This window comes from Lepeophtheirus salmonis, chromosome 13, assembly GCF_016086655.4.
Source record: "Lepeophtheirus salmonis chromosome 13, UVic_Lsal_1.4, whole genome shotgun sequence".
NCBI classification, from domain to species: domain Eukaryota; kingdom Metazoa; phylum Arthropoda; class Copepoda; order Siphonostomatoida; family Caligidae; genus Lepeophtheirus; species Lepeophtheirus salmonis.
Window position 1 is genome coordinate 29,120,926 of NC_052143.2, and position 288,358 is coordinate 29,409,283.

Sequence of the window (288,358 nt, forward strand, 5' to 3'; positions counted from 1 at the left end):
AATGAGTGATTTTCTCTAAATAACAACTCTTAAATTAGATTTGTCTTTTATCAAAAAACACGGGACATTTTGTTTGACATCGTTATGTTTTAGTAATTTTTTCCATGCTTTTGTGTGTCAAGAGTATAAATATTAATATTTTTATTGGATTAATATTTGTTGGAAAATGAGCCTCTTGCCCCTTAAGGGGTTAAAAAATGCATTATTTGATGTTATTTCATAGTTTTGAATACTTTGTTATGTTTGAAAATAGTGGACTATTTCCTTCTTTCAGTTAGTCAATGGCTTATTTTCAAAGATATTTATATATAATTCGAATTCAAGAGCAAACAGAAATCCGTTCAATATTAAGATTTGTATGTGATGAGGATAATTCTTTTGTAAAATTATTTTGACATATCAAATAAAATTCAATGTTGTCAGTGTATATATTTATGCAATATTCCCAAACAGAGCTGTCCACAAGTAATTTTTACAACCACATGTAGAGTTTCAATTATTGAGATATAAGCTCGAGTGAAATCTCAAAAGTAACATCCAATATCTCAAAATACAAATCCTAGCCAAGTTTCCAGTTTTTGAGCAAGTGAGTTAGTGAATTTTAAGCATTGAGTCGCTTGTGATCCTAGGCAATTTGAAGACGAATTCGACTGTAGTTACGATTCTTTCACTTTGAGTCCAATTCAAATATAAAATTACTTTTTTTTAGTTCAAATTGAGTCGTTGTAGTATTTCAAGTCCCATTTTAATAAGAGCTAAGTACAACTCGTGTTCAAGTCTCTAATTCTTGTTTGTGAGTAATATTTATAATTAATTGATGACCTAATAAATTCAATAATATTTTTTTTCATTTCCCTTCTATGATTTGAAAGTAACTAAAGAAAAAAGCACGCACTTTCAAGAGTTTGCGTGAGTAATTCAAGTCCTGGAGTTAAAAATGTCTTTGGGTCAATCCTAGAGAAGGAAAAATGCATAAGGACAATTCATAGGTCAGATGGAGTCATTATAAATTGTAATCTTTTCTTTACTTGATCAGTGCAACTCATTCTGACTATTTAAAAGAACGTAATGATAAGAAAAAACAGCCTTTCCTGCTTTCTAGGGTATATTTTATACACCTCTGTATATCGTAAATGAGCAATGTATGTATTCGTTGTATGTACATTTATTTGTTTACATTAATTCTTCATTAATTAAGTTGGCATTAATAATACGAGAACACAATATTTTCTTTGATCATTAAAAAATATAATCAATCTACTGCCAAGAATATAAAGTTTGCTCAAAAATTATTTTGAAATATTAAATGTTTGTTAAAAATTAAATCATTTATATCTGTGTGCTTACGTATGAAAATATATTGTACATACATATGCATTAACATAAAAATAATCTTGGGCAATAATCAAGAAAAGGAAAAATCCAAATAGATTCTTGTAATTTACTGATATATTCCGGGTGGAAACTTGAAAATTACACACTAGGAAAGAAAAAAGAAAACAGCCTTCAAATATCCATATAACAAAAATCTTTATTAATCTTTATCTAATACATAGCCAACGTCGAATTGATTTATTCTATTTGACCTCCATTGGACACACAGAAGGCGACAAGCTTCTCGCGAAAAAAAGTTGCAAGTGACGCGAATGAAGTTCAGGTCCATGGAGTCCCACTTTTCGTCGACGGAGGCCTTTTATGGCTCCAACGTTCGGGTGACGGATACCACAGGTCCTGACATCCGGACTATAAAGTGGCCACATTCTCTTGTCCCAATATACAATTTTATTACCCTAAGAAAAGAGAGGTGGATGGTGACCCATCTGGGCAATGCTGCCGTCTGGGAAATTTTCTTGGAACCAATGGAGCTGGTTGGCCTTGAAAAAGTCGATGTATATGGTTTCCTTAAACCTGTAACCCTCCAGAAATTCAAAGACAAGCAGGTGCTTGAGATACATGGCTACTTAAACAATTACAGACAGTTTTATTTTCCTCACTTAGAACCTTTCAAATCAATATACATTCTGTCAAAAATGTACCGGGAATTGTTAAATAACATAAAAATTTCACATTGTATCATTAAAATTTATTTTGTCGCCTTCAAGACTATCCTCATTGTATATAATACATATATCCCAACGTTTTTTTCAGTCTTCTTAACATTTTTATTCATTGTAAGGTATTATCCTTTCTTCAAGAATTATGAAATAATATGTTTCTTCTTTTATCCGTGATAAATTTTGTAATAATATCAAAATTTCCATAAAATTTGTTGCTATTACTATTCATTTTACATAAACTATAACATAAAATGTGTACATTTAAAAAAAGTTTTCTTGTATATGTATGCATATCAATTCTCCATCTGTAAAATATAAATTTATTCGTCAAAAAAAAAAAAAAAAAAACATTTTTGAGATGGCCTTAAGGTCCTTCTACAAATTTTGTTTTTTGGATTCAGTAGACTCAAAACGGAATGCAAGAGTGGCAATTTCAATTTGGGGAACAAAAAAAGTCACACGGAGCCAAATCAGGTGAATATGGTGGTTGATCGGTGTTATTTATTGCATGTTTGGTTTTGTGTGATTGTGCGTTATCGCCGTGTAAAAACCACTAGTTCTTCCATAATTCTGCCAAAATAGATCTTGGAACAAATTCATGATGAAAACTACGAGCATCACCTTGACTTTTGAGCGACTTTGGCCTGATTTTTTCGGTTATGGCTAGATTTTCTCCCTCCATTCTGATTATTGTTGGCTTGCTTGAATATCATACTCGTAGAACCACGTCTCATCACCAGCTATGATGCGTTCCATGAACGTTGAGTCTGAATTCGTACGAACAAGCATCACAATAATGTTTTTGCTGAAAATTCATCTCTTTTGCAACAAGCCGTGCAGCAATTTTCAGTAAAAATGCTACGAACTGACTCGTGAAGGATATTAAGGCAATGTGATAATTCCCTTAGGCTGGTATGACGATTTTTGAACACAATTTCCTTCACTGTGTCGATGTTTAAATTAAAATTAATCATTCCTGGTACTTTTTGACAGAATGTAATATAAGTGTGTAAGTTTTTCCACCCGGTACATAAATCCAATATTTGATAGACATATTTAGTAACTTATATACATTTTGTTGCAATTTGGGAAAGGATTTAGGATACTTAAGAATTATAGCCATTTTTGTAATTTTTCAAATTGCTTTTAGGATACTTATATTTCTCTGAATAAAAATACACTCTATCAATTTATCAGCACGTCATAGGTTTTTTTTTTTTGTAATGGGAAAATTGAAATTTCACCTTTTAATAAAAAGGAAATAACTTCCTTAAATAAAACGAATAATATAAATTATTTGAGTAGAAGGGTAAGGATCTCAAAATTTTCCAGATATTTAGACAATTAGCACTTTAGAAGATAATTAAAATTGATAGAAAGCCCCATTATATTGATGAAGATGTGAGCTTGTTTCATATAAAGTATTAGGGGAGGTAGGGATTTGGAGTTTATTCGCGGGCTGAGGTATAAGGTTGTATGAGATCACATCCCATTATATAAGACACTACAACCCTTTCTTGTATCTTCCTTGAATTAAAAAAAAAATCAATCTACCCCTTGGAGCAGTGGTCGGGGAATAGGTGTAACTTAAACCAAATTGGAGGCTAACGGGAGTGTATTTTATAAGTAAGGGAAAAGAATATGAAAGTTGAAGAAAAAAATTGCATCGTGGAGTCCAGGGTCTTTAAAACTTCGAAAATGTAGAAATTTTTGCTAGGGATTTTACTTCTGTGTTATTTCTATGCCATCAAGAATAACTTTTATTTCCTAGTGGCATGATATAAACATCATGCCACTACAAATTTGTTCTCTGTATTTATTATCCATGAATTCTACAAGTAGGTGGGTTTGTTCTGCAGAGTACTTGAAAGTTTGGAGTAAATTAATAGTTCTACAAGTTCTTTTGAGATTACACTAAAAAAAATTATGCCAACCTTGTATTAGAGGATTCACGTGGATGAGATGTAAAAGAAAAAAATATATCTTTTGATTCTTCAACCCCAATGCGAACCGTGAACACAAGCCAATATATAAGAATCTTCCAAAGTATTTGTTTTCCGAAAATTACAAAAAGTTGAAATCGCTTTTCTTCACACCAATAACTCTGTCCAGCAAAAATGGAATAAAAACAGTATATCCTCAATTTAATTGAGTTTAACCACCTGATTCCCAATACAGTCTTTTTATATTTTTTTCTCAGAGCCTTGTTTCCTTTGGAAAAAGGCCAAATATTTTTTTATTATTTTCGGCCATTTTTAAAGTTCAAAGCTGTTGCAGATAGTGATAAATTATGCAAGTATATTTTAAAGCCGAATGTAAATAAATTTTAAAACCAGTTTTAAAATGTCTGCATCATACTTTTAACTCGAGTTATCTTTGTTTAAAGTGGAAAATAGATAATTTTTATTCAGAGACTCATAGTTTCTAAGACGAATAGATTCAAAAAGTATCTCATTAGATAGCTAAAAGTATGAATTTTAATTCAAAAAGAAGTGTCGCTCCAAAAATTCTCTATATCTAAATTTTTATTTCTGACAAATAATTTTTCTAATAAAAAATAAGCATTCAATAATTTTTGAAAGTCCCTCCAGCCCCCCTGATAATGTTGTTGCTACAATGACGAAAGCAGCTATCAGCAGGATTCCTAGAATATTTATAAGACTTTCATTTTTTATTTTAAGATTCGTCTGCAAGTCAGATACAGTCATCTAAAGAGCCACTTCTGGCTTGTGAGCCATGGGGTTACTTCCTCTTTTCTACTGTTAGTATTAACATAGTATATATATTTAAATTAAGCATTTATGATGTTTTTGTATTTGTAAGTGTGATTATAAATTTTGAACAAATCAATAATTAAATTGTCAAATTATAAATACTCGTATTAGCTCATCATTAACCCCTTGCAGCTAAATGTTTTATTGAAGATTAAATTAATAATACAATATTTTACAAATGTAATTATTACCCAAAATGGAAACACTGCCTAATATCTCTGATATCTCAAAATTGAATAGCCTCTTACTGTTAACATATGTAGAAGGTAATTCTTTGACGACTATTACTCTACGAGAGTGAAGTACTACTGACGATGATTTTCCGGGAGCCATGGGATCTGGAATTGGCCAAAAAAGTCAGAAATTCTGCTTTTTGAGGAAAATAAACAAAAAAGAAAAAAGAAAAGAAAAGGAGAAGAATTCTTGACAATCAGTGAATGCAATCACTATAGCATCTATGTAGCGTCATATTCTACTGTACATCGTGTCATCAATGAAGACTTACGGCTATGTACGTCGCAGGGGGCAGCTTCTAACTATATCAAACTGGGAGAAAAGTGTCATCCGAACCAAAGCTTTGATCAAGATTTGAAAGATATTGACTGGTTCTTCTCAGATGAGAAAAATGTATGCCAAAACCAGAAGTAAAACTCTAGTAACAGTAAATGGTTGGCAAAAAGTCCTTATAACATCTTTAAGATCATGAAAGTCAAGTACCCAAAGCAAGTTATACTTTTTGGTGATATTACCAGCGAAGGTATTGTTATACACCATTCATCTTCAAGCTGATCCTGAAGGTCAACACCAAGGTCTACATCAGTCTTTTGCACTCTAAAGTATTTCTCTATATTTGCAGCATCATGAAAAACCAACCTTATATCTGTCATGCTATAACTCCAGTGAAATAACACTCAATTTTATGATAGTGAGAATGTGATGTACTTTAAAAAGTGTTCTTGACCTCCTAACTTGATGGTTGGAATTTTTTAGACTTTTTTATCCAGGGTAATGTTGAACAGGTTTCCAATGAAGATCCATGCAGCCCCACATGTTCCATGAGATCTAGTATATGGAGGTATTTCGGACTTTATTTAGTGGGACGGTCAAGAATGCAGTGTTACGTTTCTGATGACTTTTTGAACCGGTGATCTTATTAATCAAATGCCAAATTTATGTGAAACATTTCCTTCTGGAATTTTTTTTAATAAAATCGTTTAAGAAATAAAGTCAGATCAGCGTTTTACTTTTTTTTCTCGGCTTTTGATAACCTTCCTTTATAAACAACCTTCCTACATAGTTTCTGTGAGATAGATTTTAACTTTTTCCGTTATCCTGCAGTCAAAAAAAAAAAAAAATTCTGAGTAACCTTGATCTCTTGAATAAATTCATAATCCTGCCTAAAAAGAAACTAAGTGATGCGATGAAATAACTTTGGTTGTAATGAAAAAACTCTTTTAAAAATAAAAAAAATAAAAACGGTTGTTGCATGTATTCTTTCTTCTTTTTTGTTCATTATTTAATAGGTTGTCGTAGAGGAAGGATCTCCCTCGCCTATCTTGGATGTAATCTTTTTATAAAAATGCATAAGAAAATAAATATCTATGAATTTAAATACAATTATAATATTTTTCCTCAATAATTTTTAAATTATTTTTTTCAACTACACCAGGAACAGGGGTCAATAAAAAACACTCCAGTTCACCGAAATCATCAAGGAAAATACCATTGGTGGAACTCCGCATGTAGAAGAAAGATTATCGCCAGATATAGAAAACCGATCCCCTTGGTGCCCAAAATTCTCAAATTAAACACCGTACTGTGAGTGAGGCCTTAATGCCTCCACATGTTGAACGCCACTCTAAAAAGAAAAGATGGAGACCTGCAAAACATTAATATTCAAAGCCTTCTCAAATTAAAGGCCATTTGAAACAACTCAATTTTTATTAAAAAAGCTATACAAAGACAATACTCGATAAAAAAAGAACATGACAACACTTATGACTTAAAATGTTAACTCCGTAGCCTCTCTAAGTAGAGCCTCAAAAATAATTGATACATAAAGGAGTTTTTGTTTCCTCACGTTTTACGTTTTCACTCTAATTGATACAAGGCGTGAAGACATAAATGACATTGTCCACCTTTTCCCTAAAACTCATTCTTTCTTCTTTACAAAAGTAACGGAAAAGACAAACCATCTATTGAGAGAAATAATTTTTCTTATAAAAAGGTCGCTTAGTTCTCAGTTAAGAGAGTCAGGCCCTAAAGGGAATTATTTAAAAATAGAGATGGATTTTCTATAAAGAAAAATAACACTATATGCGTTATATGGTCCCAACTTTGAATCCATGCTTTGGTTCTCAAACATAATGAAAAAATTTGACCTGAAATTGGAGAATGAGTGTCTAATAGTAAGTTACCTCAACATTACCCCCTACCCGTCATGTGACACTTCTGGCTATGGGGTTTCCTGTAAAGAAAAAAAAACAAAAAAAAAACATTGCTAAAGATATAGAAAAAAGGTTATTTCTGAAAAAAAAGTTTAGTGGACTGGTCTTGAGTTTGATGAGTTTGCACCAAAAAGGAATTTGACAATCTGTAGATCTAGTATCAAAATACGAAGTCGACGACTTGATTATTGTCTGTCTTCAAGAATTTTAGCATAGTTTATGGTGTTCCCACTGAACATTTCTGACTATTGTCCAGTTGTTGTAACATTCAATAATCCATCGAAGCCTGGAAGATCCTTCTGGAAACTGAATGTTTCTCTCCTGTAAGCAGAAGAAACTTGTAACGAGATATCTGAAATAATTAAAAGTGTCAAATTGTTGTTAGATGCTGGTAAAATATATTAATGTGATTTTTAAGAAATATCGAAAATTCAGCAAGGAAAATCTTAATTCATAAAGAAAAGAGGCTGTCTTCGAAAGAAAAAAAAGCTAAAAAGCGTGGAAGAAATGACGGATGATAATAATACCACAAATTCAAAATTGGAGGAAATTTAGAAAATGAAATACGGAAATACTGATAAGAAAAAGTAAGAAAATGGTGGAGTTGAATGTAAGAGGGAAATCTTCCGTCAAACATCTATAAAATCGCTGCCCGGAGGAAAAATGACTTACATAATACTTGCCTAGGGCTTCATATTGGAGGATCCACAGAAAATATCTACAGAAACGCGCAGATTTTATTTCAATATATAGTGGTTCCGTCTGTAAGTGGAACAGACTATGTGAATTCCGTTTCTTATGGGATTTTGAAAGATTCAACAAAATAGAGCCTTTTTTATTTCAAAATTGGGATCCTTGAAAAACTGAAAAGAATGATCAAAATTATTTAAAACGTTATATATTTTTAGATAATGACTCACCCATCACTAAAAAAGAAATTATGAAGTTCATCCAAAATTACGACACAAAATTTAAAAGCACTGGACCATCACAGTTGCCTTTTGAATTTGTCAAAAGTTTTAATAATTCACTTTCTCAAATCGTCGAAGAAGTGTTAAAGGAAGTATTCAAGAAGGGTTTTATTCATAACTGGATGAGCACTGGATCTTTAAGATTAGTCCTAAAGAAGAACACGTAAAAGTATGATTAAAAATTACCGACCCATTTCCCTCTTAAATATTGCATATAACATACTCAGCAGAATATAAAATAGAAATTTTTTCCAGATTCTCCCATACATTATATCAACAGATCAGAAAGAATTAATGGTGTAACGCCTGCTAGAAGATATACCGTCCTCTATACAAGATGGTATATACCTATGTGCATCATCCATCAATTTTTGTCGACTTCGAAAAGGCATTCGACACTGTCTCACACAAGTTCATTGCCACACTGCTATATAGCCATGGACAACCAAATGGGTTTGTTAATATGGTCTCAGCCATCCTTAGGAAATCGTCATCGAGCATTTACATTTGCAGTTCTCATTCTAAGTTTTGCATTCAGTGTGGAGCTCGGCAAGGCGATTTGCTATCGCCATCCAAAATCATTCCATCTGCTGGGATACGTGCCTTTTTCAAAGATGATATGTGAGAGCATAAATAAATTAAGGGAAGATTTAGTATGGGGTAATGCAAGAGCATACGTTTCAAGGTCGAGGATTGATGGCCCAACAACTCACTGGGGTCTTGGTTCTACGGACATAGAAGATATGTGGAATGCACTGAATCTTTCGTCGTTAAAACGACTCAGAAGCTCTGGTAATCTGGTAAGCTTGGGTAATTAAAATCAAACAAAATTCTAACAACGGATTTTTGAAGGGATAACAAAAGTATTTATGAGCCAAATTAAACAATTCGAATCATATAACTAATAATAACAATAAATTATAAATACAGAATATTGAAATAATAGATTGATCCAAATAATATTTTCTTGTTCTAACATCGGAATTCAGTTCAGTATGTTATATCTTTAAGTTGCTAAACACAAGCCAGACCTGGAGTTCAATTAAAAAGATAATCATCACCCCTTTTTCTTCATGTCGAAGTTGCTATATACAATTGTGCACACAATAGATTTTTTCCACCCATAAGATCTAAATAATTATTAGTAATAAAGTAAATGTCAAAATAATAAACTAGACAATAAATATACTATTAAAAAAAAAATGCTAGAATTAAATCCATCGTTAAGATTTGATGCAAAAGCTAATTATGTAGTAACGCCCGGCAATATTACTCCTTATTAAGAGCATCAATAAATATTCCCCCCTCGGTTATTTATGCTTGTATAACAACATACTATTATCATGAAGGATACACACAATTGCTAATTATAATGCTACACCCAATGCAACTACCCGTTGTGACCATTTAAGCAGTTGTTTTTGCCTTTTATGAGTTTTCTGAACACCATTTCTTGGAGCTTATGCACCATATCTTTTCCTTTAATATAACGAAAATTAATCTTTATTGACTATGTAATATTGGAAATCCTAATGATCATACCCAAGTCTTTAAGTGAAGAAACTAGTCTCAGACAAACTAGTTGCGAACCATCTAAACCATTGTATCTAGATTTTCTAATAGGAAATTGGTCAAATAAGATCGGAATGGCTCAAGCTTAATGTCTTTTCGTAGCAGTTCAACGATGGTAATGCTGACAAGTAAGAGAAATCGTCCTTCTAAAGCTGTGATGGCCCCAGAAATTTGATTGAGATTATTATGAATAGTGGTCAACTCTTCAAATATATATTCGTCAGTAATAATCTCCTTTGCTTTAATTATAGAAGGCATTTTTTCATGGAGGCTACTTAAATATTCCCGGATTACAATGAAGTGCTTGAAATAGTAAGCTGCTGCTTTTAACCAAGTTCCTTAACGTGTAATGACCGGAGCTGGGGGTAAGGTAATTTGGTAAGAAGCAGCGAATCCACGTTTTCTTAGTCCAGCGTTGATTTTTTTTTTTTTTTTTTGATGTTGGATATTAATTCATTTGTTCTAGGGAACTCTTTACGAGGAAGTTCAGCAACGTTATGGAACCCATGACCCACGCAGATAATATGTTTCAACTTGTCAATCTTTTTAGGTCTTCGTCAGCTTTTTTGCAATAAAAAGCTCCATCCTTAATAAACACCTTCAGGCGAGTAGCATTAAAGTCGGTTCCAAGAGTAACTTGAATACTCTCGACAACAAAATTTATTATGTTCTTGGCATTAGCACGTTTAATGTCTATCACGTTGATGAGATATGGACAACCCAAAAAATAGCTGTCCAAAGGACCAATCAATAAAGCAGTGATTGATCGCTCCTGATTATCTTTTGTCTCATTGACAGCAACAAAAATATCCTTCTCTTCGACTTTTTCTCTGATTTTGGAGATGACATCGTTACCAACATACTCCATTAATTTAATGATGGTTCCTCGGGAAGGGACGGGTTTACCCGCGTATTTCTTCATAATTTTTGAACGTTGAATGATTAGCAATGGATAAGGGTATACTACATGCAATAAACGTCTTTGTGAGATCAAAGTTAAAGTCTGACTTGATGTATTCATCATTAACATGATTTTTTTTAGATGATCATCCATGCTCTTGATATGAGATGAGGATAATGAGTGGGGTTTAATTCTAGACGGGGGATTAAAGGCACATTTATATCAATTAATCGGACAAGCAATCTTTTTCTCATCCGGTAAGTAATTTCCAAATTCCTGGGCCTCCATTTTCAGAAATCAAGACAGAAGGCGACGTTATTTTAGGCATTTCGTTCAGTTCTCTATCGACTATCAGCATCTAATATTATATTAAAATTGAATAATAAAGGTGGGAATGATAACGTTCTTGATAGAAGAAGATGTATATTATTTAATTAGTGATGCCATAAGTATTTCTTCTCTTCTCCTCGCACACTTTTGTATTCTTACCAAAATTATCAACCTTGGTAATGACGGATGGAGTTTTGAGTTTTTAGTAAGTAAAAAAAATGGTTTTAACATCTAAATATCTCTGAAGAAATAATTTCCTTTTATTCCTAGTGTACAAAAAAAAATATTTATCAATATTTTTATATATAACTTTTTTAATATTTACTTGTATTAATGCTCATTTAAATGTAGAAGTTTGTTTCTTTCATTGCAGTAATTCATTTTCCTCCCCTCCCCCCCAAATAATATAAAATACATGTTATGTTCACAAGGGTATTAATTCATTAGTACTATTAATCTCGCTCCTGCTTTTTCCTCGCACTCTTCGAAAATCCCATCCTGATTGATATTGTGTATATATTAGGATTTCTTTGTGAATCAAAAATATAAGCCCGAATAATTAATTTGTGAATTAGCGAAGGGCATTCTGAATAAAAGACGACTTGTTTTTGTATATTTTTTCGAATTGGATAAATCATTTGTAAGTACACAAAAAAAAAAAAAATGTAGAGGGACATTTTCTTGTGTAATATAATACTTTTATCATTTCTACTCACATTGGGGAAATTATAGTTTATTGTACCGTGTGAAAGATATAAAACTTTTATTTAAAAAAAATAGCACATGAAATTTTTTATATTTTTATAGTTATTTAAGATGGGTTGACGATAAAATATTTTACTAACGTCAAACTATCTATATTTGGTATATAAAAATAACGAAATGTGCTATCCCACTAACACGCTCGAATTTTTTTCTGCAAAATTGGGGGTGGATTATATTTGTATTCTCAAACAAATTATCGTTGATTTCTTTACACAAGTTATTATTATTTATGCTTTAGAGGTGCTGAAAATTGTATTTCATTAAATAAAATAAATCGTCATAATAAAATAATTGGAAATTGGCAGCTTATGTTAAAACATATCTTTAGCCAATTTAAGTATTTTTAATCAAATAAAAATTATAGGTTATAGCTTAAATTCTGGGGTACCTCAATTGATCCCACTAATTTGAATACAAAACCTATAATTTACTCTAAAATGTCTATGAAATATTGGTCTGTAAATATATGAAATAAAAAATGATATTTACAACTTTTCAATTTTTGTGTTTGATTGTTTCATAATGACGCTCGAATAATTAGTCCTTGAGCGGATCTGCATTAATGATGGGCTTTAACCAGATCCCTCCTTCCTTTCTATGGTATGGTTGTGGTCTGGCCTCTTCTTAACATTGTAGATGATGGGCTTACTAACCATTCCCGTCAGCCTGGCCATCCTATGTTAGAGGGTTACCCGGACAAAGAAGAGTTGATGCCCTATTCCTTGAATCTCGCTACGATGACATTTGTCGTGCAATAAAAAACAAAATAAAAAACAGCAGTTGATTGAGTTAGCTAGTTATACAATTATAATTCATAATTTCCTCTCACAGAACCTTTCAAATCAATATAACACAAGTTTTTTTGTTACAAGTTTTCACCGGGTAAATGCTCTGTGACATCTTTTATGGATAAACAATTACTTATTGCTTGTTACGTAAAGAGGATATAAAAAAAATATTGTTCGATATGGACCTATAATAGAGCAATTACATATATTCTATATAGGTAATATTGTTAATACCTTTAGTAAAATTACTCTTGAGCACTAATTTAGGTCTTTTTAAATATATTAATCATTATTAAAATGTAAAAAAGAAAGTTATTCATTTAAAATAATAAAGTTTATTAAAGTGCTTTGAAAAAATATCAACATATTAGCAATAAACTCGACTTTACAGACATAATTTGTAATTCAAGTTACAAATTAGCAAAAATTTCAGACCATTTAAGGTCCATTTACTAAATTACTTTTTTTTTTTCAATAATTAAGATATAGAAGGAATGTAACGTTTGTCATATTCAGTGATTCAAATAATATGAAACACCAGTTTGTAAAAAAAAAATATGGAAGAATTGCATGGTATCCCTGACAGCTTTCCTAAATAAAAAATATTTTGAGGGAGCAATTATAAAATGATTGTAATCTTCAAATTTTGTATTTCATGAAACTCTGACCATATATCATAGAATAGGTAATTTTAGCAAACACAAATTTCCCTTACGTTCTTTCATAATAAGTGTGACCTTCTGTAACAAAAATATACAATGGTTTATGGTTTGATTGGCATACTTGTTCTTTTAATTACCACGCTTTTACTTCCCTGGGGTATTTACCCACTCCAAATACTCAAGTATATTTTGAACATCTTGTGTGTATCATATTTTTAACTCTCTTTTTTAGTGTAAATTCTTAATTTATCATTTAATTCCACTATGCAATTCTTTGTGGGATGGTTTTTGATTAGTCTCGGAAATAGTAACCAATTCTGAAATTAATTATTATGGTTTAAAAGAATGTAGTTTTCTTTTCATGCCTCAAATTATTTATTTACTTGAAGAATTATAAATTAATAAAATGAGAGAATGAACATGTATTGTTGTACAATACATAAGCCATTAAGGGTGATGGCCTCATTAATTTACAACAATATGAGTGCTCATTTTTAGTCAAATTACAGCATTTATTATTTAATTGTCTCTTAATCTGTAGTTCGGAATACTTAACTTAATTTTATATACAGGGTGTTTCACATAAATCATAATTTAAAAAAAAGCTTTGTAACAAACGAAACAGATGGGGTAGAACCATAATTTAATTTTATTTGAGAGCTATATTTAATAAAATTCAATCCTTCATAAAGAGATCCGCCTCTTTTGATAATCTCATCCACACTACACAGAAAGCTTTGGCCGGTCTGGGCTACCTTGTGCAGATCCAGTTATTGTTCAGGTTCTGTTTTGCACTTTTAATTTTACATTATAGCGCGTCCCTTCTAGTGTTCAAGATTTTTACAAATTATCTGGACTTCCATGTATATAAAAGAAAAGTGTAAATTATTATCTTGGGTGCCGCATTCCTAAAGAGTTTAGTTCTAATCGAAAGTGTTGTTTAATTCGAAGTAATGCCCTTCAGAAACTTAGCGTTAAATATTGAATTGAAAATGTTTTTGTGATCCTTGATGTTGCTCAAGACTAATTTTATATCTTCACGCCTTGTATCAGTTAGATCGAATACGTAAGGAAACGAAACTCCTCTTATTTATTTAATTATTTTTGATAATCTACTTGAAGAGGCTACAGAGGTCCTTACGTATTCGATCTAATTGATACAAGGCGTGAAGATATAAATAACATGGTCAACCTTTTTCTCGAGAACTTATTTTTCCTTTTTCACAAGGCAACTAGAAAGACAAGCGACCTTTTGAGGGCGATAATTGTTCTAATAAATAGTCGCTCAGATCCCTAAAGGGATTTTTTTTAGTAATTTAGATTGACTTTCTCGGGAAAAAAACAATACTTTATGTCGTAAATGTTCAAACTCTTTCAGTATAAGCTTTGGTTTTCTACCATAATTAAACAAAACTGACCCAAAATCGGAGACTGAGAGTCAAATTGTGTGTCATCTCAACATGACCATCAAGGTTGCCTTTTAAATGTTCCAAATGGTTTTAAAAATCAATTTCTCCAATCTTCGAGGAAGGGTTTTAGGAAATATTCAAGAAAGGTTTTGTTCCTGACTTCATGAATACTGAATCACTTGCTTTAGTACTAATAAAAAAAGTCAAAGTATTACATTAGAAAGTGTATAGCCCTTTCCCTCCTGAATACATCACATAAAATACTCCCTGGAATATTATACCCAAAACATCTTGAGGTCATCTGGGTCTTAATAATTCTTAATATGTGTTTTTCATTGGAGTAAAATCCAACTTACACAAGACAAGGAGACAACTAATAATTAATTATTACTAATTATGTTTACTTTTCATACCAGCTGTTGTCCGTGCCTAAGCTTCAGGAAGAAATGAAAATTTGGATCATCAGATAATATATCAACTAAAGGCATATTCATATTTCCAGTCTACTTTCCAATGCTTAAATTCAACATTTCCCCCTTTTAAATGATTATTGTCTATCACTTGACATATCTCTTTATAAAATATTCTCATGTATTTTTGCGATACACCTTACGAAATAAAAACATTTTTTTGGTTAATCATATTTACTGCTCCTTAGTCCAAGGTATCTCAAACTGTCGGAGAACCCCTAAGAAGTGTAAATTATCCCTAGTTATTCTGAGTCCGAAATCCATCATTATTTTTCTACATTTCCAAAGAACCAATAGCTGTTGAAACTAAATTATTCCAACAAATGATATATTCACATAATTTTTTTTATAACCTTCTTTATATGTAATGAAAGCAAAAAAGTACTTTACAAAATATTATATTTAACTTTAATAATGCATAACGATGAATAAATTTTAAAGTTTATAAGTATTCCAGCCTATGTTTCAAATATTCCATCTTTTCGTCTGGATTATAATTAAGAGTTATGTTGTAGATCCTTCTATTTATAAAAGAATATTTTTTTTCGGATATTGGCATTATTCAACTCCTGTCCAAATCACTTTTTTTTCTTGCTATGTTCTCTTCCTTCTTAAGAGCGTCTATTACTTTTGTTATGTTGGATGTATACTACGAACATAGCTTTCTAAAGCTATGTGAAATCCTATTACACTATTATTCGTCCTGGCTGTAAAGTACTTGACAAAAAAAAGACAACTTGTGATGTTAGAAGTCGGGGAAACATTAACTGAATGCATTAATATTGCCTTTTCGAAATTATATATTAATGTTTGTGGACTCAACATTGGGTGTAGACTCTTTAGGATGTTTAAAAAAAAGATAAATATCCTTAGATTTCCCCAGTAATAAAACGAACTAACGTGGTATACTAGTCTCATTAATGACAATATGCAGGTTGTACAATTGATAAAATATTTATGGACTACATTTGAATGCCCCATAACATCCCAGGTTTTTACTCTTGCAAGGTATCCTATGCCACTTTGTGTTCCAAATAAAATAATTCTATAGACATAGATTTTATTGCAGTTCATACGTACTGCAATTGAACAAATCAGATAATTACAAGAAGTATCGAAAAGTTTTAAAGACGGTTCTATAGTAATAAAATATGTATATATGTACATTTAAACAATTAATTAGTTAACTGATGGAAATTCACACGCATAAAAGAAAATTATTAGAAATGAAGTTATTTATTCAAATGTCATTGTATCATACTAAAAAAAATACACACAATTTTTTTTTTGAAAGAGCCTATAACCTATAAGTCACATGTTACAGTTCTCATAACTTGGCTTGAGATCCAATGGAGGTATACATTCACAGTCTTAGATACACAATTCCTAGAATTCGAGTCCGTCTAGTAACTACGCAATACAGCCTGTTTTGTACTCTTTGTGTAAGAATGAAGGTTAACGAAGAAACAAAGAACCAACATTCTTATCTTTCTATTCAGATTCCAGATTCCTCCAACTGTACTGAGCTTTACAGTTTTCCTCACTTACGTATCTCATTTCCTTGTGGTCTCCTACGACCTGACCTTTGAGTGTTTCCCCAAATCCTCTTAGGGGTTTGCTTTTCCACAGCCAACCTCCTCTTCTTCCGAAACATTCTGGATCACAACAAAGTAAAAATCTGAATTCTCTACTCTTCCCTGATCTGATGAAAATTGTTATACTTGTTTTTCCCTCCATGAGTCTTTTCAAATACAAACAATCCATTATGTCAAATTAAAATAGATAACGGATATATTACGGTTATTAGTTCTCAGCACTTCTACAATTCGATATTATCCATAGAGATATAAAGGTCTATGAACAAGTCACTGTCGTGTTTGCCTATTATTTAATTTATTTATAATACTACAACGGTAAAAGATTCGAACTCCATGATACTGTGTTGTGTTCATATAATGATCAGTAATCAATGTTAACTTTTGAAACATACTTGTAATCAAATGAATCAATTAATGAACACTTAATTATTACAATTTCTGAGAAATAATTAAATATATTATCTTTTAATTTTGGAGTAACATGAATGGGAATCATAATTATATAGTATTAATCATTATCAAATATGTTTATTATATAATTTGGCAATGTGGTCCTTCGGCAAAGTGTCTGTTTGGCAAAGTAGTGATTCGGCAATGTGTCCGTTCGGTCAAAAATGTTCCCTGTTCTTTACTAATGGAGTAATAATCTTTGTAGTGTAATTTATTTTTTTAAAGCATTCAAATTGTTTAATAAAATTCAGGAAATGTTTATTGCTTGGTTGGTTTTCGTTTTCTTCCAGAAATCAATTTACTGCGTGGTTCAATTTGATTATTTTTTTAGTGTTCTATTCATTAAGGCTTCCGTTATTGTTTTTATTGGAATATTATTATTTAAATTTCACAGAGGATTTTCCAAGTAGCTTTCTGTAGAAGGGGGTCGTCGATAATTGGAGAGTGTCTACTTTGTTGTTCAATAAGTTGTTTACCAATTTATTAATTGAATTTGCTCTGAGTCTGTTTTAGCTGAGTTTGATTAACCTCGTTTACGTAAGGGTAGTTGGGTTGGAGGAGCCATGTAATCTCAGATGAGATGGAGTCATACTTGAGTCTGAAATGGATTTAGATTTTAATGATGTCTCAGCTTGTTACTAATATTCTCCTGTTACATTTTACATAGTGATTTTGGGACGTATTGATAACTACAAATATTCTTTAAAAGTTCTGGTGAACGTGGACGTTTCTTTGGGCTTACATGGAATTGCCTTTTTCTGCAGAGTTGATGGTTTTTAGTGGTTGATAGAATATTATAACTTTAAGTTACTTTTACAATTGAAAAACTGTTCTCACCCTCGACTTGTGGTTTAATTGAAAATAAAAGATACTCCTGATAATATTTAATTTGGACTTTTTCAGCAAAAACAACTTAAACCTATCTTCTAGCATTATCCTATTCCACTTTTATAATCTGTGCTTTGACAGGCAAGATGGTCGATATTTTTGAGAGTTCTCCAACTATGTCGTAGGTGATCGTAGAACGCAAACCTATTGTATTTTCAAATCATTTTAATGCTAGATCAAAGGTCAGACTATTTCTATTTGTTTCAAATCTCATAAGTCCCATCCTCTCAACTTTTTTAAAGAAAAAGGAAATATTATTCTAAAGATCTAATATTTATTATTTTTCGCACAGTTCAAAGTGGTCATTCAATACTTTCTTAAACAATGGAGGTCTATAAGTCTTTTTAGTCCTCCAATGGCGCATTTCAACTTTTATTTGAGTTACATTATTCATACAGTAGAGGTAAATTTAATTTTCTGAATTTTGTATAATATTAACAGCTTTTTTTAGCCTGATAAATGTGTTTCCTGATCCCATGTCCAGAAGTGGCATGAGAGAGCTCAGAGGCAGTCAGCCTATGATTGTGGATTGCAATTTCAACTACTTCATAGGCTAAAATTTCGTTTTCAAGAGGATTGGAATTGTCCACTTTCAAGATTTTTAAACTTTCAGGATTCCATTCTAACAGATTGCTGTTTATTAATATTCATTACTTCTTGAAAGAGTTATTCTTCTTCTACGGCACTCTTTGATTGCAGCTAATCCAAAAAACAAAAACGTAATGACAAGTAACCTGTGTATATACGATTGTATACTCCATATATACTAAAGCCTTTAAACAAAGTGAATTATTAGTTTGCGTAGATCCCTGGTTGTACTGATTTATTTTTCCCAACGGAATATGTCACTTTTTATGATACACCAGATGACGTCACTTCCTAATGTTCTGTCATTTCCCCTCTTGACGTATGCAATTTTTTCTTCACTTCACAGTTTTTAATTTAGCTAAAGGAATTAATACATGGAGGTTATATAATACGTTACGATGTAATATTCAACTTCACTCAACACCCCTAGCGTACAAAAAAAGTGTCAATAAAACAACACTGATACAAATATTGATCACATGGTTTCGTTTTTCAATTTTCTTTTAAAGCTATAACAAATATTGTATTGTTAAATATTCGTATTTATTTCGTTCCATTCATAGTTGCTATATATAGTAAATCCAATCAAACGTCATGCCAGCTAAACTTCTAAAACATCTTTCAAATTGTCAGGGTTACTACGTTAGTTAATTATTGAGAGGATTTGCTTTCCCAAAAAATACGAGCAGGTCATATTTTTTACAACTTTATTTATATAAAAAGCTTTTCCAAGTTTTTCAACCGATGGGGCCTGTAATAATAAATAACTGATATAGATCCTTTTTAAAAAGATTTATGTATAAATATGTTTATAGATATATATGGTATTGTATACATTGGTAAATGTTTAGATATATCATACATCTTTTCACACATGAATTCCCATAGAGTAAAATATCTAACGTAGATATTTTGTAGCTCCAAAAATATAAAATTTCAATGGCATACAATACACATCTGACAGTCCCGTTTCATCTAAATATTTTTTCTCGCTTTACGCAAATACTTTTTTCTGCTGATACAATCAATAAACTGACTTTGACAATCTTTCAGGCCTTTCAGGCTCTATTTGACATAGTACATAACTTTTTAGTTTCCAACAAATGGTAATTTTAGCCAAAAATTGTACATTTTTAAGACTCTGGTACGATAGTGAAGTTTCCGACCAAACAAAGATACAATACATTTTATGATTTTTTAAATTTTATTTTTGGACATAGTCTCTTTCTAATTCCACACACTTCTCCCAGTAATGCTCTAATCCATGTAACGCGTCCAAATATTACTCGGTGTTTTTCTCTGCGTGATAATTATTCACAAGACATTTTTGTTTTGGGATCAATTACTCCGAGTGGGATTGACTTATATGAGCCAGTTTTTAATACAGAAAGGCTTTATATATCTACTACTGTTTGAACCTATTTTAAGGATAAAACTTTCAAAAGAAAATATTTAATGACAGATTAAAACTCAATTTTGTCCATTTTTACAAAAGCACTCCCATCAACTTACTCAAACGAATGTTAAATAATAACTGCGCGTTCAAAATGGCTGACACTTTGCTGAGTAATTCTCATCATATACAAGATAAATGTGACTAGTTTTTAGTATCGAGTGCTGCCATCTATACGTTGAGGTTGGAAACTTTCCAAACCACCCTCTTAAGTCCTTTTTGGAGTCAGAGTAGAGCTAAGGATCAACGTCAGAATAACTCTTGCCTATGTCATCGTTTATTTCTTTGTCACAGCTGATTATAACAGATCTAATGAAATGCCGTGACAGCTAAGCTGCTCTTCTCCAAAACATTTGTCAAATTGTGAGAGTTACCATGTTTTTTGGCGGTTTCTTTTTTTAGCATTGAAAAATACAAAATCAAATAAAAAAATGTCTTGTATATTTGTTAGGTCGAAAACTTTACATACCACCCTCATATCATTATAACTATGCAGCTAATCCTCAGGGTTAATCTCTGTCTTATATGAGCTATATCACATATAGTCAAAATCAATAATAATGAATATAACTGTAGAAAACAAATAATGGAACTATTTGGAACGTAAATAAATTTTATTTGGCTAAAATTTCACCATGGCCCAAAATATCTACTTAAATATGATTCAATGTTTTGAATGTTCAATAACATGTTCACGACATAGACGGAATGATTCTAAAAACCGTGTTATGCGAAATCGGTGGTGTTTGTAACTGTGACATGCGGGTACCTCCTGTATTACGATTTACCTATAGGGATTCAGTTTTTCCCCTCTTTATGAATTATTAGATATATGGTAGTTTTATTTTTATGTTTCAATAAAAAGAAACCGATCATGTGGAGAGTTGGTGACGGACGGTGGAGGGGCTTCAAGTTTAATATTTTAAAGTTATTTTCTATAAGATAAATTGTTTGACACTATGAGGCCTATCAAATATCATTTTATAGTTGGTTATGTTATATACTTTGTTTTGTTATTTATGTTGATAAGTCTTTTATTTTTTATTTGTAATATATTAGAGGTATTATAGACAAAATACATTGTAAACTTTAATGTTTATTTATGGGTTATTCAAAACACAATTTTTCTTTTTATTCATTTTAATATTGCGTACAAAAAGAATAAATGTTTGTGTATGTGTGAATAAAAAAAGACCTAGGCGAAGAAAAAAATAAATTAAAATACCATTAAAATTCGTAGTCTTATTATAACCTTTGTTTCAGCAAATATATTTGCTCCATAATTTGTGCATCTTTTTGCCTTTATGTATATTTTTTACCTATGGATGTATGTCTTCAATAAATTCAGATTAACACTAGTATGGCAGGAAATTTGACAAACCATTTTTGGCCGAGGTGTTGATTTTGACACCTATAAGATTTGGATCATTATTTCTAGGACAAATATGCCTATTCATTTTTAGGAATAATAAATCTTGATTTAAGGTTATTATGACATGCTAAAAAATAATAAAATGATTAATGTAGTATAGACGTTTTATTTACATATATTTTGGGAGTACGGGGTTTTCTTATACTGTACATTAAAACAATAACATTATTATTTAAAAAATCCTTATAAATTTTTACAGGATCAGTATTTTACTTAAGTAATTCGAGTATCAACCTTTCTGCACTTTCCACAGTTTTTTTTTTGCAGACTTGACATAGTGCTTCTGCAACATTTTGACAATTTTTGGAATGACACTTTCTGCTTTTTCTACTTACTGATGGTGATGATATAGAGTTGAACCCAAAACTATTTGCACCCTCACAAAAATGCCAAGATTATATAATTAGATGTTTATGTTTTATCGAAAAACTCATTTAGAATATCCTTAGTCAATAAGAAACTACTCTAAACGAAAAAAATTATACAAATTTATTCATTTTTCGCAGTAAATAAAAAAAAATATTTTCGGCGTTTCATAAGTATTCATACCAAAAGTGCAAAACTTAATACTTTATTACATGGCCTCTGACTTTCTTCAAACATTGAATATTCTTGGTATAAGTCCTTACATAATTGAAGCAAACACTAGGATCGATTTTGTCCCACTCTTCTTGACAGAATCTCCAAAGATCATCAACATGTGTTGGATGTATTTTCCACACTGTTTTTTTTAAAAAGTAGTCCATAGATTCTCAATAGGTGTAGGGTCAGGATTTTGGGCTGGCCAATCGATGACCCTAACTCTATGCCTATTGAGACATTCTTTTAATTTTTTGGGTGTGTGTTTCGGGCCATTATCTTGCTGGAACCACAAATGTCTTCCAAGCATAAGCATCTTTACTAATTGATGCAAGTACATTTTAAGAATCTTAATGTAGTCTTCCTTTTGCAAGGTGCCATCAATTTTGTGAAGTTCTCAAGTTCTATTGGTAGCAAAACAATCCCAAATCATGATGCTTCCACCATCGTGTTTCACTGTTGTAATAGTGTTTTTGGATTTGAATGCGTGTCCCTTCTGTTGCAAAATGTGCCAATGCTGGTTGTGACCGAACAACTCCACCTTTTTCACATCTGACCACAGCACAGTGCGCCAGAAGTTTAGTTCATTATCTTTTTGATCATTGGTATACTTCAGTCTGACCTTTATGAGGAGTGGAGTCTTCTTATGCAAACCATTTGCACAGTTGATTGTCCGACCAAAGTTACTGTTGCTTTCAACCTTGCTGGATGGATTGGAGAGTTGCCGTTGGATTCATGACAACTTATCGGACAGCATATCTCACTTGTGTTGAGCTCAGCTTGGACTTCCTACCATGTCGATGAAGATTCTTGACAAGGCCAATTCTTTTGAATTAAGTGATGCTGCGTTGGACATAGGATTTCGGGTTGGAAAACTTGATGGAAATGTTTTTGTAGTTGTAACCTTGATTATGGCAATGAACTACAAGCTGAAGATGTCCTCACTGTACTCCTTAGTCATGGTCATCTTGAGTATTGAATAAGACTAAAGCAAGAAATTGGCTCATCACACTTTTATACCTGAGAAGATATTTCAATGAAATTATTCATCTCTCGTGTACTTTATAAAAGTCCCATTACCTTTCCAGACTTCACCATGAGAAAAACAAAAAAATGTGTTAGTTATTTTTATCTTTATGGAGGTGTATGAATACTTTTTTCACAAGCAAAAATTGTATTCGAGGGATAAAAAAATATTGCAAATATAAGAAGTTGATATTTTTAGTCAATAATTACAATTATTGACTAAAACATTACCAAAAAGAAAATTAAAAACATTTGATAAGGATTTCCGATATAAATGTTGCAAATATTAAAAGAGTACGAATACTTTTGGGTTCAACGATAAGTTCTTGAGATGTTTTAATTGATTGTAAATTAGCGGTTCTCTGATTTTTTCTGATAGTTTCAAAATAAAATATTTCTGGGATTTATTTTTTCCTGTTACTTGTTTGTATGTGGGTATAATTAGAATCTTGTTCCGCCCAGCAACTGGCCATCGTCTTTTTGACAAACGCGTACTGTACAATTTTGTCATTTGATCAACTACATCTACTTCAAAAGATTGTCATTCTTCGTCGCTCGTCAAATCATCTCCAGAATCCAAGTAGGAGTCAAAAGATCCAATTTTTCAGGAGTAGGGTTACTTTACACCATGTCAAGAATTGATGAAACAAATTATATAAATGATATACTTGAACGTTTTTTTATAGTTCCTAACCGGATAATACCCACAAAAAATATAAATAAAATAAGGGACTTGCCAAAATCAACATAGTTGTCGAAACCGAGACCTCGGCCAACGATGAAGCACATTTAATTTCTGTAACATTATACGATTAAACAAAAGAGGGACTTGGTAAATTTCCAATTTTCTCCAAAAAGTATAATTTTCAAGAAAAATCAGATCCAACTCTTACAAATAACAACACAGTATTTCATCAAAACGCTTTGGTATCAAAAAAGACACCTCAGCCATTCTAGTGTTAAAGCAACTCTTTGATTCCAGCAAAAATGTTGCCCTTTTTCCCAAAGAATATAGAAAATGTATTTTTCAGAAACCCACATAATGAAATAAGTAAATTTCATTTTGATTTTAAAACATAATTATCTAATATAGTTGTGACTATATAGATTGTATTAATATATTGTTTACTCAATTGCATTAACAGTGTGATTGTTGAACCTAATGCACAATTGTGTTTGTAGAATATTTTGGCATCATTACAGTTCTGTGAGATAGTATTCTCTGAAATGAATTTGATGGAAAATAACTATAGTAACAAATGCGCTCATGATATCTCAGATAAGATAATGAGGTTTCACACAACTAGTTTGGATGCTAACTTTAAAAGGACAGCTCAGAATTCACGAGCAAATTACATTCGTTATTTATGAAATATTATAATATTTAAACGCGAATGACTTATTAAGTTTACATAATTTTCTTTCTAAGTAAATTAAAGACAATTAGTATGGACCGCAAGGTGAGTTCTTAATCTCAAAGACTTTTGAGAATCCTGACATGAACCTTACTGTCTACCAAAAATCTGTCCCCTATTCCATAGATCTATTATATATTATTAAATGTATTAAACATTTTATTACATCTTTAAAAAATACATTTGTATTTCTGTGTTAAAGATAAAAATTAACTGTTATAATATATTTTTATTCTATATCATATCTCTCTAGTCCCTCTTGTTAAAAAAAGAATATTTATTATCCAAACTAAGACATTTTATTGAGATATCAGTACATATTAGTATTATTTTGATTTTATTCAAATATCAGTGTTTATTGTTGGCATCAAGTTGAATTTAATTAAAGTGTTAATTCTTTTTTTATTCATAGAGCCATTTGATGGAGCTGAATCAAGATTTATTGGAAGTTTGTCTGTATGAAGTAAAAGTATCAACTTTGAACCCTCAAAATGACGTCTCCTTCAAACATGATGCAATTTATGACGTTAGTGAAAAGGCTCTTTAGAAGTGGATCTTCCAAATTTCTAATATTTGTAAGTAAGAGCCGTTATAATTTATTTTCAATTTTAAACAAAGATGACTCGAATAATGAACCTCATACATAAACTTTAAAATTGGTTTTTTTCATTTTTTAATATTAGGTTTGGAATTATATTCACATAATTAATTTCTATCTTCTATACCAAACGCTTAAAAAAGCTAATAAAAGTTGTTGAACACTATTTTAAGATGATGTCCTCACAAAATCTTTTTTTTAAATTTTACTTTTAAAAATTGAAAGAAATAAAATGTATATCTCTTGATAATATTAATCCTGTACATATCCCTAGTTTATGCAAATACGAAGGTCGTGTGAAATTTTTCTGAAATTACAAAGATGAAAGACATTTCTCCTTACTTTGTTTTGAATTTCCAATTGCTTAGACACAGAATATGAAGTATTTATTTCCCACTGCTGATTTATTAGTGTATATTTAAGATGTAGCCATTCCATATCATAACTATTTTTGTGTATAAACAGTAAATAGGTTTCCTGATACTGTTTTTGGATCCTCGTTAAAGCCAAAGATCCCATTCTACTGCACCACCCCCTGACAATTGATACACAAACTAATAAAAATTGATATAGGATCATTATTATAAAATTATAACGAAATAATAGAAAGTTTAATACACAAACTAAAACATCTTACTGTTGAATTAATTTCTGTTGCATCCTTTAAGTTTTTGCAATCTTCTATATGTTCCTTAATGTTTTTGAGGTCATTATTCCAAGTAAAATAATAATGTAATCCGTGAGTAAATGAATGCTTTGTTATCCTTACATTTGTTCCGTCTCACTTTGAAATCGAAAATAAAAGTTTTAATGGAGCGCTTAATATACCCCAAATGATATTTTCCCACTATTTTCGATCCCTTCTCACCCTAAAATTGAAACTGCAATTTGAGGCAGGGATTATAATTCAGAAGCTCGGCTTTTCAATTTTTTAATGAAAATGAAGCTGTAAATTATGTGGATCTCTTCAAAAGTAGAGATGAGATAATAAATTTGTTTCTAGAGGTCATATAAGTTCATTCAATAAGCCCGTCTTCTTTAAATTTTGTCGCAAATTACTGGTATCGGACACAGTTAAAATGGGATACAAATTGGTCATAAGAAAAAAAGAGGATACAAGATGGTTTTGCTCTTTTTTTAGGGATCCTCCTATCTTTTTTATGCATTTGGTTGAGTAATACCTGTTACGGATAATTAAGGTTATTCTGGGAATAAAGAAAAAAAATATGATTTGATGATAGCTATTTCGCTGACAACTCAGGCTCACCTAAAAACGGACGCTATCATCACTAAAATTATATGTATATTATACCTCATAGGAATATTGGGTCAATAATAACGACGTCTGGACTTGAGGATTTTTTTGACTGACAGTTAAGGGTGTTTCTACAGGTTGCATCTATTTATTATTATGTTTATTTACAAAAGTAGGATTAAAAAACTGGATCATCTCAACTCTCTTTCTTTGTTCTCCTATCACTTGATTCACACGATCTTATATTAAAACTAAATGATTAAATTATTAATGTTTCACTTCAAAATACTATCAAATCATTCTTCATTATATTTTATCAATTTAAATTAACTACTATTATAAATGGTTCCTTTTATTTATTAAGTCTATAAATAAATTTTTGATCAAAATAATTGTTTCACTTACATCACAGTATTCATTTTCTCAGCAAATAGGTAAGAAAGTAGTCGCATTACTATTCACAGTTAATCCTATTAACTTCTGAAAATAGTTCAGTAGGACTTATATTTGTATAACTAAGTATATAATTATGATTGTAACTCAATAATCAAATTCTAAGAAAGTTCCATTTAAAAGTTAAAAACCACCTTCTTAAAGGGATTTCTACAAAATGGAATACCGTATTAAATATTTACCATTAAAAGATTTTGTATCAGGAACTAAGTACAAATTCTTAATTTGTACGTCAAGGTCAACAATAGATGGATGTGGATTGTATAATATTATTTTTGTTGTGGACATCTTCTTTATAAACGCAGCAAAGTTTGTATTTCGATGCTTTATTTCCAAAAATATAACGTATCTAATTACATGATTAATAGATAATGATAATAACGTCATAAAACTTATTTATCATTTTTTTAAATATTCTATCTATTTTGCACTCGTAAATATTAATTGAAATTCTAAGAATACTTGGTTAGGATATATTATATTGAGAAAAAATACACTCTTATTTTAAAACAATCTTAACAAAAAGAATTTCGGATATCAACAAGAGATAGTATGTTATTCCTATAGTAAAAGACATAATTATGATATAAATTTCTATGTGAATTTTGTTGTTGATGAGGTTGCATGTATTATATAAAATAATAGCTATAATATTATTTTTCTGTAACTAACCTTGTACTTTTTTGTACTGTTAAAAGGGAAAGAAAAAATTTGAAAAATACAATATTTTGTATTTTTTTTGTTACAGCTATTAATGATAATTTGGAATATTTATGAATACACTAAACATATAATTTAATAGAATTCTAAACGATGGCCCTTGAATGATATAAATTTATATAAAAAACAAAACCCTATGTAATACCTTTTTTGAGTTCATTATAAGTTGAGTCGGCTTATTTTTAAAATCATACCAGATTCCACTTATGAAAATGAATTAAAACAACTGAAGGGATTTACTTTACATCTTTGTTTTGTGATTAATTACAACCTCTGTACAGTGAAAAAAAGAAGAATAAAATATATATTAAAAGGAAATAAGAGGATCGATATTTCAGCAAATCAATAAATTAAAAAATCTGAACCTCGATTAAAAATTACTAAAAATACGAAACAAATTCTGAGCAAGGTATTATTAAGATGAACTGGAGTAGGTTTGCCTGCCATTGCCAAATACTTTAAGAAATTAAAATGAACTCTTTTACTTTATATACAAAACACAAAAAAAATCTTGTGAATTTTTGGACAGTCTTTTTAAAGGACAATATGGTTTAAAGAAGACAAGATATTCAATTTGAACGGAAGTTTGCTCTAGTTTCATGTTATTATCAAAAATCCTTTGTCATATTCTTTATTTTATTTTTATTTCTCTAAACCTAATAATAGGGGGTGGGGCCGTTAAAATTAAGTTCAATTTTAGCCCTACTTTTGGATGCCAATGAATCTTTTAAGCATTCTTGAAAAAAAAAAAATCCCACCGAAACTGCGAATTTTCTGATTATTTTAGATTTTTTATATGCTAACATCAATAATTATCTAACAAAGATTTAATGATCACGACATTCGAGAGTTTATTTACTATAAGGGCGCAATAGCCTTGAAGGATAAAATAATTGTGTCAAGAACCATTGCTTCAGCCTTAAGAATCTAAATGAAAAATTTCAGCAAATACCTAAATGGGTTAGGCCGTGTTTCCAAGATAACCAAACACCACCTTACCACAGACATTTGTATTTAATATAGAGATATAGAAATAGTATATAATTTGACTAATTTTTCAAATGCAATATGAAAAGTATTGGGTACAGAATGTAGATTCAAATAAATGAGAAGTATTTTGGTACAGATCAGGCAGTATAATATCCTGTTGTACTAATAGAGAGTTAATTTATTAGAACTACTTGACTATTTGTTTCAATCATATTAAAATATCTAAAACTCAGGAATTTTTAGTTGCCCTCTGATCTGGAATTAATTATGAAGGTTTCAAAGAATGTTTGGAATGTCGTATTATTATTTATCTACTCCAACGATGAAAATTGATAAATATGTATTGAAGGGAATGGGATATATCTATGTTATGAAGTATACAACATGTCTTATTTGATGAATGAATAAATAATATCTCTATACTCTACAATGTGTCACATTCTTAAGCCCTTTCTTTAGGTCTATATATGATAATATACCATTTTATAAAAAATACATTATAAATCATCAAAAAATTGGGAAACTACGATTTACAAAAAATATTAATAAACATTATATTTTAAAAGTATTCCTAAGATACATAGATCCCTTTAGATTACAAAAGTATTGTAAAATATAAAGAATAAATATTCTGGAAAAGTTTAACATAAGACGAAGATATAAAAGTTAATCACTCTATAAAATTAGTATACTATAAAAAGTATATTACAGGGTAAAAAATAATTCCATTTGGTAATTAATGCTTATTGTATTAAATGTAATAATTTATAAAAATATACAAAAGTTTATATTGCTAAAATATCTGTTGTAAGTTCTCACATTGGGATTTAAAGGTAAGTAAGCAGGGTTTAATCACCCTTATCATAGGAAAGTCATATATATTTTTTGAAAAATGTCTATATTAAAAAATATAAAGTATTATTATTTGAAAAGTAAGGAGGCGGTGGGAAACCAATTATAACTTTTTTTACATTTTCCTCCCCCAGATTTATATTTTATAATAGAGTATTTTAAATAAATTAACTATTACTGTAATAATAGTTTTGAAAAGTAATGTGGAACTGGAGTTATATAACTGCTACTATTTACAAATGTTCGACTCCGTATAGTTTCAGCAACATATTTTTTTACAGTTTTTCTCCGAAGAAGGCAAAAACAACACAACCCAGACGGCTGAAAATCTGTTTATGTCCCTGATACTGTAAGATCCATTCAAGTTGAATTTTGGTTTCCTCGATTCTGTTCCGGTAACTTTGTTAGACATGGCAATGGCTGAAAGTATGGATAAAATAATGGAAATCGTTGACTCCGACCGTGATCTAAACAGTATTTTTCAAATAAACTAGAGTGAGGTTGTCCGGTGTTAGCCAGACATTAAAAAACGAGAATTGACTTCTGATTTATTTTACTTCATGTAAAAGAAAAAAGTATTTTAGTTGCATGTTCTTACGAATCTTTGAATAATTTTTTTTTTTAACTAAGGAGATGATTGATTGTAAGGCTTAAAAAGGAAAAATAAAAAACTGTTGTGCACTTAACTTTAATACTATTGTCAAAAAACCTTTGTCTTATTCTATCTTTTTTTTCTCTCTAGCCCTCTCTCTTTTTAAATATACTAACATATATACAAACATGCAACAAGAATGATTCTTAAAAATTTATATTGTGTATATTTAGATTATATGAAATAGTAATTTGTTAGTCATTATTTTTTATAGAAAAAATCACTTTTAATGCCACCCTGGCCTTCAAAACAAAAAAAAAAGTCACCAGAACCATCTCTTGATCCTTAAAAACCTACATAAAAATTTTCATTCCTTGGTTTGGGCTTGATTCCCAAACAAACGTACCCACCCCCACACAAAAATAGAGTTTTGTATTTAGTTTTTTCAGGGAGATACACATTCATCAAATTTTTATTTCAAAAATCCATGCAAATAATGGATTTTTCTTACTTTTCCTTAATATGGGTCATTCTATAATAAATTTAAAGAGGAACTGGATTTCATTAAAATATGTTATTGCTGATAGTAGAACTGCTCAAAAACGATTTTTTGGATCTGTACCACAATCCGACTTTAAGTTCTTACGCTTTAAGTATGAAGAAATTATCATTGGAATGTATATTTGATTATTGATATATCATGAACAAAGGAAGTATAATACTTTTAAAAAGATACTTAGGGTACGCTTAACAAGACTTCACATTATTAATTCCTAATTCTATGAATTTTTCAACCTTCAGTAAAAAGAACTCGTAGATTTATTCTTATATGGTTAAAATTTAAAAGGAATCAAAGACCATACATATTGGTAACTTTTCAATAAAGTATATGGTTTCCTTTTATGGCTTTGTTTTACAATATACAAGGTAGTTCATTGAATTATGAACACTTAATAATTCAATTATTAATGAAGTGAGTATTCATATTGAGTGATTGTTTTTAATTCATATTTTGATATATTAAAGCATACAAAATTAGTTACAAAACAAAACAAACCTGTGCTCCCTAGTTTACTTACAAGTTGAGAAAATGACACTTGAACATAATTGACAAATTTCCATTCGATCACTCCAGAAGTTGGTAGTCTCCAGGCCGTCAGCCAGTCTAAAACGTTGGAAAGGAAGAAGGTATCTGTTAAAAAGACCAAACTGGACCTGGAGGAGTTAAAGAAAGCAGCCCAGGCCAATTCTCTCAGATCGATGAGGGTGCATACAAGAGATCTCAGGGTTTAACACCAAATTGTCCAGAGAGATATAAAAAAGTAGGTGGAAAGAGGCTTGTGAGGGTGGAAAGGCCACTTTTGAAACCAGGGATAAAGAAATCTATCACTTCCTTTGCAAGACTCTTTTGAATAAGTCTTTTGAGTTTTTTAAAACCCTTTTTCGAAATTTTAGCCCCTCTATAGCTCTGATGCCAATCCCTTCCACTACAACTTTTGGGTGTATGTCCAGGGGAAGGCCTTCAGTGTCTGTCATCCAAATACCGAAGCCCTCAAAGCCACTGTCATCCAGCACTGGGATACCTTGACAAAAGACTGCATCCTCAGTGTGTACCAGGCCTCCCCCCACCGCCTGGTAGCCATAATTACTGCTAATGGCGGCTAAATTAATGACTAAGATAGCTCAGACATTCATTGTTTACAGTATTAATTTTGTTGAAAATCTATTGTCAATAAATTAATTATATCTTGTTGAAGTTTAATTTTCAAAGTTTTCAGATTTTTATGGACACTCAGTATATGAGTACTTTGACCCTTTTGCCAAAGTTGGGGGATGCTTAAAATATGTTCTGCAGGTACGAAAATAAATAGATTAAGTAATCCCCCTGACAATTAATGAAAAGTTTATCAGAAGAATAGCTTAGTCGTAATGACAACAACCTATGATATAAAATAAATAAACAAAAACCCTTTCTTTCTCTGTATTTAATAAGGATATAAGAATGACTTGCTCTATTTTTTATCCTTAATTCTACTCCGAATTAAATAAGGACTTATGTTAACTCTAGAGTAAGCACTCATTATTACTCTCCGTCTTCCGTGAGCATTTGATATAACATATTCTATTCTCAATAATATAATAATACCAGCTTTTGAAAATGCGAAACCTTTGTTCATATTCACAGCTAAAAAAATCCGTTTCTGCTTTCTCGGACATATTTTAAACACCTCTGCCAATGTTACTCAACACCAATGAAGCTCACTCTTAAATTGAAACGGGCTAGTTTCTTTTTCTTCTTTCATACACATTTTTTTTCCTCTGTATATATCTTTGGGGTGATGCGTCGTAAGAAAATATTTTTTTTACTTGCATTGACAGGCGCTTCAGTTCATGATTCAACCTCAGTGTATGATGAACTTTTACTCTTAGAGAACGTGATATTTGCAAATAGAATATATAAATATAGCTATGTGAAAGCCTTGTTTTTTTCTTTTCTATTATCTCTAAAGGTATGACACACTTGTTATTTTACAGATATAAGTAATTTAATTATTAATATATTGAGGCCTTTGTAAATCAATTGATATATCATTAACATTGGAAATAAATATAAAAAGGCCCATGAAACGAAATATATGTGTAAATTATATTGTTAATGTCTTGAAGAAAAAACTATGATAATTATTGTTTTAATATATAGTTGTTAAAATTTCTTTGCATTTTTTTTTCCTAATGTATATATTTAAATATCATATTATGATTTTCTTGAGATCAAATTATTTTTTATGATTCCTTTGAGAATAAATCAGTATATTTATTATCACGGAATGTAATTGAGATATATATTTATGTATGCGTCTCGGTATGATCAAAATCAAGTGATCAAAGGATCTTTGGGGAAATATTAATGATATATAGATTACAGAATTTTTTTTTTTTTATCTCACTATCTGTAAAAAAATAAAATTTTATTGTAATTATAAAAAAGATTAAGAAGCATGAAGAAATAAAGATTTTTCTTCATTATCCATCCAAAATAATATCTTATTTATTTTGGAATCAATCAGTCCAGGTTTTTGTTAAATTTCGTCTTTTCATTTTAAAACCCTTATAGTAGCAAAAACTAAGAATTAAATAAATGAAAATAAATATACAAACTTAACTACATGATAATTTTTGAATTGTTTGTTATTAAAACAAAAAAATATTAGGAAGGTATAATTCAATATATTGGGTGATTTTAAAAGTAAATAGTGTATCAAGATGTTAAGTAATCTGTACTCTTATACATCAGTGAATATTATATATGTGTATATAATTCTTCATTTAATTAAATAATTGAAAAATACGGATAATCGACAAATGCCATTTGTCAGTAGTTTAGAAATATAGAGTAATAGAGGTAGTAGATTGCATTGTCCGTAGTTATTAGATAATTTTAGTTTAAATAATATAAAATATATCTTTTGAATAAATCATCGGTGCTATTGCATTGCTATTTCTTCATTCAAGTATCTATGCATTTCTAAAATATAAACAAAATCAATTGTACGGTGAAAGATTCAAATAAACTTAGAAATAAGTATATATTGATTTATTAACTAAATTTCTGCTGAACATCATATTTATTCTCATGTCTCTTGCATAAGTCGTTTTTTCATAGAATTCCAATAGACCTAATAATATATAAGTGTATATACATTCATAAACATGCAAAAAATAGAGGAGCATTTTTCAAATTGATATTGTTTATTGTATATATTCAGCAAAAAAGCTGATCATGACATATCTATAAGTTCTTAACGAAAAATTGTATTTATATCAAGCACCGGGTGGACTATTGAAGTCTAAAAACTTACTAATTCAATAATAAATAATAGTTTAGTTATTCAAATTAATTTATATTTTGATATATTAAAGTATAAGCAATTAGTTACAAAAATAAACAAATCTCTAGCTTACACAAAAGTTGAGAAAGTGACACTTGGACGTAGTTGACGAATTTTCATTGTCCAATCCCAGCAGTTGGGCGTTTCTAGTTCCACAGTATACTTTGTCAACAAGTCTAAAACGTTGGACAGGAAGAATGTCGCTGTCAAAAATACCAAGCTGGTCCCAGAGGAGTTAAGGAAAACTGCCTAGGCCAATTATCTCAAATCCATGAGAACCCATGCTAGAGATCTCGGTGTTTCACATGAGACTGTCCATAGAACTATCAAAAAATTGCGTTGAAAGAGCCTTGTGAGGGTAAAGAGGCCACTTTTGACACCAGCAGTGAAAGAAACCATCTACTCCGAGGTTACAAGACTCTTTTGAGTTATTCTTTTTTGTTCTTTTGGACTTTTTATTGACAATTTTGGATCCCTACAGCCCATATTCTAATCCCTCTCGACTAAACCTTTTTGGTGCATTTCGAGAGGAAGAATTGCCGTGTTTGTCATCCAAACACCGAGTTAATCAATTCCACTGTCAACCAGTACTGGGACGCTATGAAAGAGGACTACACCTGCAGCGGGGTCCAGTCGTTATGGCGCCACCTGGAAGCCATCAGGTCCTAAGGGTGGCTACATTAATGACTAAGAGAGCTCAAACATTCATTTATTTATAGTTTTAATTTTGTTGAAAATCTATTGATAATGAGTAAATAATATCCCGTTGAATATAAAATTCATAGTGTTCAGACTTTAATGAACCACTCCGAAATAGTTTTATTTTTAGTATTGACGTTTTGAAAATATTTAAATTCATACAAAATATTTTCTAAATTTTAATTAATACTACAATAATCTCGAAAGTGCTCCCCGTAATATATGGAGAAATATCAACAGGTTCAGCCATACTCTAGAGGTCTTAAATACATAGTTAAGTGTCTATTAGAACTCATAGACGTTTTGAGGAAAGTAGAGCAAAAATGGATTTTGCAAAAGTGGAAGGGCAGATGAAGGAAGAATAACGTTTTGGAGCATTTTTTTTTACAATAGACACAATGTCTTATTTTGAGTCTACCGGTTTCACTTTTTTCTCTCATGACTTTATTTCCCCTTATTTTTAACTAGCAATAGTAACTGTGGAGGGCAAGGATAATTAAGGATAAGGGTAACTAATAAGGCTGGAATAGTTTAAGCACATATACTTTCATATTTGATTTCTTATGCGTTCTCAAATTTTAGTGTTCTTCATTGGCTACCAAATATTTATCGACATATCTCATGTGATCAATCATCCGATCATTCCATCTTTCTTTGGTTTGGACAACATATTGATTTGAGCATTTGGTACGTAGATCACATAAACCAAATGTGTGAAATTTGATGTAACCGCATGAGACAGTTCCTGAGTAACACTTGTTGGCGATGATTTGTTAACCAAACCTGGTTGTATATATTATCAGGTTCTACATATATTTTCTAAACACTTTTTCAAACTTAATTCATCGACACTTAGTGACGACCTATTTGGAGCCTCTGGAAAAACGTTTTACGCAACAAAGTAGATCCCTGAGATTTTCTTGTTGATTGTAGGCAAACATAGCTCTGGCATTGGTGGAAATATTCTTTTCATTCTTTGATCCAGTGTCAATGCTCTCCAATGTTGGTGACGCACATATTTGATTGAGCTGCAGATAATAAGTTATGGGAAACACATGGCCATCATTATATTTGTATTTAGTTTTCTTGAGTGCTTCATTCCTTCCGATTAGCTTTGTTTGCTCGATCGAAGTAACAATAGCTCGTAGACGATAATCACATACTATAAGCATTTATTTAAGTTCTTGAAAACGATTTACTGGAACATTTTCATTCTGCAAATTCTACAATTTAAACTTTTCAAGTTGTCAGGATGGCAAGTTAAAATTTCGGTTTTTTTAACATACCACTAGATAATATTATTTCCATCTATGAATATAATTATAGAGTTTTAATGAACTCAATAAGAATTATTTCACATTACGGAGGATCTCACTACTTGTGTTTTGATTACTTTTTTATAGTGGATGGTAGGATATTCAAAAGTCCCTAAGAATTACATAATTAAGCTTACGTTTTATAAGTTGTGGCACGTAAGATGATTGCTTCATCTCATTTTGTCTAGCAAACAAAACCTGTTGGTAACCCTAATATAGAAAATAACTCGAGTAAAATGTTTAGTGTTACTTTTCATTTTTCATGAGCACACTTACACGTAGTTACTCAATATTTTGATGTTCTCTACTAAAGAATAATTCATTTTAAATTACAAATTGATATTTTATTTATATGTCATAATGAGTAAGGAAATACCTTAGTCTAGAGAGTAAAGTTCTTCCTGGCTAAGCTTGAAACATGCCTAACCTTATGTAACAATCATTATTTTTTTTTTATATATTGCATTTACCCTTTATTTTTTTTTAATATGAACTTTATTATAAAAATATGTTGTTAAAAATGAGTCCTCAACTCATATTATAGTAAAGAGTTTTTTGTGTTGATCTAAGTACTTGCTAGATTTAATTTTTGCACATTGAGTTTTTATACAACTCTTTTCATAGGTTTTTTTCTTCAAACTCGACTTGATTCAATGCTGAATAACTTTATTTGACTCAATATTCAATTGCTCGAACTCGATAACTATTACTCGAATCCAACACAATTATATAAACAATCATATTCATACTCACAAATGAGTAATGAGTTAATATATAGGGTTTATCGACAAATTATGAGCACAAAAATACATGTGGGGTGGAAAGTTAACTGATATGATGAAATCACCACTGTCAGTATTTTTTATAATAAATAATTTATTGTACGTGCATACTAAAGTAAATGAGAGGGAAATAAATCATTTAAACGTATCAATTCAATTACTAACAACATCTACCATAAAATAACTCCACCCTTATGACGTCATGCTCAAAATGACTGAGCCGTTCATCTAATCGTGTTTCCATCTCTGTGGCGGATCAACAGGAGGGACATTGGGGGCTATGGCATTCCCACTGTTTTATAATATTGCTAGAGGTGCACACTTGTTCGATTTTATTTTTAAAAAAAACCATTTTGGAATCAAAATAACTCTTTTCAATTAAATAAAAGGTCAAAACTATATTTATAATTCTTACGTGTTTTAAATCATTCCACAAATTGGAATAATAAGCGTTTAATTTACTCAAATATGAAATAAAAAGTTTTTTCATTGTTGTCATAAATAATATTACAATTGAAAGGGATACTATCTTAAAGGCTCATAGTTGAAATTTTTACCACATAAATTGTTCAAATTTCCAATAAGTTTTTATAAACACCATCAAATAGCTTTATGAATAAAAAAGACATAACTAAAACATTAAGTATAACTTACGATAAAATTAGGATGTTAATAGAAAAAATCTAATTTTTGTCATTTCTAATAGTTAATTTATTGGATACAGGGTTCTGAAGCAAAATGTGAACTGAATGACTGATTTTAGAAAAATGTCTATAATTTTATTTTTTGATTTATCATTTTGAATTTTTTTTTCAAAACTTTGAGACACGACTTTTGTGAACATGTTCACTCAATATGACCGCCCTCAGCATCAATCACAGCCCCCACACGGCGGTGGAAAGGCTTGCAGGATTTGATGATAAACTTCTCGGACAAGTTGTTCCACTCCTTCACACTGGCGGCGTTTAGGGAGTCAAGTTCGGGTGAGATGTCCGGTTAGTCTCCCTCTCCAAAGTACTCCACATAGAAAAGTCCATCGGGTTCAAATCCGGTGAAGATGATTGCCACATGTCTTTGGGTCAAAAATCAGTGATGTTGTTGGCGCAGAATTTCTGGCATTTGGCCGATTTGTGTGAGGTTGTACCATCTTGAGTCCACACATAGTTGTCCTCTTAGGTAGGTGGCCTTGAGCCATGGCAGTATGGTAAACTTCAGCTCCTTGTAATAGGGTTCCTGGCCAATTTTCTCCCCAGCCTTAAAAAAGAAGGGAGGTATCTTCTTGCCGTAGGAAGCCACGCCCCCCAGGGCCATTCCTTGGGCCGGATGTTTTGTACGAAACACCCCGTTGACCTTCTCTGGATGATCCCCCAAGCCAACGGTCTTTCTGACGGTTGTAGAGCTGGACCACAGTAAAAATCTTCTCGTCAGAGAAATTTTTTACTGTGGATACATTTGCCTTGATCCACACACAAACTTTCTTTCACCTCTACAGTTTCCTTTCCTTCAGAGTGTCTGTCAACAGGTGGCGTGGGATCCTCGTGTATGAGAACAACCCCAAGTCCTCCTTCACAGCCCTCCTGATTGTCCCCTCGTCCACGTCAAATTCGCTAGAAAGATTATTCATGGATTTTGTGTTGTCCTCGTTGATCTTCTTCTTCAGGTCCCCAGAAACTCAGAATCCCTTTTCAAGTTGTATCCCAAAGATTTTGTACTAATAATACTCCTTAGACAGTTTTATGATGGTGAAAATGGGAGACGGGCGTCTGAAATTGTGAATCAATGGACTGTATACTTTAACAGCCAATTTTGGTTTTTTCGATTCTGTTCCAGTACTTTTGATTTCAAAGATTCACAACACTCTGGAAGCCAATGGTCAAAAATGTAGACAAAATAACGAAATTTTTTGAGTCCAACCGTTATGTATACACAATTTTAATTGCCCTAAAAATTATCATTAAAAAAAAGCATTTCCTTTTAATACACCTTATATAATAAAACTAGGCAATACTTTAATGGATTTTGATAAAAAAAAGGCTTAAGTCCTTTTAGTTGTTAGTTCCATTAATTGCCTTAATATGAATGAAAAATGGAATGAAAAAAAAAAAAAAATAGCCCACATTTTATCAAAAAAAATTACTTATTAAAAAAACAACGAATTCTCTTTATTTTATACTTTTAACAATGGTTTCATTTTAATACATTAGCGTTTTAAGCTTTTAAAAAATAACGGGTATACTTGTGGGCATGCAAGCCAGAAGATTTTCAGAAAATGGCTTCAATAGTTTTTTTTAATAGTTATTATCATTTTTATTTAATTTACTTATTCTGTATCTAAAAATAGCCAATTTGCAGTGCTCGTAAGTTTTTTAAATACCACAAATTATTTTTTTAATTGAGAGGAATTAAAAACTTTGTACATTGTTTGAACATTTTTAGAGTTTTATTTGTTATCTTTAATTTTCGCAATTTAATTTTTCTTTATTATTCAAGAAATATATATATATATATTTCTTGATTAAAATATAAACAATTGAATTTTTAATTGATATATATATATATAATTAAATCGATTTAAGAAATGTTCAAAAAATAAATAATTAAAAAACTATAGATGGCATTTTCTCGGCATCCACTGTATAATGAGCCTTAAGAGTTTTAAAGAAGAGGGCTATTGAAGTCAACTACTTAACAATTAAAAATCTAATTAGTTTTTTAACTATTTAAAATAAATATATGTCACATTATTTATGTGGACTACATTAAGTAATACATTCATTAATTATTCTCATCAATATATCAGTGTTTCTCAAATTGTAAAATGCACCGTGCAATTTAGTTTTTTTGTTATTTATAACTAAGGATGGGATTTTCTGTAGAGGAAATACAGATTACGATTAAAAAAGTACAAATAGTTCATGCATGAGCATGGGAAGATGGAATTACACTAAGAAGTAAAAAGTAAACATTATAGTATTAAATAGACTTGATTTGACCTAGGAATCTTCTAGAAACAACCGGGGGGGGCGCAAACCTAAGTACATTGAGTTCAAAAAAATAATTTCTCCCAAGCATGTTGTCCATTCAGTTACTGTTTTTTTATTTTGTTCTTTCTTTAATGGATCATGATCGTTTTACAATATCTATCTGAGAAAAGAATTATCTCCTTTTTTTGGTTTTTTTAATTTGCAATATCATAAAAATATATGAATTTACAGAGTATTATATTATGTTTTCTGCAATAATGTTTTTTTTTTTTAAATGTAGAAGGTTCTCCTCTGTATAACAGTAATTCATTTTCTCCCTTCAAAGTCCTATAAATTTTGTTAACATGAGTCTTACTTCTGTTGTAGCGTAAGTTTAGCGATCTGGTGCTCTCCTAAAATACTATATAAATACAAGTAATATGAACATCACATACAATATTGAATAATTTTTACACAATATATTTTGATATATATTTTTTTCTTTTTTCCATCTCATCCTTTTCGCCTTTACTCTCTTCTTCCTCCCCTTTGAATTTTTTTTATTTATACCATTTTTAGAATTTGATTGTTAGCTTCAATATAAAACCGACTCTTCACACAGGGAAAAATATATTACATCAAAGCAAGCAATAAAAAAAAAAAAATGAAAAAACTATCCATCACTTATTCGTCGAAATGAATTGGCAGACCTGATTTAGCATCACATGCAACGATTTTGACACGATCTAGTTCTGATATTACCTTGAATTCACCCTCATTTAGTATAAAAATCCAAACGTTATCACGGAAGCGATAAGTGTTTTATTTTTCGGTCTTAAAATTGAAGTGTGTTTTAACTCGTGTGATGAGAGCATTATTGATGGATCGATGGAATTACAGAAGTAAAACTGAGGCAGGTAATAACATTTCCATGACTTTCTTGAAGTGTATACCCCAGAGTTGTATTCCAACAAAATTGGTACGACTTGATTATTTGAAACAACAAAATTGAGGAACTTCTTTGGTAATTATTTATACAAAATCAGGGGAAAATCTATGACAAAACTAGTACGCACTGTACATTTTTTTTTTTGACTTATTCGTCAAGAGAGTCGTCTGTGATGGAGTTGTTTAGATGATTTGATTTAAATTTATCGTGTGTCTGTGTTGTGAAGACTAAAGTAATGGACTATTGCCCTCCACACAGAGCAAGAGCCAGATGAAGAACAGAACCATCATGAATTTTATAATCCTCAGCGGTGTTTTCGTCATTCATCTGTTTACCAGAGAAAATGAGTCTCTATTCTTTTTCTTCAACTCTTTCCTTGATAAGTTTCACCTTATGAGTTGCCTCGATTTCAATCACTTTCCCCCTCAAAGTCTTCAATTTAAAAACAACATAAATTTAAACAAAAATTTCAACTTTTTTTAAAAATAAGGAATGAAATACAAACTTAAAAATGCTCCAAATATCGCAAATTTTTCTCAAGTTCCACACATTCAAATGAATCCCTTTTCTCTCAGTTTGCAAATATCTGTTATGTTATATATTGTATATTATTCTTTATAATTCATAATCAAAAGTAGAAATTGGTAAAAATAATTTTTAAATTTGTAGATTATAAAGAATAGACTATTATTTATAAATGAATATATTATTTAATAAAATACATTTTAAATACAAAATCAAATATTTTTTACTTTCCTTTAATTCTTTGGAAACTTGATACTTAATTTAAAGTGTATTTATTACTTGGAAACCAATGAATTTACCGCGACGAAGAAGCTTGAGGGTCAATATGCTCTGAGATACAAGTGTTTGAGAAGCACTGTTCCTAAGGCATTATTTGATTCATGTGACTTTTTTTTTCTTTTTTGGCTCTGATATAGTGGTCTTTCAATTATATTATTTTATTTTTCATTTTGAGCTTGCCATTTGTGTTTCCTCGGAAGGATTAATCATTTTAATCCAATAATTATTCTTATGATAAATAATAATTATTTTTAATAGTTTGTCGTGATAAATATCCTTACTTTATTTATTATTATTATTTATTTTCAATCAAAACAGTCGAACATAGTGATTATCAAAAATCAAGTAAATATGAATTATTAAAAACACATAAAAATAAATTATAATTAATGGGATTTTTACATATTCATTCATTTTCACGGGAAAGCTTCTAAACTTGTATAAAATTAGGACATATTTAGTTTTTAAAATGTTAATTACATTCTGACACGTCATTTTTTTATTCTCTTCTCACAACTTTGTTTCATGAATAAAGAAAAAAATTATACAATTTCTTTTCTCCTTTTAATTGTCTTTTTTACCATTCTTCAAAGAATAATTAGTTTAAGGATCATTATGGAGTTTAAGTCCTTAATTTATTCTAATATATTCAGGCAAAGTGATGAATATAAGTTTTTTTAAGTTTTCCACTTTTGACAAAATTAATGACTGTTTTTTTAAAGCTCCCTCGGGTTGGGATTTTAGAATGTTGATACTCAGGAGCAAGGACGATGTAGAGAACTTAAGACATGGGAATTTTTCCTGCAGAGTAAACTTTTCGGACGATAGGAACACAGTTTTTTCGAGATTAACTTTGAGTCCAGAGTTTTTATGAAACGTCTCCAGTGTCAGAAATACTTCTTTGATCAAGCTTGTAAAGTTTTTGCAGAGCCTTCTACGACAGTTGTGTGGTCAACTCCATACCACAGTGATTTATAAGCTTTATCAACATAATGAAATCCCATAATTTTTCTAGTTCCCAATTATTTCTTGCTGAAGACACCCCCTTCTACTAAGAAAACTGGAGATATTTATCCCTATTTGAACTATATTAGGAACAAATTTGAGAATAGTGGTTATCATTACTTGCGCAGAAAATATATTTCGAGCAATTGTCGTAGAATGAAACGGTGGGAGACTTTGTCTAAAGCTTTCTCAAAATCTATCAGGAAAACCGCAAAACTTTTGCCTTCCCTCTTCATCTAATTGATCATATCTTGAACAGAACACGGGATGTATCAAGTTAATTTATTTATTATAAATCCTTTCCGTTTGTGGTGGAATAGTTTGTGGGAATTCTCATTAGATTCTTTATGTATTGTCGAGCAATATAATTTAGACAAAATCCAAAAAAAGAGGATTGTCTCATGCTTAATACTTATTTTAAAATTTATGACGATAATGAATATAATATAAGTTATTATCAAAATTGCATTGAAGATACATTAAAGTTTAATTTTGTAATATCTATCCCATCATAACATTTCAAGTCATTTTGATTAACTGGTTCTTTTTTGACAGCATTCCATTACATATTTTAATCAAAAAGGGTTTAAGAAAGAACTGCATAATCTATTTATAATATATATATATTAATACAAAAAGATTAACTCGAACGATGTGTTGTGAGCCAACCTAAGCTACATAAGTATTTTCAAAATTGAAAAAAAAAAAATCAGCTATTGTCCCGATTTAAAGTTTTTTGCCATCTACATAATAAAACTCATGCTTTTCTTTACGAGTATAACTTGCAACACGTTCCTAGTTAACTCTTTTTTATTTCATTGAGGTGTTTATTAGCTTCTTAGACTCAAATATCCTTGTAAACTCTTATTTTTTCTACCATCTTGTATGTAAATTCTAAATTTATCATATACTTTCACTAGTACCTGGCATTTCTGGAAGTAACTGAAGGTCTACGCAAAGACAATTTTGCTTTAATATGATTGAAGATAACTCCCAAAGAAATCTTCAGTGTTACTTTACGTTATTCAAGAGCATAATCAGACTCAATTAATCAATATGTATGACAATTCATTTGTATTCTGTCTTCAAGAGTGAAAGAATAATTAATAAATTTTTTTCCCGATGAGTACATTAGTATCTATAGCGCTCACTAACATTGAAACTATTCTATTTGCAAAAAACTGCAAGGGTTAATTTATTTTTACATACCAGCGTTTATATTTTATTTCAATCTTAACATATACTGTCAATGCAAATAAATTATAAATGATATACATAAGATAACAATAAAAAATAAAAAAACAGAAAAATTGATCTTTATATGCACGTAACTGGGATATTTCATTAATACGACTACATTTTTATTTCTGAGGTCAAAATATGTTTATGATATACAGCAGGGAACACTATATACATTGCATCCTCTGACTGTTTTTTATACATACATACCCATTCTGCTTTATTTATAAAACTTCATGATTCCAATTTTGTTTAGGGATGAGACTTAATTTATTTCTGAATTATTATAAAAGTTTTGAATGAATTATCGAACTTTTAATCTACCCACCACTAAATATAACACAAATGATATAAATAGGGTATAAAATATATTTTTCTTTACATAAATTTTCTAGTTTGATAAATTTATAAATAATATGTCATGATTTGACAACAAAATTTAATATTCTCTTTCCTACGACTATTATAGAATTTTATGAATTCACAAAAATTAAAATACATAAAATTAATAAATTGGGGCATGGATCGTTATATGATCATATGTAACGACTAAAAATGTTTAATAAAGTTTTATATTACTAAAATATCCATTTTAACCTTGGGATTTACTTGTGTTAAGATACCGGGGAAGTAATGAAGGGATAATAATACTTACTACTTATTTCAGATTTGTATTGAACAAAAATCAAGGGAAATGGAAAGTTTAAATCTATTTCTTTACTTCATATACATAGGTACCCCAATATTTCATCAACATAAGGTAAACTCTATCCCTGGTCACGTCAATAGAAGTGGTTTTCCTCTTTTTAATTATTCTGTCATATGATAAAATAAATTATATCACTAAGTAACAATATTTGATGTTGTTATTATACTGTATTATGAATAAAATATAATATTTTTTGCAAGATATGTGCAATAATCTTAATCCATATTTCATATATCTTATTTACCTTAAAAAACTATCCATATTTTTATGAAAAATTCCAAAGACAGACAGTTAAGGACCATTCCCAAGGACTAACGGTTCTAAGGATCGATAGGACCGGTACTAAGACTCGAATGGACCAAATCAAATTAATAAGGACCGTCACAACACTACTTATAATACTCCAATATGACCTTTCAAATAAAATTTTGTTAAAGTATTGTCACTGTTGCTTAATATTGAAATTAAAAAAAAACAAAAAAAAACTATTAAAACGGCGAATGAAAAAATTTATAAAAAATTTATTAATTTAATCCCTTTCACATAGTTTAATATGAAAGAGAGAATTAGTTATAGCCAATAATATAAATCCTTTTTTTTAGCTGGCCTGTTAATTTTTAATTGGTAGTATAAATAAGGAATTTTCTCTTCCTTACCAGTTGACATTATTATTTCGTTCCTGAGTACTGAACATCCTTTTCATCATGGTAACCCTGATGATTTGTTGCAGATTGATAAATAAGTCCTTTTTGGGCTCAGAGTAGAATTGAAGATCGACATCGGAGTAATTCTATCAAATACCTTTTTTTATATTATTTTCTATTTTGTCTCTGGTCACAGCTGATTGTTGCTGATATAATGAAACATCATGAGCAATATTCTTTCGCTCCTCCAAAACATTCTTCAAATTGTCAGAGTTACCATATGGATTTGGGGTTCTTTTTTTTAACACCCCTATTCTACACTGGATGTTCATCATTGATTATAGCATTTAGTCTGTTAATAAACATATTAAATTGAATATTTAATCCAACATACGAAATAGTTATATTTAATGGGCATCAGCGTTCTTCCTTTATTGGTTTATAAAATGATTGGTACCGTCTTGCCGTAAAATAAAAGAAAAACTCCCTAAATCATATAATTATCAAAATGCTAAATTATTATTTGTAAGTGTAAATTAAAATTGGTATTTGGAGGGCTAGCAAAATAAATAAACTCTCTGTTAGTGAACATATGTTTTTACGTAATTATTGTGCTAAAAAGTTATCCTAAAAATATTTTATTTCAAAATAACGCTTTATATATTAATAATTTTTCCATAAAAATTCTAAAAAATACTTGCTTGTCTTCAATAATAAGAGTATTAAGTAGATTTAAAAGAGGCGTTTCTGTAAGAGTCACCCGAGATATTGAATAATAAAATAAAACCTAAATCAGTTCAGTATTACCCTGGACCACCCTATTCTAAATAATTCCGAATGTATTCCGCAAAATCCCTTCACAAACTCGAAACAACAGCTATTTTGCTAAAAATTAGCTTACAACTTCTGATTTATAACTAATACGTCCTTGAACCCACTGGAGAAATATTGTTCTTTTTGTAAAATCCAAGTTGAGCCCTCTCCCCATCTATTCTATAGTTGCCCTCTGTAAGACAGTAGAAGTTATAGTGTTCAGCGCTTTTGGAGTGATGATCTCAGAAAGTGACTCTCCCATAATTATAGACTCTCATGTAGATGAAAATAATATTAATTCATAATAACAGATTTCCTAACATCAATTTATCAACAGAAACAGAGCAATAGCTGTATCAATCCTCCCTTAGTAAAAACACTGAAAAAGTACATTAACATGACGATCCTTCTTTGATACACTCTGCTTGTCTTCCTTAATTGTCTGATTAATTTTATATTATTAATTTTTTATTCTTAAATAATTGTTATACATTTTGTTTTTCTTATTTATTTTTTACTATTTTACATTGGAATCTTTGAAGCATAGAATTGATGATGTATTAGAGAATTATACCTCGGTTGAACTTCAATTAAAACATTTAATAAGCTGAAAAAACAAAAAGAATACAAATAAAAATACGTTATATTTTAAAATCAACCTTAACAACACTATTTTGGCTATAAACTAGGCATTTTTGTGATTATTATAGTTAGACCATTATAATTTCATTTTGAATAAAAAAATATATCAAATATAAATTAATTTTAACTAATTGTATTTATCAAAAGTGTATTAATTAATTTAGTGTGATGCAAAGAATAATTGCTGATATTAAATCAATAGTAACGTGCATACTTAATTCCTATATGAATCAGTTTATTTTTAGAAGTACGCCAACAAAATCGTTCAAATACGTCATATTTATAGTCTAATTTTTATTTATCTTTGCAAAGTTCTTCAAAAAGATACTATATTACAATTAAAAATATAACTTGGCATAATAGTATAGCTTGAAGTACAACTTAGAAAAAAACTCAATAGACTATTCACATTTCTAAATTCAACTCCAGTGAAAGGTAAATATGGAAAGTAAAAGAACGTCTTTAAGGAATAAATTAATCAAATTCAACGACCCTTTGTCAATTTTTTTAAACTTAACGAATAAATCCTAAAAATACATTTTAGTTGCACATATTCTTAAAAAGGTTTGAGAAGCATATTACAAAGTTCTAGCGATAAAATATATATTATAACCAGATTTGGACAATTTTATAAGATTTTGAGTTAAGAAAATCCCACTTTTTATGTTTCGCCCCAAGTAACATACTGTCACACCACCTGGGGATGATTTACTTTTTTTATGGGATTTGTTCATGTCCCATTGCAATAGAGTCACACATCTTTTAAATAAATATAAATTCATTTTCTTTCAACCCTTCTATTAGCTTTATTGACTTTCCGAGGAAGTTAAATGCTTTTTAGTGGATCCTTCATTCTCTAAAATGCTATATATATATTTTATCTTTATTTTTGCAAACACAAAGCTTTAAACTTCTCATTTATCTTCATCCTATAATACCTTTATAGAAAAAATATTCTTATAATATTATTATATTCTTTAATATGCATTCTACTTTTCATGCAACTTTTGTATTGATATTGTACCCAGCATTTTCTTGACATTTCAGGCTTCAATGAACTGACACACTTTACAATAATAATTTATGTAGCTGCTTATAATTCTTTTTTTTATTTTTTTATCACATTTATTTATTTCAACACTTTTAATATGATAAATTTTTGAACATACAGAAAAAATAGTTTAAAAACACACGTCTCAACATCGTTTCTTTAAAAAAAAAAATACTATATATTGATAACTTGATTATTTGTAGATCAAAAGTGTATAAAAACAAGCGAAAATCATCTATCCTATGCAGCAGGTTAATCATTGAGACAATCCGTAGACAAAAAAAGAGTTCCATTTTCAAACAAGCTTCTCCAAAAGATGAAGTTATTTTCTGACCAAATAATAGAGGTCTGTAGAATAAATATGACTTTTGAAATGATTAGTTCAATTTTGTTTAAGTTTTTATAGGAAGGGGATGGCATCACCACCAATGTGTCTTAGAAATCCATGCTTGAAACGAAGCCTTCAAAGACCCATAGTCATGCATGTCAAGTGGCTTACGTTCGGACGGTTCCAAAGAAGTGAGTGCCTTATTTCTTTTCTTTGGAACTCTTTCATACTCTTTTTGAATTCTTTATGGGATTGATATAAAAACGTGTTTTCGAAGGAAGATCCAATCTATTCTGAATACCGTCTTACCATCTTCCGTTATGGGCCGTCTTTCGGCACTAGAATTAATGTCAATGATTACCCCTGATTATTATTTTCTACATAATGTTGGCGTATTCTCAGTTTCTTTCATTTTCTGACATTGATCTTTCTTACTAAGCTTAATTGCAGATTTAGCAGCTTTTACATATTCGACAACTGTTGCTTCTTCTTTGGTAGAACCTTCATCAAGATGATGACTATTGGTTCTTATGGTTCATTCTTTTTCATCTTCATTTTGGTAATCGACCAACCGGAATAACATTTACTATAAATTAAAGTTTGTAAAATATTGAATTCCAATCAAATTCCTAAGTTTGCATAGTTTTTCTTTAGTGGTTTTAAGGATGAAGAAAATTCAATAGTTTTGAATAATTCAATTAGTTAAATGTTCTTTCTTTAAATGAACTATTAATTTACAGACTGTGCATCCAAAACTTGCAGTAGCATGACTAAATGACAAAAACTGTAGTTTTTATTGAATTTAGAACCCGGATTTGTGAATTTGTGATATTCTTAAATACTTCATTTACCTACATTTTTTATTTATTTACTTCTTCAGAAGCATTAACTGTATGGATACAACGGCAAAGAGATTGGAATATTTATATTATGAAGGCTGTGCCCCTGGCGTACCAGGCTGTAATGTTGGGAGCTTGTAGCAAATTGAAATTTTGATCAGTGCTGGGGCTGACCTTTTTCTCCAAGACATCCTAACCTGCAAAATACTGGAGGTTGAGGTGAGATCTAGAGGAGGACCCCACGAAGACACCCCAGAAATCAGACATATTGTTGCTACATTAGCTTGGGCTCTTCTGAGATGTATTGGGTTGTAACGGACTATCTGCTGTTGAAGGCAGTCAAGATGGAGATGCCAACAATCTCTTTAGCTTTTTCTGCAGACACCAGCATAGATGAGATTGCACATGTGTTGTCTTTTTTCTTGTTGATTCAACCTTTTTATTTTTGTGACATGTGATAAAAACATTTCACTTGTTATTTTTGTGTCAGTTGTCGTTTGTAGGTATATTAAAATCTCGTAACTAAAAATACCGGTGATAAAATTGCAATTCAATGTGACTGTAAGTTTTGAGTCTCCACTTTGTATATTTGTTGATGAAAAAATGCTATCTTCGTAGAGTTCTTTATTTGACACAATTTATATTCAAATACAACTTATGTAAATATTATACCACGTGTTTTTATCAAAGTCCATTTAGATTAACAATTATTATGCTTTCATTTTTAGTATCCACGTAATACTTTTATATTGTTTGACTACAGTAAAATAATATATAATTTATATGATATATATCAAGGGCAAATGAATTATATAAATACCTAAATTATATACTCGTAGTTGGTCACATTATTTCCCCCTCTCCCCCCCCACTCTTGTAATTTAGCTTACCATAAATTCACAGTGTAGTTATTTTTTTGTTTGTTTTTAGTATTAACAATTTTGTTTATAATAAGTATACATGAAACCATACAACTTATCTTGTAACAACAAATAAATGCTATAATCAAATTGTAGTTCCTTTGTAGAACCTTTCAACAGATTTTGAAAGATTCAAATGATGTAGAGATGTATAAAATATTTCCTATATGCCTTTCAATATTTCCCCAATTCATCTGGACTATCCTGTACAGAAAGTATCTTTTACTTTGTTGGACATATTTTATTAACATAAAAGATGAGTAATAAAAAAAAATAATATCAAATTCATTGTTTAAAACTCAGATAATTACTTCCTTAATGTGTTTCTAACTCACACACTATGAAGTGCCATTGTAAATAAATTTGTATATATATATATATTTTAAAAATGATTAAAATTATTCAAAATTTACAAAGAAAATAAATCAAAAATACATTACACAAAATATTACAAGAATTTTTTACTAACTCGGATGGATAACCACTCTAAGGATGTAATTTGATATGTGGGAATTATTTAAAGTCGAACATAATAGCTTATTCAAACTTAACCAATCAATCTTGAGAAGACTAATAAGGGACATACATATTTGACAATCGAGAGGTTTTTTTTCAATCAATAATAAAAAACAAAAAACAAACTATATCATGAGCATTTGATTAGTTTTAGATACTATGTATATATATACTAGCTAAAACATCAAACCCTAAGCAGGAGTGACGTCTAGGAAACAGGTTGATCATTGAGTATATCCATAGACAAAAAAAATAAAGAAAGAAAGGGTTATTTTGCCTCCAATTTCTCAAAAGATCAACTTATTTTTCGACCAAATTATCGATGACTGTAGGCATTATTCACTGTTTGGAACGTGTATAATAGAGGACAAGTAGGACTGGCTGTTTGAAACAAAGAAACCAAAAACCCACAGTAATTTTTACTACGTGACTTACTTTTGTAAAATGAATGAAAAAAGATTTCTTCTTACAATCCAGAGCAATTTTTCATATCTTTCTCATTCAAAAATTTATTGGTCAATAATAGCAAAACCATTTCTCCTTTTGAATCGTAAAGGGGCTTCCAGAATAGTTTGCTGAAGCCCTCAAGATCGTTTTCATTAACAAGAGATTCAAAACGTTGGAAAATTCTCGTGACTAAGTTTGCTGGATTTACCTTTATAATGATATCATTTATTGATGACAAAGTTATATTGGATATGCTGATGTTTTGGTATATATTTTTTGAATGCTTTTGCTAAAAATAATATATACTTTATTGATGGAGCGCTGTAGCTCATTGATAAAAGCGCTTGGGAACAATAATTCTCTTCAACTCAATGAAGGTAGATTCGATATTCAGTTGCTTTTTGAGAAAGGACATATACAGTATGTTTATGGACGTCAAAGATAATTCATATGCCAGATGAAGTAATTGTAATGTTTATATTTAATCTGTGCAACTCCATTTGACCATTAGAAAAACTTACTTGTCCAACTTTATGATATAAGCAATAGTCTGGAAATGTCATAGCATTATAAATGGGCCTCATATATAACTTTAAATTGAGCATAATTTAGGTAGATATTACCTAAATTACATTTTTTTTCTATTCATATGAGTAAAAAAACTATTAATTTTATGAACTAAGAGTAATAATACTTTTTTGAAAAGCTTAATGACCTCTTTAATACAAACAAAGAAAAACCCCAGTTATATTTGCATATAAATATATACGTACAGTTAGCCCTTGGATTTAGTTCAACATCTATATAAAAAAGTAATCATTAGTTATTCAGCTAAATATTTTCAATTTACATTTGTAAATTTATAGTAATATTCATTAATTAAAAACTTTGTTTTTATAGTATATATTTGATGAATGAATATGGAAAATAACTCACTCAAAAATCATCAGTGCTACATTACGTTTTCCATGAGCACTTTGTGAATATTTTCACAAAAAATAAACAATAACTTTTTCTTGCTCATATATATAAATTGATAAAACAAAGTTTGTCTTACTATCTGTCTAAATGTATGAATATAGGACAACCAACTCACCAAATGCACAACACATGGTGCTCCATGATATATATTATAAACATATTTTGATCTAAGCAACAAAAAAAGTCCTATTAATTATATATTGCAGACGTGTACTTATAACATCGAATGTGTCTACAGGGTGAACTGTATATAGTTATAATATATTTAAATCATATAAATATTTTGAATATAAGAAATAATTTTGTATTCGTATTTTTGAAATATTACAGGCGTGTCCGTAAAACAAGAGAACTATTTCTGTTTGTTTTTGTTATTGATCTCTTATGTATATGTCATAGTTCATGTGTAGTGATTTAAATCGAGTGGAGTTTTTAGCTGGCCCGTCTTTTTTTTGGAATTGGTAATCTGAAGAATGATTTTTCGTTGTCGTCAGATTATTTAATTAATTTGTAGTAAATTTCTTATTCTAAATAGATTCAAGTATATTTTCTAACCTGATTGAACATTTCAGTGTGCTCATAAAAGACGAATAGTGCCATTGCTGATTTTTTATGAAGCTATAAATCTAATTCCTTATTAGAATCAGAGTAGAATTGAGTTTGAACATAGGAGTAATTACTGTCTATATCATTGCTAGTTATGGAGTGGGGGTTGTGTGTATTTCTTTAATATCATAGCTGATTGGAGATAATTTAATGAAACGTCATTACAGCTAAGCTATTCTCTATCTAAACATTCTTCAAATTGTCTTCTTGACACCATATTTAAAAAAAAAATTATACACTGGCAGTAAAACTTATTTTATTCACCGTCCATAACAAAAATAGTTAGGGATTTGGATATGGTCGAAATGCAAGTAAAAGGTGGTTACCTGCCTGGTTGTAGTGCTCTTCTTAATTATTTCTCCTTTTTTAAAAATTTCAAACATATTTGGGAGAAAGGAGCACTTTAGTTTATAAAATGATCTCAATCAGCATATATTAGGTCGGTTGCCAGCATTGGTGAATATGAGACAACCAGCCCTCATCAAGGCCCCAAACATTGTTCATGATGCGCCAGTAAATCTAGGAGATCGATTGGAAGTTATTATGCATCAACTCTATAGTCCAGACCTGGTAACAAGTAAAAATTACCTGTTCCTGTTAGTCTAAGGAGTTTAGGGTACAAATTTGGCATCAATAAAGACCTTTGAAAAATGGTTTATCCAAGTTTTTGCCAATAGGGACAAAAGCATCTACAAAAAGGGTATTGTGAAGTTAAATTCTCGTTTGCAACAACTTATCGAACTGAACGGGACATACTTCGATGAAGTCGGATGATTATAACACATTGTATAAAGATCTTAAATAAGTTAAAAAAAAAATATATATATTTTTCTCCAACCTATTATATTGTCGAAAAAGGTTGCTATTATAAGTTTTTTCTTTGTGATTTGGACTAAGGAGAATTTAAAATAAAATCTAAATATATCTGTAAACAATGTACAAAATCCCATTGTATAAGACTCAATCTTCACATTTTCGTCAACTTAATAAGAGTTCAATAAAGCTAATCCTTTTCTTGTGGAGTTACTCGAAATCCTTCTTTGACCCTTTTCTCAAACATATTTCGTAGCTATGCTAACTTAAAGGAAATTGCAAAGAAGTGAGAAGGTCAATTATAATGCCAAAACATATATTATTTTTTTTAACAAAACCTCAATCCTAAAAAACAAAAAAATATATAATAAAACTAATCAACAAACTTTTATAGTTTTGGATTAAGGTTGTGTGTCCCTGATACCTGTTTAAGTGGTCCACAGGGAGCAACAATTTGTATACTAGACGTAAGATCAAATCAGAGCTTCTGTACCCTGGCAATCATACTGCTGTCTGATGGTGTATCTTTTTTGTGGACAGAAACAGGGTTGTATGAAACATTTTAACTCAAGCTTTGAGCATTTTGGTAACAACTCATCCAGAATTTTTTTGTAAGGCTCTCATAGAGACTGATAAAGTCAAGTGGCTGAGTGGGCACTGCTTTGTCTTCATTGGGAAATAAATATGGCCCTCCAGTAGTCTGGATGTTAATTTGATTGATTATTTTGTTTAGGTCTACGATGAATCCTAGCAAGTTGAATATTTCATGCCATCAAGAGCTCTCTGATTGACACAATCAAAGAAAACAGTGACCAACATGTCCAGAAACGTCCTCTTTAACTCTTGCTTCTCCTTTATCATTGTGCCATTGACCTGACTTAATACTAAATGAGTATACAGTTAGTCGTTTCTTCTTTTTATATTGTTTTAAAATCAGAACATGATAATAGTGTTTCCATTGTTTTATAAGTGTATTGTTGAAAATGAATACATATATTTATCCCTTAAAAAAAATTCTTGCTCCTCCTTCCAGGCCCGGATCCAGGCCATGATTGATGCTGTAGGCAGATACGTCTAATGAGCTTCTTTTTTTTTTAAACATTCATATGTAAGATTAAATCCAATTTCCAAGTAAATCCAATGACAAATGTGGCTAAAATGACCATTTAAAGATTTTTGAAAATTGCACCGATTTGATCCAAAACCCCTCTTATATCAATGAGTACTGATAGCTTAATAAATAAATATAAATATATAAATTCAAATAATAAATTTTTAACAATTTTTAATCTTTCTTTCTTTCATGTGCTTTTCATTAATGTTATAAGGTTGTACTAGACGAACGGTTATTAATTACTCCGTTCTATTATACCAATTTTGAGAAGTTGAGAGTAATTATCTTAAAGTTTGTCTATAATTAATGTTGTAGAACAAATACTTAGCTGTCCATAGCTTAGACTAACATAAAAAACATAAAAATAATTATAAACCTCTCAAAATTAGAGACGAGTAAATAATAATAGTTAGCCCAGTATGTCTTCATTTTATGACAATTGTGATAAAATTAAGAACTTCTTAAACTTTCATAACAAAATCTTTTTTTTCGTCATTCATTTTTTCTTAAAAGACATTTTCTCTGATTCAGATAACATTTATACATAAAATATCAAACCTTTTTTAAATCTTGAAACATGGACACTGTACATGTTTGCACATGCAGTAATTTCAGGGAATATAAATGGGATTGCACAGTGTATACAAGAAAGTGTCATGTGCATAGGCATTCAAAAGGCCACAGTAAATTGGATATCAACGCCACATTTTCGAAAGCATATTGAAATATATCATTTTTTTTTAAATCCACAAGCTATCCTCCAGACCTGAAATGAGTTACTCAATTGTTGAAAATGTATCAAGGAACTACAAGTTCCTTCAAAAAGATTGTTCTTAGTTGCAACGTATGATGTTAATAGATGCGAAAACCCTGGATCATGAGATGATTTAAAGTACATATTTGAATTATGATATGCCTATTTTCACTATAAAAGAGCTCCTCATTAGCTTCAAATACAACATACATAAGAAACCATGCTAAGTTAATAGGGAAAAATCAACTTCACTAACATTATTTTCGTGAGTCAAAAAGTTTACAAATAATTTTTTCTTGTGTGTGAGTGGTTTCACGTAAATAAAAATATTATAAATACCCTAATCTCAGGGTAGTTATTCTTTAAATAAATGTAAATATTTATTTGTAAAAAAATTGGTGTCAAATTTGAGCCCTTAGCAACCATGCATTTTTCAAGAAAATGGTGATAACTTTGACAAGTCTGACAGATTTCTTCCATGTTTATTCCGGAACATTACGAATTATGGAGTCCCTCGATGTATTAACACTTGAATGGTCAACGTAGCATACTGACCTTCCGAGGACGCCCCAAAAATTAACATTTAAAAAGTATTTAGGTCTGGTGATGAGGGCCCCCATATCCTTTGTCCAATTTTTTTCAAATTGTTCAGAGAAGAAATTTTTAGATTTTTGAAGATGTGACAAGGAACACGATTTTGTTGTCTAACTTATACTCTATTTAGATAATTGGCTTCAAACCGGGCTAGATAACATTCTGGAGTACCTGAATTTAGGCATTGAAGTCAATTATTTGGCATTGAATGGAATAAATTGGTGTGGTATTACTTGACCATATTATGAGATGCCACCCAAAACTTTAAATAATGCTGGAAACTTGGATTAGATGACTCCTTCCACCTCCTCAATTGACCTAGCAATCCATTCTGACGTTATGGATGATTTATACGACTCTGGTGTAAGATAAACGCACATCGGTAATCATTCTTTGCCTATAGTGTGGTTGCTTCGATATATTGAAACGTATCAAACCTCTATTGAATGCTTAAAATCTAAGTATGACTATGTGTCATTGGATTACAAGAGGATAAGCTATTTTAGTTGTAAAAAGTCAATTTCTCAACATGATTTTTTTCCTAAGCACCCTGTTACTACAAACGATATAAGTAAATCACATGACTATATAAAGAGAAATGTACATCCGCTTAACAAATATTGTATTTACTTTTCTTTGTTTGCCTTTTGTAAATGATGTATGTTATGTACGTATATTGTAAATAGATTGATGTGTTCTAACAAGAGTCAGACTGCCTCTAAGGATTGCATGCATTTAATTACTTTCTCTTCAAAGTTACATTATCTTGTTGCATAATGTATTCCGTCATTCTTCTTTATTATGGCTTACGAATTTTACTACTCCAAGAAGTTTATAGATCTATCTTTGAAAAATACAAACAAAAAAAACACAATGTATTTTTTCAAACATTCTCTGTAATAAAAGCAATTAGATCTTGTTAGACTTCCTATAATTATTTATTGTAAAAATAAATAAAAAAATTAAAAAACCAGTTATTTGGTTGAACATTGGGATTCATAATTTTTAATTAATCCTTCCTTTCGTACATTAGCCAACCAAGTTGAGAATGTATTTGCTTTGGTTTGATTATGACTAGCATTACAAAGAAGTTAAATATCGATTTTGTTGAAACTGTATACATTAACACTAAGAGGCTGTTAAATTATGAGAGGTAGGGGGGCACAAAACGATTTTTTCGTATTTTTAAGACTGGATTACAAATAAACTCACTAATTGATTTTAGTGTAACTTTGTAATTTAGTGATATATCAATATTATATAGCAGCATTAAACGTCCATTAAATTTTTGAGAGATCAAACGTTGAAAAGTAAAATGACCATAAATTTTGAGCAAATTGAGAAATATAACTCGAAGTAAAATTTTCAGAGGTGAAGTTTACTCAAAACAAATTGAGATGCATACCGGGTGGTCCATTTAAATCTAAAGACCTACTAATCAATAGTTAATGATGGTTGAGTGATACAAATTAGTTACAAAACATAACAAACCTTAGCTCTCTAATATATGTAAAAGTCGAAAAAATTACACTTGAACGTCATGAACAAATTTACACTTGAACGTCATGAACAAATTTACAGTTGTGCACTCCATGCAGTTGGGCGTCTCCAGAACTGAAGTTTACGCCGTCAGCAAGTCAGAAAATGTCGGGGACCTCAAAAAGGCCAAGCTGGCTCCAGAGGAGTTAAAGAAAACAGCCAAAGCCAATCCTCTCAAGTCCACACCAGACTGTCCAGAGAACTATCAAAGAAGGACTGGAAAAAACCTTGTGAGGGTGGAAAACCCACTTTTGACAACTGCAATGAAAGAAAACCTTCTCCTCCGATACAAAACTCTTTTGAATGGATCTTTTCAATTCTTTTTTGACAGTTTTGGCCCCTAAAGCCCTGATGCCGACCCTTTTGTACCATGTCGAGGGGAAGGCCTGCAATGTCTGTCATCCAAGCAACGAGGCCCTCAAATCCACTGTCAGATGGCACTGGGTCGTAATAACAGAGGACTACATCTGCAGCGTGTGCCAGGACTTCATTTCCGCCTGGAAGCCATCACTGCCGCTAAGGGCGACAACATTAGTGATTAAGAGAGCTCAGACAAAGATCTTTTTATAGTAATACTTTTGTTGAAGTTATATTTTTAATTAATAAATTGTTGAAGTTTAAAATTCAAAGTCTTTGAATTTTAATAGACCACTTATTAACTCAAATTGGTGTCACTTACTGTTAGTTTCACGGGAAAATAATCTAGGCAGATTTTGGACTCAACTGAGTGCCACTTTAGTTCTTAAGAGGAATTATTTCGAGTCTTTTCGTAATTTTTTTTTTTTACCAGAGGCTTAAATAGAGACAAGGTACCTACAGATAAATTATATCTGAGACACTGTTTCAATAATAAAAGTAATAAAAAGTATGCCAAATTTGGTCACGTAATAAGTATAAATCTTACAAAAGAAATACTACATATAAAACACATGTCCTGAAAAGTACCAAAGAAAACACATTTTAAGGGTTAAAAATTGGATTTTTTTAAAATATTATAAAGTTTTTTTTACGATATCGAACAGAGTCCCCATAATACTTTTTAAGTTAATCCCTAAATTAAATGGTATTTTTTTACCATGATGAAGCAATGTACAATTTTAACCTTTTTTATCCCTTGTTCTGGAAATAAAAAAATTAACATCACGCAAGGAACAATAACCCACAAAGGAAAAAACAGATTCTAATGATTTTTGACAATTTTCTTTTGAAAAATGAACTGAATAAAAATGAGGTGAAATATAAAATAGTACCCTCTATGTGTGTGATACGGAACTTATAGTCAATGTATTATATCAGACACACTGATTCCATAAATCAATATATATATTAAAAAACACTGCAAGTTTTTTAACGTAATAAGTTTAAATTTTTCAGAATTATGATGCCTTGAAATAGTATCATACATTGATCGAAGTTTTATTCATGTACCTTATCGGGTAAAAAATTTAAAGCTTATGATTTTTCGTTGTACTTTGTCGGGGATCTTACCTCAAGTTTCCGAGCGATTTTTTTTTGTCAGTCGTGATTTCTTATGATATCTACCATAGTTCTATACCTTGATGAAAGTTTGTTCCATGTACCTTATGGTTCAAATAAACTATCCAAAGGCTATATTCTTGGAGGAATTAGAGGCCAGACACAGGTTGACTAAAAAAAATGTAATTTTCTAGGTGACACTTGTAATTTCGGGGGGTGATATCATCTTTACCTTATGGGGTAAAATATTCCAACTTGGACTATGATTAGCTATTAATGGTATCATAATCAATGTTACAGGGACGGAAAATTAAGCTTGGAGTCATTCATCATAGTATCGACAATATAAAGCAAAATATATCATTAATTGAAAAAATACTGAGTGTTGTTTCATTCTTTTTCATTTGTTCTGGCAAACTGACGTACATCCTAATCATATTTTTACACAGTGGACGGATGGCATAATATCACTAGTCATAATTCTTTTCAATTCTTATTTTTTATTACTCGTTGTGAGTTTTTTTTTTTTTGTTTTTTTTTGATAATTGATCTGTATTTAGGTAATGACAATATGGCACTAAAATAAAGGATCATATTGGTAGGTGATATTGATATGATCCTTCATTTTTGTGGATTTTTTTATAGTTTAAACCATTTTGTAGGAACGGTATTCCAGATGCTCAATAAATATTTTATTTTTCGAATGATAAGTTTTTATGAATTATTATTTACAGGGAGCGGGGATCAAATTGTCGCCAAAATATTTTTCTACAAAAAACAACACAAAATTTACATTTTTTAACTTTTTTATTGAAAATAAAAACTATGACGAGCATATAGGTATAGAATAGCCATTCATTCAAAATAATCACCGTTGACATCAATAACGGCCTCAATACGGCCTCTTAACCGGCCGCAGGCTCTTCTGACCATCTCATTATCCATGTTGCCGAATACCTCCTTGATGGAGTCCATCAGGCTGGCCTTGGTGCTATGAGGATGTCTGTTGGTATGTCTCTCGACATAGCCTGAGACAAAATAGTCCAAATGATTAAGGTCGGGAGAGTTAGGAGGTCACAAATCCTTGGTTACGACGTCATAACAGTTCTCGGTTAACCACTGCATGGAGATTTTGGACACATGGCAGGGTACTGAGTCCTGTTGCCACACCCAGGGCCTGTCTGGCAGCCCAGATCCCTCGCCATGGCCTTCATAGACCTGGTAGGGTCATCCTCAACCATCTTCTTCACCTTGTCGACAAAGTCGGTGTCCCTGACCTTCCTGTCGGCGCCCTCCTCCTTGGGTGCCCTCTTTATGGTGGCATCACCATCCCAGGTGTCCTCTAGTTTCTTACGGATACGCCGAACAGTCTGTAAATTCACTCCTAAGGTTGAAGTAATCGTTGAATTGGAGATTTCACCTCCATTATTAACCAATACCATGACTACGGCGGGCCTCGAAAGCTCCTCGCTCCACTTATAGCTCTTTATCTCCTCATATGATGACGGCATGATGCTAACTGAACTACGTATTGTTCGCTGACAAAAATAGCCTTCCTATTTGGTAACCAGTTTTTTATTTTATAATGTCATCTTCAAGTTATCAAGGTTTAAAGTAGGCGACAATCTGATCCCCGCTCCCTGTACTTTCATTAAATTGACTAATTTTGTATTTTTTTACGTATATAAGTTTGATCCTTTTTGATACTTGCACTTTATAAAATGATATAATACAATTTTATCATTTTTGTTCCAATATTAAACACACAGAAAATTTACATAATTTTTTTTTCCTCTACTTTTACTTGTCTTTTTTCCTCGAAATAACATTATTAATGATGCAGTGTAATTCAAACAGTTCTATTATTTCTTTCACATTTTAATTAAAAATATTTTTCATTCATTTTTTTGTTATCATTGTCAGATATTTATGTTAGTTGAATATTGAATTCTAAAAAACTGACAGGAGTTGGTGTGATAACAAAAGAAACTTTTTGAACACAAATCGAGAAAACGAAAAAAAATCCTATTATATTCTTTACCTCCCTTATACTTACCGAGTGGTCCATTAAAATCTGTACACTTTGAATTTTAAGCTTAAACAAAATATAATTTATTAATTAACAATATAATTTTAGGAAATTCATGCTAAAAATAGATGTGTTTGAGCTCTCTTAATGTTTAATGTCGCCGCCCTTAGTGGCAATAAAGGCTTCTCGGTGGCGGTGGAAGGCCTATCAACAGCTACAAAGGTAGTCCATTGTCTTTGCTTCCCATTGCTGGTAGATAGTGGGTTCGAGGGGCTCGGTGTTCGGATTAAGGATATTTCAGGTCTTTCCTCGACATGCACTCAAAAGGTGTAGTAAAGAGGATTGGCATCTGGGCTGTAGGAGGGGCAAAATTGTCAAAAAGTGTTCAAATCATTCAAAAAACTAATTACAACTGAAATGATGGGGTTCTTTCAAAAGTGGCCTCTTCACCCTCGAAGACTCTTACCACTCCCTTTTCTATAGCTTTCTGGAGAGTCTGGTATGAAATCCTGAGATCTTCTGCATGGGCCTTCATACACATGAGAACATTGTCGTTCCTATTTCCTTTAACTCCTTTGGGTCCAGTTTGGCCTCTTTGACAGATCCCTTCTTCCTTTCCAACCTTTAAGACTCCTGGTCCTGGAGACGCCCAACCACTTTGAGTGCGCGAATATAAATTTGTCAATCGTCTTCATGTGTAATTTTCTCGACTAGTAAAACTAATCACATTCATAGATAATACGTACTGACGTTTTTATTGAAGTTCTGTTTTTTTTCTCAATAGAATGTGGCTCTAATGAATTTATCGTTCTTTCAGTTCCATTTCAATATGTAATACAAATAAAGGATTAATCCTATTAATTTGTAAATGAAAATCAACGGTAATTTATCAAAAAATACAAATGTAATCCATAATTTGCTTATGAGTAAATCATTAAAAATTATTTTTGTGCTGACGGGTCACATATCTACTATATTTTAAAATAGTGAGTTGTTTTTTTATGACACATTTAAGGTAAATATTATAATTTTTTGTCCTTTTTTTTTAATATTTTAGAAAAAAAATTTTTTAAGTAACTGTTTTTTAATAATGTGTCAATAAGTTTTGTTTTATGGCAAAATATTACCAAGCTTTTATTATCAAATATAGAAAGCAAAGTTTTCTAACTATTGGAACATCAAACTATTTATATATTAATTTTTATAAGTTTAGTTTAACATACCTAGGAGCTCATCAGTATCTAGAATGGAAGAAGAACAGCCAATTACAATATTATACATAGATATTGTTGTGTACAAAGATACAATGGAATTTTTTTAAGACACACCATAATATTGTTTGTGAAAATAAACATATCTTTTCTTCATACCTTTGATATCTTGCATTAATAATTCTAAACTTTAGAATAATTGACTTTATAAGCTAACAGATGTGTGAAAAAAAATCAAATTTGCAATTCCGATAAGACTTCAAAATCTGTGTCATCAAGGCTCAATTTGAATATGAAGATTTAAGTTCGAAAGTATTTTTTCTCGATGTTTTGATATATTGTTTAATTAAAATAATATAAAAATTTTTTTTTTTGTAGATATGAATATCTTTTATCCTTTAGTGAGAAATGGTTGTTAACAAAAGTTGAAATTAAGAAAGAGGGAGAAATGCTTCCGGAGAATTACAAAATCATTTCTCCTCCTCTTAAAACCTTAACCTTTTTGTTGTTTCTGGACTGCTACTTGTCGTAAGGAAGGAGTTGTCTCACCTTCTCCTTCGTTATTGTGAGCTTGGGGACCCCTTGGTTGAGGGATTCCTTAATAAACTTAATGCACACATTGTAACCAGTACGCATCAATTGAATCTTGGTTAAAACCTAGACGAAAGGCTTGATCTTAGAGCGTTGCTTGAAATTTTTATGGCTTCTACGCTTCGTTACTTTATGTGGATAACAGTCTAAAGGGTTTTTGCTATTTTTCTCATCTGTGGGACGAGCAATAACGGGTTTTCCACCAGCGAAACGTCCACTCAGAGACACTAAAATCCTACGAAATATCATTATTTTCCACATGATGCTTCCGTGAGCTGTGGGAGGAGGTGGAAACAAGGGATAATGTCTTACAATATAGTCAAAATTGTATCAAAATAATATCAACGTTTTTTCTATTGTGAAATGGTTTTCTTCCCTACTGTTCGAGTCCTCCGATTTTTTTTTGAGCTCTCTTCAAGTCTAAAACTATTTATTTCTTGATTCGAATCTTATGATTTTTCCTGATTAATTAATTCTATAGTATAACTACTATTAAATGTATCGTTAATATTTTGATACTTAGTCAGACTCGAAATGAGTTACTCATTTTGAAAAGTACTTTAATAACATTAAAAAAAACTTAAATCTCTTTGAGCAAACTTATCAATAAAATAGTAATAAGTTCAGTAATGTCCCAAGTCTTAAGTTTCAGATTTCAAAAAAGTATCAAGCCTTCAAAATACGACATTGAATCGGTCTCTTAATATATATTCAATTCTTACTTTTTTATAAATAGTTCCTTAAACTTAAATATTGAGACTCAAAGCCTACAAACATCTTATAATATTAAAAGGCCAAATTTGAAGTCAGTAAAAAAAAAATATTTTATTGTCTTTTATTTCTGATATATATATGTATATAAGAAATATTTTTAAATTATTTGAAATATCAGGGATTGCTTTTAAATTATCGACTCCGTACGGCTCTTTAGAGCCTTGAAAGAGTCACAAATTTATTTTTTGGGAATTTTGTTCTATTTCTATACAACAGCACGTTTTAAAGAACTGACATAATGTAAGCTAGATTAATGAACTTTCCTTACCAGATATTCCTTTGTATAATAATCCATAGGATTGCAATCAGGTAATTTAGGTTGGCAAATTTCCTCAGGCCAACATTTTATATTCGATACGAACCAATTTTGTATTTTTTTTAGTCATGCCTGTTTGCAGAAACATACTTTTTATTCCTTGTTGAATTTTCTAGGAACCAAGGCTTTACTACCGGCTATTCGATGGTGTCTATGTAGGTTTGATAATTGATTTTTATTCCTTTATTAAGAAAAATCAATAAAAATATCCTTCCTTTGGACAAAATTGCTCCCCAGACGAAGACAGATGGAGGTTTGAATCATCAATTTATTACGTTCTGGAACCTTGGATATATCTTTGGTTAGGATGATATGTTCTTGACTATTTTTAATAGCCCCCACATTGAAAAACTTTTTATCACAGAAACCACATGTTAACCTAACGTGACTTTTTAAAGGAAGTTTGAAGCTCTTTCTCTTCTTTTTCTTTTAGAACAGTCAGAAAGTCAATGGGGCTGTGTTAGTCTGTAGTAACTCATATTAAGATCCATCTTGACAATTATTGTTTTAAGACTATTAATTAACTGAAGACAATTTCGATAGATTCTCATTTTTACGAATGAAACAACTTTGGAAGGGGGGGGGGCTCCCAAGGCGAATTTTCTTTTTACGAGGCTTAGATTGAGCACATCCATTACATTGACAGACCTGACATCACTCTGTGGGATTTTTAGTTGTGGCAAGAGCTGAGGAAGAAGGTAAAAGAACATCACCATAGCTCATTGACATCCCTGAAACTGTTTGTGGAGAGAAACATGTCCTGCTTCAACAATAAAGATGTAAAAAAGGCCTGCTATGTCACGTTTGCAAATGGTGATCAATGTCGAGGTTTAACTTACTTAATACTACTACAGCTTTAATTGGTAAGAAAGCTTTTAGTGTCTTAAATAAATGATTTATAAAAAAGAAAGGAAAACAATTGGAAATAAACATCATTTGTAGGAACGTATCCAAAACATCTGAAAGATTAATGTTCACCGCTATTACATTTATATTGTAAATGATGTTTCATTGGACAGACATTGTTATAAATTTGAGATAGTACAAGTAAACTGACAATCGGGTTGACATATTTTTCATTTTCAATTACATTCTCGAAAGGGGATTTTTTTTTTGTAGATTTTGATCCAATCATTCCAAATATAATATAACCTTAGTTTTTTATTAGTCTCAAGCCTTCAGAAAAAGGCAACACATGTTTTAACTATTTTTAAGATTCACAGTTTTCTTAACCAATCTCAGATAGTGAACTGGGACATAACATAGCCGAAAATCGATAAAAATAGCTCTTATTTCTTACAATCTACATTTCATCTTCAATACTTTTCTGTATGGTCCTAAAATATTAAATCTGATTATACGAATTGTTCTATATAATGACCTTTTTAGGATATCATAATATATATTTTGCCCGTTTTAATTGAGGTTCAATTAATAAAATTTACTGTTTTGCTTAAAAATCGTTTTATTAGGTTTACATTTGTTTTCATAGATTTTTTTAATTATGAGTACTGAGCAAATAAAATATATAAATATGATCTTTTTTTCCTTGTAGGTGTTGTCATGATTATTTAATTTCTCAGTACCGAACATCTTTTTCTAAATAGATTCAATTTTATTTAAAACCTGATTGAAGATAGTGTGTGCTCATAAGAGACGGAGTGTTACCCTGATGATTTGTTGTAAAGTTATAATTGTAAGCTCTTGTTGGACTCATACTATACTGGGGGTATCATTAGAGTAGTTCTAGTAACTGTTCTTGCTTATATCATTTTCTCCTTCCTCCCTTGTTGCAGATGATTGAAGCTGATCTAATGAAACGTCATGAGCCTTATTATTTCATTTTTCCAAAACATTGGTTCAAATTGTCAGGGTTACCATATTGATTTTCGATTTCTTTTTTTAACATGCTTATGCTCATTCTTAACAGAATTTTCACCCTTTTAAATACCCAAATAGAAGAGCAACGCGTCAGCTGAATGAAAGCAGGGAGTAACAAAAAAGAAGAAGAAACTATAAAATAAATACTTGTAAATACCTAACAATCGGTTGTTGACCTAAATTTCAGTTTTTATTTATTTATGATATTTCTATATTTGTTTGAATTATAAATACTTAAAGGTGTCTATTACTTACATATATAGATTATAGTAGAATACATTTTAGAAAATATAATTATACACAATATTAAATAATAACTTTCTAAAATATATATAAATATCCGCCTACAAAATTTAACTAAGACTCAATTTCAGACATGTTTTGAAATAAGGATAATACAAAATAATATACTTTTTTTTTAACCCAGACAAATTTATGAAAAAGAAAGCGAGCATTACATCAATCCATCAGTCATCCCCCCTTGTGGTGTGTAGCGTGCAAAAAAATAAACATGTTCTTATATCTGGCGTCAGGATAACAAATGCGAAACAATTAGGGGCATCTCAAAATTATAAAACACATAGGATATATAATAATAAAATAGTATAAAATCATGAAAAGATAAATCAAACACCTTTTCATGCTCCTGTCATCTCCGATGGGCAGATACGGCTTCTAAGATATCCATTGAAATGAGTACATAATCTTTTACCCTTGGTGGAATGGACAAGAGTATGTTTTTAACAACACATGTTATCTCTTGGACTTTTGAAATAATATTCTCCATTTTCAGGTTTTCTGTGTATATTGATGATGTTACTAAAAGCCAATTAAAAGTCCTGAGTTCCTGACGATACTTTCACAGATTATAAAAGTGATCTTCAATTGTTTAACGCACTAAAAAAGAAGGTTGCCATTTTATCTAAATTGCCTCATTGTTCTTTTAGTTCTATAAAAAAGATTATGAAGGTTTTTATTTTATAAGCGGCAATGACAATTTAGAAATAAATTATGGAAAAAGCATCCCATTAAAAAAAAAAACCAAATAAACATTTTAGTTTGTAATTATCCCTTGCTTAAAAAAAAACCCTACCAAATACTTATTGTACAAAGCCAAAACAGTTTATAAAATCTGTCAACATACAGAATTCGGAAGACATATACCATCATATAACAAAAAATTTAAATAAGAGCTAATACGAATAATATATAATAAGCAATTCACCATTAAAAGTACTAACCGTCTCTATTGTTAGACTATTTCATTTTTAAAGTTTTATAAGAGTTTACAATACATTTAAAAGAGTCTAAATATTTTGCTGACATTGAGGCGCAATTCCTAATAACCTCCGCACCATATTTCCATCCAGATCCAGAAATATCAGGAACCATCAAAGAGAAGAAAGCATATCTTGCAATAGTTGAGATGATAACAGCACTGATCTGCTCAGGTTCATAAATCGTAATTTTGCTGCTAATCAGAGCTTTGGCATTCAACAACGCTAATTCCAGTATCTTTGTCTGTCCTAGGGATCCTTTTTGTTTTTAAAGTCCAAACAAAATCTGTACTTTTGTGAATTTTGATTCTGGGTCATCTAGTCCCTTTACGATTAAGTCATCATATTGTTTTAGAATTTGAACACTGTCGTAATTCACAAAAGTGTGTATTGTGGAGTGAAAAAGTTTTCTGGAGTCCTTACATGCAGTATTACAAAAATAAGGCTGTCATAAATATAAGGTAAGAATCTTCCTATTTTTTATCCTAAGATTTCAAGAGATCTAAGATTTTCTCATGTCTCAGTAGCATTATTCTTAAAGTCCTTCGAATATAACATTTTCAACTTCCATGGGGTATGATGAATGGGGTTTTTAGGTATCCTGAAAAGTGCAACACAAAATGGACCCTTCAAAAATACCGAATCAGAGCATATAAGAAGGTCTTGAACTTTGAAAAGTCTATATATAATTACGCATACCCAGACTTTCTAGGGAGCTTGGACCTTCGGTACTCATGAAGAAATTTTTATTTGCTATGTTTTGATTAATTACACCTATGTTCGACTCATACGTTGGTGATCCATACCCCAAATATTTTGTAGTTTATTTGGGACTGTGGTGTATAACAGTATCTACAAAATTAAAATACTGTAGGTATTAGCTTATATAATAAACACAACCTCATCAAAAACTTATGGGAGCTTATTTGATTCCTATTTTCAGATAGAGTCAGTAATATTTCATACAAACTTTTATCAAAGTAAAGTTTAATGCTTTTATAATAAGAACAAGAAGAAAAAAGAACTCATGTTGCTAATGTTGTATTAAAATACTTTTTTTATTGATCTCAAACATTTTTGCAAGTATTTTTTACATTTTAATGGATACTAGAGTATGTTTGCCCGGCGTTGCCCGGGACATTAAGATATTTAAATTAATTATAAACTCTTTTACTTAATCTGAAACAAAAAATAAAGGCCGTAAAATTTTAAGGATTATTCTCATCTTTGTTTCATGACTATACTAATTTCACTCTTCTTTCATGCGATGAGGAATTAGTTACTTTATTCTGGTTCAGACACACAACCTGCAGTATCGTAGCCAATTCCATGAGCATCAAGGAACCCCACTAATATCTCAAAATAAACCCCGGCCCTAAGGTTATACAGGTGAAATACTGGCCCTCACGGAAGTTTAAACTCTACTACCACTGCATTTATAAGTACGAATAACCCCTTCAAATATGCTAAAATACACCCTTGATAACAGGTTGTGGGATTTTGGTCTTTGAGGCACATTAAATTCATCCTTTGCCACTTCCCTGAGCATAAAAAAACAACCTTCCAACATCTAAATTACATCCGGCCCTCAGGTTGTACAGGCAAAATCCTAATAAATGCAATTTCTAGGTCGCCATGGACGTAAAGAAAAAGTAAAGGAATTATACAGATTGTTTAGTATGTAACCATATAGGTTTTTTTTTACCCACTTCACTAACTGGGTTATAAAATGGATGTTCACTAACAAAGGTTTAGCCCGTACTATCGAAAATAAAAAAATAATTATTTGAATATATTTGAAAGGGTAATATATTTTTGAAGGCTTTGTTATTAAAAAATTCATTATTAATTTACATAATTTAAATTTTTAAATAATGTTTCATGTATGTATATTTAACTATTTATTTTTGTATACAGGATTAAAAGATAAACTGTTCTTCGTATTGTGGCGTATGTCAACAAAAGAGAGGGAAAAACCAAACATCAAGTAGTTAATTAGCTGGACTTTTGTCAAAGCTTAATTTTAAAAGGGTTGAAACAACACCACTGCCTTAGAAAGAGTTTTAAAACTAGAAAAACAACCTATTTCAATGAATATATTTTCAGAACCATGATTAGTAGTTTTTTAGCCACTATATACTAGTAGCGCATAGAGCATACATCCCAATTTTAACAACAAAATTTCAGCGACTGAGAAAGTTGTACATGTGGAAGTAGGATATTTTCTTTTTGGTGGATAGCTAGAAGGGTTTGGCGTCAGTTAAATAAAAATGGCATCGATCAACAAAATATTTATTCCATAATTCCTGAAAAGGCAGAGTATAACTTTTGATCTGCACCGGACTCGACTATGTTAAAAATCAAGTCAATCACTGATGAAGTTAAATTTAGGATGCCATTCATCAGGCAACAGTACTCTTTTACATGTCATTCAGCAAAGAAAACGTTGAACTGGTTGTCAGTGTTTGGACTCCAAGTTTATCAGATTTTAACCCCATAGACTTCGTAGTTTTAGGTGTAGCTGTGCAATTCCTTAACATATCTTCCTGCAACAACAAATTTTAGCTTATATGGAAGATCTGAGAGGAATTCAGGAATCTGTTTTTTTTTTTTAAAGTGTTGATGATAATTATACATACAGGACAAAAAAAAATTTACACTATACCCGGTACATCGATTTTTTTTCCTTTTTTACTTAACATAGTAATTTTAGAATAAAGTATTTTTTAACTTTTGAAAGATTGGTTATTTATTTAAAGTAGTCTTTTATTTATTTTTTATTTGTTTTCTTTTATTGAATTTATTAAGGTAAAGATCATTAAAAGGTTGGTCGCAACGGTTACCAAATCCAATTATACTGAGCTGACACATTACTGAATGGCCATTTTGACAATCTAACATTTTGTTGCCCCCCCCCTCTCAGGTGCATACAAGATCAAACAACCTCGATCCAAACGTTTCATTAATTCCGATGGTCCATTAAATATCAACCATTGATCCATGGACTCATTTACTTCATAAAATATTTTTTCACATATTTGCTCGTATACTTTATTTGGTGCAATATGAAAAGAAAGAAAATATGAATAATAAATCCTTTTTCCATTTTTTTAAACCAGGGAACAAAAAGCATTCAAAATCAAATGCTTAAAAAGAGTGCAAAAGAAAGTTTGAGTCCTTTGTAAATTATTGAATTAATTATTAAACTTTTATGCACGTCTTGCAACTTACTTTTTATTTTAAATATATCGACATTTATAATTTGATTTAAACTATAGTTGAGTTTCCTGCGATCCTTAACCTTCAAAGTATATTTTATGCAATGTGAAGACGTAGGATCTGAATATCCGAATGTAAAATATATTTCTACAAAAGAAGAAATCATACATTTGTTTGTTATGTATAAGCTGTTTATAATTTTGTTTCGATGATTAATGTGGTTTACACACATATATCCTAAAGTATATCTTATTTTATTATCCCCATCTTCTGTCAGTTGAAGAATACACATAGATTGTATCTACTTCATAATTTATTACAGGGGTTTTTTTATCTAAGTAATATATGATTAACTTCTCATGACTTTGTATTTTTTTAAGACAAATTACTTTTATTACTCATTGTAAAAATATATTAAGTATATTAGACTGTCCCGTTTTTGTGTAAATATATTTCTCCTAGGGCACCTTTTCTGCTAGGGCAATAAAAACAAACTCACTTTGACACAGTATGAGATAACAAAGGCGTTTAACATTGACGTACTACGAGGTTTTAAGTTTAGATTTCTTTTACTTTTTGTTCAAAATTACTTTTTTTTTAAATTGCTAATGAATCTAAGATGTGCTCAATGGTTGAGGGTTTCCCTGTTTTATCAAACACCAAAAGTAGAGCCTGTTATTGCTTGGAGTAATTATGCGTTGGCTAAAAGACAAATTTTGTTCTAATAATAAAGAAAATAACTCTCTAAGAAATCCTTAGTGTTACGTTTTTCATGAGTACGCTCACCCGTAACTACTTAATACTTATTTAAGAGCATTTTTTCTATACTCTGGAGTGAAATAATTCCAGTTTGAGAAGAAAAACTTAATTTGTTGGTATGGCTAATGAGAAATTGAATCTTTAGAGCACTCACTAATAAAAACAAACAAAATTCATTTTCACGTAACACCGTTTATATTTAATTCAAATCTTAACATGTACTCAAAATGAACATGGATTATGATATACATAAGAGGCCCATAACAAAAAACAGAAACAGTGCTTACGCACTGCAATATTTCATTAATACAACTTTCGATATCAAATAAAATTAATTTTAAATATGATTTTCATAAATGTGTATACGTTCGATGCGTTATACACACGCTTGCAATATATTCTTAATACGACTAAAGTGTTATTTTTTCGATCAAAATATGTTTATGCCATACATTATGGATCACTATGTACAGAACAATCCGTGACTCGATGTTGATAAAGACAGAAAGGAAGAAAGATAGGCAACAACTATCACTTCAGCTGCCGTTATATTTTGTTGGGGTGTCTATATGAATACATCAAAGTATGACCGTATGTATGTTATATCTGTGTATTATTGCTGAAACCAAATCATGTGAGAGTGTAAATACTTGATCTAGGAAATAACAATACTCCTGCTTTATATGTTGCATAAATCTGACTTGTTCAAATATATCGCTACCATTTGTTCAAAAACAAGACAAACCTTAGCTCTCTAGCTTATGTTGAGAAAATGACAGCTGGGTGTCTCCAGGATCACCGTCTTCGACAAGTCTGAAACGTTGGAGAGAAAGAAGGACTTTGTCAAACAGGCCAAACTCGACCCATTGAAGTATAAGAAAACAGCCCAAGCAAATCCCCTTAAATCCATAAAGGTGCACACATGATATCTCAAGGTTTCACGTCAGACTGTCCAGAGAGGTATACATAAAGTGGTTGGGAAATATCATTGTGAGGGTGGAGAGTCCACTTTTGACACCAGTAATGAAAGCACCCCGTTTCCTCTGTTGCAAGACTCTTTTGAGGTGTTTTGAACTCTTTTTGACACTTTTGGCCAACCCCATCGACTATATCTTTTGGTTCTATGTTGAAGAAAGGCCTGCAGTTTCCTTCAACCATACACTGAGGCCCTCAAAGCCACTGTCAGCTTGCACTTGGACACCATGATAAAAGATTGCATCTGTAGCGGGTGCCAGGCCTTGCACTGCCGACTGGAAGCCATCATTCTCACTAATCATTAAAAGAGCTGATACATACATCTAATTATTGATTAATGTTGTTAAAATTATATTATTAATTATTCTACTATATCTTGTTGAAGTTATATATTCAAAGTGCTCAGATTTTAATGGAAAATTCGTTACTGTTCCTATGTTCACGATTTAAAAACGCACACGGTGTCATTAACAGTTAATACATAAAATCGGACTAGACGTTATTTTTTAAAGACTGATCCAGACATTATTTTTTGGACCACATTTTTTTCTGATACCGGTCCAGACTGAACTTCTTTAGAGGGCCAAATTACTTTTGCATACTCAAAATCATAACAGTCTAGGGCCAGTATTGGAGATTCCGACCAAAAACTTAAAATATAAAATACCGTCTATCAATTGTGAATATAATATGTTTGTTTTGTAACCGTGAGACCCTTAAATCCTTTTTATGTCTTTTTATATTTAGTTAAAGCAGTTTGTTGTTTGTTTTTTCAATAAATTATTCTAAAATAGTCAACTTATTTGACAAAAAGTAAATACAATATATTTGATGTAAAGGGTTATTTGTTGAGTCGGGACATGTGGTTGGGTTGGTTAGAAAAGAAAAACATTTTTTTGCACAGAAATTTTTTTTTTATCGACCGAGCGAAAAAAAATTTAATACATCATCAAAAAATTTAAACTCCGTAGAATTTTATGTATAAAATTAAAAAATAATTTACAAAAATATCAAAATAAGCTGATAAGTTTGATTAAACAAAGAAAGTGCATGTTTGTAAAATAAATAATATATAATTGATCAGATAGTAAAATAAGACAATCAATATGTGTCAGATAGAGGTCACCATTTTAATTAAATTTACCAATGTTTGTACTAAGGAAGGCCAGTATTAATACTTTATGTTGATACACTGAATATGCAAAATCTGTTTAAATGCAATACCACTACATATTTTAATCCCCTATCGGATCCATCATCAACTTATGGCTTTATTTGTTTTTAAAGACCTCGAAACATACTTTTGTAGAACATAAAGACTGGTGACTAGGTTTTACTCTTGCAGAATAGTTTAATTAAACTCTCTTCGATTTCTATTACTGGAGTAATTTTATAACCATCATAAAATAAATTGGTGGAAGTCTCAACCTTTATTCGACAGAAATAACACAGTCTATCTTCAAGATCGGCCTTGGAATGATTTGTAAACAAAGAGGATGTTGTCATTCTGTAATGAAGCCATTCATCTCATCCTGGATAGTAGCTGCCAGTCAGAGATCATCCCTGTGTTTGTATAAAATTCCTTCCTGCTAATTTACTTTTTCTTAAAATGTATTAGCAGTTTGTTTATATATTTTCATATTTTGACATTTTAGTATTTCCGTGGTATTTGGTTTGTATTACTCTTAATTGGTAGTTTGTTTACGTAGCAAATTTTGAGGAATCTTGCAAAACAAAAATATCTTGTCATATCACATTCATACTAGTTTAGCTATAAATTTATTATTAACCACTAAAAATTGTTGAAATTTTGATAAGAGTTGTTGCTCAAACATTTCAAAACTAGAAAGCTTTTTGTAAAAACCATTATTATTTGAGACAAAATCAAAGTAGGCTTGCAGCTATGGTATATTGTAATATATGTAATGTTTTCTTAACATATTCATCCTGTTTAAATTACGTAAATATTATATTTTAAAGGATAAAAATACTTTAATATGTTTAAGACAAGGATCAATTTTAATAACAGTATTTTGAAGAATCAAAACTTTTAATTGTTATGGTTAAAACACAGTAACTTCATTGTTGATAAAAACTTCCATGAAATAATTTTTACTTATACGAATTTGAGGTACAAAAAATGAACTTATAAATTTTGATGAAATTGAGTGTGATATAGAGAATAACAGCTATTAATACATTAGTCGTAACGTTAATATTACAAATTGTCAAATTTATTTATTCTTAAATATGTTTCAAGAGCATACTAAAAAGCTCTGGAAAGTAAATCTATTATTTAAATTTTTGTTACAGAAAATCCCAGTTTACTGACAAAGAGTTCAATAATAACAATTCCACAATGTTAGATCTACATAGATTGAAGTCAGTTCAAGATCATTTCATAGGCTTTTAAAATTAGAAAGTTCTTTTCAACAGTTATTCCCAAAGGAAATTGAACGTATAACAAACATAAATAAACAACATTTAAACATAAATATGAACAAGTGAAAGATTTTATTATCTATTAAATAATATATTTTACGGAATGTGTTTTAATTAGTATGTACATAGAACATGATTAATCAATCAATCTTAATATAAACATATTCATGAATAAATATATTCTATATAGGTATTCATGTAAAAATAGCTGTCGTGATAAATGATTATATATTGAAAGCATTTTCCTGGATCATTAATCAAGTTATTTTTTGAAATTCGTAAAATGAAGTGGAGCGAAGTTGTTAAGACTCTGCAAATATCAAAGAAACTTGTTGGACGTATTGTGAATGCTAATTTGAACATGTGAAAGTTTAAAGTGGGTGCTGGACGAGCTTACAATAGATCAAAAGGAATAGCGTGTTCGTGATTTGGAGCAATTTATAGCAAAATTCAAGAGTAATAAATAGGATACTCCACCGCTTGCAAAAATAGGTAAGCTTTTGCAAAAATGAAAATTTGAAATTTGAGGCTTTATCACAGACTTCTTCATTGATATATCTTTTTATTTTCAAAATGATTTCTTTTGACTGTTACCATGGTTTCCAACCTGGGAATAAAGACGCCACAGCACTTCTGAAGGATATATTTGAAGATGCCCGTCCTCTTTTGAAGTCGGGGATATACATTTCTAAAAACTTTATGTTATCTAAGAATCCAATATTTCATTGGAAATCCATTTTTTGTTTGCAACTGAAAAAAGAACAAAACTGCAATTTTTACCAATTTCTTATCTTATTTTTGCCTTAACTTTTTTGTTTTTTAATAAATTTTGAAAATGCTTTTTTTCGTATATTTTTTTTAAAAAGAATAAAGATTTAAATTCACTTTTTAATGAATAACTGAATCCCTTATATAGTCTCCTTGTCCCCAAAAACAGTTTTTGTGTTTTGAGTATACTACACATACTAAAACTGTATTTCAAAATATTATTTGAACAGCTGGTGACCTACTTAATATATGTACTGACTTAGAAGGACACCACTAATGCCCATTATGTAAATGTATATATGTAGAAAAGTAAAAGTACATACGAGGTTGAGAACATGAAAGTAGGACTAGGTGATTTATTTTATCATTGGTCTTATCTCATTTGTCTTTAGTAAGTAGGGCAACGGCCAAACTCTCAAAGATATGTAGAGGGGGGGGGGGTTGGAAAGGGTTGATCCAATTTATTTTTCTATTTTTTGATTCAAATATACATTTTTTCCATATTTGGGAAGGGCCTCAAATGAAATGGGTATTAATTACATACCCCCCACCACCTCCCTACTAATACATTGAAATCACTAAATTGCGAGGAACCCCAGGAATTTCTTGTAGATGTAAAACTCCGATCAATAACGGATAAAAATCCATTCTTGCAATTGTCCATATCCGATAAAAATTATTTTTTATGGAAGTCATTATTTTATGAACATATATAAATAAATTGGGTTAGATGTGAAGTTGATGTGAAAGTATTAAGGGCTATTGAAATGATGATAATTGACTTTTTTATGAGTATATAAAATGTAAAAAGTTGGGTCTTATTCTGATCCAAATGGATGAAAGTTTTAGGTAAATACTTTATTTTCTAAATAAGTTATTTTTTTCTTTTTTTGTCTCGTTTTCTATTGTATAAAACTAATATTAATACTTTAATACCTCCAAGATTATACTACAAATAATGTGAAAGCTCTTTTTCTCTAACTAACAATGACGTCGGTTCAATTTATGTATATGTACATGGAATACTTACTCAATAGTTACTTTTTGAGTTTTAACTTTCAAAACCAACTAAATAAAGTCGAAAAAATTACTAACAAATTCAAAAACAATTATAAAATATTTTTTTCTTTTGTTATACCTGAATCATTATAAGTTTTTTTTATAAATTTGACTTCATTTTGAAGTACTTCCGGCCCACTGGAAGTTTGACCTGATGGAGGGTAGTAGTTTTTGATGGCATAGAAAAAAATAATTTAAGAGGTCATTATTAACACATAAACTCATCTCGTGATCCATGACAACTTTGAATTTGGTCTACTTTACAAAGTAGCAAACACTCTAATGCAGATATATCTTTCAAATTCCTTATTAATTATTTAATGGAGCTATAATTGTAATTAATTAAAACCAAGATATTTACAAAATTGATTATTCAATAAAAATTATTAATCAACTATGCAAACACTTGTAAAAGTTTTGTTTACCATATGTTAAAAAAAAAATGAAACATTTTTTTCAATATTTATCTTAAAAATTGGAAGTTAAACTAGTATAAGTTTCAATTAAAGATGGCTTCTTGGAGGCAGAAGAAAGTCTTAATAAGATTTGGTCATCTTTTTTCAAATTTAAGAAATTATTTACTTACTTTTATCAATTTCAACATATGATTATGATAGTTTAAGTAGTATTTTTGTAAATCCTTATTATTTGATTTAGTCCAATCCAGTATTAAGACCGGTCATCGGACTTTTAGTACTAGAACTTTATAGAAGTATTGTGCCAGTCCTTATTTATTTGGTTCAGTTCAATCTAGTCTTATGGGCAGTCTCTCAGACTGTCATGCCTGCATCTGATTAAAAAAAAGTTCAGTGACGTCATCAAGCACCAAACTTTATAAGCTTTAAAACTGAAGTAGACAGGACTACATACTTAAATAAAGACCAACACAACTCTAAATTTAACGTCTTTTAACTTTGGATTCTTATAAAAACTTGATAAAACAAGCATTTTCATTGTGTCTAAAAAAAGCTGCTCCGAAGTGACGTCATAAATATGCCTGAGAAATACCGTATGGGCTGATGACGTATATAAGTTAAACAATAAGCAACCTGAAATAAAAAAGTTCATTTTATTAATTTGCTTTCTTTGAGAGTAGCTTTCCTTTAATTTATTTAATCTTTATTTTGTGTCTACTTTTTGGTAACACCTGTTACATTAACAGTGTATTTACAACCTTGAATTTATTTTTGCTAGATATCTTTAATATTTATTTATTGTTGCGTTTATTCCTTTTCATCATATGGTAGCTTTTTATATTTTTAACAGCAATGGTGAATACTTAATTCCGTGCAATTGTTTCATTTATAGAATAAGAGAAATAATTAAATATTAATCCCGTAATGACCAGACAATAAAAGTACTGTAGGCAGAGATTCATATTTAAAAAAACACAGTTACAAATCAAATGTTAGTCCTTCTTAGATGGTTTAGTTTCATTTTTCTACCATTTAATCCGATGAAGGGGACAAATTACCCTAACATCCTAAGTGTCATACTTTTCATAGATGTAGTTTAAAGTTTAGATATGGTATATCTTTTAGTCAAACAATGTCCACAATTATCAATCAAACACTACAAACGAAAAGATAAACAATTGAAATCTAAAAAAGTTATATAATACAGAAGGAAGGTTAAACTAAGGAAGTCTCTATAAATTGTGTGGATTAAAAAGGGAGCACTCCTTAACTTAGCTACTCTCTATTATAATCTATTTCATATTGTACATATATGGCGAGAAAAACTAACTTGAGTTTGTCCATATCAATAAAATATATGTTTGACTGCTCTATCCGCCAATTTTTCAAATATTATGTTCTTAATAACAGCAACAAGAAATAAACTAGGCATAGAGAGCAGGTTTATTTTTTATCACTCTATCATGTACTTTTACAACTTTTCAACATATTCTGACTATATATATATTTTTTTTTTTCTTAAATTAATATTTGGTCAACACACTAAACCAAAACCAGAGTTTCCATCTGTATAATACTAGCTTTTAAAAAAACATACAATTAATTAAAAAAAATAATAAAAAAAAACTTTTGTTTCGAAATAGTCACCTTTTGTCCGGATTATATGGCACACGAATAACATGCTGGGTAGAAAGAACACGGATTTTTTTTTACCGGTGGGGCGTCCTCAGGACACAAAATTACCGTTTTTTTGGCAAGACCATTTAAAGCATCCCTTACGAGGACTGCATCATCTCAAGATGCCAGAAGCCGCCGAAGTATTATGTCAGACGTGAAGAAGATGCCCCTCATTTTTATTTGGGAGGGTACAAAGATCAACCAACACGACGTCTACAAGGCCATGTTGGTCTTCAAGATACTTTCCTGGCATTAAGATGAGGGTGGTAATCCTTCTTAAAAGTTTAGCCATGACAGAAGATCCTCTCATATTGCAAAAAGTTTGCAAGACTGGAGATAAGCAAATTTAAAGGCCTTTATAGCCAAAAAAATATTTGACCTCCTAGGAGCCCTTACATTTTAATCCCATGGATTTTTATATATGGTCCATCCTTCAGACAAGGGCTTGTACTAAGCAAGCCCCCATTAAAGACACTTTAAAGTGAGCCCTCATCAAGGAATGGGCCAATACCTATGAAAAACTGCGTGTGCTGTCTCTACCCAATTGCTCCATTGTATCTACCATATAGTCCAGGCAGAGAGTGGTATTTCGAACAAAAGTTCTTTTAAATAAATTTATAGTACAATTTTTCTCTATTTTCTATAATATTGTAAATTATACTAATAGTTTATTTTGAGTTTATAAACTCAAACATATCTTGACGATTTTTTTCTTCACCATGTATATCTAACCATGATTCTAACTTTTAGGTGTTGAATACTTTTATATTATAAAATTGAAATTTGATCCGAATTGATACGGCTCTTCGATTGCTTAGAAGTAAATAGTATCAATTTTATACCTTTTTCTATACAATTTTTTATTTTTTTTTTTGCATAGAATTACTGAAAAAAAATACAATAAAAAATAGTTTTTTTCGAATATTTATCTATGTTTTAACTTTACAATTCTTTTAAATTATCTGCATGGTTAATTGAAAAAAAAAAATCAAATGCTGTAATTGGGAGTGCAAAAGATTGAACACTATGCAATGATGATATACAATTGCAATTTAAATATCTATGCGTGCAATTTCAAATACTTTGATGCATCTATTTTTTCATCATTTCCCCACTCAATAATGTCGTTCATACATTTTTTTTTTGCAATTATATGATATATGCACTTTTGATCATATCAAATAGTATTGGGGTTTGATGATTAAATGTACAAATATGTACAGTTCGCAAAACCAAAAATGCATCATAGCGGACAACATTAGCAAAATCATAATAAGCTCAATAATGATGAAGGTTATCACCTTTAAATTCAATTATCTAATATTCACATTTAGCCTCAATTGCAGCTTCTAAACGAAATTGGAAGGCATTGCATACTCTGATGACATACTGATCAGACATAGCTATCCATTCTTTCTCAATGAATACTTTTTGCTTAAGACTATTTATTTAAGTCAGCACAGATCTTGGCTTGAATAAAGCCCAAATTCCATAGTCAACATTCTTCAGATTTGGTGAGGAAAGAGGCAATAATATCCAAGGCCATAAATCTACTTTGATCAAATATATGAGTTTTTCTGACCTTGTTCAATTTGACAGCCTTTACAATTGCTGTTATGACCTGGGGTTTTCAGCTGACGTAGCTATTGAGGCTCATGTCTTTCACAGCATTCGTGATCTTCCCTGAAATAATTTTGTACTTTTTTGCGAGCTTGTACATCGAGGTTTGAGGATTTGCCTCAGTACTGTCTTCAAAGATACTTATAAACTCCTCCAAGCGCTTTATGCTGTGGCCTCCACTCCCAAGATTTTTTTTCATAGCAGCTATTCCCCCCAAACCTGTTCCTAATCCTCGAAACAGTGGACATGTTCACTTCTAGAATCTTATAGGAACTCTCGCATGAAGCAAGTCAAGTACTCTACGTTTCTTCGACGAAATTACGAATCTGACATTTTTTACAAAAATATTGTATGACACATAAGGGAAGGTCTCAGGACTATTTTTTTTTAAGAATATATGTTTCAAAGTATAAACAATTACTTACAAAACAAAAACAAACTATCTAGCTTACGTATAAGAAAATGACACTTGAACGTGATCGACAAATTTTTATTCGCACACTCCAAGCATTTGGGCGTTTCCTACGGCGTCAGCATGTCTAAAGTATTAGAGAGGAAGAAGAGTTCTGTCAAAAAGGTCAAACTGGACCTGGATGAGGCAAGGAAAAGAGCCAAGGCCAATCTCCTGAAGTCCATGGGGTACCATGCAAGAGATCTCGGTATTTTACAACAGACTGTCCAAAGAGGTATCCAAAAAGTTGGTAGAAAGAGTCTTGTGAGGTTAAATGGCCCACTTTTGACACCAGGCAATGAGATAATTCCATATACTCCTTTGCTAGACTTTAATAAGTCTTTTGAGTTCTTTTGAACTTTTTTTTGACATTTTTGGCTCCCAACAGCCATGATGCCAACTCTCTCAACTACACTTTTTGCTTTCACGTTGAGGAGATGGCTGCAGTATCAGTCATCCAAACACCAAGGCCCTCAAACCCACTTTGCCAATACTTGGGTGCCATAAAAGAGGACTACATCTACAGCAGGTGTCAGGCGTTTTGTAACCACCTGGAAACTCTCATTGTCGCTAAGGGCGGCTACATTAATTATTGAAAGAGCTTAGACACACACCTATTTTAAGTACTAATTTTGTTGAAATTCTATTATAATAAATTATATTTTGTTGAATTTTAAAATTGAAAGGGTTAAGATTTTAATGAACCACTCAGTTAATTTAAACTGCGATTTTTTTAATCCTTTGGGAATGGCAAAAGTAGTGTCACACTTAGCACAATACCTCACTAACTAAAGAAAATATATTCATGATATTTTGACAACTGTTTGAGAAAGTTACTACAATAATAGCGCCATCTATGTGTGAAGTCGGATACTTTTCACCATAGGTGTAGATAATATTTTCTCTTAGTATTAAGAAAAAGATATATAGAATTTTTTTTTTTTATAAAAACAAAATAAAGAAATAATTATCTAAAGAAGGGAAAGTTGTACACTACATGCAACGGAATAAATCATTGAGTATTATTATTGAAAAATAACTCTCCTCCACACAACTAATTAATATTTTTGTAAAAAAACATTCAATCTCTTTTTTTTCATTTAAGCCTTAATTGGGTATACTTTTTCTTATAAGGAATTATAGCACAACTGCATTACAGGAAATAATGAAAAGAACTGTTCCACATTTGAGAATATTTTTTGATGTATAAAAAAACTACAAAAAGGCACTAATGAGTAATGTTTTTCTTTGGCATGCTTGTATTATATAATGAAATAATTTTGTGGGACAAATTTATCTATATACTTATTACAGTTTACGTTAGGAAAATGTTCAAAGCACTGCCTCCATATTTCATTACATTATATATTTTTCTTCTAAGTTTGTCAAGTCTCATTTTCTTAATTTTGACAAACATGACTACAATTAAAAAAAAAAAATCTTGAAACTATGATTCTTCTCCCTCCGTTATTTTTTCTTCAAAGATCGTAGCGTAAAAAAAGAAACTTTTTGGTTTTTTTACATTAGTATTAATAAAGTTTTTGATCTATAGTAGTAGACCGATTGAACAATGATCAACAGTTTAAAACCATCAAACACTGAAATAAAGGCCTTACTTTGTTCTAAGAAATATTAAAGTGTTCAGATTTTAATTGACCACCCAGTGCACTACTTCTGAATGGAAAAAATATCCTTTCAAGGGAAGCAATGGCTTGACAAGTATAATAGGGACTTTCTTCCATGAAGCAAATAAAACAAAACAATAAAATAAGAAATTTTTGATGAAAAAAACGTGTTTTCTTTGTTAAGCCCGGTGCATTTCAGCCCATGTCCTATTTAAAAGCAAAAAAATTACACATGGGTTCTATTTAAATATATTGTATGGTATTATCTATATTGTGAGACGATTTGTTAGCAATTTCAATGGAAGCATGCTACTCATTTTTATTTTGCACACTTTGTGAATTGTGAAGCAAAGTTCTTCGTTCCAAATCAAAATCAAAAATTCAACCATCTAACATCATAAGAAATTAATTTTGCAATCCGATATTTCACAATTGGTTAGATGTTTACAAACAAGTTCAAAATGAATATTTATTTTAAATATGATCAGAGAAGCGTTTGAGGATACTATTGTACAATTTACATTTTTTAATATTAAGAATAAATATGTGTAACTTGTTTGATAACTCAAAAAAAGTTTTGAGCTTTTTTTCAAATATGATTTTTTGTAAAAATTACATTGACCCCTTTCCCTTGTATATCTCCATTTAAAATTTAAAATTAAATAACTTAACAATTGAGACAGTATTTTGTAACTAACGGAAAAACTCAAAAAAGGTTGATAAATAATTTGTCTTATATTTTATTTTTTACTGATTGCATCATTATAAAACATCAACACAATTTGTCAAAATTTCTAATATTTTTTAAATATTTCAATATAACATATGCGCCCAAATCTAGTTTGCATTTGGTTTACTTATATAAAATGTAATATATTACGTGATATATATTAAAATATATCCTGTAGTAGAGTGTTTCTCGAACTGTAAATGTAAACTGCAATGTAAAATTTATGGTCCTTTATTTGATTATAAACAATTTCTGAAATGTTTGCAATACTTTGTTTTATGCTTGTGATTAATGTACTTTGGATTAAAAAAAATAAGAAGTACTAGTATAGAGAGTGATAACACAAGGCAAAAGGAAACGAATCTTTTCGTTTCCATATTTAGATTAGATAGTACTTGATGTGTTGATAATGAGTCAATAATTTGTTTTTTTTGTATCAAATCTGATTTTATAAGTTTTTGAATATTTTGAGCATTTTATAGGGTTAAGGCAACTTTTGAAAGAATTTAAAGAGTCATTAGTCATCTTGAAAATAATATTTTTCATGGAAAAAAAAACAAAAAAAAAACATTGATTTTGGAATATGTTTTAATGTTTAATTTTAAAGTGGATTACTGATTTTTTTTCTTGCTAAAAAATAAAAAACCTTTAGAAATAATCCAATAAATTGGAATCAAAAATTATAATAAGCCAGTTTTGGTTAAGAAAACTAATTGGAATTTGTTATCAACGTTATAAGTTATAAATTTTATGCTAATTTACAGGGTTTATTGACACTTTTTTTTAGTTAGGCTAATGTAAGCGAATAGAGTACTGATATTAGTATTCCTTTTAAACAAATTTTGTTCAAAAAGCTTGAAAAATTGCTTTTGCATTGAAAAAATCTAAAGTAATTCCCAATTTTTCTCAAGCGCAAATGTGGGAAATTCTGTGCTATAGAAAGGTAAAATTTCAAATATAAAATTCGTAGAAAAAAAAAAAAAATTAAATTGTAAAAAAGAATATATGAAATATATTTCGAGAAAAATTTCAAATATTAAATTTTTAGGAAAAAAAAAATAATATATATATATATATTCAATGTTTTTCGAAAAAAATTTCAAAAATATATGTTATTAACAGAAAATTAATTATTTTGGAAAATGTTCTTCAAATAAAAATTGCAAAACCCTTAACCAAGAATAGCGGAGTTGGCTCTCGACGAGTTTAAAAAAAAGTTAATATAACAACACTTTGAATTCATTTAATGCGATGGGAATGTGGTGATCGGGATTGCTAAACTTTATGTTTTTATTGTGTTTTTTTTCTTGTGAAACATTCTTTATTTGTTTTTATTATTGAATTAATATATAATGCGAATTGTGTTGCTTTTAGTTGAAATAATTTTCACTAAGAGTAATTGCTTAGCACAGCGGCCGTGTTGTCTTTTGTTTTCTCTTCTGTTCTTTACTTTTGAGGTGTGGTGGTTGGAAAAATCAACAACAGGGAAACTCGATTGTACATACATAAAAAGTCAGGGCAAGTAGCTAACGTATCTGAATAATATTATTATATATCTTAGGTTAATATAGTTACTTTTTTAACTGTTTTATAACTTTAAATATTAATTATATATATATAAAGAATCGGAATTTCAACTTAAATATAATTTTCGCAATGCCAATTTTAGAAAAAACACCAAATTCTCTGATTTTTATTATTGTGCCATCACTAATATTTAATATTTGTTCTAGCAATTCAAACAAAAACAGTTTTTAAAGCATATATTTATATTGTACATATATAATACAAAAAAAACCTTTTTATCAATAAAATCATTTTATTATTCATAACTGACGTTTTGCTACATAAATATTACATATGTTGCCTGTCAACAATAAAACATGGTATTGTTGTTAGTTTGTATGAAGGATAACTATAATGTGTATTTTTAGAATGTCTGGAATGTTTGAACTCATGGCCAACAGGAAAATATTTTGTAAAGTAGCAGCTAGGGGTTTAACCTTCATGGTGTCTGTTTAGTAGTCTTACACGATCCATGGCTTTGGGATTTATTTTTAAGAAGCCTAAATGCCTTGTGAAGTTGCAGTAATGATTTATAATCTGGTTTATGGCTCTGGCATTTACAAAACAAGTTTTGGGGCGAGGTATTTTGATCGTATAAACAAATAACAGGAAATTTTTTCTAATAGCAATTTTCGACTGGGAATTTTGTTCAATGCAATTTTTCTGAAACTTTGAAATATTAATTATTAAACTCTAAATTTACCCATTTTCAATTTACAATTCTTATAGTTAATAAAAATATGTCCTTGAACTTTTTAAAGAATAATTCTGACTACCATGTACTACTATAATTGAATATGGAATTCCACATATTTTGGAAAAGTAAAATTTAGTTGACGTATTAAATTAATTATTTCTTTAGTGTCATATTAATGGGTATAAAAATACAACCAAATTAATTTCTTTTAGAAAGAAATTTCCTGGTTCATTTTTTTTGGGAACTACACTTCTCCACATAGCTCGTAATCCAAAAGTTTACCCTATATGAAATATGATTATATGTTGAATAATATTTCTTTGTTTTTACTGTTTTTTTGTTTTTTAACAATATCTTAGGATGCATTGTTATTCAAAGTTATGAAATTCAAACATACATTATACTCATATTTCGAAATTGATGGTTTAAGACATGATATAATTTTATATAAATTTGCTTTCTCAATTTTTTTTTCTTATGAAGAATTTATTTTCTTCATAAATTGGTTTTGCTACATAACGTTTTCATAATTTTCAATATACATGTACTTTAGGTCGGCTTATTTTTTAACTGTTTTAGAGCTTCGATTTTTACCCGTGGCGAAAAGTTGAAATGTTATAAGAAATTAACCTATGCAAAATGTTATTGTTGAAGATGTTCTTGCATATAAATAATTTAACGGATGGATAAATATTTAAATTGTGTGAAACTAACCTAATAAAAACATTTTAAAAGTTAGGATGTTAGCAATAAGGGAACACCAGAGGCCCATATTTTATTGTGCTTGTTTTTGAACCTAACTTTTTATATATAACTAAGATGTCAAACTATGAAATAAAATGTGATTTTTGAATATAGTTTGACAGCTGGAAGGAATTATCAATTCATCTCATATCTTTTTCTTATTTCTCTCGTTACTAATTGCTTAGATTTTAACTATGCTTCAGGTAAGATAATTTCTTATCACTGGACAACTTAGGGAGACTACCTTAATCAATATTCGAAAAAGTTAAAAAAAAAAACCCTTCCTTATAGAGATATAAGTAGTAATATATGTATACAATATTATTCATTCTAGCAACTCCAGCAAAAAACCATAATCTAATTGTATGAACATAGAACATACAGTTTAAAAAAAAGTTATTTCCTCTGTATGTAATACTGAACACCTTTTTTCTAATAAAATCATTTTAATATTCATAGGTGACGTCTTGATATAGACAACATTTAATGAACATTAAAATAAATAAAATAATTTGTATTCTATTAAAAATTTTCGTCAATTTCTGTCAACAGGGATTTTTTCTATTAATCTTTTGAAGAACCTGCAACTTTCACTTTTTTTAGTCAAAATTGATCATTGAAAAAAAAAAATAATAATGATGGATTGATTTTAATTCAAAAGCAATATTGGAGGTAATATCTGTTCTTTTAAATAAAATTAAAGTACTAAAATATAGAAAAAAATTCTTGAGTAAATTTACTCATCCTAGTATTTTAAATACAACCAATATAATTGACTTAAATATGTCGATGAAAGATTCGATATACATGTGTGGTTTGTAAAGTTTCTGACGTAAAAAAGATATAATATATTTTTTCCAATTATTTATTTTAAAAATATAAATCAAAATGTTTGACAAACATTTCAAAAAGCTTCCATCTTTATAACCCAGCTCTAAAAACTGTTTTTTCGTTCTTTTATTTTTGAGCCAGTTCCCCATTGAAGTCCAATGTTTGGACTGCATTTTTTTTGTGGAGTAAAATGGTGCATCCAAATTTGATCTACAATAATTAATCTGCACCATAACTAGAATTTATTTTCTTTTAGCTGTCTCAACAGCTCGATACTCGATTTGTCCATTATCACAAAAAACTCACGTACCCAAAATGGCTGAAACTTTGTTGAGTAATAGCCAACAGATACTAGATAGATTTGCAAAACTTTTATTTGTACATGTTGCCATCTTCACGTTGAGATCAAAAACTTTTCAACCCACCCCTGTATAGTTTATAAGTATAGAATGATAGCATCTGTTTTTGATTTTTTATCACCCTTCATAAAAATGAGAAGATTGTATTTATTACAGATATCATCTGTTAAAAAACTGTAAATATATTCAATTAATCTTCATATGTTTGTCTTGGGAAAACAAAAAAAGCTAGAATTATTTATTTAATAATTAAGTATTGATTATATTTGTATTCATAAATGAAGTATTGTTCCTTTCTATTTACAAATGATTCTTATTCAACCTTTAAGTTTGATTCAAATATAAATTAAAGTAGTCGAAATTGATCGTCATAATAAGAAATAAAGGATAAATGGAGATAATTTACTTGAAAGAAGCCATATTGGGGCCAATATAAGTCTCATAAATAAAATAAAGATTTTTAAATATAGCTTAGATTATTGGGTATCTGAAACTATCCCAGAAATTTGAACAATAATCTAATAAGTGACCTAAATATAATTATGAAGTATTAGAATGTGTAAGTACCTTTATGAAAAAAATGGTTTCTTCTCCTTTGTTTTATTTTCCCAAATTTTTTTTATGCTAACTACTAAATATTTAGTACGTCAAAATATAGTTTATTTTTCAGGATCCTGTAATTTCCAAGGGTTTCATGTCCACTAGAAATTCCTTGGAACTCACAAATTTACATATTATATATAACGTGAGATTCAGTGATATTTCAAATGTCTTATATTTTTATAAAATACGGTATATTTGGATTTTATTAATGTGTCCGTTGGCCTTGATGCATATTTTACAATGGCAAACAAACAAATAAAAGAGAAAAATATTATCCGCAAGATGGGGGGACAGTATGCAGTTTGAGAGCGCAACATAAATATATTAAAAAAGGGACTTCCTTTTTAATTTATTTTTCTTGCGGCCCAATTACAATCTTGAATTTAAAAATAATATCATTCATCATTTATTTTGACTGTATTGTAAACAAAATAATATTAGTAACGAAATCTCATGGGCCATTATTAGGGATGGGATTTAAGTAAAAACACAACGAGAAGGTGAGAGGAGACATATGGTAACAGTAAATTAAGTCTTAAATAAATATAAGCTGTCTGTTTTATGATTTTGATGGAAAAAAATGAATTACTGCCATAAATAATAGAACCCTTGACATTAAAATAGTATTAGTAGAAGGAAAAAATGGATATTATCTTTACATTTTATGCGGGTTTAAAACAATTTATACCAAAGATAAGTTCTAGGAAGACTCAATTTAGAGGGAGATGTTAACATCTCCGCAGGTACTTTTTTTTTAACATCATTTATCATTTATTGAAGTTATCATTATAAATACATCATACAAAATATATCTATATTAAAATATGCAAGGTGATCCATTGTATATAAAATATATTCAGTAGAACACAAGACCAAAAATTTTGGGCGAAAAAGTTTATCTTCATGTTCTCAAGGTAATAGTAATTTCCAACACCTCATCTCAATCCAAGGGGGAAAATAAGGGACTAGTTGAATCGAACCATAATATTTCCGTCCAAAAAAGTAATTTACAATCTCAACATTATTTTTCCTATTCTTATCGCTTAACTTAGTTCTTTCTAAGCACAAATGCCTCTTTTCGGCATTATACATCCCATAGTTCCACCAAAAATTTAGCTCCTTCATCAATAGCTATTTAATTTTTTTTGTTGTATCGGTTTACAAAGTTCTAAATAGACCCCTTGTCTCTAAAAATATTTGCCCACTATTTACGACAGTGATAAAGTAAGAATGTATGATTTAAACTGGTTTAAAATTTATATTTTCTTCTTTAAGTATAAAAAAAACTTTTAACTACACGTGTTTATTATTCAAAAATATGACTTTTTTATTTCTTGAATCACGAAATCATAAAAAAAATAATCCACATGATCCGGCTCAACGACAATTTCCTGTAAAATGAGAAAATTTAATAATACTTTATTCTCCCTGTTTTGTTTTTTGAACAACATAAACTTTTTTTTCATGGTTTATAATAAAATAACATGTATATACGATTTGAAATAAGTTTGAAAGATTACTCGTACTTTTTAAATTTCTTTAAAGTATTTTTAAAAATATATATATTTTGTTGTACATATATTGGTTTGCTTATTCCATTGCTATAGCAACCCATAAACTATAAATAGTATAAAAACTTGAGTGTATTAAAAGTTTTTTATTATTTTATTGTTTTTTCTTTTTGGTGGTGGCTCTAACATCGACACAAACTACATATACTTATTGAATATGAGCCTTTCATGTTTTTTGCTCTCATGGAATAAAAATAATAATGTTTGTGTTATTATTTTTAACAAAAAACTAGAAAGGGAAAAAATTCCAATTTATTTTTTACTTCATTTATACAAGGTGGGGATTTTAAAACCTGAAAATGGAAGGATAATATATAGTACAACATATTTCCTAAAAATAATTTAGGCATTCAAATATCGCTTGCTCTTTCAAGTCGGGTTCCATAGAAAAGGCAGTTACTCAAACAAACCTTCTCCAGCTTCAACCAGCCCCTCCAAACTGGCAACTGATGATAAACTCCTTGACCACGTTGGCCAATACCTCAAGAATGGAAGCCCGCAAGGAGTAAACCGTGTTATGAGCAAGTTTATTGGACTTTCTTTCTTTTTAGTTCAGATCTAGTGAGCTAGGAGGCCAGATTTCCTTTCCCAAAAACAATGTTGGTTTTTCTAAAATGAATCTTATCGAAATTACCCAATTTGGACGAAAATAATCAAATTCTATCATGCCACCAGATTTGTTTATATCAATCTTAGCTCTATAACGTAATTTTCCATGGAGTAATTTGCATCCTTTGGAGTGTGCCAAGCACAGAGGACCACATCAAAGGCCTCACGGTGTTCGTATTTGTAGAACATCTCAAGAATTTTGTATATTCTTCCTTTTTTTCAGATGAATATGATCTAAATATTTTCAAAGCAAAAAAAAAGATCTCAGAGTTGCCAAGATATTGAGATATAAACTTGTTCCTGATATAAAATCCTTAACGTGTACATATGTACGGCTATAGTGCCTTCAGCTCCCCTTTCCAAATTAAGGAAATTTAACTTTTTAACTAAGAATCTAATGTTTGATTCCTTTTTTTTCAAAAAGTTTAAAATTTGAAAATTAAATTTTCAAATTACCATTGTAAAAAGAAAATAATTTATTAAATATTTATTCCAAAAATGTAACATATGAAAAAAAATGTTATTTTTGTAATTGAATTTTTGAATTTTGTTCAAAAAATTAAATATTTTTAAATAACTTTGGATTTTAAAGTTATTGCCAAAATATTTGTGTTTTGAGAACAACTGTGCATTTTGAAAAAGAATTCCCAAAAATTTGAATATTTAATTTTTTTTTTTTTTCAAAAAATTCAATTTTTGTATTTGGATTTTTGATAATTATTTTCAACAAATTAAATTTTTTGTAAAGAGACTTAAAATTTGAATTATTTATACAAAATCAATTTTTGGATTTCTTTCAAGAAATGATAAAGTCAAATATTTTTATAGACATACAAAGTCAATTATAAACTTTGTATTCATATTTTTAGGTTGATTTAATGTATGTCAAGTAAATTTAGCCTTAGTTTTAAACCTTTATTTAGTAGAAAATAATTATTCTAGCTCCGATTGAGACTTACAAACAAAATCCAAAAATTTCTTATCCTCTATTCGCATATATCAATGGTTACGTTCAGTTCAATTTTTATGTCTTACAAAAGATTAAAAATAATACTTTGTCCATAAAAATTAACAATAATTCTTTGAAGAAAAGAAATGTAATCGGCAATATAATTTGAGAAAAATAATTCTAACATGATTTTATTTTGACAAGCTACATATTACTCTTGATAAAGTAACAAATATGGGATAGCACATATATTTATTTTGATATATATCTCAATCAAAAAAACTTTTCTATTTTTATGGAGAGATGATAAGGATTATTTTTGTCACCTTCTTTTATCTTATGGACCTTTAATACATTAATATATGTATTTTGTGAAATTGGCTGAAATCTTGGTCAGTGTAAATTTAAAAGTTTATATCTTACTAATCTGCATTACATAAACGTTCTTATTGATTATTTATCTCTATTTAAAAAAAAGTATTTAAAAGGTATTTGCAGGGGCGGAACAGTATTTAAATAAAATAATATGGAAATCATGTATTTCTTTTTTTCAATGCCTTAAAAAAGAGTTTTTTTCTGTATGCAATCAGTTGAAATTTTTCTTTATTTGTTAATGTAAATTCGTTTTTAAAACATCCCGTATAGACATTGTTCACTTGTGGAGTGTTGTAACATACATTCTTTTATGAATGTAGTCATCATAATTTGACATCACTGCAAGAGATCTCGAGCACAGACAAAAATGGATCACTGTATTTATCAGAAGTAATACCAATGTATTTTTATGGTAACCTGTAAATGCATTATGTGATATGTTGAATTCACTTTGTAGATAGTTAATCAAAACGAGCCTAATACGATTTGAATTATATTTCATCGCCATAAAAGTTGAATTTGATATAGATTTGTATTAATTTTAATAGATTTTGATTGATAATAAATTGTTTATAAGTCAATTCAGCAGGAACAACAACTATTCACTTGTGACGAGCACTATTCTTTATTTATTGAAGCTATGATATATTGAATAACGTAAATAACGTTAAAACTTAGAAATCCCTTGTTTAATTTATATTGTTATCATATCCGAGCATTTAAAAAAAACCATAACACTGAAATTGTGAATTGGAATTATAGTACATTCAAAATTCAATCAAAAAACTACTTGTATAAAAAAAAAGATATTGGTGTTTAATTTCATTTGAAAAAAATATCATTCAATGAATAAATAATCCTTCTATTTCAATGACAGAGTCGTATTGAGGTCAAACAAAGGACATTGCAATTCCCTTTGAAAATTATTTTTATTTGACAGGTAGTAAAAATTCAATGTTTTAGTTTATCTTACCTTGGATTTTTTTTTTGCAATCCTACAGCACTTATAAGAAAATGAACAAAATGACATTGTTTTTTTTTTCTATCAATGAACAAAGTATTAAATTATATGCATTTTTTGCTATGTAAAGAACCCCCAAAATATTCATGGTAAACCTGACAAGTTTAATAGTTGTTATGACTTTTCATTAGATTATCGGAAAGCAGCTGTGATAACGAAACACTGCTCTGATTACAAAAAAAAATATATCTCGCTAAAAAATGCGTTGGATATATATATACAAATGTAAATTGTATGAATTTTTTTAGCTCGCCATATTTTTAGAATTGGTAATCTGAAGAAGGAATATTCTTGTTATAAGCATTTATCATTATTAATTAATTTCTGAATATTTAACTTCCTTTCCTACAAGATTCAATAATATTCAAAATCTGATTGAACATTCGTGTGTGTTCATAAAAGACAGAGAGTAAGTATCTTTACGAATTTGTTGTAGAGTTAGAATTGTATGTCATTGTTGGACTCAGAATAAAATAAGCAATCAACATTAGAGTCATTCTTGCCAATGTTTTTGTTTATTTCCTTCTCCCTCTCTTTCCTCGTAACAGCTGATCGTAGTTGATCTCCTCTAAAACATTTTTCAAATTGTTAGGATTACTATGCAGATTTTTTTTTTTTAATTTTTACATAAACGTTTTTCATCACAATAAAAACATTTTCTTTTTCTTTGATAATATAAGCACAGATTTGTTTTTGCAAACGAAATGAATCAGGACTTTGATATAAATAAAACAATATGCACTTTTACTTGTTCAGCATACTTATAAGATAAGATGTATTAAAATGATTATGTCAAATATATTTTAAAACTTACATTTGCAATGAACTACATTTTATTTGGCAAAATATAAAAAAAAACTTTAAAAAGTATTCTCTTATTTTTTGTTTTTTTCGTTTTATCTTTGTATGTAAAATAAGTATTGTACTGAATAATTTTCATTTATTATAGTATTTTTTCCTATATATTTTTAAAGTATATTATGTATTTTGTACTTATCAAACGTAGTGGTCCATTAAAATATGAACGCTTTAAATAACTTCAACAAGATATAATTCATTAATTAATAATCGAATTTGAACAGAATCAATACTATAAATAGATGCGTGTTAATCAATAATGTAGTTTTCCTTAGAGACAATGGTGGCTCTCAGGTGGTGGCAGAAGGTCTGTCACCCGCAGAAGATGTATTCTTTTGTCATGGCGTCCCAGTGCAGGCTGATAGTAACCTTGAATCCCTCGGTGATTAGATCACAGAGACTGTAGACCTTTCCTTCAACATGCTTCCAAAAGGTGTGGTTGAGAAAATTGGCATCATGGCTGTAGGAGGATTAAAAGTATCCAAAAAAAATTATAAAGAACTCAAAAGAGTCTTGCAACGGAGGAAATCAGTTTCTTTGATTGCTGGTGTTATAAATGGTCTCTCCACCCTTACAAGATTTTTTCCACCCACTTTTTTGATAGTTCGCTAGACAGTCTGTCGTATATCCCCGAGAAATCTTGTATATACCTCATGGACTTGAGGGGATTTCCCCAGGCTGTTTATTTAACTCCTCCGAGTCAAGTTTGGTCTTTTTGGCAGAAGCATAATTTTTCTCCAAAGCATTGGGCATGTTGCTGGCGTAGATGGGGGTTCTGGATACGCCCAACTGCTTGAAGTGCGCAAATGGAAATTCGTCGATAACGTTCAAGTGTCATTTTCTCGCCTTATACGTTAGCTAGAAAGCTCAAAGTTATTTTGTTTTGTAGCTAGTTTTGTATGCTTTAATGTTTCGAAATTTGAATTAATTTAAATTCTTCAACCTTTTTTATTTGGTGAATTAGTAAGTTTTCTTATTTCAATGGAGCATCCTTTACGTAAGTATATTATAAGAAAGCATTTCATAACTCAATGAATAAATAGTAATTAATGTAAAGCTTTCTTTGTAAATTTTGGAATTTTATTTATTTTCTGTAGTTGACACATACAAATACGTAGATTTGTAAACTCCAAACACTGCGATAATGTGAAAAATAACTTTTGTAAGCTGACAATTTGAAATTTTTTCGGGAGACGAGAAGCTTAGCGCTTATTATTATATTAGCCACTGGTTCCTATAAGTGAAATTAGTAAACACAAATTCCACTCTGTAAATACATCACTGTGTTACCCCGCTAACACAAAAATACACTATTTATTTTGTTGTCAGCTCTCGTTTACTCCGTCTCACTTGATACGTCATAGCTATTTCATAATTTATTATTTTTTTAGTAAGTTATATTATACTTATTTGCCATTTCCAGAAGGATAGGAATACAATTTCTTGTTGGTCTTTCATAGTCGTATATTTTTACATATAAATGCATTTTTTTATATCTATGAAGACATTTTGGTTATCCAATAGAAATAGAAATGTAAAGCTACGCTTAAAATAAAATACAATAATATAACTTATCGAATAAAATATTATATAAGATCTTAATATTACTAATTTATATGTGTGCATTTCATTTCATAAATTGTGGGGAATTAATATCATTTAAGGGAACAAATCATTTTTTCATATTACCCTGTCCATATCTGAATTTTTTTTTAATATTGACTTATAGACCTACAAAATACATTTAATTTCGTCAAGATATAGTTTGATTGACATGGTTAAATCCAAAAGTCATTATATAAGGTCTTAGTTCTAAAAAAAATAGTATAATAAAAATACGTTATTACAAATAAAACCTTATTTATAAACTTGTAGATAGACTATGTTTATTAAAGTTAAGTCACAGACTATGAAAGTATGACTATTCAAATATTTGGTATATTATCCATACTTTGGAAAACTAATAATTTGATGACATCTTATAATAGATTCTAGATTGTTAGAAAAAAAAGTAGAGACTTGAATATTACGTCTAATGAATGAATATGATAAACTGTGATCAAAAACTAACAAAGGGTGTTGTTGACATCTTCTGCTCTTTTGAAGAGTCCCTTAGGTTGGAATTTTTCCTAAGATATCTTTGATATGAAGGTACGAACAAATGAAGTCGATTTTGCAGGCAAAAAAGTTAATTCAAATGAACTCATAAACAAAATAGCCTTTGAACAATTCAAATTAACTTTCGGGAGTTATGTACCAGTTCCAATACCATAATTACCAATATGTCTTCGATTTTATTTACTGAGTAGGTTTAATCTTAGAAAATCTAGTCAAATTCCGACATGGTACCCTTTTCTTAAATATTTGTAGAAAAGGGCAAAAAATGACTATGTAAAAAAGAGCTTGAGTGTTTTAACAAAATCCTTACTATCCTCATAAGAAAAAATGGAATAATAATGGAAAACTTTTTGGTACTCTAGACGTAAGGAAAAACTTTTATACTTAGATAAATACAAATACAGCTTTTGTGAAATCAAGGACGAGAGAATCGATCATTTTCTCTTTGAATGCGAAACGCTCGGTACAATAAACAAATGTATTACAAATGTTTAATTTTATATCGCCATTGGCAAACTTTTAAAGGAACATTTTGTATTTATAACATGAAGAAAGATTATTTATTCCCCATTTTGTGTGAAAAAATGGAGAACATTATTAATACAGATATTGCAAAGGCTCATCATATTTTTTAAGGGAAGCGTGCTTTTTAGGACTATGATGTCTCCTGTGTTTTATCCGTTGTAAAAATTCACGTTCATTTTTGAATATGAAAAAACTAAACAAACTATACAATTGAGTAATTTTGACAAGTTTGAATAATATTTTTCCTTGATAATTGAATTTGTGTTTATTTTATCCCTTTGATTAAATTTTAGTGTCTCTTTCTTTTCGTTGACGCTAATATCTAAATTTAAGGGGATTGTTTTTTATAATTGTCCCATAAATAATTGGCTCCATATCAAAAGCTACATTTCCAAATCTTTTTATCAAGTTGAAATCTTTTGAAACATTCAATATAAATATAACAAATATTCAAAATATGAATTTCTTTAATTTGGCCACTTTTGGCCTTTATTTACAGCAACCAATTTCTTCCTAACAGCATTACAAATGGCACGTACTACATCATCTAAAATTTAGCTCCATTTCTTTTCAAGGGTTGCCAAGAGAGGATCCTTATTTCTTGAAAGATATGCACTGACTTCCCTCTCCAGTATTCTCTAAATGGAAAAGTACAAGATATATATGAATCAGGTGAAGAGGGAGGCCATATAGACTTGGTCCAAAAATGCTGGAATTTTTTTAAAGAAAGTTTTGACCTGAGTGGACACCATGAGTTGGAGCTGAATCATGATTGAAGCTAACTTTTTGCTGTTGAAATACTGTTTCAATCCAGGGGTTCACCTTTGTCTACAAAAAGCCTAAATAAACTTTTTAATTAATTTTGACCCCATCAGGAATCAGGAAAATAGAGGATTTCCCCACATTTTAATCCCCAGCACCCCAAACGATGATTGATTCTGGTTTTTGGAATTTATAATCAAATTTTCGTCTGTAATCAATGCTGTCATATGTATTTGCCAATAGTTTGTCGTTTTGCTTCTACAATTTCCAACTTATAGTAAATCCCTTTTGCCCCAATAAATCATTATGAAATTCTTATGTACATCATGCTAGTTGAGCAAAACTTTGCTTCTATCCTTTCTTTTTGTAATGCCACTCTGTGGCAAAAGATAACGATACTGAATTTTATATGAGTTGACCACAATGGCATTTTTAACAATCTGGGGCATAGTGGTTATGCGTACATTGTGATCATGGACCAGCTTTTGTACGGATCATCGTGGATTTCGCGGAAATTTTTCAAGGGCAACCTTGACCAAATGTGGAATGCTCACAGTTTTGGATGTTCCACTCCCTGACCTCCTATAAGACGACTGAATTGTATCCTCCAATCGTTTTTGCACCTATTAATAATTTTCCAATTTATCTTGGCAATCTTGACTTGGAAGTATGCTCAGCTTTTAATTGAGTTATTAATCTGTTTCCTTTGATACTTTTCCATTTTTGCAAATGTTCCATGGCAATTATGAAAATTTAATATTTTGCTTAATGTATTTTTGGAAAAAATTATATTTACCAACAAAACCTCTGGGACAGTTATTCATTGCAATACAAGTCTTTAAAATCAGGAACAATTTTAAAAGCATCCCTGTACATTCACCAAATAATATAGGTTCCCATAAAAGTTTTTTAGAGTGCTTAATAAGTTGTTTTATAGGAGCACAAGAAAATGTTAAAATATGTAACATAAAAGTACGATTGTTTTAATATTTATAGGTGAAAATATAAGCAGCTTAGAACATATTACAGATATTATACTTAATAATTATGAATTTTTTGGTTAACTAGTTCAATCTGTTTGATAAGTGTCGTTTAGTGACACAAGGTTATTGATTTTGATAGCTGAACATTTTTTCTTAATTATATACTCCATTATCACAAAAATACCTTCATTGTATCATGCAACCTTTTCTGCAAACAGAAAAAAATACCATAAATAAGTTGGTAATTAGCCGAAGTTTTGTTTACTTTTATTAGTTTGTAAACAAAGGGGCAGGTACTGGAGCCGTCTTGTATCAAAATAATACAACTCCCTGATTGATAATATTAGTTTATATAAAATATATATTTTTAATTAAGATAGCTCCGTTGATTTGGGCGTGATTCTCCAGAACAAACACCGAGACCCACTTACACTCAGACATCTAAACTTAATATAGATAGGTTATACGGGTGAACCAAATCATACTTTTTTTTTTCATCCCCATTAATTAGTAGAATTTTAAAAAAGCGCATTTTGTGCGCTAATTTAAAATCTAATGTCTTTTTTTGTTTGTATTTTGTCACGTAGAGTTATCGAATTACACTGGTTTGACATTTTATCAATTTTTTGAGATTCTTAAATGGAAGAGATCAAATATTATATAAACAGTCTAAACAACAATATTTGGACATATAGATTATATGTTTCCAGTGTTGGATTGTATCTTCCTTTGATATATTTTCACGATACGGCATCCAACAATGGTCCATCATCTTGCTTTCATTTCAAAATCTTTGGTAGTGGTTTTCCTAGTGCGGATATCTTGGTAAAATCGCTTTCCTTGTTTGTCAGTCTGCACCAAACTTTTCGGCGAAGAAATCTAAGTGGGAATGCAGAAAATACATTTTCATTGACATTCTGCATTTAAATTCTTTGTAATCATCCAGCAAATTCTTGACTTCATCTTAAAACGCTGGCAACTTGTCGTTCCCGAGGATATTTTTACATAAAACTTTGAAAGCCAGCCAAACCTTCATTTCCAGTCTACGCAGAGCTTTGTGGTCAAAAAAATCCATTCCTTCAATTTAACTGTACTAAACTTCATAAATTTTTCAAAAAGCATTGAAACCTTCAGAATTGACTTTACTCATTGCTTTTACAAAGTTATACACCAAACCAAGTCTAAAGTGCAAAATGATCCACTGAAGAGATAGACTGGACATTGCTTGTCCGTGCGACATATCTAGACTCAAAATACTTGGTTTTTCTGGTGTAATGCTCCATAGTGACACAACTGTGCCTACTTACATAGGAAACAACAAAATTTTGTGAATCCTGATTACATACCCATAAGTATTTCTATAACTTTGAGATCTTCATAGATGTTACATTGATAACTGTCCTATTTAACTAACTTTTGAAACATTTTTATATAAAAGTAATAATGTGTCTAATAATTATACTATATTATATAAAAATATGTGTATTCCTCGGGATAGACTTGTCTTGCGATAAACTTGCTTTGAGATACACTTGACGAGGGATGAATCTTCCTCCGGATGAAAAAGCTGCAGTGCCCCTCCAGTTACATTGATTGTAGAATGGATGGTTTTTCCTTCCGGTTCGGAACGTCCTAAAAATTTTATGCAGAATCTGACCGGATGTCAATTTTTTTTTACTGATAACTCCCTATAAATTATATATTTAGAAATAAAATATCTTTTGTAGTTTAAAATGTTTAATAAAATTTTTTTCCATCTAGTATTTTAGATCATAAAATTATAAATCTAATCCATAAGATTAAAACTTATTTTTGTGGTTCCCTGATGCTTACAATATAATATCTAACATTTTTATTGAGCAAATCAATAACTATATATATTGCTGAAATATTGATTCTATAATTGGAGTGGCTAAACTCATAATGGGAGTCTTGCTTTAGGATACGAAGAGGAGTAAAATAGATTTAAACAATCATAATTTCTTTATGTAAGTGTGATTCATCGTACATAGTCCATAAAAAGCATGTGTTGATAAGGAAATGACACATTAGGGTCCAGCTAATCTTTGAAATCGGGGTTTTTTAAATATTATTATGTTTTCTATCCCCTTTTTACTGAAAAATATTTACTATGATAAAAAAACGAGCAAATAAATAGGTGGAAAGCTACTAATCATTTTATTACTATTTTCTTTGTTTCGAACAGATACATAAATACAAGATTCCATTAAAAAATTAAAATATATATTAAATAGGCAATTCCTTTAGTACCTGTAACTTTTTTTTTCATGTAGATACTATGGGCTGTATTCTGGAAATTAAGTACTCCTTTTTTTAATCTAAAAAAAGATAAAAACTAATCCTTAAAAAAACATCATAACTCCTGTAAAAATGGTAACATTTTAGTCATTGATATTTTGTGTATTTCATATTTTAATGATGCCATTGTTATTGTTTAAAAAATGATATCAAACTCCGACTTTGGATACTTTTTAGGATTATGTTAAGCAGGTGTACTGTGGGTTTATCAATACTTTCAAGAATAGTTTACATATGTCTCGAGATATTTTCTAAATAAGTTAACATTTTTAAAACTATAAGACAGTTAAACTAACCTTTAAAGCTTTATAAAAGGAATGAAATTTTTCTTGTTAATATCTTAATACCAAAAGGAAAATTTAAGGCGCAAAATACTCTGAATCAAAAAAAATTAATAAATAAGCGCCACCTTAAAGTACATTTCTACACATACATACATAGACACTTCACTTTTCTGGCATATTTAGTCTTGTAGTAAATTTAATTTACCTTGACATTTGAAAATGTAATTTATATGAAGTATTTTGTTTATTGTAACTGATATGTTTTTTTCTCTTTTAAGGCAAAAGTTCAATTTCTAATTGATTTTTACTTCAAATATTAAAGTTTTTTTTTACTAATTTATAGACATGAGGTATTGTTTTAAGTATATATACATGTTTATAGAATTTTTTGATAGTAAATGATACATTATTTTTCTGTATGTTGCGTTTGTTAACAAAAAATTAAACTATTTATTCACAGACAATGTCAAACATGGAGAAACTTGTCAATCTCTTTCTAAAAAAAAGTAAAAATTATTTAAATACTACTTATAGCTCGATAATTTTAACTTTAATTGAAATTAATTCATATTGCGATACATTAAAGCCTAAAAAATTAATTCCAAAACAAAACAAATCTAAACTCCTTAGCTTACGTAAAAGTCAAGAAAACGATATTTGAACGTGATTGACAAATTTCCATTCGTGCACTCAAAGCACTTGGGCGTCTCGAATTCCAGTGTCTACGCCGTCAGCAAGTCCCAAAACATTGAAGAGAAAGAAGGGCTCCGTCAGAAAGGTCAAAAAGGGCCCAAAAGAACTAAAGAAAAATTCCTATGGCAATCCTCTCAAGTCCATGAGGACCCATGTAAGAGATCTCAGTATTTCACACCAAACTGGCCCAAGAGCTATCAAGAAAGTAGATAGAAAGAGATTTGTGAGGGTCGAGAGGCCACTTAGATACCTGCAATGAAAGACGTTGCCAGAATCTTTAGACGGAGTTTAAATGAAAGTATTTCGAGTTGTTTTGAATTCTTTTTTGGCCCCGTACAGCATACACTGGGACACCCTTGCAACTAATTATATCCACAGCAAGTACCAGGCCTCCTACCATCGCCTGGTTGCCGTCATTGTCGCTAAGGGTGGCTACATTAATGATTATGAGAGCTCAGACACACATAAATTAATAGCAATAATTTTGTTAAATTGCTAATAAATTTTATCTTGTTATAGGATAAAATTTAAAGTGTTCAGATATTAATAAACTACTCTGTATAGGAATTTTTAACAAAGGTTTAGCTAATTGTATATTCCTTAAAAGTTGTTCCTTCTGATTTCTCGGATTCTACTTTTTTCAATATGAAGACTAAAGCGTACAAGAGTATCTAAAAAAAATGTTTCTTTGTATATAATGAACATAATCTTATGAAAACAGATGGATACTACATAATTTGATTCCCAAAATTCACATGGAGTATTTAATACTTCCTAGAAATGTTTATGAAATATAAAAACTTAACACTTCTACTATAAGACTGACTAATTATATCTTTTTGAATCACATGCACCTGGTGTTAAATTTATTTCTAAATAAGGATTTATTTTTTGCAAAGTCTTATACTCATAAATTTTGCATTTTAACTGATATTCACGGCAGTAAAATGTATGGAATACCTACGACTTAAATTAAAACAAAACTATATTCTGATAATTCAAATAAACAAAATCATAATGTGATTGATTAAATAAAAATTATGTAAAGAAATTCTAAAGGTCATATATATTTGTATATATATTGAACATTAAATTTTTGTAAAAAAATATGAAAAGTATAACGAGTATACATTATAAAATATTTTTTCAAAAGAAACCAAGAAAATAGTCTAAAATTAACATTTTAAACAATTACTTATCAAAAGTTTCATATGATTTAATAATTCCTTTCAAAGTGTTCGAGTAGTATCGTACCAAATCTGCGCCATATTGTCATCAAAATACATTTGTAGTCCTCAAAGGAAAGTCCAAGTAGTGCCCAGCAGTAGATTTAAACATAGTTTACAGTTCTAGGGGTTGATAAGGTCATAACTTGTTCACAATAAGAGATTAAGGATTAGACAAAGAAAAATACCATGCCTTTTTATTATTAGAAAAGTGTGTATAGAACTGTATAGGCCGTGTATGTTTCATTTTTTGACCATCCAGAGACTGATTCCTTTACAAATAAGATTTGAAGCAAGTTCCTTACATTTTTTTAATTTGTTGAAAAACACTCGAGAAAAAAACAATGAATAAAAAATATTAACATCTATAATATGGAAGAGTTTCGAAATTGGGTTGGAAAATTATTATTATTTTACCTCTCGTCCCTCTTTTTGAATTCTTTCTGAATGGATTTTGGCAAAAAATTTCTAGTAGATTGTTAAGGCTCAAAAAATGGTTTTGGATCCATTTTCTTGGTTTTCAAGGCCATGGTTACATTAAAATAGCCTTTATATAAAACCGAATTTTTTGACAAATAAACGACTATTTTATATGAAACGAAAAATTCAAAGAATTTTTTATGCTACATGTAGGTATTTATCTTTTCACGCTTTTTTAAAAAGAGATTATAAGATTTAGAGAGGAAAAAATAAGAGGGAACAAAACAAAGAATCTTTGACAATAAAAAAAAAAGATGACCGAACGACAGTTCAACTTGAGTTTTTTTCTTCTCTAAACCACACAAAAAAAAAAAAAAAAAAAAAAAAAAAATTCCACCAAAAAACGTGGAAAAAATAAATAACAGACTCTCTGTATATGAGTTAATCTAAACTCCTTTTGCGTTACTACGGCCATTTTTGGTGCAAGATAAAAAAAGTTAAAGTGTGCCATATAAATAAGCATATGGTATTTACATATAACCTTTGAAGCCAAGTGAAGTTTTTGGCTGGTTCCTTCAAAGACGTATAGAATCACATGCGGATAAGTGTTTCTTCCAATCTTCTTTCTCACACAGCTATCAATATTCTTTATGATGCCTCCTAGAGTATTAGAGTCCCGAACTATGTGAGGAATTGTCTACAATTGATTGCAATCTGACCCAACATTCTTAAAATACATTGATTTTGAACTAAGGATTGGATTTATTATTTATTTATTTTTGTTAAAAATAAATGTAGAATCTATATTTTAAATGTAAATGTGGGTGTATGTCTTTCAATCACGGCCAAACCAATCCATATATTTTCCTGAAATTTTTTATGTAGGTTCTTATAGCTGCAGAAACGGGTTTGGTTCCGTTTGTTTTGTGGTCTTCGGGCCATGGCGGCCTTATATAGTACTTTTTTTTTTCGCAATTCACTTGTACAACCTGAGGGCCATGGTGTTTTGGATATTTGAAGGGTTCCTTGATGCTCAGAGGAGCAGTTGTGGGAAAATTTACCCGGTCTCAGGGATCAGTAGCTAATATACACAACCAGTGGGTGGAGGTGCATTCTTACATACTAGAAGGGTTCTGGTAAATGTGGTGGGGGTGCAGTTTACAATGTCCTGAGGCCCAATACTTCGCCTGCACAACCTAAGAGCCGGGGTGGGGTGTATTTTGGGATATTAGGAAGTTTCCTTCGTGCTCTGGGAAAAGGCCCTAAGACTACGAGTTGGGCGTTTGATCCGGAATAAAGCAACCACTTACTCATCACATGACAAACCTGAGAGCCGGGGGGGTATTTTAGGATATGCATTCTGATACAACCAACATGACAATAATTCATAAAATTGTAGAGTTATTTTAATTTTAGTGTCCTGAAGTTTTGTTATATATTAAGTAGAAGAGCTCTTAATTAATTTTAACTTGTTAATGTCGCGGTAACGCCGGATAAATCTACTCTAGCATTTATTGAACAATTTTTTAAATTTCAAAATAATTTTGTATATATATTTACTTCTATTTTCATTGCTTAAAAAAGAGGGGTTGATTTTTGATGACAACACGCCTTAAAGGGATGAGCTCTACCATCGTCGTTCTAGTGTTAATATTGATATTTGTAACAAAAAGGGATACATTACAGAAAAAATCAGCTAAAAATAATAAATAGTCTATCTTATTAAATAAAAAGCCTAGTGTAATCTTCAAAAGAAATATAATGAACTATGAATTCTGATTAATACATCATAAAATTGTTACACCGCACTCACCTGTTTTTCTTACGAACACAAAAGTTTACACTGTACTGTCCGATGTTGTCTTTTTCTGCATATATCATACCCTTAGATTGTCTTTTATATAATTGCCAATTTAAATGCATGCCATCGCTATAAACAATAGTTTAAACCGTGGAAATGTTTATTTACCAGTAAGTAAACAAATGTACCTTCAAGATGTAAGTAGAGAGATAAATTTGCTTTTGTTTTTAAAGGAAAAGTCATAATTCATTTTGACAATTTGTTCAATGTTATACATTGTATTAATATTCTATGGACTATTATAACTTGTCTTAGAACAAACTGTACGTATGCTTATGTAAACGCTTAGATTGTTTGACTTTACTTTTTTATTTAATTATACATAAAACAACAAATGTTTTTATGGAGTATATTTTTTGCCCATGTTTATGACTTCCAAGACATGTGTCTCAATTATTTTCTAACTTAGTACGTCAAATAAGCCATAATTACTCATTTTTGTATACTTTTCCTTCATTTTCCATTTTTCAAACAGAAGTATTTGTTTGAAATATTACCAATGAGAGTCAATATACCTCAAAGCTATGAAACAAAGTGATGAAACGCTTCTGGAGAAGGAACGTTGGAAAAATTCAAGCTACAAAATTTGAGATTCATATACTGGACCAACCATTATTACATAACCGTTTTAAAACACAAAGTATTTCCCTTGAGGTGGTCCAAATTTTTTCCGCACTCCACACCGTCTTTTCTTTGCTGTCCTATCAACAGAAACTGTAGAATACGCCACAGGCACTTCCATCTTGCCTTTTTTAGAGCCCTGGATACCGCTAATAGAGATTTGTTCATCTTTCTAGCCATGTCAGTAATTTAGGAATTTGGGTTCTTCTTGAAGGCCGACTTCAGGTGGATTACGGACACACAGGGTTTCCTACCTACTCTTGGAGAGTATCTGTGGTACTTCCCGACCTTCAACTGCATGGATACTTAGTAAATCGCCTTTCTTGAGGTTCCAGTCTGCTCCCAGATGCCCTTCTGGAACAATCCTGTGTAGAGGAACACTGTAATCACTTTCCTTTCTCTTACTGTGTGCTCATGGTGGCGACTACAAGAATGTTTTTCTTAGCAATCGATAGCTTATAATTTGCTCCACAACACTCTTCATTGGCACCTTGTATAATTTTTTTTTCCTAACGTCTGAAAATATGCAAAATAGGGATAAGTTAATAATAACGGTTGGCCATGTATTTAGCTGCATTACTAATCAGAGTCTTAGTCTAGCCTCAAGTCTTTGCTCACAAGTCCAAAATCTAAAATATTTTCATTGATTCCTTGCAAAACTCTTTTTCTTATCTAGAAATATACTCTTCCAAACATAATGTTTAATAATATTTGTGTAATAGGTAGAAAAACACTTAAAAAAACATATCATAAATAAAAATAATCATTAACAGCCAATTTATGAAACAGATGAGAACTTAAGTTTGCGTATTATTATTAGTTTTTTCCTTCCCTTTCCCTTTTTAAATATTCATAAAATATATTAATTAGTCCAAACATTACTACATTTTATCCAAATAATAATTAAGAAATACAATAATAACGAAACGACAAATAAGAGAGGGGGGAAACAAAAACTGACTGGCCAGGTCTGTTAACAAAATCATGGACTGCTGACGGCTGAAGTATAAAAATACACATAACTTTTGTCATGACTGTGTCTGCTTTTAAGTGCCCCCGAGTCGTCATTGGTATAGTCACTAACCAATCTTCTTTTTTTTAAAATCCCAATTGCATCTCAAATGTTCTCTTCTTCGATATCCCTTACAGGTATCATTCTATCACATTCATAAAAAGATAGAACGAGGACTCTTTGTAAAACTCTTTAGTTTAATTCCATTATATAATTATAATAAGACATCTATAGTGATAAGGCTTTTCTGAAATCAGTGTTAACTGAATTTCCAATTTGAATTCCGGGTCTTAATTATCAAGTCCCATTAAAGCCCCAATTCTTTGATTGTGATATTTAGTCGAGTCAAAAGTCATTTAAATATGGACTCTAGTCACTTGTGTATATTTGAAGTCACCACCTTTTTTTTGTATGACGTATGAAATTACTTTTTCTGTTCGCAAAACTCACTTGTTGATTGCATTTTCAAAGGTTATATGGTTTTTTATACATGAATTCATCTATAAGAACAGAAAAGTCATTTTGTATCGAAATAACTTTGAACATGGTCGTTTCGAAACTTTGTCATAGTTTTAAGTCAACTAATATAGTACTTGCATATTTTTCACTTCGTTATTTTTTTATCTAATTACTTCATATTGTTATGAAATAGATTTTATTCACAAAACTTTTCAGTATGTTACTGAAGTATCTTTAAGAATAAATGCCATGTTTTGTTGTTGTAAATTTTTTTTTCAATATTTTTAAATTTTGTCCTTTTTTAGGAAGGTTTTTTTTAATTTAATTATTTTTTTTCTATTTTAAGTCGTTCTATTGCTTGTCGTGTTACTCTTTTTTCAATGAAAAGTTTAAGCGTATCTAATAATGTAATATCAATTGTTATACTACATATATATCACACTTAATCTCATCAAAATATGTGAGTACATTTTTGTTACCAAAAATTTACAAAAAGTAATTAATTATTCCTAGCATTTAAAAAAAAATTAAGTTATAAAAAATTTGTATGAACATGACAGCACTATTTTTGAAATATAATTTTTGGCCCATCTATATAAGGACATAGTTTATAATGTTCATACCATCCTTAAGTAATATTAAGTAAAAATAAATATGACATGGTTCTTCAGATATCAATATATATTTTTAGTGGATGGTTTATTTGAGTTACTGTCCTTTCTATCTTATGGATTCTACCAAAAAAATTGAGAAGATAAAATAACAATTAATTATACGAGTTCTTCTTTTTCTTAAATATTTGGCTGGTAGATATTATTTAGTATTCACATAGCATCCCCAATAAAGAATTGAAAGGCCATTTCCATGTTCGACTTTCAAAAACTTGGCACAGAAATCCGCTCGTTTAGTTTGGTATATATATATATGTAATTCTAAATTATTAAAAGCTTTGCAATGAAATATATACGCAATTTATTTATAACTCTTTGCACTCATCTTTATAAGTAATACCCACAATCATAAACCCTGTTGTTGCTATTGAATTGAGTAATAGTTTTATGTATATATTGAGGTGCTTAAAATGACGTGTACGATACAGCATGTTCCATTACAAAAAAAAAAAAAAAAAAAAACGAGCGGTTACTTGCAGGGAGAACTAGTTATCAGTGCCACGAGAATATTTTTTTTTCAAACAAAATTATCTTTCCATCCAGTTATCAAATTAAAAAATATACCAAATAATCACTCTTAAGAAACTAAATTTGTGACTAAAGCATGGATTAACATAGTTATTAAATGGGGTTGACTTTTAAACATGTTACCACATTAACTGTAAAACGTGTCAAGGAAATGTTTGTTTACAAAATTGGGATATTGTAGAGGGAGTACAATCCATTTGTACTGTAAAAATGATTTGTTCTTTCATACGCAATTATCACTCCAACCAGCTATCAAATAAAAAAATTGTAACCATATTTTAAAAGATTAATGAATGTTAATATATTTTAGTAAATAAAATCACCTCCAGCTTCAATTACAGTCTTATAAGAGGCCAAAATTGATGCAGGTCTTCGCCACTTGGTCCTTTAGTAAGTCCAGGAACTCCTTCTTGATCCAAGTGATAAGTGCATCTCTGGTGTTGAAGTGGATTCAGTTGGTTTGTTTTTTGATAGCGCCCTACAGAAAAAAATCCAAAAAACCAGCAATATAAAGTCGTCAAAATTATCTTTGAGACATTCGAGACCTTCTTTGGAGGTGTGGCAGGGAGATGAGTGATGTTGACTTTTGTAAGCCCTCCCATTATCAATCATGTTGATCCAGGGTTTAACCTTGGTCTGCATCACGTCTAGGTTGGTATCAAAGTTGAGCATGAGGCCTTTAGGAAACACATAAATAGGTTTGACTTGGCCTTCGGAGCTGAGCACTTTAAACAACATGACTTGGGCTGGAATGTTCCTCTACATAATGACAGGATATCCTTGGAGAAGAAGGCCAACCAACTGTTGTTCTAATTGTCCCGGAGTTCGAGAAATTGTTATTTTGTCGCTCTGGGCTTGTATTAAAAGAATGATACCGTACCTTGTCGAAATATTTGGCCCAAACATTTTATGAATTGATTCCATTTTTTTCAAACGGGTTAAAGTTTAAACAAGCTACCTAACAAAAAAATAAACTGTAAAAGTGACTGAGTTTACCCAAGAGAGAGCATCAAAGTGACGGTATAGATAATTGCACATCTTGTATATCGAAATAATTCAATCCGTTTTAACTTTTGTAAGAATGAATCCAATTCATATTCCCTTTCGCGTAGAAGATCTTGTGTATGTTAGCAAAAACACCAATAATCAATTTTTACAGAGCACTATTCATCCAAAATTGTACCTAAAACGTGTTGGCCATAGACAGACACAGAATAAAAATTCCCAACATGTTGTTGTGTAACATGAACCAAAAGAGTATGAACCCGGATGCGTTTTTCCTTCTTAGATAATAAAAAAGGAAAAAAGGAAATTTTTTTCAATTGAAACAAGCTCAAAACTGTCCAAAAAGCGTTTGTAGTATATAAACACACCTTTACAACACTTATAGTATGATCTGATGTGCCCAATCATGTGCAAGATATACTCATTAAAATAAAAATGCTGTAAATACAACATAACTTTTTCCCAACCTAATATAAAAAAAATTGTTGCAAATTCTAAGATTTTAATTAATTTACAAAATATAATAAAAAAATGAAATTGTAAAAATTTGGTTTGAACATTTGCACCAACAAACCAAAAAAAAATAATTTGAGAATCAAATTAGAATGGAATTAGAAATTAGAAAATAACGGTTAACGATAGTTTTTGATTGGGTGATACCCTTTAAAAGTCCCCAATCAAGTCAAATTGATAATATTTTGGCAAATATAATTGTTACTTATTACCTTTATTATTTGAAACTCATAACTCGAATACTAGAAAATAAGTTAACTTCTAAATCAAAAATAAAGATACTTCGAGGTTAAAAATAAATATGTTGTTTATTTGTACAATTTGGTCAAAAGATTGCCTTCTAAATTTGCTTTTATATACAAATTAAAGCTTTAAAATGGGAAATCAGCCATTTTCATTCGCAATTAATAATGCAGGATGATCTTGATAATTTGGGAAAATATTTAAAGGCTCTCAAAGAAAAAACTAAATCGGTTAGAATTAATTTTTTTTATTTGAAATTATTCATAATGAGCCATTCCTCTCAGGATAATCTCATCCACATAGCGCCAGAGGCTTCCACAGGCCCATACAAACTTGTGCAGATCCAGCTTTTCCATGGTACGGATTCTGGTTCTGCACTCCTTATTTATATTCCCTAGATGTATAGAGTAGCTCAAGGAAGAAATTACACCTTTCAACAAGATAGTGTACATGCCCCGAGGTCAAAAAAGTGCAGTATGTATTGGCAACAAAATGTCCTCACTTTTGGAGCCCCTAATTTTGGGCTGCAAATAACCAAGACCGGAACCAATTCGATTTATATCTCTGGGGAGGGTTTAGCATGAGTATTATGCCAAGTAATAATCATTTATACAATGAATAAGTTCATTATCCGAACAATGGAAAAGCTGGATTCACACAAGTAGCTTGAACTTTTCAAAGCTTCCGACACCGTGTGTCCGAGGTTATGAATAAAGGCGAACCTCATTATAAATAATTGAATGCCATTAAATGTAATTTTGAAGTAATAGTTTATGTTGGTAGCCTATCTAGTTCGTTTGTTATAACGAACGAACTAGATGGCCTAAAAAATTAAAGATTTTCCTAATTTAATTAGACCACCCTATTTATCGTGAAGAGGACTCAAAACTAAGCCTAAGTTGCTTATAATACACAAGAGCTTAAGATGATTGATTTGTTTTACCCACGAGTAACGGAAGTGTACTTAAATAATTATATATTGTGAAAGGTATTCTTTACTTGAAGGCATTGTAATGACTCTTGATTACATTGTGGCAATAGAAAGAAAATGATGAAAATTTATCATATAGTTAACTACTTTCAGACTCTGGTAATTACATTGAGAGTGATTTGAGAGAGAAGATTGGACAGAAACCTGATCCATATGAGCTTCTATACAGCTTCGAGGAACTATCGAAAAACTCTTCACTAGTGTTTTGAACCTATTTCCAAAAATTTCATCAACTCCTTTGTTTCAAATGTTGTTTTTAGATTATTAAATCTCTAGATATTTAAAAAAATCAATAACATATTAGTACCGACTCTGAAAAGCTAATACCTGTAATAAATAGAAAATAAATATTTGAATTATCAAAATTGACGAGGTTGTTCTCTGCAGATTTTTGTCTGTGCAGGATTTTGTCAATCGCTTTTTTTTTTGTCCTAGAAACAAGGTCATATTGTTAATTACTAGAAAATAATTATTTACACTTTTATTGTGATTAGTAAGTAGTCGTTATATGTATTAATACATATCATCACTCAAAGAACATTACAAGTCTAGACTGGAATAAATCACAATATGATTTAAGACATTTAAGGAACACTCAATCCGTATGTGAGGGAGAGAAAGCATTTTAAAATAATACAATTATCGGGAGTAATATCGAATACATTTGGTTTTATAGAAATATAAGTAAACAAAAGTTCCGGATAAAGTGAATATATTTTAAACGTATGTAATTACTATTAACAGTTAAACCGGGTAATTTTTACTACTCTGTTCAAATATATTTAATGTAGGGATGAGTCCCACTCCAAGGGCTTCTGCAGGGGTCTCATTAGGGAGAAAGTGTCCCTAGCTCTGTTTAAAATACAATCTAAATAGGGGCATAGTCATTAAAATATATTATAAAATAAATATTTTTTTTTTTGTGGTAACGGGGAGAACATTTAGTGAACACTTTTGCAGTTTGATTATAGTACAATTTATTTAATCTATATTCTTGCTGTTATATTCAGTGGTATATAATCAAATAAGAATCAATTTGTACCTACTTTATTGAAAGCAAAACACCGGAGATTTATTTAGGAAATATATTTTGTAAATTTATATTACAAAAAAAATAAAAATACACTCGTTTAGGTCTTTTGTCTTTAAGAGACTTTATATTGATAAATTGCACATATAAATAATTTTGTGTGGGTCCTTAATTAAGAATGATGACTGCAGTCCCTTCCAGTTCAATCTCGGTGCCGTTAAGTTCATTCCTCTATAAAAGTCATAAAACTAATACATTTCTGACTTTAAAGACGTCACTCAATATATTTATCCTTCTTTTAATTAGTTATAGTACCGAAGGACTGACGGTCTTAAGGAAGACTGATCAGTTATTCTATGTTTATCAAAAGTACTTAAAAATGTAAAAATAGTCATAATAGCTTTAGAAAACAAAACATTGTTTAGTTTGCTATACAAAAACTTATGCACAAAAAAATACTAATGTTTTACAACCATATTTACATATATTTTCACTTGTTTTTATTTAATATGAGACACTGAGCTTCAGCTACACAGGTTTGTTGATAAACCTCACCCAAATTCACATACATTATTTTTATAATTTGTACTTCTCTTTTTAAATGTAAGGCGCCTACCTTTATCCCCACATAGTTGTTCACATATGAGATCTCTACAGCTACAGGGACAAACTTCTCGAAATGAATATAAATATATTTATCGATTTAAAATGATTTTAAAATAAAAAAAAATAAAAAAATCACGCTTATAAGGACCGGTTTTTTTATTATAATTTAAAAGTTTTTAGTCTATTCAAAGACACCCACTTAAACATAAATACATTTGAACAAAGCCTTGTTCACAAAACATAATTTATCAAATGTTTTCTTTATTGGATGTAATAATAAACATGTGTTATTCTTTAAAAGTACTTTTTTAAACAATAGTCTTCTTAAGTATATACTGGTAAAAAAGTGTAATCAACTGTAGCGTATTTTATAAAAGAGATAAACCAAGCTGTCAGGGGTGTGCTGAATGCTGGGTACTATTGGGGGGTAAATGAATCATTGCTCCCTCACGCATACATTATTGCCTTCCTAGCTAAGACTAAGAAATATGTGGATAGTATGTTAAATTATTTTATACTGCCTGCAAAATAATTATTATACTTTTTAGTTATAAACCACTAGTCTTAGTGTACATTCATTTCACGATGTACTAATCTTAATTATCTACAACTAGTTCCTTTAATAAATAATGCTTACCTTTACTTAACAAGTCTTTCGTATCAAAATTAGACTGCATTTTTCCCAGGAACTAGTGGGAAATCTTGAAACAAATAACTTCATGGACGTTTTCCTTTGACACTGATGAAATTACTGATGACAGTGTGAAAAGCCTATCTTCTTACAACTTATGTTTACGGGAATTTTGCCCTCAAAATGGCCTTTTTCGTGTAACGTCAATATGACGTATAGTCATTTGTGTAACGTAAATATGAATAAGTCCTTTGAACATAAGAAAATGTATCTCTTTTGCTGATTATTGAAGAATATTAATAACAACCTTCTCCTGCAAGCGTCATTTGGCAACAGTTTATTAAACACACTCACTTCACCCAGTGGAACATGAAACGTACCAAACTTTTATAATATGCGTTCATATACATTATGGAATCAATTATTATCAAATTAGGTGAAATATCAGAGTTGGTCTTTAATTTTTGCAAATGACTCTAGAAGAATTCCCCCGTATTTTATTTATCATTAACCAATGCTATTTTAAATGCAGAATGTTTAACAAGAGCATTTGTTCAGTAATATTAAAAGTCTGACTAAAGCTTTCTCATCGCGCTCTCCAATAATCCCATCCTTAATAATTTATACAGATGTTTGTACTAATTCAATAAAAATATATTCAATTATATTACTAAATATACTTCTTTTCTATAAATACTATGGAGACTAACTTTTGTCTTGTCATAATATACAAAAAAAATATTTATTAATGACATTTAAGTCATGTAAATATCTTATACAAAAAATGTTTTTGTAATCTTAAGTATATACTCTAAAAAAATAAAATTTCCTTTAAAGACAATTAATGCATAAAAATGTCAACTCAAGATGAAATTTGACTACCTTTTACCTATCTCCCTTGCAATACGTCCTCTCCAAAGAATTGTTGTAAATCTTAACATAATTTATGTGAAATTGTAGAGTGCAAGATGTAGATTAAGTAAAAAAAAAAAAAAAAAAAAAACCAGGACGGAAAGAGATTTAATACATGTGGTCAAAGTTTTTTAACATGTAGTTTACATAAAAGATTTAAAACAAGATGGCAAAATGGTTTTGTTAGCTGGAATAAATTCATTGAATTGAAATCAAAACCAGATCCTTTAGATAGCAGAAGAAGTTTTTTAATTTTGTTAAGAGCCTAGAATCACAACATACAAAATCTAAAGCAAATGAAGACCTTCAAAATATCAGTTCAACACATTTTATGGGCACACTTTTCAGATCAGGTCTGCCATATTCCAAGAGAGGAAACTTTTTTGAAACAAGAAATTTGAAAATAGTAGAATGTTAAGGAAGGACATTAAAGCCATAATAGACAAGAATGTCACTTTTTTCGATACTATTTTTGGTAAAATGAATAGTTGTTAGCATTGCAGGAAGGGACACACAGATATTATACCTTGGTGTTAACTTCCTGGACTTGCTAGGGGAGGATGAAGGCCACAGGCTCAGTTCCAGTTTACCTGAAATTCCAAAATCCATAATTACAACTTTAGACATTGATGCGAATGGTAAAATTATTACTTGACGTAGTCCGAGCAGGTTAAATTGCCATAAATTTGACCTTTTTCTGATCTTTTTCGATAAAATAATCTTTATAACCTAAGTCTTCACATTAGTCGTAATTAAAAAATATTATGGGGTATTTTTAGGTGAAAGTTATTATTTAAAAGTAAGATTATTATGAGGTGAGCATAATAAATATCACAACGTAAAGAAAAAATATATTTTTTTTTCAATCCTAGAATTTTTATGATTGAAAAATCCAAATTTGTAGGCAGTATAACACTTTTGATAGCCGTTGGGCCTACTTTATAGCAACCAAGTAACATAAATTTTACACCTCCAAGATGCACATCATAAGGGAATTCATTATAGTCGTGCCGCGGAAGATTTTTTCAGTAAATTTATTGCATAATCGCACATCTTCTACAAGACTAGCTATTTCAAGATCTTTAATTCCAGTATCATTCTTATATGTATTAATGGATGATCATTTTTCTTAAAATTTTTTAAAGATTATAATTAATTACGTAATATGGTGCCTACAAGTGAGAAGTAAAAGATTTTTTCCTTCTTATTAAAAAAAAAAAAATTAGAACAGAAGCTTTAGCAGTCCAACCCGTATTTGAATTTGTTGTGTCGAAGCACTTGCTTTGAATTTGATTACATATTTTCGTCATGAAAAATATAAACAAAATAGCAGTGCTCCGAAAAGTTATCTCAGTTTAAAATAAAATAAAGTTTAATTACTTTACTTATTGATTAAAATTTGGCCATTTATACTTTTCGGATGAAGTACAGGTGAGAAAAAAGGTCAACATCAATTCAATGAGTATTTCTTAATATTCAATTACAAGTTATTAAATAAATTTAACTTATAAAGTATTTTTATTTGGAAAAATATCAGTAAAAGGTCGGAAAAGCCAATTAATCCTCACTTAAACGGATTTTTCTATTTCGAGTAATAATTAACATTTGCGAATAATTTGGACCATATAAATTGTTAATATGGATATCATTTCTTTTTGCGATTATCAGATGGGGATGTTGGAAAAAATAAAAGTTATTTTAGTCCTTGCTCTTTTTTACTAATTAGCACTTAATATCAGTGAAAAAAACATTAGTATATTTTCGATAGCTAATTTTTTTAACCAATTCTCTTGAATAATAAAATTTGTTGTAACACAAACTGTTTCGATCATATTTAGGTAAAAAAAACTCATTTTTGCAAAAAATTGTAAAATTTCAAAACTTTAGACCCATTGAGCTACATCTAAAATATCTTTTAAACCTGTTCAAATTTTTATACGATGTCTTTGATCTAAAAAGAAAAAATTTCGACCTCACAACTCAACATTTCTAAAATTTAAAAAATATGCTTGTTTTTATTTTTTATCTAAGTTTTGGGAAATACACTGACGAGTATTCCCGTCCATGTCAAGAAAAAAAAATCTTTTGTAGAATAAATATATGTTTGTAGCATTGAATGTGTATAAGTTTGCCCGCATGTCATAATTTATCTTTCTATCTCAAAGTTGGAGAAAACAAGAACAGATAGTTGAAATTCAATAATCACAGCCTTTTAATAATAATGAAAAAAACTTTGCTAAGTGCAACGAATCAACGTTTCACAATTCAAATAGTATTGGGGTAGGCGAAGAGGAATCGCAACTCTTCGAGATTCGAGTAGAGATTTCCACGTATTATGGGACAATCATTTGAGTTTGTATTGTATATTTCTATTTATACATTTTAATTATAATTTTTTCCTTTAGGAGTAAATGGATTAGATTAGATAGAAGTTCCTATCTATTATACCTACTACTTACATTATGTAATTATGATCGAAGGGTTCATGCTCGACACAAGAAAAAAATTAGTGCTGTAGTTATTGAGATGTTATATCCTCCACAGATCAACTCTGAGTCCCTGATTTCACAAAATACTGTATTAGAGAAAAACTGACAACCTCCTCAACATAATGAGACCTTTCATTTATTTTCATTATTTTCCTAAGCACTAATTATCCTAATATTTCGAAAAAGTTGAGATCCCTCTCTTCCTTATCCAATAATACATAATTCACTTTAAATAGTTATATACTTATTATTATAAGGTTGTGGTAATTGAATTGTAGCTTTTTCCAATTTCACAATAGTAAAATAAATTATTATTTGCGAGCAAACTTATAAAATGTAATCGGAAACAGTTGAATATTAACTAATTTCTATTCATAAATAACAATTTGAATTTAAGGATGAATAATAAATATAAATCTGTTACGTTTATTTTTTTGCATTTGTAAAAGTACATAAAAATGTTCTTTACGACACATTTCATGCATAAAAATTATACTTATAAATATTCGTTCACATGTAATATAGGACATTTCATTTAGATTGAATCTAAATGTCACTTTTCCCATTATAACTATACTAGCCAAGAGTTACCCAGTGTTACTCTGGCCAATAAGAGAGCAGGAAATCAGATTATTATAGATGATATTAATTATTCATCATAGTACCTTGTATTCTTTAGTATTAATTTTGTTGAAATTATATTTCTTATTAGTATATATATTGTGTAAGTGCTCAAATTTTAATGTACCCCTCGGTAGATTGGTAATATAGTCACGTTCTGATATATATATCATGTCATTTAAGTAATGACTGTTATTTGCAATGACTGTTAGCAAATAATTTGGTATACATTTTATCAAATAAAAAAATAAGAAGATATGAAAGATTCATAAGAGTGCAAAGGCGATTTAAAAAAACCTTGGATTTCCAATAACAAGTTTGCTACATCCAAATAAATGTGTAAAAAAATAGTATAATTATTTGCAGTCTGTTGCAGATGTTTTATTTTCGGCAATTGGTCTTCTAGAGCATTGGGCAATTTGAACATCAAAATTACCGGAACAGAATAAACAAAGTAATGAATGTCATGAATATACACACTCTTCTCATTTGTATCCGCCTGGCTGGAGTTTTTGCCTTTATAGAAGATTAACTTTAAATATAACTTATTTTATTTTTGTTAAAGTCCATCTTTGATGCTTTAATCAAACAATACTTCGTCAAATAACCACAAAATCCTATTTTTTTGAAAAATCTGATCGTTTAACGCCATTTATCGTAAACTTATCTTACTTCTACAACAGAAAATACACATTACGAAAGCCATCTTTGGAAAAATAATAAATTTCTCTGTACTTCTTCTCTTATTAATACTAAACAAATGCACATATTTCATATTTCTTTTGTAAATGAAGGTAATGCCCAAACCAGCTGACTTAATATAATTTTTTCTAACAAATTTCTACGAGTTTTGCTTCAGTACTTTTGTTTAGTAAGCAATTATTGAGGCTGCAGAAGTAACATCTGTTTGAATGTAATGACTAAACTAGATTGTATCATTTTACAAAAGTTGTCAATTTTATATCACGGGATATTATATGTATATATATATTATATAGAAAAGAAAAAAAAATCAAATGACCGACAAAGATCCGTGATAGACAGTGATTTTATTTGAAAATCTGTTTAATGTAAAGAAAAAAAATAATTTTTCATGTTTTTTCTATAAAATTATTGAATTAAATCTTTCTACGTGATTTTTATTCAATCAAATAATCTAAATTAAACACGCAAGTTCCTATTTTTAAGAGATTAATAAGCATTTTTTTGAGTTTTAACCCTACTAAACAAATTAGGGAGGGTTTCGTAGTCTGCATAAATGAAAAATCAAAAATATTTGCTAATAACATGTAACATACATGTTCTCAAAAAATAAGAATGGAGAAATAAAGAAATGACGAATACATTAAAATAATTACACTGTAGCAAAAGAGAATATATTCTTATTTGTAGTATTTTTGAGACTAAAATGCGCATAACATTAGGCAAATTAGAGCAACTTTGTTAAAAAAAAAGTGGATCGTATATATTTCATTATACACAATTGTAAATACAACTATTGTTCGATCCAAATAATCTAGGATACTATAGTTTGATTGTAGTTTAAGGGCATAAATAGCTTAATAACCATCACCTACAAGTTGAATTCCATTTGTTGTATTGTGTTAAAGATGTTCACACAAATAGAAATGTAGCACTTTAGATCATTCAAGGTATTTAGGCAAGGACAAGGTTGAAAAATGTAGATATTAATGTTGAAAATCGGTCCGATATCCGGTTTGTTTCGTTTCCGTCATAAGTGATTTTTTTATACCAATTTGGAACGCAGTCTCTGATCGTAGGGCAAAATTTAATCGTTTTCCTATCCTAAAGTAATTAATTCGGTAACCCTCTGTACAAGTTGTTGAAGTATGAAACACTTTAAGAATTACATGGCATCATTGTGTCAATTAGAATCACACATGTCGTCATATTAACCCATCAATAAAATTAGTTTAGGCTGAATTCTCAATGAGATGTAGATTGCATTTTTCTATATGAACTGTAGAAACATAATTTATTTCTTTAAATGCCCGAATTAGTTTGGTTAACACAAGTAATAACAATCTCAGATTGAAACTCAAACCTATTACATATCTATATAAACTACTATCTGTCAATTATGGAAATAAAATTATAAGACTTTATTTACTCATAAAGTGCTTTTTTTCACAATGCAAATATTTTGATGAGAAGAAGATGAAAGACCCCCCTTTTAGTACATTTTGCAAATGTATGTTTGTATATATTATTTTAGTTTTTATAGTTCACTTAATTATGGGTCATTTTTTTAAGTATGCTTTCTCAGTTCCATTAAAAAAAAGCTAAATAATTACTTTTCATATAAAAAGCTTGCCCAAAATAACCAGAGTTGTGCAATCTAACGGCAGTATAATACAAATCCCTGAATAATAGTTACCACACTATCATGATGTTAGCTCAAATTGAATCCAAATTTGAAAAAGAAGTTTGGCAGACATTCTTCTCCCAGACACCTTCAACTTTGTCTCACCTGTAGTTTGGTTGCATAAAGAAACGTTGTAATTACAGGGTCTAAATCTTTATTATTTGCTACTGCAAGTTTTGGGTTCCCTCTTTGTAAAATTTAAAATTGAATTTGGGGCACAAACAAAATTAAAAAGTTATTCATTTTATATTTATTTATGTTTTTTTCAACATACAAGTGGATAACATTAGTTTCATCGATAAAAATTACACATCGGTGTGCATTTGTAAACTTTGTTTCTAATGGGATTTGAAATAGCCAATTTGCCTCCTTGTGGATCTTCAAGTTTTTTTTTATCATTTAATCTATTCATTTTTTATAATAGTTATATTTAATGTCCACTTAATCTTATTTACTTATTTGAGACGCTTAAAAATTCGAAATAAATTTATTTGCAAAAACCTATTTAGAAAATTAATTATTAGTTAATTTATGTTTGGTTAAAAAAGTGTTTGTTCAACTTTCGACGTGTGAGCCCCAAACTTAACTTAAAAAACCTATTCAATTGTATTGCTATATGAAAAAAAGGGACATCGTACGAAAAATAATATATAAAAATATTGAAATATTTTCACTTTTAAGCAAAGCATTGAGTCTCAACTCCATTCATATAAATTTGATCTCTACCGGAACTTTATCCCACTTGTGATAACAACATACAGGAGGTTCCAGCCTACATCAATTTCGAACTCGGCGGATTTCGTATAACGCAGTGTATGGAATTATTCTGATTACACGTATAGTGTATATATATATTTCTGAAAACGTATTTTTTTATTTTATAATAATAACTATTGTAAAACTATATAAAACAAGAACTGTCATCTAAGGATTTAGTTTTATACAGCTGGATATAAAACTCTTGGTTATTATAAATACAAACTTGCTATTAAAAAGATTTTTTTATTTTAAATTTAACATTCATACAGACGTTTGCACTTCTTCTTTCGGATGATCTTCTTCTTTTGAACTTTTTCTGCAGGTGTTACTGGCAAATTAAAAAGCTTTTAAAAATTTATGTCTATTAAATATATAGGTTATTCGTTTAACATAGTTGACTGATAGCAGGTACAGAGTGGTCCGCTAAAATATGAACACTTTGAATTGTAAACTCAACAAGATATAGTTTATTGATTTACAATATAATTTCAACACAATTAGTATTATAAATATATATGTGTCTGAGATATCTTAATCGTTAATGTACCCGCTCTTAGTGGCAACAATGGCTTGGAGGCGACGGTAGATGGCCTAGTACCCATTGGAGATATAGTCATGGGGACCAAGTACCGGCTGACAGTCACATTGTGGGACCTGGTGTTTGGATGATGGACAATTCTGGGCTTTCCCTCGACATGTATCCAAAAGGTGTAGTCTATGGTGTCTGAATCCGTTCCATAGGGACGGGGGGGGGGTTGCAAAAATGTCAAAAAATAGTTCAAAAGAATTCAAAAGACTCCATCAAAACTCATCGGTTTCTTTCATTGCTGGCGTCAAAAGTGGCCTCTCAGCATCACTAAGGTCTTAACACTTACTTTCTTTGATATCTATCTTTGCAGTCAGGTGTTAAAATCAGAGATTATCTTGCATGGTGTGTTAAGGACTTAAGGGAATTGTTCTGGGCTTTGTTTTTTAACTCCTCCGAGTCCAGTTTGGCCCTTTAGAAAGAGCCCTTCTTTCTCTCCGAAGTTTCGGACTTGCTGACTGCGTAGACGGTGGTTCTGAAGTGCACGAATGCTTGGAGGGCATTCATCATTCACGTTCAAGTGCCATTTTTTTTAATTGTATGTAATCTAAAGAACTCAGGTTTATTTTGTTTTGTATCGTATTGTTTATGCTTTAATATATCGAAATATAAATAAATTTAAATTACTAAACCTTCATTAATTATTGAATTAGTAAGTCTTCAGATTTCAACTGCTCCCTTAGTGTAAAAAATAAAACTGCTCTTCACTATATCCATGGGCTTTATTTGTCTATCTATTTTATAAAACATAATATTTATTTTAATTTACCTGAAAAGATTACTTCCGATGGCTGCCTTTCTTCCTCCTTCGACGGCTAAGAAAAAAAAGTCACCGACTTTTTACGCAAATCCAAACTGCCTAAAATCTTTGTCGCAATCTGTCTAAAATCCATTGTTTTCTCACAATCCGATAAAATATACAACTGTTTGTCCAGGTTTTGTAAAAGCTTCTTTAAATGTTGATTTGAAATGCATCTCTTCTTATTGCTGGAGGTAAGCCTAAGTTTAAAGATGTTTTGCATTTGTATATTAATGGGGATCTTCAGCTCATAAAATAATTTATCTACTTGGTATGTAATTATTTATTCGGGCCCTTATATTTTAGTCCCGCCTGGAGATTATGATCGCTGATGATATTATTTAAAATTGCCTTCTTTTCCAAATCAACGCATTCTCGGGATCCTACGCTCTTAATTCCTCTTCTTGCTCCTGGCGGAGCTTCCACCAATACGAAAATAGGGAAATATTCATCTCCATTTTTCCGCTCATTTATTAGTACCTTTCTAAATATCCAATGTCTATGTTTTTCAATTGATATGAGGAGAGTAAATTTTTTGAACCGAATAAAAATAGCTTAAAATCAGGTGTATTTCTTAAATGGGTCATCCATGGAACATCTTCCTCTCTATCTTTGACAAGCATTTTTCCAAAAATATTAGCAATAACAATTTAAAAGGTTGTTGAATTGAATTGGTTAGGTTCCGATTACCATCCTACGGAGATTTAATTCTACTAGTATCTTGTCCGGCATTTCTTATTTTAACTAATTTATTAAGAATAAAATATTTATAGTACCTAACAATACAAAAAATAAAAAAAAACAATAGAAAAAAAGTACACAGGGAACTATAAATAAATGGTTTCTCCCATTATGAGTTTTAATAATAAAATGCTGATCTTCCTTGTTCCCAAAACTTGAATAAGCGGAGTATGTCTTTATTGATGTATATTAAATTACTTTCTAAATAAAGGTCTTTAGAGTAAGTAAAGTGATATAACATTTTATAGATTTTGTTGTTGTACTTTTTTTAGTAACTATTCCTTTCTAAATAATACAATAAATGAAACGCGGATTAAAGCAAAAAAGCTTTTACAAATTATTACAATAATTACATTACTCTTCAGAGGGTTACGTATATACCCGTGACATATGTATGTTCCAATAACAACATATTAAAAAATCAAAAATTATAAAAAACAAAATATAAACAGTTCTTTTTTCTCTCTCTCATTTTCAGGATGACCAAATATCTAATACTTTTTTTGTTAATGTATATAGCAAACACTGCTACAACGTCTGAGAATAGAAAAGTCACTCCGTCTTTCTCCAGCCAAGGTGGTCTAACTGAAAAAAACATGAATACCTCGTATAAGTTTCCATTTGCCAAAAGTCGTAAGTGTTTTTGTTTCTTTAATTGTAATTTGATTATTATAAAGTAATCAAATATTTGTCTCTTATTTCGAAATAATCCTACAAAATCAAAATGCCATGCTCTTAACTTAAATATTTTTTTATATTTAGTTTTAGTTATTGATTTTACTCCTCCTCTTGTTATTAATTTTGTCTGGATATACAAGAATTTTTTTGTGTAATTAGATAATTATTCATAAAAAGAAAATATCGTTAGAGAATTCATGCTGTGTTAGCAATGTTTTTCTTTGGATATTAGTGAAGGAGACATACTCATTATTATTTTACATTGAAAATAAAGTTGTCCCTTTTTATTTGCTTAAAGAACTACAATTTTCTAAATGGGAAATATAAGAGTTTACATCATTGGTAGGTAATTGCACTGCAAGACCAATTTTAACTTAAATTTAGTATATTACCATTTTCAATGTGTTTGTACCCTCGTACCAAAATGATATGTTTTCACTGAGTTTCTCAAATTTTATCATATATGAAGGACATTCATTTCGGGGGATCCAAGTTGATATTTATAGTACATAAAAGAGACTAATTTCCAATAAATCTTTTTTGGAACTCTATCAAATGGCGTCATCAAAAAATCACACTTGTATTAAATAATACTTGATTTTAATGTTAAATAGTAATATTTAAATTTAATCTAACTATTAGGTTTATAAAACCCCTATGAAATGTCTAAATTTATTTTTGGATAGATTAAGCATGAAAAAAGTGTGATCATTATATCTTATCGTAAAATGTGTAGTTTGTAGAATCATATTTTATTCAATTTTGAAGTCATTAGTAATATCCATATTTTATAATATATAAAATTATAAAGCTTGTCAAATGAAATGATTTTAGAGTGGTTCACTCTGAAAGGAAAGGGGCTCTTTTTGCACATCTCAACTTTTAAGTGTTCAAAAGATCAATCTAGTGTAATTAAAATACCCCTTGTTAATCTCTAAATATCCCCATTATTAAATAATTGGAGATAACAACGCAATTGCTTTGTTATTTGCTACCAATTGATTCAGGTAATTTTTTTAAGGAAAAGTTTGGAGATGAAATTGAATGCCTTTGTAAAATTAGGAAATCTTAAGAAATGTAAGAAATAATTGTAGGAAGAAATTGTACTGATTAATACCCCATTAATTGACTCTATACATTTCTATAGAGCGTTGTCAATACTTATAAGCATTTGACAATGGGCATTACATTGAATAGCTATTTATTTGTCCTCTTTAGTATATACTTATATGCATAAAATATATATAATTAACTCTACATCCAGTCGACGATGGTCTGTTAGTAGCTATTATTATGTCCTAAACATGAACTCATAGAGTGGTTTCCTCCAATAGTGTTAAAAGTGAAGTGTACTTTTTACTTACTATTTCTTTAAACTGATGTCTGAGTGACTACAAATGTTTTGAATTCTTTTGAAGTGCCAATGTTTTTTGCCTACTTTTTTTTTAAATTTTTACTACAGTTGGTAAATTTTGTAATGTTGTAAAAAAAACTAATTATACAATCTTTGCTTTTTTTTACATTGTTTTCTTTAGATAGAATCTCTACTTTAAGTTGGATGGGAAACAAAAGTGATTTATTTCGTCAATAAAGATTAAAATTCAGTATTGATCATTATTTTTTAAATACTAATTATGGTAGACATTATTCTAACATTTTTTTCTAAACTTAACCTATGGAGCAAAAAGAGAGAATAAAAAAGAAAAAAATGATCTTTCCTTTCAGAAAATGTAAAGAAAGAATGCGCTCTATTCATGGTTCATCTAATTTTTTTTAAGCGTTTTTTTTTTTTGTAACCATTGGACAATTAAATAAAAACTTCTCAACATCGTTTATAAATTAAAGAAATGTCTATCAAAAATTGTATTTCATCCTTAAGAATGGATATAAATTTTTTGCAGATGTTTAACTTTTTTTTCTTTGAATAATTTGTAAATAAGTAATTTGTCATCAAGGCTTAGAGAATTTGTGTAATTTTTTAACTTTTAAATTGTTCTTTTGCTTTTCCTTCATCTTTTATTCCATTTAAGCTATATGCATTGCTATTGACAATGAAATATCAGCTGTTATTCTATTGATCATTGTGAATCTCATCAAAGTTTATAAGTATATTTTGGTATCTTAAGTTTGTTAAAAGTAAAAAAAAGATTTCGTAGGATATATTTAAAATAAAACACATAATTTTTAATTGAATGATGAAAAATTGGTTCTTTTAATTGCCAAAACTAATGTTGTTAAGATTAATTTTAAAAAAAATGTATTTTTTTCCCTTTTGCTGCAAAAATTAATCAAGTATATTTAGAATTTTAATAAATATTTACAACTGCAAAATAAATTAAATGTAGGGAAAATATTCCACTTTTAAAAATTGCAATTTTGAGTCTATGTCGACTGTGTATTAGTTGTATATATATAATATTTATTCCATTTCTCAAACTACGTAAAAAAAGGACGGAGATATTTCTGAGTACTCAAAATATTTTAGTCAACCGTTGTTCCATTTTAAAAAAAACTTCCCACTGCTATTTGTTATCATTGTATTTTCAAGTTAGGGCTTATTAATTGATTAGGTAATTAGTTATTGGGGGTTTCAAAAGTGTTAGTTTTTTTTTGGAAATCCGGTTTTAATTACCTGATTGAAGCAAATTATACCAACTATGAATTTAAGCAAAATGCTTAATATGATTTAACTAATTTTAGCTGTTTTTTGCATCATTATTTGTGAAGTCATTTGTGTTTAATTTAATTTTGCAAACTTTAAATTCTGCAGAGGAATTGAAAAAATTTTAATTTATTTTTGTTTAATATAAATTGTGGGAATTTACTTATTCTCATAAATTGTACCAACAATCAAGGAGTTAAATTGTAATTAGTCTATTTTGTTTAAATATTTTGTAAAAACTTTGTTTTTGAAAAATATATATTTTCGACGAAAAACGCTCGTTTCTCAATGTCTTAACGCATAATAGCAACTAACTGTATTTCCATGTAAACCTTTAGAATTTATCTTCATGAATAAAACCATGTCTAACCTACAACTACTTATATAGCCTGATTGCCTTGTAATTGTGAAATAAATTTAATTTGCTGCACCTAGTATAGTTATTTAGTTATTCTTTTATTTGTAATGCCATCAAATGAAGTTGGCTACATTATATGCATTCTATTTTATTCTATATGGACAGTCACTCCTCAAATCTGCTGTTGCTTATGAAATATTATCCCGTATGCTGAGCAGATATAAAATATAATGGTCAAAATTATACAATGTATTGTTCACAATGCTTATTGTAAGGTCATATTAAGTTTTATATAGCTAAAATATATTTTTAATATTGGGGTGTTTAAACATCCCGTGAAGAACTGAGTGGTCAATGAAAGTTTGCACACTTACTCCTTCAATAATAAGTGAAGGTAAAGTGATTACAATTACTTTATGTTTCGATGAATTAAAGCTTAAACAATTAGTTACAAAACCGAAAAAAACCTGATCCGGTCAATTGATGTACAAGTCGAAAAAATGAGAGTTGAACCGGATCGACGAAGTTCCATTCGCAAACTCCAAGCAGATGGCCGTATCCAAGACCCCTTCTACGTCGTCAGCATGTACGCAACGTTTGTCAGGAAAAAGGGCTCTGTCAAAAAGACCAAACTGGATCCGGAGTAGTTAAAGAAAATAGCAAAGGCCAATCCCCTCTAATCCACGAGGGCCCATTCAAAAGATTTGGTTTTTTTTAAATCAGACAGACCAGAGAGCTATAAAAAAACGTGGGATAGAAGGATTCTTCAAGGTCTTAGATGCTACTTTTGAGAAAAGCAATAAAATAAATTCATCTCCTGCGTGAAAAAACTCTTCTGAATGAGTCGTATAAGTTCATTTCAACTCTTTTTTCGAGACTTTTGGTCCCCTACAGCTCTGATGATAGCCTCCCTTGACTACACCTTTTGGGTGCATGTCAAAGGGAAGGGCTTTAGTGTCTTTCATTCAAACACCGAGACCCTCAAAGCCACTGTCAGCCAGTACTGTGACCCCATGACAGAGGACTATATCCACAGCAATTCCAGGCCATCTGCCAACACCTGGAAGTCATCATTTCCCCTAAGGTAGATTACATTAATGATCAAAAGAGCTTTTTATGGTATGGATCTTGTTGAAATTCTATTGTTAATTAATATATATATCTTAATGAAGTTTGAGATTCAAATTGTTCAGATCTTAATGGACAACTCGATATTTGCAGTTTAGTTTTTCTTCCATTTCTAATGCTATTAGCTAGAATTGAACGAAATCAAGAAATTTATCCATTACTTTAATAACTATATTAACAGTGAAACCTCGAACTTTGGCATCGCTTAGGTTATATTATGCTATAAGTTCAACAGGTATAAAATATCATTGCAAATTTTTTATATTTTTAAATTAAATTTAATTAAATTTATTTCACAATTACAAGGCAATCAGGCTATATAAATAGTTGCTCAATCTCCTCAAGTCCACGAGGGCCCATGCAAGATATCTAAGGATTTCACGCCTGAGAGTCTAAAAAGCTTTAAAAAATGTATGCAAGGAGCCTTGTGAGGGTGATCAGGCCACATTGGATAGCAGACAGAAATCCATCTCTATGGTTGCTTTTGAATGAGTTTTGAATTAGTCTTTTGAATTATTTGTCGACACTTTTGCCCCCCCCCCCATAATGCCAGCACCTCGCCTACACCTTTTAGGTACATGTGAGGGAGAGGCCTATAGTGTCTGTCATCCAAACACCGAGGTCCTTAAAGGCACAGTCAGCCAGCACGGTCAACACAATGACAGATGACTATGACAGCAGGGGTGCTAGTCCTTCCTTCACCCCCTGGAAGCCATAATTGCCGGTAAGGGAGGATAAATTAATGATTAAGAGGGTTCAGGCAATCATTTATTTATATTATTAATTTTTGTTGAAATTATAGTGTTAATAAATAAATTGTATCCTGTTGAAGTTTAGACTTGAAAGTGATCCAATTTTAATGGACATCTGAGTACTTGCAATAGGATTTATAGCGAAGTAATGGAATACTAACCCTTTGCTTCTGATATCCAAATGTGTCATAAATACATTTATATAACCAACATCTTTGTTTCTTGCTTTACAGATTCAACTGTTATGCCATCTAGGGAGACTTCAAACCCATTAGACAACGAAATAGCAAAGAGAAAAATGTATAATGTGAGATTTATCAAGAATAAAAAGGAGGATTTCGTCGTTTTTCGTCCATATAATTTTACGGTGGAGAAAGTATCGAGTGATGCAATTCGCATTCGATGGCAGCGCAATAAAAAGAAGTCTGTTGGACCAGTTGCTACTTTCAGTATCAAAGTTCTTCCGTATAGAACCCAGTAAGCCTGTTTCTTTTATTCCTTGTCTATTTTGATTGTGACTATATATGTGTGTTGTGTCGAATCAATCAAAAATAATTGAATCAGTTTGAGACAACTTCAGTCAATGACTTTTTGAATAGACTCACATTGTAATTCAATTTTTGATTTGGAAAATGGAGTGACAACGCTTAGTTGACTATGTGCTCAGGAGAAGTGTTATCCTGAAATTAATATGCTTGAGTTCGAATTATTGACTTCAAGAAATTCCCTATGTCAGTTTTATTGATTGTAGCTTTATAATGCCTATTTTTATCAAATCGATGCAACTTTATTTGACCAATAAGGGGGGCTGTGGAGTGATTTGAAAAAAAAAATCAAGCATCGACTTGATATTCTATTGAATTGGTCTAATTTGATCACAAAACCTAAGAAATATAATATATAATGACATTGCCTTTGAGTGATTTTCGAATCATTCACAATTTTTAATGATAGTCTTCTAACTTTGCATTGACAGAAAAGACATTAACTACTGTTTTGTTACGAATTGCACGATCTCACATTTACTAAAAACACATTACCAACGATGATAATCAGTATTATTTTTTCCATGTTAAAAAAATGTAACAGAAAATCAAAAGTTCTCGCCGTATAAAAATAATACATATATTTTAAAATGGTTAAAATATTTTATTTGTACCCCTTCAAATGTATTATCGTAACTTATTCCTTTCTTCATCATCAAGTGGTCAAAAAAGCTTTATTCTTAAAAATGGCAAAAAAACAACAACAACGTCAAATTTTTCGAACGCCATGAGGCTACAATAAAAAGTAAGGCCGTAACCAAAATACAAGGATCACACACTACCAAGTTGGTCATATGGGTTTTTTTTGTAGCATTTTTGGTGTTGAACAGTAATATCTACTAATAATTTCTCATTCTCCCTTATGTTAAATTATCGACCGGGGTTGAATTGTGTCAAGTTGATAACCCGTTTATGTATGTTGAGCTATCACACATTCTGACCCCTCAATGTTGCAAATGGTAAATAAAAATCCGTTTTACTAAAAAATTAATCCCGGAGAAAAATATTTATCCCATACATATTGTCCGGAAAGGTTTCCGTTGAAGTAAAAAAATATTTATAAAATACTTTTTTTTTTCTTATTTATAAAAAAGATTTATGTACTTAAAAAATGATATAGCACGATATGTAATTTTTTGCTAAAGTTAAATCCCTTACTTCTACAGTGAGAACAACGTTTTGCCCCCCGGATTTTGTGCCATAATAGACGAAAAAGATAAAAATTACTAATAAAAAAGGAGACAATTCTGCCAATATCTTATTTTTTTAACTCTATATAAGTCATTACATAATAATGTGGATAATTAGCCTTAATCTTTGCTGAATGCTATTTTTAAACATATTATATGTAAATATATCAAACTGGGTACTGACACTTAGTTTTAAATTTCCTTAGTTTATCTCTTGATTTTAAAGTTGATAAAATGTATCTGTGTCTTTGTTTATATATATAAACCTTACATGACGCCGCTGAAGCTAGTTTCACTGCCCTTTCTACAGATTGGGAATGGCATGGATATTTCTCTAATTTCAAAGGCTCATTCTTTCCTTTCATAAGTTTGATTCATAGTTTATTTTATTAGGAGTTATGAATTGCCTATAGAAAATATTTGTATTCAATACCTCTTGATAGTGAAACAACAAGCTGAAAATGCTTCGAACTATTATAGCAATTCGGTTGACATTTAATTGCAAACTACATTTGAGCGTAATAGTTTAATATAAATGCTACCAATTTTAATAGCTTTTTGCTAGGCTTTTTATTCGATATAAAATATCGCAAAATGCGATTAGTTTTGGTAAGCCATCTAGCCTCGTGCAAGGTTCCTGGTGATTTAAAAGGTAAGAGGGAACCAGGATGAATTTTTCCCAAGCAATGTCGTAAAGGTAGTGTTGGTCATTACTTAAATCCGCCAAAATATCTGCATTAATTGTTTTAACTTTTCCTACAGCAGGCCTGAAATTGACGACTAACATTTTTTTAAATCTTCATTTATTGATTTTCCAATTGAGCCCCTATAAATACTAGGTCCTTGCTAATCACCATCAATTTGTTTGAACACCTCCTTCAATGTCAATTCATTCATGTGAAGTTGATACCCCATCCATTGAAGGGGTCTTTAGAGGGAGAGTTCAAGCCTCCTTACAATGCCAGACCAAATTCCTACATTTGTGTTGCAACCATCACATATGATAGCAACTATGGATTGTAAGCTTTCATGATCTTCTAGAACCAGTAGTATTTCTCTAGTTTGATCCTCCGCTGTCCCACTTCTTGGTGAAACATGGTCAATGTATTCATGTTGGGGTTCTTAAATGGTGGAAATACCAACATTATTTGTTTGTATAATTAAAAATTTAAAAAAAGAATAAGAAAGTTTATTCTTGTTGATTTAAATTTTTAGTTTCAAATTATAAAAGTTACAATTCCAAACCCCTATATCTTTTATACAAATAAGAATTTCAAAAATTGCATGTTAGAGTACCTTTAATAATGACTATATGCTCCTCTGTTTCTGTGCAAAATACATTTTTTGCTAGGAAGCTGTCATTGCTTCTCTCTTGATGTTCAACAATTTTAACCATTTTGGTAAGGCCGATCTTGCCATCAAAACCAATGCATTTGATTTGCATTGATTCTACTATTGAAGATTTTGCATAAATTTTCCTGTACTTCTGTCTTTTCCTTTTAACTTTTTGCCTATCTAGTATATTTGAAGGCGCAATTAATTCCATATCTTCTGAAAGATAATTACATATAGCAGCTACTGCTGTATCTGACAACCGAAATTTGTCCGCCATTATTGCAGGATTAGGATAACTCCCCTTATTAGGGTCAGATTTTTTGAATTGCCTCACAGATTCTTCTTCAAAGACCAAGTTCTCATCAGCATTTTCAGGTATAGGGAAATATTCTACATTTGAAAAATTCGTTAAGGACTGATAATAAGAATTTTAATTAAAAAGGGATTTATAGACATCCTCTATAGATGGGAGAATTGCTAGATTTAGATCACTGGGCTGACCAAAAAAGAAATTCAGAGTTAAACTTCTTATAGCCATTGTTGTTTCTGATTGAATACTACTTTGTGAAAAATCACTTGTATCGCATTTATAATTAAGTACTCTGAAACAATGGTTCGATTTGAAGTTGTTTTATAAAAGTTAATAAGTCTATTTTTCAAAATACAATGAGGTAATACTAAAGAATGTTAAATTTTTATTTTTTTGTTCCAAATGTACAAGGTATTTTACAAACATTATCCATTTATGCTATTTACATTATTATACACTAACTTATATAGAATAAAAAAAATAAGATTTTGGCAGAATTTTCTACTTTTTATAAGTGATTTTTTATCCTTTTTGTCTATTTTCGCACTTAACCCGGGGGCGCGCAACATTTATCTTGCTGTAAAATTAAGGGATTTAACTTTAGTAAAAAATTACATATTGTTCAATATCATTTTTAAAACACATGAAGAAATAAATAAATAAGAAAAAAGAAGTTAATTTCATAATTTTTTTTTTGACTTCATACAGAAACCTTTCCGGACAAGAAGAGGAGAGGGGGGGGGGGTAATTTTTTTCTCCGGGATTTTTTTTCATATAACAGATTTATACTTAATATTCGCAACTTTTGAGGGGTCAGAATGTGTAATAGCTCAATTTTGGGCTCCCATGATACCCCTTAATTTACATACTACTAATTATATACAATATTAATTTTGAAAGTAATAATGTTTGCAAATACCACACTATAAAATAATAATAAAAGTATTTAGAATTGCTTCCTTCCCGAAATATGTCCTGTTCTGATACAAAAATACCATGTGATTGTTATTCCAAAAATAAGAAAAGCCAATTTGAGAACCTTTTTTTATACATACATTAGGCCTTAATATGTTAATATGTAAGTAAATTGTGCCTTTCCACGAGGCATACAAAAAAGCCATTCTTATGTTGTAAAAATAATATATCAAACAAGGCTCTGTTTTCCGTGGATTAATAAAAGGGAAAATTTTCTTCATAGTAGGAGGATCGTTCCTTAACAATTTATAACTGAAAATATATATCCGCATGTTTAAATTGTGTACACAAGCTGTATTTTCTATAACGAGGTTGTAGGCCGAAAACTATTTCTACGTTTCATTAAACTTTCTTTTATAATAAGAGCATTTCTTGTCTCATTATAAGTACAAGAGTGATATAAAGTGATGCTTAGTGATGAAAATCCTTTTTATTTTGGGCATGTTAAATAAAAGAAAAAGAAAATCAACATGGCAACTCTAACATATTTTTATTTCTGTGTAGAAGAGAAGCCAAGCTTTCATTAGATTACATATAATCAGCTGTAACGAGGAGGAAGGGGGATAAACAAACAAACAAAGACATTGTCAAGCATTACTCTGATTTCATTTACACAAATTCTACTCTGAGTACAACAAGGACTTACATTTATAACTCTGTAACAAATCTTCAAGGTTACTCTTTATCTTAAACATGCACACACAAGTGTTCAATCCGGTTTTGAATATAATTGAAAATGAAATTTACTGTTTGGGAGTTAAATAATAACGAAAATAGCTGAGGAAATGAAAATCCATTTTTCAGATTTAAAATTTCAAAAAAGGGTTCAGGTAAAAAACAAACACGATTTACATCACATGTAAAGGTTATATATAGGGGAAAATAATACTCTCCACCGGTATGTACAAAATAAAAAATTAGCGTGGTTATTCTTACAATTTGAAAAATGTTGTAGAGGTGTGTAGCTTGCTGTCATTGAGTTTAATTAGCAATGATCTATAACATGAAGGAACATAATAATCAGCCAGGAATTAATCCTATTTATATCCCCTATTCTACTCCCAGAACAACAAACTCTTATCGTATAACACGACTTAGCTCAATAGACAACGCACTCAGGAGAAATTAATATCTTGAACTCGATGTGCGTAGATATTGTTCTTAAAGCAAGAATAATACTTAATATTAATGGTCTTCAAAGAAGAGTCCTAGATCCGATGGAATGAATGTAATACTATAATATTTACACATATGTTATCAGAGCAACTCCACCTCACTAATTAAAGGAATGATAAAAAAACAAAACTTACACTAATAAATCCTCAATATTACTCTTCATCATTCATGATCAAACCCATTCGTGGTTACACTTTATAGTTTATAAGTATAATATGTTCTCTCCTCAAGAATAAAATAATAATGATAGCGGCTTTATAAAACAAAATAAACATATATTCAGGTAGGAACTAAAAATACCATTCCCTAATACATACAATATAGTATTGTTTTTATCAAAAGGGATGGTAATGAGTCGTATTTTATGCTCGCCCGTTGTTTTTTGTTTTGTTTTTTTTGACTTGGCAACCTGAAGAGTGAATTTTCTTTTCTTAAGCTACTATAACTAATAATTAAGCCCTAAGGAAATAACTGATATCAAAATTAATTCATTTGGTTTTGAACCAATCCAAATGATTTAATTCAGCGCCTCAGTAAATAATTTAAACTTCTTTTATCTAATGTTAGACAAAGTACTCCAGACCACAGGAAAAGAAAAAAAGATTCTAAATGTGGCATGAAGATTGAAAAATTCACAGTTATATGTAGTGGTAGATTAATTATAGTCGTCTATATTGAACTATCTACAATTTAAGAAAGAAACATTTATATAATGAAGACCTTGTATATTTTCCTAACAAAGAACATAATCACCAAATAATGGGTTAGCAACATTTTTTGGATTAACGCAATACATTTCTGGAAGAAAAATCGGAAAGGATCTGTTTGTTAATGCACATTATGACATTTGAAAGCAATAATTAGCACGACGTCAACAATTAGACGATAAATATTATAAAGATAACAGGTAAATCTACAATTGATGTATAGGTTAAATATGACAGTTTTATTCCAATACATATATGATGATTTGACAGGGTAAAACATGAATTGTCGAATAATTTTGAAAAGTTATCTGTTACTTTATAAATTTATTAATTAGCATTAACTTTTGTTAAGATTATAAAATTCAATTTTAATATTAAATTACCCGTGTGGTGTGTGTTTTTCCATCATTCATGGTCAAACCAAGGAATGGATTTCCCTGAATTTTTTAATTCAGCCTCAAAAGGCTTGAGAAAGGGTTCTGGTAACAATTTTGCTACCTTCAAGGATTACATAGTCTAGAAAATAGATTTTTTTTAGCAATTCACCTGTAAACCTGAGGGTTTGGGTGTATTTAGGAAATTAGATAGGTTCTTTGCTTCTCAGGGAAGCAGCCGTGGAAGAATTTCACCTGATTCAAAGACCAACTGCTCATATGTTCAACCAGTGGGTAGGGATATATTCTAGGTTATTGGAAAAGGTTCTTGCTGCTTAGAAATGCAGTGGTGGTGCAGTTTAAACTACCTTAAGGTTTAGTATTTCACCTGTACAACCTTAGAGTATTTTGTTATATTAGGCGGGTTTCTTGATGCTCTAGGAAGCGGCGGCGTAGAAATTTGACCTGACTTGGTGCCAGCAGATAACCTGCAGGGGTGTATTATAGCATTTTATACGGGTCCCTTGGTGACTAGCAATGCGGCGGTGGTAGATTTTAAACTGTATTTTGGCCCAGTACTTCTTCACTTGTACAATCTGAGAGCCGGGGTGTATTTTGGAATATTACGAGGTTTCCTTGATTCTTAGGGAAGTAACGACACGACTGCGAGTTCGGGGTCTGACCCAGAATAAAGCAATTACTTCCTCATCCCCTGAAAGAAAAGTGATTATATATAACAGTAGGTCGATTTTAGAATTAGATCATTGGACAGGCTTACATGGCATAACAATCTAATTTTTCCTTTTCTTATAGAATCACAATTTGAAGAATATAAAAAGATTACCACTAGAATAATCCTCAAGACTCAGAATAATTTAAGCTTTTGGAACTTAAAAAACTCTATTCTTGAAACCTCAATTTTTAAAGACCTAAGAATATTAAAACATGAATAATAAAACGATGCAAATTTTAGATGATGTAGATCGTTAGGTTTGTTATTTATCACATAATAAGCGAGGAAAAACTCACGGATGCTTCTTCTGTATTCTACTTTAAAAATTGATTGTCACTTTAAAAAAAAACCGGTAAGACAAGTAAAGCAGTCATAACTAGAAGTGTAAGTTCAGAAAGTTCGGTGGTACTTCTTGTCCTATTAATAAGACATATCCTTAAGGAAGCCATGAAAATAATAGAAGGTCACAGTCAACTATTCAAGAACACAATTTAGAAGAAAATTTTGATTTTTTTTCGACATCTCTTCAAGCACATGCAAGCCTTTAATATGAAGATCTTTATGTAAAGATCACGAATATCTCTGTAATTAAAGAACAAAAATAGAACCAAGAGGAAACTTCCATATAGGACCTGTCAAAAAAGAACCACCAATAGGGACCAAAAATTGTTTTAGTTGATAACGCAAGCACAAATACTGGTCCAGAATCGCGTCTTGTTACTTCGCTCGAAAAATTACTTGGTCACAAATTGTATACAATATACTTTTTTTTAATATCAAAATGATTTTTTTTTGGACTGTAGTTCTATAAGTCCTAAGTTCTTTCTCTGGGGAACTTGGAAAACTCTGTAAGATTTACTTCCACAATTTAACTCAAGTAAAATTCCAAAAATTGAGCTGCCCTATGGTAGAAATGATCCCGTCTGATGACTCCTTACGTGATTTGAGTTTTTACCAGAGGCTCATTCTTGAGTACGTTCGAGGAATATCTCAAGGCCATGTGAATTTAAGATATGATATATGGAAATGACTGCATGATAGGTCGTATCCTAGAGTTAAATTTATTGTTGAGTTTATACAGTCAACTTGTTTGAAATTAAATTGGATACTAAATTTCATAAGTACAAAGAAACCAGAGGAAGCACTTTCAAGGAAAACATATTTAAAGGGCTTTTATACCTTCTTCAAGTGATGAACAAGCTTAGTTGGTACTGGAAAATAATGTATCTAGGGTTGTCAAACACCTATGTACAAGTGAGCAAAATTCTAGGCCAAGAATAACCCCTAAACTATAACCCAAGACTGGATACAAGGAATGAATACTTTTCACTCCTGAATATTACTACCACTATAGAACTGTGGCTTTGGAATGATTGAAAAAATGACCTTCCAAACTTTAAAAATCACAGGAGGACTTCTTCACTTGTCCTCAAGTACAAATGAACTATGCATTTTCGACTCCTTTTTCCATAGCTCTGGACAAAAAAAAAAATAAGAATAAGAACGGAACTACTAGTTAGGGGGAAAAGCTCAGAGGAAAAGATGATAACCAAACGTTTGGACAGACTAGATCTCCGGAGGGTTGACTTTGATACAAAAATACTATTTAAAAGCAATTTTGCTTTATCAAAGCAAGAATGGCTCCGCTACAGAATCGCCACCTCATCAATTTATACGAATAAGTCAAATAACGAGGATGAAAGTATGAACTACACATTCTATAGCGAGAAAATAGTAACGTCAACTCATATTTTCTACGAGCCTAATAGGGTGATTCCTTTGGTAAGGATGTGTCAAGTAAAATTAAAAGAAAAACTACAAGTCTCGACGTCCGAAACTGATCGGGTAGTGGCCACCAATCCGAATCTTCCCAGGGCTTTTAAGGTGGAGGCCATCATTAGTAAAGGCAAGTTATAATGTATTCTGGCAGATGTAACAAGAACCCCATACCAACAAATTTGGATGGTGTAATACAGAAAAAACTCTACGTTTTAGCTAATTTTTCCGACAACAGTCGTTAATTTGGACTTTTGGGTACTAGTGTGGAAAAAAAAAGAAAAGAAAGAACTGTGATTTTTATTGTTGTTTTTCTCATTATATTTTTTTCATTAAATCATATATGTTATGTTTAAGGAGTGTGTTATATTCAATTAGAATGTGTATTTTTATTTTGTTTGTCAGAATTGTAAATAAAGGTATCCCTATAGGGCTTTAAAAAAAAGAAAAAAAAAGAAAGGGCAATACTTAAACTGTTGGACCTTCACAAATATTCTCAGTCTGTTGAAAGGACAGTCAAAATGATAAATGAAGCATCTTATTCTGTGTATGGGCTAAAATCTAGACATAAACCCTTACTTTTCAAACAACAAAGCCGTCATTTGAGAAATTGTTTCAATTCTAGGGGCAACTACAAAGGAAGTTATTAAGTTATGGAATTTTAAATATTATATTAATAATCTAAAAATGAAACACAATATGTAAGCATTTTAAGCTGTTTTTCATGAAAACTTTATAATCATATAAATTTAAGTATATTGTTAAAAACTTATAATGAGTTCAAACCTAGACACAAATTTTTTAATATAATATTTTCTTGATACAAATTATATTATTAATGTTAAAATATATAATTTGTATACCTATTAAGCTAACAAATAAACATAAATGTATCCCTTCTTAATATATTTTAGTAATACTTGACTAATAGATGAATATAGTAAACCTTTTAGATAATATCCTCAAAAACTATTTGAGTTATGGATGATAAATTTTTTTCCTCTTCTTAATTTTTTTTTTTTTTTTTTTTTTTTTTTTTTTAGAAAATGATCTAACTAAGATATAAATTGATTTCCATCTTTTTTTTTCAAAATAGACTCCCAATGATTTGATTACATAGAAGAGACAAAGAGGCACTTGTGCAGAAGCGGAACAGAGAGTTTCTGCAGCGATATTGGCCAATTCCTTAATGAGGGCCATCTTTAGAGTGCCTTTGGAAGGTAGTGTTTTTTATAAGCCCTGTTCTTGAGGATGGACCACAAAGAAAATGTCTTTGAAATTCAGATGGAACCTGCTAAGTAGCCACATATTCTTTTTCCAAAATCTCTTTTATTTGCTTATCACCAATCCTGGACACTTTTTGCAGTGTGAAAACGTGCCCTGTCTAGACTGGAGATGTAAGAGGCGTAATCATATGTACCATAAAGCATGACAAGGTTCTTGTTGATCAACATGACCTTGTAGACGTGTTGGTTGATCATCACACTCTCATGAATGAAAATGGGGAGTATATTCTTTTCATCTGACATAATACCAGCCCAGAACATGATATTAGACGGCTTCCGGCACCTGGTGATGATGCAAAGCTCTAAGTGAGGTTTTCAATAGTTTAGCCTATAATACGATCATTTTGGATCTTAATTATGCCATCAACATTGAAAGCTATGCTTGTTCTACCTCTGCCGTAGTGCTTCTTCGTCTCCACCTTGTAATCCAGGCAATGGGTGGCAATTTCGTTCCATTTTAATTTATTTATATTACAATTTGATCTTCTTTTGAAAAGTTTATGGTATTATATAAATTGATATTGAATTTATAAATTAAAAAATATTTTTACGAACGTATTCCTCATCCCATAAAATATCTCAGTTTAATTTGTAAAAACAAAATTATAGGTATAAGTAGTTGAGTATTATACAAATTTGAACTAATTTGACCGTTAACAACTAATATTTAGTTATGGCTTCCATTATTTTTGATTTATCATAACTAATAATGTTTTATTCAAGAAAAACATAATTGATTAAATTAATAATTGTAGACTGAAAGATAGTCAGATGAAGTTATTTTGATGAGTAAAAAAATATCTTAACTCTGAATTGTTTTTTGCTGCACACATTCAAGTTACCCTAAAAACGAATTTTATTTATTATTAAAAAAAAGTGTTAAATTGCTACTTTTTAATATTTTTGAAACAACACTTAGGTAAGTGTGAACAGATATTAGATTGATTTAGCTTCACTAATTACGTTAATTAGGTCATTTTTAATTAGTATTTAGAAAAATGAAATTAATGAGGCTGTTATGGACAATGAAAGATAATTTTCTACATGAAAACATAAAAAAAGTTATTAAATTTTAATGATTAAAAACTAGGAATATATTTTCTTGGTACAATTACTCCAATCGTCTTTGCAACAACTTTTATTGCATAAAATATCCCTTATTGGAACATGTAGGTTGCTACTTATATTTATAGCCTTAAAAAAACTATGATATATAAGCTCCATCTGTTCTATTCATTTGAAGCTTGGTATTTACAAGTATGTACGTATTACGTTTTGTTATTTACACATGATTTGAGTATTGAATAGTGATTTGAAATGTTATTTGCCTAAAAAATATGGAATTGACATTTGAACACCTTCATAATTCCAAAACAAGGATTAGTACATCGATGTACGAATTCTTTATATGGCAATCAGTCATCCTCCTACAGTACAATAAAAAAATATAAACGAATTTATGCGAGGACATCCAAAATCGGTTGTTTCGTCAGAATACATCGAGGTTGTGCATATATTAATAAAGCAATATCCTCATGTAACTTAGTAGAAGAACTATGCATCTTTGGAGATCAGTTTGAGCAGTATTTACAGTATATCGGATTCAAATTTGTCTGCAATAATATTTATTTATGTTCGATCCCATTTAGTCCGTAAATGATCTAAGGAAAAAATATTTCCAATCAACATAAGAAACTCAAATTACGTGTAATTAACAAAATTTTATTATAAATTAATACATGTTAACACCAAGCTTTCAACTTATTACAACAGATGGAGCGTACAACTCATAATTTTTAATAGGTCAGAAACACAAGTATCAACCTTTGTATATTATCTAGAATTGATATTTTTCAAAAATCTTTTTTTTATTATATACAATCAAAATAAATAGCTCATTTTTACGTGTCACTGAGATTATTTATTCTAAGTATTATAAAATATATCAAAGATGTTGTTATTTGTTTAATAAAAAAATAATTTATAATACATTATAAAAGTTTTTCCATATATAGTTTTATGAAAAATAAATAAATTTTTATAGAAATGACGTATAAAAAAGTTTGTAAGAACTCCTAAAATTTATGCATTCTAATATTAAATGCATACAAAAAGTCCTTTAACTTGATAAAAAAAATAGCGCCCTTATTTCATATTTTTCCTTTTCAATAACTCATTCATTTTGTACAATTATTGCTTGCATGTTGAGTAATGATGAAACAAATTTTATAAGTAATATTATCTTGGGTTTTGATAGCTACTTCTTCAAAAAAATCCTTTTGAAAATTTGCTAAATTGAATTTATTTAAAATAAGAAGTAAATTGCGACCAAGAATAATACTTGGATTTTCTATAGTAATTGTCTGTGTAAGCCCTTTGTGGGAATACAGCAGAATAAGGAGTAGTTATTTCCTATGTCTTTACTAAATACTATGTGGGATTTGCTTATATATCCTTGCTAATTATATAATAAAACGTCATGACAACAACCCTATTATTAAAAAATAAATTTTAGAACAATATTTTTATCAGGATAAGGGGATAAAATTGGTTCATAGATTCAAACCGAAAAAAATTCAATTTATATGTTATAAGATCTGTTTTTGTACTGAAATATTGGTCTAAATTGTTGTTTAAAAAAAACACAAAATTTTAGCTTATGTTTTTAAATCTGTACATTAATTATCTTTACTGCCCTTACTTATACTAAATATATTTTATTTTGTGCCTAGGCAATATTTTGAAGCTCATATAACGGATCTTACAAATAACATCATTCTACACGGTTTGTCTCCAGACTCTCAATACAATCTTGTCGTCACACAAGAAGATGCTATTCTTCTAAACAAATCTATATCTGTGGGTAAGTAATTTTAAACTACTTAGTAAGTCGAAAACTGTTCGGTCCTTTGTTATAATTAATAATTCGATTGCAAAGACTCACAACTGTTTTAATTTTATAGGTGTGAAACGGAAATAAAGGTTGTGTGGGTTCTTATTTATTCGGTTTGGTCTTAGAATTGTTAATTTTAGAACTTTTTCGTTGCCTGGGAGATAAAAAAATTAAAATTAATTATGAATTCCTCTGGGTTTTTTAAATTTCTTCCAGATATAAATGCTCTTAAAATAAAACAATAAATATATAATATAGATAAGTGAAAGAGTGGAACCATTTATAGAGGCGTTTGCACTTCCTCGTTTGGATGATCCTGACTTTTTATGCCAGATGTTACTAGCAAATTAAAAAGCTTTGTAAAATTGTTGAGTTCATTAAACAGTTAAAAAACAAGAAGTTTCTTTACAGCGCGCCTCACAACAACTAAATATATCACATTTACAATTCATAAATATTGAATAGTTTATCCAATTGGGCACAAAAGTTTTCTTTTTCAGACAGTTTCCCCTTCCCAAGAGAAAAATCACTTGCCTGCTTCCAAATTTTCATTAATTATAAAATGATGGTTCTCTCGTCATTTATGACTGGGTGTTTCAAAAATGCATTAATCTTATTCCATTGATAAATCAGACGAGGGTAAAGATCCTCTATTAGTTCATGTACTTTGTAGTTTTGTCTATTTTTTCATTAAGTTCTCTCAAATAAATGCCATACCTTTGGCTATCCCGCAAAGTAGGGAGATCTGGCACCAATAGCTCCCATCCAGTTCCAACAAGATGGGTCAAATGAAAAATCGGTTGAGTCCTTGTTTTTACTTTTGCCATTTCGTTCACCGTTAAATGATTTAAATTAAATATGAGGATATTATTAAGACCAATCGAATCAATAGGAAACAAAACAAACAAACAAATATCGGATTTAATAGAAAAGAAGCTTAAAACGGTTAAGCTTAGAGTTTTATTAAACTAATTCATGACTACATATGTGTGTTAACTAATATAAATTCTATGTATATTATGTTGAAATAGATTTTGGCTATGGATTTATAAAATACTTAAATTTAACCTAAACTAGCGATTGGTCTCAATTTGAACTTTTATATCTACTCCAAGTATAGCATTATCGATTTATAAAGTAACTTAACTTAATGTTAAGTTATGATTAAAATTTCTTCATATTTGAACTTTTCGAATCAAGGACAATAAATATACATTCCTTCAATATTAATATCTATAAATTACATATAGAAAGCCAGTACTGGTATATATAGAAAAATTCTGCATTTTCTCAAATTTTCACAGTAAAATTGCTGTAGCTCAGGGTTATCCTATCTTTTTGAAAATTACATTTTTGAAATTTGCGTAAAAAACACAGTAAAAAGAACACAACAGGTTTTTGATTTAAAAAAAAATGAAGAGTAATGCACAGCCTACTGTAGATTCTGCCATTGATTTTGAGATTTTGTTGATTTCTATTCCAAATTTCTTTCAGGAACCGCTCATAGAGTTGCAAGCAATATCTAACATTCTTCTTAATTTTTTCTTCTGATTCCCTCTCTTTGAAGGTACAGTAACTGTCAGCGTAGAATTGACTACAAATTTTTTTGTGTCACCAAATTCAATTCTTAGCAGTTTATCATTGTTTGCTTTATCCGTGATAAGTAAAAGTGTCAAATTAAAAAGATATGAAGATAAAGGATGACCTTGACGAGCACCTCTTTTGCACTTTATTGTTTTCGAGAAAACTCCATCCATGGATAATAAAGAGACTGCCTCTGAAAGGCAACCTCTGACCCTGTTAAAAATGTTACCATTCAAATTTGCATCATTTTGTTCTAGAACACGTAGATGGCTTATGTTATCAAAAGCTTTACACAAATCTATTGCGATTATTGCACTAAAAGTATTTTTATTTATGACATTTTTATAATTCATGTTGTATCTAACGTTATGTCATATATATGCCTATTGGGCATGAATCCATTTTTCCCCCAGGAATGATGCTGATTAGAGTAGGCATTATCTTATGAGTAATTGTATCAGTTATTATTTTGTATAAAACTTCAAGTAGATTTATTAGACCCAACCTTGTTGGATCAGAAGTGGAGCTATCAGGTTTTGGTATAAGTTTAATAATTCCTTGATTTAAGATGGAGGGCATAATTCTTGTTTTATTATACACTTCTTGAAATCTATCTTAGATATTATTTTCCGTAACAGTTGATGGAATTAGTGTCTTTATCGAAAAATAGATTTAAATCCCTGACAATTATTATTTTAACGTTCCCCACATTACTTAGAATGTTGTATATTTCTTCGTAAAATTTTGTTCTGTCTTCATTTGGACCATAAACTTTTACCATAGAGTCTTCTTGATCGCATGACAGGCCATTTTCTAATCGGTAATAGGTAACTTTGTAAAAAACATATTTGCATAAGGACAATTTGTCTAAAACAATTTCATATAAGGAAATTTTGTATAAAAACCATTTCGTATAAATTGATGAGAAAACTGGATATGGACTTCATGAATTGTCATTTTATACTCCGAATGTTGATGGTGTTTTAGGGTAACGCCGATACTTAAGTAACTACTAAGAGCCTCTTACAACCCCAAAATTGTACCACTCATGTTGGGGGTGTTTTCAGGTACCGGTAGATCCCAAAACTGAATACAACCCACTGCCAATACTTGAAGAAACTACTAACAGCCCCTCACAATCCCCCAATCTAACTCCAAACATACAATAAGAACATTAAGCAGATTATAATATTAAGCCAATAAGAATTCCAAAACACCACCAAACATTCGGGGTACAATTGGTGGGGTTGTGAGGGCCACTGTTTTCCTTCTTTCTTTTCATATACTCCCCCCCCCATGGGACTCCTTATAAGTCTTTTATGGAGACCATCAATCTTCTTTGCTTTTTTGGGAGCGTTAGCTTTCTTTTTCTTTTTTTAACAGGAGATTATAAGGTTAAGAGAAGAAACAACATTTTAGTTGAACTATCGTTCACTCAGCTTACATCTTATTGCCAAAAATCCTTTTTCTTATTCTCTAAAACCTACAATCTCATTTTTTTTAAAGTGCGCAAAAATACATACCAACATGCACAAGGAACATTCTGAAATTTACAGACTTTATTTTTTTGTCAATATGAAATAGTCGTTTATTAATGAAAACATGACTTTCTTTAGATAAATACAATTTTAAAGCCATCAAGGGCTTAAAGGTACAAAAAATGGTTACCAGAACCAATTTTTGAGTATCAAAAGCCTACATGAAGAATCCAAGCTTTTGTTCGGGAGTGATTCCGAGACAAACACACAAATTAAGCACACACTTATTTAAGCAAAATTGGTATTTTCTTTGACGCCTAATAACTCCAGGAAATGCCGGGAACTTCTACTCCTTTAAAATTAAAATGCAAAAATGAATAATTAAACTGAGATTTAATAAAGAATAAAAGACTCTCTTGATACCCAAAGAACACAAGTATCCCTTAGTTTTCTTGCCAAACGGCATGAGCTATATTTTTTTCAATAATTTAAATAATGTTAGTATGATCCTTTCAATTAAAAAAAATCAACATTTAATTATCTGATGGGTCTGAAAGAGTTAGGCTCAAATTGGAACGGATTAACCTTAATCTGAAGATAGAATTTTTCCTATCTGGTAACTAAAATAAGAGGATATAATGTGAGATTTTGCATATAAAAATTTATTTTTTTACATAAGAACACCCTAATATACGTATGTATACAAACTTTTTTTAAACTATTATATAAACAAAAAATTAATCAAAAGGAAACGTGACTTTTAGTATAACGTTGTTTAAAAATAAATTGTGGGTATTGTAACTGTAATTCAGTTTGATTTATTTCATATTTATTTCAACCTAATCAATATTAGCTATTCTGTAAAGGTTCAATAAAATTAGAGCTGATTTAGATCTAGACAGGAAGGCTTCGGGTGTGAGTCCGCATGTAATTTTCCGATTTTTTTTTTCAATTTTAATAATTTTCAATGAATAAGCAAGTGTTCAGAATTCAATAGACTACCCGGTACATCTATAGATATAACTTAAGACTCGATACTTATAAGGGGATCCGAAATTAGGGTAATCTTAAGTATATTTCTCTGTAACTTGTCAAGATTTCGTGATATCAGGTTTAACTTCTGCGTATTCATTTATGCTGAGGCGGTTGATCTCTTTATGTCATGAAACCATTATTTTACCAACATCACCCTCACTGGGAACATCAGGATATGAATTGTCGAGGTTGTAGGGAGTCCTTTTAAGTGATATATAAGATAATTATTGTTGAAACTGCCGGTTGAAAATAAGCAACACAATCGACCCATAGATTACATGCAGGTAATGCAGTCTAAAAGTCATGCCTAATTCAAAAATATATCAATAGAAAATAAATAAAAATCAATATAAAAACTTCTTTCTTAATATTCATAGATCAAAAATATCTTTTTTTATCTTCGTATATATGGATATGTAAACTCCCATTAATATTTCTTGTTATTATGAATAATACCTAAACACATGTTCCTCCTATCCAAGAGGGAATTCCATTACTGTGTTATGCTGACATATTTTGGATTGTTTTTCCCATAGATTATCTTATATTTATTTGCAAACCGACATACACATTACCATTTTTAATAACATTTATAAATACAGTTTTGTATGTAAATGTTTAACTATCTGTTAACGTTTGAAGAAACAATTTTAAAAGTATTGTTTAGGACCACATTCAACTTTCACTATTAAAAGTATTTTTATAAAATATAACTTATATTAATATTTGTACAAAATATTTAGAATATTTATAATTGAGGCATCATTACAACAGTAACTTTAAAATGGCAATGAACCACTTAAATAAGTTAAAACGTACTTTTTAAAAATCGTAAGTACTAATGAGGAAAAATTTAGTAAGAGATTTAAATATTATTACAAAGATCGATTTCACATCTGAAAAAAATAAATTTATGGGATCAATCGATTACCTAATGTAACGACATAGACATGAAATACTCTTATGTCGATTCTCAATTCTACTCCAATTCCAACAAGGCCTGACACATACAATTTCCTGATAATTCATTGGAGTTACTATCTCTCTTTTATAAGCACATGCACTTGTAAAGTTAATTATACTTAGAGGTTTCGTCTTCAAAAGTTAAGGAATATTTATAACAGCTTTTGAGCATAAAATAGTTTTCATGTTGCAACTACAAAATGTATATGGCTCATTTATTGTCATATTTTTACCAACTCAAGTTTTATTCAACAAAAAAATAATATGTTTTTTAAAAATTGCCTATAGTTATAAAGAATGTCCTAAATAACTTTGTCTTTCATTTTTTTATTGCTAAATAAAGTTTTTTATAGTGTTGTATTCGATTCAAAAATTGAATTTGGAGTTTTTAGCTTTATGTTGACTCAAATTCGTGATAGGACAATACATAATTGAGTTTTTAGATTTTCCGCATACGTACATATAAAAAGTGTTTTCTCCTTTAAGTAAATCATCCTTTCCTTTTTTAAGAAAACATTTTAACAGATCGAGTTTAATTCGAGTCAAATTTTCCAAAAATATTTCGTACATGTTTAAGTTTTTCGGAAAATTGTGAGCTTTAGCTTATTTCTAAGAAACTTATAAATAAGTTAGATAAGGTTTCATAAAAAAATTGTATTCATCAATATGTATACTTCACAAATGTCTAATTAGTTCTTATTCAATACTAATTATGGTGAAAATTAGATAAATAAGTTTGAATATATCATAATCAGTCAAGTTTATTAGTTGTCTTTCATAAATGGTTTAGGCATAGTTTTGCAACTTTTTCCATCTATACCAACAATAGCCAAGATACTCCTGACGAGCTCATATGACATTTTTTTTAAGTTCCTTTAATTGGTTAGATGGAAACCCTCCGACCTCCAGCGTAGGCAAAAATAGAGAATGCCTTCAAGATAGAGTTCCTCTAATATATCATTTGAAAAGTATTCAATACACATCAAAGTTATAGCAGTAAATAACACATCACACGATGCCCAAAGCTTATACACTAAACTTATTGACTTAGTCATAATAAATTGATAAATGTCAATTTGACCATGGTATTTTACTATAATCTCACCCAATGCTAAATAATCTTCAAAAATTCCATACTTCTTAGGTGAATCTTTTGAAACAGAAGTGGAGCCGAGAGGCATCCCTGACGATAGCTCTTTTCTAAGATGATTGGCTGGATTTCTAGTACGTCCAATGAGCTCGTTGAAGTGCTGTTATATAGCCAGGCACATACGGGGTTAAAAAACGTTTAGGAAGAAACTTCTTTAAATATCTAAGAATTTGCCTATGTGAAATAGAGTTGAAAGTTTTACAGAAGTCTATTGCTATTATTGCTCCAAACTTCTTCCTACTTTCCACTGTGTCAATTGCAGCTTGAATATTATTTGAAAAATCGGAAAACTTCATATTCTTTAACAATCCTTTTTGTTCAATCCCAATTATTTTGTTGAGATTTGGTTGCATCTGTACAGCCAATACTCCACAGATAATCTTATATGATTCATTGAAAACAGTAATTGGTCTCGAATGGCTATAGTTTGTCCCAATTCCTTTTTTCGGAATCAATTCAATTTTTCATTTTGTATGTGTTTTGGGGAGTCGTCCAAACTTTTATATGGAATGTCCAACTTTTAAAAGATACGGAACGACTTCATCACTTAAATTCGAATAGACTTTACCCAAGACTTCATCTGGGCCACAGGCTTTATCATCCTTATAATACTTTCCTATAAAGTTAGATATAATATCTTGGATATTATTTACAAAAAAGCTAATAAAACTATTCAATAATGAAGGTTTTATGTTGTTTTTTTTCATCAAAAATGTGGGATCTATATATACTAGTAGTGGTACCTGGAATTGGCTCGAGAAATATAGGTCTCGACGAAAAAACAAACGTTGCTTTAATAGTATAAAAAATAAATCTCTAACAAAACTCAGACGTAGTTACTCATAACATAATTGTTTTCTCATAGTGAATAAAAGAATAATCATAACAACTAGATAAAATCAAATCATGGATACATGTTCTCCTCTTTTATTTCCTTTTTTAATATAACGTTATGAGCTAGGGAGTACTTAGGTCTCAAATATAGTCCCTGCCTGAGTCGTAGCTACCCACGCTTGTTGCTTAACCTCATCTAAAGGCACATTTATTATTTTATATAATATACTACCTTTTTTTCTTAATGTGACGTGGACGTTCGATTGCACTGTTATTTCTTAAGTCAAGTATCAGCAAAGTCCTAATATACCCCCAAAAATGACTTTACAGAAAACATAAAGAAGAAGACAAACATTTATTTATTAAAATGGATATCTGTCTTGTATGCAAGAGGATCAGGAAGACTGTAATAGTGATGAAAATCTTGTGCACTTTGGGCATGTTAAAAAAAAAAAAAAAAAATAAAAATGATCACTACAACAGTTCGAAAAATGTTTTGAAGTAGAGCAGCCTATCTGTCATGAAGTTTCATTAGATAAGCTACAATCAACTATTATAATGGGGGTATTAAAAATAAGAAAGACATTGGCAACATTTACTTCGATGTATATCCTTAATTCTACTTCGAGTCAAACAGAGACTCACAGTTATAACTCTGCAACAAGTTTTTATGGTGACTCTCCATCTTTTAAGAGCACACACGAATGTTCAATCAAGTTTTTAGTATAATGGAATTAAATAGTTAATAGTTATAGATTAAATAAAATTCATTCTTGAGAATACTAATTATAAAAAAGAGGCCAGCTAAAAAAATACACACGATTTACATCCTTAAATATAAGCTACCTGAACAGAGCAAGACAAGTTTTTATATATTAAATAAGTACATTTTCTGTGTGACAAAACAATCTGTAGAGTAACAAGAATAATTTATAAGATCATTTTCTAAGTATTTTAAGTGTCAGGGCCGTAATAAAAGAGAAAGGAGTCACGGGCAACTGAAAACCCCAATATTTTTCTAGAAGTAGAATTTATTGGTCCATTAAACAAAAGATTGAGTTATAATATGTTGGGGTGATTATGAGAAATAGTGTAATTCTTATGATGTAATATTGAAACTTGAATCAATGATTCTTTAGCATACATAAATCGAATTATACTTTTATTTATTTAAGGTAGGTATCATAATCAATATTGAATAGGTTATAGTGAGTTGAAAATCACTGCTGTGAGCCATAAAAAAATATCGGATATTAAAAGTAGCATAAAAAAACATATATTTACATGAAACAGATGGCTTTATCACTTAAATATCACTTATGATTATCAATGTGTTCCGCCGGACGGAAATTTCATGTCTTCCAATAGTTTATTTCACTAAAGTACTCTTTTATATTGAGAAATGTTTTCTACTCTTCCTCCCATATTCCGAAACATGTTAAGAAAACATTTTCTAAATACAGTTTTTTCCTTCTTTAGCTGATAATTAATGTATTGGATAAATCGGCTAAAAATATTGGGAAAGACAAGATGAGAATGACCTTACTCCCTTCTAAAATATTAAAAACTTCCATTAGTAAAATACAAACTGTATTTTATTACATATTTTCCATATTTTTATCTAAAATTGTAATGATAATTCCCTCTTTAACAATGTAATTGAATTTTAACACTATATTGTTCATACAGGCTCTATGATAAAAAATATTGGCCAACATACTTCATAACTACATTTTTTCGAAAAACGTATGTTGGATTTACCATATTTTGATTTGATTTTAAACAACAAAATAAATGTACTAAATTTCAAACAGTGCAAATTTTGAACGAATTTAATATTTGTCGTGAAGGTTAATCTAATGTAAGTGTTTTGAGGTTATAAATATTTAGATGAATGTACATAAATTTAGCAACGCATAAAAATACGACATTCGTGCATTCAAGTCCATAGAAAACGAGAAAAATAATGTTATGTTTTTCTTCTTTTTCTGGATCAGAAGATTTGGAAGTACTTTGTTTACATTCCGTTAAAACGTACTTCCATCTTTCGAGAAGCCGTGAAGTTACTTTATTCTTCTCAAAATAGACTCTCGATCCCAGGCGGTATCAGTTTGTTTTTAATTTTTATTCTGTAAATAACTCATTGGATTCCCATAATAATAAATTAGATTTTAAAGGCACTTTTGAATATAAGCAAAATTGATACTAACTAATATGAAGGGTCGAGAGTGACCATAGAGTGTTCTACAACAAGAACTTTCTTTGAATAAGTGTAAAATATATGGAAAGAGGTCTTCAACTCCGTTTTACATAAGTGACATACTTTATCCACTAATTAGATTTGAGACTTATAAAAATCGAATATGTCTCTAATTTGTATCTGAATCATTAGTTCTGCGATTAGATAATTGATTCACAAAAATCACATTTAGATCCATTTCAACTTGGTTTGAAAGGTATTCTAGTTTCAGTATTCTTCTTTATAAAATGGGTATTTGTTCCTTTGGCTACTTTGTATAGTAAGTCTGATGTTTCATTTTTTTAGGTTTCTTATGGCGATGTAGCTAAGGAGTGTAAGAAAATAATTTCAATTCATGTAAAATTTCATTTACTTACAAATACGTTATTGGTACTTTGTAGATAAGTAAATATGGATATATAATCTGACCATTTCTATAAAATATTTAACGTAATTTAATCTTTTGTTACTCTCCAGTCAAATTCTAACATGAAAAGCATTCCATTATAGAGGATGATTTGAGGCCGCCAGCTTTTCACTGAAAGGTACTGTTGAAACTGTTGTGACCTCTTATTCTTCATTTTGGTCAGTGTCGTCGTCAAGAAAGATTTCTCCATAGTGGCATGGCACTTGACGCCGACCGCCCGGTTAATGTCTGAAATATTTGTTTATAAAAATATATGAGGAAAACTTAGATATAATACTTTGAAGATAAATATGGAATTTGAGCTAAAAAAAACGCGAAAAAAGTACACATCATTAAGAAAATACACACGTAAAAAAATGAAAAAAAAAAATCTCTAAAGGCCCACTAATATGACCCACTGTTAATTTGAAGTAGATGAGATAAGAAATAATTTTCAAGTTTTGAATCGACTAGCTGACTTACAAGCAAAATCTGGAGACTCAAATATTAATTTTTCAAAAAAAGAATATAATCATAAGGTTGACTCTTTGCTTGCTTGCTAAAAAATGGGATCAATACAAAATTAACCAAAAATCCTTGGTGATGCAAATTTTTTAAATTATACATTGTGTTATGAACAATTTATAAGGTTCTAAAGAAGAGTTTCATTTTTTAGGATAAAAATGAAATATATATCAAGTCCATAACAAGATACATAATCAATAGACACATTTTTACAAAAGCTTTATAAATCCTAGTTTTAATTTAAGGATTGTTTTAAATTAAATTAAAAAATCACTCTAACAGTCTCGAATTACTATAATCCCAGATATTTGAGAATTCTTAGCACTGAGAGAATAATTGAGATCAACTTTGGATTTTGCACTCAAATATAAATTCCATTATTGTTTCATTTGTACAAATCCCCCCCCCTCTAGTTCCCTGTGTTATTGATTGCTTCATTTTTAAGTTTCCAGAAATAATCATTATTCACTTCAGTTTTTGTGTTTTTCATGTGTTGCTTACAAAACTATATAAATAATTAAAAATCACGAAATTTTGAAGAACAGAAAAATAGAAGTTAAATTATGTAAACCAAAAACGAATTAATATTACAACTGTATAAATAAATGTTCCTATGTTGTTTTGCATACATTAATTCATCATATTCATTTCTTGCATATAATTTTTTGCGGATTTAATAACATTAATTTATGCAAATTAGATATTATTGCATGAAAAATATTTTTAGTTCTATTAATTTAAACTCGAATTGAGTTTATGAATAATTGCAATTTTTTGCATAAAACAATACTCGTATCAGTCAAAATTCCACTGAGTGTTGTAGAATTGAGTTATTTTGAAATCTGACAAGTTTTCCCTCATCTCTGAAAACTCCTAATCATTTTATTAAAACAACATTTTGTTTATATGAAGTCAAATACTGAAAAAATGCCATTAAGTTTTCTTTTGACGAATATGTTCCGGACCTTTGGTTACTCAATTTTAACCTGTCAATATTGATATACTGGTACAACTTTTATTTGTTACTCATCTTTATTTTGCAAATTTTGAGAGGTAAAGTGTCTTTTTTTTACAATTTTCCTATGAGCAATGTATTAGAATAAATAATTAGCTGTCGATTGCTTATAAAAACATTGTTCTAGTCGTCATCATGATTACACAGTACAAGAAGAGGATTGAGACAGTTTCACTCCTCCGCTCAAAATTGTCTCAGAAAGTCATGGGGAAGCTGACCGGGGACCTTCAAGAAGTTCATTTACAATTTATCCATGCAGGGAAGGCATTGTCAATCGACTTTTAATATCTCAAAATTTGCATAATAGAGATTTGTAAATAATAATTGTTGGCATGTATATACTGGGAGGGGACAATCAAATTCGAAGGGTATATATTATTTTATTTAGCTATCTATATTTATCTACTTTTTTATTTAGCTATCTATATTTATCTACTTTTTATTTAGCTATCTATATTTATCTACTTTTTATTTAGCTATCTATATTTATCTACTTTTTTATTTAGCTATCTATATTTATCTACTTTTTTATTTAGCTATCTATATTTATCTACTTTTTTATTTAGCTATCTATATTTATCTACTTTTTTATTTAGCTATCTATATTTATCTACTTTTTTATTTAGCTATCTATATAAACAAACAAAATAGATACATCTACAGGTATCAAATCTTCTGTATGCTGGGCTGAAACAAAAATAGATCTTAGCCCTTATTAGAAGCAGTCAAAGCACTGCAGAAAGGAATAAATTGACTTAGGATAAGACACAACCCCTTATCTTCTAAAATACCGACTTTATGAAGGAGTTTTTGAAAAGGATTACGACAGACTAAACAAAATCAAAATCATGCACCTGAGCTAAAAGTCACCCATGATTCAATCAGTAAGACAGTGACTGTGTTGTGCAATTTTATTTTACAGTCGGACGGTTCAGTGACGTACAAAGCGAGCAAAGTGCAGAGTCTCCTCATCAATTCTTTCCAAAAAATTGGCCGAAATGTTGTTGGCCTCCATCATTTCTGCATCTTAGTCCTTTGGGCTACTTTTGATGTGGTATCATAGAAAAAAAAGGTCAATGCCACTCCTTACTCGAAATTAGAGTCCTGAAGGTCACCATCTAGTAAAAATAAACTTAAAATCCTGAGGATAGGATAGTAGATGCTTGTAGCAGTTTCCAGCACTGTGTCTCGGCTATCGTCGCTGCAAACGGATTATGTATAAAATGGTAAAAAAAAAAATAGTTTTGCAGATTCTAAATTTTTTTTTTTTTTAATCTATCTGAAAAAATAAAGTTAAAGCCGTATTTCTACATCGTAATTAAACCTTCAAGTTTTATCATTCAGCCTGTAAATATAACATATAAGAGGGTAAAACACGTTCTTGCGCATTAATAAAAATCCTAATAATTTTACTTCCTAAAGATTAATTAACTTATACGGTTATTAAGAGTGTGTTTCGTACCCATCCCTAATCGAGACCAGAGGTTTTATACACTATATCGATAGGATAAACAGCCCAATAGGCTTCACTATAGCATTACATCAAAATATCATTTTTTATAATTTTTATTCGACAAATAAAAAATAAAAGAATTGGTCCATAAATCCTGTTTTAGATTGCTCTAGAGACTCTCAACGTTCAGATGAGTACCGTATCGTCTTGCTACATCAAGAGTCTTCAACAGCAAGTCGAAAAAATATAAAAAAGAGGTATTCTGCTCTTCCTTCAAAAATCCCCCGCAGTCCTCCTTCCATCTTTTTTATGAATGTGATTGAGGTATTCTTGTAAAGGAGCCCGTGGAAAAGATAATTAGGGATGCACTTGGAATAGAGTTCAAAAAGAAGACTTTGAGCTGCTATGTCATCGACAAATGGACTCACAAACTTTTATTCCCCAAACCCTCACTTATTTGTCGTTTCGTTTTTCGATTTCATATGTCCAAAATTATAAAAGAGGGTGAAAAAGTTACATATAGTTTCAGTAGTCGTATGTTCATGAGTGAAACATACAAATAAATATTTAAAAACAAAAATATTTTAGTATAATCTTTTTCCTTATAAAATCTATTTTTTTGACATTATGAGTTTATAAAATCAAGTTTTTTTGGGATTCTTAAAGCTAAAACATTTTTCAGTTCATTTAATATTAAAAATATTGTTATGTGTTGTCATTTTTTTACCTACAAGCAATTGCTTCATTTTCCATAACTTCCTCTGAAAATTAATTAAGATTTAAGACTAGCATATAATATAAAATCCAGTTTCTCCTCTGACAGAAGAAATCAATAATTAAAATTAAATTTAGAACATAAAGTTTATAATGTAACAGAAATTTCAAAATATTGTATAAATAATTGTCGAATCTAATTAGAAATTGAAGTCCATAAGTATAATTTCTATTTTTGGGCATTTATAATTGCAAGGAAATATTTTGTGTAAATGTTAATGTCATATTTATTAAGTAGATGTATAACACAAAAAGTGGTCTAATCTTATGTCGTACTCGTAATGTTATATTATTTGAATTAGTTGTTTAAACTAAAGTGAACGTATTATGTTTTTAAAAAAATAATGTGTTCATTTAATATTGATTTTAATAAGTTATATCTACTTTCAATGTCATGAATTTAAGTTCTTTAAGGCCTCAATTGCATTATTTATTATTGCATTTCATACTTTCTTCTAGTGTGTTTTTAAACCATAAAAATTGTATCAACTCCGTTTCAAATATATAAAAATAAATTAAACAATTCTTCTTATTTTAAAAGTTTTTTCTTAACTAAAATTTGTTTTTTATTAAAACATAGGTGATGCCATTTTATAAGTTTATCTCATGAGGTTTACAATGTTTTCTTTTGTTTTCAGAATTAGTCTTGTTAACTTATTTAAAATTGTGAAGTGTTTGAGGTTACATAGTTAGTTACAGAGTAATATTCAGATATACCCAATACCATAGAGGACAAAAATATACCAAAGTCAACCATATTTGTATGAATATTGATGGAGTGATCTTTGCTTTGTCACTTGGATGGTGGCTTTAAGCTGCACAATAAAAAAATATATACATATTTTTTTTATTTAATGATAGCACAAACTGTACAACTCTCTGTTTTTCTAAAGTAAACTATCGAAACAAGGAACACAGTTAAAAAAACCCGGATTAAAAAATTTAATTCACGGACATTAAAGAATAAAAATAATGATAAAAATATATATATCTTATCTAGTGGAACAGATTATATATTTGTCAATTTTTTAAGATTAAAATTTAAACAAGAGATTTCGTGAGAATATATATTCTTTACAAAAATATATTGTTTTAAAGGTTCGCATGTGGAGAGGAGGGCAGCCATCTATCAAGGTCCTAAAAGTGCGGAAATTTTCTCTCAAGGAGGCCTGGGTCTCAGCAGAGCAATGATACGAATCTCCGTCTTTTGTAGGAAGAAAGTTGTCCCCGAAATTTTCTATGACCCAAGGTAGCCCATTCTTATCCAGCAGTTCGATGTAAGCATCTGTATTGAGCCGCTCCTTCCTATCCACACAAAAGGGAGGACACACTCTGTAACACCTGAGACTATTGTTCCGAATGATTTTTTTTTGTTCGGAAGACATGTTTCACTCAAGCTGAAACATTTTCTGAATGTTTGGTTGTGATGTACCGCTGTTTTGCTTATTTATAGTACCATCAACAGTCAAAAAATTTCATATGAAAAGAACAAAACTTGAAAAAATTTAGAAATATCTTTGCTCATTTCAACCGTCTCAGCTTCCTTTATTCTAAGATAAGATGTCATGTTGTCCTTCCCTGTGATTTTTCCCCAACGGGTATTTTAGATTGAATATAAATAAATGTGTACGACTTGATAAGCTCAGCCCTTTATTCTTACATTATTAAAAAAAAAAGATTATTTGTTTGTTTGTTCCAAATTATTGTTATTCTCCTTGCTAAAAAGAAATAAATTCCCATTGATTATTTCAATGACATATTTGCAAATAAAACTTTTTAAATAAAAGAAACTTTATACTGTATATTTTTGCAAAGAATTACAATTGTACAAAAAAAAATATATTCTATTTATTATAATTCTACGACTTATTTGGTTTTCTCCATGTACCATAAATTTGTTTGAAAGTGAGTTAAGTGCTGTTATATAAAACCCATTGAATATAAGAGTATAAGCTGAAAATGTATATATGTTCAATATTGTTAATGTAAATTTCTAGTACATACCATAGAAATGAATGGACTAGCTGATGGGCTTTTTGCTATTAATCTTCGTTATTTAACTGAGATATTTTATACCCGAAGATTAATGGAAATGCTTCAAATAACTTTAAATCTACATTTTATCGGCAAAACATTTGGAATGACCTTAAAACATTCAATGGGATTATATAAAATGTTTATTGTATATCGATAATGCCTAAAATTTGGATTTACTCATATATATAGCAATTTTAATTGAAATTTTGTACGTTTTATAACTTTTTCACTTAATTGTGTATCCTTTTCTTACATATATCTAAAAAAAAATATTGTTCTTGGTATTATTTTATAAAATTAATTTTACCCCATCAAAATTGTGTGGTATTAATTGAACCTCCAAAATTGGAAAAGAGGAATTTATATTTATGAGAAATTTTAATGAATTCTTTTATTTTTTTATTTTTACAATAAGAATAACAAATTATAACTTGAGCCAACCGCAAACTCAAATCATTCAAACAACAAGAAAACGAAGAAGTTCTTCTCATTAAGCTTATGAAATATTCCAAAAACTTATAAAATTGCCCAAAACAATTTCAATGCTTAAAAAGTAATCTGGATCTGCCATAGTAGCATAAATACCCCAATACGTGGTCGTATTCTGTACCTTAGTGTTTTTTTTCATTTGCACTATCGGCGTTATAAAATGGATGTTTATTAATAAAGCAATAAATAAACATTTTTTTAGTCTATATTGACGATGTTTAAAATAAACAATTGTTGTCATTTTTAGTTATGATGTTAAACTTAGTTTACAACAAATATTAAAAAATGGATATTTACTAACATTAGGATTAAAATTCTACTAAATATTTGCGTTCAATTTACAAATATGAATTAAAGTATAAACTTAAGAGTTCGAAAGGGAAATTTTAAGCGTCCTTAAAATTTTTATTTGTGGGTTAATTAAGGTTTCATGTGGCATCTCAAAGAATTTACCCAATACATGTGTTGTTTTTCTTGGTGATTGTCTTAATTTAATCCAAATCGGACGAAAACAGAGTGAACAGGAATACAAAAAGCAAAGGGTTTTGGATCTTCTCGATGCGGATGTTGATCCAAAAATAATTTGAGGCATTGTCGGTATGACAGCGACGACAGTTCGGAACATCAGGGTGTCAAGGAGAATGGGGAAAAAGTGAAAAGGAAAGCAGGAAGTGGATGAAATGGTTAGAAGCAAGATGAAACATTTTTCAAGTCCCTGGAAGCCAAGATCAAGAAAGATCAAATAGCATCAATGCGCAAAGCTTTTTGATGTGCGTACGTGCATAAATAAAATGTTCGTGTATTCCTCTCTCATTTAAATAAATAATTAACACAGTTTGTAAGCTAATTAATAATAGTGTAATTTTATAAAATATATTTTACCCGTAAGCCTCGACCCTCTTAGAAAGCATGCCCATAAAAGGAGAATAATCTTAGCCTCCATTATGAAAGAGTATGGTCCATTGAATTAAAGGATACTCTACCATAAACTTTTGAAGAGGATGTCACAATGGACGAAGTTTCAACTGAAAACAAAGATAATTGGAGTTTTGTTGAAATTCTTGATTATGATGTGGACGAAATCGCCAGCAACAGACTAGGACTCCTTCCGATAATATTTCACATCTCAGTGCCGAGATGGGACAAGGTAGAGACATTATAGGGTTATCAAACTCTTTAGACGTATTTTAAATTGTACTTCTACCATACAAACATAAATCTCTAAACAAGATTTCTTGGTGGACACTATTAGACTAAACATTATCTTTAAACTAAATGTTATAAAAGCAATCCAAATTCTAGAACTAAGATGTCAAGTAATGCTTTTCCTAAATAAATCGTTAGTTCCTTGAAATTTTACAAAAAAAGATCGGTGGGATCTGAAATTCACAAAAAAAGTTTTCAAGAGCATTTAGCCTTAAAGAAACCGGTAACTTTCTGTTAAAGGTAATTACTGATTTTAAATTATACAATATCCCTTATATACCTTGGAGCGTGTGTTTTCTAGTCTGTTGTCCAGGTGCTCGAGACGTCCATGCAATGACTTCAGAGTGATTTCTAGAACGGCTTTTGACTTCTATGAAAACTTGTATCGTTTCAGGGACTGAACCAGTAAAGCTATTTATAAATTTTGTCACAGCTGGTGAATCAAGAAATAAACAAGGTGGTGGAGTTCTATACGTGGGGACTGTAGACTTGGACGAAAAGAGCATTATTTGGAATTCTTTGGAATAGATAAACCTATACATAGATCTGACAGTGAAATTTTTGATGTAGAATTGAGACATAAGTTTATCCGGACAACGACTCTAGTCCTGGTCCCTAACAGAGAAAAAGATACTCTTGAAATTAAAAAGTTCAGGCCAATCACACTTTTGAATACATCTTTCAAAATTTTGACAGGATTATTAAACACAAGGCTAGTCTGGATCCCCTTTCTTATTATTCCATAAAAACAGGAAGGTTTTATAAGAAATAGATTTGCGGAAGATATCCCACGTAATGTATAAGATATGACCAATAGGATTAAGCTGGCAGGCAAATGTTTTGGGTATTGCCCGATATATTTCGAGAAATCTTTTGACACGGTCTCCCACCTTATCAGAATGATAGCCACTATTGTCCAAGGTGTCCCTAGTATAGTAAAAATAGGAGGACAGATATGCAGTTTCTATAGCAAAAGATGGTGTCGACAAGGAGATAGTTTATCCCCACTCTGGTATGCAGATGACATCACAACTGTCATGGAGGACACCGGGGACACCTTCTACATATCTATTAATAGGTATTTCTCACACTGGAGAGGTTTAATAAGATTTCTGGACTCAAAGTTAATTTCGAAAAAACTGTGGTCCAAATGTCCAAAGAGTTAACTCTGAAGGCAAAATTTCCACATCTCAAGTTCTCCACTTCGTCTTTACTCCTGGGTGTCAACTTTGAAACATCCTAATATCAAGAAGCCATGATCCAACATGTCTGCCAATTAAATTGTGGCAACCTGAGTCAAGTTTCAACCTTGCGTGGAGGCTGTAATAGAGGCTGGAGGTGGCCATATTGAATCATTCTTGCCAAGATTGATTGCTAAAAGTTTCTTCACTTACATTATTCATTATACTTTACTAATATAAAGTTATTAAGGCTTAGGTTTTGCTTTTTGATCGTGGAAAATTTCTTTGTCGTACTTTGTATTATTTTTTTCCATTTAAAATTATAAAAGATTTATGATTTTGGAAAGATATTTCATACGTTTACATATATTTCCGAACATCTACGTACAGTATACTTATACAAGTTATATAATATTATTTTCATTCAAGCGACTATTAGAGCTAAGAGCTCATATATTTTATAAAAGTTGTGGCAAACACTATTTGTGGACGATTTTGTAATATAAATGTAGTTCTAATAATAGTTGGAATGGAAACCCTAAATCACTTGCAGACCTTGGCTATGTAGTCAGACTCGAGCTTGGTCCACTCCTTCTAAATCCGAGACTTGCCACTACTGTGAGAAGTAACACTCACATTCCTCTCTAGACACGTTTAAATATAATAGTCTATGGGGGTACGTATAGAAATGAGTTTGTTCATACGTTGTGGTCCCAAAAGTCCAGAGAGTTGTTTTTCAGGAAGGCATGGGTCTAAGCGATGCAATGGCACGGGCTCTGTCTTGAAGAAAAATAAAGTTATCCCTGAACTTTCTCTGACCTAAGGTAGCACTTTCTTATCCTGAGGTTCGATGTAAGAATCGTAAGAATCTGTATGGAGGCGCGCGCCCCTTCCTCTCTACATAAATAGGAGAGAAGACTTCATTTTGCTCTGAAGATATGTTTCACGGAAGTTGAGATTTTTCCTGAATGTTTGGTTATGATATAGAGGCTGATGTAATTATTCACAGTGGTATCAACAGTGAAATTTTTTTCATCAAGAAGAAATAATTTTACCCAACTTTATGTTGCTCCTTATGGAATACAAAGTCTTTGCTCCTTCCAACCTTCTTAGCTTGCTCTGTTCAGAGATAATATGTCTTGTTGTCCTTCTCCTTGATTTTGCACCAATATCATCCCTGATTGAAAATAGTAAAACTCTTACCTCTAGATGAAATCCACTCTGTATAATGTGACAATAATATTTTCTACATATATCTTCAAATAGAGGAAACCATTAATGATTTTTGTCATCCTGATAATATAAAGAAGGTTGGGGAGATGAACAGCTTAGATGTGATGACGTCTCATTAAATAAATTGTGAGCAGATATAAGATAAAGGAAGCACAAACCCCCTTCCATATCTAGCAACGATAGGCAGGAACTACTCCAATATCAATCCTCGATTATACTTCGAGTCTACAAAGATCTTACACTTTTAACTCTGTAACAAAACAGGATTACGAAATACAAGTATGTCCATTCTTCAATTTTGTATTGTGATGATCTTTTCAATAATTTAAATGAAATTTGCAGCACTAAATAAAAATTATGATTTTTTTATAGAAATTGTTGACAATTCGAGGAAAAATACCAAAGTAATCCACATTTATTTAAAAAAATATCTTTCTATATTACTTTTGGTTTTATAACCACTCATTGATCTTTCTCATCAAATAAAAAGAGAGGGGGGAACTTTTTTTTACAAGGTTTAAATACGCAAACAAAATACAACAAAAATCAATATGACAAAGTTTTATTTATATACCATGTTTTTATGTGTAAAAATATCGGAGCAACATCAAACAAATCAATGGGTGTGCAAACTTCTCTAATCAATATCCATACCGAGAAGACTGCCGAAACCGTTTCCTTTTTTAACCAGACTACCTGTAACATCAAAAAGTCGAAAACGGACCCATACAACCACGAAAAACCAATACTTACTTAAGAACAATATTGCTTTGGCCTTGCCTTCATGTTGTCCTCCTTTAGCCCTTACCTCAACACTTAAAAGTTGTAGTTTGGAGTGTCGTGGAGAAGAAAGTTTGCTGAGCCTCTAAACTTAATTTGGATTTGCTCTGAGCTCCCATCATGACAACGTGGTACGGGTTGGACGCAGTATACAGAGTCAACAACTGTCAATCTATTCGCCCGCGTGTCAAGGCTGCTATTACTTGTCAATGAGGACATATAAAAAAAAATTAGTATTTATACATATCACAAATTAGTTATGAGTTGTATTTCCTTGATTCCATAGCAATCACTTTTTTTTAGTAATTTATATAATAATGTTATTCTAAGTTTTGGGTCCCCACTGCCTACGGTAGAGAAAATAAATATTTGATCCCTAACCTATTTTTTAAATCTACCCACTGACAAAGGAAAGAAAGATCAATAATTATTATTGTAGGTTTACCTTAATAATGACAAAACATTATATGAACAAAAAAAATGTATAAGGAAGAAAAACGTAGAGAATAGCCACAAGAACTTCATCCCACAGTCAAGCATGTGGGTGGAAATATTTTTTGGAAATGTTTCTCTGGTAAAGGGAAAGAACAATGTTACTGCATCGGAAAGAGGAGGGACATACTGGTATATTTCGGGCAACAACATCCTCTCCTTCGGACAATGGATTATGCAATTACTCTTCTAGAACGATCTAAAACATACTCCTTGAGCAAGATTGGAGTATCTCGAGAATAAATACATTAAGGTTTTGGAGTGTTCTAGGTAGTCTCTGGGTCTCGACCCCATACACATTCTTCATTGCCGGGGAACTTACAATATTGGCATATCATCAATTACTATTTTCCTTCATTGTAGCTATATCCTTGAATATTATTATTTTATTGAATATTACGTAAATTATATAAGCCAAAATACATCATGCAAGTCATAATCATTATAAATTTACAAAATGGACGTTATTGCAGCTCCGGAGATAACTTTGGAGTTCATAAGTAACATTTAAAATCAAAAAGTTAGTCCTGGTTAAGAGTTTTCAATACCATGCATAAAATGCCTTAGATTCGCATTGATTTTTGAGAATGTTTATCCTCCTAATTTCCAGATAATTTAATTTATATATAAATACTTAGGTCCAAAAGAGATGTTAGCCACAGGTGTCGTAATTATTTAGTATTAAAATGAATAAAGTATCGTCACTTTGCGGATTATATACTGAGTGGTCTAGTTAAATTGGAAAAATCTATAGAAGCTTATAACAAACGAATTAAAAAGGATTGAACGAAAAATACTTTATTATTTGAAATCAACATTTCAAGACAATAAAATATTTTTAATGAGATACACCTCTCTTGATAACCTCATCCATACGTCGTTATGAGATTACGCAGGCCCATCCGAACTCGTGCTGATCCAGATTTGCCATTGTACTGATTCTGGTTTTGCACTGCTAATTTACATTCCATGTATGGAAAGAGTAGTCTCATGGAAGAAATAAACCTTTCATTAGGATAGCGCCCCCGATCACAATGTCAAAAACCTAATAATGTCTAGGCCAAAAAAATACACTTGGAGCCGGATTTTTAGACCACAAAACGCCCGGAACTAAGCCCACTTGATATCATTTGTCTGTAGTGACCCTAAGATGTCCATTACCCATACAATGGCAATTCTGGATCTGCATGAGGTCACTGGGCCTGCCAATTATTTTGGCTCAGTGTGGCCGAGGCTATCAAGAAAAACAGATCTTATTATTAATAATTGAATGTCATTAAATGTAGTTTCGTAATATTTACAAAAATATGACTCAACCCCATCTTGTTCGTTCGTTATATGCCTTTAAAGGTTTTCTCAATTCATCAAGACCACCCTGTATATGACTATAATAAAGTGAGGAAGATGAATTTCACCTTTTCCAGGCTTTAAATCAAAATTATTTTGTTTAAAAATATTGATTTCAAAATTATCTAATTTTTTTTGAAATTATTTACTTAATCCATTTTTTTTTAACTTAGGTTTTTATATCTTTCAGACAATGTTCTGTACTTCAACATTATCAATCATTACTCAAAATTATCTAATTTATATTAATTTTCTTCATATACATTGTTTGTCAAGACAAAACCCATCTAGTTCGTTTGTTATAATCCTTTAAAGATTTTTCCAATTTATCTGGATCACCCTGTATATATTTTTTAGTTTAGTCATGCCCCATTGAATTAAATAGGTTGTAATTATGAAGCATTGGTTCCTTTTAATCAAGGGCAAAACAACATTTTCCCTTATACCGATAGGGAAGAATACACAAATTGCTTGTTACATCTTTATTTGGAACAAAATATAAAAAGGAAATGCATTAGAAAGCATGAACTTATGAGAGATGATGCACTTGTTTGGATTTATCATGGACGCTCCATCTCTCTCCATCATATAATTTCTTTTTTCTCATAGATGCATTAACTCTCCGTTAGTGAACATTCCTTATAAGCGATTAGTGAGTAGGGTAAACAATAATCCCCCAAAATAAAACGTATTTAATTGCATGATGAACAGTTTAAATATTATAATAATTAATTCGTAAAAGTTTTGTTTCATTTTTTTAAATTTTTCATCCATTTTGCACCAGTAAATATGAATTAAGGTGCTCGAAACACAGATATGAATATAAGCAATCAAGAAAAAATATCTTCTTATTTTTTTTTATATTCTAACAGCATGATTTAAGAGTTTTCACAGCATATAATTTGTTATTATTATATAAAAAACATTATATTTTTAGTTTTGGTTAAAGGTTTAAAAAAATATTCATAACGTTACACAGATTTTGGAAATCAATTTAATAGTCATCAATTGTTCTAGAGTTTGTGTATCAACTATACTGTAAAAATGTCCCCTAATCAACAAAACCCATAAGGTATTAATTTCAAAAACGGAGACAGATACAGACTTTATACAAGAAATAAATAAATCAATTAACTCATGCATTTTATACTTAGATTATCTCTCTTCAATAAATATATAATAATGATTAATGCTTTAGATCTTTATGTTGGAGGGGGGGGGGAGAGCTTAGCCCAAAAAATTATCAACACTCTAAAATGACTACTTATATGAATAGGTTAACTAGCAAAGGATTAACCAGTGTTGTTGGGGCGAAGGAAGGAGCAGTAAATCACATTGACAATGGTCAATATTATTTCTTTTTTTAAGTTTTCGACCCCTTTTGCGCAAATGAGCATTATAACATACATCTTCCCACCTGTCCCTGAACGTGGAACAGTCCTTGATGTGAAACAGCCCCTCAAAAATGGAAGCCCAATAGGGGTCACCAGAGTTATGTTGACGTTCATTGGACGATCTTTCAAAGACGTTCAACAGATAATAGTCCAATGCGTTCAAATCTGATGCACTAAGAGGCCAAATTTTCAATGCTCTATTGCTTCAAGAATTTCTGGATTGCGTTTTTGCTCTGAGAATGGTCGTGATTCTTCCTTGCTGATGTTTCCGACCCATCCAGCTCATTGAATGCCTTAGAAACATCGTAAACAGTTGATTTGGGTATATTATTAAAGTCAATAATGTCATTGGGGGTGTGCCCCGCACGGAGGCAAAAAAAAAAAATGCCCCTGTCACGTTCATGTACGAAGAACCTTTAAAGGATTATCTATTTTTTACACAATTATATCAAATAAAACTAATGAGCTAACTTTTTTATACAAAGATGTCAGGCTTACCAAGATATTGGGGTCTCAAATAATTATAGATTTAATATCTCTACCCTGTAGATTTATTTGAATATAGTTTATAAGATATATTGAATTTATCAATACCGAATCAATATGGCTAATTAGTTTTGTATTACACGAAAATGTTTACTTGCATTCCTTCACGAAATACCTTTATATAACTTGTATAAGTATACTGTACGTAGATGTTCGGAAATGTATGTACACTTATGAAATATCCTTCCTAAAATCATACATCTCTTATATGATTTTAAATGAAATAAAAATAATACAAAGTACGACAGGGAAATTCTCCACTATCAAAAAGCAAAACCCAAACCTTAAGAACTTTATATTAGAAAAGGACAATGAATAATGTAATTGAGCAAACTTTTAGCAATGAATCTTGACGCTGTACACACGGAAGTCGAGGGGATTGAGATCATGTCTGGAGTAGAGAAAGATAGTCTTGTCCCAAAAGTCAGAAAAGTGCTCCTTTCAGAAGGTATGTGTCTACAAGGCCGTATGGCTGGGGCATTTAGAAATATCTTTTAATTCCATGTGCCCAGAAGTCCTCGCCAAGAATCAACCTATTTTTCCAAGAGAGATTCAATGGTTTTCAGCTTGCTTCAGGATTTGGGCAACCTAGTCCCCAGTTTCTAATGGGAGCTTCGAACCGTTTTTTCTTAAGATACGGTTTCTTTTTATTACATAAGAAGTCCTTTCGAATGCTATTCTTTTTTTTCAAATATCTTCTAGAAAGGAGTGTCTCTAATAAGATGAATTACTTTTGGGATCATGATGGACTTCCAGACCTTGATTTTATTTTAAATATTCATGTGAAGTGATGAATTTTAGTTTCTTTAACTTTTCTAGTTGTGACAAAATAAGGATTCATTTTTATAGCTCCCTTATATTGGGAAGTTTCAAAGTTGACACCCAGGAGTAAAGACGAAGTGGAGAACTTGAGATGTGGAAATTTTGTCTTCAGAGTTAAATCTTTGGACATTCGGACTACAGTTTTTTCGAAATGAACTTTGAGTCCAGAGTTCTTATTAACCCTCTCCAGTGTGAGAAATACCTATTAATAGAGATGGAGAAGGTGCCCCTGGAGTCCTCCATGACGGTGGTGATATCATCTGCATACCAGAGTGGGGATAAACTATTCCCTTTGTCGACACCCTCTTGTGCTATGAAACTGCATATCTGTCCTCCTATTTTTACTATACTAGGGACACCTTGAAGAATAGTGGCTATCATTCTGATAAGGTGGGAGACGGTGTCAAAAGCTTTCTCAAAATATATCTGGCAATACCCTAAACATTTGCCTGCCAGCTTAATCCTATTGGGTCATATCTTATACATTACGTGGGGATATCTTCCGCAAATCTATTTCTTATAAAACCTTTTTGTTTTTGTGGAATTATATGTGGGAGGATCCTTACTAGCCTCGTGTGTAATATTCCCGTCAAAATTTTAAAAAACGTATTCAAAAGTGTGATAGGCCTGATGTTTTTAATTTCAAGTGTATGTTTTTCTCTATTAGGGAGTAAACTTTGGTCCTGGAGACGCTCAACTGCTTAGAGTATGCGAGTGGAAATTCGTTGATGATGTTCAAGTGTCATTTTCTCCACTTTTACGTAAACTAAAGTGGTCAAGTTTGTTTTGTAACTAATTGTTTATGCTATTATATATCTATATATGGAAATATTTCAATCTCTCAAGTTCAATAATTATTCAATTAGTTGGTGTTCAAATCTCATTGGATCACCTGGTATATTTTTAATGTTTTGGCTTTTTAAAACTATGTTTATTTAAATATTTTCCATTTCTACAAGTCATTTATCAAGTTTTTTCATGCGAGTGCACAATTCATTTGGCATTATTTATCTCCATTTTCAATTCATAGTGAATAATTATATTTAAATATGTAAAAAAACAACTAGAATAATATTATAATAAGTTTTTGTTCTTAAACTGACAATGAAGGCTATAAAAAAATAATTGCTTTGAAAAAAATATACATTAAACAAGTGGATTGAGAAAAAAAAGATTGGACTATTACTTGGCTATTAAAAACTTGTTGTTTCATCAAAATATAATAATACCATAAACTTTAAAATTAATTTTATTCCATAGTGCTTAAAAGATCATTTTAGATTTTAAAAGTTGGGCTAAAATTGAATTTGATTTTAACAGCCCTCACTACTTTAACAGCTTATAATGAACGGACTGAACCAAAAAAAAATAATATTCGAAAACTACATTTAATGAAATTCTATTATCATAATGATATCCGCCTGTGGTGATAACTTCGGCCGCTTGTTGCTGTAAGCTTTGGCAGGCTCGTGCGACCTCATGCTGATTCAATTTTGCCCATGTAAGGGCAATGAATTTCTTCAGAGCCTCCACAGAGACACAGGGCTCCAGATCGATCATACCCAAGAGATAGAAATTGCAATGAATTCATGCCGGATTTTGGCCCACAAACGCCCAGTAACTGAATTCATTCAAAAAATTTAGTGTCTGTCATCCTATCACCTAGCCCCTCAAAGCCACTGTCAGCCAGCACTGGGACGGCATAAAAATGGACTATATCGGCAGCAGGTGGCAGGCCTTCCACCGCTACCTTGGAAGCCATAGTTGCCGCTAAAGGCGACTACATTAATGATTTAGAGAGCTCAGGCACACATTTATTTTAGTATTTAATTTTGTTGTAACTCTATTTTTAATAAATAAATTATATCTCGTTGAAGTTTAAAATCAAAGTGTTTAGATTTTAACGTACAAATCGGTATTTCACTTGCAACAACAACAAAAACATAAAAATATATAAAGTACTTTACTCAACTTTCTACAGGTAAAAAAGTTATGAGTTAACATATAAGAAATATTAAATAATATCATTTGTGAATTGTATAGTATTTTCAAGAATTCTTTATAGAATATATGTATAAATATTAGGAAAGCTTGTTTTTCAACTTTTTTCATATTTTGATAAGGAATCAATGTAAGGAAAAGTTGCATGTGCTAAAAATGTTCTTTGCAAAATTTTACTCTGCTAAAACGTCATTGTTAGGTCTCACACCTCTACATTTAGTTAATATAAGAAAGCAAAAATTAGACTTTTTGGATTTTATTATTTAAAATTATATTGACTTCCTAAATAGATACACTTTTATAACGTCCTTGTGTTTTTCATTAATATATTCCTTTTCCTAGGTTATTTATTTTATAACTTTTTGAGTACTTCGTAATCTAAAGATTTTTTTTTCTATGGAGACTAATTTTGATCAATAATATTTATTGATATTTTATTAGCAAGTAATTTCCAAATATCTGATGATGTATTTTTGTATAATATATAGTGTTAGATTAAAACCAATACACATAAATTTATGAAGCATTTGTTGTGGGTCAACATAAAAACAATCTTGAAAATATATCAAGAAAAATAGAAAATCCAAATATGAAAAATAGACAATCCAAATATGAAAAATAGACAATCCAAATATATATTTTTCAATTAACATCTACAGCGTGCAGCCGTTTCTTAACAACGAACTATGAGTTGGATGTTTTGAAGGCTAGCCAGAAGGGAATTGAGTAAATTAAAAAATAATAGTATCGTTCAACGAAGTATTCATTCAACAATCATAGAAAAGGTAGAGTATCCTTGTTGCAATCCTTACTGGATGAGAAAATGTTGAGATTGCAAACTTTTTTAACCTGGACAAGTTCTTTTTTTGGAGAGTCAAAAGTAACCTGAAGAGTCAATAAGACTTTGCTCAATAACATACTGCAAAGAAAACGAAGATCTGTTTCCCTTATTTTTTGTTTATTTTTTGTTGGGGCCAGTGATTGGCCGCAAAGCTCTTCTTGTGTGTGTGGGGGAGGGGGCAGCATAAAATCAGAGCCTAAGCTCAGTATACAGGATTAATTCTAGAATCTAAAATGAGACTGCAATCCACGTGAGAGGTGTAGCTGACTTTTTTTTTTCTGGAACACCCCAAACTGCAGTGTCCAGGGAGTTGAGATCAGGGCTGCAGGAGGCCAAGTGAAGGCAGGTTGGAAGTAAGCCATATTGTTGCTGCAGAAGTTTTCATTCCTCGTCCGTTGTATGAAGTTTATAAATGAAGTTATTGATGTTTTAGACAGTTTGGATATAAATGCCAATGGTTTTCCCTGTCTTCTTGGCACGCTGACTTTTGTGTTGGTTGAGTAAGTATCTTAAAAGGATAATTGGGTTTACTGTAGCCATAATGCCCGAGTGAATTTATGGTTACCCGATGTAGAGATGATCGCAAACAAGTTGTCTTTTTTTTTTCTTGCACTGAAATTTTTATACGTGGTGACATACGATAAAAATAAAACTTGTGTACTTTTGTTTCAGCTGTCGTCTACATATGTAATTTAACCTCTTAATTAAAATTATGCTGATGCAACAGTAATTTTATGTTATTGAAAGTTTTTGGTCCCCACATTATAGGAGTTATCAAAGTTTGAGAAAGTTGCATGACAAACATACCTACATATATATTTATAAAACAAATCATGTGTTTTTGTGTATTTACAAATTTAATATAAAGTCAATATTATACAAAAATATATAGGGAAGCAAATGAATCTGAGCAATTCTTTAAAAATTGTTTTTCCAACTAAAAACAAAAAAAAACATTACTATAAGTAAGTGTAAGAATATATTTGAAGATCTTGATATAGAATAATTGCCTAATAATATTATATAGGAAAGTCAATAAGAAAATATATTTTTAAACCTAGTAAAAATAGTCATAAAAAGAAACAGCAAAGATTTTGTCATTTGTTCTTTTTTTATATGTTTGAATAGGGGAATCAAATAATTTATATTATTAACATAAGAATTTTGATATAAATATATCAAAATGCCTATAATTCCCTTTTGTACGCGTTTGGTAACAATTTTGACTTCCTTCCTGAAGAAAACTATCCAAGTACCAAGATATAATCCTTTAATAAACTATTTGAAGAGAATAAATTTTTAGATTCCGACTTATTGTGATAAATAAGCTTTAAAAAATGTTATGCCCCTCAAAATTGTTTCAATTATCAAATACTTTCCGGCACACTCGAAGTAAGGTCATATCTTTTTTCGGATGAACATTGTCCTGGTTATTTTTGCCACATCGAAGATGAGTGTAGTTATCATTTTCTGTACAATTGTAAATTTTTAGAACTTCTTTATTGATCTGCTGATTAGTTTATAAATTATAACTTTAGATTTTATATATTCAAAATAAGCGATTTTATTTCTTTTTACGTTGGAAAGCAAGAAAATATTATCAACGCAGTTATAACCAAAAAACATTTTTTTTTTTTTCGGAAAGCGTTTTATGAAAAAGGATCATTCATGAATATTATTTATAAAAATAATACTCTGTATAAGAACACTCATTAATTTACATATATGACAAGAAACATATAATATTCCTCTTTAATAAATTAGTTGTATAGTAAAAAAAGTAAGAACAGTAATTATTTATCAAGATATGTTTTTAAAATGTATTAAAAGTGCAATATTAAATTTTGTTATATAAAACAAAAAAATAACTCCCAATGCATTCTTAATATTACTCTAAGCTTTCCATGAGCCCACTCATACGTTATTACTTAATTTTGTTGTTGTTTTCTTCTCAAAAATAAATAGACAGTGATAATAGTTTGAGAATTCTTCAAGTAGCCAACAACAATAAAATCCAGACGCTAAAAAATCCTAATGATTTAGAACCCTGAATATTTATGAATATTCTACCAAAAAGAACGGGGAATTGTTAATTTAAATTGCACTGGACTGTCTTTCATTATGATGCCAAGTTTGAGCAAGATTTGTGAGCCAGTTTACTTGTAACAGCTGGATAAGTTGGTCTGTCTCACTAGTGTTCCACAATTTCAGTTTTGGCTCATTTTACTCCCTCCATTCTGATGATTGTTGGCTTGTTTGCATCTCATACTCGTAGACCCACGTCTCATCACCAGTTATGATGTTTTCCATGAACGGTGGGTAGGAGTTTGAACGATCAAGCAGGTCCGAAGAGACTTGCTTACTCGACTGTTTTTGAAGAAAATTCAGCTCTTATAGAAAATACTCCTGTAGCGAATTTGAAGACAGAATGGTACGACTTTTTCAACACAATGTCCTTCACTGCGTCGATGTTCAGTTCTGTGGCAGTGGACAAACGTCGTCCAGAACGTAGTATGCCTTAAACGATCTCGCTGCCTTCCTGGAAATCTTTCTACCGCTCATATGCAAGGGTTTTTGATGAAACTGATGAAAAAAAACTTCAACCGTCAGCACATGAAATTTCGTTCGCAACACAAAATTCAAGACAAACTCTTTGTTCAATAATTTTGTTCATTGTAAAAACCGAGGAGCACTAGTGAGTTAGACTGACTTATCCAGCTGTTGCAAGCAAATCGGTATAAATATCGCGCTCAAACTTGACATCATAATAAAAGACAGTGCCACCGACTTAGAAAAATAATGTTTTTAAATCTAATCAGCGCGAGCGATTTAAATTAACACTTCCTGGTACTTTTTTGACAGAAGGTATACTTTCTTGTTTGATATTACACGATGAGCACATGCTTCTCACCGTAGTTATTAAGCTTAATCTGAATTCCGATTTCTTTTCTTTTTAAAATATGACAAGCAAACCTATATATACATATGATTGTTGTTAAAAAATTAGTCATTTTCAGACTATAAAATAGACAATCAAACTTTGCTTTATTAATATAAATTATAGATGTGAGAAAAAGTATCTCTACTGCAATTTCACGTTTATTTTCAAATTTTTTCTCACAAGTTAAAGCTTTTGAATATTTTTTAGGTTCTAATACGAGTGCTTGAAGGTTTTGATCAAGTATTGAGTTATTTTGATTTCATTCAAGCCCATAATTATAATATAGTGTTTATAGTTCTACATTTTCCTATTTTTTTACTTCAGTATAAAATTGCTTTCGAGAGCAAGTCCAGCAGCAAGTTTTCGATTGTAAGACCAAGTCAAGTCTCAAGTCCAAATCCACAACTCTGATACTCATTATACTATTTAAATAATAAAAATGTTAAATAATTATTTAAAGGACTCAAATGTAATCTTAACTTATTTTTAGCCAAAATATCATTTTGGAAATACCCATTTGAGCCAGTTTCATTAATTGAGAATGGAAATTGATGTGACCTTAAAGTGCAATTTGCAGCCAATCTAATCAATACAAAGATACTCCAGGTTCACTTTAAAGAAAAAATAACAAACAAGGTTTACTTTTAATGGATGGTCCATGGAAATATTTTTTTTAATCCCTTAGTCACTACCCGTAAGCAACGAGCCCTCTTGTGTCCATGAAGCTTGAAATAATTTATTTAACCAGTTTGATAATTGAGGCCTAATGTTATAACAAATTGTACAATATATCTTTTATTTTTCTCCTTTTTCTCTCTCTTTGTGTCTATCTCTTTTCTTCTTCTCTCTCTCTTTGTTACTATCTCTTCTAGCAAGGACATACGAATTCTTATGTACTTTTCTTATGAAATCAATTCAAAAAGGGATTATATCCTAGAAATATTGTTGTGACCTTATCTCAAATTGACAACGATATAGAGCGTTTTTGGAAAGGCTCATTTATTAAAATTAAAGTTCATATTTTTTGCTTTCCAATGAAATACTTTTAAACATTTTGGATCTATCTGTCTTGAAGCTATATGCCTCAGAATAAAAAACACCTACTTTCCACTTGAAACAAAGATAATTCGAGTTAAAAGTATGATTCAGAAATTTTAAAATTTTGTATACATTCGGCTTTAAAATAGATTAACATAATTTGTCTCTTTCTTCAACATTGAGGGCTTACAACAGCTTTGAACCTTAAGAGTAGCCAAAAATAACAAAAAAATATATGGCCTTTTTCCGAAGGCTACGAGGCTATGAGAAAAAAAATTAGTCCATATTTTGAATCAGGGATCAAACTGTACTAAGTTGAACATATGCTGTTCTTGTGCATTAAAAAAAGTGTGATTTTGTTGGATAGTGTTATGCGAAATAATTGCAATTATAGTAGTCAGTAAGATTTTTTTTTCTTAAAAATTTGCCTATGTAAATCAAAATGAACCTCTCTCTCTCTCAATAAATACTTTTCAACAATTAATCCAATAATTTTATATCAAATATTTCTTTCATTCATATAAAGGGTAGAGTAAAATTCCCGCAACCATTTTGATTGTATATAACTTTATTCAAAGAAAAGAAAAGCATGTTAGGTTTTCAAAAAATGTTTATTTGGTTTTTACATTGGAAAATTAGTTCGGCTAAATGGTGACGACGATTCGAAAATATACAAAAATCCTCAGTTTCACCAGACAACCTTAGGATTGTTTTACTGTACTCAACTCGTTGATTATGGATCCATCAGTAGCAATTTATGGACTAATTGAATTTTGTTTGGGAACATTTTTCAAAAATCGCCTTAAACTGCATGCAGAAATTTGTAATTGAGAAGCATTTTTCGGAGTTGATGTTTCTGGATACTCTGCAACCCTATCGCGCACTAGAGCCACATTTTCAGTGTTAGGAAACGTATGTTGTCTTCTAAAACGAGGTCTGTCTGTTGTCGTACCGTACTCTCAAAAATTTGCATGCAAACGAAAAATTGTGGTTTTGTGATGCACTGGACAATTAGGATATCAAAATGGTAGCAAGACGTTTGTCCCACCTGTTACTTATTCTTAAATCCAAATGGTACTGAAACTGGCGATTGGTTAATTAATTAACCGTCTTCAATAGGGGTCCCAGGGATCTTTCTATATTTTTTATAAAAATAATCATCTTATTATGTATGTTTCCCAAATATTTTTCCAACTGTCCTAAATAATTATCGCGTGTAATAGGTCTTTTATATTACATCTTTTTTCTTTTTTAAATAAAGTATTTTAGAAGAAAGATAGTTATCTTAATGTATATTTAAAACATATTTTTTTCATATAATGATAAATTTTACATAATTTATTTTTACAAATGTAAAGCTTTATACAGATTTAAGAAACTCACCAAAATTAAGTTTTATTTACCGAGTAAATATTTTTGCCTTTAGCTTAAAGTTTCAGAGTATCACAAAATATACTAAAAATGTCTAGTTCTTTGTATAGAGTAATAAAAGAACAGTACCTTGTGCAAATATTTCTCATGTTCCTCTTTGTTTCACTATTTGGTTCATAGTTTTAATTTAAATCATACTGAGTTCTATTATTATTTTTCAAGTTATATAGAACTCTGATTTTGTTATTATCTTTTTTCATCCTATTTCGTATTATGGTATTGTTCAAAAAATGTGCGCACATTTAAATGACTCAAATATAGTTGTATTTACACATTTGCAAACTTTTTAGTTCATGCTGTGAAGCAAATAATTTCCATTTATTCACCTTATGGTGAACACTTCGATACAAGATTATGGTACAAAAATAATAAAAAGACGCCATAGTGATAATTATATTTTTTTTTTTTTTAAAGGACAAAGCAGTCTTCCCAAGGCCAATGATAGCCCAAGTCCAACCAACTCCACACTCTACTACCATCCAGCCCCACCTACAAAAGTCCAAATCGAAGAAATTGTCATAGTTTCATTTATTCTGATTCTCTGGTGTTGTGCTATATCTCTTTTCATTCGTCGATGGGGTAAAATCCGGATGCTTGTACCACATCAGCCTCCCTATGCAGAAGTCGTTCCGTCCGAAGTTGCTCCTACTAAGGTAAGATCATTATTTTGAAAAACGGCTCTAATTAAGTATTTATATAGGTAGTAGTATCCGGATCTCGACGGGATCTCTCCAGCATTGATCCAAACCACCCAAACTTTACATCAGTCTGTAGCTCAAGTAACTACTCTGCAACAGCAGCTGCTGTCAAAGCAGCAGGTATTGGCACGCAAATAGGAATTTTTGGCTACCGTCCTTGCAACGTCCCATCCACAACACCAAATTCCACAGCAATTCTAATGGCCTGTGAAAGAGCAAGGATCTGGCGTGCAAGAACGCGGAGTCACCGATACAATGATAATGATGTTCGACAAAACAGTGTTCTGAGTGAGAATAATGCGGCTCATAATAAAGAGAAAAATTCATCACGTCTTTACTCAATGGATCCAAATTCTCGACGTGTTAAGAGCGCGCTGGATCTTCGAGAGTCTTTTAAAAATAAAAAGTTTACAGGGAACAACAATGGATATGTGGGTAATGGTTCGAATTCGTTCAATCATTACAACAATGAAGGTACAACGCATAATAAATTAAATAAGCCATTTGGGTCGGATACTTCACATAAACAAAGGATTGTCATCCATACGAACGATTCTGAACAAGATGGAAGATTTCAAGAAGTGACTGAGGACAAAGAAGCGGTTCCACCTGCTTCAACCATTGTTATTATATCAGGGGTTCGTTCTGACATTAAAATGTCAGTTTTAAATGATGGTCCTCCATCAGAAAATAATAATATGAATACCATAACAAAGGACACACAAGTTTAAAAAGTTTTATAATATTATAAATAAATATAGTATATATATACAGAGTAAATTATTATTATTATTATTTTCTTTTTTTTGCTTATGAAAATAAGTTTGTAATATTTAGTGTCGATTAAATATTTCATTTCTACTATATGTAAAACAGATGGAACCTTAAATTCTACCTGTCTTATACTTAATTTATACTCATATATTTTTTAATTACAATAGATAATAAACTATGTTTTTAACAGAAACTTTTATGAAGGTTTAATTTTTAACCAAACTTTTTAAAGAACCCTCCGTTAGTGAACGTCCTTTTTTTATGTAGTTTGTGAACTGGAGTAAAACGTTCAGGGACAAATAAAACTAATTTTATTTCATAATACACAGTAGAGAATTACAAATAACGCTAATAAAATGTACAATTCCATCTATTGTGCAGTTATAAACATCAATTAAAATGCTTAAAAACAGAAATCATTTATTATCATATTGATTAAATTTTTAATTATTATTAGAAAAAGAATATAATTTTATTTATAATCTTTTATTTTTATGAAATGTTATATATTTTAAGATATTTTGGGTATCTAAAATTGCTTCATTCATTTGGATGAAGTAGAGTGCAATATTTCGAAAAACAACATATATAGCATTATTAGCAATGCAAATACCTTATATTGAAAAAAAAAACGAAATATGTGAAAAAACAACAAGACTTAAAGTGAAAAAATTAATCGAATTCACGAAATCTTTATTTAAATTGTAAGATTTAGAAATAATGCCAAGATAATACATCTTTACAATAAATATAAAATATGGTAAACTTATTTTAAAAGATATTTCAGGAGATTAAGAAAAGTTCCAGAGATAAAATTTAACTATATAGAGATTTAAAGCAATTTTATAAAATTTAGGGCGCAGAAAATCCCATTTCACTTAGAAAGTGTAATATGATTAGGTATTTATTCTGGAAATACTTCCCCTTGAGTGTTTGTCCAACACCAAGGACTGAAATGTACCTTTAAAATATTATGTGTATCCAAAGTTTAAAAAATATATTTGTATTTGCCAAGACGTTTTGCAACAACAAAATTAGGAGTTTGTAGAAAGAAATTACAAAAATAATGAAGTTACTGTCATTTACAAAAGTTTAAGAACCCCCAGGAATTTTTTTTATTTTTAGCAGAAAAGGAATTCACTTCGGAAATAATACAAAATATAACTAGTTTAGCTGTAATGAGGTGAAATATTACTAACACTTACTTTTTACCCTTTTTGAATCAAATTAGATTGAATTTTATTGCAGGAACTAGAGGGAGATCTTAAACAATCAACTTCATTATGGCATTGTTTCTCGTGGACATTTTCCTTGAGCATCCTGTTCTCTTTTGTCCTTATAAATCCCAAAATTTTCAAAATTACTGCTGGGAGTATGAGCAGCTACCTTACTGCATCAAATATTTATAGTAAATTCGCGCTAATAATAGCCTTCTTCATGTTACGTCATTATTTTAGCCCTTTGAACATCAGAAAAGATTACTTTTTGCCCATTTTTGGAGAATATCAAAGACAGCCAGTATACGAGCACAATCTTTTCCTGCAAGCATCATTAGAGAACAGGTTGACAAATATAGTTGCTAGACCCAGTTGAACATGACACGTACTATACTTGTACAATACGCTTTCATACACGTCAAAAAACGAATATTATTGAATTAGATTAAATGTCAGAGAGGGTCTTAAACTTTTTGCAAATGACTGCAGATAAAATTCTTTGAATAAAAATTGTAGTCATTCTATTCCTTGACAAAATATTTTGTGTTTTTACAAAACATCAATTTTCTACCAGAGGGATAGATATTTTGCTATGTAAAAGAGTTGGTATTTGTTGGTCATATTTAAAAATTCAGGCAGAATCAGTCCCATAAAAAAAATCAGTCTTATTTAAAACACCGTCGACCAATCAAAAAAAAAAATATGAATGTTGCCAAATTGTAAATAGTCTTACAATTCTGTATAAAAAAATATTTTATATGGATACAATACGTATAAATAGGACTGGCAGAAAATTGGTCGACAGCGTCAGATCGAAAAAGTCGGTGCACAATTTGAAAACGAATAGATTTTGGCAAGAGGTCTGAGATCTTGGACTCGCTACCAAAATTTACCAATCTGCATCTAAGATAAAACTTTAAAAAAATTGGTCTCAGACAGAGTCATAACTTAATTTTATGAGGTGCGTCAATATAAAAGTAATCTTAATATAAAAAAAGAGACAATCCCAGTTTATTAATTTGCCTCTTCTAAACACGGAGCCCAATATTTCATTGAAATATATTAGTCAATAATATACTTTTTATTCAAATTTATGGAATAAGATAAAATACAATTATCATGTTATTATTGTGACATTACTTATTGACTATATGAAGTGCAATTTTCAGCCTCTTATTTTTAAATATTAAAAAGTTACACTAATTATTTCATCATCAAGAGCAATCAAGAAGCAAAAAGACACCGCATCCTAGATCTTCTATATGCTGGAGTTGATGTGATGAAGATTATGGACATTCTTAAGTTTTCTTGGAGCCTTGTTTTTAAGTTGTCCAAGATGAAAAAAAAAAGGCGAAAACTTGTCCAGGATTTTAGGAAGTAAAAAGCATAATTTAAAGAGGGATACAAAGTTCTTGTTAAGTTTGGAGAAGAATATAAAGGAGGATCCCACTGAATGAATCAGCTCGGCAACGACTTATATTTGGCTCCTAGGACCATCAGGAGGCCTATAAAGCAAAAATTGGGATTAGTTTCTTCACAACGATCCCATGCCACCTTTCTGACAGAGGGCATGAAAGCCCGGAGGCTCGAGACTTGCAAGAAAATCCTCCCATGGATCATGGCAAATGGTTAAATTTCCTCGGAATAGAAGATTTTCACAGTTGATCAATTCCACAACCACTAGAACGACCGCTGTCGCGCGGAAAACAAATAAGAAGTCCAAGGGGTTTTCCACACCAAATATCCGTCCTAACAATCGTCCTCGGCTTTATCGCCTATTTTGGGAAAAATATTCCTCCGTTCGTTTTCACGGATGGACAGAAAACCGTCCAGGAGGTCTTCTATATGGACAGGACCTCTGTCACACTTCCGCCAAGTTCCAAAAGTTCTGCGGGGATAACATGGTTCGATTCTGGTCCAAAGAGATTTGGCCTCCTTTCTCACCATTTTTGAACTCACTGGATTTTTCTACATGGGGTTACATTGGAAAGGAAAAACAACAGGACCTCACACACAAATGTGGACTCACTGAAGTCCTCCATAGTAGCTTGATGGGACCACTTCTCAGAGGAGGAGTTTGTCCTCAACTCCTGCATGGCTTTCAGGGTACGTGGAAAGGCTGTGATTGATAATGAATGTGCTCACATTGAGTAAAAAAAGTTTTTCAAAAACCTTGTGTACATGTTTTGTAAACATAATTTGGTATTGCTCTCAAATCTCCATACATTTTTTGGAATCGTACAACATACTTATTTTTTTATACCTAGCGACATTGCTAATTATTTTAACCTCTCGAAGGAGAAAGTAATGCAGATTGTCATTAATTATTTATTATTTACATGTACCATGAGGACGTTTTCATTTACGTCTCTATCAATATTAAATACAACCATTGGAAATCAATAACTGCAACTACACATATTCAGACTAATAAATTATTTACTTTAAAATTACATTCCCTAAAATGCATTTACGAGCACTTTTTGATAGTTAGTAATAGAAAAATGGTTCGTGCTCCTCAAAACCATAGTTTAATTGGTTAAAAGTATTTTGATAATTGTGTTCTTTAAGTAATAAATAAGTGGAAAGAATTTTTCAAGTCCTTATAAAATATTCAAATCACGTCTAAATTTGTAAATGTGATTATTAAGTGGATTCTTATAAATAACAAAGAGCTCACAATCCACGGCTTATTTAATGCCCAAATTAATACTAGTAACCTAAGTATACAACATTGACCTTCCTGAATATTGATGCGTTTCAATTTTATGTAAAAAGGTGTGAATATTACTATTTTGCTCTGTTTGTTAATTTAATTAAAACATCCTTTATAAAATTAATTGAAAAAATGACTTTTTGTGTCATATTTGGCAGCTGTAGTTACCATTCAAGTATTCCTGTTCATCCATCAGTTTTTGCTTTTTAAAGGGCAGGTTTCCATAGATTTGGTTATATTTTTCCAAAAACACTGTTCAACAGTAAAAATTTATCAATAACAGCATATGTTCAACTTATAACAGTTTGATCTCCTGATTCCAAATATGGCAATATTTTTAGTCTCTTAGCCTCGTGGCATTCAGAAACAGACAATTCATATTTTTTTTCTATTATTAAGGTTCAAAGCTTTTTTAAGCTCCCGGTGTTAAAGATCAAATGTTTATAAATGCTTGCATCATACTTATAACTCGAGTTTTAAGAGGAAAAAAGTGCTTTTATTCAGAGGTTCATAGCTTCAAGAAGAATAAATATGCAAAAAGTTGAAAAGAACCTCATTTTATAGCTAAAGTCTAAACTTTATTTCAAAAATTTAGCTCTCCCTAAAACGCTCAATATTGTTGTCAATTTGGGATAAGGCCAAAATTATTTCAAGGATAAAACACATTTTTGAATTGATCCCGCAAAAAAGTCCATATATGTTCTAGCCACAGCTAGAAAAGAAAGAGAAGAAAAAAAGGAGGGGACAAAAATAAAAAATGTGAGATGGAATCCCTCCGGAAGTTAGAATCCCGAATTTGGGATCGGTGCTCATCAATGGAGAAGAGTGCAGAAAAGAAACCCTGGCAACGAAATCCCTGCATAACTGACCCTGGTCAGTAGGATTTTCTCTGAGTGTTCCATTGAATGCCCATCTTTTGGAATCCCTGACTCACTATGGGTCTTCAACGAGTCATCAGGTGTCCACTAATACTCATTAATTAATACAACATTCATAATTCATCTGATCACTGATGAGACTTGTTATTTATTAACTAGTTAATGCATTTACATAATTAGAACGAAGAAGTACACTCAGCACTTCACTTAATTATATTTACTAAACAATGAGCTCCTGACGTAAATATTATATTAGTTAATACGCGCAGTCCTTGGATAAAGACTAGAAAAAGCTAATCCAATTATCTACATATAATTTTTTTTCTTCATTGCCCTCCCCCCTAACACTTTTACGAAAAATATGTAGTAATCATACAATAAAATTATCGTTTTGTCAAAAAAAAAAAAAAATTAAATGTTTTAATTTTTAATTTATTTTAAATTAGAGTTTAAAAAAAAGGGTTGTTTGTTCAAATTTAGTCTTTTCCAACTCTATAATAATAAAATTGTATCCCCCCCGAAAGAAAAAAACCACAACTTAGACGCAGCTTTGCCCCTCCCCTTCCAAATCCTACAGACGCCCTTAAGAACTTCAGCATTATATAACCCCCTCCCCTAATTCCAAATACATTCTACTGCCTTTTCAAATTTTTGAAAATAATAATGGTCCGGACTGTTAGTGGGATAGGAGAATTAGCCTTCCCTACCTTAAAGCTAGTTCCATAACTGCTTGGGTACCTTTGTATCGTTGTTCATTTTTCAATGCATAGGAAATAGGGATGTTATTTAAAAAAATCAAACAAAATCGAATTTGCCCCGAAGAGTAATATTGCTGAGCATTTTAAAAAGTTACCTAGGTCGTCAAAAACAAAGGAATACTGTATACGTTTACTTAAGACTCGGGCTATATACAACAAAATCCACCTATACAATTCTTCCCAAACTACACCATTCTTCAAAATATATATACTTTCACATAAGTCAAGTAAACTGCTTTCAGAGTAGTTAATGTACGAAATACGAAGGAATAAGTTCTTTTACTGTATAAGTTAACTTTGTGATTCTGTTGTTTTGGCAAATCAGTTTTTTATTGATTCAGTTCTTTTGGTGATTCAGTTCTTTTAGTGATTTTAGTTTTCTCGTTCTTTGGATGAATCAGTCCTGCTGGTCATTCAGTTTATTTGCTAAGTTGTTTAATTTGCAGTCATTTGTGAGTCAAAGATGAGTGTGTACTCAAAGAAGTATAGTAATGTACTATCGTGCGTTTCACAAAAAGTTTATCCTCCCCCTAAATATATCCATAATAATAAAAAAATAACAAAAGGATAACAAAATAGAGTAACATACTTTTTCTATGGGTCTATGGTAAATTTACGGTACAATTCAACTAACAAATCATGCAAACGATTTGGCTCAGTACATTCAATAAAGAGTAGTTCAAAAGAACAAATCATTCGAAAATGGCACAACATTAGCACGAGAGGAAGTTTACTGCGGAGGAATTAAATAAGAATGACGACAAGAAAAAGAAAATTCATTCTTCAGATTACCAATAAAAAAATGAAAAACGGTCTATCTAAAATATATAGACGAATTACGTGACTAAATTTACATAATTTATATTCTTAAATTATTTTGTATTTATATAAAAAGGTTATAAAAATAAACATTATACATTTATAGGGATCATTCAAACAAACATCAGGATAATTCAATATTAGGAAATTATCATGTCAAATATAATAACTTGAAGATGTTATGGAGGAGCCTTCATAAAAGATCAATAAAAAAAATGCAATATCATATATTGAGGTCCAGAAAAAATTCCCCAGCTAACAAAATAAAAGATACCAAATAAAAAAATATTTATATATTTGGGTTTTAGTTTGAAAAAAAAAGACCGTCTAAGACTGGAGACCAAATTGATTAAACCCCTTCAAAAAAGTTGGTTCTCAAACAAACATTCGGTCTAGCTCTGTCTTAAAGACAAATGCAGTTTAAATAAGTCCACATGAATAATTCGATTCGGATTCGTCTTAGCAAAAAATCGTTCTTGAACGTTTTTATTTATTTAAATATATATTTTTTTAATAAGGACTTTATTTATATGGCTCAAAATGTAGACAGAAAATAAACACAATATAAAATGTTAGGAAGAATTGCGTTACTAAAAAAATAATAACAAGCTAAGCACTATAGTTTAAAATTAGTCTACCTTACTAAAAATTCCTTAATTTAAAACATTGACATCTTCATAAAATGTTCATAACGTCGAAAGATCCTCTTCAACATCGAATAGTATTCGAGGGAATCAGCAATACGATACCGAATCACCTCAAGAGCGTAGACCCAGGAGCTACCATCCAAGTTTGGGATTTGTGATAAATAGCAAAATATATCGCGGAGTAAGATATAATTATTTACCTTAAATCTTGACTCCAAATATTTCCACACTTTGTTAGATTTGATGCTATGGGAGCCTTGGCACCTAACAAAGCAAAATATATGGTTTGACTTTAATGAGAGGATTTTCTAGATGAAAGACTGAATAAAATTAAAACTTTAATTTCCCCCATGGTCTGGTTTGGTCTTATTAAAAACTCAGTCAGTCAGATACTATATGTTAATTGTTAATAACGTTATGAGAGTTTCAAAATGATGAAGTTTAATATATTATTTACAATTCAATATATAAATTATTATCTTTATTTTCATATTTCTTAAAAACACCACAGATTTGAAAAAGTTCTTCCTCCAGAGATAAATGTAAACACCATGATGATTTATTTAATTATGAACCCCGAGAATAAAATGTATTAAAGTACAAGATAAACGGTTGAATAATGACGTCATTAAAATTTTGTATCAATTTTAAAACTATTATTTCTCTTTTGCATTCGTAAAATGTTTTTATTAAAAAATACATCGAAAAAAAAAAGTAATTATTTTAAAACAATTTTAACAACATGATTTTGGGGCTTAAACATATTTAAACTATATTTATATTTTATAAACAAATTTCTTTGAAATATTCATTACTTAATACGAATTTTGGGAATCATATTAGTAGTAATCAGTTTTGATGAGGTTGCATGTATTCTATAAAATAAGAGCTACGATATTAAAATTTTGTGACAACAGTTGTAAGTTTCGTATCTCATATTGAAAAATAGAAATTACAAACGAATGAATTTCGCACGAAACAATATATTAAAGGCACTAAACCTCAATTAAAATTTACGAAATAAACCAAGGCATTATTAAGATGAATAAAAAATTGTATGTATATAATTAAATTTAGTGTTTTAGGAGCATAATGAAAAGGATTGGTGATAAAATAATTAGATTTATAGGAAGCAATTATAATAATCGTGGTGTATCCAAGTTCACTAAGGAACGGTTAATAATGAACTGCTTTTCCTTTTCTAATACCTAAAGTATTGTGGTTTTTTTTTTTGTACAAAAATAATATCCCTAATGGTATTATAATAAAATTATCCCGCTTTCCCAGGCTTCGAGGTAAAAGAAAATTGAAGACTTTATTTATAAAACATATGTACAATACAACAATTTGGTTAAAGGTTTGATTATAAATTAAATATTTACGTACAAGTTAAAACTAAATAATGTTAAGTAAACTATTTCCATTTGCTTTAAATAATAATTTTTTCATGTAACCTGATACGGAGAGAAAATAGTTCTAAGCTCAGCTAGTTTTTGTAACACGTTGTTACATTTTTGTATCTTGTAAACTTCCCCCCCCCCCTAAAATATAAATTGTGAGTTGTTTTTTTTTATCTGTGGAGGATTTTGTACTACGGTGGGGGATGATGACCTTGTAATATGGTTTGTGTAAATACTGTAGATGTACTGTAGAAAAAATAAGTATTGTATCCATTGCCAATTTTGTAGGGCTTACCAAGCATTAAAACTACTTATAATTTTAATGTTAGGTTTATTTTAACAATGAGACACATTATATGTGGAAAAAAAGTATTTGGGGAAAAAAATACTGATTATATTCTCAACACCATCTCCCCAGTCAAGTATGGAAGTAGAAACTCATTAAGTTGGGGGTATTTCTTTGCTAAGGAGAGAAGACAACTTTACTGCATCGAGAGTACATTGTACTGCGAAATTTTGGGGAGAACCACCTTCCCTCATGGATGTTTTTTTTTGCAAGATGATGACTCAAATCATGGCACGAAAGGAGTGGCCCCCAAAACATCACATTATGTTTTTTGGGTGACTTAGTCGGCCTCCAGAATACAATCCTATAAAAAATTTATATCAATGGGCAATCGTGTAAAAACCTAAAAGGGATCGTATGTTATTTCCTCTACTTTAAATCTTTTCAATAGTGCCGCTTTATTTAGGTACTTTCCAGCCGGCGAAAAAATAAAAATAAATAAGGAACATTGTGACATTTGATTAATAGACTAAATAAAATATTTCCGAAATGATTTTAGAGATCATCAGTTATAAATGTCTTTAATGAAGTTAAATACAATCAGTTTAATTGGTCAAAATCAAAATTTGCAGTTTGTATTTTTAAACTGGAAGGAGGGGTCAGCCACAATATGAAACTAAAACTTGCAGTAGTAAAACTAAATTACAAAATTTTTTCTTTTTATGGAATCTTTTTGAGACAACTCAAAAAGAAATTAGTTTTAATACTATATTTATCTATTTATTCAACGTGTCCTCCTTCCACAATCAATAACAGCCTGGACACTCTGGCAAACAGATTGGGACTTCTAAACGGTGAAAGCAGCGTCCATGGCGTACCATGAGAATGATAGATGCATTTTTCTACAAGACTCTCTAAGCTTTAAAGACCAGAATGTCACTAAAAGAATTGCCGATGGCAAGGAATTTACTGCCCAATTTTTAAGTGGCGATAAGTTGCATAACATTTAATGACTTTTGCAAAGAGTTTGGCATACTCTAATCTGAGGTATTTTGTGGAATTTTTTATCTATATTAAGTTGGATAACATAATATGCAAAGTCATTCCGTTTCATATATTTGTACATACAACATAATAAAAGTTTTTCAATTTTTGTAGATGTAACAGAGAAAAATACAATATAAGTTTTTTTACTTTAATGTAAAACTAAAGGCAATTTTTTAAGGAGTCCAATCCAATATTAAACTACTGAAAAACTATCCAACAAGTCATTAATATGAATGATATTTGTTTATATTTTTATATTAACAAATTGTATACAAGTTCCGTCAATTTGATCGTGTGGTGTTTGAACTTAAATTCGAATTTTGATATCATTAATATAATCAATTTCACTTGGTAAGGCATAGTTTTAACCAGCTAATCCCTTTCTTCTTTTTGTTATTCTCGCAACGTGAGGGCTTATACAATGTTCTTTAAAAATAATCTTCACGCCATGAAGTCTCAGTATCTTTTATAATCAGTGGTACCAAATAACCGATTTTATCAGGTTCTGTTAACTTTAAAAACTGCTATTCCTAAGGAATTCTCACTTTTTTAAATTAATATTAATTATAGTACTCATATCCACAGATACATTTATTATACTTTTCATAGAAAAAAAGTACCCCAGCTTGATTTTATGTTATCAACACACATATATTGATGTTTTTTATCTAATATAATAAAGAAGTATCTGTAGAAGTGAAGAATTATTCATAAGTTCAAAAACCTAATCACTGCAATTAATAGCACATCAAACTCTAATTCTTATGTTGCAAAAGAGTTGACCATGAAGGAACCTATGGAAGGCATGGAGTTAAGATGCCTACTTATTGCGTCTGTGTCAAGATATATTGCATTAGAATTGAAAATACTAAGGAGAATACATTGACATTCGATTTAGCGCTGGAAATTTTACTGTATTTTACGGTATATTCTCTATAAAGTACATTAAAATTTTATATTATCTGATTAAGACATAAAATAGACAATTCTGAGATAGTAACTTTTTGAATTCTAACTTTTTGGCTATTTTATGTTTTTGTTCGTTGTTAGTGTTTTTTGTTAGTCTTATTTTTAAATGTTTATTTAGTCAATCAATTTTTAGGGTACTTTTATAACTTAAGAGGTATTTTCTTTCAGAACTAATTTTAAACTACAATTTTTATTTATATTTTCACTAATTTTATTACCCAATTTCTTAGGATATATTTTTTATATTATATATTTCAAAATAAAGTCCAAGAAGTTGAGGTCATGGCTACAAGAGGGCTGCTTGGAGGAAAACAAGATGTTAGGCATATCTTTACTTCGGAAGAATGGATTTTTCTTGGCTTTTAACCCTGGTGTGGAGGAGATCGCACAAGCGTTGACTTTTTTTTCTTGCTCCTATGTTTTTACACCTAGAGAACTGGAAAAAATACAAAAAAAATTATTATTTTGTTTTTTTGGGTAATAAAGCCTCATAAATAAAAAGAAACATAAATAAAATTGTAATTAATTGCCACTGCAAGTTTTAGGTCCCCACTCTGTAATTGATATAAAATATAGGTGGACATTTTTTCCACGGCGCCTATAGTTGATTTATAATTAAAATATGATTTTCTTTTCTATATTTAGTCGATTTGAAAATTCCAAAAGTACTAAGCATTGATCTAACAATCTATAGTGATATTCAATTGTAGGTATGGGAATTTTGTAGAGTGTAAGGAGAAGGTGGGAGTAACACAGAACAGTAAATAATAAATTATATATAAAGAGTACTTTTGTTTTATTTAATCTGTCTGTTAATAAATTTCTATATATAATATAGGCTTCGTCTATAGACCGTAGAAGTGCCTAGTAAGTGCGTATATCTAAGGTTTGAAAGAGGGTGTCCTTATGTCTTTGTACATATTCACACTATCTGTAATTATCTATAATTACAAGTTATTAGAAGAATCCTAACTATGGATTATTTAAAAGAACTCATCTAAAAAAGTTTTTCTATGAAAGGAAATCTCAAGTGAATGTAAATTATAATTATTGATCAATTATAATCACAAATTTAAAAAGTATATCTTATTTGTTTTATTTTTTAAATATCTTCATTTATTTATAGAAGAGTAGAAATGTAATGTGAAACAAAAATTAACAAGACAACTCAGAAGAAAATAAATACTAGTTACATCAATCAATACTAAAATATGTCATAACTTTTGGCTGAGGTCTTTATATCTGGATTAAAAAACGAATGGAAGAAACAAATGCTGCCCAACTTTTTATTTTATCTCCCTAGACCAATAGTTCCTAACCTTTTTAAAGTTATACCATTAAATTATGTGGCCATATAATGTGCGACACCTCCCATCAAGAGATGAATATAAATTTGGAGTGCATTTTATGCAAAAAAATAATTAAAGGTCATATCCACCCTATAAAGTTCATTTTAGAGACAAAAAATATTAGTTATTTGAATATTATGATCAAAAATAAAGATTTTAATTATATATATATATACATCTATCAAAAAGTGTAAGAAAAAAATTATAAATAAAACAAATAAAAACTCAAATATATTGTAAATATTAAATAAACAACATATGTTATGTACTACTGGGAATTATAATTATAGTATCAATTCTCTATTTCTCGCAAATAAAGTCAAAATAGGGACTTACGAACCAATAACATTACAAGCTCTTCATTGTCTAAAGCAGCTCTATTCTAGATTTAATGTTATATATTGCAACTTCAAAGATTATCCATCACGTTAAGGTGCAATCTGTTGGATTTTTAGTTAATGATATGATATAGTATAGTTGTATAAATAAGACAATAATCAGTTGTCAATATTATTGGATCGTTCTAAATATAACACGATCTGTATTTATTTTTTGATATAAGCTAATACAGAAAAGGTCTTCTCACATAAATAACTTGAACCAAATGGAGTAAGTAAATCTGAACCTGCTTTCGCCAGCAGTAAGCACTCATTCATTACAGAAATTCAGAATTCATCAACTTTTAAGGAATCAAAATCTGTTTTTAGTGTTTGGCCATAGGAAAGTTCCTTAAGCGCATCTTCCATGTCAAACAACAAATGATTAGCTTTGCTGATAAAAGAAGTATAATAATGATCCAGACGAGACATTTTTCATAATTTAAGTTTTGATGGCAATGAAGGTAATATCAATTTAAATTATATTTTTAATTTATAAAAATCATCTTGCAAACCCTCCGTCGTGACCTGCGGCCCCCACTTTAGGAATCACTACCTTAGACCACCTCAATCTAGAGAAATACGTTAAGAGCAGAATGAGCAAAACCTCTTATAAAATAAACATTATTACATTGTTCACTTCATATCACACATTAGAGTTTACTAATAGCCTTTGAGACCACTTTCTTGAGATTTCTAGATACCCAAAAGCATTAAAAAGTACCTGGTTTGATGGCTTCCTTCCAAACTTGGATTTCACATCATAACTTACTTCTTCAAATATATAGTAATGGGAGCTACAGTCCCTGATTTTATGTGATAATGACTTTGTATTTCAATCACTTCATTATTTGCAGATAACCTGGTTGACCTTGAAGAGCCTCTCTCCATAAAAAACTCTACATGAAAGGATATTTTTTTATAAATCTGATTTGGTTTGAGGATTGGGTCCCAAGTATGTTTAAGAAGTCATGCACAACTTCCATGTCTCTTGCAGCCTCCTTAAATTTGTCTGTGTGGTCATGCAGGTAAATAAAGTCCCTGATAGTTGATGTTTCAACTTTTAGAGGGTCCCCACCGGTGTTCCTCTTTGGGTTGATTGAGTGTTGCTAAAGTTAATTCTTCAGCATCATAATAGGGTATAATTTGTTTTAATATTAACCACATCTTCCGTAGTGACTAACATCAAATTATTATTTGCTTATTGAAATAATTATATGGTGATCAGATCATTTCCTTCAATCGGGCACTAAGGCTATAGCTTGTCAGTATACTCTTTGCGTTTTGATCGGAAATCTATTCATTTATGTCATCGGTGACCACGGTGAGCGCTTGGATCCCTTATGCCGTCAGTGTCCTGCATCGCACTATTCTATTGTAACCCTATATGTGGACACTCTTCCTCCAGAATTATAAAAGGTGAAGCCACTTAAATCAATCATTCCAAAGCCTTCACAGATCTTAAGAGTAAATAAACGCCTCGTCCCAATCCTTTTTTGGAGTGTAGGATATCCAATTTTTTTCTTAATCCATGCATGCTCAGTGTTTCATCATCTCATGACCATCTCAAGACAGTGGTTACCCTTGGAATTACAAATGAGTTCCAATATTTTATTGTCTCTAACACGGTAGGTCTATGTTAAAAATTTTCAATAATCAATTTGCTAATAATACAAATTTTATATACATATATTTTGTATCTAAATTTTACAACTTTTTTACGGTATAACTTTTTTTAATCATGCATTCTTGTATTATATATTTAATTTTTCAAAAGTCGTAGAACTGTATATTCAACACATAACTCAAATAATGTAAACAAAATCTAAAGTATTACCTAGTGAGGGAGTCTTTGTACTTCTAATTTTATATAATTTCTTGTTTTATGCAACGTGCTTGCTATTTTTATTATATGAAAATAATAATATTTTATTGATAAGGGCAAATATAAATTCTATAGTATGTTCTTTTTGTTAAAGTTATCTATAGATGTGTTCAATGTGTAAAGGAAATATTTTGGTTCTGTAAAAGAACCAATAGACTCAAGGTTGTTGTATATTGAATTGATATAATGTGTTTTGTTCATTCAAGGAACTATAATCTTCGAATATGTCGATTCTTTAGTCTCCTTATTAAATTAGGTGTTCTAGGAGACTGTTTGTTAATCTACTACAGATGAAAAATAAAAATATGGAGAAGACATCTCCAGGATCTCAAGAAGAGGAAGGTATCATTTAAAAACAGATACAAAATTATTTTTATGTATTGAGAAGAATATACAGGAGGATCCCAATGAGCCGATGAATCGCCTCACCAACAACTTTCTGTGGCTAAAAAAGCACAACTTGGTATTAGTTTCTTTCACAAGAATCCCACACCCCCTTCTGACGGAGGGCATGATAGCCAGGAGGCTCGTGAGGTGCAAGAAAATCCTCACATGGATCAAGACAAATAGGTAAATTGTGCAAATTTTCTCTGACAAGATGATTTTCACAGTTGATCAATTCCACAACCACTGGAACCACCGCTGGCTAGAAGAAACAAAAGAAGAGTTACGAAGGGTTTATCACACCAAATATCCGGCCCAAACAATGGTCTTCCCCGTTTAGGCCTCTGATGGAAGGAAGATACCTCCGTACTTTTTCAAGGGTGGAAAGAATGTCGGCCATGAAGTCTACTATAAAGTGCTTAGGTAAACCATCTTGCCTTGGATGAAGACCTAGTACCCGGAGGGTAATTATGTGTGGACTCAGGGAGTTTCACCTTCTGACACAGTTGGATGGGACAACATATCAGAAAAGTGTTTCATCCACTCCTGCATGGCTTTGGGGCCAGGTGTAATAGGCAATTTTTTTGGCCTATTATTGAAAATCAATCATTATTGATTTATTTCTAATTAAATTTCTCGAGTCTACGTTTTGCTGACATACCCTGTAGATTTCTCAATATTTTCAAGTTTGTTCCACAATACCTTGCAACAACAGGTACATATGTATTAAGATCTTTGAGCACCAAATCCAAAACTGATCTCCGTTTTGCTCTCAGTTATCTGAATTCTGAAATATCTGGGATTAGAGTAATTCGGGAAATTATCGTTCAGAATCATTTTTACCCAAAAATAAAAGTAGGAATAATAAAACTTTGATAAAAATATTATTATTGGTTCTACCTGTTGTTTTAAACTCGCTATACTTTTTTTTTAGACTGAAGATGATGAAAAATGACACCCTTCTTTAGACACTAATAACTTATTCATAATACATAGTGATGAGGAATTTCATAGCCAATATTATTAAAAAAAAAGTCAATTTATAATTTAGAAAAAGATTTATATAAAAAATTTGGATTTTGAAGGATTTTTTTCCCCCATTTTAAGTGATACAATTTTTTATAGTGGGTGTATTAGCAAATAGTCAACATTATCATCCTAAATTTTCTGATTTGTATGCTGATTTTATGACGTCATGACCCGTTAAAGTAAGATCGAGACAATCGAAGGAAGATACTTTTAACTTGATCATCTATCTCAAGAGATGTTTGAATTGGGATTCCGAATTCTACGAGGGACGATGGGAGAAAAATTCATCCGAGGAAAACTACAAGACCTCATAGGGAGTAGAGTTGACTTATTCCATAGGAAGGAGATACTAGGATGGAAATAATTAAGCAATCCATTCACGATGAGTAGAGAATTTTAATATTTCAAAATGTGACCACATGAAAGATACAAAATAGAACAAAAATCTTTGGAAATACATATTTTATAAATAAATATTTTTTTAAATTATTCATACATTACTCAATCACATATTCTTTGATATTCATCATCACTATGTAATATGAATTAGTTATAAGGGTCTAAAGAAAAATGTCGTTTTTCATCATTTTTAAGCATATAAAAGGAAATATATTGAGTTCAGAACAAAGTACAGAATCGATATAAACACTTTTACATAAGTTTTATAAATCCTACTTTTAATTTGGAGAATATTTGAAGTGTAAATTAACTCTGAACGACAATAGTCTCGAATTAATATAATCTCAGATATTTTAGAATTCAGATGACTGAGATCAAGTTTGAATTCTACATTCAAGGATATAGTCCTTTTTTGGCTTGAATTCATTTGTACCAAATTTGTGTTCCCCTGTGTTATCTTTTTAGGATAGCAAAAAAAAACACTATAACTTTGAAATTTAAAAAAAAATAATGTTTTGTTTCATCAATATTTAAAAATTAATTCTTTCTTTCTTCTTAAATGTTTAGTTCTTTATTAATTGGAATGTATTATGAGAATTTAAGAGTGCATACAACTTCTTTGAAAATATGAAATACAAAAAATGTCAAAAGAAACATTAAAAAAATGATTTAGTTTCAATAATATATATAAAAGAATTGCCTTTATGTATGTATAAATGACAAATTGATGTTTATTAGTCTAACCACCTGACACTAATGAATCATTTGATATGAGGCCTCTTTTCATGTAGGTGTCAAATGGATTTCCTCGTTTTTAGTGCAAATATTTTATATTCATGAAATCATAAACTTATATGCCTAAAAAGTAGTCATCTATTTGATAATAATATAAAATCATTATTGTTGTCTTTGGGTAACAATTTGCAAAACTGTACTGTAATTATACAACACATAAAATATCTTAACAACAATTTTAAATATCCTACTTTTTTAAGTGGGGCAATATTCTAAATATGTGAAAGATAACTACTATAAATCTTAAGTGTTACTCATTATTTTTCATGGGCATACACACATCTTATTACTCAATACATAGATGATTGATGTTTTCTCCTCAAGAATGAAAGAATAATATCTTGGGAAAAAAACAAAAATATAACGTTATGACTAATGAGCCAAGGAGATTTAACTGAATTGTGTGCAACATCTGTTCTTTTTTTAAACATCTTGCTAATTTTAATTTTAAAAATATTTTCAAGAGTAGTATGAAATTGCCTTCAGAGCCATCTAGTGAGTAAAATAATACTTATGTTTGTTAGTACAATTGAATTAAAAAATATTTTTATTCATATTCTTAAGGTACGAAATAACAATATAGTCATATTAATAACATTTTGAAGGCGCTTTATATGTAGTATTCAACATCTATACAGGGAGCACTGTGTATAGTGCTCCCTGATGTATATTCGATATATATTTTATTTTTGTTCTAAGAAATAACAATGTAGGCATCTATATATTCAATGAGAATGTTTGTGTGCGAGTCTAAGAATCAGGGCCAAACCAAATTTTTCAAGTAAGTTTTTAAGGCTCAAATGAAGGTTTCAGTGACAACTTTTTGCCCTTGATGGCCATGATGGCATTAAAGTAGCATTTTTCTAAGAACTAACTTTTGACTAACAAGCGACTCTTTCACATTAAACAAAAAATAATGAGTGTTAAGTTTAAAAAATGTTTCTTGCTTCATGTTGGTATGTATCTTCGAACATTTTTTTCTAAAGGAAAAAAATAGAAGAGAGAATAAGACAAAGGATTATTGACAATAATATGAAAGATGAGCGAACAATACATCAACTTGAGTATTTTTTCTATCCTCTACGCCTTATAATTTCCTTTAAAAAAACCAGTAGAGTTCATAATTAATTTTAATTTCTTTATTTCCTTGACAATGGCAGAAAAATATATTCTGTTTCATTATAAAAAAGGGAAAAGATTCAAACCGATACAAACATGCAGCAAGAGTAATAGTTAAAATTTGATAGACTTTATTTTAGTTTTGTATTAAGTTAAATGATTATAATTGATAAATGTCGTAAGCAACGCCGGGTAAATCTACAATAGTACTATTGAAATATCCTGTGCTTTTTGTATGAAGTATAAAGGGTACGTAACTAATATTCAAACAAGTTTGCAATCAAGTGACTGAAATACTCTTTGGTTCATTAGTAATTAAGTTACATTTCCTTCTTGAGGAGAAAACATCTAATTATTGAGTAATTACATGTGAGTGACCCATGGAAAATGATGAGTAACAAATATGATTTCTGGGGTAGATATTTTTCTACATAATTAGGTAAATTTTGTCTGTTCAACAAAAAAAAAAATATTGCAGGAATTTTTATCATATTATTTATAATCCTAAATCTAATTCAAATTATGAACAATCCAACGAGTAAAAAAATATGAATAAATTAAAACACGTCACGTAGTACACTGAATATAGTTATTCTTGATTCATATACCACTACAGCATAAAGGAAAAAAAAGGATTATAATATAAAAGGAGCATTGTGTAAAACGTATAAAATTTTGCAGGGGTTTAGTTCAACTCAATTTGAGAAGAAACAAAAACACAAATAAACTGGAAGCACTCTATTTAAAATTTAAAAAACAAATATGACTTTAGATAAGGTTAAGCAACGACAGGCAAATAAAATCATATATATATTTTTTTTTTGTCAATCTGTGATTATTTTATAGTTGAGGAAAGAATGTCTCAGAATTGAGTGAGTATTTAAGTCTGAGTGTGTTCATCTTCTATAGTATCAAAGCAACATTTTTGCGTTCGTCGACCCCTTTTAACTCCGATTACTAGAGTTAATACACAATAAATTAACTTCATATAAAAACTATATAATACAAATATCAATGATTACCATAATAAAATTAATGCCCGATATTTCAAAGAAAAATGCATAAATACTTTTATTTTATAATTATATATTTTACGAAGCAACATTGAAATTATACATTTTTTTCAATTTATCAAAAAGATTAATAAAATAATATATCATTATTATACGAATTAATTATTCAGGTTGCAATGTATTAAGCAAATTTGCAAATTAGACAAATTAGGATATCAACAATCAGGAAATTGCAAATTATTTTGACTAATTTCGAATAAATAATAATGTTGGATTTTGTCAATCTTTTCATTCTAAGTTTTAACATTTTGTACCTTTTACTATTCTATACAATCAAGTTTATACTTTACATAGTCAAACACTTTTTACCTGTAAGTCATGTCACCTCTTTGTGTCTTAGATCTTATGTCATTTAGTCCGTGTATTTTAGCTTAACTATATAATATACGCTTTTCAAATTATACCATATCTGGAGTGACCTCTTCTTAAATTTATTTTACCAGTTAGGTTGGTGACGTGCCTGAATTAATATATTCATTATCATATGTTAGGTTAGAAGACAAGAAATGACATTATTAATCCTATGTTAGTGAACATATTTGTATTACAGATTTACTAATCTAAAGTCAATCAATTTCCCAAATATTGCACAATTTTAATAACATAATACACAGTCAACTTAGACTCACAATTACGTTATTTAAATTCTTAATATTTTCAAAAATTATTTTTTTGATATTGCACTGGTAAATATCAATTAAAATACTTTATGAACATTTTTTTAATTTAAATTAATATGTTTTTTATTAAGAGCTATATTTATTTATAAATAAACACGTTAAATTATAAGCAATACTGAAATCATCCAACAATAATGTGATTGATAAACTCTAATTCACACTTCCGCAAATAAAAATATTTATTGGATCCCTATTTCAAGAAATGTGATAGAATTGCTAATGTTAATGCACAGAAAGTTCAGTATTTATTTCCGGTATTGCTGATTTGTAAGAGTGGAATTAAAATATAGCCATTCTATATATGAACAACTTTTATTCAAAAGAAGTAAAAGGGTTCAGCAATACTTATATTAGATCCCTGTTAAATCTTAAGATCCCAAGTCTACTACAGTTCTTTTTAACTATCGATGTACCATTGTCTAACCTCTAAGCTAATGTCATCTCCAATATGTCCCTTATTGTTTTTAAGGTCATTGTCCTAAAGTATAAAAACGAATGGAGTCGGTTGGTAGATGAACTCTATCCTATCCTTCCATTTGTTCAGTTCCATCTCACCTTGAAATCGAGGAGAATTTTTTTTGATAGGACGACCACCATAGCCACAATGATATTCCCCCATTTGTTGTCGACCCTGATCAGTTTTTAAATTAATCTTAATAACAATAAATAATTTATGATAATTATAGTTCAAACGTTATAATTATAATTTTTTATGAAAAGTTAATTACTTTGAATGATTTTTAGGTACCCAAAATGATCTTATTCATTTTGATGAACTTGAGTATGATGTAAAGAATTCCCAACTGATATTAAATAAGTGGCAGCACATACACCTTTAATTTAAAAAAAAAAAAACAGGATTAGGAAAAACAAAAGAAGGACTTAAAAATGAGCATATTAATCCAATTCACTTAACCTTGATCAAAAGTTGGATAATGTACGAATAATTTCAAGAAAATATATTTTAACAACCACAAGAAGTTTTATATAATCGGATTGCTGTTTTTGGATCTTAATTAAAATTTCTAGCGAAAAAATCTGTTTTAAGCAGATTTAAAATATTGATATCAAATTTGGGATTAAAAAAATCCCAGTTTACTCACAAACATATACAAATATTGATTAAATACTAACAATTGGTTTTTTTTTCTTTTTCTTTCTTAATCAAACCACTGGTTAATAGAGAAAGCCCTTTTCCCCCTGCCCCCCTAAAAAAAATGAATATATATATATATAAACCTTATTGAATTTCATAATAAACAGTTGAATTAATAATAATTATGTCATTGCATCATTTTTAAAACTATTCCATCGATTTTAATATACTTATATATATTATAAAATACTTTTATAATTATAAGACATTGATAAAAAAATGTAATCTTTACGTTCAAATACTCTTTACATTACGAAATTGGGGCAACAAAAAAGTTTAATTAGATATATTTTTGTAGTAAAAACATTAAGTTTTTGTTTAGATAAGAATCTTTTAGACATATTGATATTTTTCTATAATCAGAAATTACTTTTTGTTCGCTTATACAATGAATTTTCAAAATAAGAACGAATCCATATTAACTTTTTGTTAGGGAAATTGGATTTTCTATAACCTAAATTTGATCAAACCTCTTTATATCTATTTAAATAAATTTTAATACTGGAATATTCTCTTTTCAGAATACATGCAATGTTATGTTGTTGCAAAAATATATATTTTGGTACTTTTTGCTATTTTTAAAGAAGGTTTGGTAAATTTGAGTAATGTGTTCCAATTTGAGTCGTTCTTTTGCTTTGTATAATTCCTTTTTTTCAATTTAAGGTAATGCGTTCCTACAAAAGTAGTATCAGCTGTTGTTCTAAATCTAACACTCAATGTTATCAAAACTAATTAGTACATTTTTAGCACCAAAGGTTCGTCAAAATTAAGTAATATTTTATAGAAACTTTTATCGAAAATGAAATTATAATATTTAAACTATAATAAACAAAAATTATATCTTGTTAATGTCCAAATCTAATGTTATTGTGATTAATGAATGTAATTTTGAGTCTCTGTCAACTGTGTATCATGAAATAAAATTTGCTAAATATTTGTGTTTACGTTTAACCCAAGTTCTTTAAAAAAATGATGTTTCTTACTTTTCATTGTCTGAGAGGACTTATTTTTAACATTGAACGTCTTTAGCTTTTACTCAGCACATTATATTATAAATTAAAGAAAAGGGGAGTAATAATAAATGTGTGTATTTGGTAATGAGTGTGTGTGTAAATAAAGCTCGGTGCTTCATATTACAACAGAAAAACGAAAAGAACATATAAGTAGGGCTTTAAATCGTTAATAACAATTGTTCATATATTTTTTTAATTTAAAAAATACTCAACATTTTAAAAAAAGCATATCAAAACTTAATTAAATCATGAAGAATTAGAAAAAAAAAAACTGGTAGTCATTATCTTATTTTGTTAATAGGCCCTACAGCACTTAACGCGCTTATCAGGCTGAGAGAGAGAATGGGAGGTTTTTGATGCAGAAATCATATGTCAGTAATCTAAAAATCCCTGTGGGGGGTAGGGAAAGCTCCGCTGAGACTTCTTGTCAGCTCAATCGGAGTTTGTTCTTTACCAGGTGTTAACTCGGGCAATGTTATTGGGTTTCCTTGTCTCCCGTGGACGTTCTAATGAGACAACTTTTCTGAGCTTTAAAGTGTCATCCCAGATCTCACCAGCGCACCAACAGATGGTTGCACGACTTGGGCAGACATCAAGGTATACGACAGTGAGGTTGGTGTGGATATCAGGCACGGTTTTGTCTAATTTGTTGCGTATCAAAAAGTATGAGCGAAAATTGTGAGTTGCCATGTTTAGCGAGGAATGAAGAAACATGTACAAATGTGGTATCTAGGCATTAGCAAAATAAAAATAGCATTGTTAAAGGTGCCAGCAACAGAAAATAATTCGCATGCTAGATTTTTTAGGGCTTACAATATTTAATATGTATTTCTTAGCCAACTAAAAAGGTACGTACACTAATGGAGGTGTACAATGTAAAATATGTTCAAAATAATATTTTGTAGTCAATTTTAAATATATAAAATTTTGAAATTTTTTTTTAAATATTAAATTTTTGGAGAAAATGTCAAAAAATCTATAGCTATTCACAAAAATTAAAAAAAATTCCTACAAAAATTATACTAAATTTATTAAAAAAAAATCAAATACTAAATTTTCTGGTAAAAAGAAAAAACTGCTTAATTTTGGGGATGACTACACCCCCTTCAGACACCCCTGGACGTCAATTTTTGAACCTTTTTTTACTTCAAAACAGGCACACATGAAGTTCAGAGTAGCCTTCAGGCTGTACTTCACCTCAAGGAAAGAAGTATCCCTTCGAAGAAAAACGTATCCCAAGATTTTAAAGACTACTCAAAGCTGAATCAGATCTTGGAATAGGAGGAGGATGTAGATGCATTTTAACCAGGAGCACAACAATAAAGAAGAAGTGGCATGGTTTCAATGAGACAAGTATGAAATAAATAATATCATCAAAGTGCATTTTTAAATTACAAACGATGAGTGCTGGGGCAAGGTTCGAAAGAAATTTTTTTTAAAAGATCATAGGGAACCACAGCTCTAAACAAGTTTAGTTTCTTTAATTTTATTGGAATTGTCTTCATGGGTTATTTTAGAAAATAGTTGAAACATTGTATGTGCTTATTTACATTTTAATGTTATTTTTAGATAATGTTTTACGAACTATTTGCGACGGCCTGAGATTTAGATACACATGATTGTTTCTAAACTTTGTCAAATGTCACATTCATTCTTGTTTTTCTTGCTATTTTTATATGTGCTTCATTTTCTTGTGTTTTTTTATGCAAAGTGCAGATCAATATCTACACACGCTTCTTTCCACATTATTATTTCTTAAATCAAGTGGTAACACTCAATAATGAGGAATCGGCAATCATTCAAACAAACTCTGTTCTATTCATATGGATGACCATATTACTCCAATTGAATGAATGCCCCAGCTAAAATATGATCACAAGACATCAAATATATTTATTATTTTTAGATATTTTTGAAGTAAACTGATAGTTTTAAGGCCTACAAATATAGAGTGTTTTGTTTATACCTGAAATGTGTTTCATAATGCATGAGTGAGAGAATATATCTATAGAATAAACCAGTAGATACCAAAGTGGGGCCTGCAACCGCTTCAGGGGATGCGAGGCTCAATAGAAAGGTCACAAAAAACAAATTCAGATCGTGGCTCTACTTGGAGATTGATCTATAAGTTGTCGTGTCTAAAACAAAATCTAGAATAGACATACTATGCTCAATGCAGAGAACACATCCGTCACAACCTTGATTCGTTTATAAGCTTATTTGTACATGGATAGCCTGTATTGTTATTTATTTGTAAGTCTCAAATTTGACTTTATTTACCACAAACAAGAGAATTAAAAGTTTAAAAAGGATTTTTAGTAGTACATATATAACTGATTTTATATTTACAATATATATTTGATTATTTCGTCGTTGAATTTATTTCATATATTTTTCAATATAAGTAGAATTAAATCTTTATTTTTGATCAATCTAGTCAAATAACTTATATTATTTGTCTCTAAGTTGAACTTAATGATATGGCCTTTAAATCATATATTTCTATTATATGCACTCCATATTCTATTATTCATCTATCAATGGGAGTTGCATGGGTCGCACATTGTCTAGCCAAATATCCTAAGTGTCAAACTTAAAAACGTTTGGAAACCACTGGAATAGATTATGTCCATTTACCATTCTTTTTTTATTTCAAGAAGGTTTTGTGCTCCTGGATTTGGTGGTAGAGGACATGCGCTAGAGTTATAATTATCATTTCAAGTACTAAATACCATCAATGAAATTGAATTTATTTTTTTGACTAGTATTCAATAGGACTATAAAAAAATAAATGTATTCCAAGAATTGGTATTTAAAAATAATTTCAAATTTTACCTTTTATTCTTTTTTTGTCCTTTTTTTATTTCGAGGATTTTTAAAGACTTTACATTTATCCATTTTTATTATTTTTTTTGTTGGATAATTTCATTTTACTTTTTTTGTAAATGTGTACCATATGTTAGAAAAAAAGGATTTTTAGATAATAATTATTATTTTTTCATTCCAAAGCTTTCTTAAAACATATCTAGGAAGGGGAGAAAAATATAATTTAAAAAAAAAACCCATTCAGAGGAATGAAATTCAAATCTCAATAATTAGATTACCCTTTTTATGTAAAATATCCCTGTTTGGGAACTATGAAAAACTAACTTCGGGGGTTTCCCCTATTTTATTAAACATAAAACAAAATGATATTCCTCCTTTTTGGCTAAATACTTTATTTCCAATTAAACATAGTTTTTTGAGACGTTATTTATAAAAAGCAAAGTTTGTATGTTTCTCTGTATGAATGTATGAAAAACTGTCAAAGTGTGGAGTGTCTATAGTGCTTCCAGACGTAAATCATTAACATATTTTGATATAAAAACTAACATCGTGGTCGTTTAACAAACTTTTGCAAGTGTGTGCATAAAGCAAACTAATGTGTGTACAGATTGCATTGTATACAATGCTCCCTGATGTGTGTCATATGTATATTGTTGATTTATGAAATAACAATGTAGTCATATAAAGAAAATTTTCCAGGCGTGTGTATGTAGCAATGTTTCTGTTTGTTTTTATTATTGCTCTCTTTTGTATATCATAATTTATATACATTCTATATATGTGCAGATTTGAAAAAATTAGAAACACTGGCATGTAAAAATAGAATAACTTTTGGAGGCGTTTTGTATTTAGAACTAAAGTACCTATAAGTCATCCAATCATTTTTCCCCCCCTTGAGAACAGAATGAATATAAGTATTGAGAAGTTACGTTTGAGTATCCTCATGAAAAACGTAATAACGAATGCCTAATAAATATGAGCAATGTTGAATAAAGCTGGGAAACCCCAAATCATTGAGCACATCTTAGGACCCTTCAATAATTAAAAAAAACAAGGTACACAAGGTAACTAATATACTGAACACAAAAAAATCTCATACGTACAATGTTTTACTCTTAAAATCTTATTTGGGACGTAAAAGAGACCTGAAATGGCCAATTTGATCCAAATATACCATTTTTACAAAACTAAAAGGCCATTTTCCACGTCAAAAATAGCCGAAAAAGCCTCAAACTTTGTTAAAGTCAGTTTATTTAGTCCCCTGCAGAAAAAAGATGTTTGAAGGGGAGAAAAATATTAACACCATAATAAGGATAGTCGAATGTATATATATATAGGTTTAGATTCAACATGGAACCAACTATACATACAAAATAATCGTTTGTAAAGTCATGGAATGTCTTCAAAAAAGATTTATCTATATAAATACTAAAGAGGGAGGAACTTTAATTACAGGCATTAGACTCAAGTCCTATTATAAATAATTTACACTTGATTTGGACTCCCGAACTAATGTTTAAGGCTTTAGTGGTAGTGGTTTTAAGGAAGGGAACATTCCCTGACCCGCGCTTTATTGTAACAAAAAAAATATATATATACCCTTTTTGATCAAAAACAGGGGATTCGAAAAAGTTTTTTTATTAAATATTTACATTAAATATTATGTTAAAATATCCATTTAAAAAAAAATTAAATATCACAATTGTAAAAAAAGATATTTGCTCAGAGTAAAATAGATCTTAAACGTTATAAATAAAGGAGTGCCCGTAATTATATAGCCTCGAAACAATTTTATAAATAAAATATTCACAGTCAATTATTAACTTTAAAAATGAAATATAGATCTCCGCACTTTTAACTTGGTATCATACCCCACTCGCGGTCAATCTGTTTCTACTATTAGCCTCCTTTGGATTTGCAAGTCATGGAATACATTTTTTATCTTTATAATGTAATTTTTTGTTTAACCAGCATTTCTTATTTTAAAAGAAACGTGATTTATTTTTTTAAAAGGTTTGTTTTTATCACATAGAACTTGTTACAAATTACATCTTATCATCGGCAAATGACAAATATCTCCTTATACTGTAAGTCGAATATGAGTCTAAAGTCCTTGCTCAGATGTCGAAGTCAAGTCCATGTTCTTAATCATTTCCATCGACTCTAGTTTGAGTATTTGAATATTTTGATCATGTCAAGAAGCTTAATTCAAGTTAAATTCCTTTATAATTTTAATATTATATTTGATTACTTTTATCGAATCTACTTCAAGTCCTCAATTTTTTTTATAGTAGCTCATTTGAAGTTCATACTTATAAAATAGTGCCCTTGTTTTAAAGCTTTTATTGCGTTAAATATAAACAAATTTTCGTGTCAAAGCCGAGTCGCGGGTATAAGCTATTAAGTCTAAGTCAACTCTGGAGTTTTGTATTGTGTCAAGTCGTAAGTTTTCAAAATATGGGCTCAAGTCCTAATTTACTTGGAACTTGCCAGTCTCGAGGAAGTCATATTCATAAGTAAATATATCTTTATAATTTATCTTTAATTTTTATAGATGATCTTTAAATACAACCACTTGTTGTTAAAACTAGTCATTTACCTAAAAATAAACCAAAATACACACTTATTTCTGTTAATTTTAATACATTAACACTGTTAAATAGTTATTAAAGTCACAATTTGATTGACTGAGCAATCAAAAGTGCCCAAAATTGAATAGTTTTCTATTAATATTTTTGAGAAATTCAAAAATGGCTAGGATTTCAAAAACAAAAATAAGATACATTTTATGAACATGTGTCAGTGAACATTGGGCGTCTTCAGGACCTCCGTTTAACCCGTCACAAAGTCCGAAACCTTTGAAAAGGAACAAGGGTTTGTCAAAAAGGCCAAACTGGACCCAGAGGAGTTAAAAAAAAACCAGCCCAAGTCAATCCCCTCAAGTGAATCAGGGGTCATGTAAGAGATCCTGTGTTGTAAACCAGATTATTAGTGGATCTATCAAAAAGTAGGTGTAAAGAGCCTTGTAAGGGTAGAGAGGCCACTCATGACTCCAACAAAGAAAGAAACACATATCTTATGTTGCAAGACTCTGTTGAATGGGCATTTATAGTTCTTTTAAACTCTTTTTGCTCCCCTACAGCCCTGATGGCAATCTTGGATGTATGTTGAGGAGAAGCCCTGCACGGTCCATCATCCAAATACTGAACCCCTCAATGCCAATGTCAGCGAACGTTGGGAGGCAATGACAGAGGACTACATCTGTAGCGAGTGCCTGGCTAACCTTGGAAACCATTATTGTCCGTAAGAGTGGCTACATTAATGATTAAAAGAGCTTAGACTTACGGGTATTTATACATATGTACTACAAATTTCCTTGAAATTCTATAGTAAAAAATTATATGTTATTGAATTTTAAATTTAAAGTGTTCCAATTGTAATGGACCACACGGTAAAATAAAATAATAGCTACAGTGTTATAGTTTTGTGTCTACCGTTGTACGGCTCAGTTCTCACATTGAAAAACAAAAACCAATAAATCAAAAAGAAAAACAAAAGAACAACTTTTTGCAAAAAAAGTTCATTAGTTTCACTGAAAAATTATGAAAACGGCTAAATATACGAATTAATCCTTAAAAAGTATTTATACCTCCATTTTTATTTTATTATTATATTTAAAAAATTTAAATTCTAAACAATACAATTATAAAAACAGAAACATTATTAGTAGTAGTAAACAATATAAAAACAAGGAAGAAACGGTAATTGCATGTTATATTAAAATTAGGTCAACGACACAAGGAAAAAACAAAAAGAAAAACTGGTAAATTCGGAGATCTGATCAATAAATCATTTCAAGAAAAGAGGATTTTGAACAAGTTCTTACAAATAAATATTGTATATTAGTATTTCCAATTGGTAATATATCATTGTTATTCTCTAGTAGGTTGAAATCAGTCTGTATTGCCCAGCAGTCGGTACAATACATTAAATTGAAAAATTCTAGCAGCCCGGATTACATTTTGGTATAACGTTGTTTCTATTAACCTTTGATGAAATGAGGTCTCGAACTCTTTGTGGGAAAAGTAACAAATTCTTTCTTTAGGATCTTCCTTTGACTCGTTTGTAGAAGTAGAGAAGGTTCCTAATCTATACCTCAGCAAATTTTGAGGAGTATTCATCAGGGAATTCTTCAAAATGACGTTAGGATTGCCATGTTATATGCCATTGCTATGACCCAGCTGTTCAAACCTTTGCTTTACGATGGATGAAGGGTCTTTCTCTTCACGACAAAGACTAACAATCGAAGCTTGCTTAATTATTTGATACATTCTTTATCTTAATTATTTATTTTTGGGTGAGGGAGGGAGGTATAGATTTTTGAGTTATTAACAAATTATCAAGGTTTCAGAGAATGTTTTTTGTGGTTTCTAGTTACTTATCCACTACAAAAACAATGAATAGTACAAATAAAATGGTGAAGGAGTAGGCAAGATGAGAGTGGTCTGAAAAGTTTCTGAAATAACAACCAAATAAGACTTTTCCCTGAATTTTTATTCTATTTTTCAACATTGCTTCCTTGAAACGCTACATACTTCTCCGAGCAATACTCCCATCTCTGTTACCCGTTCAAATCGTACTCAACTTTTTTTCCTTTTGCATTCTTTCTTTGATAGTAGTGGAGAGTGACCAGTTCCATTTTCTCTTACAGTACCACAAGCCCTAATACTTTCTTCTGCAAGATTAATAAGAAGCGGGTAACTCGTAAAGAAGTTGTCAAAGAAGACAACATGTTGATTTTTGTTTGAAACCGGAGTCAACATATTTTTTCACAACATGCAATCCTTAAGGCGTTTTTCGGCTAGAATCTCTGTCACAGTAAATATCAAAGTTGTAAGGAAAGCCATCAGAGCTACAGTGCATCCACAGTTTGTATCCAAACATGACCAGTTTACTTTCTTATAAATTGTTTTTCACTGTGAAGACCGCGGTACGGAACCATAGATTCATCAATGCTCAATTGTTCATGAAATACTCCAAATTGCTGACAGTTATTTCTTAACATTTCAAATAGAGGGGTATTTTTTTTTTACTTTCGAATGGGCCGGATTCTCATTGTCAGAAATATATAGATATAGTTTTCCTCTTCTTAATCTTCTCCATGTATCTCAACTTTACCAGTAATTTCACCAGGCATGTAATCGTTATCAAGAATATTATAATCCCCCTCTTCATTACTGTTGTTACCTGAATGTTAGTATACACATTACTATTTACTGTGGTAATTTTGGTCTCGAATGTTATTATAATGTAAGATAACAATTTCAAAGTAATTATGTAAAATTATCCTTACCTTAGTCCGCTAGCTCAGGAGGTAGCACAACTATATACAAATCCTTACCAGTATTCTCTTCAATTAAATCTCTTTTTGTCGCTAAAAATCGTAATCTTGATTTTCCATAAAAAGATTTGGTGTCCATTACTGACAGATGTTGTCTCTATGAGGTCATTTACTACACTAACAACTCTAATTACTGCAATTCAATGAAAGTAACAAAAATAGAGACGTGTTGAAACCCAAAATTTCCTTTGTTCTAGTTTATTATTTATCTTTCAGTACCATAAATGTCCAACGTTCCCATTTTGGGAACAACAAAACAAACGTTATTTTAACAAGTTCTAAATTTATAAATTATTAAATATTTTGGGAAATTCTATTGGTTATACTTATTTAAATAAATGGATAAGTTAATTTGATATTTATAACTTTTTACTACTCAAAAAATAAAACAAAAATAGTACATAAAATTTTGAATCTTCATGCAATCTAATATTTAATATCTAATCTATATATTTTTGAATTATTTATTGATATTGATGTATTTTTTAAGTACTAAAAAAACGATTTGATAAAATAATTAACCAAATGGAAAAAAGATATAGCCTTAGAAAATCATGTTTTCAAAATGGGAACGTTGGACTCTTAAGGGGGTAAATCAGACTTTTTGTAGTTTTTAATGAGTTTGTTCTTAATATATCTATAAATTAATATGATAGAAATGCATAATTTTCCGTAGGGGAAGAGTGAGTACTCTTATAAGTATTTAATTAGATACACAGACTAAAAACTTTTGGTTAACTTATTTATTTTACAAACCTGCAATTGAAAAGGTTTCTGAATCGATATTGGTTCCGTTCTGAGTATTTAAATGATTGGATTAAAAATCAAGTAAATGTCCGATTAAGATACAATTTTACAATTATTTTAGAATTATCTTGTCTAGCACAGATTATTTTAAATAATATATCATGAAAAAAACGTTTTATTTGTCCCAACAATATTTTATAATAAAGGAAAAATAGGAAAAAGTTTTGAAATATTAATTAACCCCATTTTACAGAATTTATTACAAAAAAAAAAACTAGTTGTACAGCATAGATTTTTCTTATTCCCCAAAAAAACCGCAATAAGCGTGGACCCTAGCATTATTAAACCTTGTAACTAAATAAATGTACAATTTTTTTAATAATAAATAAGGTTAATTACCTCAATGGAGTTGAAAAGTAACCCCATAAATCTGATTGATTATATGCGATGCTTTATGTGTCTTCATAATACGTTGTTTCGGAATTATTACTATATTTCGCAATTTTAATCGAAGTTTAGTATTTTTTTTTTTTTTTTTTTTTTTTTTTTTTTGCTTTAAACTCGTTTATAAACTGTCTTTCCTCTTTATTTTTTTATTATTCTTTTTTTTAATGCAAGGACTAAGGATTACAATGGCAGCTATAAAAATGTAATTTTGTAGCTATTCTTTTATAAACTACAGACAACCCCATTAAAGTAATGGATACTCATTCGATTCCCAAAATTTGCATTTAGTAGAGAATACTTCATAGAAAATTATATTAAAAGCAATGTTTTTACTGTAAGAAGATATAATTCTATCTTGTTGTTACCCAAACTCTTGTTGTTATGATTCTTTCTAAAAATTGTTGTTTTTTTTTTTCGATGTCATTTACAAAATGAATTCAATAGTTAAAATTAATTATTCTCAATCTCAATCTTTCAGCTGTTTAAAATATAATGAAACACGTCAAATTAATGGGGTTACTTATTTATCCAGCTCACAACCCGTGATATAAAAAGAATGTTTGCTCATGGAGGGTTAATAATATTTTAAAATAAAAATAAAAATCACGCATTAAATTATCCAAGCCATTTTCTATATGCTCACATTTAAATGAAAAGTGTATTACCAGTTCCCTTGATGACTTACGAAAGAAGGCAATTTCTTCTTCATTAGTTTTCCCATAAACACTACCCAAAGACAAGGTGGGTGTAACTATTTTATATTTTATCTAAAATTGTTAATGACTGAGTAAAAAGTTTTCCAGGCCTTTTACTATATCTTAATCCAAAGCATTAATTAATAATTTTATAGAATATATTCTCACCATATACCGAAAATATAACTCTCTAGACAGTCTGCTGTAAAACCTAGATATCTCGTGCATAGGTCCTAAAGTACTTGAGGGGATTGGTCTAGTCTCTTTTCGTTAACCCGTCCGGATCCAGTTTGGTCTTCTTCCTCTCTAATGTTGTACGTAAGCTAGAGAGCTCAGATTTGTTTTCTTTTGTAATTAATTGTTCATGATTGTTCATTAATTATTTAGTTAGTAAGTGTTCAGATTTCAAAAGATCACTTGGTATATATAAATTTAATACATTATTTGAGATTATGAATTCATAGGTATAAAAAATCCTTCTTAAAGACCTTCACTAGTACTGAAATAATAAAAATATAACAACTTAAAACAGCAACTATACTAAAATAAAATAATTAATGTTGAGGTATCTTCACACTCCCAGAAAGTTCACGTCTTATCATTAAAAATAGTGTAATGAGTAAGTAACTTTTAGATTATACCAGATGTTCCTTTGAAATCTGAACAATTGGTAATTCAGTTAATGAATTGTCAAAAAATAATTACTAAACCTTTTTATGTAAATGAGAAAATTAACATTAATAAACAGTCCACATCTTACTGGCCATCCCTGTACATTTAAATACATGAACCATGACATATTAGCAACGATAAAAAGTTTTAATGTTCAACCACCCATAAACTTTCAAGTCTTCATATTTCCTTACAGGAAAAATAAAGATTTTGTGAATTTTTTCCAGTTGTACTCTCTTTTCCCATAAGAATAACATTTTCTTTTTATACAAGATTATAAGGAAGATAATATCTATTTTCTTTGTTTGACAATCAACATGTTCAGTCTATGAACATTATTTGTGTAAATAATATGATCTATACGCAAATACTGTCAGGAAATTCTTCGAATAGAAGAAGGAAATTAGTTAAATTGGGTATGAAAGACGGGGATAGTTGCAACATGCCCATTCAAAACCTACAGCTTATATTTTTCATTCGAATTGTACATATAACGTAATGCAGATATTGTGAAAAAATCAATGTTTTTGTAAAAATTTATTCGCTTTAAACTGATTTTGAACGGAAAAAGTCCTTATTTAGGCATGGCGTTACCTTGCTAACACACAATTTAACAATACATTTTGTTGCCAGGGGTCTATTTTCTACTTTCCCTTATCCTATCAGTCTTCTCAACGTTGATTGGACAAATTCAAATTAGTTGATGCATTGCTGTGACTAATTATTAACGGAACTTAACAACCAACTGATTTTAAGCCCTTTTGTCTGTTTCCTTTCATAGGAAAGATTGCAAAATGTAATGAATTATTGATTTGTATGAATAACAATATTTTCGTTTGTTTTTGCAGGAAATTATATCCATTGATTTATTAATTATTTTCCTACCAAGAAATGATATGATTTTATGAATATTTAGAACTAGCTAATGTATAAAAATATTATTTAATATCTAAAGGGGTCAGTTGCTATAAGTTTTTTCTTATATTTTTCGAATTCACAGTGTACATGTCACTCAACAATGTAGAGTGTAGTTAAATTGAGGTTATCTGAGCTATAAAACACAGTATCGTATATTTTAATTATTTATATCAGGGATGGCAAGACTTTTTGGTTAGTGTGTCAAAGATAAAAAAATCGGGTTTTTTCTCCTCGACACATATCACTTCTGAAGGATAAATAATTTTAGGTAAGTATACTTTTCTATTATTATAAAATCTAGGGTGGCATCATCAATTAATATGGCATAATTATGTAATTAAGTTTTATAAGAAGAATACAAAGGTGGAAAATTTATTTGGTATTGAGTTCATATATACTTTTAGTTTATTACTACACATACCAAACTAACACTTTCAATTTATAAAGCATAATGATCAAGTTTATAGAAGACAAGAAAATTTAAGTTTTTTTTAATATTGTATTCCAGTTCTGTAATATTAGGTTTATAATTTGTGTTTTTTATTAAAACACAGGCTTAACTGGCATCATCCATCAACTATTTCTCTTTCTGTTTTTGATGCAGTTTATTGAAGAAAATAATGTTTGACGTGCATATATTGAAGAGAAATGGTCAATAATGCTTTCATGTATCTTTTGAGAGCACTAAACGTTTTAGGAATGTTATTCCATGCAAACTATGATTCTTCATCTTGATTACAAGAACCAGATACGTGCAACCTGTCTTGTTCACGTTCTTCTAAATTGTCCCAAGGACTGATAAACTTTTGCTCCATACGGAACTGGATTGGAATTACTCCAACTCCATTCATAAATTATTTATGTTTATCCATTCAAAGAAATCCATTTTAAGTTGGGTAAAATTTGCTTTTTCCATATTTTTCATGATAAGTAGAATTTATTTAAGCACCCTAAATTGTGCCAATCTTGATAAAAATTGAACTTTCAGATTAATTAAAACTGACGTAAAATAGGCCTCTTCAGCAATCCTGATAGCTTTGATCTTGATAACTCAATTCCTCAAGTTCTTGTATATTCAAGTAACTTTTAGTTTCTAAATCACGTTGGAACATATAAAGCTTACATTCAAAAGCTATAATAATCAAAAACTTTATATCAATACTTTTACCAAAGCATTCTAGCTTAACATTTAATTTATTTGAATACATTTACACACCACAGAATGATATTATCTTATTGAGCCAGGCATCATTATTTATCTCAGGAAGATCAGTATAATTTTTCATGTGTTTCCACAAAATCCCTTTTATGAAACTTACCACCACTGAAATGTTTTTCATGCTTACCAATAGTGTATGAAAGACTGAAACTTGCAGAAACCAAATCTGAACTATCACTTACGAATGTCAATAACTGCGTTCTGTTTCACTTTTTTGTAACATCCATATGTAATTAGTTTTACAATGTGATCTATAATCTGCTCACAAATTGTTCCTTACATAAGATACAAAGAGTTTGGATATTTCTTTCAAGAACACAATATTGATTAGTTCCAGCATTCTTGAAAATTCCTATTCCATAGTTTTAAGATAATTTAATTTTCTTGCTGTTCTTTATGATATAGCTCAGTGCGTCATATTCATATTGAAAAGAACAATACATATAAGATATAAAGCTCAGTACTTCATATTAAAAACCTAATAGAATATATTTATACCGGGTGGTCCATTGAAATTTTAATACTGACTAATTCACTAATTTTTGAAGGATAAGTGATTGAAATTAATTTAGATTTGGATATTTTAAAGCATAAACAATTGGTTTTAAAACAATACAAATTTGAGCTCTCTAGTTTACGTACAATAAGAAAATTATTTCGCTAAATGTAGAAGTAGTTAACATTTTATTGTAGGGGGAGGTTAATTTATAAAAAGGAGCAAATTCAATTTTAGCCAACTTTTATAATGGTCAAATATATAAGTAGCAATCAAGTAATAAAAAAGTTGAAATCTCCTGTAAAACCACAAAAATGACTTATTCAACCCTGTATGGGATGTAGAATATTCAAGTTAAAGTTATGTGGCTGAACTTCATAAGCCTAATTTAATTTATTTTTCTCGAGGGATAGAGAAAAGAAGAAAAACAAATTTTACACCAAGTACCTACTTCAAATAATCAAACGATCAGAAAAAATATACTAACCTTTTAATCGAATCAAATAAATATCAAGACTCAGTCTTAAATTTTATTACAAGTGGCTAGAATAACATAAATTATTTTTATATGGAGTATTAATATCAAATGTACACATAGTTTGACAACCGATTATAAGGGAAATTGTTAATGAAGTAAAAGAACAAATCAAAAATACATTTTCTTAAAAATGATTCAATATTTCTAAAGGATTTAAATATTACAACGAGTATTTTTGATATTCTTATTACATATTTTGAATCGATGTAGCTTTTTGTAAATTAAATTACTAGATAGTATACAAATTAATAATAGGTGAATGTATAAAATGTACATATGAAGGTTGTCAGAAACCCCATTTGATAGTAAAATACAATTAATTCGGACTTATTTAACATTTAACTATGTTTTAAAAGCCGAATAACATTAAAAATTTCAAAAAATATATAATTTGATGCATGATTCGAATGATTTATTGATACCTGTTATTTTATACTCAACTTTATATGTCTAGGATAAAGATAGAATCAAAAATTAGTTACAATTTTATAAAGGTTTAACTTATTACATCAGTATCAAATACCTTTGAAATTGTTTTGAAGCTGGAAATTAAAAACTAAACTAAATTTTGAACATTTTTACGGAATTTTACATTGTATATTTATTAAATGATCGATAAAGCAAATTATTATTACTGTTTTTTTGTCAAATTTTAAAGAGTTATACTATACATTTTATACTTTAGTTTTAACTATAATATAATGCAATTTTTAAAAAAAGGCAAAATATATTAACTTCCAAATAGGACCCTTGATTTTATTTGATTTTTGTATTATTGTATTATCAAAATATGGATCTGAATCAAAATAATCCTCAAAAATCTGATTTACAAAAAGGTTTTTAGGTTAAACTTAAAGCTATTTTAAAGATCTTTATCGTATTTTATGGCTTTAATAACAATAGGAAATGTGGAATCTAACCGGGGCGTTCCTAGACTTGAATTTTGTTGCATATTCTTGTTGTTATAGAAATTAATTAGATTTTTCATAAGAGCTTATGCAAATTGTTGACTATATATTTAAAATGTTTAATGACGAAAAGAAACGTCGTTTTTGGTCACCCAAATTAGAATGGCTACAATCTAAACCCAAACATATAACTACAGTGAATATAATATAACGATCTTGTAATATTAAACGACAACACTTTTTAAATATATAAATTAGAGCTCAACACATAAATGTATTTTTACACATTTTATAAATTTGACTCTATACATTTTTAGCATAATTAATTGGGTAGCATACATGGAAATATTTTTCTTTTTCAACTAATTTTAATTGAGAAGACGGGTTTATATTTCATGTGGGATCCATCCAATTTCAGCTTAAATTTAATTAGGAAAAAAAAACTTTCTTTAAAGGCCTTGCTCTAAAAAAAGTAATAATAATAATAACACCTCGATTTTTAATTTATTTTTTAGGCAAAGAAATTTATTTTAAATGTATATAAGAAAATAGATTCCAAACTGAACCCTCCCCTAGAGGCAAAAAGTTCAGAAATGAAAACTTAATAAGTCAATTAAATTACTTACATTTAACAAATAAATATTGGATATTAAACATATTTGAATGGGAGTTAATCTTCCTGCCTTTAAAATATTAGTTACTCTAAAAGTTTTTCTTGTGTTCCCTTTTGAAATAAGATAAGATCTTCCACATTAAATAAGCACTTCAGCCAATGAAGTAATTCAGGACTTCAAAAAAAAAAAAAAAAAAATCGGATCAACATCGAGAAGACTATGATCCTATCCAACTGTGACAATATTCTTAAGACGTATGATAGTCTTAGCGAGTTTTGTATTGTTAAGTCTTTCTCACTTCTAGTGACTGAAGTTTCTACCTGAAATGCTGATGCTGAGAGAAGAAGTGAGTTAAAAAATGTATTTTCAATACAAAAAAGTGTCTGATTTTTCAGTGATACCCTACTTACTAGATATGAAAAATTGGAGGCCTCAGATTTCAATATCCTTCCAAAAACGTTCTATCTGCTGAGGTGCTTGCCTTTTTCAAAGATGATATGTGAAAGCATACATAAACTTAAGGACGATTTAGAAAGGGAGCATGCAAGAGGATACGTTAAATGGTCGATGATGAATTCCCCAAAAACTGGCTGAGGTCTTGGATCTACACCCATAGAAGCTCCGTGGAAGGCACTGAATCTGTCGTGGTTAAAACGACTCAGAAGCTTTGTTATTTTTGGTAAATTAAAAAAAAAAATCATACAACAGATTGGTGTTCAATCCGCTGTATGAATTTGTATGGATTCATCTGAAATGTTTGGAGTGGTGAAAATATCGGTTCATCATTGGAGGAAGATGTGCTTAATATATAGCTTTATTATTGAGAATATTCTCCCTCCACTAGGTTCAAAAGAACCACTTAATTATAATCCTCGACAGAACAGTAGGAGTTAGTTCTTTTGTAATGCAAGGACTACTTCTGCAGGCCAATATATATCAGACGGAAACCCCGTGTTGAATAACTTATTTCTATCCCATAGAATACGGCGGATCTTAAAAGTAATAATCTTGGTATTCTAATTCCTGCATTAATTGAGAAGTGATTCCTACCAAAATAATAATACAAGTTTCGACTGTTAGTATTGGTCTTGAAGGAAGGACACTTCATCAATCACAAGGCAAAGGTTTGAACTGCTTCATATTAGTGATGTCATGGAACATACAGATCAAATCACCATTTTGAAGATCCCATTTACTGATACACGTTAACAATCACTGAAGTACAGACAAGGGACGTCCTGTATTGTTACAAATAAGTCCTAGAAAGATCCTAAGGATATATATATCTTTTTTTTTTGCCACAAATAATCGGCGACCTCTTTTCATTTATTCTACCAATCTATAAAAATTACTCCGATCCTTCGGATAGTGGAGGAAGAAGTCTGGAGAAACTTTGAAGTAAGATTGAGTCCCGTGGAATGGTTCATTGTAATGTCCTCTCGGTATAATGATAAATGGAAAATTGAGTGGCTAATCTCGAAAGTGCAAGTTATAATATACGCTCTGAAGCGCAAGAACTAGGAACTCCCTTTTTGGCCTAGTGATTACGTCTCTGCAGCAATATTATTTATCAGCTTCCTTTCAATCGAAGGAAAATACTAAGAACTACTAAGTAATACTAATACTACAGAAACTATGAATATACTTAGATAGAATGTTTACAAACGTTCACTTGTCATAACTCGCTCGAGAATCACACCTATTGATCTGATTGGTTATTTACCAGTTATTATTTTTAATTTTCCTCCTTCCTTATTTTAATTAACTTAAAATATTTAAAATTCTTAAATGTAATAATTTGTTTTTTTTATTTTTATAATTATTATGCGGGCATTGTATGTTTTCTATTATGGATTACAAACTTATATGATTTTTGACTGGAGTAATATGTGTAAAATAAAAAAATACTTATAAATGTTCGTCAAATATTCGACTTTTTTTAATTTGGACTGATATAATATTTGACTTTTTGTAAAAGAGTTCTATTGAATTTCCGAATATTTCACACAAACTTCGATTATTTAATAATTTAAAAAAAAAATTAAAAGTTAAACCAAAAAATCAATCAAAAATAAACTTTTTTTAACAAAAAATGTTTTTAACAAATAATATTAGGTTTATTCTTTAGTTTTAGTCATAATATAAAACAATTGTAAAAAATAATATTCCACATAAATAATTTAATGATTAGGCATATTTTTTTAGAAACTTTAATCAATAACTGAACAAATAAAACAAAGGAACAATTAAAGGATCAAAATTTCTACACATGAAAATAAAGCCAAAAATATAATTTATCTTTGAGGGTAGAATCCAAAACAGATATTATTTTTTTTTTGTATCATTGGGTTTAAAAAAATTCGCATAATTGTAATTTTGGTCTAATATACTATTGTAGTTCAGAGTCATTTTTACATTTAAAAACATCAACAAGTTAGCCGAAAAAGGCTAAATACCGACACTCTTTACTAATAGTGATAAGGATTATCATAGTTTAAATTATTAAAAAATATTCCATTTCTTATTTAAAAAAAGACATTAACCTTAAATGTTCATCTGTATTCTCTCATTTCAAAATTTGGCTTTGAATCGAAATTATTCTAAAAAATGTGATTAAAAAAAAGAGCTAAAAAGTTACAACCTAATGTGATTGAAAATTATGATGGTAGTTTTTATATTCTTTGTCTTAAATAACATTAATATATGTTTGTTATACTGGCGGTTGAAAATACTGTTGCTGCTTAACAAATTCATCGGTTTTTTTTTGGTTTTTTTGCGTTTAGGACAAAGAATTAAAATAGCCATGTAATAGCTAAATAGTATAAGAAAACTTTATTAAATATGTTGAAATAAGGATATTAAATACACAGTTTATAAAAAAAATGCTTTCTTTTAGAAGTGAAGGGCACTCAAACAAACGAAATAAGAATTTTATTTTTTAATTAAAAAACTTTTCGTTAAATAGTAAAATAATTATAAAAAGTTATTGTAATATATTAAAAAGACATATTTCCATAAAAAAAAATCCACTATGGGGAAAAATGTCAAAGATATTGGTGCGTTCGGTTCTAGAACTGCATTTCTCAAAGATCTCTTATCTATTTAACCATACAACAATTAGACCTTTTTGTCGTAAACTAAAATGGAATACTATCATAAGACGGATTTAACTCAACATTGAACATAACATTATATTATGATTGGGTTATATACAAGACGACTAGAAAATAAATTCCAGTTAAGTAATTAGCTTTTTAACTCCTAAAAAAGTAAATTCTCTTCAAAATCAAATGAGGGCATTGCCATCCTTAGATTTCAAGCTTTCAAAAGTGGTGTTAAACGTGGCAGTTACTCTAAAGAAGTTGAAGAAACAACATCAAAGACAATTAATTCTACTCGAATGCGGGTAAGAACCAATATTCTGGAATTAGTTATTGTTTTTGATCTCATTGAAAGATAAAGTTATGCCATCCTGGTTTTTTCCTCACAATAGGTCCAATAATTGCCTTCAATGCCTACATTTAGGTGGTCCAGGACGTTGACAAACCTTGGATTAACACCAATTATCCAAATTGAGTATATGTTTGACTTTTTCACAACTCCAGTATCCAAATTTCTGCTCTGAACAATTACAAAATTTTTGACCGAATCAAATGTGGCCCCTTCATCCCCGACCTAAATCCTTTGGATTTTTATTTTTGAGGCATCTTACAGAGGAAGGTTTTTCACGTCTGCCATTCAATTATCAATGCAATCAAGTACTTCATGATCTGGGAATGGGCGGAAATATATACCGAAGAAATCCATATATAATTGTATATATATATTCAAACTTTATTTTTAATTTACTAAATGTTATAGTAGGTTGTCCCTACGGTACCCGGGACATTAAGATCTTGAAAATAAATTAGAACTACTTTGCTTATTTTAAAATAAAAATGAAGACCATAAAATTGTAAGAATTATTCTCATGTTGGTTTCATAAGTTTGAGTATACTAATATTTGACTATATCAAAAAAAAAAATAATAATAATATAATAATGAATTTTGTTAAATGTTACATTATAATATTTCTTTTTTCCAAGTTTGGAAGTTTCAAGTTTTCACCCAGTGCTTAAATAAATGGATAGTTATTCGTTCAATATAGTTGTTAAGTGCCTGCTAATGGATCGATAATAATATTTTGTAGTACATAAAACATAAATACATATATATATATTATAGCTTTATGATGTTTAAATCATCATTATTTATTTCAACAGAGCCTACTGGATTAATTAGTAATGATACAATTAATACTTGTGAATGGATATAATTCATTAATAAATATTTAATATTTTGAAGACCATTACTTAAATTTTCTTTAAATTGGACAGAATAATTTATGAATATGACTCATGAATGTACAATTAAAAATAAAAAAAGTAACTTATAATGAGATTTAATTGTGTATTTAAGGTAAAATAAATATATTATAACATTGTAACATCTCTTTTTATCATTAATTCCTGAGGTACTTAGTAACACTAGAAGAGAATAATAATAACGAAACGACAAAATCCAAATTCTTAAGTCAACGCGTCAAAATAGTTAAGAATATACTATTAAAAACGACTCTAAAATTTTTAATTCATTATTTTTACGGTCATATAGGTCAGACAATCTTATAACTGAGTCTACTGTTTGGTTGAAATATATATTCTACCAAATTTACATTACTCATTAGCTTTACATTTAGATGGACCAGAGTTGGGTGGACTATGGTCACAAGCCAATCTTCTTTTGACTTAATATACTAAAATCTTCTTTTATTTTGTTCCTCACAATTCTACCAGGCCAAAAAAATATAATTAATGTACAAAAGTTATATCTATATTAATAAACAAAGTTTATATTTATATCTGCATAGTAGCAGCGTGTCCACTATCCATTGTGCTACCTGATGTGTTTTATAAATACATATTTTGATTTAATAAATAACAATGTATTCTTATAAACCAAATATTGCAGGGAACCACATATACTATCGAACGTATATACATGATTCACTAAAAATAGTGCTCCTAGATGTATATCGAATACATATTTTTTATTTAAGAAACATGGATTTAGTCATGTTTATGAAATATTGCAGGCGTGGGGATTTAGGATCGAATATGTATCTCATTTTATGTTTGTCTTTGTTAATGTTGTCACATGAATATACAGGTAGGTCCAGATAAAGTGAGAGAATATAACAAACGAACTAGAAGGAGTAACACCATATTTTTGTATTAACTTGAAAGATATATTTAATGACATTCAATTCTTTAAAATGAAATCCCCATCTATTGGTAAACTCGGCCACACGGCGCTGGAAGCTTTTGAAGACACGGGGTTGCCCCAAACCTCATGCCCGACCGATTAAGGCAATTTGACGAGGTTTCATCATGGTTTATGGGAAGTTTGTCAACTTCAAGTTTAAAAATATCCAGTTTGAGCTCGCAGAGGGCGTAATTTTAATTAAATTACAATCTATGAGGTCAACAAAAACGTTTTTTTAGATATAAACAATTTTGACAGGTGAGAAAAGAAAAGAAACCAAACCTAAATGATAAAAAAAGCGCAAAGAAATCCCTTTTTGGAGAATTTCTTGGGCTGTTCTCAGTTGAAAAATAGGGACTTTGGATGTGTTATGAAAGTCAAAGGAAAGAATATTACAAAATCTGAAGAATAGTTTAATGCCAGATAAGAAAAAGTGCAGCAGAAGAAATCAGGCACACAATTTTCTGCAAACTGTAATTTTCAGAGCAGTGTTGACTTAGTAGCTTCAATTTCATTCCGTAAAGTTGTGTTTTCTTTAGAAGGATGCTGATGCTATGATGCCTGACCGAAAATATTAATTACATTTGTCTATTTTGCTGTCATAAATATATCATTATTTATTATCATATTTTACACAACCAATACCATTTAGAGTTGTATAAAAAATGAGTTAAGTCAACATAATCTGTAGAAAAAATACATAATTAGAGAAACTTGCTACAAGGTATTTGTACCTCCTTATATTTGTTTATTATTCCTTATGGCCTATGATGATGTTAAAAAAAACAAGGCAAGAAAAAAAAGATCCTAATTTACATAATAAATGTATTAGAATTTATTTGAAGATGATTGAGGTATAATTTTTAAGAGAATTGTTTAAATTCTACTCTTTTCAGGCAAAATAATATACTTCAGTTCAATAAACCCTAAAACAAAGGTAGAAAAACTTAAGTTTATTCTTTATTTTTAACGATTAATGGTCAAATTGTCTAAATTATCACATTACAAAATTCTAGGGAGTATTCAGTTAATTTTCTATTAAGTACAATCAGGGGACGCAAAACTTGCAGTAACATTTAATTATGATTTATCTCTCGTTTTTTTAATAACAAGATTTCAGTAGGTAATTACATAACAGCTAAAATACTAATAAAATAAGATGTATTTTTGCCCCTTGACTTTAAGTGTGAAAATTTACGAACAACAACACAAAAAGCAAGGCGTGTGCGATCTGTAAGACGACAGTGTACTCTGAGCTGCCATCCTAACATCATAGTACACCATAGGCACGACTTTCTGTGTGGAAATGGTAATCGGCATGCCGACGTCTCAAATAAGTAATTATATAGGAAGGACAATTGACCATATAGACAATTATATTACATTCAGATCTGGGAGGAAGGGGCCTCATGTATTTGCTTCAAAAGTGGTTGAAAGTATTTTGGAACCACTCATGCACAGACTTATTAGTATGAGAATATGTTCAATCCTGCTTGAAGCAGTAAGACATTTTCCAGTGCTGTTCTTGGTTCAAAGAAAGTACTTAGTTCCATAACATGCCCAGATACACACGTTGATTGACCTTCACATTCTTGGTAATGAATGTGTGGCAAAAAAAGGATAATTTCCTGGCTTATTAGGTTCTGGTTTTGAAATATATCAACTTTATGCTGACAAACTTGCACCGATTCTAAAGGAACTATTGGAGTGGATCCTGATGATGGGTTCCTTTCCATTATATATAAACGATGGTCTACTTATTACAATACCCAAAAAAGGAAAAGATATCAGATTCATTAAGAATTTGAGCCCAATCACACTTCAGAACACTTTGTACAAAGTATTTTCGATAATTTTGCCTATTGTATTATATTAACAATTGACTTGAAAAGTCTTTTGACTGTGTCTTGCATACTCACATTATAAGAACATTGAATGGTAAAGAATTTGGAGAGTTCATTATAAGAGCTGTTGCTGCAATGCTTGTAAACTCCAATACAAGTTATGGGTCCGACCACATATTAAGATCTTTCCAGGTAGTACATGGATGAAAGCAAGGAGATCCCATAGCAGCAATTCTTTTTATAGTTGCTGTGGATCCCTTATTGTTACAAATAAGGGATAACGGAGTACTGAAAAAAACAAGGATTAGTGATTGTGAATCCATTTATGGTTATGCTGATGATACATCAGCAATCATAGCGCCTGGAAGAACTTTAACGATGACATCCATCTTTGAAATATATAGGCTTCTGTCATGGTTCGAGATTTTGTCAGTTCTAAAAATTAATATTGAAAAATCCGAGCTGATATCAAATGATAATGACATCAACTCCTATATATTCCCCACATGCAAAATCAAGGATCAAGGTGCTTGGAGTTGTTATTGGGAAGAATTCAATGGACTACAATAAGCAGGAGATTATTTACCGAATAAAGAAAATACAAATCTAATTAAATCTCTTAATTTTCATAGGTGCGAGCAAGTTAAAATTTGGAACTCATATATAGTTCTAAAGGTAACTCATCTTCTACATATATGTGCGTATGACATCGAAATCTGCTCAGAGATAGACGGTACCCTGATGAACTTCCTAGACATTCAACGCAAACGGAATATCTCTATACAAAGAACCACTACTCCCAAAAGCCTAGGCGGGGGTGGAGCAATAGATTTCAGAAGCTTTTGGAAATATATTTTAGCTGAATTGATTCTCAAATGTTTAAGAAGAGATGACTTTTGGAACTCTACAGTATCTTATGATTGTTTTAATCTACAATATTCCAACTATGGGGTACGTTCAATAAAAAGTAATATATGTAAATTAAAATATTGGTGCTCCTTTCTTAACACAGTACAGGATACTTTTTATATTCTTGAACTGGCTATAGGTGGGTACGCTCCATTAAAAGGTGCCTTGATAAAAATTCCCGCTTCTCTCCAGAAAATGCCAGGATTTTTCTTGGATGATCTCCTGAATTACAAGGATAATTTTTTAGCTGTTATGGCGCATAATAAAATTTGAAAATGCAGAAAATATACGATATGGGCATACTTATGATTTTACTCAGTAGCTTTGTTTAACATATAAGCTCGCTAAGGTAAGTGTGGTGTGAATCATCACTACCACTGATTACAAATGTTTTAAAGAGAAGAAACATACAGCTAACTGAAGGACAAGCCTGCAATAGTTTTCAGAACCCATTGCTGGAACCCTGGAAGTGTCAGCATTTTTGAGCCATGACAAACTTTGCTACTTTTGTAGGGAAGAGCAAGAAACAACATGTCAAATTCTATAGGAATGTAAAACACTGGGGCAAATATATACCGGATTGGCAGAAGAATTAGAAGTGGTTTTTGGGAGGCCAATAAAGCGAAAGGATTTTTTTGTTTTAATATCAAAAAGTGACGTAAACCTGCATTCACTAATCGTAAAATTACAGTACTGTGTGTATGCAATCCAGGCAAAGAAAATGGAAATGGGTGCATCCATTTTAAACATTGCAAGAAATTATTTAAAAAATTTAATGACCTAGGGTTTTTACTGACTTTGTTTCCTTTTTTTTTGTGTCGTTTTATTGTTCTTGGAAAATGTATTTGGTATTTGTATTTTTCTATGTACTTAGACTACTTTCCCTGTTTTTGTATTGTTATTAATTGAGCACCAGAAAAAATTGATACTGGTCTAAAAAAAGTTAAAATATACATGGTTCTTTTAAGTACGAAACATGTTACAACTCTACCAGTCTCTCCTACTTTATATATTAAAAACATGTACTACCCTAAACTTAAATCTTTCTGGTACCCTAATGAGAGTAACTTTCTATATGTCTGTAACATGTTCTGATTAAATAATTGTGAATTCTACTCTTTCTACATATATGATCTCAATCCTCTCATTAATTATTTCTGTCAATAGTATTTCATGTGACGTCAGCACGGTTAATGTCACATATTTTCATCTGTAATATTAAAGACAATACTATATTATTGGATGTTGAAATATAATAATATAAAAAGAATTTAACTATAAAATATAACCATCAAATATTTAGCGCATGATTGAAAAGTTTTAGTTAAATATCTAAATTAAAAGGTTATTACTTTAGTATACAATCACATTTCCATATCGTATAACAAAATTAGCTGTAATAATTGAAAGAAAACTATATTTTTCTTTAATTATCGTAATTTTCTTGTCCATAATGGATAAAAAAAACAAAAAAAAACAAAAACGATTCAGTAAACGAAAAACGAATCAAAACATTTGTATTGAGATTTTCCATGGCTATTACTTTGATTTATTTGTAAACACATTATCTTTTGCGTTACTTTTTTTTATCATTACAGCAATAATATGTAATTTCATGAAGATTTAGAGGCAATTTGACCACTTTATACAGAAAAATAATAATTAACGGAGGTGTCCATTAAATGTGAAGACTATGAATATTAAACAAGTATAATTTATTAATTAAGAATAGCATTACAACAAAATTAATACTATAAATAGATGTGACTCGGAGCTCTCTTAATCATTAATGTAGCCGGTTTTAACTGCAATGATAGCTTCCTGGCTGAGGCAGAAGGGTTGGTAACCACTGTGGATATAGGCCTCTGTCTTTGTATCCCAGTGCAGGCAGACAGTAAACTTGTGTCCCTAAATGTTTGGATGAGTAATACTGAAGGCAATTTCACAAAATACATCTAAAAGGTGTAGTCGAGGGGATTGTATTAGGGCTTTAGAGAGCCAAAAGAGACAAAAAAGAGTTCGAAAGAACTCAAAAAACTTATTCAAAAGAGTTTTGCAAAGGAGGATATTGGTTTCTTTCATTGTTGGTGACAAAGCGGTATCTCCAACAATACCAAGTTATTTTCACTCACTTTTTCGTAGCTGTGGAATATGTCGTGTTTATTAGTCTCATTATATATTATATTTTATGTATGTATTTATTTATGTCTGTTTATGATCAGTCGTTTGTTTATCGGAGTCTCAAATGTATGTAGTACACGTGTAAACTATAGAATAAAGTTAGTTAGTATTAAGTAATACAAGACTACACATGGTTTCAGGTGTAAAACGAAAACAAAATAAAATTAGCAAATTAAGGGTGCATTGGAATTGTTCCGGGACAATATTATGGTTTCAAATAGTAATAGCCTACTTCCTCCGAAGCCATTGGACATTTCTAGCAGTGCTAGTGAGAATTTCAAGATGTTTCGCCAGCAATACATGGTTGATGTGGTTGCCACAGAATTGGACATGGGGTCCAAAGAAAGAAAAAGTGATATCCTCTTAAACCTAGTAGGTGAGGAGGCTCTTAGGATTTATAAGGGATTTGTGTGGGCACCCAAGGCAGGAATGGAAGGAGAGGCAGGATATGTCCCAGAGGAGGCAAGAACGACCCGGAGACTATTCTATTACAATTTCAAAAATTCTGCTCTCGAAAGACGATACATGTTCTGGGTAAAAATTTGAATACGGCTAATACACTTTCACGATCTCCAATGTATAACAAGGAAAAATATACTTTTTACGAAGAATTGGAATTATATGCAAATCATATAATAGAGGAAATAAATTTCACCCATAGCAAGTTAGAAGAAATTATACATCATCAGCAAGAAGATTAAGTTTGTAGACAAATTATGATCTATGCATCAGAAGGATGGCCTGATAAACATCTTGTTAAAGGACTTGTTGAACTATATTACGCTTATCGAGCAGAAATGACAGTTGAAGGCGGGTTATTGATGATGGGAACTAGGGTAGTGATTCCCTCTGCAATAAAATTGGATGTTTAGATCGAATATATGAAGGACATCAAGTATTGTCAAATGTAAAGCTTTGGCTCGGAACACGGTATGGTAGCCGAGATTAATGAAAAATATTGAAGAACTCATATAAAATTGCCGGAGATGTCAAGCCAACAGGAAAAATCATCAGGAGGTGTTAATGACAACAATTCTTCCTCAAAGGCCAGGGCAAAATATCCCTACGGATGTTTATGAAGTAAATGGGAAACAGTAAATTGTTCTCGTGGACTATTATTCAAGATGGATTGAGGTGGCTAGTTTACAAACAACAACATCGAAGGAAGTCATTTTTAGGATGAAAGGGGTATTTTCTAAATTTCGAATCCCAGATCAAGTGAGGTCTGATAACGCCAGTTATTAAACATAAAAAAAATTCAAACTATTTACCAATGAATATGGGTTCCGTCATCTTACAAGCAGTCCTGGACATTCAGTAGGAAATGAAGAAACAGAGAGAGTAGTTCAAACTGTTAAAAGACTGTTATCAGGCAGCAAGGACCCTTATTTAGTGTTATTGAATTATAGAGATACTCCTCTCTCCAATGGATATTCTCCAGCTGAGTTAATGATGGGAAGAAGGTTAAGCACAAAAGTTCATGTAGCTGCATGCCAGTTACCTCCAATAGTAATACCTAGCCAGGCTCTTCATCAGTTGAAGGAAAATAAAAATACGGTACTAAAGATTAATTTTAATCGGAGACACGCAGCAAAAACTTTGACTACTCTTCAGAAAGGAGATGAAGTTGTAATACCAGATAGAATACAGTCTGGGATTGTTATAGGAAATTCAACACCACGTTCCTATATTATTGAAACAGATACTGGCTCGTATAGAAGAAATTGGGCCCATTTAAATAAGATGCCATCTCCTAGCCTAAAATATTCTACATCTAAAGAAATTAATCAGGACGCAAAAGATCCAGGTCCAGCAGTTCTAAAAGAAACCGTTATTAAGTCGGGACGGGTGTCTAAACCCCCAACGATCTTCAATGATTATGTTTAAGGTTGAATTCATTCATAGAAAGGGAGATGTGGAATATGTCGTGTGTATTAGTCTCATTATATATTATATTTTATGTATGTATTTATTTATGTCTGTTTATGATCAGTCGTTTGTTTATCGGAGTCTCAAATGTATGTAGTACACGTGTAAACTATAGAATAAAGTTAGTTAGTATTAAGTAATAAAGGGTGATTCAAAACGAGTGGTTTTTTTCATTAGGGATTTTTTGACAGGCGCTCGCAAGTTCTGTCAAATTTATACGTCATTTTTACTCTGTATTGGTTTACAATTCTGCATGGAAAGATATACGCCACAATAACGTGTACAAATTGTACTATGAAAATCAGCGTTCTGTGAAAGAAGTTTTTCGCAAATTACGCCAAACTTATGGTCCACATAATCGACCTTTGAATCCACAATTCGCAGATTAATCCAAAAATTTGAAGGGGCAGCAACTTGCTGGGATGTCCCGTCGTCTGGTAGGCCACGTACAGCTCTCAGCATAGAAAATATTGCGGCTGTAGCCGAGAGTGTAACCGAAGACCATGAAGAATCGATGTGCCACCGCTCTCAACAAATTGGCTTGTCGTATGCAACAACCTGGTACCTCAAATTGAAGCACATGGTCTCCACGATATTTTGTTCCAACAAGACGGTGCCACTTGCTACATAGCACGCGTAACAATGGACTTATTGGGCATAATTTTGGTGAGCAATTAATGAAGGCCAACATATGAAGGGGATTATTTTCCAGAAATAGTTAAAGGATTGTTTTTTTCGGTTCATAATAAAGTTTTGACAATAATAAAATATTTTATGTATTTTATTTATACAATCCAAAAACCGCTTGTTTCGAATCACCCTTTACAAGACTAAACAATAACTCTCTGGAATGTCGGGTGTAAAATCCTGAGATCTCTTGTATGGGCCCTCATGGACTTAAGTGGATTGGCCAAGGCTATTTTGATTAACTCTTTCATATCCAGTTTGCCCTTTTGACCAAGCCATATTCCTCTCGAACGTTAAGGATTTATTAAAGGCGTCAACAGAGATCCAGGAAATTCGTCGATGACGTTCAAGTGTTAATTTTTTTCAAATTGTATGTAAGCTGGAGGGCTCAAGTTTGTTTTGTTTTGAAGCTGGCTACTTATGCTTTAATATAACCACATGTGAACGAATTTTAATCCACATGGGCCCAACACGAATTGTGGAGAGAAGATTGATGAGACTTGGACTCAATATGAATTTGGCACAGCTGGGGCCAGTAGTAATTATGAGGAACCCATTTACGGACTCACACCAAAAATGTTTGCGATATAGTATTGGCACATACTCTTTATATACCAACAAATCAAAGGTGAATACCGAAGAGCGCTGGTTTCATTGGTGTAAATCGTCTTTCCATCTTCTCTTTTACTGACCAAAAATACTCCCCCTTATCGGTATGGTGGAGTGTATGATTCTCGGAGCTTATAATGTGGTCCTGAGCCCTTCTGACGGGCTGATTGTAACATCCCCAAACACCATCAGGCTTTTCAAATTGAGATTTATAACTGCAAAAGTCCAAGGAATTATATACGCAGTGAAGGTTGCTGAAAAAAGAATTCCAGCATGACTAGAACCTTACGTATCCCAGCAAATCGACATATTAAAAAACTTTTAGGATTCGTGATTGCCTTCGAAAAAGCAGGTTTTGCTAGGACCTTTGCACTAAAAATTAGAAGTTTATCAAAAGTCTTGTTTACGACCGGCTCACTTCTCCTGTACTATGTTTTTTTTTTGTTGTTTTTTTTGCCTTGTTTCATCATTTTACATTATGTAGTAATACTGTTAGTATGTTTGTTAGAAATAAGGGAATAGATATACATATATAAAAGCATTTCAATCATTAATTATTGAATTAGTAAGTGTTGAAACTTCAATTGACCAGCTGGTAAGCTCAGATGTTATGCATTCAATAATTAAACAAAATTACAACTGCTTTAAAACATAAAATACCATGTTGAAAATTCAAAATAGAAAGAACCATTCCCGCTTTCAAGTACATATTTTATACACTGTTATGTAGCTGGTAAACCTGTTTCTATGTGGTATATATTTCCAGTATCGCCCTTTTTAATAGGATTGTCCCATCTTTTTCTTCTTGAATTACTCAGCTAAATTTATTGCTGGGTTCTTATCAAAGACCTTCCTTACCTCCTTGGGCTTCACTCTTATACAAATCTTAATATTATCTTTACATTCGACTCCATTGCCAAAATATTTCTGACTCGACGCACAGTAATGTTACTGACCTTCAAGATCTTTATACCGTCGGACATGGTCAATGTAAGCTCTTTTTCCTTCCATCCTGATTATCTTACTAGTTTGGTATAATTTACTGTAAGTTTTTAATTGTAATCGCTAAACTTATCAAAAAATGTGATTAAAAAAGGTCTGACTACGTTTTCATCTTTCTGGTAAATACTAACTGGACATACCTTTTACATACCTTTGATGGATGCATGGTCGTTTTTAGAAAAAGAAGTACACATTATATATATTGACTTCTAAGACAGTTTCTAGGTCAGAGGGAGTAATTGTTATTTTTATTTCTACTTAACGAGTGCAGCTCCATCTCACCAATTAAAGGAACATATAAAAACAAGCTTGTTGCAACCGTCTCCTGTTTCACATCCATACTATTTGTAAATATAAAAAGGATATATTGTCATCAATAGTTATAAGAGTAAGTCTTTGTTGGATTTTGCATAATAATTTAGGATCTGCAGTTTGTGAAAGCTATCAGTGCTACAAAATAATTTATTTTAAATGCAATTTTATGTACATCCAGTTACAGTTAATTAAATAATGCATTGCTCTTTACCGTACAATAATAAAATATAAGGCAATGAACAAGACCAAACAAAGGGGTATATGTGCTACTACACCAGATTCTTAAGCCTATATTATGTTTAAGTTATAATCAATGATTTTTTAACATACAGTTCATAAATATTAATATACGAAGTTCTACGTCTTCTTTTTGCATTGGTTGATGTCCCTCATATGATAGAGTAGAACATCTATTGATGAGGTTGTGTGCACTTTGTGGCTCTTCACAACACACATTGTCCAAGTTTGATAGTCTTCGATTTCGGTTCTTTTAGCATGACATAGCACCAAACTTCATAGAAGAAATCAAGTATTTTCTTCTTTATGGTGCTCGGTGACACTCCTACATTGGATCAAAGTTATTTTAGCCTATATGTATTTGATATAAATGGTGTAAGATTTTTATTTATTTTCTTCCTCACATGATTTCTTGTAGATGATATATTAAAAATATATGACAGCTAAGCAGATCTCCTCCCTAACAACTTTTAAATTAACCGAGTGACAACGTTCATTTTCTGTTAATTTTACTTATATACCGGCAGGATATATTTTATACATAACTAGGTACATACATACATACGATAAAAGCCTTTTCCAACAGGTACATAATACATATCTCAGGAAACCTTTAAGAACCAAGATGGATATCTATTCAAGTTGACATTGAATAAGCGACATATTATCACATATACTTTAAAATAATGTAATGCCATTCTGTTCTTTGACTAGTTATTTTTCTTATGGATAACAATGGATTTGCTATCAGATGTATATATATATATATATTTCAAGATCCTACATTAAATCATGCCTTGATTTAAACTTCGAGAAAGAATATGCAAATGAAATGCTCATTGATGAATGATAGAACTGATAGCGTGATATTCATTTTAAATTATGCAAAAGGATTTTAATTTATTCGGGAATATTATAGAACCAATTTTAATACATACCGTGTGGTCCAGTAAAGTTTGAACATTTTGAGTTTTAACCTTCAACAATTTATCAATTGACAATAGAATTTCAAAAAAATTATTTATATATATTGATGTGTGTCTGAGCTCTATTAATAATTAATGCTGCCGCTGTTATAGGCAATTATGGCTTCCAGGTAGTTGCGAAAGGTCTAACACCCTCTATGGATGCAGTCCTCTGTCATAGCTTCCAGTGCTAGCTAATTGTGACTTTGAAGGTCTTAGTGTTTGGATGACATACACTCTAGACCCTCTTCTCGACATGTACCCAAAGGTCGTAGTTGAGAGGATTGGCATCAGAGCTATAGGGGGACTAATGAATTTTAATGAGCCACTTGCTAGTACTTAAAAGTATTAAAAATTGTTTTTAATTGGCTCCTCTTGGTGGGGAAAAATTCACGAGCATATTTTACAAGTACAATGTTTTGCTGGTGCTAAAAATTGGCATGAAAAAAGTAGTCGTTTAGGCGAAAAAAATTAAATCCCTTAGATCAGACTGAACAAAAAAATGTTTAAAGTGTTGATTTTAAATGAGCATGGTGTAGTCAAAGATCAAAGCCAGGGATGTAAACCCTTAACCTTCTATTGAGTGCTTGTATTTTAGTCGTTAGTGAAAAAATGAAACTGTTATCATTATTTTTCCCTTCTTAAGGAGAGAACATATAACTTTTAATTATAACCACGAGTGTGTTGCTCATAAATGACGGAAAATAACAATAATAATTTGATGGGAAATTATAAATTGAAATCCCAGTTGCACTTAAGCTATAATTAAGGATTGATATTTCAGTAAATCATATTTACCTAAGTATCTCCTTGATAAATAAGTGAGACTTGTGTTAACTTCTTACATTGACCATTAGTTCGCAACTAATTTAATAAAACATCATGTAATATAAGGTAATCTCCTCCAAACAGTCTTCAAATTGTAAGGGTTACCCAGTTAATTTTCGTTTCCTTTCTTTTTCTACGTAATGATAATATTTATAGTTATAGTCATAGCATCTGTAAAATATCATAGGCGCCGAGGCCCCTACATTGTTTTTAAATAGCCAATGAGGCGTTTTTCACACTATTGTCACTTCTAAATGATCTTTGAAGAAAAATACAACATAAACAATCAATAATGCACACACATAAAATAATTAAATTCTTTTTAAAAAAATAACAACCACACGAGCAATAATAAAAAATTTGAAAATACAATTGACAGATTCACATTTTGTCGATTTCTAAAAATGTTCCTAGAAATTAATTATTAAAAATAAATTTATATATAAACAATAGCAAAGTAAAAACTAACAAACACACACCTTATGTATCTCACTATTTTTCACTGCTAAAGACTTCCTTAAAATAATTACAGGCCCTGCGACCTGGGTCACTTTTCTTTAGATACGGCATCACAAGGATACCTTTTTTGGCAACATTATATGAAACTTTGCCACTGCCTTGGATGCTATCCTCAAAGCCACATTCTGGCTATCTGGTAGGAAGCTTTATATTAGTTTGTGATGAATCAGTGATCTCCAAATATTTTAGAGAATACCCTCCACCAGTACTCCCCCAACTTTTTCTATTCATTTGCACTCCCTGATGTCTTGCTGTAATGTATGCGTCTCATTACAGTAACAAAATAGGTTCCAGTCATCGTGAAATACTCTCGGCGTGAAGTAGAGGCCGATGCTATTCTATACTTTGTATGCCTTTGTTTCACAGTTAGTGTTGTAATAAATTGAGCAATTGTTCACATATCCTATGTATACTCATAACTGAAGAAGAGTTTCCAGGTAGAATATTTGTTGTCGAAATGACTATATTGTCTGTAAAGTACTGTGTTTATTACCAAACTATTATTAAACTTATCTAAAAATAAAGTATGCCTTTGATGAAAGGAAAATAGAGCAAAAAAAAATTTATTTTAATGTCAAATTCCAAAATAACTCAGGTTTTATAAAAATTATAGCTACAAAAAACGGTTTTTGGGTTTTGGGTATAGCATAAGATTACCTTATGTGCCCTCCCAAAAATTGACATTCCCGTGTTAGCTTATCTCAGCTCAAAAGAGGGGCATATGAAAAATGTCAACCTCCTAGGTTCAATGGTGTGGGAACGTATAAAGGACATCCACACACACACACAATCTCTCTTTTATATAAATACATATTATTATATTTGAAAGGTCATATATCGTCACATTTAGTCACTTAAATATATATTAATAATATTGGGCATATTAATGCACCCATATGCATTTAGGTACGCTTATATGATGTAAGAAAACTAATCCAGAACTTTCCAAGTGTAAATAGCGTCGGAGCAACCACAAAATTAGGCAACGCGTCTCAATCATTTCAGCACCAGTTTCAGTGCTGAAAAAGCTTCAGGGACCATTGGAATCTCCGAGCCGACTGCCTTCAACATTTAGAAGTCCAATAATGATAGAGATAGGGTGGAAATTTGTATTGTACATATTTAGATTCATTCATCGTTTCATTAATTATCATGATATTTTTGAAATATTAGAAGGAATAATAGTAGAACTTTAAAATTTATAAAAAAACATTTCATTATAAGAACTTATGTTCGTGCTATTTAAGTATTCAAGCTATATGATTTTTTAGAATTCGATAAAATAATATTAAATATATTATATACTTGTTATTTATCTATGTTATAAATTTTTAATTAATTCGTGATTATTTTTCTACTATAAGGAATTTTTTTTTGAAAATTTAGCTTTTGTAGAAAACTGCAGATGTAATGGCACTTTGAAACTGTTCGAAAACTGGTTTTTCTCTGGGATTGAATGTGATTTTTTCACTTTTTTATCAGGTTTAAAAATTTGCTCAGGATTAGACATATCATTTTTTTAGTATTCATATTTAATTATTATTTATTAATGGACAAATTACCAATCAAGACATGTACATACATATATTTTTTATGAATTCTTAATTATTTTATGTAGTGTTGTTCATAAACTAAATAATGGGGGGAAAGAACAAGACATATTAACCTGTCTTAGCCTCACTATTTGTCACCAAAAAACAAAACACATTAGATGCTTCATTGACTCCAAAAGCCAACATCTACATCGTTATAAATGATTCCTCAAAATCTTCACATTGATGATAATCTCAAAGATAATAAAAGTAATAAAGGATTTAAAGTAAGGCCACTGATGGTTTATCTTATCGAAAGGTTTACAACTTTTTGTCCTACAATTGTAAAGCTCTACTGCAGAATAATGGCAGAATTGATCTCATTGATCAACGAAATGCTTCATTTACGTACCACTTGGATTGCAAGTCATCAACATGATTTGATATAAGAATCTTCTTTGATTTTCTAGATATACCGTTTGTAAATTATTTCATTTAAGAAAATAAATATCCAAATAAGTTATTGCTTCTCGACAGCAAAGTTGTAATTGCAAAGAATATGATTAAATATTATGAGGAGCGTCAAAGGGCAATCCAATTGTCTAGACCAAAGGATTATTAAGCTTTTTTTTTCTGATATACGACTTGTAAAATATTTATTTAACCCAAGTACCTCTTAACCAACACAAAGTATATTTAGATTGAATGACAGGAGCCTCCACCGGGTTATATTTTAGAGAAGGTCTTGGTTTTTGGGACTTTTTTTTTAAATAACTCTAAAAATGATATTTTTCGAAAAAAAAAATCAGAATATTAAATTTTTTCGAACAAAATAAAAAATTATCCACAGCTATACACAAAAAAAAATAACTTTTTAGAAAATGATTTCAAAAATCCATATTTTTTCTCAAATAGTTAACTTTTTTTAAAAAAAATATCTAAAATCCATACTTATTCTCAAAAGTTTAAGTTTTCTCGGAAAACAATTCAAAAATCCACAGTTATTCTCAAAAAAACTAATTTTTTTTAAAGATACCCAAAAATTCTTAGCTTTTTTACAAAATTATAATTTTTTTGAATTTTTCTTAATTCATATCGATTCTCAAAAATTAAATTATTTTTTTAAAGAAAAATCAAAATCCATTGCTGTTCACAAAACATAATTTTTTTGAATTTTTCAAAGTCTAAATTTGTTGGAGAAAATTTAAAAAAATTATTGCTAGGCACAGAAAATTAAATTAAATTTCGAATATGAAATTTTTTGAGAAAAAAAATGAAATATTACATTTTCTAGTCAAAAAACAAAAAAATCGTGTTTTGGGGAGGGATGCTACAACCCCTACAGCCCCTGCAGCCCTGCGGATGCAGACTTGTAAAATATTATCAAAATCTCAAGTACATTCAGGAGTGGCTCCTTGTACCCCGAAAGGTACGTGTACACCCATTTGAGAACCACTGGTCCAGACCAACGAAAAAATAAGAATATATATCTTATTATGGACAATCATTTACCGTAGTTATAACAAAAAATCAAAAGTTTCACAAGTAAATCATTTATTACATTAATATTAATTAATTACAAGATGAGCCTAATTTTGAAATTTCCTATTATTTTAACCACTTCTCCTTCAGATTCATAAAAGGATTTCTCATATCGACGTTAGGACTATTTATTTCGTCTTTGTGGGGTAAAAAACTCGAGTCTTTGATAGCGTTTCCCCCCCCAAAAAAAACATTTTTTTAAATTATCACAATATCACGTACATATTTCAGACAACTCCAGACATACCAGTATAATCAAGCTTTGATTGAACTTATTTAAGGAAAGTCTGTTACATTGATTCAATAATAACATCTACAAAATATCTTCAAGGACAATTTGAGTAGAACATAGCTTAATGCTCAATACAAGCTGATGTTGATATACAAAACAAAAGGAAGATAAAAATGATATAGTCGTTCACTTTATTAAATTATATAGAATGATTAATATATATAATATTTTTTTCTAAGACGTGCTGTGTTATACATTACTACATGTTACTATTACATGCATTGTTTGTTTTACATCATTTATTTAATTTTTTTTATTTAAAAAAAAAACAAAGTTAAACATTTACAGACTTTTTTCCTTACTTGTTATCAAAATTATGAAATAAACTATGTTGTACAAGAAAAAGTTAATTTTATTATGGTGTTTCAAGTGTAGGAAAAATTATATCACATACATTAACTCACTATATTGACGTGTTACTTATTAAAGGATTGAGAGCTACAATTAAGGCTGAAACAAATGTTATTTTCTTGATGTATCAACCGAATTGAATGTATACAACATAAATAGTGTACATTTTTAACATGGCCCGTTTTATGGAATTGGTTATGTGATTGAAAAATGGATTTTCTTTTTCTTTGCAGTTGTCATTATTATTTAATTTCTGAGTAGTGAATTATATTTCCTAAATAGATTCAATTATATTCAAAACCTGTTTGAACGTTTGTGTGTGCATATAAAAGACGGAGTGTTACTCTGATGATTTGTAGTAGAGTTATAATTGTAAGTCCTTGTTAGACTCAAAGTAGAATTGGGGATCGATATCAAAGTAATTCTTGGCAATGTCCTTGTTTATTTCCTTCTCCCACTCCTTCCTTGTCGCAGCTGATTGATGCTGATCTCCTCCAAAAGAATCTTCAGATTGTCAGAGTTAGTATGTTGATATTTGTTTTTTTCTTTTTAACATGCACAAAATTTTCATCATTATACACAAAAGCTCAAACAATATGAGAAAATATCAATATCCACTCATTAGATTGGTCAAACTGTATTTATGACCAATACCGTAGCATTTAAAGATGGCATATAACCTACAATTGATTTTGACGTAGTATTAATATGTAAAAAAATATATGGATCTATTAGATCTGCTTTGAATATGGGCAAAAATAATCCTTGCAATTTAATAAAATTATAACAGAAGAAAATACATTTACGACCCAGTTCCATGTTTAACAGGTGCATTTTCTTCCGTAGACCTTGCAAGGATTGTGGGCGAATTTACAATTCAGTTCTGCATTCTTTCGTGGAGTGTCAGGTGGTATCGGAGCTGCTGTATTTATAAAGGCATAATGTTGAGTTGTTGGGTTTGCCTTCAAACTATATGAAAGCTCATATTTTGTTCGGGATTCCTCTGCAAAGGAATTCTATCCCTGAAATTCCTGCAGTAAATTATGTTTTAATAAGTTATAAAGCTCTTATTGCAAGTCGACTTACTTTTGGCAATGAAATACGATTTACAGAAATTAGAAAAGTAATTATGCCACTTTTTTCTTATTTGTTCCCAGGGAATTTCATTGATTGGGGCTTTGACTCGAATTTGGTTTGATATTTTCCTTTTCGGTCGGTTTAATTATCATAAATCAAAGACCATAATATATATATTCCGGAAAAGTAAAGAATGAGATGAGAAACGTCTTTTTGGTCTTTAATAATTATTATAATGAATATTTATTTTACTAGGTCATATGTGTATTTTAAGTTTTTATAACGTAATTTTAATCAATATGTGTTAGGTTCAACTCTCTCAATACTTACATATTTTTTATAAAAATTGCTTTTTGATGTTTTATGTTTCAAAGGAATGGGATGGTGGGCTTTAATTTGAGGGGGAGAATTTTAAACTAGAATTTTTGTTTATGATTTTTATTTTCTCATTCCCTCTTAATTCATTTTTTCATGCACAAAAAAAGCCCTAAAAAAAACTTTTTAATTCAACAATGTCTGGCAATGTAACGTCCTTTTAATAATACGTGGTAATCAGGCTGTAAAAGTAGTCGTAGGGTGTACGTGATTTCATCATAGAGGCAAGGGGAATATTCTACAAAAATAAACAAACTGTATTTTAAATTCCAAGCTTTTATTTGTGCAATTTACAAAAATCCGGTAGTTACTTCATTTCTAATATAAAAAACGAGTTATATAAAATTAAAATTTCATAGGTAGTTTGAAATTTACAAGATTATTTGAACGCAAATAAATCCAAAGGCAGCTAAAATTAGTGGCATTGTATTTGATGTCAAATAATTAAAACTGGATATATTAAGAAAAATAATATTTTTAAGATATTTGTTAAATAGCCAATTACTAAATAGTTAATAAACTGCCCAATTACAAAATAAGATATGTTGTAAATTAAATTTAGCATTTATTTTAAAATAAGTATAACTTTAAAATCCCTAAATGAAAAGTTTTTAAAGAGAAACAAGCACATGAAAAAATCAATTTATGTTTATTCAATAATGGCAAACACAAAAATATCCTACCCAGGATTACAATTCGTAGATAGTGCAAAACTACCTGGGATTACTATTTCCAGGGATATATCCATTTAAACCACATTTAACTTTAACTATTTCAACCAAAAGTGCCTGAGAGTCATGACACCTATTTGTCTGCTACTTTGAGAAAAATTCAAGGTACAAAAAGTTATTGGAAATATGGTTTTAATCAGATCAAAAACAATCAACTAACGTTTTGCATGCTTTCTACAACATATGCTTGTCAACGGCTAGTTCTGGTAAGGCTTACACGATGCACATAAGTCACCAGGGTAAATTATGAAGTTTATACCTCTCACTAATAATTCAGTTCAAGCAAGAATAAATTAAAGGGCTGAAAAAATAGAAAATAAATTGTGCAGCCATCTTGCTGTAACATAGTTTAACTTCCAGTTAGATTAGTCCATTTTACTAGGAAATTAATATTTTGTTGCAGTTTTTTATGATCCCATTTTGTATGGGGATATTACTGAGGGATGAGATCTCAGGAAATCACATCAAATTATGTAAAGCATTGCAAAAAAAAAAAAAAATTATCTACCATGCCCCATTACAGTATAATTACAGGATGAATGTAATTCGTATCATGTAAAGGAACTTTTATGTCATCAAATCCAATAACTCATGTTACAGAAAATTAATGAAACATATCTTAATATAAATATACAGTACAAAATATAATGATTCTCTATTCCTACGTAGAAACTTATTCGAGCAATTATGATTGATTGAGTCAATACCCCTCTCCTCCACCTTGAAGGCCACAATAATTGATTTTAGACTATCTGCTACCGTTGTAACCAATTTCGAGAAAAAAAGAGAAAGTATGACGTACAAGCAAACTTATGCAATTATAGCCAGCCACTACATTGAGCTAAACCCAAAGTTCAGGATATCATACCAAGATAAAAAAAAAGTATTTGACCTCCATTTAATATTATGAAATAAGGTAAAAATAATGTATATTATTTTTCTATCATCATCATCAAAGTGAATATTTTGGATTATCATATATAACGAAGTGAATGATGGCTTGAGGAGTCAATGAAACATGTTATCCACTAGTTACTTTAGTAACATTTTCATCCTCTATAATAACCTATATCACAGTTATTCAATAAATTGGCAATGTCCTCTTTATCAACACTCTTTATTTTATATAAAATGCTGAATATTTTGTCACTAATTGTGGTACTTAAAATATTAAAAGTCCTTGTTCATTGTTTCCTTTTCATTATCTAGTTTCTGAACAATTTTATATTCAATAAAAGAGTATTCATAAAAAATTTATGTATAATTGTTGGAGTCTATTTATGTGTGTACATGTTTTACGTGCTAATGAGTCCACTATTAAAGTATATTTTAATATGAATACTCTAAATTCTAAAAGAACAAAAATCTAAAGATACGTGTCTATTCCTTAAAAAAAATTTCAATCTAATAAAAAAGGGAAAAATATAATTTTCAAACCCAGAGGGACACGAGTGGCCCATTGATTTTAAACGTCCATAACTATTGCATTTTCCATCGAAAGAAAGCCAAATTTTCAACAGTTATTGCTTATTCTAAAAAAATATTAAATAATCAAAAAAAAATTAAAACTATGTAGAACGTTATTTCATAGAATTCCAAAAAAGAAACTATTTGAAGACTTATATGTGACGAACATGAAGTTCTATGATAAAATGTTATTGTTTTTTAATTAAATTATACTCATCTACTATTATTCTTACTAATTATATAAAAATGTCTTAAATATTATCAAAAATAAAGTGTCCCGTTGATTGCAAAAAATCAAGAAATAATAAATTAAGTTTATATAACATGTTTATATTATTTGTAATAAAACATAATCTGTTTCATTATTTTCAGTCATTTTCATTTTAACGGCAAGGAAATTAATTTAAAATATGTAGAATAATAGTAACTACGTACTACGTGATCTATGTTAACACCGCCCTTCCCAAATCGCATTACCACCCCCAGGAGGGAGTATTGCCCACTTTGGGAAATGTTGGTCTAGCTCAACGAAAATTAAAAATATTCATATTATAATGGACAATCAGTGTGGACATTTACCGGAGTTTGAACAAAATAAGAAAAAAAATTGCCTACTGTATAAACAAAAACACAGAAAATGGAGCTTTAGTCATTTGTATTGCTTGTAATGTCGATTTATGCTTGCTAAAAGAAGGAATTGCTCCCTTATCTTCCACATTTAAAGCATTTATTTTATTAATAGGACCAACTGTCCTAGGTAGAATGATTACTTGTTTGAATTAGAAATAAAAAGTATAGCAGAAGAATTTATAAATATAAATAATTCAACTCCATAGCTTACTTTAAAATTTTGGATATACATAGTAAAAATTACCGTTCACACCCAAAAGGACACAAGTGTCCCATCAAATTTTGAAGAACCTATTGAAGTTATTTAAAAAAATATATTCCTCATACTTCTAATATAATCAAAAAGATCAAGAATTGACTATAATTATCTATGATTTTCTTTTCATTGCCTTGTGGGTCTGGAAGGGTTAAATTTATTTTGACTATATTGAAATATTGACGACTTGTACAGAAGTGCTGAAAGTATTAAAAGGAAGTAAATGTTTTCCAATTTCTTCAATATAGTCTTTTAATACTCTTAATCAAATGGAACAATAATTTTTTTGTTAAAGCCATGTGTAGTTGATATTAATACACATATTTGCAGATTTTAATTGGATTTCTGTGTTATAAAAATGTTTAATAGGGATCATTTTCAATGCATGGCAAATTTCCAAGAAAATTTCATAAACATTAAATAGATTGTTAACTGCAATAAGAGAATACCCGATCTTTTATTCTTTAAAATATCTTTATTTATATTTTATTATCTTTTATCCGTTATTGTAGCGAATTGACTTTGAAGCACATTCTACATGCAACTTTCAAAAACTATTTACTTTGAGGTATAATAGATTTTAATGCATCTTCATTTGATATAGCATTTTTCTTTGGATTTAAGGGATGTCAATATATATTTATTCTACAGCGAGAAAGTAATTTTATTTTTACTTTCGGAAAATCTGACAATTTAAGAACCTGTGAGTTTTGACAAATTCATATAATAGAAAGTACCCTTGTAGCCAATCATGTACATAGCACAGAGTACAGTTTTGTTAAAACTAAAATAATTTCGTATATTTTTTACGAATGTACTTCAGAGTAGAGAAACAGCTTTCCTATGGAATATCAAATATTAATATTAGTAGAGTAAACATCCAACTTTATGAAAATATGAATTTTAGAAAGCCCTGCCCTTTATTATACTACTGTAAATGGTGTACAGTATAGTTTTATAATTTTGGAACGGACCAATAGATCATTTAGTTTTATAAGTTTGTATAATATAAACTTCAAACCTCAATCCCACATAAAATAATGAGGTCCTGAAATTTGAAAGGTTTTTTTTTGTTGGAGTGGAAATGCCATGGTAAATTAAGTTTTAAAAGTCTATGCAACCTTTAAAAATTTTCATTTATAATTATCTGGGACACCGTTGTATGCCATGTGGTCAATTGAAATCTGAACACTTACTAATTCCATAATTAATGAAGGTTGAATGATTGAAATTAAGTGATATTTCGATGTATTAAAGCATAAACAATTAGTTACAGAATAAAATTCACCTGAGCTCTTAATCTTTACGTACAAGTCAAGAAAATGGGACTTGCAAGTGATTGAAGAATTTCCATTCCCGCATTCCAAGCAGTTAAGTGTATCCATGACCACCGTCTACTCTGTCAGCAGGTCTGAAACGTTTCAAAAAAAAAAAACTGGGCCCAGAAAAGTTCAAGGAAACAGCAAAGACCAATCCCCTAAAGTACATGAGGGCCCATACAAGAGATATCAAGCTTTTACATCAAATTGTCCAGAGTGCTATCAAAAAAGTGACAGGAAAGAGCCTTGGTAAGGTAAAAAGGCCACTTTGACACAAGTAATGAAAGAAATCCATCTTTTTTTTGACGGATTATTTTGGTCTTTTTATGGACACTTTTGGCCCTCCCCCTACAGGCCTTATGTCAACACCTTCGACTAAATTTTTTTTTTTGGGTGTGTGTCGAGGGGAAGGCCTACAGTTTCTTTCATCCAAAGCCATCAATGTCGCTAAGGGCGGCTACATTAATAGTTTAGAGATCTACACATCTATTTATATATTTAATTTTGACACAATTCTATTGTTACTTAATTTACTTTATCTTATTAAAGCTTAAAATTCAAAGCATTCAGATTTTAAGGAACAATTCTGTACAGGAGATAAAACTTCTTATTTTATTCACCTTCCTTTGGTGAACTGGATATTATACACCTGATTTTTTTTTGAATACCTCCTATTCCTTTAAATCTACATTTTCTATTAATATTTTTCAGTAAACTCCTTAGACATTCAATCCGATTATATACAATTCTTTAATGGTTCTTGATAATGTCTTGAAAATAATTTATTAGTAAATTAAGCCATTTTTATGTCTTGGTGAATTGAATTAATGGTTATAATTAAAAGTTGTTCCTTTTACCTTTTGATTTCATGGAATCCTCCCTTTTTTTCAATGAGAGGACTGAAACGTACAACGGCAGCTACAAGCTTATAATATTTCATATAATACCATGCGACATCATTAAAACTGATTAATACTAATTCAATGACCAAAATTTGAATAAAGAAATGATTATTCAATATACAGGGTGTCCACGATAAATTGGAACTACTTTAAACTTTATCCAGATCCATAATGTGGATATTCCTGGTTTAATCATACTAATATAAACGTTTGCGTGAACAATCCACTATAACTTCCTCCCCAATTGTTTTGACAACAAACAATAGTCATCATGGAACAAGCAAGGAGGGACGCCATCCTCGAATTGGCTCGCGCGGGACACAAGCCCTCTGCTATCTACTAGCTTCTTAACTACCCCAAGACCACGGTGTACCGGATCCTCAATACCTGGGAGGTTTAGGGGAAGGTATGCCGCAAGGCCCACAACATGAGAAGTGACCAAATCCGCACTCCCTGCTTCCTTGAAGGCCTCCGGAAGTCCATCAAGGCTTGGCCAGGGACTTCCTTGTCGAGGTTGGCCAAGAACTGTGGAGTGAGCAAGCAGCTGGTCTCCAAGGCTGTGAATGAGGACGTCAGGTACAGGTCATACCAAATGGCCAAACAACACATCCTCAGAGTATCCATGAAGACCACCAGGCTCACCAACGGTAAGTGTCTCCTCAAGTACCTGAAGAGCCATGGAGGAAGAATCATCTTCCTCTCCGACGAGAAGAACTGGACTGTCGACAGAAGCTAGAACGTCCAGAATGACAGGTGGTTTGCCAAGGAGAGACAAGAGGTCCCTGCAGTCGTCACCACAAAGTTCCCGGCCTCCGTGATGACCGGTGAGGTGATGCCTCCTTTCTTCTTCAATGCAAAGGAAAGGGTTAACGCGATTAGGTACTGCAAAGTCATGGAGGATTTCGTCATCCCATGGATGAAGGATACAGGCGCTGGGAGGGAGTTCATATTCCAACAAGACTCAGCGCCCGCACACATCGCCATGAGGGTCACTCACCTCTTCTACTCCCACGACATCACTTTCTGGGATCGCAACACCTGGCCCTCCAACTCACCCGACCTCAATCTGTGTGATTACTACTGGTAAGGGAAGTTGGAGAGGGAGGTGTGCAAGGTCAGCCACAAGAACATCGCGGCCTGAAGGGTTCTATTACGAGGGACTGGAATGCTGTCGATTCCCCGGAAGTCATCAAAGCATGCCAATCCTTTGGGGGCATGATGGAGAAGATGGTGGCTGCTGATGGAGGACATGTTGAATAAATTTATTGTTAAATATCATGTCTAACTTTTTCATATTAACAAATACACTCCAAATTCCATTTTTATCAAGCAGGTTGAATTTTAAGATAGTTCCAATTTATTGTGGACACCCTGTATATATATATATATTTTATTTTTTTTACGACAAAGATAAAAAATTATTCATTATTAAACCCCCAAACACATATTGTTAAATCTTAAATTAAAACATGGATTCATTTTTCTCGATGTCGTATATTTTTGTAAGGATTTTGTAGGATTTTAATTGATATTTACGAGTGACAAATGAATGGATTAGGTAAAAAAATTATTTAAATCCTTCAAATGTTTATCATTTAATGAAATACGTCATATTTTTGGGTGTCTTTTACACTCAATTAAATCACCGCGTTATAAAAAGGATGTTAACTAACTAAGGGGTTACAAATTGTTTTGAAATTAAATAAATATTTGAGTTGAAACAATTTTCATATAATATAAAGAATTCAAAAACATAAAATGTAACAACCAGTAATAAAAAAGAAAAAAAATAGACTTAAATTGTTCAAAAAAACGAAATATAAAATAAGAATACATGTTATTTGTACAAATTATTCGTTGGACTAATCCATTCAAGAAAATAAGGAAAGTTTTTTTTTCTCTTTCTTTTTATGCAAAGTTGGACATTAATATATTGCAGACAATGAATAATAAATAAGAAAAAAATTCTTTACCATTGCTTTTTTTATTCATATTAGTTTATTGTTAATATAACTACGCCTAGCATTGAAACTCACCTGAAAAGGCCGACTCTGCCCTTTTAGATAGGGATTTTAGTGCTACTTTAAGAATGAAAAAACCTCTCTTATTTTAAAATAATTTCAAGTATTTTCTTCTTCTTCAAGAGAAAAAAAAGAAAAGCGTAAGGAAATTAGATAAAAGTGAAGATACGGTGAAATATGAACGGTTTCATCGGTTTAATGTTCGAATAAGTGTGATTTACTCCCAAGTTCGAACCATATCCTTATCAAGCTATCACCACCGTTACGTCATAGAAAAACAAATACATTACTGATTAGTCAACTCGATTGAAATGTAATTATGAGTCTTCGCTGGGACCCCCCCCAAAGGAAGCTTCTTGTCGCTCTTTGCAACATTCATCCAGCGAACACTATATACATGGAGAGTGTACACATTTTTTGGAAACACGTAAGTTGACATTAAAAATCCTCTTTAATATTTCTACGTGGCTAAAAAAGACTCTTTGATTTTATCAGATTATGGACATAGGTAGTTATTTGATTAATTATTCGACCAACCGACATCATTAGTTAACGAAAAAATATATTTTTAAGGTGAGAGGTCATAGAAAAAGTAAACTTTTTCTTATTTTTTTAACGTGTGTAATAGGGTGTCCCATTTTTAGGGTGACCTGTTAATTCGATTTGTTGTTGTATTTTGATGAGAAAGTAATGTTTGAAAAGTTTCAAAGAGCGGGCTGTACCCCTGTAGCCACTTGGAATTTACTTTTTTCAACGACATTCCCCATTTATAAAGGGATTTTGAAGTTTCAATTTCAAGGTTATGTTGTTGGATTTTATAAATTTCATGAAAGTTCCTTTTCTCAAGTGATGCATAGGAATATAATCAATATTTTTCATTTTGAACAGAAAGAAATATATAGCCCAAAGAAATACTTCAGATACTCAAACAATCAAAAACACTGTATTGACTTCCAAGTCGAATAAAAAAAGTATCAGGCCTAAATTTCGTTGCAAGTGCCTAAAGTAATAGAAATTACTGTACTATGGAGTGTCAAAATTAAATGTAAACATAGTTGGGCAACAGATAAGTAGCAAAAACTATTTATGAAGTAAGAGAAGAAATAAAAAATAAATTTTATTGAAAAATAATTAAATTTTACTGAATATTATTTTAATTTTACTCAATATTATTTAACTTCTATGAAAATACTACAACGAATATTTTATAATATTTCTAATGTACTTTTTTGGAGGGATGTAGGTATATATAAATTAATTTCCCGGATGGCATCCATATTAATTATGATTAAAAGTGTACAATGTACATAGATATGCAGTCAGAAACCCTCTTCCATATTAAAATACCATGAATTTTGACGTATTTAGCCTAATATTAACAATTTAATAAAATATTACAATTTTGGGTGTGATCCAAAATGATTGTTTCCAAATTATTTATATTTAAATTTCGATGTCCAGTAGAAAGGTATACATAAAAATTGCAATTTCATTATAGTTTAAACTTCGTATGACAATCACAATAATAATATACCTTTGCATCCAAAAGTAGGGTTAAAATTTAATTTGATTTTACCAACCACCCATTTAAAAAACTGTATGAAACCTTATCATCACTTTCCTGATGCACTTCATCTTTCTAAATAATTCAATTTTACGAATAGTTTGGAAATTGAATGTAATTAACTTTAATCTTTAATATTAAAATAATATTCAAACAAGTAATTGGATAAACTTAAATCATCTAATTTAAAATTAGCCACAACCGATATATTATAAATTAAATAAACACATATATGCTAAATAAATAAATTTTGATGATATAAATAAACATTTAAAGGACCATCTGTATATCATCATGTATGTACTAAATATGAACACTCTATGATTAAAAATTAATAAAATTGATAATTGAAAATTGATTCAAGAGCGTCTAATTCAGAAATGCTTGGAAATTTACAAGAAAATATTAAAACTTCAATTTTTCTTTCCATTGCAGAATAGATCAAGGGAACCGATAAACTAAGTACTTATATTTTTAAGAAATGTTTGCATATAAATTTTTGATTGATGTTATTGTTGCTTTTATTTAGGAGCCAGAAAATAATTCTTCCAATAGAAATGATTTATTCTTTCGTCCAATCCAATCCTCATTCAGAATAATAAAAACTCTTCACTTTATTCATTCATCGTTCTTTAGTCACTAAGTGAACCTAATCCGAGGTTTGCACTTATTTTACATCAACATCAAATGGAAGATTATGAGAGTCACTCGATACTCATCTTGGAACTCTTTCCGAAAAAACAGGGAAACTGAGACTAGGATACTGGTAGAGGGATTCTTCTTGGCAGACGAGCTTTATTACTCAAGAAAATAAATACATGAATGTAATTAAGAGATATACAACCAGTCGTGAGGGATGCAGAATTTTGTAGTAATTACTTTTTATTTTTATATAAAAAAAATGAATGACTTACTTTTATCCCTTGAAAAAATTCTTGGACGCGATTACAAATAACAAACTGACTGATAATGCAAGACTTAAAAACCAAATTGTATTCATCCTCTATATTTTTTTTATTAACAACCTACTCAAGAATAACAGAAACTAACTGACACAATCGATTACTCCATAGATTTTATTTACCTTCTATCACAAAGACCCCAATCTATCATCGGAGGAGGACTATCTCCACTAGCTAGAATAACACCTCAAAAATAACCAAGAGTTTTAATAGAAATTAGGCGACATCCAAACATTGAGTGGCATTCCATTATCTCAGTAGGTGTGTGTTACACTTGGCTTATGATTGGAACTGATTTAATAAATAATCATCTGGAAAAAATTTCTCGATCTTTAGTAGCAAGTCAAAGGATTTGATGGAAAGGAACATCGTCCTTTTCATCGTCTTTGACCATTGACGTTGTAAGACAAAATTGCAATAGGAATTTTTATTTTAAAAACCTTATAGAACCCTGAAAATCAAATAATATTGTTTTGATTCACAATTTAGGCAACAGCTCAATGTTCAACTATAGTAATTTTTTTAACTACACATGAAAGCTGCAGAATTTCATATAACGTCCATTCCACAGGATTTGATAATGTCGTTCGAATCAAATTTTAAGGAAGATGCTGAAGAAATATGCAACAAGTTTTTAAAAGTTTTAAACCTACCGATATCATGGAAAATAAGAATTTAGAGCTCTTTTGCGAAAATTAATAATGGAAAAAGTTTTACATTACAGTTTCAAATCTCCAAAGGATGTCAATTTTTTAATGATCCTTGCGTATATTGTGGGAAATAATTAAATACAGTGAATACATGATTTTGCTGCCTGCCTTGTTCTTTGTATTATGAAGAAATATAATTTCCCTTAATATATCTGGACTATGGGATAAGTTCGTAACTCCTCTGCTATTAATTGGGGTCATATGAAATGTCGCCAAAGCTCAAACAAAGACACGTGCCTTGGAGTTTGCATTCTCGAGTGGTATAAGTAGAATAGATTGGATATTAATTGAAGGTGAACCAGTCAGAAAGAAAGAACTGAGAACTATTTTTATTGGGACCACTGCAAGCTATTTAGCATTCACCATCAAAATCCCTGATTTGGGTGGTTGATCGTAAATATATACAGCGGATCTTAATCAATACTATCCTTCAAGTTTAAATAACAATAGGTAGTTTGTTTTTACATCGTAAGATACGCAAACATAGACAGTTTAAAAAGTTATGGGCCCCAAAAGTACAAAAGTTGTCTCTTTTTATCGCCATTGAAACTATTGCTTTTGTTTCTCTTTTTTTATTATTGATATTTTAATGTGAGTTTTTATGATTATTTTAACCACTTTACATTAGCAGATCATGTAGAGCCCTTTTCCGTTTTAGTGTAAGTTGACTTTATTTTCCAGTACATAAATACAAATTAAAAACTAAATTTTCAATCTAATATACATAATTGAATTATTAAATAATGTGTTAAGAATTCATTTTGTTTGATGCAGTTGTACCTACATGATTAGGACACAGAAACTCAAGGCATAGAATGTATTAATTACATAGGGGAACAATGATGGGGAGGGGGGGGATTTTTTTACAAATGAATTGAAGACAATAATCAAATTTATCCATAAGTGCAGAATCCAAAACTAAGGTCAGTTTTTCTCTCAGTCATTCTGAAATCATAGAAATTCGGGACCATTATCGTTTGAAGACATTTTTTAGCCTTCAAACAATCTCAAAATTAAAAATAGGTTATATAAAACTTATGTAAAAGTGTTTTTAAGATATATAGTATTTTCATTGATTCTAGATCTTGTTCCAAACTCGATATATTTCCATTTTTCGACTGAAAAATGATGAAAAACGACACCATTCTTTAAACCTTTATAACTTATTCATAACACATAGTGATGAGGAATATAATAGCATATATTATAGAAAAATATTCAATGTATAATTTAAAAAATTTGCATCGCCAAAAATGTACAAAATGAGTATTCTCCTGTGTTATCCTTTAAATATTTCAATTTAATCAAATGAGAAGATAATGAACTATAGTTACAAGGATTTTTGTAAGATAAAAAGTGAGTCACAATTATGATGAAAAGGATTGAACATGAAAAATAATTTGCATGATAAATTGAACAATTGCATCTTCAACAGTTGTACAAGGAAATAAATCCTTACTATCTGCAATATGTCCATGACCATTTGGACATTTCTTCAATCTCAAGAACCTCTGTAAGAAATGGTTTATATTACATTTAAAAGTGACCCCTGCATGAAGAATCCAACCAACAAAGTTTCCTTTTAATCTATTCCGCTCGCCTGTTGATGTGAGGTTGTCTTCCTTCAAAAAAAGGATTTAATAAATTATAAGGCGTAGGTTAAGGGTAAGAGTTTTAATATGAACTAAGGCCTAATTAGAATACAAACTGTGAATTTACAAATATAAACAATTTTTTCATACATTCTATAAATAGTGGTAAAAGTAAATAAATATTGCTTATCAATCTTTAAAAAATATATTTTCTACAGTTATTACTCTTAAAAATCAAATATGAAGCAATAATTACTAATAAAACCCACAAAAGTTATGATATCTACTATTGTATTATAAAAATCAAATAATTGAAAGCATTTTGAAATGAAAATTTTCAATAAATAATATATAATTACAATAATTGTACAATTATTGCAAATTAGATTAAAATTCAACAGTAGCTACGTCATAAATAATTTATCGTTTTAATCATTATTGATGTCATAACATCTACCATAAATAAGTTAGTTACTGTTTTAAATAGGACATAGAAAAAAGTATTTGTACTTAAAATATATAAAGCGTCAATCAGAACATTGAATTATATATACTTTGTGATGTTACCCACGAAATTTGTTTCATTTGTTGTGTAAATTAGTGCAAGAACATTTAAAAGGAAAACTGGGAAGCTCTTCTTTTTTACTTTTCATTTCATACGAACTTAGGCATAGAGTACATTTTTATCTATTAGTGTTTTTTTTTTATGAAGTGAGTTGAGATGTTAGGAGAAACAAAATGAAAGAAGGCAAAAAATAAAAATAAACATAGAGGAGGAGAAGCGAGCCGGTCGTAAACAAAACTTGAGATAAATTTCTAATTATTATTGCCAAGGAAAGGTACTTTTTCGGGGGAAACCACGAATCCTCAAAGTTTTTTAGTATGTCAATCTGCTTGGAGACGAGAGTCTCTATCCATGGTTAAATTATTATTTCACCAACCTTCCCTGCGTATATAATATTTAATGGACTTTTGTAATTATAAACTCAATTTTAAAAGCCTTGTGGTGTTTGGGTGATACTAAAATAAACCAGACAGAAGGGTTCAAGACCATATTATAAGCTCCAAGGATTATACACTACACCATACAGATCAGGGGGACTATTTTTGGGGAGTAAAAGAGGTGTTGGAAGGACGTCTCCAGCTCCGATTTACACCAATGACACCTGCGCTCTTGGGCACTAACATTAGATTTGTTTGTATATAAAGAGGATATAACAAATTCATACTGCAACCATTTTTGGTGTGATTCTGTAAAGAGGTTTCTCATAATTACTAATGGGTCCAGGTGTGCCAGCTTCATATTGAGTCCAAGTCTCATCAATCTTCTCTCCACGATTCATGTTGGGCCTTTGTGTTCCTGGCCCTTCCTCAAGCCTTCACAGATATCCTTATTTTGTAGACTCTCTAAGGCTATGTACATAGGGACAGGGGCGATTGTTTAGTCACATCACATTTATTTGCAAGGAATGTCTAACTGGCTCTCATACACAATATATAGTTTTAATTTTGTCTTCCCCCTGGACCCGAAACTGACCAACTGAAGTAATATTAAATTCATTAAGGAACTCGTTCAACTATTAATATTGATCCTGGTGTTAAAGTTGCCGGTTTCATTATTTTCCAGTAGAGGAAGAAATACATTAAATATCGAGTTCCAAGATGATAACATTTACTTCTAATAATGTCCAATTTTTTTTATTTTATGAATAGTTCCAACGGACCCATAGGAATCCACTCAGAAAAACAACGTCCCGTATCTTTCAAAAATCTGTTTTTAATGTTCATCACCTAAAAATCTTTATTGGCAATTTTAATCCAAAATAAGTTCGAGGATTACCACACTGATTTAATACAGGGGGACCTAAGGACCCAATCCTGAATTAATCTTCTACTCTGCTTTGTGAAATATATGGTTTAGTCGCCACCACTCTCCCAGACAAAGAGCAGTTTTGTCATTTTTCACAAACATATTCAGATCAACTAACTTAAAGGCCTGTTACATAACAACTGTTGGTCAAAAACGGCTGAAACCTTGGTGAGTACCTGGCATATATGCAAGATGGAGGCCAAAGTGTGGAAAAAACAAAACTTCAACCGAATGAACGTCGAATGACTAAATGTCGTACGAAAAAAACGTCCAATAGGCAAAAACCTCGACTGGAAAATTATTAAATGTCAAAATATAAGAAACACTTTTTTCACGAAATTTCACTCTAGAAATTTTCCGCCCGAGATATTTACCCTTTCACTCCTAAACTCTCGCAAAAAACCCATTTTTGGGTTATTTTGAGTTCCACAATGAGATGAAGCTCACAACTGTTTATTAAATTACTTTTAAGGGCCCTCCTCAACACCCCAATTTATTCCTCGAAAGTTAACATTTATAACGTAATTCTATTGTTTTCTTATACATATAAAATAGAAAATGTAAAATTATAAATTATGACGTTTGGGGTACAAAATATGGGGCTCTTGGTGGTTGGTTAAATAGTCCAAGAGTCCAACATGGACCTGCCTAAAATGGGATGAAATCCACCCATTTTGGGCAGGTCGTACCAGAAAACAGCCCCAACATTGGGAAGGTAACTAGGGGTTGCTAAGGGCTCTTAGTGATTGCTGGAATAGTGGCGGTGAGTTTTATCCCATTTGGACACAGTGGTACCTGAAAAAGCCCCAACATTTAGGTTGTATAAGGGGTTAGGAGGGCCCCTTAGTGTTAGTGTACATAGGAGTGGTGAGGGTGGGGGTATGTTTCAGCCTGGGATTGTCTTTATGGGTTATATTGCAACATCATTTGGAGGAGCCCCTTATTTTATATTCTATGGTCGACGTTCTGTCCGTTGACGTTTTGTCTGGTTGATGTTTTGTCTCTGTGGCGTTTAAATATTTGGCATTTTGTCCATTCGACGGTTTTTGGTCGAAGTTTTGTCCATTCCAGGTTTTTTCGGTCGACTTTTTGTCCACACAAAGATATATGTGACTAGTTTTTGTTTATAAGTTCTGCCATCTTTGTGTTGAGGTCGAAAACTTAGCCAACTACCCTCCTACATTCAGAACATACAGGGTAAGAATTATTTTTTGGCTCCAAGTAGTAACAATCATGTTTATTCAATTGAAATATATTTTGCATATGAATTTACGTAGGCAAGCCATCCAATATTAGTACATCAAACTGTTTTTATTTAAAAGTATGTTACAAAAAAAGATTTATGTATAAAGTTTATCTTTAGCAAATTACAACTTTTATTTATTTATTTTCTCTCATCTTTTCTAAAACATAGGCCTGAGTTTTTAGTCTTGCCATTTAGGTCTGCTCTTCTTTTCTGTGGATACTCTGTGTAACTATTGAAAAAAAAATATTTAGAGGTTCATCCATACCTTATAAGTAAAGAAAATGAAGGATTTAAAAATGCATTTTTTTTATTCCATTAACATCGACATTCATCAACTCATTAATTCATTAGCTCACCCGCAGACTGGTATTTTTCTTAAACAATTGATTAATCTTGATTGTGTCCAACATGGACTAATTGATAATACCATCAAGCGAATGGAGCAAAAGGAGCTTTTATTAATGATGTGTTTTGCGATTGTACTTATACAGAGTGTGTCAATAAAATGATTTGATTTTTTTTTTTTCAAATGCAATTTTTTTTCCGACCAGTTTTGAAATTAAAAAAATAACAAAAAGATTCGGAAAGCTGGTTGGATTCCAATAGCCCAAAGTTTTGGCGAATTGATGATTTCAAAAATGTCTTGGAACCATTTGATACTTTCTTTCGAAAGTTGACATGGAGCCAAATCCTGCAGCCACAAGTAATTCCCCCCTAACCTTGAGAACAAAGGTCTCAATGAGTGCTAGAGTTCTATCAATTGTTATGTGCTCGCTCTCGGTACGGACTCCATGGAGAGCTCCGTACCTTTTCCAAATATTCGTAACAACGAAATCATTAATTGATTCCATTTTTTTCAACTATTACAAGTTTGAACAAGATATCTAACAAAAAAATAATTGCATTCTTTGTACACAGGGAGCAAGCAATCGATACCACCACTTTGGGGAGCTCTCTATGGCAAACTCAAACCCTGAGATCGATGATTTTTTTTTTTTTTACATAGCTTGTTGAAACTTACAACAGTTCGAAAAAAAGGAATCAATTTCCTTCCTATAAAGACATTTGCAGTACTCACTAAGTCACTTCAAGTACCTCTCTGAGACATGACAAGGCGCTAAACCTTTTACACAGTATGGATACAACAACATTTCTGCCAACAAAAAAATAAGACAGTGATAGACAGCGGCATCATTACAAAATCGGTGGTGAATGCGAGCGCTGATTTGATCTTAACGATCTATATAAGAAGAAAGATATATGACTAATGTGAGAAAAAAAGAGCACAAAATGACGTCCATGTTTAATGTAAGTTTAATTTTTTGATCAATGAAGAAATCATATGAATAGGATTTCTTTCTATTCACTATGTTTAAGATAAAGAATTAGCTTTATTTCTTCTTATTTAATGTTGTAATCCATAGAGTATTGACTATAAAGTAGATGTATTTGAATGAGTATGGTAGTGAATGTCTTAAGGAATTAACTTAACTTTCTTTATAAATAATTATTCTGCTAATAAAAATAAGTACTTAAATTAAAAAATATCTTCGTAATTCCTTAATATATCCATTGAACGACTTTTTTAATTATACAACTCTGATAAAAAAATTAACTTTTATTTTTCTATTACCGAATTCAATTCTATTCGATATTCAAAATTAATTACTTTATTATGATACTCAAAATGCTGATAATGTGTGTCGATAATAAATCAGACATTTTGTAAAGTTACTTTGTTTTTTGTGATTTTGATACTTTCATCTTTCACTATTTTATCTCAGAAAAGCCATTTTGCCTCAAAGATAATTTGCCTTAATATATAAATAAATGAGATTTAATCGTAGTTATTATTTATTTTTGGTTTAATTGATGTTGTAAATCAAAATATGTCATGGTTGTTACTTTAAAAAACAGTAAATGTTTTTTTATAAAAAATTTAATTGATTTTCACTTCGTTTTTATCCCAAGTCAGTCAGATGAAACTAACTGTAGTCAGGAAAATCACAAAGACACAAGAGTTTAAGACAAATCTAATGAATACTTGTTATTTTTAAAAAACTTTGAAAGATTATTTATTATTCTAAAATAGTTATTTTTTACAAAATACTTTTTTTTTGTTTTGTTTTGTGGACGTCATATATACACTTGGCATATATTGAAAAGATTTTGTACTGAAGTATGGTCATATTTTGTTCCTTTTACAATGTTCCTGATTGCAATTTGAACGAAGCTCTGATTGATGAAATTACCATCCACGAGCGTCAAGTATTATAAGTATAGTTAAATGGGTCCCTATGTCTGATTTTCTTATCTGTCTCCTACTTTTCAACCTTTTTTGTTATAGGTCCAATCTTTACTACCACTGAACAGTTCTAAAGACTAATTATTTGACCCTACGGTCCTTTCTACTTTCTTAATTTCATTTTTTTATTATAACATTGGAGTAATTTCAGGTGTTGTACTTATAATAAAAAAACGATCCTATGACTCAAAAAATGTATTGAGACTGGACTGATAGAACTGGGGTCTTTTTTGTTTTGTTTTTAAACTAATCTAATTTTAATCACATTGTAAAAGGATCATGTATTACAACTTAAATATATTCTTTAAAAAAATTAACGCCGGGCAATGAAATATACATTGGAAACAAATTAATTTTTGTGACATCGTCGAAGAAACATAGATTGTTTGATTTGCTCCATGCAGGAGTTTCTGTTTGTGAGGTGGTCAAGATTGTGGAAGTGAACAGGGGCACTGTTTTGAATATCAAAGAGGCGTTTGATGTGATAAAAGCTAGGAATGGAAGCCTTGCAGTGAGGGGTGATTAAGAATATCATTAAAAACTTGGGCCTCAAGAGCAACGTCCACCAACAACGCCAGTTCATAACAGCAACGGTAAAGGCAGCTAGATTGACCGCGTACAAAAAAATCGTAAATTGGATTTAGGGTAACAAACATGCGTCTGGACATTCTGACCCCCTTTCTCACTAGATCTGAACCAACTTGAGTATGAGAATTAGGGTGCCATTAAGGATATTTACTGCTTCCCACGGACATACTGTTTAGCTGAAAGTCTTAATTGAGAGGGAGTGGATGGCCATATCTAATTAATATGCCATCAGAGTGCGCAAGATCTTTCGACCTCGTGTAGAGACTGTTTTGAGTCTAAAGCTAAACATTTTCAATTTTTAAGAAGGAAGATGCGTTTTTTCATGAGTTAACAAATGTCAAGGTGTTAAACTTAATCACGTTTGAACTCTTGATGATTTTATTAATGTTGTGGTATGATCTATTTTTTTGCTTACCCACGATGTTATTGGATGTTAAATCTTGATACAACTCTAAGACATTGAACAAGAGTAATGAATTGGCTGTTTGGAGATACCTTTTTCAAAAAAAATCACAAAACCATTTATCATAAGCCCTAATTACCAAATGTGAAGATTTACAATTTATCGATAATGGCTTAGCTCACTCTCAGAGAGGTAAACGTCTACATCAACCTTACTCTTTTTTATATCCCAACGTGATCACGTTCTTAGTATCATTCACCCATCCTATACAAAAATATCAAAATTAACAATTTAAAAAAGCAGCTCTCTTTTAATAATAAATTAGAACCATGTAGTGATGAACAATTCGAGCATTTTTGCGCTTTGTAATGTTTTTTTTTTTTCATATTATAATATTGAGCGAACAAGAACATCATATTGAACTTACTTGGCCTTGAATTGCAGATGTTTTCTACACTTAGATAAAATGAATATTATTTACACAAGAATCTTAGGCTTTCCTTTCTTTATAAAAGAAAAAAACAAAATTGGATAAAATTATGACTTATTTCTGACTAAAAAATAAATTCCAAATATACTTAGATGTTGTATTTTTGTGTAACTATATTAATAAAAAAAAATTGTGTATGTAAGACTCATTTTTGAGTGTGCTATTAACATTGAAACCCTTTCTTAGGGAAATGGGACATTAAATACCCCAAAAATTTTATTCAATAAACACTTAAAAAAGGATGTTCACTAAGAAATGGATAAGAATAAGAAACTATATCTGTTTAAAACATGTTCTTTACATTATTTTCAAACAAAAATTTACTATTCCTTGATGTCATTTATGAATACGGGAACTTTAAGCAATTTCATTAATTTATAAGATTGAAAAAACAGATAGAATAGTTCCAAAACGATACAAAATTTAAACGGAATAATAAATATATCGTCTTACTATTTATCCTGTATTTAAATAAGTTTTATTCTTGGGGTTTCTTCTTTACTTAGTTCAGTAACAGCGTTATGAAAAGGATGTTCAATAATGAGAGTTAAAACTGCACAACTACTTGATTAAAGACATAATGTAGCAACGAGCGTGTGTAATTAAAGCTCAGTGTATCATATTAGAAAAATAAAATAAAGTATGATAAAATATCTTTATAATAAAGCCAAGTGTTGTCGTCCTTTTGTCTGTTCATTGGTCCCAAATAACTCTGAGTAATACCGAATATTTCTAATAGATATGTAATTTTTTTTTTTTTACAAAACATTGATCTAAAACAGTCAAAACAGTAAATAACAACTAAAATATTCGAGAAAAGCCAGAAAAAAATAAATTAGGAATTGACATAGTAAAAATAATAAAACAATAACCAATTTTTTGTTATTTTTTATTGGGTTTTCAAAAATCCCAGAAAATCAAAATTAGATTAAAAATCAATGGGAGTTTCCCTTCGCCAAACAATAAAGATAAAACATTAATTCATTAATCTACACGATTATATACTAATATGACGTATGAACAAATAGATAGAAGATTTCAAAATAAACCATTCCACCTTTTTTAACAAAATCACTCCAAGACACACCCCGATTATATTTTTTATATTAGTAGAATGGTCATAAAGGAAAATAATTAATTGAATTAAAGAATTAAAAAAGTGGTAAAATGAATATCTCAAGGAAATAAATTAATATTTTTATAGATGTATTTATTTTGTGTTATCAGAATAATCTATATTAATTCAGCATAGTTTTTCTCTCAGTAAGTCTCTTTTTCTGTCTGTAGAAGAATCATTTTTGCACTGTGTGATAACTTGAGCCAAGAATAAACAATTTAGGAAGGAGGGTGTGATGGTTATACTCAGTGTATTATATTTAAATAAATAGGAACAGGTTTTGTGGAGCAAAACGTGAACTTCCGAGAATTATGTCCTTTATTATTTTTGTTGAAAGGTGGTGTTAGGTTTTAGTGTATGATGAAAATCCCAAGGTTGCTTTTGACGGCCCTCCCGATATTCCTGTAAGGCACAGATAAGTTGGAGGCAAGGGGATTTTTCGATTTACGAGTTTCTTTTATTTTCTCTTCCCAACTAAACAGGAATTCCGGATCTCTCATTAAATGGTTCCCTCTACTTACTGCTTTCCTGGAGAGGTCTTCTCCATCATTTTTCATCTCGGCCACCCTGGAAACCAGCCTCCTTTAGCACTTCAAAATGTCAATAATTCTTGCCACCTTAACTTCACCGTCTAGGAGATCTGAGATACGTATACTTTTGCCTTTTTGCTCATTCATAATGACGAAATAATAATAAAAACTTGTTTATGATTAAAAAAATTGCTGAGCCAGTATTTCAAAAAATAAATACAGTGCCTTCCTATTATAATGAGAAAATTAGCATAAATAAACAATCCATATTATGATTCCAATGCTATATACATATTTTGTTCTTTCAAATTTTAAAAAATAATTCAATAAAAACCTATGTTGATAAATTTAAGAGTTTCTGGAATTCTCTATTAACAGATGCCCATCGCTTCGTGTTCTTAAATTTATGAAATGTACAAAAAATTAAACTAATTATTGATAATAACTATAAAATTAAGTAGGACTTAATATCAATTTCTGTTGTATGCATATTTTTGCAATGTATATAGATATATGTACTATTTTTAATATATTTATGTACGAAGGGAAACGGCAAAACATTATTAACTAACTAACTAAGGCAGAAGCTATGCTTCTGGTTGTATGTCTGTGAAGGCTTCGTTTTAAAGTGTGCATTAAATATCTTAGATTTTGATTAATGCTGGGTTTTGGAATGGAAATCCTAGACGGGTCTGAGACAGTTATTATTTTTGTTGGACTGTAGTATTTCAGTTCTTTAAAAAACTTTGATCGACACCAGTCTCATAGAAAAATTTGGACAAGACAAAAGAAAAAATGTGTCTAGCTCGGTACATATAAATAATTTGCTCTATTTCGGTTAAAAAAATCGATTTTATACTAAATTTAGTCTAGACGATTTTACATAAATAAATTAGGACATCATAAGTGTTTTCAAATTTTCAACAAATTCTACATAAATTCATACAAAGATTAAACAGAGATAGTTCGATGAACTTTTTTATCCTGTCGTCCCTTTTAGAACTCATAACTCCGAATTTAAGCATTTTTTGAGATGGTTGATTTATAATATAGGTAATATGCTTTGATTTCCTTTACTTTTCTTGGTTTTCTCTCTTCTGTAATATCAGAAGGACCTTTTCACCATTCAAGATGTATATTTTTCCACTCCTCCTTATGTTCAAAATTTTTTTATACTTTCTGACTTCCTCGTTGGTAGTCAGAGGGTTAAGGATAGTAGCTGATTGAGAATTTTGTAAACTTATCATAGTTTTTGTTGGTTTTTCTAACTTGAGGAGAATCTCCACTGATTTTGCCATTGCAAAAACTTCAGCTTAGAACACTAATGCCTCATTGTTCAATTACATCAATGAGTGATAGATTGATGTATTACCTTGAGTGATAGCTCATCCGGTAACAGTTCTTTATTTTTAGTTTTATTATTATAGCTCCATATCGTAATATATGGATGGATTGATTATTTATTATTCTTACCGTTATATGTATACGGTATTTATTATAGAGCCTAACGTGTACTTTTTAAATTTTCAAGATTATCCATTTATATATAATCACTGTAAGATCTTTGTTGTATAAAATGAATAAATATGAGAACATCAAAAAAATATTGGTAGATATGGAACCGAAATATGGCTCTAAAAAATGACTTACAAACGAACCAAACAAAAAATTCAGTGATGTAGCAAATCTCAACCCTACCTTTGAGTTATATCTTAGATATAACAACGTATCAACGGGTATATGTAGCTAAAGCTAAGCGTTGCTATATGAGATAAGAAAATAAGAATACATATGTATATTAAAAAAGTAAAGTTTGTCTGTTGTCGAATCCTAATAACTGTTAGTAATGAATAAATACATACAGTTATTTCCTTCATTCATTTTACTCTAAAAGCCCTTAGGAGGTAAAAAAATATTGAAGAAAATAACAGTGCACATTTTAGAAAATAAAGTATTCTTTACATAATCTAAATGCACTTTAGTATGCGTATACCGGGTGCATGGAAATTCCGCAGAATTTTTTTTCTTCAGGAAACTAACTTGTCTCTAAAGATGCAGTCCTCGGTGCCAAAGTTGTCCTTAAGTATCCCCCTCATGGTCTTCTCAAAAATTTTGAGTGCTTTCAAGAGCCTCGTGGTCAACGATGAAGGGTTGGCTTTAATCAGAGCTGGGCTGTTTCGATTTTGGCTGATCTACATTTATCTCTGAAACTTGTGCCCCCCTCCTCAACATTTCCTTATTCTTGTACATGGTCTTGACGTTAATGCTGAACATTTCGGCGATGTTCTTGAGCTTATCATCTTCCTCGATAGAGCTTACAATTTTTGTGCAAAGAGCCTCCATCTTCTATTGTTTTTGCAAACAGCTTGTAATTTTGTTTATTTTGCTTGGGATAAAATTTTATCCAAGAAAGATTTATAATAAATTCACACAAGTTCTGTCAAAATATCAAGTCTTCATCTTAACTCAAACACCAGCTATGGGTGTATAATGTCTCATCTGCAGAATTTCCAAACAGTCAGAAGAATAAAAATAATGTAATACCAAAAATACATTCTAACTCTTGTGATGAATCGAAAATCAATAGGCATGTTTGCTCCCATGTGATCACCTACTTACAATAAAAAAAGGATATCAATTACATAGCATAAAAAAGGATTTTTATAATGATTAATTATAATAAATCCCTTCATATTTGTATTTCGGAAGATAGTTAATTCATAAACCAAAAATCATCATTATAAGCTCCACATCTAATTTTAATAGTGTTTTATCACGAATCTGTCATTTTTTTGTTTGTATATAATCTGGTAGATGCAACTTTTTTTGATTATAATATTATTATCTTTTTTGTAGGATTATGATCATTGATCACACAACATTTACAAAGTTTTGTGACTTTGTTATTGGACTTAAAAACTCCGTAAGAAATAATTACGGGTAGGTCCTATAAAATTAATAATTTAAAGCACTTTGGATTGTACATAAAAAAATGAAAAATGTCATGGTTATCCTACGACATTCGGATCAATGTATGGACGTTTTATTAGGTTAGCTGCAAGTAAGCTACAGAGAAAGGATATAAACACTTGTCCAACTCCTATAAAGCAACGATAAAAGTAGTAGTTATTCTTTTGTGAATCTTTAATTACACTCTGAGTCCATCGAGAACTTAAACTTATAGCACCAATCTTATGTGGCTTAAAATCATTGCTACGTTTTGGAGTTTTTACTTCTTGGACGGAAGAAGGGTTTCTTAGGGTAGTTTTTTTTTAATGTCTTGGACAGTATAACGGATGATGACCTTGATTTTTCAACTCTTTCGAGTATTTATTCCATGATGATCTCTTCAATTTTGAAATCCTTATCTTTCCATTGTACCGCCGAACTGAATCCTTTCTTTATTTCTTGAAAGCACCTTCCACTTTAATTATTATTAACTGGACTTTATTCATCTTGTTTTCAGTTATTTCTTCGAGTGTCAAGGCCTCCGCTCCTTTTATAAAGTTCTCTTATGCCTTAACTTGTCGAAATGCATTCGCTTTAATTCGCAGATAGATTGTTGACCCTAAAAACTTTATCATATTTGGATGCCAATCCTATATTTTTATCGCAGTATCTTTAAAATACATAATATATATATATCAGTTATTTATCTCTTATATACGATGACCTCACCCTGTCCAACACATAATCAATAAAAACACTCTTCAGGTTCCCAACAACCAAAAATTTGACCAATAAAAACGTTGTCAATCTTTCATTTTGAACGATGTTTAGGAGAAAAGCAACATAGATTTAATGACGTTTCTATAAATTGGCTACAATCAGCTATGAGAAGAATTAAACAAACACAATTCAAATTGTGTATCTTGTAACAATATAGGCAGAAACTATTTTGATGACACTCCTAAATTATAATCCAACCTCAGCAGGAACCTACACTTATAAACTCCTAAACAAATCCTCAGTGTTACTCTGACTTGTTCATAAGCACACGGATTCGTTGTTACTTCATACATAAATTTTCTCTCCTTAATATCTGAATAATTATAATAATTAACTGCGAAAATAAACAATACTTCTCAAATTGACAACTTCAAAAATGTTCTACCGCTATAAAATTCTTAGAATTTACAACTATTTACACAATTATAAATTGCTTGTTTCTGCACTCTTACTCATTACCAGAAGAGCTAGAATCAATTTTTGTCAAAGTTATGTAGGAATGACATCATATATTAACAACCACTCAACTTTTCATTGTTATTATCTTTTAAAAAGGAAGGGACTTGGTTGCATATGAACACTTGTAGGTATTTCTGAATACAACCACATTTATTTCAATTTATTCATTATTTAGCAAAGCAATTAGGACTGACCCCCTATGGAAGTACTTAAGCAGCTCGTGGCTTTCAAGGCTGCTGAAAAGCGAGTACCTATTGACTCTAACGATAAAAATAACTTATTTCTTCGGACAGGATATGAACTGAACGAGAAAGTTCATATGGGTTCAGTAGAACTAACGAAAAATATAAAAACTTTGTGCTCCTTCCGGCCCAAAATAGCGGTCTCATGGAATTATGTTTTCAGTTTTCATTAGCATTACCGATAGGTTTGCCATAAGTCTCAAGGCGTCAGATTGGTTTAGTACTCTTATAATGAGAGGAGTAAATGACTTAAAAATCGAAGCAATAATACCAAAGACTCTCATGATAATTTATGCAGTCAGATCAAAAAGGATTCCCCTTACCTGTAGGTCTGAACAATTCAATTGTGAGATATAAGGACTCGATGGACTTTTAAACTATAATATATTTTTATTATATAAAGGGGACTTCACCAGATATTTTAACAACTTTTGAATCTTTCATGCGTTTATAAATAAATGGGAAAAATTCATTTTTTTTAATCATTAATTTTTTGTAAATTTAAACAACTGTACAATTCTATGCATTTGGCCGGTTTTATAATTTAAAAAAAAGATAAAATGGTCAATTTTTTTTAACTATTCTAATAAAAATTATTAAAATATAAGTATTATGTATTAAAGTATAAGGTTCAAATGCCAAAAGCTATATTACTCATATCATGAGGGGAAGGCGTTCCTAAAATCAAATTTAATTTTAGTCCAAATTTGAGTTCATACGTCGTGATCACTAAAGCCTTTTTATAAGTAAAGCAATAGTTATATAACATTTTAATTTTATAAAGTGTAGTTATGAAAAACAAGGTTAATTTTTTCTAAATTTTTATTTACTGTGTGTACTAGGGCATGCCTTATTAGATTTATGTATGAATTGAAATTTTAAAAGTCAATGAAACCTCAGAAGCTCACCCTTTTAATTCTATTAATTATAATGAAGAACAAATATGTAAATGATTTAGTAGTCCTTCATTAATACATTGAATAATGAAATAAATAATTTTTTTTAATCTAAGATATTCCAATGTAAGATTTATAGCTCACTCACTGTTTATTTTAATTTTTAAACAGTGAGTGAGCTATAAATCTTACATTGGAATATCTTAGATTAAAAAAATTAATTGAAATATTTTTAAACAATATATTAATATGTTTAGTTTTAAATATCTTTATTTTTTGAACAAAATGATAAATTCCTTTTTATGAAAAAGAAAAAGAAAAAACTAGAAAAAGAAAACAATCAAGAACAATTAATATTACCCATACAAGTCAAACTTCTACACTACTACCCTAGACAACATAGTGAGTAAAAGATCATCTAGTCAGTAATAGCCAATACACAATAAACTTCATTATAAATAACATTGATAAATAAATAAATTGATCATTCTCGAGCTGTAAATCTTATGCATCTTATAGTCGGAGACGCTGGAAGGATATTTGGAACTGCAAATACAGTCTATCCATCGAGACATTGTCAGTTTTTGATCCAAGTCCAATCTATCGTAACGATCGTGCATCTCAATCACTCTAAACAGCCCCAAGAAAGTTGGAGTAAGATACTCTTTTATGGGTTTATTTTTAACAAAATCGAATTAAGTTTTTTAATTTTTTGTTAATGGCTCTTTTATTTAAGTGTGTCCAAGGAACGTGTGCGATTTTCTCCATTGTTTTAAAGAAACTTTCGATGTCAAGGTTCCCAAAAGGAAATTTGGACGCATTAAAGAAATTAACGGTTATGGATCCCAAGCGACCTGTGAGTAATTGATAAGGTAAATATTTAGAGGCTATGTCTATTGATACGGAGTTCCTCAATCCCCATAAAACTACAGATAGTGCATTGATCCATCTGCCTTTTTCTTCCAGCATTCGTGCTACAATCCCGGTCTTAAAAGATCTGTGAAAACGCTCTATGAATCCATTGGACTCTGGATGATACGAGGTTGTGTTCTTACTTGCAACCCCATGTGACATGCAAGCCCTTATCGATAATGAACTTGTGAACTGTGCTCCTCGGTCAGACAGAATGGTTTCTTGAACTCCAAACCTCGAAATCCAACCACTCAAAAAATGACTAACTATTGTTTTGATGGTTATATCTGGAATAGGCTTCACTTTTGGCCCTTTGTGAAACAATCCATAACAGTTACGGCATAGCACTGTCCCTGAATTAGTGGGAATTGACCGATTATGTCTATGCGAATAAAAAAAAGTAATTCAGATGGAGGATCGAAGGACGACGTTGGTTTTGATGTTCTAAAAGGTTTGGTTTTCTGACACGCTAAACACTCTTTAGTGAAGTTTTTGGCGTTGACTTGCAAATTTGGTCAAGCATAAAAAAGTGAAACCCTCCATAACGTTTCTTTGAATCCCGAATGATTGTCCTTGTGTACAGCATGTACGATTCTTTGACGCAATTCTAGAGATGACACAGCCACAGGGAATGCGTCAAGATTGCCAAAACCAGCAAGTAGGGTTCCTGCAATGTATTTAAAAGAAGGTTTAATTTTAAACTTAAGTAAATTGGGATCCTGTTTCTTTTGATCCTCAATTATATCTTCAATGAAGGTTGGGCCTATTGTGATGTCATATAATATACTTCTAGAAAGAATGTCTACAGTATGATTTAATTTTCCAGAAACGTGTCGATATCACAATTGAATTCTGCTATGAATGCAAAAGTACGGAACTGTTTTGTTGTCAAGGAGGGATTGCGAATGTCAATTGCAGGGACTAAAGGTTTGTGATCCGTGAAAACTTTCCAAACTTGTCCATCTAAAGCCAATAGAAAATGTTTTATGTTTTACTTCACACCTAATAGTTCCCTATCAAATGTAGAATAAACCTGTTGTGCTGTTGAAAGAGACCGAGACACATTTACGTTTTGCTCGAGAACGGCTTCCCTCCCTATATCAGAGGCATCATTCTTCAGGACTAAAGGCAATTAACTATCTCTGCATTAAAGTTGAGCACTTTTAGACGAACTATTTAAAATAATTTGGAAGTCGTGTTCGTTTTCTGTAATCCAATTAAACTCTACAATTATCTTGAACAGGGGGTAAAAACAAACTGTCCATTGAGACAATCTGAGAGTAACATTACACATGCCCAAAAATCTATGCAGTTTATCTTTTGATTTTGTAGTTGGTACTTTTTGCACTGCCTTTATCTTACATTCGAGAGGCCTAAGACCTTTCGATGAAATAGAATACCCAAGGAAATCTACCGATTTCATGAAAAACTCACATTTCTCACGGGATAGGGTCATATCGGCTGTTTTAAGTCTTGATAAAACCACATTGAACGTTTTCCAATGGTCATCCATCGACTCCGAAGCAACAAGGATATCATCAAAGTACACTAACACATTTGGAATTCCTCGTAGAATTGAATTAATGAGTCTCTGAAATGTCTGAGCAGCATTTTTAACACCAAAAGGCATCCTGAAACATTCACGTAACCCAAATGGCGTAATGATTGCAGTTTTATTTATAGGAGTGGTTTTCATAGGTATTTGGTTATATGCTCTGTGTAAATCCATTTGACTAAAAACAGTCATGCATTTTAGATTAGCAACCAAATCTCTTAGATTTGGGAGGGGATACCAATCAAGGTCCGTCCTCCTATTTAATTGGCGATAGGTGCTGCACATTTGCCAGCTTCCTTTGGGTTTTGGATTGACGTATAGCGGAAGAAAAATTAGAAGAATACGATATTAGGATTATTTTCTTTAACAATTTGTTGATTTCGTCTCGTACCAAATTTAACTTCTCGCTATCTAACTTGCGTAAAGCAAGGAGGACCTATCGTCTCGATATGGTGTTCAAATCCGTGAGCTGGATGAGTTTCAGTGGCACTTTTATTTCGATTTGATTTCTTGAGTCTTCGATAGTTCTCTAATTAAGCACGGCTCATCTAGGAATAACTTCTTATTGAAAATATCAATTTTAAACCTAAAATGATGTAAAAAATCTGTACCCAAAATGGACAACCACTTTGGACAACAATAAATTTCTATTGGAAATCTCCTAGATTTTCTAAATTGATTGTCGTTATACCAATAACATCAACGAGGGCTCCTCCATATCTAATTATAGGGGGAGAGTTTTTCTCGAATAAGACTTTTACATTTTTTAAATGGAATAACAGACACTTGCACTCCTGTATCTAGCAGAAAGTTAAGCAAATTTGAATTGTCTTTGATGAAAAATAACTTTGATGGTTTATTTACAAACTCGGTTCCGTGCAACCGAGGGATATTTAGTTTTTTGAAACATAAAAATGGCAACTAGCACCTGAACAGGTAGTTGCGTTTATCCCAAGTTTAGAATGACAATAGCAGATATCTTTTTTCTTCTTAGATTTAGTAAATTTGGATGTGTTATGAAGAGGTCTGTTGAAAACATGATGGATATGAGGCGAAGCGGACGAGTCACCAACAGTGAAAATATGTGAATTGCTCAGTTCTTTGGCTGCAACACACATTTGCTTCAACTCTTAAATTGAATGGGACAGTGCTCTCAAGTACTCTTGCTAGTCTTTAGGCACATTTCTGATGAGGGCCTCCCTTAGTAAATGATGACGCAAAACATGGATGTATTCCTTGCCAAGGAGACGCTCAACTTTCTCTATAACTTCCCCAGGGGAAAATCCCAATGAATTGCACAGCATATAAGATTTTTTTTTTAAATTCAATTTGAAGGTGAAAGACCATATTTTTGTATAGGGATATGCCTAAAAACTTCACCCGGTAATGCTAAAGCCATTAAACAACCATTTGGCCGGATCTTCATTGATCTTCCTCATCTATTCTTTGAAATCAATTTTCTGAATCCAAGGCTGATAATTTTGGAAGACGTAGTTCTGCTACTGTAAGAGTTAAGTTGCTGACCTCTTCCGCCACGTACTTTTGTTCACTCTGAGAGACATTATCTGCATGGTTTTGACCATCAGAATGAGATTTTTTAGGAGGCATGATATCACGTCGGGATTTTCAATGTTAAGTTTTTAATATCTTTATTTCAACTGAGTAAAAAAAATACTAAGAAAAGTCAAGAACAATTAATTTTATACATAGAAGTCAAAGTTTTATATATTTATGTTTGACTATAAGTATCCATATAAATCTTCTAAATTCAGTATATACTAAATTTCAAAACAGGATTTTTTATCCTACAATATAGATGCCATTTATATCCGTAAATCCATTTTGTAAATTAAAAAAAGTGATGGAAAAGATTTTAAAGAACATAAAGATGCTTCTTCTCATCGATTTTCTAGCAAAAATAAAGAGTTTTTATAAAAATGGAAAATATATCATACTTCGAAATTAGATACTTATTCATTTTATTTTTGTAATTTTGTAAGAAACAGAATTACCCTCAAATATATAATCGAATTGTACTAAAAAAAATTAGTTACTTGAAATAACTACATTAAAAATTTAAGAGACATAATAACTGTAATAAATTTGAATTTGAACTTGGAAACAACTTATTTGCTATTGGAAAAGGATTTAAAAATTATATTTTACAAATATTTTTAAATCATTTTTAAAATGAAAAAACGATTAGAATGCATAAGAATGTAATCCTTATTTTTCCTTTCGAAGCTAAACAAATTGTTGTGCAACAAAACACATTGAATATTCAAACAATCATAAATATTGTAGTACCCTGCATTGTTTTTGCCTCAAAATCACCTTTAGAGGACTCAAATTCCGTACAACCCTTATAAACCAACGTCTTACTGAGTCCCAAAGTTCGAGCAATTATTATGTTATCCCTCCAGTGGCGGATTTAATGGAGGGCTGTGCCCCTTTTCCTAATATTTGGAAGAACTAATTTTGTGAATTGATTCCATTTTTTCCAACTAGTGCAGTTTTGAATAAGCTATCTAAAATAAGCTGCTTAAGTGCCCGCGTATGCACAAAGAAAGTGCACCAAAGTGGCAGTATAGATAGCTTGCCCACCTATATATATATATCTGCGATAAGGGATCAAGAGGAAATTATATTTCTGTCCTTCTGGAAAAGAGCAAATAGGGTAATATATAACTTACTACTTTGTTTACTAATCAGAAATAGTAAATTATGAAATACACATAACCTACTAAGTGAAACGAGGGAATCAACAGCTAAAAAAAATACAATGGTCATTTTTGTCGTAGTAAAGTAACGCTGTGCCTACTATTAGCCCAATCATTTGAAATCTGGTGTACTATAATTTATGTCAAACTCTATTATTTGATGTTAAATTCCTTTTACACAATTACTGATGATATGTCATTAGATAAGGATCCATCCTCATCATCAATTGCCCTTAATGTATTTCTGTATACTACACAAAGCTTCTAACTCAGTCCTCTCTTATTTACCCTCATCAGTCATCATTATATATGAATATGAAAGAGCCACAACAATGTGAAAACGATAAAAAGAAATCGTTAAAGAACCTTAATAAATGCATTCATATGCCTTTTATGCCATCACATACATACTTTTTTTTAATCAATGAAGATCTTTATAGGATACTTATACTTAAAGCACTTTTGTGTATAATATTTATCTATACTTAAGTATCTATACATAGGTGTAGCTTCTCCTTTGCAAAATTCTTATTCGTAGGCTCTTTATTTAAAAAAAAAAATAATAGTTCACTTTCAAAATATCACAACAATAGCAATAAAATCTATATTCAACAAGCTGTTCTTTGTATTTATAAATACCATAAGAACATAACGATTCGAATTGATCGTATATACTAAACTGTCCAATCAATCCCAATGCATGTACGCTCTTGGGGCGTTGACTACCACAACTATAAAATTAATATTATACATAAAATTAGCAAAGGGTGGAATGAAATATTGGTTTATTTAAAATCAAATATATTTTTTTTTAATTGAAATGGGTCCTGGCGAGGGTCTTATTGGGGTGAAAAGCTCATCGATATTTTTATAAAATTCAGAAATCTTACTTTTCCATTTCATTATGAAAGTAATTTGTCGGGGAATTTCTTCAAAATCGATATAAGAGCCTTTAAATTGTTGTTACAAAAAATTAATAGCTCAAAATCATTAGTTATGAGACTTTGAAAACATATATTATAGACTATGCAATTTTTTTTTGCATATAATCCATAATTGCAAAAAAAAAAAAAAAAAAGAATATTACAGAGTGTGATCAGGGAATAGTGACACCATTTTACAGGATAAAAATACATGAAAAGAGACAGAAAGACGGATATAAAAAGAGACAGAGAGAGTGAAGAAAAGAGGGAAAGAAAGAGAAAAGGAGAGAGAGATAGAAAGGAAAGGAATTGAGTTTTTGTTACAAACTGACATAAATTTTATGCATCCACAAACTGAATATCCACTTGAATTCCATATGTGATAATACCAAAAACAGACTATAAAATTATACGAGTAAACAGGGTGGTCCATTGAAATTTGAATACTTATTTCTACACCCTTTTTTGATAGCTCTCTGTACAGTCTGGTATGAAACTCCGAGGATGATCCCTCATGGACTTTACAGGATGGGTCTTGGCAATTTTCTTTAAATCTTTCAGGTCCAGGTTGCCAGGTTGGCCTTTTTAACAGAACCCTTCTTCCTCTCTGACGGCGTAGACGATAGTCTTGGAGGCGCCCAACTGCTTTGAGTACCCAAATACAAATTGTTGATCACGTTCAAGTGTCATTTTCTCGACTTGTAAGTCAGCTAGGAGCACAAGTTTTTTTTTGTTTTTTTTGTAGCTAACTGATTATGCTATAATATATGGAAATATGAATTAATTCCAATCACTCAACCTTTATTTATTATTGAATAAGTAAATGTTCAGACTTTTATGTACCACCCCATAGATATAAAGGGGCTTAGTAATTTTTTATGTTGGACAAAAAATATATTTTATCTATGTGGAACTACTTAGAAAGAAATTCAATATAGATACTTAACATTAATACATATCAAATATCCTAAATGTAAAAGTCTTACATTGAATTTGTAAAATAGTGGAATATAAATGTAAAAAATAGGAGGTTAATAGTTTATTGTAATAATATATATGTCCATTTTTATTTGGTACTTTTTTGCATAAATTATCTTTAGAAATGTATTTTTCTATATTGTATGTCTATATATCCTTTTAAAACTGAATAAGTCAATTATAGTACGCCCTTTGCATTCATAATGTACACAAAACTTCCAGAAGCATTGCTAAATAACGAAAAACGAGATTATTATGGAATGAAGAGATGAAAACCCAAAACCAATTTATGATATGTTTAAACACTATATTTATTTTATTTTAAAATGTGGTTCTTCATAAACAATAACTGCATCGACACACTAGTGAACGGATCGACAGCTCTTGCCAATGAAAGCCATGTACATAGTGTACCACGCCACCAGGATAGGATTGAAGCTAATCCAAATTTGAATGAAAGGTGCAGCAGATATTCTTATCTGAAATACCACAAACTCCAAGGGTCGGATATCAGGACTGGAGGAGGGGCACTTGGATGCAGGCCTGAAGTTATCGAATGGTTGCTGCAAAAGTTTTATTTCTTTATTGAAAATATAGCGTTGTAATGGACTTCTCAATTTATTAGGCAGTCCGGATGAATATTGCACACATGTTGCTCCGGCATATTTCCACTATGTGAGAGGTGACAAAGCTTGTTTATTTTGGTCGCAGCAAGTCTTTTTTTTTTTTTTTTTTTTTTTTTTTTTGATTAACTAAACCTTGTATTTAAAAATAACCGTTGTTAAATTGTCATTAAATGCCACAACAAATTTTTGCCCTAGCAATTTTAATTTTATGTACAAGCTTTATGTTAGGAAACAAAATCAGTTGACAATTTTTACAGAGTATGATCTACACGTGGAACTTGGTTCTCCCAATATTTATACCATTACTTGTTCAACATGATCCTTTAAAGCATAAAGATTGGTTGAAAATCTAAACAAAATACTAGGGCAACTTCGACGTTAACAAAAACCAACTCTGACCCCTTTATAGGTTGTTTGTAAGAAGCCATGTTTAGAAGCTTTAGTAGAGCTTCAACGATAGCTAATACTGTTGAAAGCTACACATTAATAGGCTGTTGTGCATTGGAACTATTCCCGGCCAGTCGAGTCTTTCGACATTTTCAATAATTTATAGGTCAGGATTAAGATAGGAAGTTAAAAAGTAACGTTTTTACTCGAGAAAAATAACTTATATGTAAGTGATTATTACTTTTAAGAAATTAAAACTGTTTTTTTTTATAATTGTTAAGCTATTAATTAGATTGATAAATTGATGTTCTAAGAATTAACTTTATTTCATTTTAATGTCAAGTGACACGTCCAGATGTTACAAATATTATGTTTTTTTACACATTTGGCAGCGCCCATCTTAAACCTGCTTGATAGCCCTACCATAGTCTTAAACGACCCATGGGAATAGGAGTCATTTTTAAGTATTCGGAGTGGAAACTTTTTTGACACTTTCGGCATCCTACTACACCCATGCCAACTCCCTCGACTACATCTTTTGGGTGCATGTCGAGGAGATGTTTTGATGTTTCCATCATCAAAACACCGTCGCCCTGAAAGCCACTGTCAGCCAGCACTGGGACACCATGACAGAGGACCACATCCAAAGCGGATGCCAGGCCTTCTCACTCATAGCCAACCATTGCCGCTCAGGGTGACTATATAAATGATTAAGTGAGCTCAGGAGCATAAAGATTTATACTATTTATTTTTTGTGACATTCTATTGTTAATTTATATGATATATCTTGCTAAAGTTTAAAATTCAAAGTGCTCAGATTTTAATGTACGAGTGGATAATGCACTCCAGCACTTATGTAGAATAACCTCTTATTCATTCTTCTATCTATTAGTTACGGCTGACTGATAGCGTTTACTACACCCAATCCGGAGCAGCTATGCATTCTCATAACTCTAACTCAAACAGTATTTTTTTTCATATTTTATAATATTCTTATAAAATTGAAATAGTTGATCAAATTTTGAAACCCTTTGATTTATGAAAATATAACTATTTGTTGCTATTTTATTAGTGCAATGGTGTTGACACTTATCAGCTCTTTCCCATAGATCCTTCCTTTTATTCGCTAAATGAATTATCCATGAACAACTCTGAAAGAATATTGATCATTATCAAACTTGATGGAGTCTAACGTGGACTTGTTCGAGGTATCATCAAGCAATTTAAACAAAATTGGTTTAACCTCGTTTCTATGATTTTTATGCAGGTCAGCGTGGGTCATTTGAGGAAGCACAATGGCAATCATTCGTCCCAAACCCTTTGGTGAGGGACAGCTCAAATATCTGGCAGAGACAAATGCTATAACAGGAGTCAAATAGCATACAAATTGGATGTAATATCTGTCATGGATCTGATGTTACCGCATCTGGGGAAAATGATATCATTATTTAGTTATTATCATAACTAACTTGTCGACTGGAGGGTTACAAATAAGATTATGTCAAATTGAGATTGTGCTGTTGTTGTGATATGTTTGAAAAGGCCCAATATAATTGATCGTTTCTGTTTGTGTTTTTTTTCAATTCATTAATCACTCATTTTTATTTGAAAAAACTACTGAAAAATATATTTTTATGTAAAAAAAAAAGAGGATGTGCATGGGATTTCAATAGAAATAATTAATAAATATTACTGTATGAAATGTCATGGTCAAAAACATAATTATTAATAACAGTTATGAAATAGTCAACAAATTTTATATGCTATAAAATATTTATACCTTATCAATATTTAAAAAAATGGCCAAACTTTAACTTAGTACGAAGTAATTGCTTAATAACACAAAAAAAGCTTTCCTTCCTTTAGAAATTATTGTGAACTTGAAATTGGACGAATTGGTGATTTATCAACGATGTACTTGAAAGGTAATCCTACCTTTCTTACTCCAAGAGAGCCAAGTGTTTTCTAAAGATGAGATATGCTGTCAATGAGGCTGCAGGTTAAATGGGTATAGCCACCAGATATTTGGTGAAACGACCCATAAAAGAACATACAGATATCATCGATCATCTAAGGCATCACATGTTACAAATCTAAATTCAACTATGTGGGCGTCACTCTGAACTAGGAAGTAGTCGTTAGGCAAAAAATCTTATCTTTGATAGTCCCCGACAACTGAAACGATAACCCTGACAATTTATGAATATTTTGAAGAAGGGTGGCTTAGCTGTCATTATATTTTTTGTTATATGTATTTCAAACAGCTATACGAAGAGATAATTAAACTGAAATACAACTCCGTATCTAGTAAGGGTATTGTCAGGAATTACTTCAATATTTTCCTCTGAGTCCATTAAAGATTTGAACTTATAACACCCCACCAATCCTCTGTGTTACTCACTGGACCACTTCGGCACGCACAAATGGGCAATCCGACTGTGTGTCAATCAATGGTACATAAGATAAAAATGGTTACACTAATAATTAATTATGTTACTCTATAGTTATCAAAGATGAATGGTTCATAGAAAGAGGGAAATGATCATGTTCATGGTCATTGTTGTTAAGTAGTATTGATCTCAAAAAAGACACTGGAAAATTAGCCGTATAGAAAAACAAATTTATGTATTCTAATTGGATCGCAAGTCAACGACACTTTATACTTGTCTTTGATCCCATAAATACTGCAGTGTAAATAAGAATATCATCAAAATATTGTTTATACAAAAAAAAAAAAAAAACACATCCCTTCTTATACACAAAACTGTCATTGGTAAAAATCAGATTCAACACTATTAAAGATAAATTATACTTTCATTATGAAGACCATAACAAAGACAAAAAATGGTAAAAATTACAATCATAATGAAAAAAATAATAAGGGGCACATGTAATATTTTTACAGATCCAACTACCTTATGTCTTATATGTACAGTGTAAGGTAGCAAAACGTGGACTCGAGAGATGGATTTAGAAATATATCAATAATTTTACATGTTCAATAATGGGCAAAAAAAATAATATTAACAAAACATGTAGACAAGGTTTTTAGAATAACATTTTTAACACAATATGCCCACCTTCATTTTCAACCACAGCTTTAATACGTCGCCTGAAGTCCCGTCAGGAGTTGATAATGAACTCCTCAGACAAGCTGTCCCATGCAGACAATATTGACGACTTCAGTAAGAAGGCATCTTCTTTTCTGTAATTGTAGATATATCCTGGATTTGATCAAACAAGATAATAAGATCCAACATTACTAAGACAAATAAAGAAAATCGAACTTATTCAAGCTTCATTTCTTGTAATCTTACGTTACGGGTATGTATTGTAAAATAAACAAATTGTATCCAAATATTTGAAGTAATATATAATGCGCAAATTATATTTATTTTGAAAAAAAATCCCGTTTTTGTACACCAAGAGGATTTATACTATATACAAGTAACTTTTCTATTACAAAATTATTAGTTTTTATAAATTATATTAATATACATGAACAAATAAATTGTAAATATAAAATATTATTTCTTAATTAAACAAATTCATTTTGTAGTTATATAATTGGGTCTGAAAGGCATAAAAGTATATTTAAAATATAGGACTTCCGATTGATAATTGAGGTTTTTGATTTTGGAACCAAAGTCTTTGAAAATTTATAAATTCTACATCAAATTATAACTGTATTAATGAGAGGAATTGCAACATTAATTCAGAGTGAATAATTAAATAGACCTTTGACTTCAAAATATATTATGAATATATAATTAAGATGGTAGTACCTTACCATTCCATATTGTGAGTATTTCAAACTTTGTCCAGTTCAAAGAACTCTATGCTAAATAATTAATCATTAACAACTCTCTTTCTCTTGGAAGTACACACGGTAGTAGTGCGTCTAGGTTTTTTTGTTGAAGGGAATTGAGGACTGCCAAGCTTTTTTTTATAGGTGCAGCGAGACAAGCAAAATATGGGATCATTTGACCAAATTATTATGTACGAAAAATGAAACATTTCTTTATATTGAAGAGTTTCTGTTTTATCTATACCGACATAGAAAAGGAATTATTATAATTTATGTTTTATATAGTTACATTCTTAAATGTATTTGTTACTTGAGGTATTATGTTAAAAAATAGAAATATTTCTTTGGAAAAGTATTACTAATTAAAAAACAAAAAAATAAAATCAACAAGTAGCCACATATTAAATCAAATATACGTACGTAAGAAGGTTTTAGATTAAAAGTGTATTTTTACATTCACATCAAACCCCTCAAGCACTTTGTTGGATCTTTTGAGGAGTCTGTTCAGACCAATAGGTATGCAAGAGTTGTTACTTCTTTCTATGGAAAGAATAAATAGGACTTTAGGGATTAAATACTATATTTTAAAGTATAATTTGTGAGTAAGCGTTGACGCAGTTGATGTAATTAATCTGAATATTTAAAAGTTTATCATGTATCTAAATATGTTTTATTACTGGGGTTTCTTTTTTACCTAGTTTTTTAAGCACGTTATACAAAGGGTGTCACTAATGGAGGGTTAAGAAAACGATAAATTTATGATTACATTGAAATATATCTATTATATATTGTAATGGGGGAAGCTGTTCAAATCAAATTCAATTGTTTTCCTACTTTTCAAGTTCATGAGCAAGTTTTAAGCACTGTTGAATAAATATATTTTATAATTTCCGGACCACAAATAGTTAAATACTAGTTTTGGTATTTGATAGAAGTTTGATGTACTTCAGAAATATTTAATTATGTTTGTGATAAATTTATAATTTATTTTATCACTTACTTCATAAACAGTTTCAATTGTTATCCGTTGTCCAACTGAGTGTACATTTGATTTTGACACTCACTATAACCCTAGCTTATATTACTTTAACCCTTTGCAATAAAACTATGGACTTAGCTCTGATGCTCATTTGATTCAATTTCGAGGTTTGTACAGTCTTTTTGACCGTTTGAGCATCCAAAGTATAACGTGGGGCTACACATTGTTTTGCTTCAAAATGAAATATAAGGATTAAATTCTTATTATTATCATAAAAGGAACTTTAATTAAACTTTTGAAATTATAAACTTATGGGTAATTTGACAAATAATATTGTTAATGAATAGAGGATAACTGTATCTATCGGTGATGGGAGTGAATCTACTTGGGATTCCATCTTACAAAACAGGCATTGACTGACACTCAGGAAAAATTATAACTGAGAAAAGCATGGAAATGTGAAAAATCAGTTATGTCGAGAGTTTTGACACAAATGCCTGTAACACAGGCGCCGTGTTACTGTTGTTTGTATTTGTCTTCAACAGGTCTTAGGACGGTTGTTCTTCTGGGCAGCATGTCGTCATCATATTGGTTAGGTGATGCTGACTCAGATATTTAAATACAGTGCATGATGTATTTAGATGGCTTCCGCAACAAGGATTTTTGCTTCTTAAGTCCTGGTGCAGTGCACAAGGTCCGCTGGATGTTTGAAATTGCAGTTTTCAATATAAAATTGTTATTTTACAACAAAATATATTCTCTTTGTCAACTGGAACCATTTATTCCAAATATCAGAGTAAGAAGTTATATGTCTTTGTCAATTTTATAATTTTATCTCTACAGTTCATAGCAGAAAACATGAACTACAGCCGTGGATACCCCTTGGAATCATTTGCATCTCTACAAGAAATCCCAGTAATATATGGTAATCAATCTAAACGTGTCTAGGAGTGTTACATTTGCTCCACCTCGTCATCTGTGGTTTTTAACTGCAGAAATAGTACAACTTGCCATCGTCCGGGATTTCACTCAATCAAGTCAGCGATATATCAATATGGCTAAGGGGCTCAAAGTAATGAAATTACAGATAGAAAATCCATAGTGGTTTAATACAGGTTTTTTGGGAAACTACTTTTACCAATTGGCATTATACAGTCTACGATGCTTGCACATTTAGTTTCATGCAACTCCAGGCTCATCTTTACACTGATTGGCTTAGAGACTAATTTCCTGACCCAAAAAGTTACAGAGTGGATATATTTTACGTCTTATTTGTCTTCCAAATCAAAGATTTGCGTCATTAATGGCTGTACAGAAAGAGGCGTAAAAACTAAAATCGGACTTTACTGGTGTTGCTAAAGTAGAAGAACATTTTCAGAATGTTTTACAAGCAGTAAAAACAGATACGATTATCCAAGAGATTGTAATAATAGTGAATAATGAGTACCTTTGAAGAGTATCACTTTGTAAATTATGTATTTACCTTTGATTTGTTTTTGTTTTTTCGGACATTGGCAATCAAAAAAACTAAATTTTAGAATTCTATAATAAGTAATACCATGGGATGTCAGGAACTTCTTATTAAAAATCATCTACTGGATTTTGTGTCAAAGATGTAAAAACATAAAAGTACTTGGAAAGGAGATTGGGCCGAGTAAGATTACTGAAAGGATAAGAAGTCGATAGTAAGATATATTCTATGAAAGATACATAATTAAATTAAAAGTAATTTTCGTTTTATCTATATTGGCCCCCATAAAGGGGATATTAACTTTATCATAACAACGTAAATGCTCTATAAATTTAGAAGTAGAAGTACTCCTTTAGCAGTTGATGTTTTAGATTTTTTTTTATTATATTTGTCATATTCATTAAATTTACATTTCCATGATTGAAAGACAATGAATAATATAGTCTAAGAAGAAAGTTATATTATATAATTTTAAAAAATGTACCTAGGTATAAAAACAAATGTATAAAAATAAACCTTTATTTTGATCAAAAATATCAAGAATTCCTTAAAAAATGAATAAATTATATGCAAAATTATAGAAGAATTTCAAATGTGTCCTTATATTTTATAATGAGTAAATGCAATTCAAAAGTTTAAAAAAACCTCTATTTTGATAATTTTGTTTGAAAAGGAATTACGTTTCAATTTTTCAATTGTTTTACACAAAATGAATTAATTTAGAGTATGAATAAGCAATGGTTAGTATATTTTTTTTTATGTGAACTAATGGAATGAATTACTATTTATTTATTTAATCTTCATTTAATTGGTCAGATGGAGTTGCACTGGTTAGTTATAAGTAAATATTATCTCTATTTGACCTAAGAATTTGCTTTTAAGTTTATATATCATTATATTTCCTTTTCTATGGACTGCTAATAAGAGAAACTACGCGTATTGAGTTCAAGAGAATAATTTCTCCTGATAAAATTTAAATAATTACAATTTAGCTTTTGAGTTTTTATTGGGGAGATTTTTGGTAATAGTTTAATTGCGTAAATTTGTGTCCCCAAAAACCGATTTTGTCAATTTATTTTCATAATTTATACGTAAATTCACAAAATTATTTGAATCCAAATAACTCCACAGATAATTATACTAGAGAGCTAAAATTGATGGCATCTGATTTTGTGTCATTCAAAAATTATGTTTAATTATTTTTTCAGATAGAGTTGCACTGATTAAGTATCAGTTATCATTATAGTATTACATTTACTCCATCTGACCTAGGAATGGTCTTTAAAGTCCATATACCGGGCTGTCAACAAATTTTGGAATATTACTCAACTTCGTGATTATATTTTATTCTATTTTGAGAGGTTTTGGTTAATTTTATGGAATAGTTGCGTTAACAAAAAGGAGTAGCTAATTGTGTATCTTTTTTAACGCCTTAGTTACTATGTTTTTAAGATTAATATTAACGAAAATTGCCAAACAGGCAAGAAATAGCTCGTTTAGTCCGCACCAGATTTAGCAATTCTGATATAATTAAGACCCTAAATATCTGCAAACCCACCATCTGGAGGGTCAGGATTAATGTCAACAATGATGAAGACATCAGTGATCGTCATAAAAGTAAAAGACCGATCAAATTAAACCCTAAAACGGCAAAACAGCTATTTTGAAAATCAAAAGATGGTGATGAAGGACCTGTCGAAGAAGCTGTCAATTAGCTGTTTCATGGTGTCCAATGACGTAAAAAAACTGGAGGCAAGTCTCTCCAACATATTGAACGACCTCTGCTCACTCAACAACAGCAATTACGAATTGATCTGTGCAAAAAGCTTTACATTGACCTGAGGTAACACGGTTACCAAATTTTGTTTTTCTTGAACTTGAAGCCATTTACAGTGGATCCAGTGTACAATAGCAAAAATGCTCGGATCGCATGCATTGGAGAAGTCGACTGCAACCTCCACGAAGTTACCACCACCAAACATCCGGCCTCATTAATGATACTGGGCATTGGTGATCTAAAGGTCACAAAATGAAGCCGTTTGGTTTCCCGTTGGATACAGATTGACTAGCAAAAATTGGTTGATGATTTTGCAAAAAAAAAAGTGCTTCCCTAGGTTCGCAAGATCACAAAGCCATCAAAGAAGGTCGATTATTGCTTTCAACAGGACGGGGTTCCTGCAGATACGGCAAAAATCGTGCAGAATTGGATGGTAACAAAATATAGTTAGGGCCGAAGGACTTCTGAGCTCTGCCAAGCCCCGACCTGAATCCCCTTGATGACAGCAAATTATGGAGATTTGAAAGCAAGGATTTTAGACAACGTCAAAGCAGTATTGAGTCCCTAAATCAATCGGTTGAGAAAAAGTGGCGATCAATATTGAGCTACGTCGTTTAATTTATATAAATATATTTGTAACTAGGTAAAAATGTATTCATCTTTATCTTTTCCTAATTATACAATATTTATATTACCAAAAATGATCAATTGTAAATTTAATACATACCACTAATCTTACATACCAGTTCCAAAATATGAACTGGTAGAGGAGTTTCTCATACATCAAATTTATAAATCATGGCGGCTTGTTTTATATATATAAAATTAATAGGAACTTTATGACTAAGGAGTAAAGATGAATTTGCAGAGGAGGGCGACCTTAATTCAGGATTTCAACTCCTCTACCAGGGGGGAGTAGGCTTAAAGAACTTTCATTTTGGGGTAGAGGCCTTTAAAAAGTTTCACACAGTCTAAGAGAAGCCAGGTTAAAGAACTGAAAAATTTACTACAATGGCATAAGATAAGTTCAAAAGGCGATTAGTCATATTTTTATGGGGAAAAAAACACATTAACTATATTCAAATCGTCGAATAAATTCCTATATCTAAAAAAATGTCTTACAATAGGCTTGATATTGGAATTAATTAACTTGATAAAAAACTGTGATTTTTGAATTTCACAACCCTGATTTTTTTATTTAAGCATATATTTAAGTATTAAAATCTAATAAACATTTTATTTTATTCATTAAAAGTATGACAAATCGTTTTAAAAAAGACTTTTGATCCTATGTTAAGTAATAATGTCATTTATCCTACCTCATTCGTGTAATCAAAGCAGTTGGGCGTCTCCAGGACAACCGTCTACGCTGTCAGCAGTCCCAGTCGTTGGAGAGGAAGTAGGGCTCTGTCAAAAAGGCCAAACTGGATACGGAGGAACAAAAAACAATCCATGTCAACGAAAGTACACGCAAGAAATCTTAGGGTTTCACACAAGACTGTCATGAGAGCTATCAAAAAAGTGGGTAGAAATAAAAGAAATCTATCTTTTCCGCTCCAAAATTCTTAGGAATGAATCTTTTGAGTTCTATTCAACTTTTTTTTTTACACTTTTGGCCCCCTATAGTCCTGATGGAAATCCCTTGGCTAGATCTATTTAGTGGATGTCCAGGGTAGGCCTGCAATGTCCGTTATCCAAAAACTGTGGCCCTCAATGCCACTATAAGCCAGTACTGGGACGCTATGAAAGAGAATTACATCTGCAGCGGTGCAAGGCCTTCTGCCACCGTCTGGAACCATTCATTGTCGCTAAGGGCGGCTACATGAGCGATTTAGAGAGTTCAAATACACATTCATTTATAGTATTCATTTTGTAGAAATTATATTGTTAATTAATAAATTATATCTTTTTGATGTTTAAAATTCAAATTGTTCATATTTCAATGGGCCACTCGGTATAATATGATGTTTGTGAAATGCATTGTTGAAAATTTTGAGTTTGTAAAATAACCAAATATTTGCAATTTTTGTACTTTGTTTTTATGTTTAATAAACTTTTATGATTATTTTATCATAATTATGGATCTTTTTTTTTTTTTTTTTTTTTTTAATATTTGATTCTGCAATATACTTAAAACGAGCAGTTATGTACCATCGTTTTTTTTCTATATTATACATAAGACAACCAAGCAACCAAGATTTGTTCAATGTTGCATTCTTTATTTAGTTACAATATGATGCAAATATTAAATTAATACCAAAATGGTAGAGATAACAATTGAATTAAATATGGGATTTATCATATAAATCCTTAGTTAGTGAACTGTGGTATTATAAAAATGTTTATTTATATCCTTGGAATATACATTTTATCGCCATGGATACTTTTCAGAATGCTCGTGAAACATTAAATATCTCATTATCATATTAATTTCATGTTTAAGATTTATATGTATATTTAGGCATTTTTAATCTAGGTTTAGTGAATTTTATTAACTTTTTACTTAAAAGCCCTTCCTGTGTTTTTACTTTTGATTTCTTTGAATATATACATTTTTTTAATTTTAACTTCGTAGTTATGTTACGAGTATAATGTAAACATATTAAATGTGAATATTTGCCTGAAAATTTTCTTAAGGTTCTTAATGTTAATTTTGTATGATTTTACTCATTTTATAAAAACTTTATTCAAGAGAAACTGAAATAACAATAATAACTTGGATTTCATCCTGAGGGCGTTCCTAGACCTGAATTTGGATGCATAATGTAATTGATCATTTTATGAAGGCTTTTGTTCCCTGTGCAGGGGGTATGGAGAGTGAAAGAGAAAAATGTATACGAGGTGAGAATAGAATAGGGTAGTAGTATTAGAGAAAAGAAAACAATTGGAAATAATGGTTGTTAATTAAATCTAACATTAAAAAAACAAAAAAACTAAACATGTCATTTTTGAGCAAAAGTTTAATTGATTAATATTTGGCTTTTTTGTGTTAATTAAAAATGAATGTGTACCGGGTGTAGATAAAAAAATGAGAACTTCTGACAATATAGTTTTCAATTGTTGTTGATTAAATTATAAAGTTCCCATTATTTTAGAATAGCTTAGATTCTATGCTTTTCATTAATGTACATGATGTAAGCAAAAGTTATGCATATGCCGTGATGGAGGAAAGAAGAGCCATCATAGTCCATTTAATCCTCATCGGGAAGAAAGCTGGAGGAAGGTCGTTTAGAATAATCGAGAGGCCACTCCTGTCTCAATGTCTAAAAGAACTCCATCTTTAGTGATGTCAACAACTCTTGAATGATCTGAAGCACAACAGCAACCGGGTAAGTTTTTTCTCAATCGAAAAGATCTTACCGTTGGCCCTGTTCAAAACAAGCAGAATGACCGGGTCGTATGCTTTGGCAAGGCTGACAACAGCATCAGGACAATCGCCAAGATCAAACATCCGGCCTCTGTGATGATGTTGGGGATTGTGGCATCAATAAGATAAAACAGGCCTTCTATTTTGTTGCCTGTTAGATACCAATTACCCTCGGCCGACTACTTGATGGTATTGAAGGAAAATGTGGCCCTATAGTTTACCCAGACCCTGAATTAGTCCAACCACGTATTTCAGTAGAACGGAGGTCCGGCACTTACTTCAATTTTAGTACTAGAAAAGATGGGTGGCAATATAAGCTTTTAATCCAAGAACTTTTTGCCCCCTCAGAGTCAAGATCTAAATCCACTAGATTACTCCCTTTGGTGGTAAATTGAGAAGAAGACCTGCAAAGTCTGTTATCCAAATAATTGATGCCCTGAAGATCCAGCAGCGGAGGATGATGAAAAAGGACTACATTTCAAATGTGTGCAAGGGATTTTGGTACAATTGGAGGCAATCATTTAGGATAATGGTGTCCAGATTCATAATTAATATGCATTGTTAAAGTAAAAAATATTATAAAATTAAATTTTCTATGTACAACATAAACCTGATGAATAATGAGTAGTTGAATGAACACTTAGAAGCAGGTATCGGTACTTTTTCTACACCCGCTACGTGTATTTAAAAAAATAGAGGGAAGAAAAAAGGACGAAAAGAAAAGAAAAAGATTGATGATGTTAGAATGAATATTTTTTTATTTCACTAGAGATATAATTAAATTATAATACACTTTATTCTAAAGAATTCCGAGGCATACAAAATGTTAGTTGATTAATAAAGAATGCTCTAAATTTAATGATTAGGAAAGTTTAAGTATTATCATCTCAAGAGAACAGTTTCTGACAGGGTGGGAAAATCTCAATTATACTTTTCATGTTAGAATATGAAGTTAGACTATTGCAGAGTTAAGTGATATATTCTAACCAAAAGGACACTTAAAATAGGGGTAACAACACAAGTTGACATATAAAATTACATACATTTACATTATCTTCCATTTCCCCTCCTTTATTATGTAATGTAGTTTCTTCTTTTTAATACCGGGTGGTCCAATGAAATCTGAACACTTAGGCATTCCACAATTAATCAAGGTTGAATAATTGAATTTATATTCCCATATATTAAAGCATAAGCAATTTAATCAAAAAACAAAACAAAACTTGAGTTTACTAGTTTACGTACAAGTTGTGAAAATTAAACTAGAACGTGATCCACGAATTTCCATTTGCAAACTCCAAGCAGTTGGGCGTCTCCAGGACTATCGTATACGACGTCAGCAAGTCCGAAACGTTAGAGTTGAAGAAAGGTTCTTGTCAAAAAGACCAAAAGGGGTCCGGAGGAGTTAAAGAAAACAGCCCAGGCCAATCTTCTCAAGTGCACGTGGGATCATCCAAGAAATCTTGGGATTTCACACCAGACTGTCCAGAGAACTATAAAAAAAAGAGGGTCGAAAGAGCTTTGTGAAGATGGAGAGGCCACTTTTGACACCAGCAAGGAAAGAAACCCATTTCCACCGTTGAAAGAATCATTTGATTGAGTCTATTGAGTTATTTTTAAACTCTTTTTTTACACTTTTGGGCATCCCACAGCCCTGATACCAACCTATCCATTACACCTTTTCATCTAAACACCGAGGCCCACAAAGCCACTGCCAACCAGGACTGGGCCGCCAATACATAGGAATATATCTGCAGTTGGTGCCAGGATTTCTGCTGTCTGAAAGACATTATTCCTGCATAAGGATGTTTACATTAGTTATTAACAGAACTCAGACACACATCTTTTTATAGTATAGTATTAATTTTGTTGTATTTATATATGCTTATATGATGTATAATATGTATTACAGGTATACACCCTTTTGAAGGCGTGATTATTCTTTCCTCTCCAGTAGACCCTCTTTTTCTTTCCTCCAATATATCAACCAGTATTAGATATCACTTAGTATCAATCAACTCTCTGTTGACGTTACGACACTGGAAATCTCTTCATTTATGTAATTCAAAAGTAACCAAGAAGAGCTGTCTCGAATCTTTCAGATCTAGAGAATTCCCTGGTCAGTTGGTAAGCTGAATACGAACTTTGGCGATAGTGTTTCGGCTTCATTTCCTAATACAGAGGTTTCGGCTTCAATATAGTTCGTAATATACTTTTCCCAAATTTGTAGAAGAGCTTCAAATTTCCTGGGATGGTCTCCTTTTTTACAAATATTGTGACATGCTTGAACATTGTTGCAAATCTGAGTGGAATTCCCTTTCAAACCTCTCTTGGAGGCCTAAAGTTTTTCAATATGTTCACGAGGAACATGGATAATTTTATTAAGAGTGTTTGTAGTAGAGTGTAGTATGTACAAACAAAAAATAAAATATCACTGTCTTCGAGGAGAAGAATAAATTGAGTTAAGACTTAAGCGTATTAAATCTTTTTTAGTGAAGAGTCCTTGATATGGAAATTATCTTATCAGGCTGAATTCCAGGAATTATTCAAAGGTATTCAGATAAAGTTCGTTGCAGACAGACTGCACAATTTTATGTAGACATATATGTGTAAATGAATAAAAACCGAAGAATTAAAATATAAACTACTATATATTGTATAACTAACTATATTGCCCAAAAAATAGAATAAGACTGATTAAGAAGAGAAACTGAATATCCTAGACCAGCATATTAACTTGATCATTCCAGTATTAAACACTAATCCCACTCCATATCTAGTAAGGACATAAGCAGGAATGACTCGAATGTGAATCCTTAATCTGTGTTAAACAAGGACTAGCACTTTAAGCTCCCGAGCAGACCATCATTGTGTATCTCCCTAACTCATGAGTACTGGTGATTATTACTTTATACTTAGATGACCACTCCTCAAGAATTACAGAATAAGGATAGCAGCTTTGAAAAATAAATTAACAAAACACTGTTTAGATTACAAACACAAAAAGTATTAAATTCGTTTTAGATCATATTTGAGGATAATTTCATTACAAAAACATGTGTATATATAATAATTTTGATATATGAAGCGGGTAATTATTTCGAAGTTAATTTAATTTGTGTCAAATATAACAAATGACTTGAAACTCATTGACCCCATAAATAACACTCACAAGCACTCTTCAACATTAGATATATAAAAATAATGTGTTCTAATTATATTAGAAGTAGATATTTTGGCAATTAAAGAAGATCAATATTCGTTTATTTATGTAGATCAACCTGGAAACACTTTTATAAATGGGGCATGTTACTTTTGACAAATATATTATAGTCCTATGGGGTGACGCATAAGTCTGAGGACAAACTCTAGAGTCAAAAAAGTACAGAAATATTTATTTCTCAAAACATCATATTACGTTATTGCAATCACCGTGAAATTTCATACAAAATGGGTGCTATTTCATTCGAAATGGTCATCATTTGCGGCAACTACAGCTTTCAGAGTCTTCCAAACTGGTTACCACGCTGTACGGATGGTCTTCTCCCACGAGGTGTCCCATGTGGGCACTATGTGGTATTTAAGTAGTCGAAGATGAAGGGCGTTTTCATCCAACAGGAGGTGACACCAACCCAGACCATCACAGAGACCGTCTTTTGTGACCTGAACACGCTTCGCTTGTTCAGAGGATGCTCCGAACCAGCACTCGGTCATTTTTGTAAGACAGCTTCACGCTGAGGATCTCCTCGTCAGTCCAAATGATTGAAACGTGGGTAAAATAATTGGGGAATTTCAGAAGCGCCTTTGCTTAGCAGCCTCTTGGCCATTGTTGGCTCACTGAGAAGCAGCCACTCTTATAAACGAATCGGGTGTATCCTCCCTGGCTACCCAACACATGGTTTCTCGAGACACATAAGCCTTACGATCTATCTTTCTCTTGGAGCGTTTCTTTTTCTGGTTATTCTTCGACTTCGTTCCCTCAATGAGCCTGGAGGTCCTTATGGACCTCGGGCGACCATTCCTGGACCTGTCATCGACACTCCAGGTCTTATTGTAACGCTTGATCGTGTATTGGAGCGGTTACTTAGGCATATTGCATTCTTCGAGGGCCTTGGTAATAGCCTACAGCTCTTCCTTCCCAAATAAAGCGATGTGACGGAGAGCTTTGGTTTCGAGATGTCGTCGTTTGAGGTTCAAAGACAAGTTTTAGAAAAAAGTTTCGAAAGACAAAATAATATTTAGAAATATGTAACCAAAATCAAGACATATACTAAGACTAACTCGGTAATCTTCTTGTTACCCTTTTTCAATTCGTATTCAATATACGTTCTCCCCTTTTTAAGTTAGTCAAATAATTCGTTTTTTAATTGTTAACTTTTTTGTGTCTACAAGCTATACCTAATAAAACTTTAAGAGACGGGGAATCGATCTTTTCTACTAAAAAGGTCAACTAATTTGCTTAAAAACAAACGTTTTTGGCGACAGTCAATCAAATTACTTTCTTCATAAAGTCTTTGAACGGACTATATGGAGACTGCAGACTATTTGGAGACATTTTGGATAAAATTAGAAGTTTGAACCGTTTTTACCTAAAAATAAAAAAAAAGATGAGAAAAGAAAAAGAATACAAATATCAAATTTCAATTATTATACAATAAAGATCGGAACAGACTTCGTGTATTAGGTTGACTACGGATAGAAGCGATATCCAAGATTAATTTGTGATGACTTGATGTGCAAAGTCACCGTATCCCTAGATCTTGTGGACAGTTCCTTGCTCCTACTTCCTACCTATGTAAACGGCAGGTATGGCTACAGATGATATACCCAACGCGTGAGGAAATTATTCATCAAGTAGTAAAGTTCAGTCGTCAGTTTGTTCATACTCTTTTATGGGTTACAGGTAACAATAATAACTGAAGCTTATGGAAGAGTCAATAGGGAATAAGAATTATTTTATAAGATACCTGCTTGCTCTTCGTTCGGTTTCAATATCACTTGAATGACTGGACAGTTCCCAGGCCCTGACAATTAGTTTTCCAATGAAGTTTAAAGAAAGGAAGACTTAGATACGTGTATGGAGAAGAAAGAAAAAACTCTCGTGTGCTATGTCTTGAACACTTCGAAGCGTCATTTAATTGGAGCCATACCATATATATAACATATAGCATTTATATTTTCGATAGTGGCAAGTACAAGGTTTCCGTGAAGTCGAGAGATCAGCTAGCATTAGAATCCGACCTAATGTACGTGATTCAACAGCACAAACTTCCCCAAGCCATGAAATAGAAACTGATTATGCCTCTAGTTAGCGTAATGGCCTTGATGAAGGTACTCAAACTGTTTATATTATTGTTTTCCATATTTTAATCTTGGCTACTTTCGTTTGGAGGTGAATGTTCAAGGATAAAATCTATAGTTGAGCAGACTACTGACAAAAATGCTTTCCTGATAACGCATGTTTTATACTGACAGGAATTAATACAAGGTGGAAACAAGTAGTGGCATTTCACCTAACTGCAAATATGTTCAGCATTCGACACCGGCTACAAGGGGGTTTCTACTATTAGCGACAACCTGCAGCTGTGATGAGGACTCCCTGTCTTATAGGTTTTGTTTAATTTAATTTATCTATGCTTGAAGTCTCTAATCATTTTGGTGGAAGACCACATTTAAAGACACATTTCTGTCTGTAGTATTTTCTTAAAAATTAAAATCAATACCATATATAAATTAACAAACTTGCTGGTAGAGCGTACATTTCCAGTAGGACTTTTGGTTCTTCTGCTTGTCCTTAGAGTACCTATAGCCAATTAATATTACATTCAGGGTATTTCGTCCCGGTCGTGTACTCTACAGGCGTAGTGGTATCATGAGAACGGGAGATGTAGGTGCTTCTAGGACAGGAGAGTCACGATATTGTGGTGAAGGAAGAGGTACTTGATCAATTAAATTAATAGAATCTTTGTGAAAGGACATTATGAGTTTTATATATTATATACGATTATTTTTCGTGCTTATAATTAAACAATTATTTCAAGAGCTACACTAGTTGTTGTTATTGTACCCATAAAATCATTCCGAGTCAGGGGGATTCGCCTTGAACATTTTTGTTAATATTGTCCGATTTACACGTAATGATTTCTAAAAGAGAAATAAATTTTAAATATGCCAGAATATATTGTATTATACAATGGAATCTTAATAAGACTTTTCAAATTCAGGACTATAACTTTGAAATTGAAACTACTCAATCCCTTTACAAATATACAATTTCTATTAAAAATATGTTATATTCAAATGACTAGACGTTACAAAAGCGGCCTTTGAAGACTAAGCCTTTTTCATCTATACATAACAGAAAATCAGATTACCAAAAAATGGGTACGCCCTAGTAAACTTATTTAGATAAAAACCTGGAAGGTGCTTTTGAGTTTTTACGTTCTAAATTTTGACTTACAATTAGTTAATTGACAATTTTTACTCTGTTAAAATGTATAAAAATTGTAATTTTATTTTATTTATATAATTTACATTTACAAAGACTAACCTTAACATTATATTCAATTTATTCAAAGATGTAATACTAATACCAGACGGAATACTAATTTTTATAATTCATGCTCTTATCGACATTGGAGTATTCATATCCTTTATTCCATCGAATTTTGTAAGCAAATGTACTTTCAGCTCTATAGTAATAATGTTTTTTTTAGTAAGTAGGGCTAAGAATAATGTAAGCTTGAAATTGACTGTTATATAATTAAATTATTCATATATCAAATTATTAAAATCAATTTGTAATACAAAAACAATTTTAATAATAAAATATATTCCAACTTTAAGCCTGAAACTCTGAAGATCTCCTTATCCTATTCAATTGTCAACGCTAGACAACTCTACGACTATATGGAAACACACTCCAGCTTTCTGTCAGATTGGTATATTTCTTTCTGCTTGCCATTCGTTTGAATCGAGGAAGTGGCGTGATTTTCAAAAAATGGACGAAAAAGAATTTCATGTGTTGATTAAACATTACGTAATGAAAAGCAAAACGCCTCAGGAGACTAAAAAGAAGATTGATAAACAGTTTGGGAATCTGCACCTTCAATTACAACAGTTGATATATAGTTTTAAAATTTTTGGAGAGGCCATGTGATGCTAAATGTTCTGGAAGCCCTGTTGAGGTTACTACTCCATAAATAATTCCTAAAATCCATCATAAGGGGATGGATGACATAATAGTGAAGATGCGTGGGATTGCTAGTACTGTGGGTTTTGTGAGTTGGAAACCTATTTCTATTAACTTTGTGATCACAACTACTGAGGTGTGATCTGCTGCATTGTCGTGACGGAAAATGATTTTTTGTGGGCAAATAGCGAGCGTTTTTTTGGAGCTCGGTTTTCAAACGGTGCAATAACAATGAATAATATGAACCAGTAATAGTTTTACCCTTTTCCAGATAGTCGATAAGGATTATTCCATGCAAATCCAAAAGGCAATGGCAATAATCTCTCCAGTCGATTCTTCGATTCAAATTAATCTCAAATAAAAAGTAATAGACTGATCTGGCTGAAATTTGGTGTATGTTCTTGCGAGAGATGGTACTAACTAAACATAGCCTCGATGCGTATTTCCATCCTTTAAACTTTGTCCGGACTTTTCAAACGACCCTCGTAGTAGTGGTTTTGTATATACAAAGTATCCAATTTAATATTTTGGTGGCTAAACGGGGAAGGAAAGTACTTGCGTTAATCTTTGAAGTAGAACTGCAAAAAAGGTATTCTTTTCTGTGTATTTTTTGTTGTAAATTCGTTTGTTTTAACCATGGAACTCTAGATACCTGGAATAAAGTAGTCAATTTTCCTTTTACCAAATGAGTCATTTCCTTTTACATTATATATCAAGGCCCTAATATATAATTTTTTTACATTTTTTAAATTCAAAATTACAAATTTATGGAACTATTGGACTTCTTCACATTTTTTAAATTACAAAT

The 288,358-nt window shown here is 30.4% G+C and overlaps 1 protein-coding gene across 2 annotated transcripts; it reads left to right on the forward strand.

Moving 5' to 3' along the window:
• Positions 1-32,406: 32,406 nt before the first annotated feature.
• On the forward strand, positions 32,407-174,940 carry LOC121128539 (uncharacterized). 2 transcript variants are annotated; one of them, XM_040724126.2, is made up of 6 exons: positions 32,407-32,545; positions 121,744-121,898; positions 127,077-127,320; positions 139,983-140,113; positions 173,793-174,031; positions 174,079-174,940. In XM_040724126.2, exons 2-6 carry the CDS (start codon positions 121,745-121,747, stop codon positions 174,805-174,807), a joined length of 1,497 nt encoding a protein of 498 aa, XP_040580060.2. In that variant the 5' UTR covers positions 32,407-32,545; position 121,744; the 3' UTR covers positions 174,808-174,940. The 2 variants fall into 2 exon arrangements, with proteins under 2 accessions (XP_040580060.2, XP_071748977.1); XM_071892876.1 differs by lacking the exon at positions 32,407-32,545 and adding an exon at positions 74,308-74,434.
• The last annotated feature ends 113,418 nt before the right edge of the window (positions 174,941-288,358 follow it).

What these genes read in the sequence shown, in the direction of transcription:
- LOC121128539 (XM_040724126.2), top strand. Translation starts at nt 121,745, where the DNA reads ATGACCAAATATCTAATACTTTTTTTGTTAATGTATATAGCAAACACT. An exon ending in AAACAAATCTATATCTGTGG is followed by an intron (nt 140,114 to 173,792) that starts GTAAGTAATTTT and finishes TTTTTTTTAAAG; the next exon opens with GACAAAGCAGTCTTCCCAAG. An exon ending in CCGAAGTTGCTCCTACTAAG is followed by an intron (nt 174,032 to 174,078) that starts GTAAGATCATTA and finishes GTATTTATATAG; the next exon opens with GTAGTAGTATCCGGATCTCG.